This window comes from Amblyomma maculatum, chromosome 1 (genome assembly GCF_055883805.1).
Source record: "Amblyomma maculatum isolate TAMU_Amacu chromosome 1, ASM5588380v1, whole genome shotgun sequence".
In the NCBI taxonomy this organism is placed as follows: domain Eukaryota; kingdom Metazoa; phylum Arthropoda; class Arachnida; order Ixodida; family Ixodidae; genus Amblyomma; species Amblyomma maculatum.
The window spans coordinates 343,052,034-343,271,622 of NC_139344.1; the positions used below are offsets into that span (position 1 = coordinate 343,052,034).

Genomic DNA, 219,589 nt, shown 5'->3' on the forward strand with positions numbered 1-219,589 from the left:
AGTGGGGGGACAAACTCCTGTCACTTTGCGTTCCATAAACCCATGTTTCTCTCCAAACTTAATCGCAGCTGTTGTCAAAAAGCACATCCATGCCATCCATCCGGTGCCCGCCCGGCATTCGTTGGCTCCAGACAGCCAAGGGCGGAGCTACGTTGTTTTATTCGCATTCGCTTTCCTGCTTTTCCACTTTAACCTACTCCTATGTGACAGTTAAACACATTAACTAGATGGACTATACTACTCATGCAGGCCAAGGTATAACAGGCCCCTGTGCGAGCGCCTCAAACTCCTCCTGTCCCTTCCCCTTTGCGTCCGCCCCTTACGCAAGGTCGAAATGCGGCACCTCTCTACACAGCCTTGCCTGTTCAGCGTAGCTTATACAGCCGCCTCAAACCACTTGCGGGTCGTAAATCTACAGGGTCATGTAAGTAGCGGCTCTCCGTACTCTCAGGGTCGAACTGTCTTGTCGCAGTGTATGGGATTGCAGAACGAACGCGACACTGATGGCTTTCAGAGTGGCCAGGACGACGGAGGAAGAAAAAAAAAACGCACTAGACCCTTCGCCCTTCCGCCCCTACTCCGTTCTATCTCTCTCCCTGCTGTGTAGGTATATCCGCGACACGAAGTCGCGGATTTTGTACAGCGGCTGTGCCAGAGTGTTTGTGATTGGTCCGAGCATAATACTTTGTGCTCGCTGTCACCCTTACATACCGTCTTGTGTTTCGTGTAACGCAACACATGCTTGCATTTGTGTGCTGTTCTCTGGTTTCGCTGTTTTACCGGTTCGATTTGAGTAAAAATGTACGTGTACGCAACGGCCTTGCGGTAACATGAAAGGAAGCTAGCGGAATCATCTTGCTGCGCTCAACAACCTACATCACCAAACAATCCCCTGCAAGATGCCGATGGAGACAGGTCATGTTTTCCCTGATGCCAGCATATTAAATATCTCGACCGAGGACATTTGTATCTACATTTTAGAGCCGAGGTTAAAATGTAGCTATTTCAAAGGTCGATATTTGCAGCAGTTGCCATGCTAACTGCAGTGCATGCTGACTCAGGAAAAAGTCAAACGACTGATATAAGTACCTTTTGTCTTTAATATATGCAATATATTGTTATTTTTATATAGAGCTTCTTAGGGGGGCACTGATCTTGCAGCATCTAGTATATACCTCACCTTTGCACTTGAGCCCATACAATGAAAAATCGATAGTTAGTCTTGTCATCGTGTACATATGAACGTCGTTACCACGACATACGCTCCTAGTATGATTGAATCACCATATTATTTAGAGGAAGCAACGACATATTCATGACTTTGCTTGAAATAAGCAATGACGCAGTGTTCCCTTGGAATTAATTCTGTAGTACAGGTACATGAGGTAAGGAAAACAAAGAGATGTAAGAATAGTAAAGGCTGAAGGATATAAAACATATATAAATTAATGTTATACCATTGAGTTTGAGGTTAGATGTTACAATGTGGTATACTAGATGGATAAAGTGTAATGCACTATAAATGGCTTAACAAAGTTTACGACATCGACCGTTCGCAGCGAAGAGGAAGGCGAAGCCATTAAAGTTCAGAAGAGCAAGTTCGTTTAAATAATCAAATAAAATGATCGGGATTCAATCTCGTTGGACCAACGATAGCGTGCGAAAGCAGTGTTTGAATTCCCCGCGCCAAGACACGTGGACAGTGACGTCCAGATCTCGCGGGCTTATCAGGAGTCAGGCGCAACAACCAAGATCGCTGGTCGTCTCTAGCATCCGTATAATTTCCCGCTAAAATTGTATAGCGTGCGTCTGCGCTCCAAGGCAGCTAAGATTCCTAATATAATGCGCAGTCGCGTGTAAGTGGTATATTTGAGTGATTTCATGAAATGCACTCGTATGTGATATGAACACGACATTTTAACAAAATAAGCTCTGCTGCTTCTACTAACAGTTTGTCGCAATGCGCGTTGTTCACTTGAACTGGAACTCTGAAGAATTTGTGAGCGCAGCGTTTAGAGGAAGTCGATGATATCCAGCTTCCAGATGGCGAGAAATTCTTCAGGCGGCAGTCTTGATCAGAGATGTGGGTTGATGGAATGCAGGAATTCGCTATTATGTTTTGGCAAGCTACATAACCTGTATTTCTTTTTATTCGTAAGCGCATTGCTTAGCCCATTAGCACGCTTGAGACCTAACTCTGTCTGTAATTCCTGTTCTGACAAATTCTGCATATTTCTTCATCTGTTTCTTTCTTTTTCGTTGGCTATAATTAAACAGTGAGCGGTAATTCACTTAAATTAATAAAGTTGCTGCGACAATAGCCTGGTAATGTTGATAACTAATGATGTGTCAAGTGAAACTGGCTGGTAATTATAGTTTTATTCGACAGGTTGGACATATATTATAGTGATGTGTCGGAGTCTCTGAAGACAATTCAACAGCCTGGGCTTTGGTGCAAGATATAGGAGACATACTTAATCCCTTGAAGCTCTGCTGACGTTGAGGACGTCTTCCGCTGCATGCAAGATATGACAAAACATCTGGCCTGTAGAGAGCACACAAAGGCCACAGGAAGAAGGCTCATAAGAAGTGACACAAAAATGTAAATGTCCGCAGAGTATTTCTTGGCGAAAAAAGTCAGAACATGCAGCATCATTTGTGGCACGTGATTCTCTGTATTTAAATTTGGCATAAGCTTTATTTTCAGAAGTGAGTGAGTCTAGCGAGGAAAGGTTAGAGGTAGGAATATCTTTGGCTGAGTAATATTTGGGAAGTTCACTAGCTGCGCGGCTTGGCAAAAGCCAGAGTTAATAACGGTGTTTGAACCCGATGCAGGAAGCGCTTTTTTCCTTGCTGTGTGAATGTGTCGTGCCGAGAGCTGTATATGCGTTAAAATTTCTTGCCATATTTTCAATACGTCCAAACAGCTCATCTGTGAAAATTCAAGTATGCAACAGCACTAAATAAATGGCGACCGGTTAACTAAAGTAATCTTACCTCACCACTGAAGTTACGGCACTGAAGAAAAACAAAACAACATGAAAAACCAACTCTACGCTAAAATAACCAATTCGGAAGACAAGGGCAGCCGCTCAAACTCAGTTCGTTTTTGCGTAAATGAGAATCTGGAGAAACTGAAGCTGACTTGAAGAAAGTTCTCCGCGACGTCTTTTCTTTTTTTTTTCCCCCGGAAAAAAAAAAAAAAAAAAAAACGCTGTTTCATCGAGTCCTGTGGGCCGACTACTAGCTCGGTAAACCGGCAACCATTTAACCTGTGACAGTATTATATCAAGACCACAACGAAAGGCGAAATAAAAAAAGATGCTTAAAACTGTAAAAAAACTTAATATTTAAGTATACAACGATTATTCACGGAACACCTTTCAGAAAGTCAACTTATGTATGATTACGCGCAAAAGCTGAAAAAGATTAAGGGAAAGAAAACGACATTAATAATGACAAACAGTGAATGCGCGGAATTCTGTACACGTGAGACGATAGCAAAAAGGCCGCAGCCCAGCTTAATTGTTATCACCATCCTAACAACGCTTAAATGCGCTCTCTCGCGTCACAGACTTTCTCGTTAAATATAAATGAACGCAGTGTTACAAATAAATCGGCAGCTTTGGAAGCTATCATCTGCAGTTCACGATCCACACTTTTTCATTATAGCCGAAACTTAATTGGATGCGAGATGACATCGAGGCGGAAACTTTTTATCAGTTCACGTTAAGTATTGCGCCGCCGCACGTGGAGGCGGTTTCGAGGTCGGCGTGAAGAAAACAATAGGTGCACTCAATTTGCAACAAATAATAATCATGGGAGTGCCTTTAAAATAGTAATGCGGCGATAGATCACTTCTATAACTCACCGTGCGCTAAGCCCTTGATTTTTCACTTCAATATTTGCATGATCCGCCGCCACACATGACAAAATTTCGACATAAAATATTATTTGTTAATAACTTTAAACCTCCCATAAGTTGAATAGGACTGTTCCCTCCTCGATATGAAGCCTGGCATGAATGTCTTTCATACATGTGCGGAATCATGCTGGACCTTAATATTCAAGATAGCAGCTAACACTAACAGGCATACGTAATTAATCAGCATCTATTCTTGATCTTGTTAATAGGAAACTAACCAAGGTCGAGGCCTCAGTCCGCCACCAGAGGTTTCAACAAGTGGACTTCTCTTCGTATGTCTACTTTTCGAGTCCGCTTGTGTAAACGTTAATTGGGTAACGGAGTAAGCCTCCCTCTTAATCCTTGTTCGGTTTCCTTTTAGTTTGTGCACCAGACTTCTACGCCTTGTTCTACTTCTTATTCTTGACCTTATATTTCTTACTCGAACAATGGAGAATGGCTGAACCTGGGCTATTCGGTCAATACATAGTGTCCCACTCGTGTCCCATTCAACAATCTGTGTTGCCAGTAAAATGTATTTCTTTAAATAGTTTCTCGCGAGCTAATGAAGTGGCACTAGATTACCTCAGCTTATGCCTGGAGAAGGTTCGCGGAATTAGTTTAATGAACTGTGGAATGAATTTACAGAAATTTCTGCGTACTGCATTGACAAATGCGTTCATAACAGAATAACTTTCAAGCGAACACATTGGTTCATGGCATTTCGCTTACATAATAAAAGGAAAATTCGGAGAACTTCCTGACGGGCAATGAACCATTTTGCTGTATGATATACCCCTTGAAAGCACGTTTACCGTCGCACTTCAAGAAGAGGTCGCCTTAAAAATAATTTGAAAACAGCCACAATTGTTTACGCACCCACCACTTCTGCTAGTACTTTGTGAAATGGCAAGAATATTTCAGAAAGGGTTGCTTCGAATTTTTCGGCGTGTCGCCAAAACCATGTAACTCGTGCCGTCACGTTATGTGCCGCCGGCAAGCGGAGGCCACTGATATCCCCACACTCTGACCATGGCTGAAATGGAAGGCAGCCATGCTCTGACGTATGCCGCATTTTCGATTCGGAGGGGCCTTCGTAATATAGAGTTCGCTTGTTAGTCTCATTTCTCAGTGGTCAAGCACCCCAGAGAATTGGAGACTGCATGGTATCGCGTCACATCTTTAGAGCGGAATTAAAAGTCTCCTTAATTGTTTGCAATGCATAATAAACAAAATTTGTGAAGAAACGTTAATAAACACCTCATAGATTTTCGAACTTTTGGAATAATGGGCAGTACTGCTCCTCGTCAGGACAGAAATAATTTTTGTCTATATTTATGGAACACCGCTACCTCCGAAATTTTAATTTTGCTTGGAAAAATTCTTGTAGTAAGCAAATATTAAATAGGCGAGTTAAAAATAGTACAAGAAAGTACAGAACAAATTTATTAGTGAAATCTCATTAGTTCGAACGACGTTAATTTGGATAATTCGAACTAAAAGCGCGGTCCCGACCTACGCCCTTGTAAGTCCATAGCGTAAGACGCTTAATGGGTGGGCGGCTGGCAACGGTTAATTCGGATAGGATTGGGGTATCGCATCAAAGTACAACCCAAGTAGCCAGCAATCATATAAGCATACCCCTTAGAAACTGGATTTCATAGAACAGTGGTGCCAGCGCACCAGTAGGGAACACGAGCTACAGGCCTACACCAGGTCGGATGACAATAGAAGTTCCCCACTGAACAAATAGTGGCAATTTTCACGAAGTATAAACGACGCTGCATGGCCAAACCGAGACTGCGACCGTAAAAAGGACTCCCTGTTTGATCGGTCTGTCCGCAATAACAAGCTTCCTTGCTTGCAACCACTGCATCCCGCGGTTTCGTTGAAGGCGAATGAATTGTTTTTAAGCCTCCGAGGCTTTTTTCCAAAGTAAAGATCGACAGTATAGATCGTCCCTGCACGTCGAAGACAGGACAATGTGAGCGAATCTCGGAATTGATGTTCCATTGGTAAAGTTGAGCAAGGTTTTACAAAATGATTGCATTACGACGAAATAGCGAATGTTTCACTTTAGACTAGTCTGGTTGGCTTTCGTGTGTGTTAAGGCGAAAGCCTTCAATGCCTCATCGTTGTCCACAGAAGGTTGTCAGCAGAGGTGTCACTCTTTTGGGAGCAAGAGTTCAAAATAAATCAATAAACCCTGTCTCCACCGGGAATCGAACCTCTATCCCTTGGATTCCCAGCCCAGCGCCTTACCAACTGCACTACGCTTTTTTTTTCTTTATTGCCGGTCATCACCAACACACAACAAAACCAACAAAAACGCGCTACAAACAGAATGCTCACAGCAGAGCGGTTACCACAAGCATAAAACTCTATGACCACAAGCATGGCACTTGTGGTAACCTTCATAATTCTTCATTGTCTACCGTTGTTGTTGTTGCGACTGTAGGAAGAAGGAAAAGAAAAACATTAGAGGCTCTCTTATATGTCTCTTAAGAGGAGAATGGCGAAAGCCTACCCTTCCTATCCTATAATTTGCCTCCCATCGTTAGCCTCTTGTCGGCATTCGTTGCAGTACCCCATATAATTACAATTGGTTTACAAGAAAGGAAAGGCGCAGTATCTATCAAACTTTCTCCGGCGTGTTTGGACAGTATACCATCGCTCCTGTCGCGTGGCGTTCCTTGGCGCGCGTTCAAGTGTGGCATTGCAGATGACAGGGACGCATCCCGCCTCGGCCAATCAGAACGTCGTAAAAGCGGGACACACTTTGTCACGACGGCATAAGCCATTAAAGGCTTTCGCCTTAAAATGCACGGGCCTACTATTGGCTCTGTAGCTGAGCTACTTCCGCTGCCTCGTGCGGACAGAATAGATAAAGTAGAGAAGAAGAAAAAGAAGAGGGCGCAACAGCCGCCATCCACCACCGAAACGGTGGCGAGTGTAATGACGGCCTACAACAGATAAAAAATTACCGACGATTGCGTTACTTCCTAATGCGAAATTTGAGCGCAGCAAATAAGCTGTTTCACCTTTTCGATAGATTGAGACAAAGAAATCAAGCAACACATGTATGCGCTATCACAGAATTTTTTAGAGCGCGCGAAGAAAGGAATTAAGTTCAAGCCGGCGCTTTGACAACCGGAGACTCGCAGGAAGAGGGGGGAGGGGGGCGGCGTGTACACCCAGCGGCAAACGATGGGGGCAGAAGCGCGCTCAGCAAGCGGACAACACGATAAAGGGAGGAGGGAAGAGATAGCAGCGACTGACTGATGCTGCTGACGCCGATAGTGAGTCAGGGACAACGCCGCCGATGCCGACGCAAACAATATGATACCCTCGCTTCCGCAGCGCCAAGAACCAGGTCTAGCCGTGGGAAGGTGGTCACGTATTCGTCGACGTGCCGGGGCCTACGTGAAATAACCGGCGCGTCGGCAACTGAAGAGCACCCTATCCGCCACACAGGAACAGGGGGGGGGGGGGGGGGGGGGGGGGGACACCCACCCCTCCTCTTTCTGCATGGCGGCGACGGTGTTCTATGCAGTCACGTTATCTTGACTCTCTAGCGGCGTCAGCGGCATCTAGCGGTATCAGTCGGTCGCTGCTAGCGCTGGGGGGATGAAAGGGGGGCGGAGCTGGTTACGAGGCCGACGACGACGCCGACGCCGACGCGAAACGCAGGAACAGATGCCAAAGAGCTGCGCTCTAAAATTCGGTGGCCGGCTAGCCCTCGCCACAAGCGGTTTTGACCTACCAGTTCCAGCCCCATAGGGCCGGAACAGCCAACCTTCACCCCCCCCCCCCCTTTGTTTACCGTGAAGATGATAGCGGGATTCCGCGAGTGACAGATACTGCGCCTTTCTTTTCCTGTAAACGAATTATAGAACGCCGGTGAACCTTGCTGCGTTCAATGAAATGCTGGTTATGTTCGACAAGAGGCGCGCGATGTACCATCACGACAGGTCATCACGCCACCAGGCATTCATGCATATACGAGAATCTCCGCATAATTTTGCAGACGCTCGTCCATGTTCCGGCAGCCGTCGGCTACACAGTTACCCGGAAGTAGAGAGCTCAGGCTAACTCATGCATGCGTCACATGCATATACGAAGCTGACCCCGTCGGGTGTCCGATCCAGGTGTCCGTGCGGAGCCTTTCATTTGCCGCTTCCTTGAACGCCGCACAACACAACAAACAGAAGCAAACCCACGTCTAGGAGGCGTTAGTACAGCAGGCATCAGCGGCGTTTCAGATTGATTTACAGGATAGAATAGGCACAGTATCTGTCACAATTCTCCCTGGACATACGTACCACACCGTAAAGGAAGGAAGGAAGAAAGGTGGGAGTGAAAGAAGAGGGATATAGATGTGCCGTAGTGGAGGGCTGCGATTCGCCTCATCGCACTTTAGGGGTCCAAAGTGCCCTCTAGAATTTTTTTTGCACATTATTGTTGTTGTTTAGGTCGTCACTCGAATCACATTGCTCTAACCAGGCCACTAAGCGAGCCATACTTGGCAAATATCATCTGTGTGTTAGCATCAGTTTCTAGAAGGGAACGGTAGTTCAGGCGGTAGGGTTCGATCTCGGGGCGTCCAGTAGAAAAAGCAGGGCATTCCCAAAGTAAATGAGATATGCCGCCGCAGGTTAGAGTCGTACAGTGGGGGCACGTAATCATTTTCTCCTTATACTGACGCCAGCGGGCCATAATACGTGGCGTGTAAGCCGCATGGGCGATGAGCTTATTCAAAAATACTTCTTGACTTCGGGTGAGGTGGGTTCTTCTCGTAAAAGGTGGGTCTGGTGTGGCCACCTGCATGCGATGCTGACTGAAGCTACGAAGACTGGTCCGAGTATAGTGCATAAGGGCAAGAGAAGGGGTGAGTTGCCCGCCCAAGGTCGAATAAGGATGAAGCAAGGGGGGTGGGGAAGTAAATGTGGACATCCCACCTGCCAAGGCAGCCGCGGCGTGTGCCGCCGCATTGCCCCCTGATTCGTCCGAGTGACCTGGGGTCCAGTGAATAGCGACAGTTCTGGTCGCGAGTTGGTGGCGTTTAAGGAGGCGCTGTATAGCCGTAGCTGTTGCATCTTGTGAACCCGAAGTAGCGATTTCCTTGTAAGCTTCAAAGGAATCAGTAAGAATACGTAGTGACCCAGTTCCGGTGCAAGGCACTCCTGACAAGGCTCCCCAAATCGCGAGGAGTTCAGCGTGAGGAGGGGTACCCTGAGGTAGATGGCAGGCATAAGCGCCTGAAAGGGAAGGGTCGTCATCGCATACCCAGGCCATAGATGCGAATTCGCTTGTAATCGATGCGTCGGTGTATATGTCAGTCGTATCGGGGATTCGCTCTTGTCGGTGATGGGTAGCTAGGAGCTCCCGGGGAATGACAAAATCGCGGTTTATAGGTCGGCGATGGACGCGTGTGACTACTGGCATCTCCCAAGGGGGAAGTGATGCATATAGGGCTGGTGTTTTGTCGTTACGCTGTTCATCCCAGGCCAGCAGGCGACGCCCCTGGACAGTGTTCTCTAGACGTATTCGATGACGCGTCTGTGACTCGCTAACGATGGTAGTGAGCGGTGGAAGAGCGGTGGAAGAGCGGCCAAACGCTCAAGTTCGGCTATAGGAGTGTGCTTAGGTAGACCGGTAATAGTGCGTAGTGTTGCGCGATGAAGGCGTTCGACCTTAGCGAAGTCAGTTTTCGACAGTTGGAGGACCGATGTGCCATAGAGGATTTTTCCGACCGCCGCTGCTCTGGCCATCGCACGGCAGGCATGCTGCCGCGCACCGCCGTGCCGGTTGGACAGGCGACGAATAGTATGTAGCAGTGCTGGCCAAAGGCGTTGTAACTGATGAACCCATTTCTGGGGGCTGTTGCAGCTTGATATGGGCACGCCAAGAATGCGGATTTGATTATGTCTACTCCCCTTTATCCCCATCCATGGCCATGAGCCTTCCCATTCAATAAAGGACATTCGATCAATCAATCAACAATTGTTGTTGTTGTGGCTGTAGGTAGAAGGAAAAGAAAATGCACGGGCCTGCCTGATGGGGCTGGTAGAGGTTGGTCACCGCCGCTTGCGGCGGGGGCTAGCATGGCACCGAATTTTATCTGTTGTAGGCCGTCATTGCACACGCCACCGCTGGTGGTGGACGACGGCTGTTATTGCGGCGCGCGTCTTTCCCTCTTCCTTTTCTTTCTTCTCTATATTCTCTTCTATCTGCACGAGGCAGCGGAGGTGGCTCAGCTACAGAGCCAGTAGCAGGCCCGTGCATTCTTTTCCTTCTGCCTGCAGCCACAACAACAACAACTGGCTCTGTAGCTGAGCCACCTCCGCTGCCTCGTGCAGACAGAAGAGAAAATAGAGAAGAAAGAAAAGGAAGAAGGAAAGAAAGACGCGCGCCGCAACAACAGCCGTCGTCCACCACCGAAGCGGTGGCGGGTGCAATGACGGCCTACAACAGATAAAATTTCGGTGCCAGGCTAGACCCTGCCGCAAGCGGTGGTGACTTGCCTGTCCCAGCCCCATCAGGGGAGTCTGCAGCAACCAGTGTCCTTGTATGCACGTTTGTGAGCGGACTTTGGGGCGTCAGAGCGCTGAGCCGCGAGAGAAATCCTATAGCACGCAACTTCTGCCTTTAAAGTCAATGTATTCCTTACCTGTTTTCATTACTATATAATATCACTTCGGCCCGAGCACGGACCGTAAACTCTAGCGCATGGGGCAAAATTTCGCTTCGTTTGCGGACTGCTATACTGCTCGGGCGTTTCGAGACAGACTTGTTCACGATACTTTGCGACAAGAACTCGAGGTGCGCCCTGGAAGCCCCATGGTGCTAGTACTAGACGCGGGCTTCTCTAAAAAAATAGCTAATTAGTCTTTACTAATTAATCGACTGTAGTGTACGAAAAAAAAATACTGGAGGTTAGCACAGGCGACTCTGAACATCTCATTTCATTTCATTTCATTTCATTTAATTACCCTAAAGGCCCAAGTGGGCATTACATAGGGGGGGAGAAGTCATAATAACATTGTACAAACGTTTCATAGTGTCATCACATGTTAACAACAAAAAAATGAGAAAAAGTGATATAATAAAATGAAATGAAATGAAATGAATTTGAATGAATCTCTGAATTTGTTCCACTGTGCTAAGGCAAACCGTATTTTTTGAAATCTTGGTCCAAGTTAGCTGGGACACCCCATATAGCACACAGCTGGGAATCAAATTTCAGGGTAGCTCATGAGAGGCATTCCAGCCAATTATCATAAACTCACGGTGAGGCATTCATGCTTTCGCCTTTGTACATTATAGTAAGCAACCTTAACTGCCTCCCGTAACTTTTTTCATTGACTTGCTGTCACTTTCAACCGATATGTTCTGCATGTACGTGGCCGGAGCACTGCCATTTTTATAAGCATGGTGAGGGACGTACTGTCATCACGGCTGCTCAAATCGGGATTCTTGGCGGTCATAGCATTATGATGAAGCACCATCAGCTTTCAGTAGTTTTCAGAGTAAAGCTTGCAGCGGCTGTGCATGTTTTAAAGAAATATTCGAGGTGTTCCGAGGAAGTCCGCGAATAAAATTTAGTAACAGCTTTTTGAGATATAAGGACTGCTTCTGCAGCACGATTGTACCAGTATTTGTCGATATCTATAAGCAGGGAAATAATGTGAACGGATTAACTTTTTACCTATTACAGTGAGACGTCTAGTAGCAGTCATGGGATTGGAGGTGGCTTTTACCAATACCGTTACCAACTTCTAGAATTTCGAAAGCGGATATTCCTCAGCGCTATGTAAGTCAACAAATGTTGGCTTTCACTCGCCAGAAGACCCGCGCTAAGCACCCTCTCCCCGCGTCATAACGCCGCGGTGGCTCAGGGGTTAAGACGCTTGGCTACTGAACCGCGGATTTACGTGTGTTCGAACGTGATCGCCGACGGCTGCGTTTCGATGGAGGCGAAACGGCAAGGTGTCCATGTGCTGTACGACGTCAATGCGCTTTAAAGATCTCCAAGTGGTCGAAATTATTATGAAACTTTCTACTATACGCCCCCCCCGCCCCCCATGCACCTAATTCTCTCTTTGCGCCTTCACTCCCAGTTTCCTCCCTTCCCTTACAATGCGCGGTTCAGGTGTCCGCGGGGCAAAATGCGTCAGATACAGCGGCTAGTGTCATTCGCTGCTTGCTGCTCCGACCGCACAGAGAGGGATGCAGCGCTTCAGCCATTGGTTGACTGCCTGAGTGAAGTGTTTAGAGAGCGTGTTTTTCGAAAGCTCTTCTTCAGAGTCGAAAAAGCCAAAATTTGTTGACTCGCAGAGCCGAGGCCAACTACATTATCGAAATTGAAAATTGATATAACTATATTATTTCATTTCATTTATCTGGGCCCACTTACAATCAAATGGAGGGGACCAAGATAAAAGCTTCTTGTTCGCAGCTTGAGGGGCCCTTGGCCTCTTTTACATATTTGCGGACAGATGGCAGAGAAGCATATTAGAGAAAATAAATACTAACATAAATACACTTAAACAGAATAATTTAAGCTATAGATTTCCTTACTAGACTACCAAATGCCAGCTACAAAAATTGCAGCAGTTAGCAATGTAACAGAAATTAGCATTATTCCTTTATTTCTGATGTCCACCAACATTGGTAGAATTGTGCCTCAGAAGCCGCCTTCATCCTTCATTCAAGAGCACACGACCACTTTTGGTCTCGCAGGTGTTTGCCATCGCAAGCGGAACGATCATGTTGTTTCCGCCCGGTTTATGCTCGCTGCGACTCCCCTAGACACTGCCAGCTTGTTTCAATTAGTGGTCGAACGAGGGGCAATACAAACTTTTCCTGAATGCACCTTTAAACACACAAAAGCGGCGGCATCTACTCGCTTCTGAACACGTTTCTGCTTCCACACGTGTCCCCCATTTTGGGGTGGTTTCCCGTGCCTTTCGGCAAATCAGGCTGGTCGTTGACCCGTTGCTGCTCCTGTTAACGGTAGTGGAAAAGATCTACTCTTGCTGCACTTTTTGTGTATCTCAAGTGTGTAGGGCTCGTGGCGCGCCGCGCATTCGAAGGCCGCGCCACTTCCCAATGCCCCCTGCGCGGTGCCCGTTTCCCTCTCCCCGCTCGCTCGGGGATAACCGGTCCCGCGCGAGGGGGCTATAAAAGAAGGGACGCGCCGCCGTCTCGCTCTTCTTGGTCCCTGGCTCGTCGCTCCTGCTTCGCTCCCGGCTCTCTCCACGGAAACGACCCGCAGCCACCCGGACGACGACCCCGGACAGCCTCGACGACGCCCGCGCTTAACGTGAGATAAAGGATGTTTGCTATACGGCCCACTGTGTGTTCGTCGTGCGCATGCCTCGGGCAGAGGAATCGCCCACAAGTGGTGCGTTCATATCAACCTGTCTTCCGCTTCTGAGGCGTGCGCATCGACTAGGCGCAAAAAGCTGGGTCCCATTACCTTCCTCATACACGGGACACTAGAAATCCTCCGGACACATTTCTTTACCCGCCATTCATACATGATTATAAACCTTGCGGCTAATCTGAATTAAGGAATTAAGCTTATTTCGAGATAACGGTCAAGTTTCCAGCCACAGTGTGTTTTCAGAATTACCTTTGATTTGGAAGTGTTACGTTTGGTGCCTCAAATCTCCAGTTTATTTCCTTTGATGCGAACCCCTAAGCTATGTGCACACGTCGACTTGAGTTGATACCTCTGCGCCTGGAATAAGTAACCGGTCTGGTGTGAAACACTTCCTTCTGTATAGTGCATGTTACAGCTGTGGCGTGGTGTGCTCTATCCCAGAAGTACCATTACGGAAAGGCTCTTGGCGTTTCACCAATTCCATGACTGACGAACTCTGTTCCGAGTTACTGCAGAACATTTGATGCAATATCCTTGTTAATGACAAGTCAGCACCGATCGTTGTATGCAGTAGAAATTTCCGCGGAAGTAAATACCGTCGCTAAGTGTCGTATCCGAAACTCCGGATCCGACATCCGGAATTTACATCCGAGTTTCGGATGCACACCAGCAATCTTTGATGGCTATCTCTCCTTCCTTACACCATATGATAAGAAACCTGGCAAGAATCCCGCTGCTAAAAGTTATTTACCTTCTCTCAAAAGAAACTAAGAACAGCCGAAGGTGTAAATTTATTTTCTAAGGAGCCCGATGATGATGAAGGCCAGATACATAGCGTGCTCACGCAAAGTGCGGACAATGAATGATGCCGGGCGAGCAACTAGTCGGTACATTTCGACAGTTTTGCTCTCAAGTGGTGCACCTTCGGTCCAGCTGGGGGAAGGTTCAACAACGGCTCGAAATGGCGAGGAAAGTTGTCAATTCCATCGCAGACTCCACGCTCCATTCAAGAAGCTCGTTGCTAACGCGGAAAGCGTTGAAAAGCCAACCTTTATTTTCAACTTGATAGGCAACTACAGGAAGAAACGGGAAGGCTACCCTGGAGAAATCATAACATAGTGTGTCATATAGGCAGCCTGCAGTGTAGTTTGCTGTGTCGATCGTCGCGCCGTAACACATATCCTAGCGAGAACAGCAAATACTTTTAAGGCGCTTTCGTAGGGCGTTTTCACGCCACCTGCATGAGTTTACAGGGATCAGATTGCACGCTCTGTCGAAGCTTTGCATGGTGTGTCAGATAACTGGGCTACATCGAGAGCGCCTAGGCAAGGACGTTATCTGTCACATGCGCATCTATAAGTGATGAATATGCTCCGTCATTTATCGCGAACCAAGCGGCTAACGGTAACATTTTTTTGGCGCGCTGCGGAACAAATGCAGCGCCGCCTAGCCATGGTGCAGGTTCCCTATGGCGACTTGCTTCATCCAAAGGCAACGATCATGCTCGATTGCCAAATCCTTTAATTTTGCAATCAAATTTTCAACTTAAAGCGCTGCAAGTTCAACGCCGTCGAGTATATAAGCAGTGCAATAAAGGAAAGCCTAATCCAAGAGGTTGCACTTTTGATCATCCAACAGCCCATGACTTCCTTAACCACTGACTAGGCTGGCATAAATCCTAAGTGCGTCTATGACCGGGAAGCTGATGCAGTGTTTGTTCTGAAGAACAAACCCAGCGGCGGCGCTTTTGGTAGCTCAAATGATGTTCTCGCCAGCAGTGTTGGGCTTAGTACTTTATGGTATCACTAGTTCAGACAAGATAGCTTGCTCTTTGATATATTTACAAATCAGCTAAATCCGAACTTTTCATGCGGATAATGTGTGCTATCGGTGCTGTCAGATCGTGCGACTTCGTCGAATTTTGCTGACTGACCAACACTATGCCCTACAAGCTCTTAAACACTTGAAGAACGGCTGCCCATCAACAACGATAAACCACCCAGCCGGCACCAACCGTGTCATTTTTCTTAGCTTTGATACTTCACATATACCTGAGAAAATTTCGAAACCAGTTCCTCGGACATGAAATTTCAGAAGGCAAATACGTAATCAGCGGTAAGTTTGCACAGACGCTACATATGTGCATCAAAAAGGAATGACAGTGAAATTGAAAATAAATTTATAGAAAAAGCGTGTATATCCATCAAATACAGAAAATATGAATATGCTGCGTGATGTTTGGGTATTATCTCCGCAACTTCAGCACTTGAACGTCTCAGCGCTAACTTCCGGCATGACCGTTCTCTCCGCATGTTCAAACAAACGTGCATCACCAACAACTTCTAGAAGGTAAATAATCGGTGTTTCATATCACGACACCGTCCACAAAGGCAGATAGAACAAAAATGCAAACCTATAATCGTGAGGACACTCCTTCGCTATAACTTCAATGTGAATCCGTGCTGTATACGCGAAACATTCATGGCAGCTCAGAAACGCAAGGAAAGGTTGGCTTCATAAACTATAGACTTTCGAAACCATTATTTTAAGTACCTGCTCAACTGTGGAGACAAAACGGTACCCCCTACAGAGAGGCGTTGAATAAGTCATCACGAGAAAACAATAGTGATGCCACTGAAACTCTTTTTGGGGAATTAAGATTCATGGGTTGAGGAAACCGATGTATTAGGTGCAACAAGGGCAGTGTCACATTGTAAAGGAAAAGGCCCCGTCAGCAAGTGGAACAGCAACATCCGATGCTGATGTCGAAGAACTGGAAGTATGCCTCAATTGCCATCCGAAGAACTCAGGAAGCTAAAAGACGTTGCCGCTCGCATCTTCCTTTGTGACCTATTCTGGTCCAGCATGTGTGGCCGGATACATAACAATGCCGATTGAGGACTTTTAGTCGCTTGTGACGACCAACAAAACTTTCCCCATGTTCTCTGCGCTGCCAGGACAAGACAAGATTAGACTCCACTATCCGAACCCCGTTTTTCTGTTGTTGTTTTTTTTACAAAATGGCGGAGCATATGCCATGCACTAGTATTATTGTGGTCCTTCAGATAAATACAACTCTATAGAGAACTCAGCTGTTCTGAACTGCCCCGAAGGTATCGACAATATGCACTTCAAGCGATCAGCCAGTTTCATAGCCACGAAGTAATCGTAATACTCCCGGTAAACTACACAAAGAACTTGTCCGACATCACTAATATAGGCCTGCTGCCCTACGCGTACAAACCATCAAGGAAGATGCTCGTCGCGACATTTATTTATTTTTGGAAAGCAAAAATGATGTGATCGAGCTGCAACGTTTAAAAATGTAAAGCTCGTTTGTTAGGAATTTATTTTCAGCTATCACTTGCATTATCTACGTATATGCAGCATTTGCTTCCAACTTGAACTTACCCATACGAGAGAAAGCTCTGTTAAATGCAGTGTTGCATGGTTTTAGCAAGGTTGCACACGGTTTGATGGTTTAGATTAGGAGGACGCTCAAGCTTCGACTAAAGATAAGACGGGCAGGCCTTTTTTTTTTCGTGACTCCTTTAAAGCGCATTTCTTGTTTTAGTTAATCTTAGGTGAAAGTGCAACGCAGTATATGTCTGACTTTTCGATGGACATCTGCACTTAAGGCCGAACCACATGGCAGCGCTTCTTCGGCGTCGTGTCAGCGTCTCGTCTACGGGCGTCGCCGCTCGGCGCGCGCAGCAGGGGGAGACCAAACACATGCCGAAACGAAGAGGCGTCGTGTGCTGTGCGATGTCAGCGCACGTTAAAGATCCCCAGGTGGTCGAAATTACTCCGTAGCCCTCCACTACGGCTCATCTTTCTCTCTTTCCACTTTCACTCCCATCTTCCTCCTTTCCCTTACGGCGCGGTTGCGGTGCCCACAGAAAAACAAGTGAGACAGTTACCTCGCCTTTCCCTTCCTATAAATAAATCAGTTTTTTAAATAAATCAGGTGGCTCAGCTACAGAGCGGGAGTTGCCACCGTTTAAATTTACCTCAAGTATGTTCAGGTCAACTGAAACAGACGTCGCCCACACAACTAATGCATCGTGAGTGATGAGGAGAATCTAATTAAAAATAAAAGAACAGGACATAGTGCCGAATAAAATATAAATCTTGGTAAAGACGAGAAGAGGAAAAAGATTCAGGGGTTAAAGCAAGAAAAAGGTGACGTTAGGCTTTTCACTAGATGACCAGTGTCACCTAAAAGTCTGTCTTCTTCACATTTTTTTCTTCTTCTTTTTTTGCACAGAAAAGCCGGCGTCGTCCAGGAGGTGGCGCGCTACCTTGCAAGAAAACTCTCGTCACGAGTGACAGCACGGGTGTATGTTTGGAATGAAAAAGGGGGTGTTTAATGCGAATTAAAAGGCAGAGCCTCCCTCAAATTATAGAGTAACTGAATTTACGCAAAGAAAAATTGCCATGTTGAGTCGGGATTCAGACCCACGACCTTTAGATTGCCAGCCGGCAACGCTACTAGGAGAGGTGCGAACGTAGAGAAAGGGCGCGCGCGGGGGGGGGGGGGGGGGGGGTGTCGGGTTAATAATGTAATAACGTGACAACACGTGCAAATAAACCTGACCCGATCTGTTCATCTGTGTCATTAACCTTCTCGCGTCATATCCTTAAGGAGAAGCTGAAGGGTTTTCGTTTTTTTCTTTCTTTTTTTTTAATTTTTAAATGAGTTGCGACGATTCGAATTTACCAAGTTCGTAAGTAATGCGTATGAACTGCTTTCGCACTAGCATTTAAAATGACGACCTAATCACACATTTAAAAGTCAGGTCTTCTCCTCAATGCACTGGGGAAGTGCAGAAAAATTCGTAATGACATCATTGTTGCCGATTTTTTTTTTTTTTTCGCTCATTTCGCCCACATGCTGTCGTGCATCCATTATGAGCTGTGTATTCTGTGGCATAGGCTTTCCCCTTCATTCAACCGTTTCATTCGCTTGAAGCGTGGCGCCGTCCTCACTGCGGCCTCAGACCGGTGCTCTGCACTGCAGAGAAGTCTGAACACCCACCTCATCTTATTCAGCGATAACATCGCCAGTTCAAATGCTAACACAAAAGGCTTCTCGTTCTTTACTTGCAAGTTTCATATTTTTGTCCCCTTTAATTCTAAAACCTATTAAGCTGCTCTATAAGGAATAGTTTGCCGCATATAAGAACAAGACACACACGATGTGTCCCGTTTCTGTGTTCGTGTTGTTCTCACGCTGCAACCCACCTTAATAAGCATGAGGAAGCAATCCGCCCGCACTTCTACCCTTCTTAAGCGGCCCCGTTAATAGTTTTTTCCTTTTTTCCTTGTTCCCGTCTTCAGCTCTCGATGTTCTCGGTGACGCACAAGATTCGTTCTTCCTAGATCCAGCTTGACTGTATCCTTTTTCTCTAGCTGTAGCTGCATTGCAGCTGTAGCTACACTGTTGCTGTATATAATGCTTAATCTGACGATTCTATAAATAGCGCTATCATCATCATCACCACTATCATCATCAGCCTGACTATACCCACTGCAGGGCGCAGGCAATATAGCACTATAACGCTAGTTATTGCGTACTATAGCGCGCATTATTACAGGTTTGTCCCTGCCGGGGTGGCGCAGTAGTTACGGCGCTCGACTGCTGTTCTCAAGGACGCGGAATCGAATCCCGGCCTCGGCGGCCGCTTTTCAATCGAGGCGAAAAGCAAGGCGCCCGTGTGCTGTGCGATGTCAGTGCACGCTAAGGAACCCCAGGTGGTCTAAATTTCCGGAGTCCTCTACTACGGCGTCTCGCATAGCCTGAGTTGCTTTGAGACGTTAAACCCCACAAACCAAACCATTACAGGTTTGTAGCAGCTTATCGGCATTGGCAGGCCTGTTCAGATCAGGTTCATTGGCACTGTTAAGGGCTGTATTATAGAAGTAGCACTTCCATTCATATAGAGCTACTTTATATTTAAGCTGACAACGAGCCGCAGGCTTTTCAGATTCAAATAGGCTCTTTTTTTTTTTTTTTTTTTTTTTTTTTTGCTATCTATAGTGAACTGGCAAACTGCCGTCGTCGCTAACAGTAATGCTCTTTTTTTCTGTAAATCACCGCAATTAGACAAGGTAACATTTTGAGCTTTACAAGAAATAAATATCGTAATAATCGGCTGTAACCGGTTATAGTAGCACATTAGGACTGAAGCAAATATCTACTGTTATCGGACCACGAAGGAGCAGAAACAGGCACCCCAGCGAGAAATTAAACTAGCTTCTGATGGACATTTCGCTGACGTTTGCGACGAAGTATGAAATATACTGAAGATACATTATTGAGCCTCAATATATTTTTGGCCTCATCATGAAAAGCATGCAAGTTGGCGAAATATTTCTGTAGTGATTCAATGCAGTCATGTGTCGCCTGCGGTTTGTTTGCAGCGTATCAAAATCTCACACCGTTTTTCTTCCAGGCAAGTAAGGAAATAAAAAATATTTCAGAAACTGTCTGCTTTTTACCAACTTCAGCGACAGATGCTCGAAGAAAGTTTTGCCCACAATTTGCACAACGACAGTTCTGAACCGTAGGTCGCGAAGTAGCTTCGACATTTCTACCGCATCCATAATTTTCGTGCTATATTATTTGCACCAGGGCCAAATTTCAGCTCAACATCTCCAGCAACCAGTGATAAATTTCCAGCGCCATCACCACGGTTACAAATGAGTAAAAGAGCACTTTTAGGCACAGAAACAGCTACACAAAGAGATTTACAATGCGATACAGAATTAAAAATACCATGTCACAGAAAAAAGCGGACTCGGTGGCGATGGCCGTGAGCGAAAAATCCTGCTTGGCCAACAGGGCCATGACATCACAGCCACATGACCTCTTGCGAAAATTTCCAATTTCTCCTGTTAAACGTCACACCTGGAAAAGAGCGATTGAAATACATGATATATCGCATGCGCAATATATCTTAAATGATTAACTTTGTAAAGAAAATGAATTCTCTTAAGTTTTCAAGAATTGCAGGTTTCAGGTAGGATTCTAACCCACGGTCAACCTTCGGTTGCGAGCCAGACACACAACCGACTAAGAATAAGAGGACGTTTATATGCACGTTGTGTGGTCTTCCACGTAAAGTTGCATCATACGGCCACATGTGGATGAGTATGTGTATAATTAGAGAGAACAACAGGCCTCTATCGCACCATACCCTTGAGAAAAGGGCTGTTCTGCTGTGCAGTCTCCAGGACGCGGATTACATCTTGAGAGCAGCGGTAATTGTTCGATGGAAGCGAAACGTAAGGCGTCCGTGTATTATGCGATATCAGAGCAATTTAAAGAACCCCTGGTGCTCAAATCCTCCGGAGCCCTCCGCTACAACTTTCCTCAATGTCTGAGCAATGCCACCTAGACAGACAAGGCCTCGAAACTCCCACACGCCTGACGCAACAGACGTGGTCGGCGTTTCCGTTGCGGTGGTTACGGCTTAGCGTGAGCGGAATTTGCAAACGGTCAATGCTTACCGTGTATAAAAAGCTAAAAGTAATGCCAGATGCTAACATTGTTTACTCTTGATATGCTAAAAATGCAAACATTTGCCATATCACGGGTACCTCTTGCAGCTCTCGGTATACAAAGAAAGGTGCAGAATAATAGCCGTTGGTTTTACCGAGACGCCCGTGGCTCTCGCGGACGACAAAAATTCTCTCTGGCACACTTTTCTTCGAGGCACGCTGAATGTAGTGGCTGAGTGGCAATGAATAATGAAAGCGGTTGCCATTTTCTTTTCAGGCAAAGAACCCTGACAGCACCGAAGTGAAATTAGTCTTACGTTGAAGCAACGCAGCACGACCAAAAAAAAAAAAAGAACAAAAAACTGCAATGCATAATGGAATGCAACCATCGCTCATACAAGTACACGTATAAGCTGTAATCTTCAGTGAAAAAAAAATACCAAAAATACGCAAACCACACGAAACCGAGCAAGGGGCACATATACGCATTGACAATAACGCAGCATCAGAAGCAAGACAAAAATAAACATTTTCTTAACTAAACACTTTTCTTGGTCTAAATTTCAGAAACATGCTTCTCTAACGCAAATGCATGATACCCTCCGCAAATGCTTTATCTCGCAATAAGGCAAGCAAGATAATTTTTTAAGCACAGGTGCACACAAAGAGTCTATGACCTGGATGCTGTGTAGTCACGCTACTTGCTTCCAAGAATATCAAAGTGCTGTTCTCACTAAACACTTGAAGGGATCCATTGCACAGTTGCGTGCTACCACACACGTTACTGTGTGTATTCCGTGCTGTTATACAGTTGCGTCGTACCAACTCCTGCAATCATCTGCGTTCCGAAGTATATACGTATCGGGGACCCTTACTTCAAAATGTGATGTTAGGAATAACACTCGGCATGTCTTCTATTCCCAAACAACACAGCGAAATCACACACAACAAAAAAAAAAAAAAAGCAAAGTTAAACATATATGCTGTCGCATGTTTAAATTATTCAAAAAGCATATGTCCGAGGATTTGCGACTAAAAATGCTGTAAAAATGATGTAAAAATGATGTACCATAGACTACATGTAGCAGTGTTTTTTGAAAGTCATATAGCAACTGTCAGCGCTGTTTCAACGCAAGCTCCAATTCATTAATACAAAAGATGGCCGTTTCGTTATTGAGCACTGCGCATGTCTTTTTTCCAGACAAGCGTATTGCAAGAACAGAACGCAAGCACAGGAAAGGTGAAGCAGAAGTACCCGCAAATCAGCTTGTAAATAAACCACAGAGGGAAAATGTACTCGCGTGTTGCGCACATCCCAGCGCAAGACACGGGAAGAACATCTGGCATGCATGCTGCAGCCAATGGGTGAGCACGCTTGGATGTGCTGCATCCCTGCCGCATAGCTGACCAATATCCCAGGGTGCTCCAAGCCGCATAGCACTAAACCCAACACGCACTCATCCGTTGGACAACGAGCAAAGTTTGGTGTTGAAACTTTCCGGGATAAAAAAAAAAAAATAAAAATAAAAAAGCACTGAATAAAAACATACGTGCCCGAAACTACATGCCACCGCCGAAATATTGGCAAGCAATGTCGCTAAGGTCGTCACGTCTTTCGCTAGCCATGAATCGAGTTTCACTATCCTTCTTTCGTCACTGTATAACAGACCGACCCTTCCTTCTCTATAGGAGGCAATGGTCTAAGCTCTTTTGCAGCGTCAAACACTATAAAGCAAACAAAACCTTAAGGCTGAGCTAAAGTCTCCCCCTAAATGCTATGAAGGAAATGAAACTCTCCTGCGCACTGCGCAGTATAAAAAGCGGTATATAAAAAGCGACCTGTCACTGAGCTGCATCTGTTCCAACTGGTAAGTCACAGTGGCGACGACCGTTCGGCTTATATCAGCCGGAAGGGCAGACATGACCGTTCACAATGATGCGAAAGCGTTTAGCGTAATCATGAAGGCTGCCGCACTGAGATAAGGCCGTACGGTTACTCGCTGCAGCACTTGATAAATCCAGAACTGTCGAGGAGATAGCCGATTAACGCAAACAGATCGGGGCTTCCGTTGAAGCTGTGTCAGGAAAATGCCAGAAAGGAACGATCTGCGCAAAAAGAAAAGCGTTACAAATTTGCCACTCGCATCGCAATGCTTTTTTGCGCCATGTCCAATGTCGCAGAAATATTTCTGAAGTGAGGTTAGCCTATTACTGTTTATTTCCTTTCTTCTTAAAACCATCCCCCGAAACTAATTTGGGACTTGTTACGTACGCCGATAACAGATGGGGGTCACTATAATGGTAATTCTCAATCGCAGGTTCAGAGCACTTTGCGGTCAACTTTTTCAGGCGCTCTGTTGCATAGATAGGCAAACGGTTTGCTCCGAATCTGCGATTGGAATTCACCATGAGTATTTCGATGGAGACGAAACGCGAAAGATGGCCGTAAACTGTATGCGCGATATCAGGCACGTTAGAGAGCCCCAGACTTTCGAAATAATTCCGGAAGCCTCTTTCTTCTTTCACTTCCTTCTTCATATATCTTTCTCGAAGCTGTGAAAGAGAGGGGACTAGAAGGTTTTTTTCCGGAGCAGGTACTAACTTTTTGGACAACAGGCCGCTTGTTTGAGACTCAATTGCATCGGCTCCGCAAGGTGACGGCTGGCTATAAATAGGCTTTATTACAATGGCTGCTCACATATGTGGAAGGTGTGTACAGCAGTGCATAATACAGGTATGGCCGCCTCTTTTGCTACGTAGTCCGCACATTCCATGTGTCTACCTGTTTGTGGTGGTATAGGCTGAAAACAGTTCTTGAGACTTGATTCTATAGAGCCAGTGTTTTCAAGGTCCGCGACGCAGCGCTTAGGCTGAATGCTAGAAGAGGCATGGGCGTTGTTGTTTTTTTCTGGATCACTTGTGAAGCTTTGAAGACTTCCAGATGAGAAAACTAATGGCGAGGCCAAAACGCTGAAGAACCGCATCCTAAACACCCATAGCCCTGTCCAAAACTGGATGGACCGCGTGAATTAGGAGAACTGCAAGTCAGCATTTTATGACGGTGCAGCGGCTGTTTCCCAGACATGTACTGGGTGTACAGTGTGCACAGCACCCCCCCCCCCTTGCGCGCGCGCACGCACACACACACACACACAAGCACACATACACACACACACGCACACACACGCACAGACACACGCACACACATACACACATGAAATGCTGCTTTCCAGGGCACTACCGTCAGGCGTGCGATTTTAAACAGAAAAACATGATCGTAGATCTCTCTACTTTAGCGCTGGATTGACCCAAATTCACTGACGTCGTTTAAAATAGACTATAGTACTCGTTTTAGAAAAGTATATATTCTTGTCCTGCTATGTGCTTATGGTTGAAATGACAGGCATGCAGTCCCGAGTACGACAGTTGTGGGCCGCACACTTTCGTTCCCCCTTTCCACCTTCTGACGTCATAACTTTGGCTCGGCAATAAACTTTGGGATTGCTGGACACCAAAGATTTCATAGAAGCTAAAATACCAGCGGCATGCCAGCTGCTGCACTACCTGAAGTCAAGAAGCTCAAGAAAACAACGTTGGAGTTACTCACCGTTCGTGCATATGAGTTTTATCTTTCGAGTCTTCTTTCTCTGTTTACTTTCCGTTCTGATATGCATTCCAGTTTTCTAAGCACAGGATAGCCACTGTAGGAAACATTTTGGAGACGCTAAAGCTCCGCCTTTTTAAGGTATGACGCGAAGGCTTTGTCGGCTTCAATCGGCGGGTTCGCTTGAATATCCTGGTTCGGGTACATGCAATTTACTTCTCGCTTAAACACTAATCTCTTAATTCGTCCCCCTATTATGTAACACATACTCATTACAATATGTTCGTAAGTTACCAAATTATATTCAAGAGCACCCAACATAAAGCCCTGTCTTAAATATGCCCTTGGTATGGGCATGGATGGTGTGGTTTGACTCGGAATCCAAGGGTCCCAACTCGATTCCCACACACCATAATATTCCCACCTATCCCACCAGCCAAGTAAGGCTTCGCCTTTGAAGGCGAAGCCTTACTTAGCAGCGCTTGCCAACTCGACCATGTCACGTGCCCTCGTGACGTCACGCATTTCTGCGACCAATTAGTGCCAGGCCTTGCCAGCTACCAGCAGCCATCTACCAGAAGTATGCTCGTAATTTTTCGCTCAAAACGCTTACGAAGCAGACACTGGATTTTCTAGAGAACAGCTCTTTTAACGTTCCCACGTTAAAATGGGGCTAAGCTCCTGCATGAAGCCTAACCTTCGTCTCTAATTTGACAGTGTATGCGTATATATGCAACCGTTATTAATATTGCGAACTCAAACATGAACAATTGTTCTGCAGATTTAAATCGTACTGACCCAAGACACCTTGCATGAAGTTGAGCAATGCGACAAACGCCACGAGATATACTAGCTATAAACTAACTCAAGTATGTGCACCAATTTTCTCACTTTCGTTCAGGCCGGGTAAGAACGCGAGGATACTTTCGAGCCTACAATGAGTCTGAATATTAACAAACAATTCTGGAATTTATAAAGTGAAGGCTGCGCTTAGTTGTTTTTCAGCATGTTTTCCGAGCTTCTCACTTAAGGAGAAAAGCAAGAAGGGGGGGGGGGGGGGGGGGGGGCACATTCGAAACTTTCATTTTTGGGACATTTTTACAGTAAAATTCACGATGGTTGTCCAGAGTAAAATTTTTCACGCAAGGAAGGCGTCCGTTACTCAGGCGACGGACGCCTTCCGTCGCTCGGGCTGCTACAAACCGCAGAAAGACAGCAATTCATTTTTATGTACTCCTGGTACCATAAAATACAGACGTGCCCATACTTGCCGAAGGAGCTAATTATTCTTAATAAATATATGTGCATATTGCTTTTCTTTCTGACTCTATAGGTTAACCACAACTACCTGATAACAATTGAGGCCATGGCCTTATCACTCACACGTTCACTCACTGTCCACTGCTTGCAGCTTGCTGTTGAACACCACGGATGTACAGTAAGGTTCGGACTGGTAATACAGGAGCACAATTCTACACATAGTTCTCACACTCGTACGCTCCTCTTGTAGCGCTAAGCGGATGCTAGTTACTTATATAGGTCTGTGAGCTGTTTGCCTCTTGGTCATAAACCAAAAGCGACCAGCCTGATACGCTCATATCAGTTAAGGTTCGAACCAGAGGTGGGCAACCTCATGAGGTTTCGACCTCATGAGGTCGACCTCAAACTCAAAATGACCTCAACCTCACGGAGTGAGGTGAGGTTGAGGTGAGGTCGGCGACAGCTCGAAATGTTTTGAGTGAGGTCACGAAATTGGACCTCAACCTCACGCATGAGTTTGAGGTTGAGTGAGGTCGTCATTGTGTGAGGTCGAAATTGTGAGGTCCAGGCTTTTTGCTGTTGCCGCGGATTTCTTCGAAGAGCGCCCCTTTTGACGCGGAGCTCGAGCGTACTGCCGCGGTGTGCCCGCCGACTCTCGGTGTTTGGTTACCCCCCGTTCGGACGACCGGATGCCGCAGACCCTGCCCAGCTTTCGGCATTCCACCGTAATGTCCACAGCCCGAGGACGCTTCCCTCTGGTCTTCTTGGAAGGAGATTTTTTTTTTTTTTTTGCTGCACGTACTCCTCATGCCCCCCGCCCGCCACCCCCGTTTCTTCTGACTTGTTTGTGCCGATGCTTGCCGCCGGCTCAAACACCCAGGAGCGCGCAAAGCACATAACTCATTCTAACCCGCGGTGTTTTTGTCGGATGCCGCAATGAGACCAGCAAACTAAAAAGCGAAGCAAATTGTCTTTTGCGTAGACGGCGCGAAGCAGAACTGTTTGTCGTGTGCATGCCCGTTTCTAGGCGCTGACGTCACGGCTGCTACCTTACATTCGATAAAGGAGCCCGCTGTACATTACACGGAAACTTTACAGAAAATGGTGCAGCGAAATTGTTAGAGGGCGTGATACTGACAGATACAAAAAAAAAAAAAAAAGAAAACCGGCTCAATACCATCTGAGCATTTTATTGAAGTCCTCCCTTTCGAATGGTACGTCATCGTTCTATATTCCGGTCTTGTAAATTTATATTCTTATAATCTCCAGAATAACCTCTCTTTGGTCTTGTGCTGCTTGTTCCTTCTAACAGATTCATAGGTGGCCCCGAACAACTGCAATCGGATGAAGGTGCTAGTGTTCTTTATATAACCAATATAGCGGTAAAACATGCAAGAGGGTGAAACGGACGGCACAGCTTATAAGACGCAGCTGGTATACAGGAAAGAAGCGCGCATGTTAACTATTTGCCGAGATAGAAGAGACAAAAAAATATGTGGGGCTTGCATACAGTAAAGCCCAATAAAAAGCAAAAAGTTTTTGCACCGCTAAGGCCCTTTGATTCTCTCTCAAATTCTAGTGAAATCAAGCAATGCAGGAGGAAGGAGGAGAGTAAGGGATTCTTAACTTCATAATATCAGGTTTCTCTTGAAATCTCTTATTCAGGCGCAGAAAAAAAAAAAGAAAAAAAGCGTTCTCCTACATGTTTTTATGAGCTAGAAAGTGTTGAGATGGTTTCCGGCTCGACATTTTGGCGTCTAGACAGACGAATTGGTGTGTTAAACTGAGCGTGCCTCTTTTGTGCTCCCGTCTGCTCGAGGCGGACAAATCAATCGGATGAAAATTTTTGTGGCCAGATGTCGGAATAATTTTTTCAGACATTTGTGTTTTTCTTTAAAAATCAATTCAGATATACGTGAATGCAACCAATTACATGCTAGCACTGAAGAATGCAGTACTAAGTCGATGTCTCAAGCCTTCTATACGCTCTGGGAAGCGCAGTTCTCTTCTGTTTTTAATGTACGACATTTGTTATTACTTTCGTCAACATGATATTTCTTTATATATATTTTCTTGTATGTCAATTAAGTTCGTACACTGCCGAACAGAGAACAGGCTTCTTCCCTCACATTAGGCTCTTTCTTTGGCATCTTTCCAGAGGCCCATAGCACAACCCTCCTTTCCACTTACCGGCGCGGTCATTTCGTTTTTTTTTTTTTGTTCTTTTTCTTTTGCAAGTATTGGAAAGCGCGATCTCTCTGAAAGCGGAGCTGGCACACATACGCCACTGCCTTTTGGTGTGTATTGGCGACAGTTCGGCATTCACTGCATGAGCAAAACCAGATGCCATGGAGACGGACGGCGAAGGGAGGAGCGCGTGCACAGCAGGGAGCGCGGTCCCTCCGGGCTGCTTGCTCGCCTCCTGTCTGTTGTTCTTGTCTTTATTTTACGTTTATGTGCTGTAACTATACGGCACTAACGGGGAAACGGCTTCTCTAGATTCACGTACGGTGCATGCGGCGAAGCAGCTTCGGAGACACCACCGTGCAATTTATTAGTTCAGTCTTAAAAGGAAAACAAGTGAATACCACAAAAAAGCTCGTCTCAAAATTGTTGGCGAAATGGCATCCAGTATTCAGTTCGGACGTACAGGTATTTATATCGTGTTTTTTTTTTCTTTTTCTTTTTTTTTTTTTTTTAGGCGGTAGGGAGTTGGACATTTTGCTCCGACAAAATTTGACGGGCGAGCCAATGTTCGCGACAGCAATGTGGTTCACGTTTAACCCTCTTTCCTAGCAGTTCCGACCCTTGTAATTTTTTTATGTAAGCGTGGTGTTCGAAGAAGCAATTTCGCCAATTCTTGCAATACGCCACGGGATCACAGAATTATAAACAAACGCCCAGGAATGGCCGGTCGGGACCTCATAAGATAAACAGCATTCCTCTTCGAAATTTTCTGAAGGTTTATTCGGCATTGGCCGAGTTTTATGATTAATTAGTGTTTTGCTGTCTTTTCCTCTTTTGTTTGTTTTGTTGGGGATTTAGTTTTCACAAGTCGTTTCATGAGTGGCTATTATGGAAAATTTGTGCCCCGTTAATATGACATCCGTTAATATGGAGGACCCGAATTATAGACAGTTTTTCTGAAGGCGAAGATTTTTCAATGTATTTATGCCTCGTTATTATAGAAACTCGCTCTCTGAACAATGGACAGGGGATGAATGCCCACAGCCTATTCGGCCCATGTATTTTTGTCTCGTTAATATGGACATCGTTTGAAAAATGCAAGACAGTCCGAACGCAAGTTAAAGAAGGGTGCGCAGGCCGGGAACCTATGCGACAGCCGATACGGTCGGATGCCTGAACGAGTCCTGTGGAGTTGGAAAGAACCAAAGCGGGCGTGTCGTCGTTTTAGGAGGGGAGGGAGGGGGGAGGCGCAAGAGCGGAAAGGAAGGGAGGACGAGGAGAAAAGGGGGGTGGATGGCAGGGATCGTCCACAGCAAACCGAGGGTCAGCTAACTAAGAAAGACCCCAAAAGGAGGGAACTGGGAGAACGAGAGGCCGCAGTCGGGAAAACAGCAACATGTGCTCGCAATAAATTCTGCTGAACGTGAACAGAAGAGAGGCCGGTAAAAGCGCAAGAAAAAAATAATAGGAAGAAAGACAAGCGCCAAAATTGGGGGTAGGAACTGAAGTTTTTCTATCCCAGAACACAAAGTGTGTTCCATGAAGCCGTTAATGCTTTTCGGTCAGGGTTAAGACACACTCACGAAGTAGAGCGACAAAAGAAAGGCGACGACCACGCAATCAGGACCGGGCGTCCCGTCCTGGACGCCCTTCCTTCTCATGCTCCTGGTTTTCGTCACTGTTGCGCTGTCGAACTGCCACATTTTTCACCCCGGGAGGTCCGCATGTCGGCTTCGCCTTGAGTCAACGATGCGGCCTTGACAAGGTCTGAGCTCTTCGTAGTCGGCTAGCCGTCGTTCTAAACTGTACTTCAGCTTGGTGGTGGTGGCGAAAAACATTTATTAGATATGTAACCCTCAACTTTAGTCTGACTTTTGGCATGGCGGGAGTTAAACACAAAGGAACGGAGCTGAACTTAGGCGCGAAGCGGGAAATCTGTGAATACAAGCGGCAAAAGCCATCTCAGTCAATCCAAGCCATGAAAAACTGGACCCAAGTTCAACTAGGCCTCAGCCTCGCCAGGTCGACGGTATACCATCTATATATACTACAGGACTCCGATAAATGGCTCAACGTCGGCATCGCAGCGAAAGCCCCAGTCCGACAGCGCCCAGCACAGTTCGAAGACATGGAGTCGTCCTTATTAATGTGGTTCGGGAATGTGTACGCGAATGGTGCTGTCGTGAGCGACGAAATGCTTCAAGAGAAGGCTCGCTGCCTCGGCAACATTATGGGTGCTTCTTTTCCTCCGTCTTGATAGGTTTTAACTGTGGTGACTTACGGAATTTTTGTTCAGTAAAACAGGGGGATGTTTACTGAGAAATATTATTCTACGCTCTGTATAGGCGTTACTGGCTTCAGCTACTCAAGAGGATGGCTGACAAGGTTTAAGAACAAACATGACGTTTCGGGTCGACGGATTCATGGAGAAGAGGAGCATCGACATCTCGGCTGTGTTTAAATACCTAAATTAATTAAAACAGCAGCCATTAATTATATTTTTTTCTCAATTATATACTTTTCGTTTTTATTCATGACTCGTTATTATGGATGACTCGCTTTATGGACAGTTTTGGTCGGAAACCAAAGCGTCCATACTAACGAGGCACGACTGTATTCCTATTTTTTCCTAATTTAATGTATTCTGTCGCAAGACAATATACAGTGTATTAAAAAAAAAGCTCGGCAATCATAAATTTTTTTTTCGAATTAAGAAAAAGAGCAAGGATAGAAGCTTGGGCGAGTTGGTGTCGGTTTTCTTGCCTCATAGCGCTAAACAGACAGGGACACAGCCAGACATACGGGACGGGGGCTAAAAAAAAGCGCCCGTCCCGTGTGTCTCGCTGTGTCCCTGTCTGTTTAGCGCTATGTCCCGAGAAAAGAAAAAGAGCATATCGTCAATGTTGTCGTTGTCATTAGGGTCAACCGCATTTGTCTTTTCAGTTTATAGTAAGAACTGGCTTGTTTTATTTCTAATACGAATCTTATTCACGTGGGTCAGATGGGATAAACTATTTGTATTTCATTATCTGCCTATGCGTAGTAACGTGGTACCCATGTAGGCCTTATATTGAGACCGACCATAAAAGGGTAGGCGAGGAGGGAGAGAGGATTGCCACTTTAGTGCAGAGTTGGACATGTAGTGTCCGGAGTTTTTCTGCTTTTATCCGGGATATTAATTGTTGTATAAAATTAGCAGTAAAATACAGCCTTCATACGACTAAATTCTGGCTAGCCTATATACCCCAGGATTATCGAAATATGTATATTTGTTTAAGGTTACGGTTTAATTTAATGATTTTTTTTTTTTGAGGTCGAGCGCCCGACCTCAACCTCACATTTTGAGTTTGAGGTGAGGTTGAGTGAGGTCGCCAATGGTCACCTGAAAAGTGAGGTGAGGTCGCCTTGGGGACCTCAACCTCAATTGATGAGGTTGAGGTTGAGTGAGGTCGCCAAATATTTTTTGAGTTTGAGGTGAGGTCGAGGTTTTTGAGGTCAAATGCCCACCTCTGGTTCGAACGCTGTTTACACGAACGTGAATCACAGCTGAAATACAAATCGCTGTAGGCACACGCATAAATTGCAGATTACAGGTGCGTCTTTCTTTGTTCGCCCGTCGTCTGCCAACGCTTCTCTACCTGGCGCGCGCATGTAAATCACCGAAGTCGAATGTTTTGTACCTCGGAGTCCGTGTCTTGACGAGGCGGATTGCAAATAGACACTCGTGGGCTGTGCCATGTGAATGCACAATAAAACTCCCCAGAAATTATTTCGGAGGTCTCGAATAGAGCAGGTTTCTCCCTCGTTCTTCTTTTCCCCCCTTCCTTAATAACTTCCCTCGCGGCGCGGTTGATGCGTCCGCCAAGAACTGCTATACTGCACTTTCGTTTCCTCTAGATAATAATAATAATAATAATAATAAAGTGCTGTCACCTTTATATTCACAGTTTTCTCAGGAATACTCAACTTCTCGATTTCTTATTATTTTGAGATTTAAAGTCGGCTTAGCTCTCAAGCGTCCAACTGATGCCCCCTTTACTCTTAGCACGGTTTGAAAAAAGAAAGGATGCGTTGAGAAAAGTATACAAACCTCGGAAGTTTCTTGCGGCTGAAAAGTGCAGTCAGGTAGTCTCCATTGTTTTCGATACTTGCAGGAAAGGAACTGTGAAACGACGTTCCTTGTTTCGCAGAAGTTGTCATGCTATTGTCGCTGCTATCAGTAAGTACTCTTGTGTTGTGTGAAATGGGGCCTATGTGAAGCAGATAGTGTAAGCGTATTTTTTTTCAGTTTATTTCTTTTCTTCGTTTTCTTTTTCATTGACACAACTGAGAACAAAATAAAAAGAGGAACGAAGCAACAACGATGTGCATTATGCCGACCATTGCGTATGATACAGAAACTGTACAGAACAGAACGGAAGTTCGTTTGTTTTCAAACATGCATACGAAGCCATTTGAATTGGGCCGTCGCTACAATTAAGGCTCAAATTACGACGCCTTTATGTGCAGAACATACATCAATCTCACCCCGAAATTCACTTGATTTAATACTCCGGCACAAAATATCGTGATGGTTTTGTTTGCCTGTGTGCAAGGGCAATGTTAATACAGATTCGCATTTTAGTAGTCTACTAGATGACGCTGTTGTATACCTATTTTTTGTTCTTTTTTACATTCCTAATATCCATATCTGTGCCCAACGACCATTCTAAAATATTCCTTGTCTGCCTTCTAAATCAAATGTTTTGATCGCTGAGCCAGTTCACGTAATTAAAAAAGTGGGTGGGTGGGGGGGGGGGGTAAACACAATTATAAGTCTAAGACTGAACACCCACATAGCTCATGATCTTTGTATTGTTCGATTTAATTTGTTTAAAAGTAAACCACGTTCCCTCGCAGTGCAGTACGACAATTCATGATTTGCCCCCTTGTAATATCACAAACGACCCTGTGCCCTTCTGGCCCATCTGACCGCGAGCGAAATATCGATTCTATAGACGGAACCGCAATCTTTTCTTGCAAGAGCCCACACCTCAAAGAGAGCATCAAATACCGCTAATGAGAGCACGAAAGTATTTGTCCCGGGAACATCTATAGCTTTCTATACCACGTCAAAGTAACCTGAAAGAAAAAAAAAATCAAGAAGCCTACCTATTCAGATATGTGCACCGTGCTCTGTACAGTAATTCCTTCGATGGTAGGTATGAGCAGGCTGAAATAAGTTTTTATAGATTTCTCATACATCTATTTTCGGTGTCGTTAAAAACGACTTCCGCTTCCTAAGACTCGTGTGTTGAAGCAGCAGTCGGCCTCTTTTATTAGAAGTGAGGGCAATGGATAATGCGAGTCTAATACGACAAACAAATGACGCACAAATGACGCAGGCAGTAAAAGAAAACAACCCGATTCCGTGCCGTTTGGTAGAAACGTGTTTTCTATTGCTTTGAACATGGCATATACCCGACAAGTGCATAAAAACAATTAGAAACAAAAACACTGAACATACAACGTACGCGCCGGCATCTTTGATTGGTGCACACGCTTTTCGCACAGGTCTGCATGACACCACAAAAGCGTTCGCACTTCACAACACGTCAAGAGGTCTGGTACATCACCACACACAACCACAACACCACTTATGCACAGAGTTTGGCGGAAGATAAAATGCAACAAAAAAAAAAAACATAATTGGCCCCGCTCACGTATCCAGGACAAGATTATGAAATATGTGCCCCGTAAATTCTTATCTACACAAGATGTGACCTATGAGTGACAGGGAAGGAACAATACAGGCTGCCCCACGACAGAAAAGGAGAAATAGATTGAGTGGGAAATGGAACAGAACAAACAGAACTAGATTTCAATCACAAATTCCCCATACCTCAAGGATATAGCCTGCTCAACCCTGTTTGTCTGGTACGTGCGCCTGTGGTCATCCTTTAAAGCAGTCCAGCTAGCTTGCTAGGGACAGAACCGGTGATCACTTGAGTAATTATATTTAGCAGTCATCGGACAATCAGAATTACAAAACGCTCCAAGGCGTTCTGAAAAACAAAAAACAAAAAAAAAAAAAGCCTAAGGTATGACTTGCGGCCAGCAGAACCTGTATCTGAATACGGCGCTGCCGACTTGCACCTACTTTCCATGACACCATGTCTAGTGATCTCACCTAACAAGTAATATTTAGTGCGTTCGAGCTAGAACCAGAGTATTGCCACTCATAGCGAGTATTTAGAGCATGGAACAATTGGGGGACACTTAAGTTTACCTTAAGAGTGTTGCGCGACAGGGGGTAGCTTCCTCGACTCGCAATCCAGGAGACAGATGTGCAATTCCAGCCCATAACCATCAATATTTATTTTTTGTGAAATTGCTTGACTCTTAACGTCATGCTCCTCTTAGCCAATCATGATTTTCTGGGCACGGCGCAGTCACATTTTCCCCCAAACGAAATTTTTGACAGTGTCGCGTTGAAGAACGCCTAGCTTCCATAAGGCAGGCCTCGCGAACTGCTTTAACCCGACGACCCAGCGAGAAAACAACCCCGTGCAAGGTGCGGAATTTAATAAGTGCATTGTCGTGTTTTCCTTCCCACGGTATAAGGTTCACGTCTTGCGGACGCAGACACACGCTTTGGCTCCACTACTGAGCAATCGGTGCAATGGGCTGCGAGGACCACAGCGTTGCAACACTTCTCGTCATGGCACAGACGATACGGCATAGAGGAGGCTTATTCATTTGCAGTCGCAACGATATAGCCATGCAGAATTGTAGTTCGTAGCATGATACAGGTACTTGATCACTTCTTGAAGGAAGAAACTACGAAGGCGTACTCCAGTAGCTTCAGGCCTTGCCAAACTCCATTTTCAGCGGCTAGAGTCTCTGGATGAATTGCTTCCTATGGCCCGAGCACGAACAACAGCATATCTAGGCAATCCATTCGCAGCAAACGAGCTTCATGCTGGCGGTTGCTTCTCCATGTTCCATGCTCTAAATGTGGAACAGCATCCAACGTTCTGCAGGTGATGCTTTTTAACGCCTTCGCAGAGCAACGTGTGATTATATTATAACCATAGAATCGCAAAGCGTTTAGCTTTCACTGTCGGCACTTCATTTCAACAGAGGTGCTTTGAACGTAGGCAGGACGTCAGAAGATAATTCCTCCCAGGAAACAACGGGATGTAAAAACAGCCGTCTTGGGTTTATCGACGGTGCTAGGGGTGGGAGATCTTCAGGAACCGCAAGGGCAGCTAATCGATGCGCTGTCTCCTATACGCAAACACCTTGGGAATGGTCCTTTGAGGACTGCTACTGTCCCGTCGATAACTCCAGCAATGACACTTCATTTTCCTGCTTGACATCTGCATAGTTCGTAGGAATGTAACCAGCAACAGCACAGGTTATTCCGTGGAGAACTTGCCGCAAGGTTGATTCGGCCTTCACAGAACGCAGCGAGTTGGCGGCACGCATCTTAAGACGAGTGATGGTGTTGGATGATGGTGGAAGGGTTCCCTTGCTGGATCTTGCCCTGGTCAACTTGCACGAGCACACTGGTCGGGGTCTGGTACACGTTGGCGTTTTGAATGTCTCCGGTCATCAGGAGCGGGCTGCTGGTGGGAGGCTGCACGTCCAGGGGACTCATGCGCAGTCCATGCAAGTGCTTGTTGAGCGCCGCTGATGTCGGCGCAATGGGAGAGGACAGTGAGCGGGGGCTGTGCGATTCGGGGCCACCTCCAGCGCCGCCACCCATCATCTCGACGTTCATGCCTCCGGGGGACGCAGGCATAGCCACTTCGTGCTTTATGACGGCCGTCGGAGCGTAAGCGGGCAGGACGCCAGAGGAACAGGCGAGCCCTTTGTCTGCGAATAGATAAAAGAACACACACGCAAAAAAAAAAATTTAAAATCATTGATCATGCACATTGCCAAAAAAAAAAAGTTCTTCACGCACATAACAATTATATCTTGCAATCTTCTATTCGTACAGCATAGAATCATAAAAAGTGCGATGGGCGGTCACATTTTAGCCAGTGATTTCCGCCATACAATATTTGGAAGAAAGGTAGCGGTATTAAGACCACGGCGAATTCTATTTTGATCAAGCAAATGTTCTATCGCTTGAACAGCGTTGCACTGAGCGCAATCGCAGATTGCGACTAGACATTCAGGAGAGGAAAGATGATATAAGTGGATTTTTCAAGGGGACAAAATTAAACCCTGCTACTCTTCTTTATGCTCCATCAAACTGACCACGCTGATAATAGGGTGTCCTTATCGCAGAACAAGCACAAGCATTCACTACAACGTTGCTGGTCGATTAATGCGATTTTGATACAGTCGGTAGTTTACTGACCCCATGGTTCGTATAGGCTACCATCGTTACGTGACCGAATGAGAAACAAGGCACCTGCACCGGCACTACAACCCAACCAAGAGCATTCAAAGACTAATGTCATTGATTCCAAAACTAAAAAGTTGTTGTAGTTGGTTTGTGGGGTTTAACGTCCCAAAGCAACTAAAAAAAAAAGTTGTTGTAGTGAATGAAATAAAATGTTTACACTGAATGATTACCTTAATGAAGTGGTAGGAAAGACGTTAAGACGGTAATTACCCTGAGAAATAGTGAAGGTGATTGAATAAGTGTGCAAATGATGTGATAAAAAATCAGGCTAACACTTTCTCAGAAGAATTTGCCATAGTACGAATACGAGACGTACATTTTATAAAGCGGTGACGTTGCTAACTCAAAAATACAAGTCTAAAGATAAGCACAAGTCTCTGCTGTATCCGACCTGTCACTATCAAAGAAAATTCGCTACTTTTCGGCTATATATAGGTTCAACGCACAGGTACTTTTCTGCAGCCGCATCAGCAACGGTCGAGAGCCTCAACTATATGCTCGACTAGTCGGCCATCTTCCGCAGAGTGAGCCACAGAAAGCTAGCTCAGCGCGCGCACGCACGCACGTACACACACACACACACACACACACACACACACACACACACACACACACACACACACACACACACACACACACACACACACACACACACACACACACACACACACACACACACACACACACACACACACACACACACACACACACACACACACACACACACAAGTAATTGTGCTACACAAAATTCACGCAACACAAAGTTTTGTACATTTAACAGTCCATTTTAAGAAAGCCTGATCTCCTAATATATTTAATAATGTGTTTAATATGGTTAGCATGGCGTGGTCGTGGCGAGCACATAAAGTAAGGGGTCACATTTGACCCATTTGTTTGACAAGTCAATTCAGGCTTCCTTCTGAGCCGCCACAGAGTTTTCGTGGACATGAACAACTAAAGTAACAAAGGCCGTCAGTTATCAAATAACTAAGCAGTCCGAAGCCTGAAAACAGCATACACACAAAAAATGTGCGGGTGGTTACGTGCGTGAAATTGGTTTGGATGTAGAAGAGACAACTGCATAGTACCCGAGTAAGTAAACGGATGAGCCCAACTGTGAGACGGTGCCGGCAGGTACTGGGATGACTCACCGGGGCTTGCCCTGCGAACCTGCATTCCGTACGCGGCTATGTTGTGGTCGGCGGTGGCGATCATGGTCTGGTACATTGGCACGAGCCGCTTGCTGTCCATCGCGTCGTGTTGCACGGCGGCAGCCGCGGCAGCACTCATCTTGCTCGAGCTCTTGGACGACTTGCCGTCCGCGTTAGCGCTCTTGGGCTTCCGCTTCCGCGTCTGGATGCCTTCCTTCTTCATCGCCAGCGGCCGGTTGACCTGCGTGAACACAAGGTCGTCGTGAACACTAAATAAATGCGAGCCATGGGCAGAATGATCTGGCTGCTCCACTCACACTCCGCACCCCTTTTGAATATGAAGCTTGCCGCTCGGCGCTTCCCCCGAGCCTCACCAAGAGGACGCGTATCATATATTTTGAGCTCCCGATAAGTATATATTGACATGCGGTTTGGATTTAACACTGCAGTTTGGTTCCAGGCTGCCAAAACCACATTGGCTAAAACAAACGTGCGGTATTCATCAAAATTTCCTAGGCCACAGCACTTACTGAAGAGCAGGGAGGGTGGATGGCAAAATTTTTGTCATCAGTCAGAGCAAGTGCACTGTGAAACAGCGCCGCATGCTATTGACAGAGAGAGAAAAAAAGGCGGGGAGGTTAACCAGAAGAGGGTTCGAGTTTTTTTCCTTGCTCTCGGTTAAAGCGGAGCACGCAAGTAAACGAAGAGAGAATGAAGGGGGATGAAGCAAGGACTTGAGTGCGGCGAAATCATGTCCTATCGCGAAAGCAAGACGCCCTGAAGAAGGAAAAAAAAAAAAACGCTATTGCTTGTGTTTAGGTCGACCGATCGCTGTGGCCACTGTCCGAAAATGTTCATTTATCAAGACGACATGGCACCATGATGTTGTGCAAACACATCATTCGCTTGATGGGGATTAGTTTGGACGGTGGCAACACAACAACATCATAAACACGAATTTTTCGCGCAGACCGCCCAGACACCGGAAAGTTTATCAAAGATGCTAAGTGCACATAGTCAAGCTGCTCACGCAAACATTTCAGGAGACTATAAGGTCCGGCGACTGCCGGCCGTGTCATTTTTGTAATCAAATTAAACTTATTTTATGGACATTCTGCTGGACTAAGCTGAAGTCATAAACGGAGCGGATTATATGGAATATCTTAGGTCATCAGCCTACTGAGACTTCTGAGAGTGAACAATTTCGTGCATGTCATTGACAAAGAGACTGAATAGCGGAGGCCCCTAGAGGGATCATTGGGAAGACCCAAATAACATGATAAGAGGGCAAGAATTTTACCCACCGTGTTAGCTATATTAGCTATGTTAGCACAGCCGTATTTGCTATAGCTATTACGACTGTGCCTAACTTATACGCCCATAGCAAACTAGCTCCAATGGGAGTTGCAAACACCTCAACTCGACAGCGAATATTTTTCAGGGGTTGTTGTTGTTGTGGCTGTAGGAAGAAAGAAAAGAAAATGCACGGGCCTGCTACTGGCTCTGTAGCAGAGCCACCTCCGCTGCCTCGTGCGGACAGAAGAGAATATAGTCAAGAAAGAAAAGAAGAGGGAGAGAAAGACGCGCGCCGCCACAACAGCCGTCGTCCACCACCACCGAAGCGGTGGCGGGTGCAATGACGGCCTACAACAGATCAAAATCAGTGGCTGGCCAGCCCCCGCCGCAAGCGGCGCTGACCCACCGTCCCAGCCCCGTTTGGCCAGGAACTGCCACCTCTGTGGATTAGTACCAAGGAAGGCGCAGTGCGCAACATAGCGACTGCGTTTCAGCACTATAAGCACAGGGCAAGCACAGAGCTCATGTTCTGTATATAGCCTCGCCACAGCCAGAGGCGGCGCCAGCAGCGGCTGGTAAAATCCGCGTCGGGACAAGGAAGACACACATATACCAGTTCCCTCACTTCGCATTCCCACCAGCGGAATACTGAGCTGCAAGTCGGGGTATACCAACTAGCCCAAATTCTATCATGAAAATCAGCTCGAATATGATCAGGGCGCCCTTACACTGCCCTCTGTGCTCACTCTCGAGATTGGTATGGAAACATAACGACGTTCTTTGTAGCCGATCGGACAGCCCTGTCCGTGCTGTGATGCTGCGGCGTCCTGGGAGCCACTGGTATACAAAGTGTATATCATGTAACTTGGAGATCGCCCTGCGCATGGCATTTTGGTTTCGGATTACACCCATAATACCAGAAGCAATAAGCAGTCATGGCGGCCCGCTTCAGAATCAGAAAAAAAGTGACCAATTGTGACCGTTCCAGTGTCTATTGAGTGCGGCATCTAAGTTGGATGGTGAAGAGGACTGTGTCTCTCCGGATGTTTCGAAAGTCAAGGGCCTATAAGACACCCTATAATGCCTCGCCAGCAAATCACATCAGCAGACTTTGAACCGGGTCTGCAGGTATATCCATTACTCACCTCGTCCCTCCATGCATACTCCTTTAATGTTTAATCATTTCCTAAAACGCATTTCATACCTTTCTGTGCTCCATTCCTCGTTTGTTCCTACTGTGTTGCCCACGACAAAACATCATCCGAGGCACGGGAATTCGCTTAGTGCGGTTGTCGAATCCCCGAGCTGGTATAGCACGGTGCGACGTAAAAGTAATTTCATTACTCGCCTGCCCACCCAGGACCCTCGCGAAATGACCGAGACTCTACAAATGCGCGTCCCTTCCATTCGCCCGTCCGTGCTGGGTGTGTAGTCGACCGGCGTGGGCCGCGTTTCCGACAGAGCGTGTCAAAACACGGCCAAAGTCAATCGTCTGATTGCTGTCCCCACGAGCGAGAGGGCGTCCACGTCCTTCTCTCAAAGCGAACGTGCCTGAACCTTTGCCAGCCAGCTAGCGTCACGAACTGGGAGCACTTTCCGTCTCCATGTCGCAACCCTTGCGCCAGAGAGAAAAAAAAAAAAACAATACGGAAGGAGAGAAAGCAGTTGGACAAGAACAAAGGTTATACGAGTGGCGTCAGACGTGGGACTCTGTTGCGACCCGCGTGCATGGGATGTGTTGTGTTTCGCTGCGTTATTTTGCGTTGTACTTTCGCGTTCCACTGATTTTATTGCTTTGTGATGTGGGTGGCGAAGGATTAAACTATATGCCATAGCGTTTAAAGCTGACTACAAAGACGGGGATCAATACGTCGGTGTGGATCCCATCTATTTACGTCGAATGTTTGGAACGCTTTGAGGACATGCAGTTTGATTCTGTTGCTTCTCTTATATTTCACATGGAGTGTTTTCGCCTTCCTTATGAGCCTTCTCATTTATGTTTCCCAACTTCAAGAGCTTTTTGTGCTTGTCTGAGTGATCGCGCGTAGCTTGCCATTTAAGTTTATGGAGTCGATTCATGACCCTTTGGGGTTACTTACGTTATGAAGCTTGAAGTAAAGACCGCATGCGTTGCACACGGGCTCCCCTTGATTGTTGCGCCGCCATAACGTCGTCGTCGATGTGGCGCAGTTGGAGCACTGCAACCCAACCCGTCGATTAGGAGGCTGTTGTTGCTGCTGTGGAGGCTGCTGCTGTTGCTGCGGCTGCTGATGTTGCTGAAGAAGAAAAAACAAAAAGCGAATACGCATCAGTCAGTATCCAAACCTCAGAAATTGTGCACATGCTGGCGAACCGCAACACTAAAACGACCACTGAAAGTGTCTGCTGTGATTCTAAACATTGGTCGTTCATAAGCTACTATAAGCGATGTTATATTAAACAAAGTGAGAGCCAAGAGTAACATTTACAAGCAATAGTTAGTAATGCCGAACAACAAGCTAACAGCACGACTGACTTCCTAACAAATAAGAAGCGTACCATGCGCTATTTGGAAGGCCTTTACGTCACTCAATAATTGACGAAATCTTAAAGATGTTACAGTATACCCTAGTGTTTTAGTTTTCATTGACTGGGTGTAGGTCGGGTTTCTCTTCTCCGAGGTCCAGCATAAATATAGATAGATCTGACAAAGTGAAACAATCCCCGGAATGTTTGTACGTATCCGACTCAAGCTCGAAATAAAGCGCAATGAACACCTCCGCAAAACGTCTCGTACAAAGGCCGAACAGAGGCGCGACAGGCGGACCTTTCTCTGTGACCGATAAGGGACTGCCTCGTTCACGTACTTTACTTTGTACACAAGTCCCCAAACTGGGTTTCTGCCAGTTCTGTTATCAGGGATTCTCCGGCAGCAACTTTCGCAAAGTGGTTGCTTACTAGGAGGAGGCGGCCTATTCTCACTCGCGAAAGATTAATTAGGCTCCCACGATTCTTTTGTTGGCGGCCTCTAGAAAGCTAATTGGGCGAGAAGCTGATAAGGATCCACGTATCAAAGGACGTGCACATCGCCCTTTGTTGTTGGACCGCGAGAAAGTGCTGGGCTCGAACACGTCACCTCTGCTCGGATGCATGGGATGGTTTCACGTCCAGCACCAGTGCTGAGAAAACTGCACTGGCAGCAAAATTACTCGCTTACATTGCAGCGCAGGGTGCCGTAAAAATACTAATAAGCACGTCCAACGTCACCAGGCGTACAAATGACGGCACAGATGAAGGAACGGAAAACAAGTTTTATTTGATTCCAGTGGATGCGTCCTTCCCATGGTTCAGATTTGGTTCTTAAAAAAGTACATGGGTTCAACGCTGCTGAAGCAAATATTGAGCGAAAGCATTAGCTGCGGGGGACCGAGCATTCTTCTCTTTTTCTTCTTCCTCAGCCCATATATGAAACCCCGCTTTAACCAACCCGTATGAACGAGCCTTAGTGGCCTATAGGGGTAACGTGAATGCCAGGGTCCTAGCAAGCTGATTCTGACATAAACGTCCGATGTGAGACGAGAGACCCAAGTTGGCAGCTCCTGCCAGCCCGTGTGTGACGTAGGGTGTGACGTCACAGCGTCACGTGGGTAAGACGTAACTGCGGCCGGGTCACGCGAAGGCTTGAAAGTGCGGGTAGTATTGCTTTCGCAATAAAATGGCGCCAATATATATATATATAGAAAAGGGGGGAGGCTTCATGCTGTAGTATAGTGCGCCCACAATTCCAGACATGCTAGCGTTAGATACCGCTCGTTGCAGTGGGCCATGTATTATACAAAATGGCCCGTTAGCATTCCCTGCTGGAAGTGACAAGGATTCGCTGCAAGGCTACACAAAATGTATATGCTTTACGAACGCAAGACGGGAAGGCAATCTCTTAGCATTCGATGCAAGTTATTTAGTGTACATTCAGTACATCAGACGAGCAACCAGAGAAGGATCAGTCATAGTTACATATACGTTATATACTCCTGGGGTGCACGCTTTGTCGAGACGTAGAAACCAAACGCCGTAACTTGTGTTATATACTTCCACACGATCATACCCTCTATAGCCTATATGCAGTTTCATGATCCCTATACGGTGATCTAACGAAGAGTAGGTGAGTGAGCTGTGTGGTATGCCTGTGAAGGCCAAAGCCATCAGTGAGCTAAACAGCAAAACAATACAGGGAAAACGAGAGCCTTTGTTATGAAATGGATAAGAAGGGAACCAATAGCAATTGACACAAAGCAAAGCATAGGGGATTTGTACGACTTTGATCACGTGACAATCGCCGCGTCACAGGATGTTCCACGTCCGCCGCTATGGAGGAGGACGGCGCTGGAGAACACTGTCACTCATAGGTGATACGCAACATAAATACCCAGGAAAGTATAAGACTGAACAGCCGTCGCCGTAGTTAAGTCGAGAGAGAACCGGACGCGAAATTCGGAGGCCGTGGATACCACCGACGCGGGACATGGTTGTTTTAACGCGGTAGCGTTAAGGGCCCCGTGTCGCAGAAAAGCAGGTGCCGTTGTCGGCGGCCGCCGTCCCGCGTCGTCCGGCGTTGGCCGTGAGCGAAAAATCCGAGAAGCATTAATAAATAAAAACGAGTAGGAAAAATCGCCGACCTGAGGAATCGAGCGTGGGCCTCCGCCGGTGGTGCGAGACGAGCACGCTAAACACTCGGCCACGCCAGCTAGATGGTTTGAAATGGACAAAGGCGCGTCTATGGATTGCGGTGTTGCCTCAGAAATGTCCCTTAGAGAAGTGTATTGTGGCGTATAATAATAATCATGAGCATGTAAATTACAGAATTACAGAACACGCTGTTAAGCGAGTGGCAAATTACTTTTCCGCTGTACTTCTTTGCTTGGCGTGCAGCATCATGTGTGTGACGCACGGAATAAGATAGACAGGGCATGGCCTCCGAGATCTTCATCGCACCTACTCGGATCGGCAACGATGTTGCCGACGAACTACGACTGCAACTTGAGGCCCGCGCGTTTCGGCAAGGTGGCTGGCAGCGCTTCTACGTCCCAGAATCACGTTTAAGAACAAGTAATTACCAAACAGTTATGCTTTGCATAAGTTAACGAGTGTTGTATCATGTGAACTGCGTCTATGTGTCACTCAAAAGCGCGACAAGCAATTGAGTAGACGGTGCGAACGGGGCGCGATAACGCTATCGCGTTCTATTCTTAAGCGTCCTCCAAATTTTTTCTTGTCTTTTAATCAACTCCAGGGTTACATTATTCACATTAGTAAACATAAAAAAACAAAATCTCCCCTGCCCTCCTTTGTGTCAGTGGCTGTATTATAACGAAGCCCCTGGTTCTGCCAGGGTTTGCTTAGGCAAATCCTGTTTGCTTTTAAGTATTTTTGTGTCGCACAACATTCTAACACATTTGTATAAACTCTCGCTGTTTTTTGCAAGCGTTCTGATAATTGCATGCTCGCTCTTTCTGGCGACTGAATCAATAACATGAGCTTATTCCACGGCGCATTAACGGCTTCTGTAGTTCTTTTACGTAGCTAGAGATTCTGAAACTTACACTTACCTATAACGGCTTTAATTACTTTGTCAATGAATTTTGCGATGACTCCTTATTTTTCTACCTTTCCGTCTCCTCCATCAATAAACTTACGCGTACATTAATGGCCGTGGTATTTTTATTTCACACTCTCCCTTCCAGCTCGCCTCACTTACTACGACAAGAGAGGAAGTCGCTGTGCACACTTCCTCCCCGCATAGCTTCACGCGTCCGCGCTAGCGATCCAGCAAATAAGAGTGCACTAAAATGCTCCGGCATTTTTGGGTGTATACACGCAACGGGCCGGCGGGCCCCCTAAATGAGAGCAGCATATCCGTTTCCAGAACAAGCCTGCGCGTGTGTAGCACACATGTCACCCTTCGCTAGCTGACACTCGACCGTGCCACATTAAAATTATGGCGCGTCCAAGTGCCAGCCCCTCTGTATACGTAATGCGTGCGTGTACGTCTCCCTCTCTCTCCCACGCCTCTCCGGTACATACCTATACGTATATATGCCCGTCACATACCCAAGTCGTATATACGAACGAAGCGCACGTTGTGTTTTTTTTTCGGTTGCTTTCTTCGGCTGCTTCCTTCACGCGTCCGCAGTGCTCGGTGCTTAGCAAGGGCGGGTGCGCGCGAAAATCTTCTTGGGGACCGGCGAGCAGCAGCGCATATGTCAGTCGTTTCCGGAGCAAGAGGAGAATGCCCCGTTCGGCGCGGTTCAACGCCACTTCGAGCGCGGCCGTACCTGTGTGTAGCAGCGCGCGCTCACAAGTGCCGTAATATGCGTTGGCGTCTCCCGTCTCAGCGTTTGGGAAAGGCGGGGCGAGAGCAATCTTGAAGATGCTGCCGGAAAGCGTATAATTCGTAATTGCCGCTTTCGCTACTAAAGTGATCGCTGTTGTTGTTGTTGTTAATTAAATCATATTTATTTAGGCGGCCCGTGCTATACGGGCGTAGTGAAACGATTGCGAGCCAAAGGCATGTGTGTGCAAGGAAGTTGTTGTAGGCCTGTCCTCTCCATCAGGCTGTGCGCATAGTGAGACGGCTTTGAATTGAATGCATAGATGCACCCGCGCTATTCCAGTTCTTCTCAAGTCCCGCTGTTTTAAACCCATCCACGCCTCCACCATTTATCTTATTTTCTCTTAATAACGCTTCTTGTTGGTTTCTTTTGAGACATGCCATCGCTTCCTCTAATTATGTTCACATTTTTACGCCGTTTTGACCATTACTATTTCCTTTACCTTTATTTTATTTTTGTCCCCGCTTTCCTTAATTCCCTAGCATGCGGGCGATCAATTTTGCACTTTTTTTTTTTTTTTTTTTTTTACGGCTGGTCTTTGACCTCTCCCCTCTCAGTCATCGCTTCTTTTCTTTTGCGACGACCGTTTTCTTCTCCAACCCTTTTCCCTGTCCTCTTCTTCCGGGGCCCTTGCGCTCCGTCCCCGACGCGACGCCGTTGACTAGTTTTCATCACTCTTCGTTAGGTTGTTTACTTCAAGGTACGACGTGCTTTTTTCTTCGCCTCTACAGGTGTTTCGAGTTTCCCGAAGTGCCTTTCTCTGGGTTACAGTGACCTTGGAATAACCATTTCCCTTTGACTGTAGGCGAAATGCCGCCGTAGGCCGCAACGGGTACGCGAAAAAAAAGAAAAAAAAAGAAACACCCTCATTGGTCGGACTGATGCAGAAAGGCTGGCTTTCACCTTGCCTTGGAGCATCGTTTTCCCCACGTACCTCTCTTCTAGCATGAGTGCGACGACTTTTGCGGGAAGAACATTTTTTTTTTCTTTGACGTTGTCTTTTTGCCATCTCCATTCATTGTTTGAACTTGTGGTAAGCGGAATACACATGTTCGGCCACATTATTTGTATATACCAGGGTGGAAATGATTATAAGCAGTGGGCACTTATACATGGGGAAATTCAGAATGTTTACCGACCTATCGGAGCATTAATTGGGCAAACACCATGGTTAGCCATCAAACGACAATGAAATACGGGCAACCTATTAAAAAAAAGGGGGGGGAGGGGGGGGGGGTTGTGGGATACGTTTGACATTTCTATACGCAGTCACTATCCTTACATGCCCATAAAGCCTGGCCCGGGCTTGCAACTCACATCAGTGCGCAGTACATAGTTTCTCTCTCTCTCTCTCTCTCTCTCTCTCTCTCTCTCTCTCTCTCTCTCTCTCTCTCTCTCTCTCTCTCTCTCTCTCTCTCTCTCCTAGACAATTAAATGCCTTTAGTTTGAGCTTCTACAACCAGGTATCGCTTGGTAAGCAATGGATTGCACAGAATATTCCAAATTCTTATTGAAATTTTGAAGTTATAAACGCGTATTGATTCTGGTTCCAGAAGAAACTTAGTTCTGGCTACTGTAGATAAAATAAATATTGCACACGGTATGAAGAACAGAACAATGGACTTGGAGAGGCAATGATGTCATCAGGTTGCGTCGCGACGTTCTTCATTCTATATGACAGTTTTTGTTCAGGCCTCACCTCAATATTCGCTATTTCACCACTGAGTTCCAATGGAGCGCGAAATTAGCATGTGTGAACGTATAAATTGCTTTATAAACCAGGTTCAGCATCACGGAAGATGTATGGGCCATCACTAGCCGACCTATAGCTATTGCAGCATTTCCTCACCGCACTATGCAATTATTTCACATCTACAAGCTAGAGCGCTCCCATCAAGTTGTCCAGTGTTTTCTACGGGCGACAGACTGTTCTAGCTTATCATGTCCGGAAAGCTGGGCTTTAACATCTGGAGTGGCTCGCGTATTCGAAAACTGAAGCCTAAGCAACTAGTGAGGCATCCAAGGCTCAAGCTATCGCGGATAAAGGATACTTTCTTTCTGAACCGAAAATTTATCCGCAACGGTGTCCATGAACCCCGTGGTATCTAATAAAGCTGTGCTAAAACTGCCTGTATGCCGCTTCTGCTTTGCGACTTCCCATCGTTTCTAAATGAAGTAGCCGGTGTGAAGGTTGCGTTCAGTAAAGCGAAGTCCGCGCTGCGGCATCTGGGCAATAAATCAAGAGCTCTGTGGGAATAGCCGTATTTAGCGGTGATCGATATTCACGCAGACGGTTCTGACGAGGCTGCCGAAGCGGCTGCTGAGCGGCGGCAGGTGTTCGTGAGCCTCTCGATCTCGGGAAAACCAAGCGCACTTTAATCCGGAAATCTAAGTCACCTTTTTTTGTGCTATTTTGTGGAAACGCGTGTGCGGACGAGATACTATCTCGTATGTAATTTCTAAACCGGAGGCAACCCCGCTGAGCAGAATACAGGGATAGGTAATCAGTCAGCCGGCTAATTAGTGGTTCATTAAGCCTGTATCGATTTTAAGCTTTCATCTGCACGGGTGTACGGAATGACGCCCTATGTTTCTGCGATGGGCAAATCTTTTAGAGTCGTGAGCGGGGGAATTGCTATCATACCGTGTTTGCCGTAGTGAACAGAACATCTTAACATGCTGACGCGCAACATAGACAAGTGCGAATGCTCTCATTCCTTCCATTTGAAAGTGTCCTCGAGTAAAAGCTTGCACCGACAACATGTAAGAACATGCGCTCTGATTATCGCGTTTCTTTCCTTGACGATTGTTCGTTCAGCATGCTAATAATATATAACAGCATTATACTTCGATCCCTCGCCTCGCAAGCGGGTTTCGAAAAGCGTATAGCATCCCACTTGCAACATTATTACTTTTACTAGACGTCACTAAACGAAACGTAGCAGTGTTGAAAAAAATAATATCTAAGCAAATAAAAACGCCGCCAGATTGCACATAGATCTTCCCTCAATGTTCATTCTACATTTATCGATTGGTTTGTGGGGTTTAACGTCGCAAAGCGACTCAGGCTATGAGAGACGCCGTAGTGGAGGACTCCGGAAATTTCGACCACCTGGGGTTCTTTAACGTGCACTGACATCGCACAGCACACGGGCGCCTTGCTTTTCGCCTCCATCGAAACGCAGCCGCCGAGGTCGAAATTCGATCCCGCTTCCTTGGGCACAGTAGTCGAGCGCCGTAACCACTGCGCCACCCCGGCGGGGCCACTCTACATTTATCATTATTAGACATAAAAAATACCGATATGCGATATACATTCTGTCGGTCATGACTCATGTTATGAGCTAAGAAACACTCATACTGGAGCTTCGGGTTAAATGAAAGAGGTGCTACACCACAAGCCACCAATCGTTCGACCCAGTTACGTTACATGGCATCTCCTCTATATTCAAAGTTAGAGATGATTTCAATCAACGTCTAGATTTGTCATCATGAACATGCAAGCCTTTCGGAGCTTCCCGAGCGCCTCATTTGGTCGCGCCAGCGTTGCCTACTCCAATAAGCACTTCACGCATCTATCGAACTTTTTGTTGCTCCCATCGAACGACTCCAAAATCGCCCGGCTTCTCAACTTCGTCAATAACTGGTGCGAATTCCGCACCTGGCTTGCCTCCAGTCCTAAGAGAGCGCGAATCCCACGTTCTAGTGCCGGACATCCGGTCAGTATATATAGGTCTGACTGCGTTCTTTCGTATATAGCTGTCCCCTTCAAAAGCCCTGCAGCTGGTTGGGGACGTTCACACCAGTTGCAGGTATCTGCACTACTTGCAGCTTACTTCAACGTCCGTGCGTTCTAGACTGTGTCGCACATGGGCAATAAGATAACTTTATTAAATCCGTCATTTGAAACCCTAGGTGTGTGTGTGTGGAGGGGGGGGGGGGGGGGGTGCACAGCCCAATGAAAATGCAACGTGAAGATATGGCTTGCCCAGAAATGTGAAGTTGGAAAGGTCTAAAAACATTTACGGCGTGCCTCGTGGCAAAAACAGAATTCGAACCCAGTACAAAGAATGAGAAACATATAGTTATTTAAACAAGTAAAAATTGAAAATACCTTCCTAAAGCTGACAGTGTTCGGCACCACCTTTTAAGGTATTCTTTCTTTTTTGTTTTTGTTTTTTCTGTGAGCAACCAAGACTCGCGGCTGTAGCGAGCGTTGGCTGGCCAGCGCATGGCGGGTGGCATCCGAGGCGATTACCGAAAGCCAGCAAATTAAATAACGTTCCATAAATAAAGAGGGCACCGAAAAGGGGGAGCCGACCAAAACAAGGGGTCGTGCTCTCGCCTCGATCCTTCGGCTCTTCTCTGCTTCATTCCGGCAGGCTTTGACTTCGCAGCATCGTGTATAGGACATCTCACTTTCTGTTTTCTACGACTTCCCACCGGGGGTTCCTCCGTTGCATGTCTCAGGGTGCTGCATCTGCCACGTCTGCATGGGCAGCAGCAGCAGCAACAACAGCAGCATGCAGCAAACCCGCGGTATGCTGCACCTTTCGCTCTCTCTTTTCCTCCATCCGCGCGCGTCATGCCATCCGCTGTCCGCAGAGTGCATGTGACAGCAACCTGCGTGATCCCCTTGGCTGCGGCAAGACGCTGGAAGGCTCGCGTACACGCTACTCGGATCAAAAGCCGAACGGAGAGAGTTTACATCGTACCCGTACACGCACGATGGCCAGATGCAAGAGAGAGGAGGAACAGATGGTGGAGGTGAGGGAGTGCGTATAAACCTATACGTAACACGCTGTATGGTGCTCGCCGCTGTCGTTAAAAAGGACAGCGCTCGCGGCGAGAAGGGGGGACATGGGCAGCTCGGGATTTCACAAATCCGGATGAGGCGGCACAGATTTACGGTTTGCTCCCTGCGGCTGCTCCACCAGAGCGGACCGTCGGTGACATTTACGGGCAGCCGTGAGTGGACTACCAATGCTCGGATGGTCTACTAGACGCTCGACCGCGGCTCGGCTCGGCTTGGCTTCGTTCGTGGCCTCCCGATGAGCGAGTAAAAAGGGCGTTTGTGTAAAGCCCCGCGTTGCAGAATGTGCGTAAGGCACGTGCGTGCGTGCGTTTGTGTGCGCGTGTTTCAGCGCGTGACAGGTGGGGTTAGTCTGGTAGCGTCGATTTCGTTATCGGCCTCGTCGCGTTCTCGGTGGATGTACAGAAACAACGAGGACGCCACGAAGAGCCTCGCAAATGTTGCAGCATGTCACTCAGATTTGAGCCAAACACAGTGAACAACCGTAAGCCTTGGTGCATGCATAAAAAAAAAAAATGTTGCTTTGGTTCTTGTGTCGTTTATTTACAATATTTTCCTTCGAACAGGAGAACCAGACAGGAAATGTAAAGTAAAAATGTGGTTGTATCGGCAACTATGCAATTATCGACTTTCAGTTGTTTTCTAATTTTATATGTGCATTGTCCGCACCTTCATACGCTCACTTAAGGTGTTCGTTAAATTCTGCGCTAATGTTTAATTCGAGGAACGAAGTCGCGTGACAAAGAAACCGCAAGCGCAACAAAGACGTTACGCAAGTCAGATACGGATAACATCATCTGCGTGCGGTGCTAAAGGCAATAATAACGACCACTACAGGCAACAAGAACACTTTCTGCCTCAGAGCGAGGCAATATGCAAGCGAGCTAAGTTCGCTATATGAGCGCCAAGATCGCTCTCAACTCTAGCCGGTTTCTGCCCAAAGCATCTTAAAACGGGGTATTCCTTCCCCCTCCCCTAGGGTACTTTAGTCGCACACAAGCCTTGTCGGCAAGATTAAAAGGTCCTGGAGGCGCCGTTTGTTTCTCAACCGCGGCTATCGGGCCACATCTCAATATATACTGTCATTCGCACTGTCAGCCGCGCTAAATACCAATTACTTTCTTATCGAACCGATAACGCTTCACGGAGCGGTGCCTTTATCGAGACGTGCAGCGGTAGCCACTGACTTCGTCAGTCTGATCTGCAGATATGCAGGCGGCCCAAAGAGCGTAATGCAGCAATGTAAGGAGCGCAGCGCAAAGTTTTTACTGGGCTTTAAACAACGTCATCATCGGCTATCTCAACTGCTCAGAACACTGTCACTGTCTCTCCTCTCTACCTTCTCCCACTACTACCATGTCTTCTTTTGCTATAGTGTTCAAAGAAATAATAGCAAAGACTCTTTATTTAGCTTTCGTGCCGGAGCATGCAACCGCATGCTACGAACACAGATAAGTGCCTTTCGAGCACATGTCTATAGGGAAACTCGGGCCGATATTCTTCGGTTCGCTCTTACTGATTTACAAAGTCGGCCAAGCCTGCACGCAAAAGCAAGAATTTCAATGCGAGCGGCGAAAATAGCGACCTCTATGGCCAGGCGCAGAGTCCCTGGCCAAACCGACGGAGTGGGCATGGCTAACTCAAAGCACCGCAAGGTTGCCTACTTCTTTGTTCCATGCCTGGCGACATGTGCAACGAAGCATCCTCCGTAAGGAAACGAAAATAAACAAAAACGATCCGCGGAGGCCACAGGGGTCCATACGCCCATGCTTCCAAATCCAATTAGCCTCGTGCTTTCGACATCCAAGGGCGAGTCTCCTCAAAAACGGGCCGGTGTTGCCACACCGGTCAGGGACAAGAACGACTAAGGGGCAGAGGATTTCCAGTCTTCTCCACAAGCAACGACCGAGGCGGTTACGAAATACGTGACAATGGTCCAACCTTTGTCATCCGGAAGCATCTACGTAAGCGGCGCTAAGAAATTGGAGAAGAACCGCTTCATGGAGGTGGAACGGTGAGAGCTGGCTAAAGAGACGTGTTCAAACCTTCTGTCGTTCGCAAAGGTTGCCGCGCCGATTTTTATCAATCTGCCGTTCTAAAATGGCCAAAAGAAACAGTGGGAAGGAAGACGACTAGAAGAAAGATGGATCTGGACTGTACGGACATTTGTTCGGACATTAGCTCGATAATAAACAGTTAATAAACAAGGCATCCTGCATTTGATTTTCACCCCATCAGTAGAACAAATCGTCTACAATGTGAAGAAAAGTCTACAAAATGCCTCAACTTACATCATTGCCAGCACCAAAGTTATAAGGAACCAACCCAGAATGGAGCATCGCGATCTTTTAAAGGGGTGAATTTTTACAACTAGCCACACTTGTTCCTTTCTGGATTTTTTTTCTCGTATTTCCTTCCTTCGTACCCACGTCAAATACGACACGGCCTCTGGCAAACCAAATCTGTAACCAGTCACAAAGCGCCACAAAGATGGCTGCTCAGATTACTCCCAGAATATGCAAAGCCGAGAGCTGTGCCTGCAGGTGGGCGAGCCGGGTTAAGCACGCCGACCAGTCGCGCGAAGGTTCTTATTGTTCTTCAACGCAACACGTATACTGGTGCGTGAACAGAATACCCTTGTTTACGACAGCGGAGACCAACGGAAAAACACGCCCGTCACCAAAGGAGCAGTGCGTGGACGAGATTACAAAACCACCGCTTGTTAAGCGAACCACTCTATCTATTCGGGTTAGACAAAAAAAAAAAAAAAATCCCAGCCGCGTTCTTCTCTTCCACGGTGCGGGATCGCTTCCCATGCCACCATCCACCTCTTCACTATTCCGCTAACGTATAGAGTTCACGTCGTATCAGGAACAAAGTAATAGTTGACGCGTTCCGCGCGTCGGTCATTTTGGGAAGCGTCTCGTTTTAATAGCGCAGGTTTCTACATCGGCCCTTTCCTGAAAATCCGGACCTCGGCCTTCTTTCCCAGCTGCAGCGTGTATATAAATAACGTCGCGAGCGTGATCCCCGCGAATCACTCCGGGTTCTGGTATCGCCTCCATCGCCCGCTCCTCCGCGCACGTGACGCATATTGCAAGTCGTGCGGAGCCTGATGCTGTCGCGAGAGTCTGGATGTGCGGTAGTATCCGCTTCCAGGAGTGGAAGTGCAGCGCTAACGAGAGAGCACGTGCAGAAACGATACGAACACATTCACATTTATCGACTTGTGTCAGAACAAAAGAGCCTGGTTGTTGTTCTCCGGACGTATTTCAGAGCGTGGATTCGAACCGCGCACACGTTTATAGCATTGATGAGGCTGGGGCAGGTAGGTAACCACCGCTTGCGGCGGGGGCTAGCCTGCCACCGAATTTTTATCTGTTGTAGGCCGTCATTGCACCCGCCACCACTTCGGTGATGGACGACGGCTGTTGTTGCGGCGCGCGTCTTTCTTTCCTTCTTCCTTTTCTTTCTTCTCTATTTTCTCTTTTGTCTGCACGAGGCAGCGGAGGTGAGCCCCGCGGGGTGGTGCAGTGGTAAGACGCCCGACTACTGTGCCGGAGTACCCGGGTTCGAACCCGACCTCGGCGGCTGCGTTTCGATGGAGGCGAAACGAAGAGGCGTCGTGTGCTGTGCGATGTCAGCGCACGTTAAAGATCCCCAGGTGGTCGAAATACTCCGTAGCCCTCCACTCCGGCTCCTCTTTCTCTCTTTCCATTTTCACTCCCATCTTCCTCCCTTCCCTTACGGAGCGGTTGCGGTGTCCACAGAAAAACAAGTGAGAGTTACCGCGTCTTTCCCTTCCTATAAATAAATCAGTTTTTTTTTAATCAGGCAGCGGAGGTGAGGCGTCCGTGTGCTGTGCGATGTCAGCACACGTTAAATATCCCCGGGTGGTCGAAATTACTCCGTTCCCCTCCACTACGGCTCCTCTTCCTCTCTTTCCACTTTCACTCCCACCTTCTTCCCTTCCCTTACGGCGCGGTTGCGGTGTCCACAAAAACAAGTGAGACAGTTACCGCGCCTTTCCCTTCCTATAAATAAATCGGGCAGCGGAGGTGGCTCAGCTACAGAGCCAGTAGAAGGCCCGTGCATCTTATTTTCCTTCTTCCTACAGCCGCAGCAACAACAATTGCGGGAACGCTTTCTTTCGCTTGTTGTTTATACGCTGTTTATACGCTGTTGTGCTGAGCATAGGATAAGCGTATAGACGCTGTTTAAAGCTTATCCTGTGCTCAGCACAACTTAGGTGGAGATTATCATAGCAAATGCATCTACTACGCCACGACAATGATGATGACAATGATGATGATGATCACAATGCGGTACGTGCTTTTTCTGAGAAACGCATTTGCCCGCAGGCTACACAGTTCACATTTGGATTAAAACAAATACCGCAACTCAGGTGGTTTCTTGCCACTTATTTAATCACCAAAAGCGGAGCTTCAGCTCGAGTGTCGCTTAAAAATAGATTCACGTTGTCTCAGCAGTTTTTATTCTCGAGTAGCGTTCTGCAAAGGAATCAAGTAGGTACGCATAGCATCCACAAAATTGCCTCGAGCATTGGACGCGTTTAACAAAATTGGGAAATTGAGGACACTTAAACTCCGCCTATATAAGGGTATGATACGGCAGCTTTATACTAAGTCCCATCAACGGCTACCCGTGCGGATCCTCATTCGCGTACATGCACTTACCTGTTCACTTAATCCCTAATCACTTAATTCGTTCCTCTCTCCACTACGACGTCTCTCACTGCCTTAGTCGCTTTGGCACGCCTGCCTTGTACAGGCAGGCGTACCACGCCATGTCGAGCGCTTTTTAATCATCCTTCGCTGCTCAAGTCTCTTCGAGAGTAAAAGACAAGCACAGCCCGTCCGTAAACAACCGTCGCAGACACCACATCGTCGGACACAAAAGCCTTGGGGCGAAAGTAACTCGCAACTCTACATGCATCGTGGACAAGGAGTTGAACGCATCAACAAGTATATGAGAAGGCTGATTTCCGGCTGTGCTGCAGCTGTAAGCGCATTCTTTTTTTCTCCGCGGCTGATGTGTCCCCAACCTTATAGTTGCGAGCGTTCCGAGAAATAAGAAACTGAAATAAAAATAACCAAGCGCGAGAAATGTGCTACTGTTTGACGACGACGCAAGCCTCACAAGGAGCGCGAAAACGCACGGAGCATACCAAGTACAAACTCAGTCTTGCCAAAAACGGTGCAGCACTCGTAAACGCTGCAGATAAGAGCGCGAGGCGGTAGCTTCTTAAAATGTGACGTCTCACTGCGCGGTTTCAGTGCATGACACCGGTGAGAGACGCAAGTGTATTACGCACAACCTGTCTCACAGCTCCTTGGCGGTGCAGTTCAAAGTGCTCGAGCGCGTGGCGACGCCTTCAACGCTTCAGTCGTGAGGGCGTAGGAACAGTTCACATATACGTGCCCATATATGCTTGAGTGAGTTGTTGGTGAGACACACACATACAATGACGTCTGTGGAAGCCGTCACGTCGCGCTCATGGGCCGCGCGTGGGAACAGTACCTGTATATGTACCCATATGTATTTGAGTAAGTTGCCGATGAGACGCGTAGACAGACCTATACATATGCTGGCGCCTATGGGAACAGTACCCATATGTGTATAAGGCATAATGATTGAGCTGTCGATGAGAAGTATATATGTCCGTGGACACCGTCACTTCACGCTTATGTGGCCTCCACCCCGCTGCGTGCAAGTTGTGAGACGGAGTTCGGATAGTCGAAGGCCGAAAGGACAAAAAAGAACTTTTCTCTCCCTGCCCGGAGGCGGCCTCCAGCCGAGTGTACGTGCAGGCGCAGCTGTTGCATGCTTCACCAGCGCGCGAGATCGGCCGCCAGAGGTAAGTGCTGGCGTTCGGACTGAAAGCTTCCTGGTTCCATCAGGAAATGGAAGCTTAGCGATGAAGATCGGACTTGCCCGAGGCCTCTTTTAACCAGTCACAGTGGCTTGGTGGGTCCAGCTAGGAGCGCAAAGCATACAAAATCCGGGCCGATAGGAATGTGGGTATAGCCGACTGCCGAGACAACTATTCGCAAATGCGACGACAGCGTGTCCACTTGAATTACGAACATCAATGGAAATCAGCACGTGTCGTTCGTTGGACAAAAACTAAATACCGAATATTGTCATTCAGTACATGAAAGATATATCTGCGTCCGCATCTTTAATTTAAAACCGTAATCCGCTGCCTGCATATACTTGTCCGGCTGATAGGTTAGTAAACGTTAATTAGCCAGTCGTATGAAAGACCTCTACTGTGCTCGTGTGCACTTATGAAGGTGAAATGGACCAACTGTAGGCCGCTAATGACAGAGATAAGAAGTGCTGCGCACAATGAGGATAACGCTAACTACCAGAAAATGCCCTTGCGATGATGAAAATTTTGGCTATCGACGTTCGAGAAAGAAAGCCTCCGATGTTCGAGAGAAGGGGACCATGGATACCAGACCGGTGTTAATGGCTTTGTTTTGTTTGTTTTTTTTTCGCATCTCAAGCTCTCAGCTGTGTCGGCAGAAGGAGAATGCAAATTGGAGCCCGCGTGTTGTTAACGAGATAACTAATGCATCGGAAGATGCCTATACACTATAAGACCAAGTTCTTAATGCAAAGTTTTCTTCTCTACATTATGCGAGTAGGGTTTCGCAAGTTTGGCACTTAAAATGTCCGAACAAAAAGAAATTCAGATGGTTCATGTCTTTCTTAGCTCTTTTTATACCTAGCTTAGAGCGTGCTGCCCGTAGTGTAAAGTTCTCAAACGGGTCGTAAAAGCTGGCAGGCTTTTGCTTAGGCAGTATTTCCGCCGAGCACAATCGACCACCTCATCGGGAATAAAGAGAAGGACATCGTTCACTTGAGCACCGAAAACACGTCGACACATGGCCGTTGAAACTTTGACCGTGCCCTGGCTTCCACGCTGGCCCTTTTCAAAATGTCCCACAGGACGCTTATCCAGCCATCGCGAGGGTCCCCGCAGCATCTGCGGCGTCGTTTAGTCCTTTATGGTGACCCGAACATCAAGCGGATCCGCGAGTCTGATCGGGCAAGATATACACGAGATTCCAGCCCCCATCTCCCTTTCCCGCATGCCCCCTCATCGTGCCTCATCGGAACACTAAATGTGGGCAGAGTGAGGATTGTTCCTTCGCCCCATGGCCTCGCACTGCCGGCTGTCCGCACTCTCATCCTCAGTGTAAGGCGAGTCACGCGCCATGTTTCCGGGCACAGCAGGGCAGAAACGATGCAAGGAGGGGTTTGGGAGGTACACGGTGTTTGATCTCCTAAACTCGCTAATGAACGGCAATTAAAGAAACCGGAATATCTGTTAGGAAGTCGAAAACAAAAGAACAATTTTTTTTTAAATATCCTTCTCTTTGCACATGCAACCAGCGCCTTCTCTGTAAAGCTCTGACAAATGTCATTTCTCTATTTTATAGCTTTTATGCATGACTCCGGTTTACTTTGCTACTCGAAACCTTAAGCAAATGTCTCAAGTGTTCCCTTCTTGAATTAATTCAGCATCCTCCCCCTCTTCCCTCAATTTCCTTTTCTTGCAGGGGCCTCCGGTCTTCACGAGCTGCACTCCGGAGTAAAGCATAAAAAAAGAATAAGATGGTATTCCTCGATGTAGGTCCGAACTTGGAAGTCGTCTCAAATCCGGGGGAGGGCTGAAAGGCGCGTGCCAATGAGCAGCAAAACAACAGCGTCAACTCCACTGTGGTCGACAAACCGTCATCGACGGCAATCACGACAGAGTGAGCATGCCGATCCCCCATATGCAGTAACTCGCAATGACGCGAGTTATCGTCCTACATCGCGATCGGAGGCTCGCATCCCAGTTCTTGAGCAAGCTTCTTCGCCCGAGCAATCAAGCCTCCCACTGCAAAACTACCCCCGAGCTGCCCACGCACAGTCTTTTATCGCTCGCTCAACAGATGCGCGCATAACTCCGTCTCGGCGATCGAAAGGCCATATTAAAAGAGCACAGAGAGCGAAAAATCGGTCACGTGTTTTTCTTTAGCGCAATTGAAACTAAACATAAGGAGCTACGTGACATCGCCTACGCCCATTTAATGAACTATATCAGAAGTTCTTCTCTATGATTTTCTTGTTCCGGTTTCAGCAGCCGGACGGTGTCATATGAAATCAAATCTCAGTTCGGGTCACGTGAAACATACAAAAACAACTTAGCTATACCCTTCTATTCACGGTCTTTGTATATAGCTCTTGGGCAGCCTGAAGTGAGAGTATTACCCTAGCGAAAAAACACTATGAGTCACAATAACCTCATACAAATTTCTCATACTAAACTCATATAAATCTCACATAATCTCATACAAATATCATTCAACATATGAGAAATATATGAGATTGTAAGAGATTTGTTTGAGCTTAGTATGAGTTCAATATGAGAAATTCGTATGATGTTATTGTGACTCATACGGTTTTTTTTCGCTAGGGCTATGGACTGAAACGGTGAAGATGATTGTACACCGATTTGCCTCACATAGCATGCATTGTATAGTAAATAAAACACATCATATATTGCCATCTGACCACCCTGTTGCCATCTGACCACCCTGAAGGTGACAACGCGGTAATTTTCTATGGTGTCACACTGGCGCTTTTCCTGCTAGTGGAGAGTCGTTATGGTTTTTGATCGGACGGAGTCACTGAATACCCCCGAAATGCGTCCCAGATGTGGCAAATTTTTACCTCCCCAAAAGGCGTTGTCTCGTACCCTCTTTTTTTTTTTTTCCTAGAGTGTATAGTGTTCAGCAGATTACATGGTCGTGTTTAACAAAGTGTGCATATCTCAAGTTACCCAAACCAGAGGAAGTGGCAAACCAATCTATTGCCAGGCGGCAAGTAAAAAAATTAAGCAACATGAAAAAAACGCAAGCATTCAATATGCTTGTGTGATAACAACATTTTTTTTTTTTTTTAAGGCTTTAAGGCACGTGCAACTTGGCTATATATTAACGAAATGTAGTAAACAATGTACTAATGTTGCGGGTGACAAAGCTAGCAAGAGTCGCAAGCTCATGTCAAACTTCCAGTGAAGGAGGCATTCATTAGAACTCGAAAATCAGGGTGCAAAGTTTCAGGAAATAAAAAGTCAGGACATTCAGATAACAAGAAACAACACGGTGAGCCCACCAAGGAAGATTCAACCAGCACTAGCAGACACAGCCCCACATTCCCGACTGAAAGCCTATCATTTTACTCCATCATCAATGAGCTGCCAGTTAAGAGACTTCGCGGCTTCTGTTCGAACGAAGCTGCAAAGGAGATAGAAAAAAATTAAACGAAGAGAGAAGCCAAAGCTTCCCATACAGTGTCGAGTGTATGTACTTCCCCTCTGTTTGCTGCCCTCGTCCAAAAAACTCTCTCGAAACCACTAGACTGAAAGGGACGGAGCAAAAGAAATGACCGCCGCTTCCCTTTCGATCAATCCTGTAACACCTTCGACCGGGCAGCCGCACTCGCGATGTGTCCTCTGAAAGAATACGTGGGAGAGCGCAATTTATTAGGCGCAGTTTCCGCTCTTTTGTCTTTCGCTACTTTTTCCTTCTCTTCCCTTTGCTCTTTCCTGCCACGCTGGTGTCCTTTCTTTCTCGTTTCCACGGGCAACGCATTAGCGAGCGACTTCACTCACGCCGACTGCCAGTCGTTGAGGTGGGGCGGCAGGGCGCGTTTGGTGGACGCATGCGCACTCGCGGCGCCACTCAGAATGGACAGGGGCGAGGGTTAGGGCGGGCGAAAGAGAAAGGCGTCGTCGTTACTACTGCAAGTCACGTACACGCCGGTCATCCAGCGTCTGTTTGCCCGGCGCCCACCTTTGCCACCAGCGCGGCTGTTGCTTCTGCTTGTGGCTGTTACCGCTGAGAGAGTGGAGAGATGTCTCTCGGGTAGCAGCTGCCGCCAGCGCCGCCTGCCGTGGTCGCCGTAACGAGCCTTCTTCTGCTTTCCCTCTTTCTCTTTCACAATTTCTCTCTTTCTCATCCTCTCTCTGCATCCATGCATCATGATGATGGCCAGTGGATAACGGCTGCCGCGGCCGCCGCAACTCCAGCAGAGACCACGCTGCTCCTCTAGATGGCGCCACTAGATCACCCCCTTCGCAGAGGCCCCCACTGAGGCCCCCACTGAGACGACGACACAGAGAGGACAATAAGCACATGTTTCTTTCTCTGCGTCCCTTGCGCTCTCTCTTCCTCCTTTATAATGTACTCTGCTTAGTCTTTAATTTCCTGACCCTGCCGTCGTCGTGCGTTTGAGTCTTTCGGCCGCTTGGGCTTCCTTCCGATTCGAGTCGTGTCGTCGCTCTTTTTAAGCGAGGCAGAAACATCACCTTAGTCTTTGTTGTCCTCGTGAATAGCTCCGTTTTCTTCTCTTAGCGAAGTTGCAGTTGCGTGATCTTAAGCCTGCGTCAATCTGCCGTCGCTGCTGACGTGCGCGGTCAAAGTTCATGTGCGTAGAAGAAGCACTCTTTTCTCCTTCTCTCTCTCTCTCTCTCTCTCTCTCTCTCTCTCTCTCTCTCTCTCTCTCTCTCTCTCTTTAGTCGTATCCAACCCTATTAAATCTTTCTTTTATCTCTTTTTTTTTTTTTTTTTCAGGTGAGCCTGGACGAAAGATTAGTATCACGGAGCTTCCTATAAGGCCTTACGTCCCTCCATACGTCTCTTTGTAGGAGTCCTATACAGAGACATCCTTCCCAACCGTTTCAACCTGATGAAATTACTATGGTCCAATTCAGCATGCTCTCTAGATCCCGAGAATTTATTGCGTACTTTTCTTGCCGTCACGCCATACGCACAATGTCCAAAAAAGCACACAGAGTCCTCTGTTTGTAAAATTATCAAATCTGAAAGGGAAAAAAATGGAAACGAAACTTCAGGAAGACTGCGTTAGCACGTCTTTTCTATTTTGCCGAAGGACGAAAGGAATTAAACTTTTGGTTCAGTGTAAAGAGATAAAGGATGCATGCGGTTGGTCAAACATCACAAAAAGGGCAGCAGAGAAGATTACACGGAAGAAACACAAAGACAAGGACAACTCCACACTGACAATTGAATAGCCGTAATCGACTGTGGAAATTTCCATGTTTATGTCATTACACCTTGGCCAATCCCCGCATGTTGTTATGTGCCATTTTTCAAAAGGCCAAGAAGACGAAGAACTGAACTGTTCGATTCGCGTGCCTTCTTTTCTCTTCACTTCACCTCCCTACAGCTATCTTCGGAAATAGGCACATAGAACATGTCGTTCCCGCGGCTTCAAACAAGGAAAAAAAAAAAGAAGTGTGCACGGGTGAGTGGCATGACCAGGAGGGCAGGTCAAGATACCTAATTGTATATCGAACGATGTACTGCGAATGTATTCGAGACATTGTGTATAGAATTCCCCTGTTCTGTCGTGAGAATTACATAAGACAAACAGGAAGAAGTGTAATCTAATTGATGGGACAAGAGAGAACGCCACATCAATATCAGAAATATGTCTAGCATCAACGTTGTGAATCTCTGCAAAACCAGCGTAAAATGCCTGTCTTCATAATGTGCAGGTGCTGAAAAAGGACAAATATAAGCTGGAGCGAGAGATTTTAGAAGTCGAGGTCATCCGAATTTCTGATGAACAGTGTGTCAGCACGTCTTCTGTATTTTTATTGAACAATGAATTAAACGAAGTCGAACATATATAACAGGTAGATGAAGTGAACAAAAAACAAAAAAGAGCTGCAGGGGGAACATGAAGTCAAGGGCAAAGATGTGCGAATATAGAATGATTGAGTCGTCCGTACAAATGAATATGCGTTACTTTTAAGTTGCATTCGGAGAAGCTCTTGAGCTGAAATCTCTGTTTAACTTGGTGACAGACGACCCGGGAGGAAAATAAGTTTTGTGCGACATTACCGTTGATAGATTGAAATTACGCAAGTAAATCAGATGTTAGAGCGCCTGCTGCCTAGACTCTCAACTTACCCGAAATAAAGTTCTCAGTGCAGTTATACTATTGCACTGGAAGCAACTAGAAACAATACCAACAAAAAAGAATACAAGGAAACAGTTGTACGTTTTTGTGGGTTCTTTCTACACAATAGCACGGATGACGATACCTTCGAACAATGTGTGAATAAAATTGCTAGACAAGGCCGTAAAAACTGAGAACCTGCTCGCATAAGAGGCGATGTTGGTAGCCCATTTAATTACGATGATTATGGCTAGAGACAGCCTATAGGTCACAAGAGGTTAGGATACCAGTGTATACCTTATGAGCAGATACCTAACAGTGCAGGTGAAGTGAAACATGCGGAAACAAGCCCAGCCATTCGTCTTGAGCAAGTATATCAGTATAGAGCATGTGACCGATGAACGTTTTACTCTGCGAACCTTCTCACCACTTTTTGACCACGATGAAGTTCTTTAGTGAGCAAGCCTCCCCAGCTCACTCTTCTAATTGCCAAAATCATTATTTTCTAAACAACATACTTATTTTGACCCTCACCATGTGCCCAACTGTTGAAACACTCGACGCTCTGAATTTCGCTGTGAAATTTTATCGACCCTTCAGTTTTATTTGTATTTATCAACTCCTTGTGCTACTGTATAAATATCTTATCCGAATCCTGTGTCATAATTAGGACGAATATAAATCCCTACATTATTATGTTTTGCTGCATTTGTGACGAATTGATTGTTAATCGACTGCACATCAGAAACCTTCTTTCAAGGCCCCAGCCGAGCCTTGAAAGCAGTAAAATTACACAAAGAGGACGTGGTAGAAAATACGAGTGATTACAGCATGTATACTGCTTACCTCTAAGCCAGCTGGAGAAGCGTTGTCGCTCTTGGCATATGGCGCATACACACCATATATGTTTAGCGACTGTTTAGGACAGCACTCGTTGCCAAAGCGATCAAAACTGCACATAGTCACGCATAAATCCCTCATACTGTAAAATTCAGAAAGTGAACAATACCTCTCCGGCTGGAGAACTATTTAGGGAACCTCATTTAAGCTTGCCTTTCTTTTTTCTTTTCTTTTTTTTTTTTTTTTTTTGCTGGTGATGGATGCAATTATGCACTCAACAGAAAGTGATTGCGCTAGCTCACCACGCTGGCCCTTGCGCGAATATCGAAACCTGCGCAGCGTACGACTATAAGCACATATTAAACGTCTTACTAAACACGTGAAACCCCGATTTACCTTTTTTCAAACGCTCCAAGAGCTCTTTGTGAGTTCTGCTACTGAGCTCGCGCGTGCTAGTTGTAAACAGTACCATATGCATTTGCGCACTGCGAAACTACATTTATCTCTATTCTCTATCCATTTATTCGAGCTGGCCGCCGCTCAGATGCTTCAAAATTAGATAGCGGATTACACAGATAGCACAAGCACAGATAGATAGCGGAGGTTGTGAAAAGAAAAAAAAAATCCTGATAGCGTTCTCTCAGCGCAGGAAGTTAAATGAGATTGACCGCACCTGCCTTGAACATCTGAAGGCAATAGTCCAATGCTGTCAAACTGTTAAATACAATCGAAAAAAAAACACACACACACACAGTGTGATGTGTTGTAAGATAAGCCACCGACAACTAAGAGAGCGTTCTATTGTTAAATGAATCCCTCTGATGGCTCGTTCGCTAAAGTTGCCTACTTTCTCAGCGTACAACGAACTTGCGGGGCCGATACCTAGCTGACCTCGATACCTGATGAGTGTAAGGGGACACGACCATGTATTTAGTTTTCTATTTACACGTAAAGGAATCCGGATAACTGAAAGCCATTCCTTTTACAACTTTGTCACTGCAGCTTGCCGGACTGCTGCTAAATCTGTTTACATTGGCCGTAGAAGCAATTTCTGAGAGAGGTAAAACGGTCTTGTCATACTACGCCACAATCAGGAAATCTCACGTTCACTAAAACGCCGATGAGAAAGACATGTATTTAGGCGGGCCAGGAAATGGACGCTGCTGAGAAAATACGTAAAGCCGTGTCAGGTGCAACCTGAATGCGAAAAAAAAAAACTGCTACGCGGCCTACGAAATTTAAAAAAAAAAGTGCTACTTCTATGCTCGTTTCTACACATTAAATTGTATTTTTTTTTTCTTGATCGACTTTTATATGAAGGCGATAGCAGATGTTGTGACCATGCGGTATTGATTGAGCTGTGAAATGAGTGATTTTATTAGGCAAAATGGGCATGTGTTACGACCAAGCATCCGCAATTGCGCGCTCTATTGTTCGCCTGTGGGCATGGATAAGTTTTGTGAATATGTGGTGATGGTCCAATGGCTCTAAGTGAGCCTGTTTCCAGGAATCCTGTTTTGTAAGCATGTTTTGCTTTGTGGACAACCTGCAAATGCCAAATTGACCCTGTCAAGAGAACGTCTGGAAAAACACAAAGAAACGTCCCCCTGCGGGAAATAGCAGGAAGTGCTTTCTTTTGTTCACCCTTCCAGTCGAGAAGTGCTATCCTCCAGTGATGAATGCCTCCTATCCAAAGGAGACGACAGAGTGACATGTCCGCTGACGTGCAGGACAAGAAAGTAGCATGACTCATACGGCCATTAAGTGATTTCCCGGGAATGCAGGAAAGATTTACAATTGTCGAAAAGGGACAATGTTGGGAGCCCTATGCGGCGCCACGTGCACTCGGGTTTCTGAGAAGTAAAACCCCTTGTCAGAACCAGCCTGTGGTTTCTTTGCTGAAGAGTAGAAATGTACCTCCTCTCCTCGCCGTTCCCAAGCTTTTCCCGCCAACAAGTGATCACGCCCAACGAATGAATGCCGGACCAGTCAGTGCTTCAGACCATCAGTGCAGTGATGTGTTCGATTGGATGCCGATACCTGAGGGGCGTGCCCTGGATTTGGTTGGTCAGCATCTTCAGAGAGGGGCTGGACATAGGGGGTTTTTAAGGACGCTGCAGAGCACGAAAGGTCGCTCTGGGCCCTGGGTAAACGGCTCATCCAGTCGCTTCTCGCTATGAACTCTTAACGCTTGTCATTTTGCTGATGTACCCTTCTTCTTCATGTAAATATTCTTGTAAATACGTTTCTCAAAGTGCCAGTAAACCTGCTTGTACATATTTTACCAACTTCGAAGATTCAGTCCTTCTTCAACCCGGAGTCTCTGCACGCTACCAAGTGAAGGCCGGGTCGCCATAGCCCCAGCGTCACGACAACTGGTGACCAGCGTTGGGATCTGAATCTGCAAGCCACAACATCTGGTGATTGGAGGTGGATCTGAAGCTACAAGCCACAACATCTTGTGATCGGAGGTGGCATCTCAAGCAACAAGCAGGAGCAACAATCGGCCAACAAGAGGGCAGCTCGGAACATCGATCGCATGTGTGGGTGAGTGCTTGGCTTTTCTTCTGATGTGGACCAGGTTCTAGAACAGGGTTAGATTTTAGAACTGGTAAAGAGAGTGTGGAAACGCCTTTAGGTTTGGTAGTTTGCACAGTTGTTTTGGAAGTAGCCGACACTCGGAGCGATCATGGACCTACAAAAGCTGCAGAAACCGGACCTGTTGCTGTTGTGTGAGGAATTGGGAATTGATACAAGTGGTTTGGCACGAAAACCCTTGATTATAAAGGCAATCACTGATCTGGGAGCCGATGATGAGGAGCTCAGTGAAGCATGGAACCTCATCGAACAAAAAAAGGAGGAGCAGCTCATACAGCAGAAAGAGCGAGAAAAAGAGGAAAAGAGGCGGGAGCGTGAAATTGAGAGAGAAGCAAAAAAGCGGGAGCTAGAAATTGAGCTCCGGAAATTAGAAGTAGAGTTGAGCAAGAGGTCGGGCAATTGTCCCCAGCTAGCGGTACCTCTTCTCAACAAGGAGGCAGATTTCAAGATGTCAAAGTACATGCAGCCATATGTGATATCAGGGGATATCGGTCTGTATCTGGGTAACTTTGAGCGAACTTGCGAAGAACTGTCCTTCCAGCGAGACACGTGGTCTCAGAGATTATTGACGGTTCTGCCCTGCGAGGCAGCGGAGGTTGTCGCGCGGCTAAACAAGGAGGACGCGGACAACTACGAGAAGGTCAAAGCTTGCCTTCTGATTTTCGGAGACAGAGATGTGCAGGCCTTAACACGTTCAAAGGCGCGAGAACTAGCTACACTGCTCATTTCAGAAAAATCAACAGCGGAGGAAACGGCAGTTAAAACAGTGGTAAATGCGGAAAATAGCGGGCCAGAAAACTTTGAGAGCGAGGCATCTCAGATAAGTCAACATGAAAGTGAGCTTGATAAGACACGGAATGAGGACGTTCTTGAAAGTAACCTCTTGCCGCCAGTGTCTAGTAATCTCACGAGACTTTTAAGTGGAACCCGAGAGGACTTAGCTATGGAGCAAGCCAATGATCCCAAGAATAAGCTCGAAGTACAGTGGGAAGGACCTGCTAAAGTCGTTGCAGAGCTTTCTGACACTAACTACGCAGTGAAAATCCCCGATAGGCGTAAAGCAGTGCGCATTTATCATTGCAATCTTATGAAGCCTTATGTGCAGAAGGAAGCCGTGGTAAATCTAACTTTAAACCTTCCCGAGGAGATGGGGGACAACTTGATTTGCCTCAGCGGAAAAGGAAGCAACGCTCAGGAGCTTCTCAAAAAGACGGAGCAGAGAGGAGAACTAAAGAAATCCCAGCTGTCCGATCTGGGCGAAATAATAACAGAGTTTGAGTCCTGCTTCGTGGACAGGCCAGGCAGGACTGATTTGACTGAGCACGATATTGAGCTGACTTCAGACGTGCCAGTGCGATCAAGGTGCTACCGATTCTCTCCAAGGCAAAGAGAAATTCTGGATAGGGAAGTAACTCGCATGCTGGAATTGGGAGTAATAAAACCCTCGGAAAGCGATTATGCTTCGCCTATGATCTTAGTAGAAGCTCCAGGTAAAGACCCTAGGCCTGTGGTAGACTACCGAAAGCTAAATTCTCTCACCAGGGATCAAGTGTATCCTATTCCGAATATTGAGGAGAGAGTAGAACAGGTCAGTAGAGCGGCATATGTGACTACGCTGGACCTTACTCGAGGATACTGGCAAGTACCGCTCACTGAACGCGCCAGCAGATACGCGGCTTTCGTCACTCCGACGGGCAGCTACCAGCCAACAATGATGAGTTTCGGGCTCAAAAATGCTCCATTTTGTTTTTCCCGACTCATGGATAGGGTTTTAAATGGGTGTGAAACATTCGCGGTGCCTTATTTAGATGACATTGCGGTTTTTTCCGACTCATGGGCGGACCATATGGTACATCTAAGAGCTGTACTGAGCCTTTGGCGTCAAGCTGGACTAACCGTAAAGGCCGAGAAATGTTGCCTGGCAAGGGCGACCGTGGACTACTTGGGTCACAATGTAGGTCAAGGTTTCAGGAAACCCAGCGAGATTAAGATTTCTGCGGTAGCAGACTGCCCGCGGCCGAGCACGAAGACGGAAATTCGAGCATTCCTGGGTCTGACTGGGTACTACAATCACTACATCCCTAACTATTCAGCTTTGGCTAGCCCTCTGACCGACGCTCTCCGCAAGACAGAACCGACAAATGTAGTCTGGGACGAACAAAAGGAAGCCTCCTTCGTAAACCTGAAGGCTGTGCTGATTAGCCGTCCGGTATTGCGAGCTCCAGACTATGACCGAGAATTCACGGTCCAGTGTGATGCCAGTGATCGAGGGCTAGGTGCTGTTCTCTGCCAGAGAGATGACGACGGTAATGAGCACCCCGTGCTCTACTTGAGCAGAAAACTGAGTTCTAGAGAGAGGGCTTATTGCGCGTCAGAGAAAGAATGCGCTTGCATTGTATGGGCCATTCAAAAATTACAGTGCTATCTTGGAGGGGCCAAATTCACCGTAGAGACGGACCATTGTCCCCTGGCTTGGCTGCAAACTGCGACATCGAAGAACAGTCGCCTTCTTAGGTGGAGCTTGATTTTACAGCAGTACAATTTTGAAATAAGATACAAAAAGGGGAAGTTAAATGGGAATGCGGACGCGCTTAGCCGCTCTTTCTAAGCGGTCCGAGATGTTCCTCACCATGTATCCAAATTGATAATCAGGTTTTTTTTTTTTTTTTTTTCGTGCGCTTGTATATGTGTGGCTATGTAAAGCAGCACGTTTGGTTTTCTAGGAATACGTGGGTCCTGAACGTCTTGAGAGTGGGCTTTTCTCGAACAACAATGGCAGTTTTCTTTTAACCTGGTCTCTTCAGACGGGAGCCGAGTGCTTGCTTCGACATGTGGTTGAGTTTCAGACAGCTCGATTTGGCCTACAACAATCAAGACAACGCGACAAGCAACAGCGAGCTTCAAGCGTTCACGTGCAGGCCATTAAGTCGTCTCTTCATGCAGCAGCTGGGACTGCTGCCCTCCGAGTCTCTTCTGGCGGGGGAGGAGGCTGTTACGACCAAGCATCCGCAATTGCGCGCTCTATTGTTCGCCTGTGGGCATGGATAAGTTTTGTGAATATGTGGTGATGGTCCAATGGCTCTAAGTGAGCCTGTTTCCAGGAATCCTGTTTTGTAAGCATGTTTTGCTTTGTGGACAACCTGCAAATGCCAAATTGACCCTGTCAAGAGAACGTCTGGAAAAACACAAAGAAACGTCCCCCTGCGGGAAATAGCAGGAAGTGCTTTCTTTTGTTCACCCTTCCAGTCGAGAAGTGCTATCCTCCAGTGATGAATGCCTCCTATCCAAAGGAGACGACAGAGTGACATGTCCGCTGACGTGCAGGACAAGAAAGTAGCATGACTCATACGGCCATTAAGTGATTTCCCGGGAATGCAGGAAAGATTTACAATTGTCGAAAAGGGACAATGTTGGGAGCCCTATGCGGCGCCACGTGCACTCGGGTTTCTGAGAAGTAAAACCCCTTGTCAGAACCAGCCTGTGGTTTCTTTGCTGAAGAGTAGAAATGTACCTCCTCTCCTCGCCGTTCCCAAGCTTTTCCCGCCAACAAGTGATCACGCCCAACGAATGAATGCCGGACCAGTCAGTGCTTCAGACCATCAGTGCAGTGATGTGTTCGATTGGATGCCGATACCTGAGGGGCGTGCCCTGGATTTGGTTGGTCAGCATCTTCAGAGAGGGGCTGGACATAGGGGGTTTTTAAGGACGCTGCAGAGCACGAAAGGTCGCTCTGGGCCCTGGGTAAACGGCTCATCCAGTCGCTTCTCGCTATGAACTCTTAACGCTTGTCATTTTGCTGATGTACCCTTCTTCTTCATGTAAATATTCTTGTAAATACGTTTCTCAAAGTGCCAGTAAACCTGCTTGTACATATTTTACCAACTTCGAAGATTCAGTCCTTCTTCAACCCGGAGTCTCTGCACGCTACCAAGTGAAGGCCGGGTCGCCATAGCCCCAGCGTCACGACAGCATGCCACAAGCAAATGTTAACAAATTCTAAGAGTATCAACGCAGAGCTCTCAGCGCATTTTCATTGCTTGACAAACGAAAAGAGGAAAAATGACAATATCATGGTCATTCTGCTCTTTCTGTTAAGAGAAAAAAGTAAATTATCTTTGACTATGACAGCGAAAGTATCTGCACAAACATTGTCTCTGCCCATCACTGAAGATCGTAACGCAGCCCGAACGACGATGGTGGAGCTGCCTTTTCTTTTTCCGTGCTGGGGTTTTCTTGTACACAGGCGGGGAAATGCTAGCGTGTAACTTACGTTCTTGGGTTACTTCGATTTCCAATTGTCAATAAATTGACAACAGATGAAGTAGTGCGGCTTCGACTCCGAGACTCGTGCCGTCACTCCTGGGGAACAGAAGGCACAGAGCATCCGGTAGCAAGCGGATTTTCAAAAATTCGGCACTTTCCATGACCACACAGTAACCAGATACGTAGATTCATGCCTTTGCCTTTCAAAGATCCATGCTTAGGTCCCCCGCCACTCGTGCTTCTGTGGAAACCCGTAGAAACGAATCGACTTAAAAACGCCCGACGAGTTTGTGTAGCTGCCTGTGGATCCAACAACGCACCACGTTTCGCCAACCTTGTTTGGCCAGACTTCATTTCACTGGACATGTTCACACAACTAGCCCAACTTTCTGTTCTCTTGAGGATAGTATATTCACGCACGTCATCTAAACCTAAGGATTTCCAATTTCCACACAAACCAACGACAAACAGTACGCTCCAATGCGCTGGCAATGCGCCGGCACCGGCCGGCGCATTCCGGCGTTGGAGCGATGCGCCGAGAGGCGGCGCCACCCGTACAGCTGTCCGGTCCCTATAGGCGATTTTCATCGTTACAGCCAACAGCCCTATAGTTCTGGACGTAAATTATCTTGACCATAAACGCGTTTGTGATAAACACATTGGCTTCTATATGGCGATAAATGTTCTTATAGAAATGACATTTTATGTAGCGCTTCAGAATGCGCTGTCGTCCTAACAGCCAACGCTCACTTCGTTCTGATTATAATTTCAGTGGTCGCAAAGTAACTATACTGGTGATAGCAGCCATGCGAAAATTCCTTTCCTGTGTCAAGAATTGCTGCCGTTACAAGTAAGAACATAGACAATGTAGTAATTAAGCAAGCAGCGCAGAACAGCGGCAGACCAAATCAGACACAAGAATACGACGCTGCAGACGTTGGCTCTACACGGACATTTAAATTATACTTAACTCATCAAGCGCACACACATGAAAAAGAGCCCGCCGGGGTGGCGCAGGGGTTACGGCGCTCGACTACTGTTCTCACGGACGCGGAACCGAATCCCGGCCTCGGCCTCGGCGGCAGCTTTTCGATGGAGGCGAAAAGCAAGGCGCCCGAGTGCTGTGCGATGTCAGTGCACGTTAAGGAAAACCCAGGTGGTCGAAATTTCCGGAGTCCTCCACTACGGCGTATGTCATAGCCTGAGTTGCTTTGGGACGTTAAAACTCCACAAACCAAACCAAACATGAAAAAGGAACACCCAAGGACACGTGGCTGAAACTATGAAAATGAAGACAATTTCTATTCTGTGTCATGTATATCCAGAATAGAGTCGGCGTATATGGTGTGTTGCTTGGGTTTCTGGCCCACTGCTGTTCTGCGCTGCGTGCCTTACATGTGACATTATCACGAGATGTCGATACCTTCGAGAAGCAGAATAACTTTTGTCATTATTTAGTGCAGCCTCTGCTATAGCTTTACAATCGGTGGCACATGCCCTTGTGAGCGTGATTTATTTTTTTTTTTTTTCCTTTGGAGCTATATTCTTAACATGAAACATATATTTGAGACGCTGTATTCAACATGGGGGTACCATGCAGGCTGTCGATAGGCCAACTTGGCGACCACCGCACTCGTGGTGCTCCACGTCCAGCACCTTTTGGGCGCTTATTCTGCCGATCCTCAAACCTCGGCATTGCATCATAACAAAAGAGCAGAAAGGTTTGCCCGGAAGTTGAGCTGGACAGTGCATTATTCTTATCCCTTTATTGACTAAAAATATAATCAAAGAAGGTGCCCCGGCCTGCCTTCTCGATAATACAACCCCCCACGTATCCGGTTAAGCTATTGAATATAAATTGATCGCGAGGAGCAGCCAACTCCGTTTTCTCACCCTACAAAGTCTGCATTTTAGCTTTAAGCACTCCGCTTTAAGGGGAATAAAATAGAGGTAAAAAATTCTTGAAAGCTGCGATGCGACGAAAAGAAAATTGCAAAGCTAAACAACAGACGCGACAGCCAATGATAAAAGAAAGAAGGGAACCCGAAAACGGGCGGCGGACGGGAAAAATCAATTTAGAGCAGATCTCACCCAAGCGCGACATCACAGGGCTCAATATTGCGGCGCGAGATTCCTCGATGTCCGAGCAGGAGGAGACTTGGCGGAGTCTTTTAAAAGCGAGTGATGACAACAAGGACGCCACCATCAATCAACAAAAAGGGCATAACGAGAGATAAGAGCACTGAGAGGAAGAGGGGCGAAGAAAGAGAGCGTGAAGCCTTCCAACCGGCAGCGCATGCAGGCGCGCGAAAACCAAAACTGCGGCCGGGGAGGTCGCGATATTCCCTGACCCAGAGTGCGGACAGAAAGGCACCTCTCGCGTTTTAAGACGAGATAGCCATCAGGTTAGCTGCCGATGTTTCGGCAGCTCGCTGCGGAGGCCAGGGGGGCGGCGGATGGGTGATGGCGGGGCAAGAGAACTAAAGGAAACAAGAAAAGCAAAACAAAGGAAGCGATGAGAGGAAATGCTGTGGGCAAGCGCGGAACGGGAGGATTTGGAGGGGGGGGGGGGGGGGGAATACGGTGGTGGCCCGTCTCGAAGCTCTTCCTTCGTCCCCTCCATTCGCGGTTCGTCGCCGGCCCCATCAGGCCTGTCCGGCCGGCGCGGCGGAAGGCGGCAGCAAGTTCTTCCGAATGAAAGATGAAGTCTGCCTTCCGAGGCCGTCGGGCGCCGGCGGTGGCGGACCACTTGGCACCAGCGTGGCGACGGGCAACGCGATCCGGCCGCGCGCACGGAGGGACGGCGCGAACCAGGACCTGTTGAGTGTCACAGGGCGCGTCGCAGCTCGTTCGGACGGGAACCGTCGCAAGGGCGAGCGAGAGAGCGCGCGAGCCCCGAGTGCCGTGCTGTTTCGCTGTCTTCTCCGTGTCCGCGGGCGGAAAGACGACGAAGTGGAAGGAAGCACTGCTTTTGCTGAAGAAGTCGCTCCCAAGACGCAAACACTACTGTCTTCAATCCAGTGCGCTGCACTGGTGTCATGGGGCTTAACTGCTCGAAGTACGGATCGGACAGATATCGAGATTCGAGAGCACAACACAGACGTAAAAATTGGCGTCCAAACATGCCTCATTAACAGAGAGGTCCACAGCGTGATTAACTGTCACCTACTCGCGCATACTGTGTACCCAACACCGGCAATAGTTGACCGAAATAAAGTTTCCCTTCCTTCTTGAGATGCCCGGTGCTGAACAGAGTAGAGTAGACGCAAACGAGTTGAAAATCAAGCTCGACTGCGAGAATCCATGCAACGTATCTATCTCAACGAGGAAAATGCAAGCCTTCGTTGCGCGTACCACAGAGCGGTTAGGTGCCAAACCAGGGCCCGTTTTGTAACGATTCTTTTTGTCAAACTATACAATGTACAGGATCAAAAGTGTAAAACAAAAAAAAAACAATAATGGGCCGTCAATTGGACTGGCAAGGAAGAAACGCGATAACATCACCCTTTCACTCGCCAAAATATTGCAATTCTGATTCAATTTCGGTCCCCTGTGTATTCCGGTTCTGTTTCAAACAGCAACAACTCTTGTTATTTGTGGTGGTTATTCAATTTCGATTCAATCAGTTCTTTTTGATCGTCCAGAGTTACGATTCCCTGACTTCTTCCTCCTCTCCTCTGCTGTACATTAAGTATACTACCTTTCCCTTGCCACCTGCCATATTCGAACCGAGGCAGGTAAACAAAAGGGAACTCCTCCTAAACACCGTACACCTGCCACCTACCGGAGTTGGGAGCTTCACACAGGCGCCGCTGACACCGGGCAGTCCTCGGCTTCTAACAGTAATAATTCAATCGAAGTAAAATCACCGTTACAAATCGAGATCGAAGTATTTGTTCTTGTCTCAACAAAATTATCATCGAAGCCTACATGTGCGAATCGCACAGCGCCGTGTAGTCAGTTGAAAGTGGATCAGCTACTACAAGGGAAAGCTGTAGTGCGAAACTTTTAGCTGTACACACTTGAAGCCAGAGGTGCTCCCAAACCAGGGGAGGCAATGAACTGTAGCCGCATCACCGGGCCTCCCACTCCCACGACGAAGAGGAAGAGGCGGACAGCCACCGTCGAAGACAGACAAGGGAGCATGCTACGTGGAAGGGGAGGGGGGCGCATGCAACTTAAGGATCCCCTGAAGGATCGGCGCGTGGTGCGGCAGCAGCAGACCGGGACAGGCGTCGCCCGCGGGCTGCCGCCACGCTGGCGACGGCACGCGTCGTCTCTCTGTCGTCTGTCTCCGCCGCCGCCGTCCGTCGCCGCACCGCCTCGAGTGGAAGACAGGGCGACGACGTGGGGGAGGCGATAGGAGAGAGAGTAATTTGCCTTTAAAAGCTTCCCCTTTCCCTCTCACGCTACTACTACCCTTACTACCCCTCCTCCACACCCCTCTGGCACCACTTGGCGGACACCCTTGGCTGCTTCTTGCACCGCCTCAGGTTCACACGGAGTGGGTAAAGAACGCCCGCTGGGGATGTATAGGCAGACGGCCAGAGGCAGTGAGTGGAGAAGGACGGGGAGACAACGCCATCTCGGCGGTCGTAGTTATTGTGCATGGTGGTTGCTGATGGCGACGGAGGGGAGGTCTTTTTTGGGACCACTTTCAGTTTCTCTCCTTGGTTTTGGTTTCGGCCTTCGTCTTCGCTGGTGGGCCTGACGGCACCGTGAGGCCCCGTTTGCATTTCAGGCTCTGGAGACAGTACACTGTGCTCAAGATGTCACTATGCTTCCCATAGAGCTTTCTCTGTTTTGTTTTTTGCTTTTTTTTTCTCAGGCCGGAAGATGAAGGTGGGTGGTATTGGCTCCGGACATGGGCATAGAAAACTTCGAAGCGAAGGATCCTCATCAGACAGAAAACGCCGTGCGTATGCCCTTTTCGCGCCCAACATAGCCCAATTAATCCTCACCTTATTTTCCCTACCTGTCGCCCAAGACTTGAAGCGGTTGGCAAGCTCACAGGATCTGGATATGCACGAGCTGTAACCCAACAGGCGACCCACCTTCTGGCCTATTTCTTTCTTTACTCATTTCCCTTCAAACATGTACTATAACAATTCAAAATAATAAGCACATTTGAGCCGCTACACCTTTTCTATTTATTTTTCGCAGTTTCTTATTCCCCAAATTTATCGCTATACATCAGTTGTGCGGAGGCCATCGGCGGCATGTAGTTGTTCTTCGCGCTACTTTCTAATGAATTATCCCCACGATTACATTACTACTCCACAATGATCAACTCAAAAGGAGAAAAATCTGCTTTTTTTTTTTTCTAACAGTCAATGGCTGCTGACCGCCATGTATGCATCTCCTAAGGAGCCCCTCATTTGCCCACATATTTTGCTTACGGACGTACAACGTTATTTCCAAGCTTACCTAAAAAGCGCATGTGTTAAAAATAAACACATGCTCTCTGAATAAAATAGTTTTTCCATCCATCCATTCCAAGCTACCTAAACGCTAGTTCCAAATATTGTTAACAGCAAAGCGAAACATAGGGGCTGCTGTAAGGTTGACGTAGTAAATGCACGCATTTGAGTTAATCGACCTATCAAGCTGTCTTCATATATGTATAAAGCCAGTGCCTCATAATTCACATGGACGAAATACAGGAGGTCCTTGGACAAGGTGAACACTGTCGAAGGACCTTCCACCAGCAAAATAATAATAATAATAATAATAATAATAATAATAATAATAATAATAATAATAATAATAATAATAATAATAATAATAATAATAATAATAATAATAATAATAATAATAATAATAATAATAATAATAATAATAATAATAATAATAATAATAATAATAATAATAATAAACACGATTGTACTTAAGAGCTTAATGGCGAAAGCCTGCCATCCTATACTTCTCTTCTTCCTCTATCTTGCGTGTATATGTACTCGTTATAATTTAGTTACTTTCTTTTCTTTAAGGCTTCGTCGTCAGAACCTATTGTTACGTCTCGCGGACACATCTCGCGGAATCTCGCAGAATCTCGATGACACTTCTCGAAGACGCTAGATATTCAGCACGAGCCTTTATATAAAGGCTTTCGCCTTAAAGAAAAGAAAAAAAAAATAATACTAACATGTTACGTCACAGCCCCATTCTCCAGGTCGTATACTTGCATCACTGGTACCTGCGTTGCTTCAAGGTGAAGCTATATACGCTGGCCGCACTTCTAGACAGTATAGTATAGATTCAAAACAAGACGTTCGGAGAAAGAAACCCTAAATGACAGTTTCAGGCGCAATCGATGCGATATTTGTGGCCGCAGAGTGGCGCGCAACGCCATTATTTGTGTGAATGCAGAGACACTGCTGCCCGAAGTCACGACACATGGAGCAACCACCGACAGTCACGACACAGCCAGTTATACGCGAGGAGAGCTTTCGTGACTCACGTAAGCGCATTACAGAGGCGATCGATTGCAGATCGAAAACCGCATTGCTAAATTAACTCCTTTTTTTTTTTTTTTTGGCTAAGAAGACGTCCCAGCGGCAACAAATGGCATTTGGTGTGTGATATTTATAGTCCCACAGTGACACATGACCCCGTGTGATCTCTTATGCGCAAGAAGCTTGATATTCCGCCTGGGGGAAGTGTTACATTCATCACTGTTTCCTGATGCAGAGCGATGGGATGAATTTTTGGTTTCTGGATTGTGATTGTTCAATCCGTTATATTCTCATTCTACGACCTTGTGGCGTGGTTTTGGGGTATATCAGAAAAACTTTACCTCGCGTGCCAATGTGCCATGCATGCTGTCAAAGAGGAGAGTTGGGAGCCTCCTTCGAGCTGTTTTCAAAAGCTATTTTACCCTTAAGCTTCGATCAAGATGACGACGCACAGTACAGCACCGATGATTGAACTTACAAAAATGGCAATTCAGGTTAGACTGACAGGTTAGCGTCGTGTGATGGCAGATGCATTATTTTTACTAAAATTTTATAGAAACTTCCATAAAAGCTAATAGCCGGGGGGCGCTAGTGACGTAAGAGCTCTCAAGGAACGCTATTTCGCCGTCTCAGATAGGGAACTATACCGTCGAAATATGTGCACAGCAGGGCGGCTATCTTAAAACTGTGACAAACAGATGACGGAGAGAAACGCTGGACGCAAAAACGAACGCTGAACCCTTCTTTGTGTCACTGATGCATGCAGCAAGTTCAGAACCGCGAGCTCTCATGGATAGCGTTCCCTCTCTGTTGTGTTTGCTATAGGCGGCCGGTGAAGCTGTTTCGATCTCACTTCAGCCCGTTCAATCGACTACTCTGTGAAGGCTGCAGACCTTATGAGCTTGCATAATGCAATAAGTACGCTTTTCTTTTTTCTTTGTTCTCGTTTAGTAGACGCTCATGCAGACACGTGTAGCGTGTGCACGTCGTCAGCGTGCCACTGCGATGCGAGTAAGTGTTCTTTTCCGTGTTCTTGCGCAGCAAAAAGGCGATGCTTTGAAATATGACGAATATTATATCTGAGAAGTGCCGCACGCGTGCAGCGTCACCTCTCGTCCGGTTTATTAAATAAATTTCCCCGCAGCTAAGGCCACAATGCATTCAGTACGCGGGGCGCTGGGTGGCGCGCGGAAAAGAATTTTCAGCGAAAAGTATATTCTGTCAGCTGACGCGTATTCGTCAAGAATATGAGCGATGCATTCCCTGCAGACAGCCACATTAGACGGAAGGTGAATTGGGCGGGATATGCACCCTGAATCAGAGTAGAAAGTTTGACGAGGAGAGCGAGTCACTCACAGTGGTTGCCTGCGATCATTATACTTACTGTGTAGTTTGTGCACAAAGAAGCCACAGCTAACGATACGCCGTTTGATGAACAATGCGCATGTAGTTCTTTTTTTTTTTTTTTTTTTTTTTTTTTTTTTTTTTTTTTTTTTTTTTTTTTTTACTACCATGTGGTCTCGAATGAAATACATTGAGCGCGGCTGCTGGTCTTGTGCTATTGAAGACCATCGACATTTCCGGGCAAACTTCTAGATGGACAGAACACAACGCACCGAGAAGCACCCACAAGTCATCGTCGCCGTTGTATCTGTATACTTGCCTAAGCGCAATTAGCTCGATAAGGTCACTGCGCGGCCTGCCGGCGCGCATCAAACTCCCTCGTTGACGTGACCATCACTCCTCTGATTGATCGAACTGCAAAGACACCACCGCATTTCAACTTATACGCAGGCGCTTTCGATGTGGAGTAGTTTGTGGACATTTTGTTCATTTTGTCAGTATAGCTCGACCATTACCTTTCCCCGCAGTTGAAACCCTGCTCGTGTTCCCGACGAATAATACACGCCTTGCTTAATTTGAGATTTATCTCCAGTGTCCGTTTAAGACGGATCTTCTTGTCCTCTCTACTATAGGAAAATAAGAATGAAAGAACGAATTATCTGGCTGCCAGTCCCAGAGAACGACAATGCGCGTATTGAAGGAGTATATATAATAACGGTTAGCAATTACCAAGGTTCAACCACCTCCTCAGACCGAGCCTTAATCCGCATTCAAGGTCGGCGGTTCGCCTCAATGCGCATCACATAAATAACGGCCACCTGGCGTGGTCCACGGTGGGCATCCGTCGTCCACGCGCGCTCAGAGGTCGTTACGCACTTTCCATGCGCGCTTTGACCTTTGTGCCGCCCCGCTGTGGCTGCTCGGTGATTTGCAATATGGCTACCTGGCAATTGCCGAGCACCAGATCAAACGATCGATGTCGTTTCAATAGCGAAGGCGAGATGCAAAAAGACTCGTGCACGGACATTTAGATCGGTCAGCGTTAAGGAACCTCGGGTGGTCTACAGATTAATACGCAGGACTCCTTCATACGACGTGATACATAGTTGAAGGCATATATGGCTTTGCAAGTTCGCGTATATGATTTTTTTTTTAATAACTTCGCAAAGTAAATATTTACTTGCGCGTTAATAGAGCTATCTATGACGTGTAAGCACCACTGTAAACACATCGCCCACATGTACTACATTTCCTCGGTTTCCCCCTTTCTCAAATTTCTCTTCGTGTAGCAGTTCTCCGGCTTTAAAAAGGGCTTAACTATGCTCAAAAAGTAGTCGCCGGGAAAGAAATAAAGGGATATATTTTTATATCGCTTTTCCTTTTTCTCCTCGAAAAGTTCGAAAGGCTATGCCTTCGAGGCCTTCGTTGGCTCCTGAAGAACCGTGACGTAAACATGCACACCCGGTTAGAAACTTTGTGCGCTAGCATAGGTGAGGCTGAGGTGGGGTGCATTTTCATATTCGACAGATCAGAAAGCCGAGTCTTGTTGACAGCGGACGATAACTTTCCCCGCCAACATTTGTGTCAAAATCTCTAAAATCAGGTCGAAATACAACTAGCCAGAAAGTCAGCGACGTTACGCAATTGAGACACTCAACCAGACAGCCTCTATAGTTTTTGTTTTACTCATGGTAATATATAAGATAAGGTCCTCAAAAATGAAATATGACTATTTATGACTCCTATATGAAGGACCCTTGTTCCTGCGCTAGAACCTTATGGGAAACATTAAACCGAGCGGTTCAGAAAGAGTATATATAGCCCGTATATGGCCTGACATTGTTAAGATCAACAGAAAGGCGTCCAACTCCACGTTCTCACTGCTATATTTCTTGACATCTAAAGTGCGTTCGGCTCTGTCTCCACGAGTGTTTCATTTCTATCCTGACAGGTCGCTTGCTTCTAGAATTGCACAGGCCATTTGTAGCCGTTTGTTTCACTGTCAGCGCTCGCACTCCGAACTTTAACGTCGCTTGTAAAGCATAATTCTGTATCTAAACTAATTAACTGACTTACTTTTGTGTTTATGAAACGAGGCAGGCTCCAACTAGGCGGTTCTTTCTAAATTGGAGACGCCTCTAGAATCAGTACCACATTTCACTTTGTTTTACAGCAGTGAGGGCATCAAGAAGAGCGCCTATATAATTCCGGGCTTCTTAACTGCGCGTTAGTGCGGTAGTCCTAACCATAGATGAGCCACCAATATTAAATGGACCGAGTTTGGCGGGTATATAGCGCGATGCGGATGCCCCCTTGTGGAACAGGAAAGCAAGGGGGGCAAAGCATGACTCCATGCGTGCTCCTGCCGTCGAGGGGGAAAGTGAAGTCCGCCCTCCCACTGGGAGAACATGCACTTGATTCCCTATGCAGCCTCGTGACGTATATGTTCCGGGCAACCTGACCTGTCGCCCGTAAGCACGAATAACGAGGGATTAGCGCGCGGCCTGTTGTACACACCCGCACCGTGCCGAGGCCACCGATCACTCGAGCACGCAAGCCTACGATACTTGAGAAAGCATGCAGCCGAGGCCCACAGCAAAAAATCCCCCGAGCTCACACGAACATAAAAAAAAAAAAAAAACCAAAACCAAAACCAAAAAGGAAAGGTCGACACGAGCTGGTAATTTTTACGCCCTTGAAAACAATAAAAAGAAGCAAGAGAGCAATGAAGAATTCGTGGCATAAACCGGCCGCGCGTTTGTATACCCACATACGCACATAGAGATATATAAATATACAAAGGAGAACCGCGGTTCAGCGTAGTCAGTCGTGATCTGGGAATAATCGAAAAAAAAAGAAAGCTTACCTGTTTCGTGTACGTCCTGTAGCGAACGTCGCCCGCCTCTGGGGGTGTCTGCGAGGAAGGGGAGGAGAGGGAACAGAATCAGAGCACTGCCGCACATGCACTGGAGGAAGGAGAGAGATGGGGATGCAGCGCGCACCAGGCGAAAAATGGGCGGTCGTAAAACGGCCCTGTTCGCGCGACGGGCTTCCACAAGCCACCTGCACGTTCTTCCGCCAGGCGTGAGTGTATGTCCAGTAGCTGGAAACGGTAGTCGCCGAGAACATGGCCCTGCCGACTTCCTCAAGGGTTATACTCGGCGGGAGAGGAAAGAGAGGGGGATGTAGAGAGAGAAAGAGAGAGGCGATGGAAGGTGTACATTATATGCATGATCGCCAAAACGTGTGCTAGACGAAGATGATTGTTATAGATCAAGCAATGGGTTAAGGAAAAAGAATTTAAAGTGACAGGAAATGCCAGTGGATCCGTGTCCGGTCGTTGACAGGTTTGCAACCGAACAAGCGATTCGGCCAGTTTTAGCGTAGCAGCAGAGGAAGCATAGCCGAAGTCACCAAAGTACAAGAAGCGTCAGGCTTCACGCCGCCGTGATCGGCAAGGCCACCGATCCGGTGTATACATTCTTCGGTGAGTGGCCATGCATGTAAGCGTCACGCATGGCTGCAGAAACGCGGCGAATGCGACGGCGTCTACAATGGCGAGTGGAGGACGGCCGTGTGTATCTGTGCGGAGGAACGTCCGTCAAGGATGCGTGCGAGCTGTACGCCAACGTGGCAGCCGGTATTTGTTTCCGATCGTCCGCTGTAACGAAACGCGGGATATCGATAATATTCTGGCAGATATTTTAATCTCTCTCTCTCTCTCTCTCTCTCTCTCTTCCCAAGCTGCTATATTAGACCAGCTTTTAAACCTTCCTTTTCTTCTTTTATAGCCAATACATTCAGATTTTGTTGTGTTCAAATTGAACCGTGAAGAGCAACGTTCCATTTCTGTAGAGGGCATTTCATCGCGCGCAGTAATAGAGTCGCCCATTAAACACTGTAGGGCAGGGCGAAGTGCTGTAACCGACGTCACGTTACACTTATAGTTTCCATATTTGCTCCATGTATAACAGTGTCGCGCAGTTTAGATCAACAGCAAACGAACGTATGAATATCTGAACAAAACGGCAATCCTCCGCTCTGTATAAATAAATTCTCCCGGCATAACTATCTTTTGCATTGCAACCGTGTATGTGCGTTACACATAGCTATAGGAGTAGATATAATTACTTGCGAAGATGGGTGAGTGCAACGTTTGGGAATGTGGCGCGTAGAGGGAGGGGGTAAAGAGTTTGTGAAATAGGTATACTACTGGAGTTCACTCTATAGCTAACATAACATATGTGTTTATAGAATAAACAAGTAATCACGCCACATTTTCTGCAAGCCCAGAGGCATGAAGAATAAAATTTGCGCGCCTTGTCTGACTTCCGACTTCTTTCTGTGCCCGTGGTAACTGCAGCGCTGCTTATACAATGTCTTATAAACTATAGGAGGAGGAGGAGGAGGAGGAGGAAAGGCAGGGAGGTTAACCCGTAAAAGCAATCGGTTTGCTACCCTGCATTGGGGAAAGGGGGTGAGTGGATATAAAAGTTGCGAGAGAGAGATGGTTTAAGTTAGTTCAGTCGCATCGCAGACATGCCACATCACATCACGTCACAGTCATATCGCGTAACATAACAGCAAACTCATAGTCTTTCGATTAGGCCTGTGCTTTTCATAAAGTATAAACTATAGGAAAATAGGATTCTCCTATAATTTATAAACTGTAGGAGAATCCTATAAACTATAGGAGAATCCTATATACGTGCGTGGAGTAGGCCTGAGTGAGCCGCAGGAGACGTACCATGCGCTTGGGCGGCCTCATGAGCGGCCTGTTGGCGCCGTTCATCTTGGAGTAGAGGCCACACGCGTTGCACAGGTAGTGGCCCGTGCAGTCGCGGCGCCACAGCGGGGTGGAGATGGCACCGCAGTTCACGCACTCTTTGCTCTCGTTGCTGTAGAACTCCTGCAGCCGCTCTGCGTCGGAAACAGGGACACGAGCAGGACGTCACTGGAAAGCTTCTCGCAAACGCTCGCAGCATTGTTGAATCCATCATGCCTTGTGTAAAAACAGTACACTTCGCGATCGCTTCCCGCTTAAACCTACCCTTTGTTTTTATTTTGTTTTGTCCTCCTTGCATAGTATGTTTCTTCATAGTGCGAGCACTGCTTGTGCATTAATCATCTGGATGCAGTAACGCATGTACGATGGGAGGCATTTATTCAAAGAAATACAGGAAGCCAGGAGGCATACATGGAAAGAAACGCAGTAAAACTCGTTGAAAGCAACCAATTTAGAAACAAAACAACGACAACAGGGGATATGACAGCTTTGAATGATCACTGCAGCCGAAGCTGTGTTTTCTGAGCCGTGATTAATTAATGGAAAACAAGCAACGGTTCATGAGCGCGGTTGTGCGCTCATGAGCCGTTGCTTGGGTTCCATTCCGCATGGGTAGGGCGGAAAACAATAAGAGGAAATTTAAAAAGGAAGAAGCATGACCAAAACCTGCTCATATTTTCATCTCGTAAAGCGCTAGGAAGAACATATAAATAAATAAAAAATAATGCTCGTGTTCGTTCGCGCAGTAGTAGTAAGTGGTTCTTTATTATCATAGAATACAACAAAAATAATAAAGAAAGGAAAATATTTTTGCCTGCCCCGGTATCTGCTATCGAAATAAGCTGAAGCACCTGAACTGGGGCGGCAGAAATAAAGGGATAGCAAGGAGACAGGAGAAATCAAAGAGGTGAGCGACAGGGAGAACGGACAGTTTAGGTTAAAAGGCAAAGGAGTATAATACAGGTTGGTGTTTCACGCTTTCTATATTTTTTTTTCGTCTCGATAAGATTTCCTTATTTTCATTTCGTTTTAGGGCTGTGTGAATAATATTATCGTCAACACCGGGAATGCCACTGTCAACGAAGTTGTCTGAAATTCCTAAACAGTCGTCGACATATCAAAACAAGCGTAGAAATTGTTGTTTTAAAAGTTTTCTTTCTAAGCGACGTCCAAATATGCCTTAAATATCTCATTCAACACAGAGAAACCGATACAAATACCAAATACCAAGTACAAATACCACATTTTTGCACATTGAAGTGACTGAAGTGCACGAATGCAGTCCCGCCTCTTAGGGCGTTTTCTGAATAAGCGAAAGTCTGGCTTGCAGACTCTTAACGCGCTACACGAATAAAATCGCTGATGAACCTCCTTGGTCCTTGAAATCGGCAGATCACGTCTCAAGAATTGCGACGAATCTGGGGTGTTTTCGCCTTACTGCGCATAAATTTACCTTAATCGGCTATAACCTTCGGTTGTCAGCTCGTGTATACACGCTTTAAAAGCCCCGCGTGACACATTATAAGCGTTAAGCACGCAGGCTTGTTTCACACATGCAGTGCTTGCGCCGTCCAGTTCCCGAGGCCATATATCGCGAAGAAGCGGGCAGGATTTCAGAGGCCGAAAATTGAAACAAGCAGATGGACGCGCAAGGCTTTACAATTAAGTGGAACTCAAGAGAGATGAATATATATAAATACTATTTAACGCACCAAGGCGCAAGTGTGCCCAGCAAAAGCGTCTTGTAGTAAACAGGATCGGTCGCATATAGCTCTAACCCCACCCATGTTTTGATGGAGGAGAAGTAAGAAGAAAAGTTACTGCATTCTTAGATTATGGTGTATGCGTTACAAAAAAAATGTTGCAGGTTTTGTTTGAATATTTTTTTTTAATTTGCGAGCTTTTTCAGCGTTTATTTCAGAGCCCAAGTTTCGGTTGTTTGTTTTTCGGCGAATACAATCTTCGACCGATAGATTACTCACTTGTTTCGTGATTTAATATGGCATTCTATTGTGGACACTTCAAAATCCTATTGTTTTTTTTTTTTTGTTTGTTTTGAGCCCATCTCAGTATTTTTTTTTTTTTTTTTTTTTAGCAAGCACAGTTTCTTTTCTGCCAATCTGCGTGCAAATGGTACGATGGAGATGCTATCATCATTAGCCAAAGTAAAATGCGTGTTCGCTGACATAGCTGACGGATAAAAATCTCAAGTGGAAGTTTGCTGTTTTAGAACTATACAGTTGACATGTTATCGTTGGGCTGTTGCGCTGGGTTAGGCGACAGGGCGAGTCACCATCTGGTCTGAGTGTTGATGGCAGCGATGGAGCTATACCGCTTAATCTTCGCGGTAACCAAGCCATGATAATCTTTCTCGACGACTGGACTTCGTACCAGTCGAGAATATTCAGAATCAATCAGAAGAAATCGCAGAGAATTCCCTATTGCTATAACCTCCTGGCGACACACAACGTGTCTCACCAGCACCACACGACCGCATGGCCATCCATCGCTTTACTTTGATCAAAGCTCGGGTCGGGAAGCCCAATCAACATGCTGTATATACAGAGGTCGGCGGCCACTGAATCAACGCCCGCTTCGACCGCCGTGACAATAATGAGGCCGCATATATCTGCAAAGAGGCCTCGAGCAATTAAAGGGGTTTTAATCAATCGATACTACACATGGTCGATACAATGTACTTAATTGCTATAAGCTGCATGGTAATGATAGGGATCAAACACTGCTAAAGACAGGTGAACGGCGAGATGATGCTTCCCGGGCTTCAGAGACGTGTATAGGGGAGCAGTGCCTCAAATCAGACAACTGCGCTGCTGAACCTATATTCAACTATGAAAGAGTGCAACTCGTTCCCGGGATTCAGTATAGCGCAATTTAAGATAAGAACACAGACAGAAAGAAGGACCCAGGATTTAGGGCCCTGCCGGTGTCTTTCTTAATCTCAGTGTTCGTCTCTTCAACTGCGCTGTAATGAATTCGGAGAAAGCACACCATTTAGCCGGACTTATAATTATTTTAAAACTCCTACTCGACAACCATGCAGGTATAGCAATGCCCTGCATGCGAAGAATGCTGGCCCTTTTCGACTATAACTGAGTTCCTAAAACTGATTCGACATAGTTTTATAGCATTTTTTTTTTAATAAAGGCGACACTCCAGCCACTATACAGTTATACCCAACTTCAAAATTAACCCACAGCCATCCTTTACTTCGCGTCTTGCCACCCAATGTAATGTTATAGCACGCAAAAGGCAGTTCACGAGCTAATATGCACACTTTTTTTTAATATTATCCTGATTCCAAGGTGGTATCTCGCACAAGATGTTAAACCACGCAGGTACACGTTCGATGAGTTGGTTGGGTGCGTGCTGCAACCATCCCATAAAATGGGAAATAAAAACGACATCCGACGGCAAACCTTCACTTCCTGTACTTTCCTGCTTGCTCTATATAATGCCGTTCTATGCAGACTGGATTAGAAAAAATGCAGAGTAAAGCTAACGGTGGAACACAACCACCTGTCGGCCGAGTGCGCCAGCCGTTGTCATTTCCCTTGCTCGTACAAATTTATATACGGCTTATGCGTGCACTTGGCGCTTCTGCGCTTTGGAAATTCTCTCGATCCCATGGAGCTCTTGCTGACGTCATTTCACTCGCAACTGCCAGGGGATCTGAATTGATTACGCCTTCACCTGCAGGACAGCAGTATAGGTCTGCACAGCAAAATTAACGGCAGAATTTGGGAACACTATCTAAGATAATGTTTGCCCTGTTTTGTGAATTCCCTAAGATACCCATATTCACATTTATCAATAACAACATCGTTTCGTTGGCAATCCGAAATGTTCACTGTTTTCACTGACTTCAGCAATGACCTTTGCATTACAACTGTGCAATGCACCCCGACCATCACGGTAATCTGTGACCCGCAATAGACTAATTTAGGACTCGCAATGTGCTATGTCCCGCGGAAGCTTCTGCGTGCATAGAAAATTCGGACTCCAATATATTATTGTATTCGAGTCAAATTTGTGCACGACTGTTGCCCGCGGTGCACCACGGGAGCTCTTCCGTCTGTCCCTCATTGCCGATGGCTGCAGGCGCGGCCGCGCCTTCGCCGCTCTCATCAGGCAGGCGTTGCGAGTTTCCATTCGAGCCAGGTGAAATTATATGCGCTTTGAGGGCTCGTATACAGACTCACTGGTCGGGGCCGCGGCTATTAAGCGCGCTCTCTCCCGCCAGAGTTGGCTGAATAATTCACGACACGAGACAGACTTCATGCATGGCGCGGAGGAAGCGTTTCCGGGTGCATCCCCCACTTCAGAGCCCCCCTCCCCCCATGTCTCCGTCTTTGGCTTCATGAAGCCCCCGCTTCTGCACTGCTGGCAAGCTCTCGCACTTTCCAAGTTCACGGCTGCTCACTGCGCCGTAGCCGTCTGGGCTCCGCCCGCCTTCATCATCCATACATTGCTCGAGATGCGGGAGCGGTGGCAGCTCCGAACACGGAGCGGATGCCTGTCCGTGCAGCGGAAGGCAGTACCACGCTGGCACGCTTTTAAATAAAATGTTCCGCTAAAAGAAATGGACGTTTCACAAGTCCATATAAACATTCACGAAAATATGCCGTCTCACGTCTGGCTTGAAAAAATCGAAAATAGCCGTCATCATCGATGTTCACCTCTATACTGCATTACAAAGGCACCATCCATAAACCTCCACTTAGATTTTCCCTGTTCTATCCGCCGCTTCCATCTCCCCTTCCACCCCTCCCGGCTGTTTTCTTCCCCTGAGAGTCTGCGTTCTTCCTTTAGCCTATATAGCTAACTGATCAGTCATCCGCTGTATCAAAAAGGTCTTCCTTTGACATTATATGCACTTCTTTTGACCTTGAGCTTGGAATGACGGCTTGCGGGGCGAGTTGGTTCATGACCTGAAAATACTACGGCGCAAAAACGCGTTAACGCAAGAAATAATACGACACCATATGCGCATGTGTCGTCGTATTCTTTCTGGTGTTGTCTTTGTGCCGGTACTGTTTTCAAGGTATAGCTTGGTTATAGTCGAAAGCTATATACACTGAAAGCAAGAAAAATCCATTGCGATGAGAAGTCATTCCAGGTTACAAATAGTAAGGTTTTTCCGCGGTACCTAACCGTCATCTACGAGGAGCGAGTCGTGCGAAAACCTGAAAAGATCTCGATGAAGCGCCGGCCGGACATCGTGTGATCGTTATTTTCGGAATAAGAACTTGCTACACTTGGGCCTTTCTAGCATAAATCCCGCGGTTGACTTTGCAAATAAGCGTCCCTCTGCAGAGTGGACTCGTACGCTGCAGTGTTGCGCATGCGTATACTCTATCCCTGAAGTTACAGCGAAAAGCCGCAGCTCAGACTGAAAAGGCACGCTTATATCCGTCCGATGAAAGTAGACAAGACTCTAGTCGGAACAGTAGTATACGCCTCTTCAAGTAATATTTCAGTGCTATCATTTCGCTATGCACTCCAATGACGAAAGGGAACATCCAGCAAGCAGTGCACAAGCAAGGCCAGGCGGGACGACGCTTGAACACATCGTGAACTCTTAAGTGGAAATTAAGAATTTCACTGGTCCCTCCAAAAGACCATATTATTTATTCAATTTCTATTGATCATTTTGCATTTTTCGCTGTCATGTATATGCCGAGCTGTCGACAAGACCAGGTCAACCTGCTGCGCGGCGTGTACTCCTGGCGTTTATTCAGACCAGATGATATGGCCCCAAATCAAGCAGAGCTATGCACTGCACAAAACTAATAGACAAAATTGGCGCTTTTCACCCGTAGATGTTGGGGAAACATTAAAAAAAGAAAACGTTCCTCGGGATCGATCACTGGAATCTGAGCAGGCCCCTAGAGGCCAAGCAAAGGGGTTACGCGTGCAATACCAAGAAAGCCCACTGGTTTCGCTTTCGAGCAGGTACACACAACTTCCGCTCCAGGGAGACTCTCAGTTCCCTTCGGGACGCCAGCGACCGACGCCCGCCATGGGAACCTGTTCCCCGAACCGATTTGGGTCATTCAAGCATGCTGCATGCATAATGGCCGCGCACACCTTCCTCTCTTCATCGGTCTCACGGGCTCCCGGTCGCGCTAGCGCCTCCCGGTCACAACAGCGCCGTCAGACAGGCGCCGCGCACGTCAGCAGGCGTCGACGAGGCGGCGCGACGGTGAAAGTGAGCCCTAAATCACCCCCCGTCTTCCCTCCTCTCTTCCTTTTTCCTTTTCTGTTTTGTTTCAAGCGTGCACCCCCCCCCCCCCTCCCCGCCCCCCACCTACAGCCACACCTAGCGCGCACATTTTCCCACTGGACCTGAACACGTCCTTCTTTTCTGCTTTCCTTTTCCTCTTTTTCTGCTGCTCCGTTCTTTTTTTGTTTTTTGCTTTTTTTAAAGAAAAATTTGAAGAGGGCGGAGGTGGGGGACGAGTGCTCCGTTGTGAATAAACCCCTGTTTGCCTGCCACCTCGACTTGTCTAGGTGTTGTTGCTGGATGCTGCGTCGCATGTGGTTCCTTTCGTGTGTTACGTGCGCACCATTATTTTCATTTTTGTTTTCTTTTCCCACCCACTTCTGATGTCCCTGCCCTCACTGAATATACCCCCGTTCGAAGATACATACAACACGGTCGGACGGAGCCGGTGCGAAAAAAAGTCCATGTTTATGGGCGACACGTGTTCTTGCATCGCCGCTGACAGCGCGCAACGAAGGGGAAGACGGGTACAAAACTTTCGCTAAAACACGGACAAAGTGCTTCCGGCCTGAAAGAGTCGGTAGTGCACATCGAACATCGGCACGCCCGTATAGTTGTGTGCGCTTGTGCACGTATACGGGAAACGGCATATATACAGCGGTCGGCAAGAATAACATCAACTTTCTGAAACATGAGACCGTTATACCCACCTAACACCGGAAAGCTATAAAGCTGCTTGCACCCGGAGGAGCCATTTGTACTGGAGGTGTGTCCAGGATGCTCTGCTCCTCTGATTGGTGAGTGCGTGATCGATCCCTCACTACGTTTCGTACTGTTTTTATTGCCTCCACCATCGCCACCAGCTGACAGGAAACCAGTGGCGTATAGGTGCATCAAAATTACCACCGCGTGAAATAGGAGCCGCCGTCTAGGCTGATAAACAATGTTCAGTGGAGCAAAGGCAACTTTAGACAGAGCGCCATATGGCACAATGCAAAATTTTCCTTACACGATAAGGCGTCCGAGGTCCATTTTTCAAGCATTACACACAGAGAGAAGCCGAACACGAGGCCAAAGAAAAGTTTGTATTAATCACAGACTGGTGAGTAGCCGGAGTTATTGGGGATCGAACGTCGCACCTCCCATACGGTACTTTAGCTGCTGTATAGGAGCCACATACACGTATTTTCGATATTCATAATCCTGTACTGGGTATTATATACAGGAAAAGTGATGTTTTCACTGCACTCTGTACTGCACTGCACACGTGGATTGCGCAGCAGAGCTACGGCTGCGCCGCGATTTTCAGTATACCGTAGGCCGAGTCCATTCCTTTGATGAAGTTGTTTCGCTTATTTAAGTATTTTAACCAAACGGAACGTTCTTTATGCACTGATGATCGTGTGAAAAGCAGCAAGCATCTTTTGGGCGTTCTCCTCGAAGACAGCCTAACTGTGGTCACGAATTCACGCACGTTTTGTAACCGAACGGGACCAAGCCAAATACGGAGTGTCTATTCCCCAGTATTCCTGCGTCTAACTATACGCCATGAACGATCGCAGCGCGCTACATCTTCCTGAAAGTGATAAGTGATCTTGAGAAAACATGCAACAATTATTGAATGTTCACTGGCGATCACTTCGCTTGCTGCGCGTCCTTTCCTGTCGGCTGTATTACGTTCACAATTTAGGTTGACTACGGCACGAACTGCAGTTCCTACCTTGCTTTCAAAAGTGATGTTCCAACAAGCAGAATGGATTTTGTGCATGCTATGAGATGAAACAAAAGGAGGATATAAACTCTCATTTCGCCAATGCAAGTCGCGCACACAAGCGATATATAAGTGAGTTTACGAAAGAAATAAAAAATGTTTCCATGCGATCGAGCAAAGAATGTATACATAAAAAGCATTGGTACAGAAATGTTCCATCCTCTGAAAAAATGCCAGCCGACTGGTTGACCGGCGAGCCATCACAGATATCAGGTTTTTTTTTTTTTTCCTCGGATCCTCATCCCGCAAAAGCTTTTCCGTGGCTGCATACATAGTCATGGCAAGTGTCCTCTCCCCTCCCCTCTTTACCTACATACATTTCGCTATTGCCATTTGTATACAGTGAGTGACAGCGGCCTACGTGTCAGTCACCGAACAAAAGATTACAACGAGTTTTATGCATCTGTCACTGAGATAAAAAAAGTAAGCGGCGCGTTGTCACAAGAGCAGCAGCAGATGGCGATCATGCCGGTGACAACCGAAATACTTACTATATACTGTCGTTTCGACAATGCCACGCGATAACGACCTCAGTTATATTGTGGTAGCGCTATATATGCAAGCTTATCGCGCGTTCAGACCTGTCTGTGCAGAGTGGCGGCACCATCAAAACGAACAAAATCAGATTTGCTCGTCATTTATCACTCGTCAACTTTCGCATGGTTATACCTTTAGTCTTATCCTTCGTTTCTCTGCACACTCTTCTTGTTTCATTCCCTCTTTCACATGTAATAGAATCAGTATAAAATTAGAACAGGCTTTGCTATACGCGGACCGTGCTCAGTAGTAAAGCATTGTTCCGAAAATGAAAAATCGAGACAGAATACGTGGTTCCGCCCTAACGGGCATGCATATATGCTATAGGAATAGCTCCGTCGCCGATGCATGCACTGCAACAGCTACTGGCCGAAATCAGCTAGAAAGGGACTTTACACGAGACAGCGAACGATATACACGAGGTCTGTTTATTGCAGAAACATCGTGTCAGCCACAGCAGGTCGGCAAAAGACAAAGAGTAGCGCCTGGAAGCCTGCTCATTTACCGCGTCCACGTCTAACCTGAATCACACGGAACGCTGAATGCTCAACTGCGTACACGGAACAAAGCATGAGGATTCAGGTTAGATTTCATTTTACGTTGTTTTTCGGTCGTTCATCAGGGCCTGCATTTTTTGCACAACGTCTCTAACTGGCGTATATTGTTCTGTCAGCCGCTTGATTGCATGCCCACGGCATGTGCCTTGACTCTTCTTTTTTTCTTGTTCTGTGCGCATGCTACTATATACGTTATACATAGAGTAAGGCGAACGTTTAAATGAAGAAACCAGAGAGATAAGAATCCCTGAAAATTAAGAAATTTGGTCATCAGTCGCCTAAAGTAACCAAAGCCTCATTTTATTCCATATTTATTCTCTTAATTTATATCACTGCAGATATAATGGCTAGAAGATTGCGTGAGATAGATCTATCACTTCAAAAACGGTTCCAAAAAAAGCTATAGTTTTTGCAATAGAGCAGTAATTAAAGTTGCGTAAATTTTATGCCACTCAAAATAAAACGGCCAGAAATCAACATTTTTCCCCGCCGTGCTTGGTGGTGGATTGGTTAGGGCGCTCTGCTGCTGTGCGTAATAAGGATGCGGCATCGAATCTCTGCCACTGCCCCCTTGGACAAAAATGGTATATATACTTCACGCGCTCCGAGAAATCTGCCTGCCAGATTTTTCTGACCGAGCAGCAGTTAATTTTGAGATATGCATAACGTACCCTCCTTGATATACTTTCCATCTTATCTAAGCAATTTTGCGTGGCTTTTTATACTGAAAAAAAAAAAATACAATCGTTGTGGTTCGCGTGGAGTATACCACTTTTGTCCACGACTGTACGTGTAAAGCAAGACGCCCGTGTGTTGTGTGATATAAGTGCACGTTAAAGAACCCCATGGTGGTCGAAATTTCTGGAGCACTCCACTACGGCGTATCTCGCATAGCCTGAGTTGCTTTGGAACGTTAAAGCCCATAGACCAAACCAAACCAAAATAACCAACATTTTTTTTTTTTTTGTTCACGGGAAAACTATAGTTTCAAACGTATTTTTGCCAGGCTGCCCATCATGCATATATATATATATATATATATATATATATATATATATATATATATATATATATATATATATATATATATATATATATATATATATATATATATTTATATATATACTGGTCGATGACATCGCAGGCTGTGCAACATGCATGCATAACACGCCTGAGCGTCCGCTCCTTTTCATGAACGTCAGGCACTCAGCAGTGTACAGAAAGCGAGGAATAGATACAGTTTTAGGAAGTGCGTTCTGAACAGTTTCTACTGATGATCTATATATCTCTCTAATTCAATATTCAGGAGTATATTGAAAGATTTATCGAGAGTTTAAACTAATCATCCAGTCACACTTTTGCCTATATATACTTCTGCGACCGGCCACAAACGTTTCTTACCCCGAACATCCAAGATAGAGCTTCAATGCAGGCGCAGGCGCCCTGCACGTGTACCACACTACCGGAAAAACTTATTCCGTTTTCCATGCTGTTGGGCCATTAGTGGCGTTATATAAGTGATCTATCTTTTATTTATGATATCCGTAGTAGCATTTTTTTTTTTTTCAGCAATGTTAGGCCAACATAACAATATTTGCACTTCATGGTAATCGCGATGTTTACGGAGTAGGCGAAATAGAGATGGAAGTATATACTGCCAGGGACGGCATGCACTCTTTCCAATCGTAATAACCATGACTAACTGTCCAAGCAAATGCCCCTCACAGTGTTCCTCCCTAATCAAGAAGATGCTCCATGGACAACCATCCTACACATGCATTGTGGAGACTTTCGAGGCCTCATGCATCCAGCAGGACCTTCGACTGCATGTTCAATTCTATTTCGCGTTTATCTTTTTGTTTTGCGTGCCGCCATCGTTTCTGAACAACACATACCTAGCTCGAGTATTTGAACTTTAACGTATACGATAGATGCACCTCACGTGGGTATCTTTGTGTCTCTTAAAATGCCATTCTTATCATTTTCATTACTATACTCGCTGCAGTGCTATCTATCCATTAGTATTATTTAACAATACCTCAGGCTAAGGCGTTGGCCCTATTGTAGGAGGGGCATTAAAACAAAATTATTGAAGAGTACAAAGCAACTATACAACACGAAGGACACAATTCAAGAACACAGTGCAGCTCAAGCCGCCTTTGGATAGACTTTTAGGAAGTCGTTTCACTCAAAAATGATTGGTGGCAGTTCGATGCCTACTACTGTTTCAAGCAGCTCTTGTCACCCTCCAAGCTTGCGTCACACAGGGTAACTAATTAACATCTAGTTAACTTCATATTTTTGTACTGGCATTTTGAGGGATGCATGTAAGCTGTATTCACCACTGAATAGTGTCGGTGAAATAACGTCCTAAAAATCATCCTTGTTAACCTGTGGTGTTTCTCCTCTTTGCTTTTATCTATACGTGACTGTACGTAGAATGCTCATTAGCATACTGCAAATTAACGCCGGTGATGTCATATTTCAGATAACATATTGATCCCCGTTTTTTCCGCAACGTGATTTCGAGAAGTGAATGGCGCAAGCGGGACCACGCACCCCTATACCGCCTCTACAAGGCTGACCCGTAAATGACTCATAAGTTCGCCTCTGTCATCTCACAGATGAATAGAAGGCTTGCGGAGTTTCCGCCTGACTGCCTGTGAATTCACAGACATAATCACCAACAACCAGACAGAGAAAGTAAGCTTAATTCTATTGCCCGTAATTGAGCCTACACCTATACTGAGCTTATATAAACCGTTCGAGGAGAAAAAAAGTAGTGGATACATGAATGATACAATGGACAGTAGGAGAACGGTTGTGTAAAGTCAAAATGCAACAAAACGTAACTGTAAGCGGTTCCTCACTTCTCTCTGTGCAGCATGAGAAAGTACTATCCTCGCTGGGAGAACGGCAAACATCAGAGGAACGACGCCGAAAATCTATGGCAGCACAACATTTTCTGTGTAACTGTTGAACGTGACTGACAGGAACTTACAAACACATATATATCCTTCAGTCATCGAACGTGCCAAAAGTATCCGCGATCGCTTTATGAAGAAAAGTAACTATTTTGAAAGCACACAACTATATCTTTTTTGAAGGGACACTGGATCGTTTCCTACTCCATACTCTATAGCATCCATGGCTAGCTCGCCCCGCCGTGGCGGTGCAGTGCATGGTTATGGCGCTCGACTACTGTGCCCAAGGATGAGGGATCCAATCCCGGCCGCGACGGCCGCTTTTCGGTGGAGGCGAAAAGCAAGGAGCCCGTGTGCTGTGCGATGAAGTACGTTAAAGAACCCCAGGTGGTCGACATTTCCGAAGCCCTCCACTATGGCGTCTCTCACAGCCTGAGTCGCTTTGGTACGTTGAACCCCACAAACCAAACCAAGACCAAACCATGGCTTGCTCATTTGCAGTGTCGTATTGACCTCATTCGCAAGAATGCATTTTGCTGTTCCGCCACACACGGCAGCACCATCGGCATATACTTAAAAGAGTTCAAGATAGTGCTAAAACAATTTTAGATGGGATACATTAATCAGCGATCAACCATCCCAGAAATGGCAGGTCGAAACAGTCTTTGTTTGCCACTATAGGCTCAGGTTTCCGAAATTATGCCGCTGTCTACAAATTCCTTTTTTTGTGTAGAAAGTTCCCGAATAATCCTAAATATTATATTAACTGATTACAAAAAAAAAAATGTTATTAGCGAGAATGTCACAGTACTTGCAGAATGTTACAGGCATTGAAAAATTCGAAACACTAAGTGGAATTTAGCACAAATATTCAACTAAACTACAACTCGTTACGTATGCAAATTACGATTCTTCACCAAGCATGCATGAATCGCCAGTGTATACATACTTTGCAAGGCGCTTATGAGCTCTCAAGAGAAAGTCTATCATCGGTTCTCGAGGTTCATAACGTATCAGTAATCGTTTTCGTGTATACGGAGATTGAAATGGGCGTTCACATAGCTGAAGTAAATATCGCAGAGTATAGTTCTGGTAAGGAGGGCAGCTAGAAGGCTCATTAGTGACAAACACTCTACCAATGAATGCTTGCGGCTTCCAATATAAGACCTCTGTGCGTCGAAGCTAGTGTCTAGTTCATGCAAGTGACTGAGAATGTTCCAAAGCGACGCTGCAACAGCTTGCATTCGGGAGCGCCATCAGCTTCGAGGTTGATGTTAGAAGGCGTCTGTTTACAGTTGAGATGATGGAAGAAAATTCCAGGGCCTGCCACACCCTTCATCTCTATATGTACAGACCCGACACTGTGTTTGCATATTTTTTTTTTCTTTCTCGGTGGGTGAGGGTGAAAGGGGATGGAAAATTCCTTGTAGGAGCAGGAGTTCAAGGTCAGCTTAGCCATAATGAACAAGCCAGCAAAACGACTGCCTTTTTTTTTAATTTATGGAATAAACTGCTGAGTTTGCTATAACAGCAAAGGCGTATGAGGCGAGTAGAAAATGAGCTAGTTCTTCCCATGTCTGGCCATGGTTGACCTTCATAATTGACCCAGCAATAGTATATTTCAATGAGCTGGAGTGTCTACCTCCCTGTTTAGACAAATCCAATTGCTCTTCTTTCAATTCCTCGGCTATATATGGGTAAGTTGCACACGTCAAATTTCATTTATTTTATTTGCCGGTTGAATCAATGTAGTTCCTTCCCTGACGCGTGCACATCAAGTGACACGATTTTCGATCCGCCTCACCAGAAAGAGATTTTGGAATGAATCTAATCGATCATCGCTCTAATCCTTCGATATCTCTTCAATACTATATCAGTACAAGATACTTTCAGACTGCGTTTCTTTGTGGACCTTACACATCGCACTAATCAAGAATGAGAAATTGTATTCAACTGCAAAGTTTTACTCAGCACACTATAGATGTAGATATATGACAAACTTAGCTGCAAATTATCATCATGCATACTTAAATGTGCAATAATCTAACGCGTACGTTATCTTGGCATACAACTGCGACACGAGATGTTCTTGGGCAGCTTACTACACAACAGGTTTAGGTTTGATGAAATTCAATAAAGCGCAGAGAGGTTGGCAAATTTTCTGTTTGATGCCATAAGGTTGGGAAAAGCGCTGGTGTCCGACAAGCAGACCTCGCAAGGCCAAGCAGATAAGAGCGAGGAAAAGCAAAAACCTCATATATAGTAAATTTGAATTCATAATTTATTCTCAAACAACCCGGTTGATAGCTATTTAAGCAAATACAGATGTCTGCTACCACATCTGCGTTATATAGGACTCATGTCAGGCGTCAATTTCCATTTGTTCTGCATCAGGCATTGTGCACTGTGTGCTGTTGAAATTTATAAATAAACAAAAAACACGGGGACACTTAAGCTCCGCGTTAAATGTATGACTCAATAGTCACGTGTTGTCCTCTACGCATGTACTCATAAGCACACGATATGCATATAAACCCCGCTGGTTCCTATGCAAGCCACACAAGCTTGTCTTGCATGCATAACGTCTGTAGCGTGCCCGGCTCTGAACACAAGGGACGTATATGTTCGGATTCCGCCGAAAAACCGGAATATTCCTCAAAGCGAAATCAATTACTTTATAAAGGGAAGTATTTCAGACACCCTGCGACCTTTATTCGCATTAAAAGCCAAGTTTCAATTATTTTCATTCTACGCCTGACTCAACGTTTAGTCAGCGCTGTGGGGCGTTTGGAATTCCCGCCCAAGGCCATGCATGGCCTTGGGCGGGAATTCCGACGTCACGACCCTTTCGACCAATCAGGATCGATCGCTCACTGCCAAATATACCGAGGACAGTGACACCGCGGCTTTTCTGCAACACGGAATATTAAATATATCATGACTTCGGTCACATTTTTGGCACATTATGTAATCAATTCACTGTCGTGTTTACCAGATTTCTTACTGAATACTGCAAGTTGCCGTGTTTTGGGCATAGTAAATAGTTCAGGGGAATATTAAGGTTTATCCAAACAGGCGCATACTGCAGCCTATCTACCGCTCATGTCCACGTCCTCAGCTTTTTATTTTTTTTAGCAATTTTAGTGCTTGCAACATTTAATAACCTGGTTTCATAAGTGCATCACATCTACTTTCACAGACATTGGTGGACCGGCAGGCTGGCGGCTATGGACATAATTCAGTTACGAATGTAATATTAACTGTCAGACTACAAAACGACTTTACAGCCAACGGTTGCTTTCAGTGCAGGAGTACATGGCATATGCGCACATATTGAAGATGGTGCTAATTAGAATTTAAAAAAAAAAACATAATTGCAGTATAGTGGCTTCAAAACGATATACTCGTGCGCAGTCTTGCTTCAAAGTATTCAAATTTCAAATAAAAGAAGAAAGAAATTATAGTGGAAGTTTTTATATGACGACGGATAAAAAAAAATTAAAAAAAAAAGGTGTATCGTGCTTTCGATTTCGTCGAAGGGGCTTGCCTCAGCTGCCTCGCTCTAAGGAGGAAAATTCACAAGCGCATCGCATATTATTTGCAAGATTTGGTCACTTTCGGTTTGAAGTATTAGGCATCACGTATATAGTTCTGGGTTTTCCGTGTTTACTCCACCAAAGATGTGAAGAATTCCAAGGGTATATGCATAGAGCACCAATATACACACAGGTTAGCCGATGTGATTATCCTTCTCTCGAGCCTTTTTATTTCTTTCAACTATGCCATTGTTACCCTTCGACCTGACTATTTACTGGTGAGCGCAACATTATGGACTTGACTGTCGTTCCTAAAGCTCCTCAGCATTGACGTCGTCATATTGTTACAGACTAAATTGTTCATAATCATCCTTTCCTTGTGGTTAACGCACAGTTAATCCCAAAGCAGGGACGTGACGCAGTTTATAATTATTGTTAGACTTGAATGTCACTTATTGATGAGTTCACATTGCGAGATGAGGGTGTGATAAGATATATAGGGCTTGATTTCTTCCTCAAATGGGGTTTTTGTATATCACCTTAAACGGGATTTGATCGCCAGTGGATACAGAACAGACAAATGAACAAATGGTTGTTTTAGGCTGGTTCAGGCGGATATATATATATATATACATATATATATATATATATATATATATATATATATATATATATATATATATATATATATATATATATATATATATATATATATATATATATATATATATTGTAACAGCCACAGAATTACCTGCAACTTCCTCGCTAAATTCTGCTTCATATATTCTGTGGCTGTTACAATTCTGTGGCTGTTACAATATATATATATATATATATATATATATATATATATATATATATATATATATATATATATATATATATATATATATATATATATATATATATATATATATATATATATATATATATATATATATATATATATATATGAAGCAGAATTTAGCGAGGAAGTTGCAGGTAATTCTGTGGCTGCTACCACATATGATAGACTGCTATGGAGAGGACAACCTGATATGTAAACTGAGACCAAGTGCCTGGTGCAGAATGCGCAGACACTTTCTCCTCATCCACGACGAGAAGCGGAAAAAAATAAAGCAAAGAATGTTCATTTCTAATTTCCAATTGCAACATAGCAAAGACCTCCAGGGTAGAGCTGAGCAGTTGATGGTTTAGCTGCGGAGCGATGTATTTGTGGCCTTATAAGAAAACAAATATTTGAAGCCAATTGGGGATGGCAGGACTTTGCAGTAGCGCGACGAATGCGGCGGACAGGATTTCGGCTATATCCATCACGCCTCATTCGTCCCCTTTTATGCACACAAAACGAATAAAATTCAGCGGTCAAAAGCTTCATATATCTGCAAAGGAAATTCATATGGACCGCATTCTTAGGAAACGGGTTTCTCATCTGATTAACGTCGGCAATTTTTGTTGTTTGTGTGATGGTCGCCACTGTTTCAAGCCGCCGTGATCGAAAATGTTAACTCTTTCAGCGGTGCAGTACTGAAGTGCTAGTAATCTAGATAAGATAGGCTGCCCATTAGTACATTTAAATTGTGGTGCCTCCGTAATCTAGTCAACGGTGACACGGAGGCACAAAGAGAATCAAAACTTCAATGCATGTCTCTGGGGCCGGGTTCATTTGCCAGCCGCCTAATTTAATGCGCTCATCTTTGAGAAAGTACGAAAGTAAATGAACAAAACTCACATGGGCGGGCAGCATATAAAGCCTTATATAAACCCCGAAAGCATATGTGCGGTGGTATACACAGACAGCTATGACCGAAACCACAGGGATCTAAAGCGTACATGCGTGGGAACTTATTACCTGAAACGCGGCGTTATCGACTATATAGGTGCAGACCCGCGGAGAAAGGAGAGCAGTAATGGAGGACATGTGTCTATATCTATATAAGCTCGCCCTCCTGTTCTGTTTGTACGAAAACCGCAATCATTAACACACCTCCTTTGTGTTTCAAATTAGGAAGGACTATGACTGCTGCAGGCGTTCAGTTAAGCTTGTAGCGAAATCCACTTCAGCCATCTTCAAGAAGCCGGAGCGGTATAGAATAACCAAGGGGTCGAGAACACATCTCCATGTCAGACACTGCACAGAACTTCGAAGCGTAGGTATTAGCATTCTTCATGAGAAGGCCCCAGTCACTGTCCTTACAACATTTTAATATTATGAGCTGAGGAAATAAGCTATGCATTGCTAAGAGAAAATAATGACAGATAGCCGCGGCCCGCAACAGGTACTGTTTGCCTCGTAGCATGTGTTGATAATTGAAAAAAATAATGACAGATAACCGCAACAGGTACTGTTTGCCTCCCACTGGAAACATACCCCCCCAAAAAATGGATGTCTATATAAGGTACCGTTAAGGGGCACTGTGGGACTTATGAAGACAAGACCATGCATGCAGCTAACACCAAAATATAGAACGGGATAGAATCTTAAAGCAACGTATCCTCAAAAGGGTGCAAGAGCGAGTTCGACAATTCGAGAGAATTTTGTCTTGTTAAAGTCCGAACCTTATCTATAAGAGTGAAATCTCGATGTGCTTACAGAAATGTTGTATACAGCAGTGGCGACAAATTTAGTTTCATGAAAACATGCGAATCTTCTCGCTTTATTTTAGGAGTCTGTACACAGGCAGTTGCTCCAGAGAACGAAACTTGAGACGAACTTTGAAAACCTGCAGTAAGTAGCAATGGTCCTGACCCAAATGCAACAGTATGAAAAAAAAAAAATTAGCGTACGGTCCCGCTAACATCATGAATCCATATGGATTTGCGGTAGCATGCATATGGCCAAAACGCGCACTTTCTCGCATTTTCTTAATTATTCGTATTTGAAATTAACTTGAAACGCGTACGTTCTATGCTTTTAACCACTGTTCTACACCTCTCACATCACTTTTAATCCATTTTAATCTGTTTCACCATAATTTGCCTACTTCTCTAAGCATAACTACGCTCGAAGCTTTTCCATCAAATGAGTCCATTGTTCTACAACCTACAAAAAAAGAAAATGCCTTCTTCTGATGTTTTGGTCATCATTAGGGCAGAGTAACAGATCATGAAGATCAAAGCAATGCCACCCATACTTCACCCCCTGTGCCTCTATAGTATGGAAGCCTAAAAAAACGTGCTATCACCTGGGGAGAAGAGGGGTTGGGAGTGGAGTTAGGTCGGTTTCTTCTTCAGTCTGTTCTGCATGCTGCTCTAATGAGGACTGAAACACTCGACGAATGTTTCATGTTACTTCATATTGTATTTAATGGTCCGCCTGAGCAAAATTACCAGTGCGATTTTTTTTTTCTGCCCTTACTAAAGGTGATTTCTATTTAAGGCGTAATTTATATTTGATTGCTCACAACTGTATTTTCTTTTTCTAAGCTTGTTCCGGTAAGAAAGACTTCGATAACCGAAGAAAGCTTAATTGTCACAAAGTCGACCCCTTCACACAAAAGCGTGAAAGCAAATGAAAAGTAAGAAAATAAAGGTAGTTAGCGCAGGTGAACTTTCGGTAACGACAACCTTATCGCGTCTGCAATTGTTTATTACTAAGGCTCGAACGTATTTTCTATATGCTTGACCTAGAACGACAGATGTGTGAAATGTGGCACAACGTCAAGCGTCTTAATGGATGTTGGCCCTTATCGCGCACTGTGGTAGTTGCATATAATTAGCGTGTTACGCATTTGTTAGAACGCAGGCGGTACAGAGCTTCACGTTAAAACATGTCTGCGATTATTAGACACAGTTGCAATGCGCCTTCGTTTTGGCAATGCTAATGAATCAGGACTGCCAAATGAATTCTCTAGCCGTTAATATTAAGATATAGTCAGCGTCCAGGCAGACTGTTCAATTAATTCGCTATTGAAATATGCCAATATACTATCTGGTCCTTTTTTTTTTTTTTTTGCGTGTGTGTGCCAAATGTTATACACAGCACTGGGTCACAGGGGATGATATCACTGATTGACAAAGGAAACTAAAGCGCAAAAAGAATAGCACACTAAAAGAAGAGGCTACACAAAACAAGCGTATCGACCAAATAGGTCGCTGTATTAACATGCACCTCGTTGAACATCTGTTACCTCGGAAGGAGACTGCAGCCACGAAATTAGGAGACGCCTGCTTCTGGGAAAGAGAGCAATGGTTAGCCTTGACTGCCTAGTAAAGAGCAGAGACAGTAGTCTGCCAACCAAGATCCGTATAACTCGTGCTGTGGTCTTTCCAGTTGTGATGTATGGATGCGAGAGTTGGACTGTCAAAAAGGCTGACCGCCGAAGAATTGACGCGTTTGAATTGTGGTGATGGCGAAGACTCTTGAGAGTTCCTTGGACTGCCAGAAGATCAAATCAGTCGATATTGTCGACCATAAACCCTGACTGCTCATTGGAGGGTCAAATTCTAAAGTTAAAGCTCAGCTACTTTGGTCATCTGATGAGAAGAGAGGAGTCGCTGGAGAAAGATTTGATGTCGGGAAAGGTTGAGGGTCACCGGAGAAGGGGTAGGCAGCGAACGCGATGGTTAGATGGCATCCTTGAGGCACTGCAGATGAAGTTATGTGATGTTAGGAAGATAGTGAGAGACCGGAAAGCGTGGCGTGACATGGTGCATAGGGTCGCGAAGAGTCGGACACGACTGAACGACTGAACTGGACGTTGAACATCGCAGATCATTCGACAATGGCACGGGAACGCACCTTGCAGGTCATGTGAAAAAACAGCGCAAGCAAGATGAACCCTGCCGAGCTCAACTGCATCAAACTACAGTAATCTTTGTGCATCGCGACCAGAGGACAAGAGAGATCGTGAAAGCGTATACCTTATCGCTAAGACTGAAGCCTGTGTCAGTGAACCATTTATTGTGCTGACTGGGAAAAAGAGCTTGCGCTTTTAGATAGTAACGGCTAATCATGTTCGCTGTCTTGTTAATTGACCTCGTTTTTCGTTCTGTAGTTTTCATGTAACCCTATATATTGTGAGCGTGGAATAAAACGCGTTTGTTGCTATAGTCTCGTCCTGGTGTGGTCTCTTCTTTTTGCCCTCCTTCACTGATTGAATTTTTGTGTTAAACTATAGTAATTACTGGGGTTAATAGTGTTCAAAATCCTGCTTCACTACACTGCTTGGAACATTCAGCGGCTCGCTGGATGCTTATGCACACGAAAAAATGTTCCGAAATCTACTTCATACCTGTCTGCACGCGTTCCAACAGAAACATCATTACTTGGTGCTGTCACACACTTTGCGGCGCTTATACTTTCTCCAGATACGTGGATGCGACATTGGAGGCAACGTGTACATTTTCCGATTAATATGTTAGATGTAGTTATTAATCTGGCGACTAGCTAATAAGCATATATAGCTCTAACGTCGCAGAAGCGCCGTCATGCCACTGGGCGCGACAATATTTGGCTTTTTCTTTCTTTTTTGCCACTGCGACTTTTCAGAAACCAGTCACGATCCCTTATATAGCCGAAAATGTTTAAACCAGACATCGCATGTGGAAGTTACAAGCTGCAACATCGTCCCATGATTATTGCTCAAGATCTATAGCGATAAATTGAAATTCTGCATTTGCACGCGTATACAGACAGCGCTAACGCGATCATATTTTTGCAAACACGAAGAACTTGTTGTTGTTATGCATCGACGAATGGAATATAGTCAGCAGACTACGAAGTTACCTTAACTATATTAGAATATACATTCCCACAACTAATGATTAGCTCGATAACCGCACTTTAGCAACCCTCATACATTGCTTCATGCTTCGCCTGCTATACCTCAAGCTGTTTTGTATCCTTTCATGTGACTTGCTAGTTACGTGTGCTGGAACAGTAATTAGAGTCTAACCCCGTTCCACAAGCTATGGTATAGTATACCCTTAGGACCAGAAATAAACAAACTGCTCTGTTTATCGAATACAACAAAATGAAGTCTTAACATTCCTCATTGGCATGCAACTGTTCTTATGGAGACATACGATACCCCTCTTTTTAGTTTCTCTTTCTAGTGAACACACGTGCATACGCCATGTATGTACATAGTCGTATTTTCGTATTATTGACGATACTGCAAATTTAGGCGACTTGCACCCCCCCCCCCCCCCCCTTTTTTTTTTTACTGCCACCGGGCGCCGAGTAAAGGCTTGAGGAGCATGTATACCTCCTGTGCAATGCCTCTATAAACATACCTACACTGAATCTATCTAGTTCCAAACACCCAAACCACCTAGATCCATAGACTATTTCAAAAGTGATCATAAATATAGGCGTACAATTATTTTACACACGCATCCATCATTCCTACAAACGCCGTGGTTACGTAATCACAGATAAAGAACGAATGATGAGTGTACATTATCACAATGAGCATGCAAAACAATAAGCGCTAAGAGGAGGTAGCCACAGTAATCCCGCTCACATGCAACCTAAAAGCCCTCTCTCTATACAAGCCGTCACAGATAGGTCAATGAACCATAAGAGCTTTTGAGCGCTGTGTCAAGTTTGCCGCGTAAAATCGAAGCGGCAGTGAAACACCGACAGCGTTTGGCCGCGGTCCAGCGACGCGACAGGTTATAGGTGACATGCTTATGCCGATGCAGAGCTGATAATTCTGCACGACTATAGCGAATGCCGGAAAACACCGTGGTGTCCAACGTTCGAACTGAGGCATCTTCTCTGAATCACTCGCTCTGCAAATGTTCGCCGACAACTGAATACGCCTAATCGTACATGTGCGCTACGTAAGTTGCCCAAGCACGCGGAGATAAGGCGCTCTCAAACTGCCGCCTTCGTCGCAGTGCATCCTAAATCACAGGGAAGCCACGCGGAACAGATCGTCAGTCGCCTCTCCCTCCGGCGCTCATCAGCTGATGGGCGTATCTGCTGACTCCGGATAATGAAGACCCTACGCCGACGCTCTATCGCTCCTCCGTTCGACGACAGCCCACCAAGTGGGCCGGCATGCTGGCGCGCACGCTATCGCGCCGGGAACGTGCCCAGCTATCAGGGCCAGCGCGGCTCCCAATGGGCCGCCGTGCGCCGAAAGATAAGGCGGCGTGGTACGATAAGCAAGCAGGGGGCGGGGGCTCACCGGGCGAGAGTATCCGGCCCATGGAGTCCGTGGCGTAGGCGGCGTGCTGCGGCATAGCGGCCAGCGACGCACTGTTGTCGTACACAGGCCACGGCATGTCCGAGCGAACGTACTGTGCAGGGAAAGGCGCGAAGCCGTTGGCCGCTGCTCCGCCGCCGCGTCCATCCTCGACGAGCGCCGCCGCCGAGCCGGGGCTGAGCGCGGGCTGCAGAGCGTAGCCGTTGTGCGTCGCCGTCGTCTCGAGCGTCTGGGCACCTCCGGCCTGCCACGCTTGGGCCTGAGGCATGTACATGCTCAGCGGCGAGTACATGGAAGAAGGCGGCGAGCCTCCCAACTCGCCTCCCTGGGCTTGGTGCGCCGTGGCGTACGCCGGCGGGCTGAGGCCACCGCCGGCCGCCTTGACGTAAACCTGCTCGGTCTGACGGTTCGGGTAGGGCGAGGAGCTGGCCACAGCGTAGCCCTGCGCGTACTGGGGTGTGCCGTACGTGCTGACCATGATGGTGGAGGAGCCGAGCGACTGATAGAGCAGCTCCTTGTCATCGCCCGCCGGCGGCAGGGCGTCCACCGGGTTCAGGGCCTTCAGGCTACTGATGCTCGCGGGGCTGTGCTCGTCGCCCGGCGCGAAGCTGCATGTCACGGCCACCGGTGTGGGGCCCTGCGGACCCGACGGGGAGCCGCTCGGGGGAGGGGCCTCGGCCGCCGAAGGGGGCGTGACCTCAGCGGTGGGTGACGCCTCGGCCGCGTCTGCCCCCGATGTGGCAACGCCGCCGCACAGGGAAACCTGGGGAACTTCTGGGGAAGGCGCTCCGCCCCTGGCTGCGGGGGACCATGGCTGTTGCTGCTGCGAGGCCGCTGAGGCCGCCGGCGGTGCCTGCGACTGCGACGAGACTGGTGTCGCCACCTGGTGGACGACCTGCTGCTGCTGCTGGGCGGCTTGCTGCGCTGCCTGCTGTGCGGCCTGTTGAGCGGCTTGCTGAGCAGCTTGTTGGGCGGCTTGTTGAGCTGCTTGTTGAGCGGCTTGCTGAACAGCCTGCTGCGCAGCCTGTTGAGCCGCTTGCTGGGCAGCCTTCTGTTGCAGCTCTTGCTCCATCGCCCTGCGCAGTGAAGAAAAGAAAAAGTTACATACATGAGGACATTGTCAGCCGTTCTGTACTTCTTTTCGTGTTTACTTTTTGATACTGCTAGCGACAGAGTTGCGAATTTATATGGAAGCTGGAATTCCTTCTTTTCTGACCATATTATATTATATGCAATATAAAACTATGTTAGCTGCAGTTACATGCAACTCATTAAAATAAACAAAATGAATGTACTAATTTAGAGGTTAAGCAGAATCTTCAATGGAAATTTCATTTGTCTTATACAAACATTGATGAATCCGATCATTGCCTTATAATGCCAAGGAAAAAATTCTTAAACTTTCTGCAACCCATTCATAGTTTTATCGTATGAGATATTTAATTATTTCGATTATTTGACTTGCTAATGCTTCGAACTACAAAAATATCGGTCACTAAATTGAAAGGAGCCTTGTAAATTTCTTGAAAGTACTTTTATCAAGGACAGAAATTATCAGCGCGAAAACAAAGCTAAATATCTTTCTAAATGATAGGTATATGAAGATTAAGTACATTAGGAAACACGAAAGGTTAGTGAAAACGACTGCAACACTTTAAACATATATGCGAATATCGCGGAAACATATTGGCTAGTATATATCAGGTGCTCAAAACCTTTCATCGTAAGGTAAGAGTCTACGTGTAAAATAGTAGCTTTCCTTTAAGATGTTTTGAATTGCAAAAGAAAGCATCACTGGCTAAGTATTAGGTACTAATGGGCGATGCAGGTATACCGGGCTTTTCTCGGCGAACACTTTCCGAAACGGCTAAAAACAGGCATGTGTCAGCACATGCCGGCGTCGGTGCTCAAAATGACCTGCCAACTAAGTGGTGATTTCCAAATGGACCACCATTGAAATTGGCCATGCTTCCTCATTGTCCGCTCGTATGGGGCTACTTGCACTTTTGGAATTTTTGTAGTTAGGACTTGGTAAGAGTTTCTAGAGTAAATTATGTCTTTTGCGGCTCAGAAGCCTCTTTCTAAAAAAAATTTAAAAAAAAACAACATTTTTTTCCCCATTTCGCTTTCGAACTCCCTCCAATGAATTTTTTCAAAATGTTCGCTGAAATGCGTGAAATAAAGCTGAGAAACACGCAAGAGAACCATTGTGAGCAAAAGAGTGAGATGCTATGTGGTATAGTTGCGAAATCGAAAATCTGAAAGCAAGTCAGCATCACTCCAGTAAAGATGTCTTAGGATCTCGACGTTCAAGTGAACAATGCACCGAATGACGTGCCTGTGCGGTAGCCAGCTTTCTCAAGGAGAAACGGTTTTAAGCTAAGGTTGCTTATTCAGAGTTAACATGCAGACACAGCTATGATATGATATTGTCTCTTTTGAGAACGACTGTCCGAAACATCACTCAATCAGATCTGTTTGGGCTCAAGCGGCACAACGCAGTGTACCGGAGAAGGGAGTGGGTTGGAGGGGGCATTATTTTATCGGAAATACAGCTCTTTTTTAAAGAGCTAAGAGCTATAGGTGACCGTACGATTAAAACAATCCACAAATAAAGGCCATATTGCTTCGAACATCCACATTTACTCACAGGTGGCTCAAAAACGTTCGTAAACCGGAAGTATAGGCTGAAAACGAGCTTCCCGGTGGGTACTTGGGTGGGTGGTATACTTTATGCTATAACGTCTCTGTATCACCCCAAGTAAAAGTTGGTATTGAGTGTTAATAGTTTTCGTCCGCAGCGCCCCTTGTGGATCCTCATACACGTACATGCACTTGATAATTCATAGCTAGTTTATTAATTAGTGTTTCTTGCTACGTTTACATGAACTCGAACAGTCGAGTTAAATTGAGGGAAAGAGTAACACCATCGAGGAAAAGAGCAGAGGATATTTTCGTCCTTCCTTCTCGAAAATCGCCCTTTCCCTTGAATGTTGAACTGGGCTCCATTCTGTCGAAATCACGTATACAGGCCATCTGTTATCTCGCATGTACTCATTAACATACAGCCGAAATATACCACGTTATGTGCAAGACCACACGACATATACGTATACAAAGTCCTACTTTAACCAAGTCGTACACACGAACGTGGCATACGTGCAATAACATGTATCGGTTGTGCGTCTGATCAGGGATCCAAAGGTCCCGTGCTCGATTATCACCACAGGAGCTACCCGGGTTGACAGGAGCTACCAACATGCTGTATGGTCTCGTGACGTCCCACAGCCCGTCTACCAATCAGTGCAAGGATCGTGACCCGCCAATTTGTACTGCTTTCTTTTTTGTTTGTTGTTCACAGTGCCGACAGCGCCTGCGACGACAACAGTCGACAACAACTTTGACGCCGGACAACGTCGCGTTGAAGTCGTATTACCTGACAACACCTTGAGGTCCAAGCCCTGTATACTGACAGTAGTAGGAAAAAAAAAACGATATTATATCATTAAGGAAAATGTCACCACTGAGCTGCACATGTCTGCATAGAGCCTGTAGGAAGTCTGCCATGCTTACCTGAGCACCGTGCTTCCCGCTGCCTTATACTAAATGTCAACGGTTCGTAGTAAAGTTCTCAAATACTTGTAGGAACTGAAAGTTGACTCAGACTACTGTGAGAGATGAAGACTCATTGACAACACTGTACCACACTATATCCTTGCGGTAAGAAAATAGATATATACCATAAGTACAAACTAAAAAAAAAAAAAAAAAGCTTTCTTCTTTTAGAAGGAAAAGAAGCCAACAGCATTCAAAGGAGATGCGCAGTTGTTACCACTAGGAAAAGAAGCACCAATCATTACAAAACCTCAGCTAAACAACTAACCGGTAGGTGTCTGGGCAAGGCGATATGAATACAAAGCTAACATGAGTGCAAAAAAAAAAATTAAAACATGTATGAAGGCAAAAACAAAAACACCCACAATACACACTGCAACCTACAGAGAGAAACGTGAATGCTAGTTTGCAGCGTGTATGCCGGGTGTTTTGTTTTTGCCTCGTTGTATATGCCTATATTTTTTATTGTTTCTATTATTACTTTTTTTTAATAATTTTTATTCTGTCATTCGTTGTACTATTAGCAATTTTTTCTGGTACACTTTTTTGCTCTGTGTTCGGTTTGAAGTGAGTACCTGTGTCCTTATATTCTCTCCGTGGGCGTGTTGACGCACTCATCTTAGGTGTGTGTGACAGGTAGGGCGTGTGCCTAGGGGAAATATCAGCAAACAAATGGGCGCAAAATTATGGGCTCTTTATGATATACAAAGGGAGTCAACAACCACTTTCACAAAGAAAGGCATTTAGGATCATTTCTGATAGTGAAAGCTACACTAGGCTAGTAGAAGCGAGTTTCGACGTGCTTGTCCTAGGTCTCAACTACGCGCCGTAACCATGGCAATCAACTGCCGTTCTGCGGGTGTTCATTCGCTGCGCCAACTCGTGACGTCACGCGCCTAGTTATGCAGCCTTACTGTGCATGCGCAAACCGTTCGGCAGTCCCCTCCACTGCATCGGTTCTCCATCCTCGCGTCTGACTCCGTATGATCACGTGGCTAACTGTACAGTTAAAAATATAAACCTGCGCGTGTACGCTCTCTAGTCACATGCGCCACGGTTGAAGAAGCGGAAGATGAGCGCACGTACACTGCGCGGCATCTTCGGATACTGCGAGAAGCTGCGTCGGGCGACCCGGAAATCATTGCATGCTTGGCGTGAGGACGCCCAACAGCGTACAAAAAACAAGAGAAGGAAATCAATCCTTATTTAACAATATAGTTATAAGGGAGTAATTACTCATTGCATCTACCCAAGCGCAGCCATACGGCTACAAAGGAAAGCTATACAGCTTTCTCAGAAACTTCGTAGTTAAAGAAAAATTCGTCCTGATCCGGGAATCGAACTCGGCACCACCGCCTTTTCGGGGCAGTCGCTCTACCGACTGAGCTAACCAGGACGGTCAGCAGATCAGATGGTAGGGCGAGAGCGAATTGATCTATAACTCGAAGTGGCAATGATGTTGGTCAAATATTTAGGGGAATCCCTCATTATTACAAATCTACTCCACCTTGGGGGATTCCCTTAAATATTTGACCAACAATATAGTTATTATTTTAGTATATTTATATAGGCCACCCGTTCACTAGCCGACGTAATGACCTCCCCTCCCCCTCCCGCCATCCCTCTCTCCCTCCCTCCCAATATGAAGTCGACTCTGCACAAACAGTAAGTATTCTATTCATTAGCACTCCTCATCATCTTCCAAAATTTCTGGAAAAAATATTTTCGCAGGTTATGGTTACGACAACGTCTGACGTGTGAAATATAATTTCAGTCACATGGATTCGTGTCTGTACATTTACCGGGCTTATAGTCATACAAATGTGGGCATTTGAATGTTTTTGTCACAGTACAAAACTGACGTACAGGGCAGCCTAACCTGCTTTCATCATATGGCTTGCAGTGAAGCCAAACAATACAGCCTGTCACGATTGCAACTTTTCCTCTCGTTTAACTTCTTTCCCATTTAGTTCTGTTTCTTTGGTACAAGTTTCGTTTAGGAAAACAACTTCGCAGTATTATAACTCGAATGTTGCTGAAGTAAAGATATATTTTACTTGAGGGAAAATAGGGAGGTCTTAATTCGATGAGCTTAAATGGATGAATTACGTGAAACTTGTTGCCCTAAGAAATGCGATTCCCTTTTAGCGCCAGCAGTTTCAGCGGTAACTGCCGAAAAGATCCGCATCATAGTCCAGGCTTCCCCGCAGTGTACAGTTGCAATTATAAAATTATGGCCTCACAAATGACTTTGCAATGTTACCAGTGAAAAAAAAAAAAAAAAGCTCTACCAAAGGTAAACCCATGAAAGTGTTGTTGGGTGGTATCAGACGGACGCATGGCAGCGCACAAATGATGGCTGCGAAAATCTAAAATTTCGGGAGTGATGATGCCGCTGCGAGTTTTTCCGCAGTACTTTAAAGTATTGAGGAGAAGCCTGAACAATGTCCGAATTTTGATCGGTCCTAATGCATTATTTTAAAGGCTAGCGCATGCATGCTTAGCCTGCATTACGTGAAAATTTGATAAATTAGAATCCTTGAACGTTGCTGAATTTTCAAAAAATAAAATTAGCTCCCTCTTTTTTTTTTTTTAGTGTATACTTGTCGATGACGATATACTTGAAATTACACATAAAATTAACCTTGAATGCAAATAAATAGTAATAATTGATTGTTTTGAAAGTTATTTAAACTTATTCAGGACCTGGAGATTCAGAAGAGTTAAAGAAAAAAAGCCTCTCAACTCACGTATCGCTCACAGTTGAAGAGGCAGGGAAAGTCTAAAACCCACATCGACACTTGATTCACCACTTACAAATCGGGCCGGGTTTCACATGAATGGCATTAGTAAAACATGAGGTTTATACTTTTTGGTGTTTATATCAGAATCAAGGCTCAATTTTTTCGTCAACTATTATTTCTGATATATATATTGCCTGTTCTCAACGGTGATATCTCGTTGAGTCTGTACGCTTTAGAGTCGTGCACAATTTATCTCGGCCTGCTGTTAGCACCAGCAATAGGTTTTGTTGCACCACCACATATGCCAGCATCACCCCGGCATGCCTTTGTTAGATGAAATGCAGCGTCACACTAACTTTATATAGCAAATCCGCAAAGAAGCTACCGCTGTAAAAAGCGAAGTACGTTGGCGTTTCAAGCTTGTACAATACAATAAAGTCAAGTTTTCCTGGCTCCGCGGGAATGCTACGATACACGAGGCTTTTGGTAGAGTAAGGTGCCCAACAAGTTAGGAAAAAATAATCACATGGAATTGTGCCTTAAGAGGGTAGCGAAAGTCAGTTTAGACTGTTTATTGCGAGATTGGGCTGTAAACGCAATAAGGCAGATAATAGGAGGGCGGTTGATCTCCGACAGCAAATATACACAGGAGCCTATTCCACAATTGTTTTTTGTCGTTAATGCATCAGGACTAGATGCGCGCTGCTCACATAACTGACGAAGCAAAACGAAAAAGTAATTATTCTTCCGATGTGCTGCAGTTGCGATAGTGGTATAGTGGCCTGATTGCCAGTCAGAATCCTGAGAATCTAACTGAGTCCAGATTGTGTTCAATTTATTTTAGTTGCGTTCTTTTGCAAATTCAGAGCGTTAGCTCTATACTCCTCAAACACACAAACCTCAAGGTCAATTGATGATGCAGTTGTGACCTTGAACTCTTGTGCTGTGCAGCAAACATCATCGTCTTCATCGCCGTGCCCGGGCACGAGAGCACTGTATACTATCGCCGCAGCCGATCACGCCTCGTGTAAAACTGCAATATTCTCTCACGCTGTGCAGTAAACATCGGCTTCTTCATGAAGTTCCGCCAGCGCTACTCCTTCATTTACCTATTGGTAAATACGCCATACACATACGCCCCCTCGCTAAAGACCGCGGCCGTGCCAGTCAGGTGGCCGAGACCATAAAACAACGAGAAGCCACACTAGCCCCGGTTGCTAAGAAGCTTACCAAGCGCGGAAGCGAGCCAAGATTGAAGCGGTAGCAGCGACTGCGACGGAAGGCTGATGCTCGTTAATCTTGGTTTATGGATAGTTGAACCTCTACACTTATCTTTACTTTCAACTGATGGTTCCTAACTGGATTTGGCTTCTCTGCTGGCCTTAACAAAATCTTAGCAAGATTTTATTCGTCCTCTAATTTGGCCATCAAATTAGAGGAGAACAACAACTGGGTCAGTTGTTGTCAGTCCCTATTTCGGGAGCCCATTGGCCACTGCCGCTGCGCGACCTTTCTGGATTTTATAGGGTCCGCATGGGTTTCCAGGTTACAGCGATATGGCCGCCTCCCAGCTCTCTGTAGTTGCCTGACTGATTCTGTCTATATTGTCTTAGTTAAAAGGTAGAAGTGGCAGTGTGCATATTACAGCCTATACGTTGATATGCAATGGACAAGTTTTTCTGAAATTTGGAATTTTTCTTTTTCAAGGAATCTCGGTCAATCATCGCTTAACCGACTAAAATCGTCTGCAGCGTCGAGATAAGGAGTGGTGCTGAAACAATACCTTTTTCGTGATGTAAGCACACTCAGCAGTAGAGTGGCTACTCGGAGTCTAAAACCAAGGAGTTCAATAGCCTAATAAAAAAAAATTGCACCAATTTTATCGCTGGAGCATTGTTACTGCTAGACTATACCGTGCGTTACTCCCGGGAACCAGATCTGTAGCGTTTCCCATGGTAACATGGGCCTTGTTAGAAAATTTCTATCGCTATACTATTAAAATAGTGCCTTCTATGTTACATTTTGATCATCTAGCCTCAGCTCCCGTTATATTCGCGCATGCTGTCAAAAAAAAAAAAAGAAAGAAAGAAAGAACTTCAGTAAGCGACGTAGTTACTTTTCTAACAGTTCAAGTATGCATGTACTAGATTGATTATGTATTGCAAATTTGGAATAAGGAGCACGACAGTGTTTCCAATTTAATTCCGTTCCTCATCGCACCAATTTAATTCCGTTCCTCATCGCACCAATTTAATTCCGTTCCTCATTGGCTTGCGGGCTGAGGCTCTCCCTAAATCATTGTTCGTTTTTCATAGGTATACTGAGGATTAGCAACGCCGCAAAGGTCCCGACAAAAAGTCAGACCCCGAAGATTTTTCTCTAAAGCTGCGACAATTGGCCTAAATGAGTTTTCAAAACCAAACTTTTTTGGGGAGGGGCAACCACGCGTCCACCGCCTTCCTCCCTAACCCTCATATAAACCCGCATCTGCAAAGATCAAGAACAAGGAGGTTATATATATAAAAAAAAAACTATAATCTCCTCGGCCAGGGAGCGCTTAGCGTGCCTGGACAGTGATTTGAATAGGGGAGCAACTACAGTGAACTAGAATCTAGTTCATCATAGGAGCAACCTATCTTTTGCTGATGGTGAGCAACCGAATGGGATTATAATAGGGGACTAAATGCGTTTTCTCCGCTTAGTCGCGGCTGACTGTTGAAAATTGCCGACCCCTCGTCGCGCGCGTTGCCGAGCTCACGCCGACCACAGCGGGCCGTGCTCTTGAGAACAAAGGAACACGTGTTTACACAAATAGGCATAGTTTCGCGCAATAACAACAACGCCAGCTAAAAATAAAACACGCTAATGTATCTAGGTAGGTCGTCCGACTCACCAGCAAGATTACGGTTGAATATTCGCCCACGTTACGGCAGGGGATATGCTGCAGAGGACGTACAAGACTATAGCAGGCGGAACAAGTCCCCACGAGGCTGCGTCTGATGTAGCCGCTGGTGGCGCCATCTCTCAATTAATGTTGACTACCGATGCTGGCGGAGGGAGAGCGCACGCTATCCTTCTTAATCGCCGCGGGAGCAATGGGAACGTTACTCCTTGAGTTACGCTCTCTGCCGCCGCAAGAGGCGCGACCTGCTCAACCGTTCTAGGGAGCCTACATGTAGGCTCCCTAAACAGTTCGCTCCGCGCCTGCTGCAGCGGCGACGGGTGGGTTTCGCTTGGTTTCGCGCTGTCATCCGATGGTTTCACAGTGCGCGCAGCACCTAAATGACAGAAAACACAACGTAGTTGCTTTTGCTGCATGCCAACAGTGCGTGTACTTCGCACTTGAAGGAAGTCTTTATAACAAAATCTCGAGATGGCACGACTGTTATTGCAGGTCCCCGCGTGAAAGGCACTTTATGCGCCTTAAATTACGACTTGGATACACCTTGTGTGAGGGAGAATACCTTTCCATCATTTTCTTTCTTTTGTTTTTATATTCGCTTGAGGCAGGTAGAAATTTACGTTAGAACCATCAAAAAGATGAATTATACTTCTTCCAAAGTATGACAAGGTTATGACATACACTGCTGTCTCAAACGTAGAAGATTGTGTATTTATCTATTCTTTGCAAATGGCCATACTGGACTGACAAGTACTATATACGTAAGCTTGTTAATGTCATGTGGCGTATCTGCTGGGTTTAACGCCACAACTCAGGCTATATGAGGGGCGCCGGCCGGGTGGAGGAGGAGGAGGAGGAGGAGGAGGAGGAGGAGGAGGAGGAGGAGGAGGAGGAGGAGGAGGAGGAGGAGGAGGAGGAGGAGGAGGAGGAGGAGGAGGAGGAGGAGGAGGAGGAATAACTTTATTTGGTGTCCGGCAGATTTTAACGCGACCAGGAAATTTCGATCACCTGGTTTGAAAACAAAAGAAAGGAAATGATGGAAAGGTATTCTCCCTGACACAAGGTGTATGCAAGTCGTAATTTAAGGCGCGTAAATTGCCTTTCACGTGGGGACCTGCAATAGCAGATTTTCCATCTCTAGATTTTGTTATAAAGACTTCCTTCACGTGCGGAGTACACGTACTGTTGACATGCAGCTATATACGACCGGGGTCTTGGCAGTATACCGCTTCCATCGAGACGCGACCTTGCGGCCGGGGATGCATGCACCCGAGCGCGCATGCGCAGAGCGGTTTTGTGAAAAATACGGGTTGTTCTCGCGCAGTCGGCCCCATGCAGCTGTGCTCACGGTATCAGCTATACCTTAATTCTAAAACTCACAAAACTGCAAATGTTGGAGTCGATATCTATATATCCATCCATAAAATGTTGCCATAGTGGTGTGGTGTCACCTAGAAAGCGTGCTATCAGCTGTTAATAGTTCCTACCATCTTTTCTATCTCAATCACAGCCATTATGCACCTGCTGTCATGTCGTCCGTACGCCGCAGGTGGCACTACTCTGCTTGCTAATATCGGAGTTTTAGAGCAAGAGTGTCTGATTTTTGCACATGGGCCGTATATGGGACTCTCGCAGACAGTGTCGACATGGCAGAAAGATGTGACATGATAGCATTACTTTAGTGAAATACATGGCTGGTGGAACATCATCAGTTGCCACTCTAGATTTTTCCAGCTTGCTGATATGCGTGAACACGATGCTCACTAACGAAACACTGATCTATTGCGTAGTCATCTATAGCGACACCTTCGACACTGGACTCCCGCACAGAGAGGTGTCCGGCGCAACGCGCCTGCAACTTTGAGGAACGCACCATACGAAACGCCGAGCAGAATGCGCATGCTACCTCACAGCTTGAAAGCCACTATCTTGTTCGGTTATCCGCGCGCGACAATCTCAAGACACACGCGCGGCTCTGCGAGATCCACAGGACACATGACCGTGCCGCAGTCCTTTTATGAGTCCGCTGATACACAGAACCGTAATTTTCGGTGACAGCAGGACTGATTAGCGCTGTGTCGGCCTGTACAGAAACATCGGTCACAAGAGCGCGAGCGCACGGAGCCCAGACGGTCTCGTTGCACCTCGTGCGCCGGCCGTGCCGAGAGCGTATACGTCGACGGTTAAGCCCAGCTACATCCATCGCCAAAGCCACAATCTACTAGCATCGAAGTGACCGAAATGATGGCGGAGTTCATCACGATGAATATAAAAGGTGAGTTCAGCCAAATCTCTCAGCCAAATCCCGCGATTCAAGCCAGGGGAACAGGAGGAGGTGGATGATGAGAAAGCTAGCATTCCACCGTCGCTGAGCTCATCGACTGTCAGCTCTTACCGAACCTGCAAAACGTCGTCTTTCTGTCATCCAGGGCGAATGTGCGGCAGTACAGATACCGACAATAGGACATCAGGTGAAGTTGTTCGGCTTGCATTTGTGAACTGGTTTAACGTATAACCTACAAAAAATAATGGCACGATAACTGATAACTATACATAAAGTAAAAGGGGGTGAAAGATTCCATTCAACTGCCATCGTCATCATCAATCGAGCTACGTCCAATTTTAGACGAAAGGCTGCCCCCACTTTTCGAAACTATCCATTATACTATACCGATCGGTAATGTTCCCACGACATCCCAATCGGTCAGAATACTGTTGCTGTTTTTATACTATTTTAATTTTAATTTGCTCAAGAAAGGAGTTCGGTTGGAAGCAACGAAGCTTAGGGAAAACTCTCGTGTGATCAGTAACCAAGGAGTATGTCAGAACAACAACAAAACGTCGCTTGATCATGTCGCCCCCATGTCCGAAAAATAATCAACGTGGGTTTACTAAATTGTATACGTATAGGTATGCGCTTCCATGTATATGCCGTGCGCGGCCGTGTTTGCTGTGTGTATTCGGCTCCGAAGGCGCCAGTGGAACAGCGACTGAGCAGCATCCACCAGGGTATAGCTGTAGAAGATGAGTACTCAAAGTCAAAGGTAATCAAACAAGTAAAGTGTTGCCTGTACGAGTCCAATTGTCTGAACGTTGCCTATCGGACTAGGCCTCAACCATTGTTCGCTTTCCTTTAACTTTGAGCAGCAGCATGTAACGCCACCTGGCCATGAATTATGTGGCGTACACATCGCATGAAATAGCAAACGGTCACTTTACTTTCACCTCATGATTTCACCTGGAGGTATTTATAGTCTCGCCAAAACTCATTTAGTTAACGAGCGGCGTGCTTCATATATACAGCAAGGTCATGAATATAACAAAGCTCACTGAGTCCTATAGGTGCGTCAGTCGTTCACTATTTGTTTATTTGTTTCATATTGTCGTTATTTATTTCCTATATCGCATTAAAAAATAAGCAAAATATATATGCCATGTCGGGGTCATTTTTACGAATAACGTAAAATCGTGGCTTTGTTGTATCTGCTAACACGTATCCAGTTCAGAAGTCGTTATAACAGTACATTAATAGAACGGTTTCCAAGTGCCGCCAGAGAAAGAGAGGGAGAGGAACACTTACAGTGTCTAGCCTGGCTTGATATACTTGTTGCTTCCACTGCTTTCACATGTCAAGCAGCGCTGGGCAGTAAAATGCGTTGCTAACAGCGAGTTCATATAATGAAGACGGAGACATAAAGATGCTTAACAAACTTTGTAACTTTGTTAATTCGCAAGGCCCCTTCAGTGAATGTGCGAGGCAACGAGTAAGCCGATTCAAATTTTGCCGCTCCTAAACGCGGTTGCTGCCAACGCCGGCAGATGGCACCGCCAGCCTGACCGCAACAAGTTTTGCTATTCAGCTGGTGCTGTTTCCACGTCGGAAAACTGCGGGGAATAGCTTCTTTCCGTAGCGGGCCGGGCCGGGCCGGCAGCGGCTCTCGCATTCTTTGTTTTGTGCGGACGGACTGCGTTTCGAGCGCAAATAAAGCGGAACTAAGGACCTGAAACGAAAAGAAAAACAAAAAAAAAATGAAGAGCAAGAGGCAAGTGATCGTCTCGCGACGGTCCTCGCTATCTCGCCATGGTGATAACGGGTCTTTTAACCAAAGGTCCTCTCGCAACCGCTCGGTTCGGAGAGCGACAGCAGCGGTGTTTCAGGAAAGAGGAATCCAGCACGACCGTGTCTGAAACGACACCGGCCGTGTTCCCGCCAGCCCCGACGCCGAGCCGGCTATCTTATCGGACCCAATGTTTGAACGGTGCCTCAGTTTCCTCCTCCGCCCCTCACCCACCCCAGCGGCATGGCCGAGAACTGCCTTGCACTCGTGGCAGGCAGACACCGCTGTTGCCGCTGCCGGAGAACGTACAGCGCGAATTTTTGGCCCCAGCTAGATATTTCGGGCTGTACTACTCAAATTAGCGTAAGCAATTAAAAAAAAAGAAATAAATATAACGTTGCCCAGGCCGCACCACAAAAGGCACAGAGGGCTTAAACCAATATAAAATAAAAGATGGGCAAAAAAAAGAAAGATTCGCACTGCTCAAAAGAAAACAAAACAAGAAACTGAAAAAAGGGGGGAGTGTACACTGTCAACTGCACTTAGCCGGAACATGGCTCCGCGAGGCTGCGCATGGGCGGAGCATCTCTGCGCCCATGCCAGTAGCAATGTCAAGCAAAATAATGGACAACACGAAGCATTACTTCGAGGTCCCCGTAATCGTACGCCGCTCAGCATTGATTTGTAACCGGGTTATGTGCAATGGCGCAAAGCACGTGCGTGGCCACGCGGAACCTAGTTCATGCTAAGTGTGACTGACCCTGTCGTTCTACCTGGCACTGTACATGTTGCTGTTGGATGAACAAAGAGGGAACAGACATAAAAAGACAGAGGTCGCAACTTCAAATATGAGCATTCACTCCAGCGAAGCTTTTTTTTTTCCTTTCTTGTATATATGTGGATATTTATGTGCATTTTTATGTTTTTGTTTGTGTCGACTCTTTCTCGGAATCAGGCGGCTATGAAGTCTCTTTGAGAGAAAAGATACTGCGCAGTTGACGTTTATTTACTTTTCATCACTGAAGTTAGAAGTTGCACTCTTGTCCCGTGGTATTTTCTCTGTCCTCTCGTCACTTGGGTGCAAATATTTTTCACAAGCCGAACAGTGGGCCCAGACACTCAGGTAGGCGGGAGTGCACCTCGCACAAGAGGCAAGCCTAGTAGCTGCTGCACACGCTATCTTCTCGGCCTTTGTCACTCGCCGGATATCGGTCGTGCATGGCTCGGTCGACGAGCGGAACATCCGTGAAGTGCAGGGCGCGACAGAAAAGGAAAACAAAAAAAGCAAACTTTTCAGAAGGCTTTCGAAACATCTGAGTGGAGAAAAGAAACAGGGCGGGGAAGATGCAGCGCAGACTGCAGTTTCCATCTAGCGAGCATGCGGGCAGGAGTAAATTCGACCAAGAAGTATGCCATTTGGCCAATAATAAGATGATGGCGATGAGCACACGTGCGACATTGAATATTACGCTACTAGCAATTTCAAGGATACACGTTGCTTAATAAACAAAACTGTATCAAACTTAGAAGTTACACAAAGCGACCAGAAAAAGATTAGAGGGTCTCTTAGATATCTTTTAAGAAGAGAACGGCGAAAGCCTACCCTTCCTTTCCTATTATTTACCTCTTATCATGACCGTTCATATCTAAGCATATTTACTCATTTCCAGTAAGCTGCGGCCATTACAAGTCGTCGTTTGACATACTAATCGTTCTGTAGTCATGCTGAGTCATGCCTAGTCATTACCACTCAGCCAAAATTATTTACTCATTTCCAATCAGTTGCGGTCATTACAAGTCGTCGTTTGACATATCGGTCGTTCTGTAGTCATTCTTATTTATTTTATGATCATTTTATTAGTCATTATCATTATTCGTTAACTTTATCGATATCTATCGCATGACTTTTGCTCATTACCAATCATCATCAATCGTTTTCATTCCTAACTCCCTCTTTATACATCCGTTATTAGCACGTTGCACATCAGCACACAGATCTGATGCACAGATCCCATGCACAGATCCGACGCACAGATCCCACGCACAACACTTGCGCACAAGATTTCGTTCCATGAGCGTAGAAAGGATTTCGCCTTAAAAATCACGCTTCCATCGTCCTTTAAGGCAACCGACTACGTGCCGACGAGACCTGACCATTTCCCCCGGATCAGATCCCTTAGCTGCCGAACTCTGCTATATATGTAGCGGACGCCGCCAGGGAAATCGAATCGCGGGGCAGTAGCAGACCCCGTACGTGATAGGCTCCCATCAGGCACAGGCGCGTATACAAAACGTATACAAAACGAAAGAGGGAACAGACAGGCGACGGGAACATACACTAAGTGAAGGTGCAGCCCGTTCAGGAAGACGCGCTCTCTCCCCTCCCCCCCCCCCCCTTTTTTTTTTCCGAAATAGAGAGAATTCCCAACAACTTGCTATATCAATCTGTTAAAATCCAGGCGTCGCCTGCTGCAAAGTGTTTCTCAATATTGTTCATGACACTGTCAACCCTCATTTCAGGGTCAAGGTATGGAAAAAAATTAAAAACAAATTATACACAAGAATGAACAAATCACGTATACAATGCACAGTTCCCTATTTGCACCCTTGCTCGATACATAAAAAGAAATATGTGACATCCAATTGCGTGGCCACGTGACTAACTAATCGAGTATTTGACAAAAGCGGCGGTCGGAGTAGCGATGCAGACGAAATAAGCTAAGAAATGTTGGATCCAGATAGGTTGCAATTGAAAACTGAATCTATGGACATTTAAATCAAGATTCTAATCAAGCGAGGCTAGCAAGCAGCTGAGCATGTGCTAGTTCAGAAGCTGTGAAGCAATAATTGGACTGCAAAGATCGAGGTTAGATAAACTGTAAGGGGTAAACGCTCGATCTGTCATCAGAAATAATCAAATAGGAGAGAACTGGTCTGAAATTCATGACGAGTATAAATAGAGCTTCCAACATCGACGTATTAATTATGAGCGAGGATCGCAGTTGTAGTATTAAAACGTAATAAAGGGGAAAAAAACCAATGCAGTACGAGCAGGATGTAGCGGCGGCACGCATTATTGATGCCAATTAAGGTTTTATAAATATATTGAACTGACATTTAATGAAGCAAAAACAAAGTACACATGTCCTGATGTTCACTTCGAAGCGAATGTACTGAAGGAGCAGTACGCCAAGAAGGAAGGGGAAACTGCAGTACAGGTTCTGGGAACGACAGGAGCGAGAAATAATTGCCGTAATAAACCAAAATGGAATACCCCAAGAAATATATACATATATACTTGTAATAAGGGAGTAATTACTCATCGCATCCACCCAAGCGCAGCCATATGGCTACAAAGGAAAGCTATGCAGCTTTCTCAGAAACTTCGTAGTTAAAGAAAAATTCGTCCTGATCCTGGAATCGAACCCGGCACCACCGCCTTTCCGGGGCAGTCACTCTACCGACTGAGCTAACCAGGACGGTCAGCAGATCAGATGGTAGGGCGAGAGCGAATTGATCTATAACTCGAAGTGGGAAAGGTGTTGGTCAAATATTTAGGGGAATCCCCCAAGGTGGAGTAGATTTGTAATAAGGGAGTAATTACTCATTGCATCCACCCAAGCGCAGCCATATGGTTACAAAGGAAAGCTATACAGCTTTCTCAGAAACTTCGTAGTTAAAGAAAAATTCGTCCAGGACGAATTTTTCTTTAACTACGAAGTTTCTGAGAAAGCTGTATAGAAAGAAAAATTCGTCCAGGACGAATTTTTCTTTAACTACGAAGTTTCTGAGAAAGCTGTATAGCTTTTCTTTGTAGCCGTATGGCTGCGCTTGGGTGGATGCAATGAGTAATTACTCCCTTATTACAAATCTACTCCACCTTGGGGGATTCCCCTAAATATTTGACCAACATATATACTTGCTTCAGAAAACATGACAGCGGGAACGAACTGTACATGGAAGAACCTAAATGAAGGAATAAAAAAATGAAGTATGCCTTAATAGATATGCCGATCCCGGCATCGTGCAGGTTTAGAAGGTTAGGAAAAGTTTAGCTGCATGTGACCATATTATGGGGATGTTTAAAAGTGCATGCCACAAATGTAGAAAGCTGACGGGAAAACCAAACTAAGGACAAATGTATGCACGAGTTTACAGTGATAGGATAAATACAACATATATTTTTCGTCGCAAACAGATGTTTCGCTTGACTCGTGGAAGAGCCTATTGGTACAGGCGATCAATGACGGCCTTAACTGTATAAATACGGACTGCACAATCACCTGAATTTATGCAGCCATGTAGGATATTGAGAACAATTGGCCGGGGTAAGGGATCTTATCAAATATCGTCAAAACATGGAGGTCTCGAACCATATACGGATAAGCTAGAGCATATAGAGTTGTCTGAGTAATATATAGTAATAGAGCCCAGTCGCAGAAAACTACAGAACTGTGTCAAAAATAATACGACAAAATATTCTGCAGTTATGTCGTAAACGTGAAAATTTTCTGTATTGTTAGTATTTTCCTATAGGTTGGCAGTTCTTTATGTCGTACTTTCCTGTAGTACAGTATGAAAGAGCACTGAACAAGGGTAAATGGGGTACGCCTCAGTTCGCAGGTCGAAATGTTGGCTCGACCTGCGAACTGAGGCATACCCCACTTACCCTTGTTCAGTGCTCCTTCATACCGTGTAAACCATATTCTTCCTCTCGTTCTATCTGTTTCCTCTAGTACAGTAGCACTTTTCTGTCGTAAATACAGAAATAGTTGACATTACTAAAGAAATTTCTGTTGTCACAAGGTTCACTGTCAAAAACCGCATAGAAGTTCTGTTCTGTTATACTGTCGTAAACGTCACAATTTTCTGTAGTTCTATAGTACTTTCCTATAGTTCTGCAGTTCTTTCTGTCGTACTTTCCTGCAGAACTGTAGTACTTTTCTGTCGTAACTACAGACAGTTTTGCCGTTACTACAGAAATTTTCGTTGTCACAACAGGTTCAGTGCCAAAAACCGCACAGAAGTTCTGTTGTGACGACAAAAAATCTTCTGCATTTTTTTTTTTTTTTTGACGGGGAGTATATATCAGTTCAGTTCAGTTCATTTCAGTCGTTCAGTCGTGTCCGACTCTTCGTGACCCTATGCACCATATCACGCCACGCTTTCCGGTCTCTCATTATCTTTCTAACATCACATAACTTCATCTGCAACGCCTCGAGGATGCCATTTAACCATCACGTTCGCTGCCTACCCCTTCTCCGGTGACCCTCAACCTTTCCCGACATCAAATGTTTCTCCAGCGACTCCTCTCTCCTCATCAGATGACCAAAGTAGCTGAGCTTTAACTTTAGAATTTGACCCTCCAATGAGCAGTCAGGGTTTATGGTCAACAATATCGACTGATTTGATCTTCTGGCAGTCCAAGGAACTCTCAAGAGTCTCCGCCAGCACCACAATTCAAACGCGTCAATTCTTCGGCGGTCAGCCTTCTTCACAGTACAACTCTCGCATCCATACATCACAACTGGAAAGACCATAGCACGAGTTATACGGATCTTGGTTGGCAGACTAATGTCTCTGCTCTTTACTAGGCGGTCAAGGCTAACCATGGCTCTATTTCCCAAAAGCAGGCGTCTCCTAATTTCATGGCTGCAGTCTCCTTCCGGGGTAATCTTGGAGCCCAAGAAGAGAAAATCTGTCATAGCTTCCACTTCTTGTCTCTTGATGCTCCAGGACTTGATAGGGCAAGCCGCCATGATCTTTGTCTTTTTAATGTTCAGTTTAAGCCCAAACTTCTCACTCTCTTCTTGTACGCGCATCAGAAGTCTCTGGAGTTCCACTTCACTTTCTGCCATTAAAGTGGTATCTACCACATATCTAAGGTGGCTGATACGTTTTCCAGCAATCTTCACTCCAGCTGCAGACTCGTCCAGACCGGCCTTCCTCATGATGTACTCGGCATATAGGTTAAATAGGCAGGGCGACAGTATGCAGCCTTGTCTCACTCCTTTCTCAATCGGAAACCAATCAGTAAGACTATGCCCAGTTTTGACTGTGGCCTCTTGCCCTTCATACAGGTTTCTGAGGAGACAGCTCTTGGAGAGCTTGCCACCATTTGCTGTGATCTACGCAGTCAAACGCTTTCGCATAATCAATAAAGCAGAAGTAGATGGGTTTCTGGAACTCTCTTGCTTTTTCCATGATCCAGCGAAGGTTGGCAATCTGGTCTCTAGTTCCTCTGCCCTTGCGAAACCCAGCTTGCACGTCCGGAAGCTCCCGATCCACATACTGCTGCAGCCTACCTTGGAGGATTTTCAACATCACCTTGCTAGCATGCGAAATAAGCGCGATCGTGCGGTAGTTGGAACAATCTTTGGCACTGCCTTTCTTTGGAATGGGGATGTAAACTGATCTCCTCCAATCCTGTGGCCACTGCAGGGTTTTTCAAATCTTATGACATAATGTATGCATAATGTTAACAGCGTCATGGTTGAGGTTTTGAAGCAACTCAGCTTGAATGCCATCAATTCCGCTAGCTTTGTTCTTAGCAAGGCTGGCTAAGGGCCATTCAACTTCACTCTTCAGGATGCCCGGCTCGATATCAGTAATCACAACCGTCTTATGTTGGGTTTGCACATCCGGGTATGTACAGTTCTTCTGTGTATTCCTGCCACCTCTTCTTTATCTCTTAGGATTCAGTGAGGTCCTTGCCTCGTTTGTCCTTTATCACGCCCAGCTTAGCACAGTAGCTTCCTTTGATATCTTTGATTGTCTTGTACAGAGCTCTTGTATTCCTTAATTTGCTGTTGCCCTCAACTGCTTGGCACTGTATGTTCAGGAAGGCATTCTTATCTCTCCTCAATGTCAGCCAGATAACGGAGCATAATAGGCAGAGAATTTGGAAGTCTGAGCGCAGGAAAGGAACATTGTGCACAGAAATAAATAAAACATAAAGTTACCAGAAGAAATTTACGATATCCGTAAGCACGGAAGAAACATCATTTCGCTGCAGTCAGACCGAGCTATAGCGAATCGGTTGAACACCTTTAAGAGGGAGGGAATATGTGTGCTCCGTTTTGCCAGCGTCAACACCAGCAGGCTGTGTCGCGATATGGCTAGACAATAAATTTGTTCGGAGAACGAGCATCCCGTAAGCTTTAGCTGATGACTGTATGGACTGTCTTCAAGGCGGGAAAGAAAGTCGTAGGAAACGGAACGTTTCCTCCCCCCGACTGCATGGTGTGACGACCGAGCCACGGGACTCGGTCTGGATGATTGAAACTAACATGTTCTGACACATGCAGCGCATCCCAGCCTAATACTAAGAACCTTTGATGACATACGTGGTCATTAAATGAGTGCTCAGTATAAACTTTATGCATTCGGGTCTTAAGAAAAGAAAAAGGGGGAAGAAAAATGACGCACTACGTTATCTTCGCCTATAAACACACTGAAATTTATCTGTTTATGTGTTTGTGAGTCGTCGCGTTAAAAGAAAAAAAAAAGAAAAACTTCAGACATACTGTTATTGTGTTTTCTTTTCAGAAGTATATTGCTGACTGCAACATTTTATTGAGAGATAAGGGGGGATGGAGGATGTGTGGGTGGGGTCTCTAGTCCGGCCGGGACTCGCTGCTATCCGAGCGTGTTTCACAAGGGCTATGAGCTTTGGACCTCGAGTCCGGAACTGGATAAGGCTGCCTCCCACCCCCCAATAGTTGGTACTGCGTTTGAGTCGTGGATTTTTTGGGCAGGTCTATGCCATGTGGTGCAGGACTTCCTAAAATTAGCATTTGGGGTCGCAGCTAGGACACTCCGGGTCCTGTTTCAACATATATGTTAAAACAGGCTGGTAAGTTGTATATACAGGGTCGTGTATACACGTGTGGAGGTGGTCGCTCGCTATAAATCCCAATTCCTGCTGACAGGACCGTCTGTCGAGACAAAGTAGCGCAGGCAAAGATGGAGCTGGAGCTACGCATGCCATCGTTTAGTTTCGGAGTCAACACGCTCTGAAGAGAGATACCTTGTGCTTGTGTGTTCACTTTTAAATGTGGGTGACCGTGCACCTGTCTGCATAGGTGTCGCCATCTAAGTATACTGCATTCTTTGTTTACAAATTCACTATGGATTTTTGTCGAATTTATGTAGGTATCAAGAATGCAATTAATATAGAAATAAGCCATAAACTGACTACTTGTTCAACGCAAATATTATGCGCATAGCTAAAAAAATGCATACACTTACCATTTGCTACTGTTGTTTGGTATCAGTTGCGCCGTACACAAAGCTGTCAAAGCGCGACCCCATTAAAGCTTCCCGACGGGATGCTCCGCTCAACAAAGCGAGCATCTACTTCCCTGCTGAGCCATACGCCTGAAATAAGTGCTTGGTTCTTTGGCGACAACAATTAGTAGTGCGCACAGGGCATGTCGTCCCAGCAATTCAGTAGTTACATAAAGGCTTTCTGCAGTAGTAACAGCCACGTGAAATCGCTATTCTTCTAAAAAGCGGTTTTTAATGCGATTACTCAGACGATGTACAGTATATATGCAAAACTTTCTTGACCCTAATTGCAGAACTGGCTGTTCCAATGGAATAGATTTTCAGGTGCTAATTTTCAGTCGCAAAACATTTGCAGGCGGGGCAGAGAGGGAATGCGGTTGGTCAGAATAATGTAACTTCAGGGTTCTTGTAATATCATTAGTATTGGCAGGGAGGATAGCGGGGTGTTCCATGCGCCAATAAGCATTTAAACAAACTGACGTCAGCTTGCCATTCCTTTTGAAGTCCAGGAAAGCAAACACATCAGCGATAAAAAAAAAAACTGTAGCATTTTGGGTTCCGTACATTTGAAGGTAACCATTATAAGCAGTGAACTTTGAATTCCGAGCAAAAGGAGCCGTATACTCCACCGTTCGCCAGCTGCTATGTATAGTAAGTGCACTTTACTGTGTAGCCGCTCTGTATGCTGAAGCCTCTATGCACACTGCATGGAAGTAGTTAATAAGAAAAAAACATTCTAGAGGGCACTTTGAACCACAAAAGTGCAATGAGAAGGGTGGTTGTTCCTGGCCCTACGGGGCTGGGATGGTAGGTCAACGCCGCTTGCGGCGGGGGCTAGCCAGCGACCGAATTTTTATCTGTTGTAGCGGCCGTCCCTGTACCCGCCCCCGCATAGGTAGTGGACGTCGGCTGTTGCGGCGTGCGTCTTTCTCTCCCTATTCTTTTTCTTTCTTCTCTACTCTTCTGTCCGCACGAGGCAGCGGATATTGTATTCCCCTGATGGGGCTGGGACAGGTAGGTCACCGCCGCTTGCGACAGGGGCTAGCCTGCCCCAGAATTTTTATCTGTTGTAGGCCGTCATTGCACCCGTCACCGTTTCGGTGGTGGACGACGGCTGTTGTTGCAGCGCGCGTCTTTCTGTCCCTCTTCCTTTTCTTTCTTCTCTATTTTTCTCTTCTGTCTCCCCGGGGGGGGGGGGGGGGCGGCTACCTAGCCATCGAATTTTATCTGTTGTAGGACGTCATAGCACCTTCCACTGCTTCGGTGGTGGACGACGGCTGTTGTTGCGGCACGCGTCTTTCTCTCCCTGTTCTTTTTCCTCTTTTTTCTATTTTCTTTTCTGTCCGCACGAGGTAGCGGAGGTGGCTCAGCTATAGAGCCAGTAGCAGGCCTGTGCATTTTCTTTTCCTTCTTCCTACAGCCACAACAACAACAATTTGGGCTATGGCATGGACAGTGGCCATCGAAGCCTGGCCACTTTGCCAATGTGACATGGGCGAAGACTCCGACCAAGTACTTAGGTATCGAGCTGGATAGTTACCGCCAAAGCGGCCAATATTGAAGAGGGAAGACACAAGAACTACGGAAAAGCAGAGAAGTGTGTGTTGTGTTGTGTTGGGTTTTATGGCGCATAAGCAACTAAGGCTATCATGCGCCAAGAGCAAGGTTAATGTTAAATCTATAGTTTATTTAAAAAGTTTCCTTCTTCTAGGAAACTGAGAACAGATGCTAGGTTTACAAGTGCTCTTTCTCCTAAAAGCAAGGTGGGATGAAATGGGATGGTATGATTGTAAAATATAGTAAAATGTTTTCTCCGTAGTGCCTCAAGTTTTGAGCATGTAATTAGAATGTGGTTTACAGTGAGTATCTCGTCGCATTCTTCACAGGTCGGTTTGTTATGTTTCATTAGCAGAAAGTTATGTGTAAGATGAGTATGTCCAATACGAAGACGGCATACTATCACTTCCATAAAACGTTGTTGATGTGTGCTCGATTTCCATTCTCCTAGTACAGGCTTTATGAGACGCAACTTATTATTTTCTTGGTTGTGCCATCTGGACTGCCATTTATTCATCTGTTTATGTTTTATTAATTTCAAGCAATCACTATGTGGTATGTTTGCTTTCTGAATCAATTTGTTGTGGGCAAGTGCAGCACATTTGTCTGCTCTTTCATTGCCGTCAATGCCTACGTGACTAGGGACCCAACAGAACACTATGTTATGTCCTTGTGTTGTGATCATTTTTACATTATGTATTATGTCACCGATTAGAGGCATGGCAGCATTTCTGTGATTTAAAGCCGTCAGTACACTCAACGAATCGGTGTAGATGACACTGTTCCCAATGCCTTCATTCACTATTTTTCCTACAGCTGTCAGGATAGCATAAGATTCAGCTGTAAAAATTGATGCGCACTGAGGAAGCCTAATTATTTGTTCCCAGTTCTCTTCAACTACGGCACAGCCAACATAAGTAGAAGTTTTTGATCCATCTGTATAAAACTCTGTATAATTACTGTACTTTTCTTCTATTGTGCGAAATTCTTGTATTATATGTTCTTTAGGAGTTTGGCTTTTGTTGAAGCGTGTTAGAGTGAGATCACAGACATTTGGAAGTTTGTACCATGGGGGTAGGGGCCTGTTTTTTGGTGCAGTGTCGGGCAAGGTGTCCAGAATTTCTAGCTCACTGCAAATGTCTTCGAAACGCATTATCAGTGGCCTCGTTGCTTGTGGTTTATTTGTGAAAATTACTCGTGAGCGGCATGTTGAGACTATTGGATAGCAGAGGTGTTTTTTCTGTGATCTTATTCTAAGGACATAAGCACATGTGAGTGAAGCCCTTCTATCTTTCAGCGGAGGCTCGTTCGTCTCTGCATACAGACTATCAACAGGGGATGTTCTGTAAGCGCCACAAGAAAGGCGTAAACCTAGGTTATGTACCGGGTCCAATTTCCTTAAATATGATGGTCTAGCTGACCCGTAGACTATGGACCCGTAGTCCAAGCTAGACCGCACAACAGATCGATATATATGTAGAAGACACGCCCTATCAGACCCCCAATGTTTCCGAGAGAGAACCTTCAGTATGTTTAGAGATTTTATGGCAGAGAGAGAAAAGCAGAGAAGTGGAAAGGCGCCAACAAATCCATTTTCCCACACAACAACAACGAGGAAAAAGTGGTTGGCTGTAGGAAGAAGGAAAAGAAAATGCACGGACCTGCTACTGGCTTTGTAGCTGAGCCATCACTGCCTCGTGCGAACAGAAGAGAGAAAGTAGAGAAGAAATAAAAAGAACAGGGAGAGAAAGACGCGCGCCACAACAGCCGTCGTCCACCACCTAAGCGGTGGCGGGTGCAATGACGGCCTACAACAGATAAAAATTTGGTAGCAGGCTAGCCCGCCGCAAGTGGCGTTGACCTACCAGTCCTAGCCCCGTAGGACCAGGAACACTCTTCCCCACCTCCCCAAAAAAGTTGTACCGCGATCTGTGTGATATTGTCTTTCCAGAACCCTTGCACAGGGCCATATGCAGTGGAGGCCTTGGCACAGATGTATTAAAGAGCGTAAAAAAACCCAAGTTTCGCCAGGAGCTAAGACTTTTTTTTTTTAATTACATACCGGAACATTACCAGTAAAGAAGTTTTTGGAGGGAAGGGTTTTTTTTTTTACCGTGGGGAGCACATTGTTAATTCGGTAAGCTGCCGGAAACAATAGATCATGATTTTTTTTTTACATTGTTGGGAAGGGGTATATTTTTGGGACAACTGACCATAAAGAAGGATTTTCCACTAGACTCGCGCGGCACTCGATATTTAAGCATAGGGAATGAGTATGGGGTTCCATTTGACGTAATTATGCTTATGGGCCTCCACTGTATATGGCGCTCCAGAATGGCAGGCTATCACTGTGACAGGGATGCCAGACCTGTTTGAATTTATTTTCGAGAGAGTAAGGAGAGCTTTATTGCGAGTCTTCGTAGCCTCAGTCAGCATCGCATGCAGGTGGCCACACCAGACCCACCTTTTACGAGAAGAACCCACCTCACCCGAAGTCAAGAAGTCTTTTTGAATAAGCTCATCGCCCATGCGGCTTACACGCCACATATTATGGCCCGCTGGCGTCAGTATAAAGAGAAAATGATTACGTGCCCCCACTGTACGACTCTAACCTGCGGCGGCATATCTCATTTACTTTGGGAATGCCCTGCTTTTTCTACTGGACGCCCCGAGATCGAACCCTACCGCCTGAACTACCGTTCCCTTCTAGAAACTGATGCAAACACACAGATGATATTTGCCAAGTATGGCTCGCTTAGTGGCCTGGTTAGAGCAATGTGATTCGAGTGACGACCTAAATAAACAATGAAGATTATGTCTACTCCCCTTTATCCCCATCCATGGCCATGAGCCTTCCCATTCAATAAAGGACATTCAATCAATCAAAAGTGGCTTCAGAACCTCCGGAATGGCTCTCAAGAGCCTCTGTTGTCGCTGCGGGAGTTTTAAAGCGACGAGGCCAGTCTAACACTGGCTGATTTTGACATTCGTTTATGTGCATTGCCTTGTGCGTCTTTTTTCATGTTTGATCAGAGTTTCTTTTTTTGTTATGTCGTGTGCCAAAGCCAGACAATAAAGAAGAAAATCCGGGGCGTGGCACAGTTGGTAAAGCGCTGGGCTGGGGATCCAAGGGATGGAGGTTCGATTCCCGGTGGAGACAAGGTTTATTAATTTATTTTTAACTCTCGCTCTCGAAAGCGTGGCACCTCTGCTGATAACCTTCTGTAGACAACGATGAGGCATTACAGGCTTTCGCCTTAAAAACAGGCTTTTGAGGCCTTTAATTCCCCGCAATCCTAATTTTCATACACCCATTTTATACAGGGGCTTCCGTGATGTCAATATAAATAATGCTTGAAGTGAGCACCCATATAAGCGTCATTAGTCGCCTAATCAGCATGCACTTTTCCGGACAAGTAGGGTACAGATAAGCGGGTCACTTTTTGTAGATAACGTCGCCGCGTCTGTGAGCCGATGACCGGGCTATCTAATCTCTGGAATTTAGGTGCGACGCCCATACCCCGCTACTGAGCTGGCGAATATAGAGGCTTATCGAGATAACGGATAAGAGGGCAACCTGATACTAAAATATGGAAGATATTGTCTCTCAACAAGGAAATACCCGCCGCATGGATTCAGGGGTTGTTTCACGTCTTTAGCTTTGTTTATGCGGTGGAAACTGCAGCTATCAATAAGGAGGTAATATTCGAAACGATTGCGATGTTTCGAAGATAGCTCCAGATTTGGTAACTCATCAGCATATGTAAGCTTCCAACTTTATAGATGGGTCCACCGATGAAAGTTTTCGTATTGTACTGAACGCCGGAGTTTTTCGAAGACCTATATACCCCGCAGACGTTTAGTAAGTGTAAGGCACTGAGATCGCAGAGTGTGTCATCTCTTGGAGTGTGCACAGTGAAGGATTTTAACAACATAAGGGCCAGCTGACTGGGTTACCAATTCAAAATTTAACAGATAGATTTTGGGAGAAATGTCTGTTCAAAGATTAAACACATCGAGTGCAATGTGTATCCTATAGGAACATCTCATGATTTGTTATGAGAAACAGGAACCGTTCATCCTTTCTCGGTTTTCAAGACCAAAGTAGACTGAGATTTACAAGCATCGATTATTGATTTCGTTTTACAATAAAAGGTTGGCATGACAGCTGCGTATACTCCTACTTTTGTTGTTCGGGCGTTTTCTTCAACCGATCCTCAGAAACATTAACCTAACAGCCAAGGTAACGTCCCACGTCTCGGCAAAGGATCGACCACACGTCGATAGTACTTTACTGATAAGAGCAATCTCTTCATGCAGTCGCTTGCTTCCGCTTTGGGCTTCTGTGCTGTTTGGAGACCACATATAGACTGCTCGTTCATGAGACAGATCTCGTGGATAGTAAAAGACAAAGAGCCTGTTTTCAGCAGAAAAATCCGTAAAAAATATGTGTGTTGAGCAAATTTTCTTCTTTAAATATTCGTGTCGCTTCATTCTCTGCAACCTCTAGACTTTTTTTTCTTTTCGTTTCATTTTTATTCAATTTTTCCGAGAAACGAAGGACTGATGACACGCCTGCCGGAAGCCGGAGATAAACAGTTCGCCGCATCAAGTTTCAAGGTCCTCCTGATTCGAGATCTGACATCACCACGTTGCTCGCGTGAGAGAACTCAAACGGCAGCTGATTCGATGCCACTCGTAACCAGGCAAAAGACATCGTTATAGCAAGTTTAGACGGTTTGTTACACTTAGTAAGCATACAATGAGCTCACCTAAGGTAGATCACTTTCATAGCTTCCCTTCGGCCTTTCCCGTGTTCCACCGCCGCCCCACGGGCGGAGGACGAAAGGGGATGAAAGGTGGTCGATCGATGGGAGATAGGGAAAAAGATGCCACAGGTCCCTCAGGTTGCACAGGCGACGCTAGCAGCACCAGTGGCGGCGGCGAACGAGAAGGAAGCGCTCTTCACGACTCCTCGCGAGAAGAGCCGAGCGGACGGCATCCAAGGAGGCGACGGCGGAGGAGTTTCGGGCGTCCCCGTTGCCGTCGCGCTGCGGCGGCGGGGCATCGCGTCGCGAGGCTCGAGACTTTGCCAGCGTGGCTCGAACGTGGAGGGGCGAAGCCTTATCTGATAAGGGCGCGCTCGACCGCTGCCCTCTCGAAGCGCGCTGAGTGTGTGTGTCTGTGTGTGTACGGCGCTGGCTGTGTCCGACAAAGAGCGATAAGGGATAACGCGCCGGCCGAAGCTTCGGGAAGGACGACGCGGCAAACGCTAAAGGCAGCGCGTGGCCGAAGCAGCGGCGGCAGAGTATGTGGCAGCCAGCCCAGAGACATGCGCGTGTATCGGCTCGGTCGACGTTAATCTGCCGCTGTTGTGCGGCTTCTTCCTTCTTGGTGGAAAGCGACACGCTATGGCTGCTGCACTCGAGAAGAGGACTCGACAGCAAAGGTGGTGACGCACTGTAGTGCACGTGAGGAGGGACTGATCTGTTTCATAAGCTGTAAACACGAGCAGAAACGGTTAATTTTTCCTGCACCGTAGAGCATATGACACGGCAGTCTTGGTTCAGACTTATATGAGTCTGAAAATAATTATCAGTATACATGTCCCTAGCCCATATAGGTCATCCCCTTCCCCCGCCTTGGAGTTACTGAGTTCTACATGGCTGAGAGGAAAAGTTGGCGTCAGAAACTTCCAGGAATTTCAAAAGTCAAGGGAGTTACAGAAAAACCGCGAAGGGCCAAGGAGCAAACATGACATCCTTTTGAACTTGTGAATGCTGCGCATATAGCAGCATATGTTTCCTTAGCTTTTTTTTTTTTTTTTTTGCGATGCTTATTGAGCCTCAAGTAACGTCGGGATGGGGTTGATGTGCTTCCGGCAAACACTGCGTACACGCCACACGGCTCGAAGGCTAATCTCTTCCATGAAAGCGATAAGATTTTTCACGTGGACATATAATCACTCCGTTGACCGACAACACTGGAGCAATATCACTGGCAAATAATGTACACACCTGATATCATTTCTGATATTACGTCATACATTTGGTCGTGAATTAGCCGAAGAGGTTTTTCACTGTTTCTACTTACTCATTTCACACAGCCAGCGTCAAGCCAACATTAATTTTTATGAAAGTATAATTGGTACGCGTAATATTATTTAACAATACTTTGTAAAGGTACATCTTTGACATTGCATCGCACATTCTCAGGCATATTCGAAATTCACTCGCGCTGAACAGGAGAAAAAAAAAACTAGTACAGACCGCAATACTCAGTCTGGGATAAACTTACAGCAAGCTTAATTGGTTCATATTCCCTATGCTTTTGCAACTCATTGACGGAACCGTAACTAACGCCCGAATACATCAGATATTTTTCAGATCGCAGACTGTAAAAGCCCTGAATTCCAAAGCGCTGCTTCATGGGGAAAAGGCTTGAGCTTCCTCGCCACCTGAGACCAGAGTGATTCGTGGGAGGTCAATAAGGAGGCTTCGAACATTATGCGGCGACCACACTTTCCTTACTTATACAGCTCCCCGCCGGCAGCTGCGAGTGGTGACAGAACTCGATCGGTCTTGCGGGTCATTTCTAAAATGTAAGCTGAACCAAATTGTACAATCCGCAGTTTAGAGCAGCCTCCACACAATGGTCCGGTTTTCGCTCTATTGGCCTCCTATCCCAGATGGAACTTTTTTGCTACATTAAATACAAAGGCGTCTTCACGTAATATTGAATATTAATCTCCTTATTTGTTAGCTAAACACACTAATATTAAATTCGGAAGCACACTCTATAAAATATGTTCAATGGATTCAACAGGTAATGTAAGGGACTGTCCAGTCGCTGACTGCATCGGAAATTCGTCTCGTAAGGAGGGAAGGGGCTACTTAAAACCTTGGCATCCAACAGAACATTCAGGAAGAAATCGTGTTTTCTCTCGTTTCTGTCTTCTACCAGGTCCGAAGAGTGTACAGCGCAAAAGGGAACTTTCCTGCTTAAGGTTGCACTCGTGATAATGCACTAGTACGTAGTATAGCTAGCTTAAAAACAACCAGAAATATTTGACTCAACGCTGCCAATCTCGACAAATACGGTTCAGCACGTCCGTCTCACGCCTTCTCTCCCGTCATCACGCCTTCTCAAACATATGAGAGCCAGAAAAGGAGTGCATGGCACGCATAAAGGGGGATCATCTGCTGGGCTAATGTTAACGAATGCTTTGAATGTATATTACGAGATTATATACTCGCACAGTGGAGACACCGGACCAGTTCTTGGGTCACTATTCAACCGAGCTATAGTATACTTCTTACATACAGCGAGAAAATGCAGGAACCTAAACCACCTGCGCGCCATAAAAAGCAGCGGGCCATTTATACGCGAGCGACATCAAGTGGCAGGAATCCCAAGTGCATGACTGTCATGGCGACTATTTCAACCAGCGCCGCCACTGCGGACAGATCAGCCATGTTTCAACCGGCAAGCTTGCAGTCCGCAACAACAGATGGCGCCTTTGCATGCGCCTCCATCAATGCCTCTTCTCCATGTGACGTTATCTAGACGCCCGCTCTCACTCTCTTCACTTGGAAGATATTTCCCTCCTCTTTCCCCTTCGTGAAACGCGAAACTATGGGCTCGTCCATGAGGCCCATGGAAAAGATTTGCGCAATGGCTTCATACTATTTTGGCAGGAATGTATATTTATAAATTTATAAAGGAAGGCTAAAAAATTACTATGTACAATAAGTAATTTTGAGAAAACAGGTGGTGTAGAAATGTCCGACTCATAAATCACCTTCAACGATTTTACTCTCTCTCCTGATCTCAGGCTCTTTCTCAGCTGACAGCTCTCCCACTTTGTCCTCCATGAGTCCATGCTGGTTGCTTACATGTCTAGCCTTCGCACTGTTATTACTTACGCCATAATCTATGAGTCAGAATGTGCACTTTTCGCTGAGCGAGTAATTGGTGCTTCATCGCAATTTATTCGAATTAGCACTTTCTCTACAGGTTTATTTGTAACAGAATAAAAAAATAAAATACACTGCGAGTATTGGAAAAAAGCTACTACTTGTCATTTCCTAGGTGGTCTACTATGCATCGCAGTTATTACGATGTGGTGAAAACAACGGGCAGGGCTGGAGCCCTTTCGCATTGGGAATCGCAAAAAAAAAAGAAGAGTAAGCTTCACCCTGTCACGTCTTAAGGGTGTCCATGCTCTTGATTTCCCGCAGGCGAGAAGAGGATCAAGACACGACACCTTTATGATTTGTTATTCGCAATCATGGAGCTTTAGTTATATGAATGGCTGCGTAGCTGTCACAAGCCTTTTTGCCGTTGCGCACCGACCCGAAGTGAAAAGCGTTGCAAGCTAGATTATCTTACCGTCTATCACACCCGATATCCAAGTTCGAGATACAGAATGTCCCTGCACGGTATGTCTAAGGCGTAAACGTCACAGCCTGCAGTGCGATATCATCGCTTACGTAGCAGGATGCTCGTCGCTCGCTGTGTGCGCCATATCAACCGACGCACGCCCGTGGCCCCCATGTATACTATATCTATGCGTCGCGATTAGATGCCTCAGTCCAGAGAACCGCTGGGCTATCCATTTCGCCCCGCAATCGCTCAGAGCCTATTTAAGAACGACCGTGTCTAAGGTCCCCGAGAGATATGGTTCCTGGTGTGTTTATAAATATACGCGGTCAACTTAGCGTTAAAAAAGGGGGAAAGCTGTATCAGTCATGAGGATAAAAAAGCACCACTGTTCAGTCTGCACGGATAGCGCATATCTGCGGGCGAAGACGAGACGTCAGGCACACGGCCTTATTATTTAATCTTTACGGTCGCTTAGATAGGTGAAATGGCCAGCCATGTATCGTGTTGGGTTTCATTGATGAAAGTACACCATGCCACATGTATTCTCTTATACATGTTGATTTGTTTCCCTGCACTGTTTGAGAACCCGAATCACATTGCACCCTTTCCCATCAGAACCCCATTACGCCTTCAACTGTTATTTTCTCTCTGTCGCCAGATGTGCCGTTTAATCCCGTTGCAGCCGCAATGTCTTCTGTGTCTATGCAGGAAGAATGGGAAGTCGTACTACAGAACCGTCCAGTACGAACGGGAACTCTTCGTTCATACGCTGCCAGTCATTAATCTTGAGGCGTGAGTACCAACTGTGTTATACATATTCGAGTGTGTTTGAAGCCGCGTACTATACTGTCTGTCTCAGGCGAGTTTAGCGTATTTTATTCGTACTGGTCCACGTACGCTCTATTACCCTGTCAATTCCTTGGAGCAGTCCGCTTAATTATAGGCACACACGTAGTATGTTCGCCTCTATGAGAATGCAGCTACGTCGATCGTGTTTGATCCCTCTTTTGGTAATGGCGCTCATTGGATCTTGCAGTCCCGACTCCCCATGACAGACCAACTCTTACTCTGGGGTGTCATCAAAATAAGCATGTGCACATGCTGATGCGGAGCTGAACACCAAGCACCTCAAAAACTGTGCTCGGTGTTGAGCTATATGCTCGACTGTTGTTCGCAGCTCCTTGCGCCGAACTATTGCCAAGAGACGCTGCGAGTTTGGTTTCGTTACACGGACAGCTGTTGGAATTCCATCAAATACGTTTCCGGCACCCGTAACAGCAGTACACGGCTCCCGTATAGCCGCTTCTCGAATATTTTTATTCCGTCCTCCCTCTGTTGATCTCGGAGCAACAGCGTGCAGCGTCGTGGCTGCTTACACACTGTACAGTTGGCAGCACGTCAGTGAATTAGCGCCAGACATACACACAGATAACGACAAACATGGTGCAACAGCCTGCACCATGACAGACTCTTACGTCGGAGGTGCAGACCGCCACCACATGCCTCCTATGCCGACTCTACACTCGCGGGCACTAGATATCAGTGGATTCTCCATGCATAAAACGTAGCAAGCGCCACCTTCAGCCATTATTTACACGAACAGCAATTCACAGCTCGTCTTGGTTGCCGCGTGTTGTCGCATTGTGGAGCAGCTTCCGCAAGGACTGACAAAGAGATTTCCTCCGTGCACAATGCCACGACGCCTTAAATCTAATTTTTAAGGCTGCCCAGCGCATGTGGTAGCTCCCTCCAGTATTGTATTTTCTGTTGCACGCGTACTACGGTATAAGCAGCAATGTCTTCTGCGGTCCACTATGCCTGGGTGCACTGCTCATTAAAGGGGTCGTGAAACGTTTTCCGGAAATTTTGCACGGCTTAGTTAAATGAAATCCTTGTCCTGCATCATATAATATACCTCGATTCGTTTCATCGCCCGCGTTGATTTAATAGCGACAAAAACAGAATTTCGGTTTCCTAGCGCGCGTCCTCCTCAACTCAACACATACGTCATAGCGCTAAGCCAATGAGAAGCTCCCGTTGCCGGAGCCTGCTGAGCCAAAGTTGACCAAGCTCGGTGCATTTTAGAGGTTCTAATTGTGCCCTACTCTACGCTCACACAGGGTTTTTTAATATGGCCGACGCCTAGGTTCCTCCGTGGGTTCCAGCGTCGCTGTGCTGCTATAGTGAACTAGAATATAGTCGCTACTGTTAAAACATGGTTACATCGTGGGCTTTGAGCCTTACGCCGACGCAACTTTTAGGGTGCCAGGTCGGCGAAGATGGACCCTGCGAGCGACCGGTACAGTAACACTTGTGTCGAGAGGCCGCGGTAACCGCGGCACAACTCCGGCTTGCAGAAGCCCCGACCGTCAGCCTCCCGATCCCAGCCGTTTCGGAACTACGCATTGGTATGTATGTCCGAGTCTTGCAGCCTAGCCTACGTTTGACCGTTGCGAGAGTGCGCAATCGCTAACCGAAGCTTTCGAACAGGTGCAGCTGCGGGCGGTGCGTGCCGATGCCGACTGCTCTTGAGAGCATCTGGCGAGATCCCGGCGGCGACTACGTAGTTGAAGCAGCCGTCTGGGTGTTACAGATCATCCGCATTTACTCCAAATGCTTCTTGATCATGGACTGCTAGTCGAGAACACAAGGTAAGAACCTTGAGCGAAAGGCAACATAACTTGTACAAGCGGCACCTGTTTTTCATTTTCTCGAGCAAGAAATGCTGTAATGAAATCTATTGCGGCAGGCAGTGTTAATAAAATAAAGCTTCCCCTTTAACGTTACTTACCTGCGATCATCTACACTGTCTACAGTGTTGATATAGCGCCACGTTAGCGCGAACACATCGCTGGTTTTCATATTTTTCTTGTTTTCGTAGAAGCGCATGAGCATGACGTTTCACCATGCAAATTACTGGTTTGCTTAATTCCATGCACGAGTAAATGAGAAAACACGCATCATCTGATAGTGTGAACTTGCTAAATGGAAAGGGCATGCACATTGATGTGAAGTAACAAGGGGGGGGGGGGGGGGGGGCGCTGTCCGGACACATTTGCTTGTTTTATTAGCCAGGTATGACCTTCAGCAAGTGCAGCACTTCAAAACATAAATACATAAGGAATGCCACAAGAAATGCAGTAAATAAGTACAAAAGCAATCTCATTTCGGAGGACTCTATGCTAAGTGAAATTGCATGCAGTGAAGTAGCCTGTCTCCTGCGGAAGCCGTGGGAAAATGCACTAAAAAGCGACACAGAAAAGAAAAACACAGAGCAGGACTGGCTTCTGCAGACGATCACTAACTAGCCCGACAACTCTTGTTATAGCCTGTCCCCACTTGCTGCCAGAACAATCACCATACCAGCCAGTTTTATTTGCTAGTTTTTTTCTACCCACTTGCATTAGGTGAGTGTTGTATAGTGTGCAAATATAATTTAAAAAATTGACTTCACTGATACCATCATCAACACCTGCACACAGTAAACCTCTCCAAAATGCTTTGATACTGACATTTTACATGTGCTGAAATGTAACAACAAAAAAAAAAAAAAAAAAAGACATTCTCCCAAAGGCCAGTACACCGAAACTTCCACAGTTTGAGTAAGTGTTGGAAATTTTACAGTTAGCAAATGAAGTTATAGAGTAGTTTTGCGGCACTTGCAGAAAGTTTGGCACGTGCCGTGTTGTGGGAAAACAACTGAGAGCTGTTGACAGAAGTGCACTTGTAGTTTATGGCTCCTTCGAATAGAATGACTCCATGCACAGAGCTGCTTAATGCATAAGTCGCATACTTAACATCTTCGTGCTATGCGGATGATATCAGCGTGGACATTGACATCAGCCACAACACTAGTATAGAGGGTGTAAGACGACTACCAGGTTTTGTCAGTCAAAAGCTGCATTGCCTTCAGGCATTATTTTGCTGCAGTAGCAAATTGTGATTGCACTGGAGTTCTAATATTGGGTGGGTCTCATTCTCTCTCAATCACCTGCAGCAGAATTCAAAGTTTGCCATACTTCCAGGGAGAATAAATTGACAGTGAAAGTTACACTGTACAGCTTCTGTTAGACGGGAATTAATTGTACAGATGCATGAATAACTTTCAAATTTGTAAAAGACCTAAATCATATTTTCATTTTGCTATGCTGAAAAGTGAATATTGCTTTTTCTCTTGTCAACAGGAGGCACCACTACATCTGCTACAGCCAGCTTGCGCACTGGCTTTAGGGATGCCTCGGCAGACATCACAGTAAAGTCCTCCCTATTTGTAATGCAAGCCAAATAAGGGAAAGGTTTCCATCTGACAGTTACACTGGTTTCCAGTTTGTGCAAGGTTTGTAGAGTCATCACCTTATTCATTCTGAAACAAGCCGGAAAATATGAGAAGAGAGAATTGCAGGACAGCTGGACTAATAACTGGAATTTTACTAAAGGATAGAGGCAAAAGAAGACTTGCACAGAGATGCACATGTAAAAAAGGCCCCAAAAGACTGTTGACTGATTTCTTAGCCACACACACGTCCTTAGCCTTTGCAGTATAGTGTGCCTTTGGACTTGGATCTGTGGCTTCCCTTTTGTAACGAGTGGTTCTTGACCATAAGGAATTTGCTTTTTTTAGATTTTGATTTTTTAGACCCTTTCTGCTTTCCACGCTTTCACTGCTTTGGGGGTTTTTCGTGCACGTGCATTTCTGTGCGAATCTTCTTTTGCCTCTTTCCTTCAGTAACATTTCAGTTGTTAGTCAAACTTTGTCTTGTGCTCCTCTCACGTGTTTCGTCTTCTGGCTGGTTTTAAGATGAATCAGTACCAACTCATCCAGTTGTTAGTCTTGTTGATATCACTAGCCTGACTGCACCCACTGCTGGGCAAATGCTTCTCCCATATCCATCCGAATAACCCGATCCTGTGGCAGGTGCATGATTCTCGCAAACTTCCTAATTTCATCTGCTTGCCCGAGTTTCTGCCGCCCCCTGCTAAACTTGCCTTCCCTTGGAATCTAAAAGACATATATAGGCTCACTTAGAATGAATTTTGTGTACTCACTCCCTTCCTTTACCTTTGACGGGTAGAATTTTTCTTCTTTTGGAACTGACCGCAGATACATCAGCTGCATCCATATGATCCCCGCAGACTTCCTAATCTCATCTGTCTGCCCGAATTTCTGTCGCCCCCTGCTACGCTTGCCTTCCCCTAGAATGAATTTTGTGTGCTCACTCCCCACCTATACCTTTGATGGGTGGAATTTTTTTTAGCACTGACCGCAAATGCATCATAATTGTGCAGTTGTGTATATACCTGCTTGTATAGATGTCTCTCCCATATCTATCCAAATAACCCGATCCTCTGTCAGCTGCATCCATCTGATCCCCGCAAACTTTTTATCTGCCTTCCTGAGTTTCTGCTGCCCCCTGCTATACTTGCCTTCCCTTGGAATCTACAAGACATATAGGCTCACTTAGAATGAATTTTGTGTACTCAATCTCTAACTATACCTTTGTCGGATGCATTTTTTTTATTATTTAGCACTGACCTCAACACATCATGATTGTGAAGCTGTATATACACATTTGTATATTTAGGAGAGAGGAAGACAGCAAAGAAGCGTGAATAAAAGATGTCTTGCTCTAGGTCAACTTCCTTCTAGCCTAAAAATTTTGTATGCACTGATGAACCTGCGGCCAACCAATAAATTATTTTGAAAGCAACATGTCTCTAACACTCATTTGGTAACATTAGATAATGCCCAAATGTACTACAAAGTGGTGGTCCTTGTGGCACTGACAAACCTAGATTTTCTAGTTGCCGCGTTCACCTTTACACGGCCTCGAAAAATAGTGGCTCATGGGGAATAGAAAAATCAAACCGTTTTCTGCAAAAGCTGCTTTGAAAGGTGGCCACTGTTTTCAGCATTTTGCAGTCTCATTCAGAAGCAAGCCAGCATAATCTGCAATCTGTAGACATGCATACAATAATATGTGCCTTATACTTTGAAATGTACCAAACTTTAACCAGTCATAAAACAGCGTGCTGAAAAGGTATGTATAGTAAAGCCTCCTTCGTTGATGATACCCGTAGTTTGCATGAAAACATCTGCACTAGAACCTGCATGACGTTGAGTTAATTGGCCTGCTGGTTGAATATGCCACCAAAATGCTGGTAATACAATGAACTTTGTCGGTGCTGGGGTCAAGTCTAGAAATATAAAGTTGGGATGATTTAACTGTGAAACCTTGCTGCTGAATTCACTGCAGGCTAGAATGTAACAGGATTAAAGGGCAGCTGTAGACGTAAGGGCAGTCCACATTGTCACGGCATCTTATGCGTCCTAGTACACATATCTACATACCGTGCATGTTTTGCTAGTAAACAATGTAACCACAGATTTGCGAAGCTCCAAGAATGCTACACTGATGCTGTCTGAGTAACTGCTTGTGTCGCTGAATATTGTGAAAGCCTTTTGATGGAACGAAAACTGCTTGGTGAATACTTATGCAGAGTGAGGTTGGTCAGGAGCGCAGGTGATATGTACACCCTCGCAATTTAACCATGCAAGCACAGACTGTATGATACTCATACAAATTGAAAAATATAAGGGAAGGAATTGAACTGAAGACTTCGCGGTTCGACAGTCCAAACTTCTACTACATGTGCTTTGGGCTGTGTGTGCTAGCCCGCCTGCAATCTGATTGCCCGAGCCAGGAAAATGGTACACACCCATATGAGCACCACTCCCAGTACTCTTTAACATGTACATAGAAGTGCAGGTGCTTGGGATAAACCTTGGCTACCGCAATGCACCTCAAACAATGGCATGTTAGCCAGAATAGCAGGTTGGGCTTGTTGGTTTTCTATCCTGAGGTAACAGCGCAAAATGTGGACGGGAGCACAAGACGAGAAGACGATGAGACATTGTGTCGTCTTCTCGTCTTGTGCTCCCATCCACGTTTTGTGCTGTTACTTCAGAATGTCACGTGCCTGCCCAATATCTACATAATTGTCACACGAACCACTTTGTGTGTATTTACGACTACTTGCACAACACCATTGCCACCCACTGATGATGAGCAGCTGAACAGCAGTTTTTCACGTACACTCCGCTGCCATTAATTACAAATGCTATCACGCTACGACTTCCCATACCACCCCACCCAACCTCTGTGTGTAATGACTCAACCTTTGGTGCGTTTGCATGTTCTCGGGATACTGGAGAAATACAAGATATCAATTAGTAGATTCAAGCAACTTAATCTGACATACATCTGGTGAGAATATTACAACTCTATCCATGTATACACAGATCTGTATCACCGCAAGCGTCGCCTACAATTGTGGTGATGCCGCTCAGAACATGACTCATCTTTTTTTTAAGGGCATAATTCTCCACAAACCGCTGCTGAGCTTGTGGCCCCTTGGTAAGAGGCTTTCCACATCTGTGGGAAACCACTTTAGAAGTGGTGTGAATTCACAGTTTCAAAGCCTGCATTACAAATTTTTGGAAGTTTTCAACACCACACCCTTACCAGCCTTTGGCACTACACATCACTGAGTTCCTTATATCTGCTTGTGCTCAAGGCCACAAGGTAGTGCTTTAGTGGATCCATACCCACTTGCCAATTATATGCCATTATGCATGCTTTCTCCATAGACTGCATCTAAATGTGGTTTCACACACAAATATTTATACTTAATTGGACAGGCGGACTGCCCAGAATGTTCCACATGTGACATTACGGAGACTCTGGAGCGTGTACTAGTGGTGTGTCCCAGTATATGCATGCAAAACAATAACTCGAGTTACTTCTTTGAAGTGTTTTGGCAACAGGCCTCTCTCAGAGGACTTATTGGCCGGTTGGCCAGAAATGGAAAGCTCTACAGGCAGTGCAGGCTTTCTGCTGCTTCTTGCATGACACAGGACTTGACTCGTGACTGTGGTGCAAGTTACTATTCCTGTACATATTTTAATCAAGTCATGACCCTCTTTGTTCTTCTCTTTCTGTAGCAGGTCAGATATTACACTTTTAAGCCAATCTATCCGCCTTTCCAATCAATAACACTTGCGTGAATGCATTTCTCCTGGATGGTTGATCTGGTAATCACACCATCGTAATGCAAGGACATGGGGCGTATGAGCTTTTGAGGTGAACAATTTTTACCCTAGAAATGTCTTTTAAATGATGTGAAGGATTCTGTATATATTTTAATCAAGTCACGACCCTCTTTGTTCTTCTCTTTCTGTAGCAGGTCAGATATTAAACTTTTAAGCCAATCTATCCGCCTTTCCAATCAATAACACTTGCGTGAATGCATTTCTCCTGGATGGTTGATCTGGTAATCACACCATCGTAATGCAAGGACATGGGGCGTATGAGCTTTTGAGGTGAACAATTTTTACCCTAGAAATGTCTTTTAAATGATGTGAAGGATTCTGAGCTCTGCTCAACATGATCCTCCTCTTTGGAGTCTTCATCAGGTTCTATGGGACTAGATGAGTGCTGTGGAAAGAACGTGATCGAAGTGGAGCCAAGGGGCCTGTTCTGGGTGGTACGATATGCTGGTAGGGGCACCTGTTGTGCTGGCCTCACGGTATCGTTCAAAATAAATAAAAAAAAATCCAAAATGCGCATATTACTGCTATGAGGGCAATCTGGCAGGAAACAATCAAATAGAACTGGTGGCTTCTGCGAGTCGAGTAGTTCTCAAATAAGCATATCTGTAAGGCTACAAATCGCAACTACGTTTACTGCCTTTATCACGCGACCTACACTTTTTTTTGCCAATGCACTGGGGCAGCGGTTTTGCGTCGGTACGACGCATCGTTTGAGGTGAGCTTTCTTCGTTTCCGGACCATGCCGAGGCTTCGAATGACGCCGAGGTTCATTTAGGACTTCCAGTAGAAAGTAGTACGAACACATGAACCCAATCGGTGTGCCAAAACTTGTGAAAGCGAACGTTACTTCCACTCGGAGAAGCCGTGCTGCAATCGATCGCGACGTACACGGTTGGCATAGCGAGAGCACTCAAACCCGCACAACACGCCTAAACCCAGAACCTAACGGTGACAGGAAAAATAGGCGAACTCTGAGCACTGTAGACGTTGTAGGAAGTATGCTTTTTTTTTTTTTTTTTTTTTTTTTGAGAAAGGTTACGAGAGAGGCGTCGGGAAGTTGGGGGAGCAAAGCTGCGACAACGCGTAGGGTGAAAGGGCCACCCAAGTACATTGTAGCAACCTTTTCTTTTTTTTTTTTTTCGGTTTCCGGCTTTCCGTGTAGTGCCATAGTTCAGGTCATCCGCCCGAAATAAAGGAAGCGAAGCTCGACACGCTATTCTCAGTGATGCAGCGCGGAGGCGAGCAACTAATATACGAGTACGCGCCGCGGCGCCCGCTCCTGAAACACTCCACCCACCACTCGGATTGAACACACTTGTCGATTTCTTTGACCTGGAACCGTATTTAGATCGTATCTTTAATGACGCCAAGAATAATAATAAAAAAAAATTGCAGCAGCGGCCGCACAACCAAGTTGTACCGGTGGTATGAGACTGCTCAAGACGTGCTCCATCACGAATGTTCACAAAAAAAGAAAAAGAAAATAACAACAACAAATTAGATTGGAACCATTGTCATTTGGAGTACCCGGCGGAGCGAGGTATAGCCGTCGTTACCGAAAATCTGAACTTGAGCGTCACCTCTCGCTCTGTTCCAGAGCGCAGCGAGAAGCAGACACCACCCGTAAAGTGAGCTTTACCACCCGTCCTGCTCCGCCGCCGCCGCCGACCGCGCGTCACGTGACAGTATTGTTGAAGAAATGCGTTTGCGTGAGCGAATAATTGATATATTTTTATTTGCTAACTTTAACAGCAGCCTATTATTGTATGGGAAATAATGATTATATCTGCGTTTCCAAAAGGCTAAACATGACGTAGGCGAGTACTTCTAATTCCGGCCTACAGGGTCGCATGGTCGCTTCAGGAACACAAAAATGCTTTGATTTCAGAATGGTATTATTAAATGCAGAAGCAATATTTCGACGAGATATTTTGGAATAGGCATACCTAATGTTTACTGAAGCAAGGAAAATTGCTACTGGGCTGGTATACATTTTCGTTTCACGACCCCTTTAAATGTCAATAAAATTAATACCATTAATGCTACTACTACTAATATACTATTGATGCTACTACTACTACTACTGCTACTGCTACTGCTACTACTACTACTACTACTACTACTACTACTACTACTACTACTACTACTACTACTACTAAATCCTATCATCATCATCCTCGTTTTCTACGGTGCACATACTGCTAGCAACCGAAGCACTGTCAGGGAACAGTCCGAAAGGCTGTTAATTTTATAGCGATGACGTACCACGGCAAGAGTTTCAAAGGCATCTTCTTGCAAGCCTTCAACTACGAATATGCTTGCATACTGCGAAATAACTATCCAAACGAAAAACTCATGGGCCTCTTTCATTCATACGGTAACCGATGTTTAATTGTAAAAATCTTGCTGTACCATAGCCATGCACGGTAAATACGAGGGCTCACTTTTGTAAATGCAAAATATTACTATGAAGGGTTTTGTGATAAGCAGCTTCAAGGAGAGGAGTCAGGCATGTTGGTAATGGCTCTTGAAGAGCGTGTGCCTTATCAGGTGTCTCGTCTGTCTACTCTCTTTTTCTCTGCACTACAGTAGCAGCCATTTACCGCCGATTCCTTTCTTCGAGTGGAATACGTGGCGCCATCTGCCAGCGCTTAATAAGATTGTAGTTCAACAGTGTTGTTGAGCGTAGTGACATGCGTGAAACTTGAAGCAGTTAGCTTAAGTTTTAAGCACCTTTGATCGAACAAATTTTGCAGACAAACTCTCGGTCTACGAATCAGCATGTCAGTTGAACTGCGCACTCCTGCAGCTGAAGGAACCTTGCAACATTCAGTCTGTGCCCAAGGCTGGACACATTGTGGAAAAAGAAGTAAAAAAATAAACAGGGACGAATAGCAGCCAACCATCATGTGTGGAAGGCGACAAAGTTTAACTAAGATTTGTGAGAGGTTGAAAATAAAGCTCCCCCTCTTCCATGCTTCCACGACTGGACCCCATATGTTAACGGCTGCAGCTCAATCTCACCCAGGACAGTCGCTCGGAACCCTTGCATCATTCGGATCTCCTCAACTGCCACTTCCTGGAAATATTAGGGCTGTCGTAACTGGAACATTCTCGTTGTGACTGAGTCACTTTATCGCAAAAACTACAGTCGACGCATATATCCGTTCGCTGTCCGCAAAAAGGCTATAACGCTCTGCTCCTTAATGCGGGAATTTATTTTACCGAATTGCTCCGCCACCCTCCATGGCAACTTCACGATGTGGGGAGAGGGAGGGGGGCATAGAATACAAGGATAGCACGGGAATAGCGCTATGAGGAATGTTCAAATACTCCGAGTTGTACGGCTAAAGAGAAAAGTGCAGCTTTTCATTGTGGCCGTTGTTCTGGCCGAAGAGGACCAACTATGGCGTCCCAGTGTGACTTTCACTCATGCTCGAAATGAAGAGGACCCATAATGGCGTCCCAGTGTGACCTTCACTCATGCTTGAGCAAAAGGGTGTGAGCATGATATTGAAATAAAGTGACTTGTTCAACGTTCCTGCAAAAGTGGAGTGAGCGAAATAACTTTGGCCTAAGTAGCTTAAGTTCAAAAAGATCATGTTCAAATCCCGCTAGACTTCATAATAGCAGAGCTGTAGAGCCGAGCACTGAGAAGTCCCATGCTCGGTGTGCTGTAGACGAAGCCACCCTTGTGTCCACTGGCAAGGTCACGAGCTTCGGAGAGGAACCATTGTCCTCCCACTGCGGACTCGTTGACTAGAACAATGCGTTCGGTGTATTAGTGTTCGCGAGCCCTCGATAAGCGCGTGAGAGTCTCCTCTATCGACACCGAGCTCGATAAGGCTGCGTCCGCCGCTGACTGACGCGCGCGGACCGGCGGTCCACCGTGCTGGTCCTCGCATGCCCCATGTTGCTCGGCGCACGACAGGCTTTCAGGAAGGGGCGTATTGTTTCACTTAACAAGAAAAACAGAACAGAAAGAAAAAAAGGGGGCGACCAGAGTTCGGCCCAACAACGCTTCGAGCCCGTTTCGAGTGCGTCATTCTTGGTCACTATTGTTTCGGGAGGCGGTGTATGTGTCCTGAGGCAGATTTTTTCATTTCTTGGTGGTTTGCTCAGCAGCGTACAGTCACGACCAACCGCGTTCAAAGTGACACTTGTAGCGTTGAGGACTCACTGCCTGGTTAAAGAGTTGTGTTGGCCCACAATCTTAGCACTACATTACAATTAAGCCTTTAATAGCCACATCACCAAGAAATGAACGAAAATTCAGTACCTCCACATCATGCCACGAAATGTACTCACAATTGAAGACCTGTATCAAAATTTCAATACCCGGACAGAATATAAAGAATGGGCATATCGACGATAACAAAGGATTAATATTTCATCAATTTTGTGAAATTATTCTGAGTTGCTTCATACAAGGTGTCGAGCTGACTCGAAGCTTCAAAGATGATAAACTTTTTTTTTTAATTTAACAAAACAATTTCCTAATTTCCCCGCAGTACGTGACAGAAAGTGAGATACTTGCGAATGCAGACGAAGATTGTTGCCCGTTAGTGGTATACATTAGGCCCCCGCCCCTTTTTCTTCACTCGGTTACCTTACACAGGCTCCAATCATTTCGGCCGGAACGCGCTGGATACTGAGAACACGTTGATAGAAGTTTGTGTGTACTCTCCAAGTGCAATTCTGAGTACACTGTGTACGAGCAGCATGTCGCGAACTTGTGACGCTCAACAAATAACGGTTCAACCCTGTCGAGAAAAAACTGCAAGGAATGCGTCGTGCAGTTTGACTTTCTAGAGCGAATTACAAATATGCTTGTCTATCTCTGTCATCCACGACGTCAATTAGGAACTGAACAATAACAACAAGGGATAACAAATATTGTAGTAGTGCTCTCACCAGGAGATAATTCGCATTTGAAAATGGGTCTGTAATGATAGCTGTTCCTGACGTTATACCCAAAACTATTTTGGATACTTTAAGGAAAGAGGTTGATTTTTTTTTTTTTTTTTTTTTTTTTGCACGACTTAAAAATTAAAATCGATCTATCCTCAGATCTCCTCTAGCCAGGCCTCTAGTTGTTGCTAATAATTTTCAAAAACACAGTGGTTTTCTATGGCGCTTTGAATTAGGTATTTGTTTTGAATGCAAAGAAAACTGTGACGATAAATGTTGGCGCGCATTGAAAGCTTAGACCATTTATATCAATATGTCCATCGAAAGTATACTTTACACAATTCTTACCTTGCAATTATTTTTAAAAAGGCACCTCAATGGTTTCCTATTAAGTCTTAATTATTCGCTGCGAGCGCAGGAATACCTAAAAATCAAATCTTCTTTCTTTTCTTTTTTTTTTTTTGTGTCATGCATCGGAAGCTTATGCCATTACCATCAACGTGTGCATAACAGTATCTTATAATATCATAGAGATGCATGCCTCGAAGTTAAAATATGTTCCCAGTAGGTCAGTAGCCTGGACCTGACCCATACAGGCGTACCCAGGCAAGTAGAAATGGTGCTAGTCGTTGAACTATAGCATCGCGCGTTACATGTGAACACCGAGAATTCTGCATGTAGTCGACATGCTGACTTTCACTCGCAGTATTTAAGGGATATGTTATAATTTTGTTCTATTCTCGTTTCTAAAAGCGATAATAGCTTATCGTGGTATCCTCTACATGGTTCTAGAATTGCTTTTGTCTCCTTGTATAAATGAACAGCGTTTCATTTTTGTAGCATGAAAAACAAACAAAAAGGTACAATATATGTACTTGTGCTTCTCTAGAGGTAGCGTTTGGTCGAAAGACAGGTGTCTCTACAACTATTCCTTCTGGCGCCGAGTGCACTATATCCGCAGATGGGCCGTTTCCTTGCTTCGAAGTGAGCGGTATTTCGATCGCATTCTGAAACCTTCGCTGTTCTGAAGTTTATCCGTTGTGGGAAAAAGTTTAGGTCACAGGTGAAAACGTCCCTGCTTGGACAATGCATGGTGTGGATTGTAAGAATCATCGCGTCATAACAGCTGTACAATTTCCCTTGGATGCTCTTCTTTTTGAGGCCAACATCTGTCATCGTGTTTTCGTCGAATGACACTTCCATTAGATCACGCATAGATTTCAGTGGGATGACATCGTTTCTGGCGAATAACTAAGAATGACTAAGATAGAAGATCGTGTCCTTTAACCATCGGGTAACTTCTATGATTCCTTATGGTGCAACTTTCTGGTCTTGTCTACAGTCACCAATGATGCTTGACAGACACAATGACGTCACGAAAGCAAACGAGAAGGCAGCTAAAATACAGAAATATTTCAGCATTTCAGATATCAGACAGCTAAATGAATTGGATGAACGTTCAGCTACTATTATCTCCCGTTGGTACAATGGGTCTCCCAAATGTTCATGGTTTAAAAAATACGTTGGTATTGAGGAAACAAAGTTATGAATTGTTTCAAATTATTCGTATATATACTCGCGCAAACTCGCATCTAAAAATTTAGTAATAAAATGTGGTGTATCACAGAACATGAGTAGGAGCAAATAAGCAAGAAATGAAATTAAAATATAAGGACTATTAACTTTAATATATACTTTAAGATTATTTTCAGCCAGAGATGCGCGCGCTAATCCTTCCCCTAAAGAATACCGGAAAAGAAATACTTCTATGGCTGACATTGAATGGTTTACGAGAAAGAAATAATGATAGTTTACACGATGCGAAGACGGTGTAATCGATCTTGTGGTTGGTGATTAAAGAAAAATCTTAGAGCTCCGTGTTTTTTAAATTCTGTTCACAAAAGATCCAAGGATTCATTCTCACACAGTATCAACAATTCAAAGCGATCAGTATAGTATTTGAAAGCACGTATAACGTAAACTACTTCATGGAAAGAAAATTCTATTTCCATGCCACCAAGTGCTAACAGAAGACAGTTTTCTGCATTTTTTTTCTTTTTTTTTTCTTTTTTTCTTTTTTTTTTTTTACTGAAGCCAAGCTGCACAGTAGCCACATAGAAGAGAGGAGAAAGACAATGGTCCTCTACGTTACGACCGACACCATCGCACTATCTAGCCGTTGTTGGCTATGTCTGCACCCTCATTAGCGCATCTGTATTTTTTTTTTTTTTCGGGCTCATTGGAGATAAGATTGTGGGCGGCGGGGTAACAACGGGCCGCGGTTCGTCCGCGAAGCAGTGCGGACAAGTGAGCGCTAGCCTGTTTTTCACGTCTGACTCGACGCTGCAGAAATGACGACGCATCCAGCAAGGGCCTCGAGAGCTGTTGTTCAGAACAGAGGCAAAACAACCGGCCTTTGTTCAGGGCAGTAACTGGGAACATGGCCATACAGGTGAAGGCATTTGCTTGACGTCAGTCAAAACGCACGCGCGCATGCGCACAAGCACGCACGCACACGGACTATGCAGAATCGGATATATGCAACACGAAAGATTACTGTCAGAGGTACCCCATGGAGATGAAAACTATTGAGCATCTTTTACATGTTTATGTACAGTCGTGAGCAAAAGTGGTATACAACACTCAGCCGGTGACGGAGCTCGAGAAAACTGCATGTCATTTTTATATAGTAACAGCTATCCATGCTCGAGACAATAGTGGCAGTGCCTCATTTTGTCCACATGCGTGTGCCGATGTCCACGTCCCTTACGCTCTCACTAGATGGCATTTCGAAGCAGTTTTCCTGAGCTATGTCACCAGCCGAGTGATGTATACCACTTTTGCTCACGACTGTATATACGCGTGCACGTCTGTTAGCTAGCTCCAAAGTTCTGATGTCACTTCTACTGATCTTGCAACTATCAATGACGCTACTCTGGCAGGCAAACTATTTGGGACAAACAAAAACTGTGATTTCCATTCATTCGTATGGAGTATAAACGCTGGCTGGATGCGGCTAATGCACTTCATTTCATACTGCAGCTAATTATGATTGTGTGTGCGTGCACAGGATTTATCTGTGCGCAGCTTTAACAACACGTTGACAAGAATTTTGAAGAAGAACGAATTCTGACTGCACATGTCATACATAGGAGTTTGGCTCAAATGTTCAACTCAATGTCACCTCAATAAATTGGGTAGGGGGCTTATGCTGTTCACTACACACTGTTCTAGGACTAAGCTGAAAAATAAGCTTAATCTGGGGTTGAACTCTCGTCAACTTTAAGTGGGTAGGGGGCTTATGCTGTTCACTACACACTGTTCTAAGGACTAAGCTGAAAAATAAGCTTAATCTGGGGTTGAACTCTCGTCAACTTTAAGTGGGTAGGGGGCTTATGCTGTTCACTACACACTGTTCTAGGACTAAGCTGAAAAATAAGCTTAATCTGGGGTTGAACTCTCGTCAACTTTAAGTGGGTAGGGGGCTTATGCTGTTCACTACACACTGTTCTAAGGACTAAGCTGAAAAATAAGCTTAATCTGGGGTTGAACTCTCGTCAACTTTAAGGCGCACGCGGGATATTAAAACTGAGAGTATCCTCAGTGAACGTTGCGAACTGCATTAACGCACGTTAAGCCCTAGCCCTAGAAATAGGTTTTCTTAAGCTTAGGCTACCCTTAAGCAGCCATTCAGTAAGTCATGAAGCTGACGTGAAGTGTGGTCATATTGTAACAAGATGGAAATGTTATTTTGAACATATGTCAGCTGTTTGTTCGAGCCAAAGGGTTATACTTCTCCGGGTTGAAAACATACCAATACAAATGACAATTTTTTTAAAATGCGGGCGGGCAGTTCAACTTGCCTGCTATAGGCATCTGAGACAGGTAAATGATACACGCCCAAGCTATGTTCCGGTCGCCGGTATCGTTCCTATAAAAAGCAGCCAGTGTTACGCGCATGCAAAATACTTGCTGAGCCATGTTTTGCTGCATTCACATTGTTGAATTTTACAATGCTGGCAACACTTCTTGGCGGTCACCGTCACTAAAGTGATAAACATACATCCGTTCACTCAATAGACGATGGAAGAAAATTCGACTTAGCGAGCGCACTCGGCAATGTCCCAAAAAACAAGAAATACTGAGCAACAAATCTTTGTTCCAAGAAGTACGTCAGGTCATGAAACAGAGATGTACTCAAGCCATGCACAGAAAGGAACCGTATTTGTTACCTTAAGGCTACAATACAGTAATAAGCATCAGTTTGTAGTTAGTAGTAAGGGGTAGTTTTTGCTTATTGAATTTCAAGTGTCGCGACAGAAAAAGTAATGCCAAAAGCGGCAGTGGCGGCTCTGGCAACGTCAGTTACACTGCATTATTTTTAGCATAACCGTCAAAGGGATAGTAGCATAAAAGGCAGCATTTTAGCCTACATGTTCTGATGAAAACAAATGGTAGAATAAAAGGAGATACTTCTACCTTAGCGGCAAAAAGTGGCTAAAGGCAGTGACAAATTTAGCGATGAGGGTTTCGGAGAGCACAGATCAATGTCCGTGCACTTTCTTCAGGCCCCAGTAAGGTTTCGCCATGTCGCCATAAAGTATCATGGTAAACGTTAAGACAGTCATAAAAGCGCCACACGGGTCATACAAGACGAAATGTGTTGCAAAACAAAGTGTGTTCCTATTTAATCTAGACCAAGGCGAGATGTATGCAAAGTAGAGTAACGATTTCTCGTGTTCTCTTCCACTACTCCTGTGATAATTGTGTAACACCAGCTGTATCTCTTGTATGTGGGTTTTAGACTGCTTGCTCAGCCAAAACTGTGCACATAGTATTTGTTTTTCATGACCGTTTGCAGAAAGCCCCGCCTTAGTGGTGTGGTGGTTACGGCACTCGACTTCTGCTCCCAAGGATGCGGGATCAAATCCCGGTCGCGGCGGCCACTTCTCGATGGAGGCGAAAAGCAAGGTGCCCGTGTGCTGTGCGATGTCAGTGCACGTTAAAGAACCCCAGGTGGCCGAAATTCCCGAAGCTCTCCACCGCGTCGTCTCTCATAGTCTGAGTCATTTTGGGACGTTAAACCCCATAAACCAAACCGAAACTTTTTGAAAAAAGTAAATAAATAAGGAACGACTGAACCTTACCATATATGCATCACAAGTCTCTGGAAAGAAACTTTATAGACACAATCTAATTTACTTGCATCCTGGAAGCATTGTTGTAGATTTATTTTGCATACGGGGATTTGCACGCTTGGATTTAAACTGCTTAAATGGAATCTGGTTCTGCGTGCACTGACAGCGGTGAATATTTTCTTCGCTAATATCGGCGCCTCGTTGACATTTCACAGCGGGGGTACAGGGCTTCAGCATGGTGACGGGACCGACACTTGCGCGGGACGCATCCGAACATTTGTCCAACATGGCTGACGCCGCTTGCATTTGATTTCCCAATGGGAGGAAAAAACGCGCGGTCCGCACTCACGTAATTCTCTTTCAACACGAGCGCCATTTTTGGGGCGGTGTCATGCAGATGCGCAGCTGATGTTTCCTGCCACGCACTTCACGAAATCCGAACTTTGAGGGACTAGTAGAAAGTGAGCGGTGAGTTCCTGTCGCTCACACAACGCGCTGATACGTGCATATATGCCCTCTTTAAGTAAGTGAAGCATTCAAATCTCCATCGAACGCAGGTCGCCGACGTCGAGCCTGTCGTCATGATGGATACCCGATCGTGAAGACGTCATGGTTGCAGTGCCGTGTCGTTATCCGCAATGAAATAAAAAAATCGCCTAAAACCTCCACTTCGTGAGCATATCTTAGCTGCAGATGTGTGTGCAGCGCGCAAGATACGGACCGAGATCTGCAGCCGTGCGCATAACCATAGGTAACATTGATAAACCAGCCCCTATAGCACCAATATAAGGTGTCCCCCTATCCGAGATAAGATCAGCGATATCGGCCACGGGCCACTGATTATAATTCCGACCAGCCGGCGAGGTCCTGATGCCCGATGTCCGGCCGCTGTCGCGAGCGCGCGGCTGCGGCGGCCCCCAGAAGGAGCCATTAAGTCCGTAATCTTTCGGTTCTGATTATCCGTATCAGGACTTAACTCACCAGCTGTTAGACTGCTCGGCCGAGCTCAGTCCGGACCTCTGCTGGTGGCCCGCCGGTCCTGAGCCAGCAGGGTGCTGCTGCTGTGACTGCTGAGATGGTTGCTGGGACTGTTGCTGCTGCTGTTCTTCCATGGCGAGTCGCGGAGACCACGAGGACGGCGGGTAGGGGGCGGACCTCTGCACAAGCCGGTCCGGAGAGAAAGCCAGAGACTCAGTGGCCAGCTATGGCGGCCCGCCAGAGGTCTTCGTGGCTAGCCGAGGATTCCCAATATGGCCGACGGCTCCCGAGGCGGCTGCCCCGCTCGTCGCTGATTGGCGCTCGCCCGGCCGGCGTCCGAAGCTCTGTGTACACGTGATAGGCTCGGCTATCGAGGACTTTTGGACTCGGTGAGACTCTCCCTGTTTGCATGGCCTGTTGGCATGGCGACCGTAGGTCCCGAGATAACGGGACCTTCTTGCTGGCCGGCCAGCGGGCACGCGGTGTGGCCTTTGTACGCACGGCGTTCCGCGTCCTGGCGAAACGCACATGCATGGCGACGGGAGTCATCCTAGCTTGCGCTGGCTTGCTCGTTGACGCTTGGCATGTGCCCTATGGGGACGCCGCCCGCACTCTGGACCGGCTTCTGGCGCTCTTCTCCGTCCAAAGTCCACCATGGCTTGTTTTCCCGCTTGCTTGCTTGCTTACACGAGCGGGGAGCATGGAAGCAAAGTCCGGCCAGGCGAAGGCTGAACAAAGAGGGATACGAATGCATGTAGTGAGTGCTATAGATCGCTATAGACTGTGACATGTTTTTATGTTTTTTAGCAACGGATTTGCAAGCTAATAAGTTCGAGAGGAGGTCGATACAATACAGGTGTAAAACGAAACTTACCGCTATAGCGGTTTCTCTCAGACCGACGTTGTTCGCGCAGACTTTGTCTATCAAAAATACCATAAAAAGTATTTCGTTTCGAACAAATTTCAAGCGAGTAAAATGTCCCAGTAGCATGCACGAAGAAGCCCTTCCGGTGGCTTACACTAATGTGTTATTATAAAAAATGCTGAATTATGGTGTGAGTCACCCGGTCTACAGATCTCATAAAATGTGAAATATAGGTCATGACAAATTGCCTCAATGTCAGATTGCCTTCTTATCAGTAAATGTACATTAATGCTGCGTATATTTTAGTACATTGCATTCACACCATTGTCATGTTCGTCGTTATACCCAATGAAAGAAAACTTTATCAGATATTCCGATAATATTTTTTCTTCCTGAAGCTTTCACTTCAGGATTAGTGATCGTCTGAGGTAGTCAGGAAAAACATAATTAAGCTCTTTTTATTTAGGAGCTATATTTACTTTTTATCTAAGCAACTTAAGAGATGCGATAAAACTTCACAACACCCCCGTATTGCGTGCTCTTTCGCAGCCTTGGGCCGTCTCTAAACGTATAGCGTCATGCAGCCTCGGGAAACTGCGAGAGGGGGTCCAAGCGCGTAGCTGTGTGGCAACGACCACAACTCAATTATACAGAGAAGCCTGCCTTTATTGTCCGCTGCGCCATAAAGTCAGGAGGAAGAGAAGCCGCGAGCGCATGACACGTATTTGAAAGTCTAGCGCCTTCGTTCCATCCTGAGTGTCCGGCGGCGACGGTTTGCCGAATTGGCCGACGCGGCTCTTTAGCATGAGGACAGCCGGGTTCCATAAAACGTTTATGCCACCTACTTCGCACGCAGCCTCGAGATGGTGGAGTGTGGTGGGAAGGCAAAAAGAGGGCTGAGGGGAGAAAAAGGAGCAGAGAGAAGGCAAGAATGCTTGCAAGAAGTCTGCTCCGGTTGGCTACCGCTGAAAAGGAAAGAAGTAGCCGGGCTGTCTCATGTATAGTTAAGGATGATGTTTTGGCAATAAGAAGGCTGATAAAGAAAATCTGCTTCGCGATCGCCAGTCTGTTGAATATTCGGAGTTTGGGGCCAGACTTGATCACCGTTAGGACGATTTAGATCAGGGCGTTCCTACTGAGATGCGAGGAACAGAGTGTAGGTTCGATCTGCGTTATAAGATTTACCGTCCCTAAGGGACGCCGTATAGTGGAAGACTCCGGAAATTTTTACTATTTCACGTTCTATAACGTGAAGTGACATGGTACAGTGCACGAAAAAGAGAGAGGATAAAACGTTCATCTGATGTGTCAGCTTGCACCGGAAGGAACGGAAAGAGGAAGATGCGGAGGAGGGAAGTGGATGAGAAGCGTTCCATCTCCTGAAACTGTAAAGAATGTGGAGTACAAGAAATGTGGTCATTACGGCAAGTGGGGTTTCATTGAATCCTTACATGCGCCGTCCTTGTCGTCTCGTCTTGTCCTTGTCTCTGCGCTACCATTTATTTGTTCGAGACATGTACCAACACGCCCAATTTACCACGTTAGTGTGTTCATCGCCCGAACCCTCCCACAGATTTGGCAGCGCAAGTGCCCCGAAGATTCTTGATGGATCGTGGCAGGTTGTAAACTGTGGGAAGTATACACGACGCTATATATTAAAAGAGTGAGACAGCAACTCTTCTAGTATGCGGCGTGCTAGAAAAGAATTAAATCAAGGCTCATATTTGCAGAACGGTGACCGCGTGTATACTTAAGCAAACGTAGGAATCGGTCCCTCGGCTCCACGAAACGCGAGTCACTTGGCTCGGTGTCTTTTGTGTTGTGCGAAAGCTTGGGAGATAAGCCATTCTAACAACAATTCGGTGCCACCCAAGCAATCAATTATATATTAATTAATTATTAATTGACATATATGAGATGAATGAAACGGAGTGAGTGAGTGAGTGAGTGAGTGAGTGAGTGAGTGAGTGAGTGAGTGAGTGAGTGAGTGAGTGAGTGAGTGAGTGAGTGAGTGAGTGAGTGAGTGATCGATCGATTCTGTCATTTCAGGCGGTTCTGCGAAAAGTTTAGCGCAGCTGAACATTCAACCACGACACGTTGCACCGATGTTCATTACTACGGCGTTATCTGAACTGACGACTTTCGTAAGAGATCGAATAGGTAGGTCAGTTATTATCGATATACTCCAATTGCTATTGTTCTCCTGAACACGCCAAGCATACCCCCTTCATTTCCACGCAGCCTTCGACCGTTACGCGCTTTGGTTCAGAGTGATGAAATATATGGCCCCGATACGAAGGGTCTCTTTCGTAATGCACCCGTACGCGACGCCATCATTTCAGGCCTCAAGCGGCCGCTCCTTGGCGCGTACTAGACCATTTTGCGCCCTGAACGAACAGCACATCAGATGGTTGCGTTCACATCGCGGTCTCCACGTGCGCCTGGGTTACTTCCAAGTGAGAAATTGTCTATGGGGCAGCTGGGGCCGCACGCTCCTTGGACGCTCCCATGCATGTTACGCAGGCAGGATGCCTTCGCGACTTGTTTTCGTCATTCTTTCTTGAGTACCGGCGTGGACTGAGTTGTGGGATGGGGTGAGAAAGAGATAGGAACATCATTTACAATCTCTCACATGAAAGGATTGATGGGTTACTTATTGCTCTTGCGCGTTTTATAATTTTAGCAAAAAAAGCTTTGCATGGGCCCTTAAAGTTTTTGAGGGTGCGATGCTACAAATGAGGTAAGCATAACGGTCCCATGTTTTTCAGCTGCCCACTACCACCTGTCAAAGTCATGCTCGTGATTATACAGCATGCAAGGGTTGTAAACGGTCGACACCATCGATGAACATTTTTTTTCTTTTTTTCGACAGAAGGACAGGGGGACATGGGGACATGGGGAAATTTATTTTTTCGACGACGCTCTCTCGTTGAAACAACCAATGCCGCTGGTAGAATCCGGACACACGAACTCCGTATGTCGAGTCCGGTGCTTTAGCAACTGAGCTACGGCGTCAGCTGTTCTGTCTTCTACCTGCTTAGGTATTTATGTTGCGTGCAACATCTTGACAGTGTTAATCAAAGTACCCCCCATCAATTGCGATGGAATTGGTACGACAAGTGTCACGTGAAACGCAATCAAGCATGAAGGCGGGAGCTGGGCGAGAACCCTCTTGCTCTGTTCAAAATCAAGGCTGTCAGAATCTATGTCCTCGTTAAGCTATTCAGCAGACAAAAATTTATAAATTAGGGCATCGTTGTGATATTCTGCTACTTAAGCTCTTAGAGGCAATAGTCAGCTCTTAGAGGCAATTCGAGGCCGTCAACATCAAAGATAAGTCCCATTTTTATTTAACATTAATCGGCAATGTGATTCTAAATATCGAAAGTCGAAGATACGCGTTCCAAATCCCGTTGAGTTCGCTTTTTCGCATAGCAAATCTATAAAGTGGCATGGGTACCATTTCTTACGCACGAGCTACTAACCCCGTTTGTGTGTTTGGTGATGCAGATTAAGGTAACATATGGTTCTGGCGACAATACGGCACGCGCCGACGTCATTGTCTAATAAGCATCGAGGGAAAGCCCGCACAACGAGGCTTCAAGTGCACACTTTAACTTTCAATATTTTGAAGACTGCCAATTAAGAGCATTCAAAAACTGAGCTCGCCTCCGGCGACCTTTGGTTTGTAAATATAACATTGCCCATTAAAATGCAACACAGAAAGAGTGATTAGTTAACTTTAGTTAATTAAGTGACTACACATTATGTTACATCTACAAATGTGCGCCGTGCACGACATACAATTCGCCTTAACTGCCTACCCTCCACCGCGGTTCTCTCACAGGTTTTATAATTAAAATTTTCAAACGTTAAAAAAATTATTCAGGTATAGAGCATAATGTTAGATAAATGTTTAGACTATACGTTATTGTCTGCAGTAGAGAGGAGCAGGGCAAGGAGTGAAATAATGTTTCCTTAGAAAATAATAGAATAAGGCGGGGCGCATTTGTCAAGTACTCTATAGCTCAGATCACGAATGGCGGTTTGCCAATGTCCCTCAAGACAAAAGCATATAGCAATCGTGCCACCGGTACACACCTACTAGGCCTACTAATTGAAGGCTAACGAAGATCACTCAACTTAAATTAAGGACAATACAGACAGCTATAGAAATGAGACGCTAAGGTGGAATACGTGATCGGGGTAATGTGTTCATCATAGCCAAGGTATATCTTCAGAATGCAAGAACTGTTCGAAGCTAACAAACTCACGATATAGTTGGCGCCAGATCAGCTGGCTAATCAAAATTATCCAATGTTAGAAGCGGCCAGGTTCTGGTCGAAAGGAAACCAACCATCTTAGCGCATCCTGAATATTCGCGAGTTCGGACTCTCGAATGCGTGGTATAATATGCATCACAGCTTCAATCAGCCCCGCGACACAACGTTTGTTGCGCATTCCGCTTATGCATGTGTATAGGCTCTGACTTATAGGCTAGCTATATCTAAACAGTGTTTTCAAAACGGTTCCATTCAGAGCGCGCATGCGGGTAAAGCGTGTTGGTTCTGGCCTATGTGGGTATCTTAGCATTTGCGTACGAAGGTGGAGTTTCGCAACTATACAGCTCAAGCATGTTATATAGTGCCGCGCGGGTGGCTATAAAATAGAGTTGCATTTCCGGGAGCGGAATAACCTTACGGCCGTCACCGCGCTTGCGTAGAGTGCGCGTTGTGCCAAAAGACATCACTGGAAGAAAAAGAAAAAAAAGGGGGGGGGGGGGGGGGGCTTAAACCCCGCCTTTATAGGCGTTAATGGCTCCTTGCGGCTCCCCTTATTGGTCCTTGTTAGCGTACACTCGTTCCTCATTGATATTGTGAGCACTGTGTGGTGCTTCATCTTCCACGTGGCTGAACGCGCTGCTTCGTCTTCATCCTGCTCTCTCATACCCATCGTCATCGCGGAGTGTGGTTGGCTGCAGTGTACGACCAAGGCTTCAGGTCTCCAATAAAAACCTGATCCCTTTGCTTCACCCTTAATCGCTATTCTCTTAATTAGTGGCTCCATAATTACACTTTAATCATTTGCATGCTGTCGCAAGCTACAACATTACGTGAAAGACTAGACAATACAATTATAAAGCTCTTCTTTAACAAAAATAAGCAGTGCGGACGTGCTTGCGGGGTCTAGGGCTAGCGTCCAAGTATTTAGGGTTAGATCCCATCTCTCTATAAATTCTCTTTTCACCGCTATTGATGCACGGTACTATGATGTGCAGTGTCGAGTGACTCTTCAACCAAACGGGCGGACCTTTTTTGTTCTCACTGTGTTGCTTATGGCGTGTCAACGCAGTCCCCGCATGAGGGAAATAAACCTGCATCTTTATTTTCGTTTCGAATACTGTGTCGATTGCATTTTAGCCATGTTGTAACCTTGTAATCGTAATTTATTTAATGTTTTCAATCACAGTTCAACTCGCCGCTCCACATCTGACGGTAAAACTTTTCAACCAATCCGGGTTCTCTCTAACGCCACCAACAGCTGCGCCAGGTTCTTCGTTGAAAGGGCGCATTGATACTGTCGCGTTAGAAACGAGGATTACAAAAATGATCTTCCAGGCTCTAAACCGAGAGTTTTCGGAATACAACACGGACTAATCACCGAACAATTCACCAGCCGTTTACTAAAGACCGAACTCTCGTGGGCCCCCAACGGGTGCCACATAGTAAGGGTATACCGTGCTCCAAACCCGAGGATAAATTACTTCATTCTGTAGCATAACTAACCTAATGATCCATACCGTTCATGTCGTACGTTCGCACCTACCAGCATGGCGCAGCGCTGTTTAATGATATTCGTTTCATCTTTCGGAAGTTTCATCAGCTTAAGCAGTGCGCCACTTTGAAGTGGCAACGCTATCCGCAAAACGTTCTCTCCCTTTTTCTCTCGTTGTCCTGCAGACGGAAAAAAAAAGAAGACTACTATGAAACTGAAAAATAAAAAAAAAACGCTGCAGGTGATGCGATTACTTACACCATGTGTCGCACAAGATCAGAAAAGTGGACAGACTACATAATGTCACGGTTTTATCGGTGCCATGTAAGTTGAGCGGCGTCTGCCCTTCCGTGCATGAAGAAAAGAAACGAAGACCACAGTGAAAATACTAACGAAATGCGTTCCCAGTGTTGCGTACAAAATTCCGTCACATCGAGTTCTACATCGATCATATGAACTAGCACGCGAACACGGTTTGACAATGAATAACGACATATTGGAGCACACCTAGCACAACATTACAAGAATTGTGAAGGCAAGCGTAAGTGGAAGAAAAAAGTTCCTTGCTCTCCGTGACACCAATTTTTGGTTCAGGACAATATTGTTTAAGACAATGTTAAAAGAGGGAGGTCGTCGAAGCCTTTCACATTGTAAAATGCTTAGTGCGAAATGCGTTAGCTATCCTTCACTCGCGCTTTTACAAAATGAAATCATTTTGTTCCTTTGTAGGCCACATTTAATTTAGAGATTTCTTTAGTGCCATCTACCGAGCCATAAATCTTTCGTCAGGCTCAAAATTGTATCCATTTACCTGACCTTACGTTAGCTTTAAATTTGTTCCTTATACCGTTTTTCTTTCAATCTTCTTTTTAAGACAGTGAAATGTACTCCTTTTGTCATATTTTATTATTCACCTATACACTTGGTCTTAGTTGTTTCCATGCTCTTTTTTCTTTGATATAAGTTTTTATTATCTCACCCTAGCCTTTTTACTGGTTTATTTTTCTTTTCCACCGCGCTTTTCTTCCTCGCTTTTACTACAGGTTGAATCTTATTTTCTATTCTTGCTCTTTGTTTTAAAATGTTTAAATCTCCCAGTCACATTGTTGTCGATTGCCGTGTTGTTTAATCAGGCCCCCTGCAACCATGCCATTTCGAATGTTTGATTGTGTGAACTGAAGAAAAGAATAAGATCCCTTGTACTACCTTAATAACGGTTCTTGCGGGAATTAGTCGAAATACAAAGCGTCCGTGTAGTGACCAGTGCCCGTTAAAAAATCATGGGTTGTCTTGGGACGTTAAGCCCTATAAACCAAACCAGTTCTCGTGCGCATGACTGCTGTGCTTGCGCGCTTCGGTTCTTCTTTTATATAGCATGCGCTTGTGAATGAACAGTTACTGGCCCTACGGGGCTGGGACGGTAGGTCAACGCCGCTTGCGGCTGGGGCTAGAAAGCCGCCGAATTTTTATCTGTTGTAGGCCGTCATTGCACCAGCCACTGCCCTGATGGGGCTGGGACAGGTAGGTCACCGCTGCTTGCGGCGGGGGTTTGCCTGCCACCGAAGTTTTATCTGTTGTAGGCCGTCATTGCACCCGCCACCGCTTCGGTGATGGGCGACGGCTGTTGTTGCGGCGCGCGTCTTTCTTTCCCTCTACCTTTTTCTTTCTCTCTATTTTCTCTTCTGTCCGCACGAGGCAGCGGAGGTGGCTCAGCTACAGCGCCAGTAGCAGGCCCGTGCATTTTCTTTTCCTTCTTCCTACAGCCACAACAACACAACAACAGTTGGAAGTCTGCGCTCCTGGTGTGTTCCTATGCCCCCCATCCTTGTCTTATTCGCGTAGTCATAGCCTTTATCGTCTTACATATAGGCTAGCGAACTTTATTAAGGCAAAAGCCTTTAATGGCTCATATACTGTCGTCGACAAAAGCTGTCCGCGCGAGCGGCGCGTTTGATTGGTCGACAGAGAAGTGACGTCACCAGCCGCCAACTTCGAAGCGACCAACCAGAAGTCTCATCCTGTCTAGCCTTCCTGCCATCTGCAATCCGACACTTGAACGCGCGCCAAGGAACGCCATGCGACAGCAGCGATGGTGTACCGTCCAAACGCACACTTGTCGGAGAGTGACAGATACTGCGCCTTTCCTTTCCTTTAAATCAATTATATGTAACACTGCAACGAACGCCGATAAAAGGCAAACAATGAGAGGCTTCCATACGTTGAGAAGACAGTTGATGGAAAGGCCATTGCAACAGCTTGGCCTCAGTTTAAGTAGCCCGATATTGTTATCATTTGGCACCAACATCCTTGGACACAGTCACAGGTCTGTTTTCACCGCTATGCAAATTTTTTTAGTAGAATCAAATCGTTTGTCTCGCTAAATATTTAAACATCACTTGTTCTACAATTGCAGTGTCGATCTCCCGTGTGTGTTACCACTTTTCATTTTATATTTAACTTATTTCCAGTTTTGTTTCCTTTCCTCTACCCCTCAAATCACTTTTTTTTTTTATGCAAGTATACTTCAAAAATTTTCTTTGCTACCCAATTCTTGGCCGATCCCCCTCTGTGGCTATGTGCCATAAGTTAATTGGTCAACAACAACAATAGGAGAGGAAGGGTAGGCTTTCGTCAAGAGACATCTAAGAGACCCTCTTTTTGTTTTTGTTTTTTCACGCGCAATCGTTGTCAGGAGATGTGCAATATTTAAAGCATGCGTATCTAAACTGCATTGGGTTTAATAAGGTTAAACCTTTTATAATAACGAGCAGTCACATAAATACATATACTTGAGTGCTGGGTATATGGCACATGAAATTAGCGTCGCTGAGCGCACAATGTTAACTCTTGCGCCACAGCTCGCTTCGAGTTTCTCACGGAGCGAAAAAAAATAAAGTCGAAATTGAGGCTGTCGTAAGAAAAATGGCTTCGCTCTGGGGTCTTGTCAAACTGAAGCAGGTTTCGTAGTTTCCAAAAAAGTAGAAGTTTGTTATCCACCTTCATTGACTGATTATATTATGAACAAGGAATAAAACTTCAGGAGTGCACTTAAGTCTGCTTAGGTGCAGTAATGCGAAAGCATAGCGAGTTTTGTCACGCCACCTATTGAATTTGCCCAACACTACGCTAACGGTCCTCGCCCGCACTTGGCCAGGTAGCGCATGCATGCATGCCATATTTACCTAGGAAGGAGTGGCGCAGATGAAACTTCATGAAAACCGCGATGCTCACTGCATAGTCCGAGAGTGTGTTGCAATTGGAACTTGATTAGGACGACGATGTTTACAACACAACGAGTGTGTCTTGAAGCATTACACGAGGCGTTGGCGGCTGCGACAGTATTATAGTGTTCTTGTGCCTGGGCCAGGGAAACTGATCTGTTACTGTTCGATCTGTCAATGGTGCATAACCCAGTCACGGCAATGTTTTTTTTTTTTCTCTAATGATTGTTAGTGCGGACAAGCTCTGTCCACTGTCGACGCCACTCATGAGACAAGAAATGTTTTCGCATTACTATATTCCCTTTGCTACTTTTGCAGAATGCAAACCTTATCACTTGAATGATTCGCTCACGGTATATTTTCCCAAGTTTATTTTAAAAAATACCATCTAAAGTTGACTAAAACGCCCTGCATGACCGCCGTACATACCACCCTCTGCAGCATACTGTACCTTAGAGGCATGCGTGTCCTATTTAGCCGTATACAAGATTCGCTCGTTCTTATCAGCGCTACGCGCACGCCGCCGCGACCGGGAAAAGCAAGAACAGGGCCGAAATTCACTCCAGAAAACGGAATCCCGGCGTTCCTTTCTTCTTTCCATCTCGCCCTCCCTCTCCTCTACAGGATCACGGTCTGACACTCGTCGTCGCATCCGTGTGTACCAACATCGGGATCATATGTGAGTCGGGTCAGCTTCGGGCGCTCAGCTTCTGCCAAGGTAAACACGTGATCGTCCGTACTGCATGCGCAAAAGCTGTCGCCGCCCAGACTGCCCCCACCCCGCCGAGCAATTGTTGGACGCAGGTCGAGGCCGAGGCAACATATATATCGGTTGCGAGGCACGTCACAACGCTGTATCCCCTGATATACGACCAGCCTCGTCCCGATAATATTGTTACGTACTGCAAGCGTCGGCTCACGGGGGCTCACGCGCCACTGACGCTTCGCGAAAAGCCGTTTGGCCATAAACAATACTTCTGAACCTCTCCCAACGACTGCCAAGACGATGGACCGTTCATTACGCTGAAAACACGCTAGCTGGCGCTAAACGATGCGTGGAGTTTCAACGCGCATTGGGTTTCAAGTCCCATGCGTGAGATTCGTGCAACAAGCAAACGTTCTGGTCGCGTCCATTATTTGCTCCATTTTGAATTATAAAGCTGACAAGCAGGTTATACGATTACGTAGACCGTATCCCGTGTGTCATTTCCGAAAGCTTGTTACATTTTTCAGTTCAATGATATATAAGACGTCGACAGCGGAAATACTCTATGAGCAACCCATGTAGAATGACACCGAACTGTCACATAAACAAGAAACAGAGGCGCTGTCGTTGCCGGATGGCTGTAACAGCCGGGGATGCGGCTTATGGCGATCACATAAAATATGTACATAAATGTTTTCAAAGCAGTATTCTGATTTCACAGTGTACCCATGAGGTCGCCACGTCGTTGATAAAATCCGAGTACTTTCCAGAACCGACTGTTAGCGTATCTGACGTCATTTCAAAACTGTGGGTTTTATTGCGAAATCAATACTACGACAGCCAAAGCGAGACCTCGGGTGGCCCCAGCTACGCCGTGAAGAGGCGTAGTTACGGTCTCCTCATAAAAAAAATCAGCCTGCCATGACATTTGAGTTCACGTTACCCCTAGCTATGCCACGGGCAGGAGCTGTCAATGTGGGTCGCTCCTTTCATATGGGAGGGTGATATCAAAATCAGTCTACCAGAACCGTTTGCATTCTCGTTACCCCTACTACACGCAGGCACGTCCATACGGCTTGATGACTTTATATGGGGGCTGGTAGCTTACGCTCTCCCGTCATACCCTTAAATGATGAGCTTAAGTGTCCCCAATAATGTAGCACCTTACACTGATAGGGCGTGACAACAGGGGAATAATGTAGCAGGCAAAAGAAGCTTCCGCCGTTGCTTTCGCAATTCAACTGGGGTTAACCAGAGCTGAACCACAACTAATTATATTTATATCGCTACAATATATGCCTGTCGCGATTACCCTCTGCGGAAACATGGAAGGAAGCTCTGTACTAGATGTGAACAAAACTTCCAAAAATGTACAATAGAAGCCAGCTGGGACGAAAAGCAGTCGGTGTCATACACCTGCTGCCATCTGCCTGCGGTCCGCTACCTGCCATGGATGGGAGGCGGCAAAGGGAAGAGAGGAAAATCGCCCTATCCCCTTCGAGGGATGAAGAGGGAGAGACCAGAAGGTGGTGACCCGAGGAACATGAAATATTCTCGTTAATTTAAAGATGTGTGCAGGGATGCATTATGTACGTGGTCATCCACTTCTAGCTATAACATGGTCACTGCTTTCGAAAGCAACATTGGGTCCGACGCAGGCGCATATTGAAGCAAGTGATACAAGCACAGAAGGACCCGGAGGTGGTGCTTCGAATGGCCTGTCAATTAGTTCTACTGGGCTTCCGGGTCGGACACAGTGGCACTTTGAACGGAGTGAGCGTGTTATAGGTGGATGACCCTGCACGCTGTCTGTGCATAATGCATGGTATGTATGACATGTATGTGTATTCGGGCATAGCGGCTCAAAACGTGCACATCTCACAGAGCTGTATGACAAATAGTAATTACATGTCCTCCAATGTTGTTTTTTTCCCAATGCCACAACGCAAATGTGAAGACCACCGGTAGTAACTTCTGGCGATCACTTTTAAAAGCATGAGGAGCATAAAACGTCCCTTCGAAGCTGACAGATTTCTCAAACGTCGTGGTATTTCTATTTTGGTGAGACCTAAAAGAGAGAAAAAGACAGGGACTTGAGAGAGACACGGGACAAGGCGTTTGTATCTCTCTACATACCTTTCTTTTTTGCGCTTCAGGCTTCGCCAAAATGAGTATCTGGCATACCTTTCTGCCTGGCACCCGATCATCCGGGTGTTTGTCCGAGCCGGGCGATCTTTTCTTATAGCCCGAAATGCGGCCACGTGCACTATATAAGCTACAGGGCCCTCCCTTTAGGGAGGAAGCCTTGAGCTAGTCCCTTCTTTCCTTCCCTTACGAAGCGCGCTTCACGTGTCTACCAAGAAGCATGACAGGTATACTGCACCTTTCATTTCTTATAATCAAATCCAAACAAATCAAACCAACCAACCAGCGATATTGTGATGCGATGGCGTGCTTTGCGTACGCAGCACGTGGTGGAGCAGTGTCGTTAGGAAAGTGTGGTCACGTCAAGAAAATCTGGGGATAAATCCAGACCACAGGTGTGAGTTGCACTGCCGGCGAGAGAAACAGACTTCGAGTGGCTGGACAAGATAGTGCCTATATCGTATAGTGGTCGACCGGGAAGAACGGTGGGTAGACAGCAGGCGTACGAGAGCGAGTGGCGTAGAGACGAGCGGTAGGATAATGAGCCACCTCGACTAAAAGAGCCGCTGAAGAAGGGCTGTGGATCAGTAATGATTCGTGCATGAAGAGCGTGTGGGGGAGGGTTTAAAGAGGCACTGAAGGCGACAGTGCTGGATCTGTAGAAGAGATTGCTCAGAAAACTTGTGAAGGGATTGCCGTGGATGCTCGTGACGGTTGTTTTGCAGTACTGGCTCGAAACAGTTACGACAATTGTTGGCAGTGAGGGCGTGGTGGCAGGCGCAGCGCATGCGGCTGAACGCGCACCTTCGCGGCAGTCAGGGGCGTGCAGACCTCCGTGAAAAGTTTCACTGGGCGTTGAGTGAGACTGAAGGGGTATGAGTATTTCTGCTCAGGAACTTGAAGCAGCAATGGTCGGGTCATGCTCTTCCTCGTTAAAGGAAACTTCGGAAGAATGTTGCTTCCACGAAGGCAAGACGTTGGATCCTGACCTCGGGCAGCGGAAAGACTAATTCGATGGGTGCTGGATTTGTGCTGGCGGCTGGAGTTGTCACCTGTGACTTGCAGCGGGATCGAAACCGCAAGGATCGAGGTCGGAAAAGAACAAGTCTTCTGCGTTTCGAGGTTGCTGAGCATGAGAGGGGCGGAGGATAGTGGTACATATACCATGAACGGTCGATGGTCGAGGAATCGTATAGGGTTGCGAGCACTGGCACAGTCAGCAACACTGTGCATGAGAGAAGCAGCGGGGTAAAGACCACGGTGAGCAGATTTTTCTATACCGTGATCGTCATAGTTCCCTGACAGGGGCGATAAACCGCCGCAGTAGAGCTGGGTTGACGGAAAGCAGCCTTTTAATGCCATGGCTAAAAGCTGCGATGGAGGCAATTTGCTGCAGCAACTCGTCTCCATCAGAGCAACAGTGAAGCACAGGCGCGCCAAAAAACCACATGTCCATGATGTGGTCAGCTAAATGTGCCAGTGAGGCGAGGTCTGCTGTTGAGACGCTGAAAATGGACCGAACCCGTTGAGGAAAACGTTGTAGGAGCCGTCCCCAACAGAAAGTATGGATCGACAGAATGACCACGGTGCATCATACTGTGAAGCAGTTCTGTGAGCTTGCGACCACGGAGGCGTTCTGGTTGACGCAGCTGTTGCATGCGACCCTGCTCGAATTGAGAAGTGCGTAGTATGAAAGCCTTTAGGCGTCAGCGCAGTGTGTCTCGGACGACCGTAGCGGTGGCAGGGGGTAGGCTCAATGACAACGCGATCATGCAGGGTCGTCCACTTCTAGCTATAACGCAGTCACTGCTTTCAAACCAATATTATGTCAGACACTGGCGTATTGAAACAAAGTGATACAAGCACAGATGGACCCGGATGTGGTTCTTCGCATGGCCTGCCACTAACTTTATTACTTGGCTGTGTCGGACGCAATGGCGTTTTGAAAACAGTGACCGAAGTGGACGACCCCGTATATACATCGTCGTCTTAAGACGCGATGCGACGTAGGAGTTGAGGAAACAGAATTCTGATCGAGTCCCTAAGCCGAAATCTGGGCAGGTGCAGTGTAGGTACGTCGTGGTCAAGGGGTGATGACGGCGGTAACGACAGTAGCGACGAGACAAAGGAGAAAGCAGCTGCCATCGCTTACGGAATGGGACACAAGTATCGAAGACAGTCGGGGTCGTGGGCTTCCTATTGCTGTAGGCCGATCGCAGCTGTGCTTATAGGCGCAGGTCAGGAACTTAAGTAGTGCGGCTAGCAGTCACGAATTAGTGACGCAGCAGGTCCCAGACAACCCATCCAATTTCACCCCATAGGAGCCGAGCACCAGCTCAAGAAAAAGCCCGTATTCATTGTGTCCCCGGAGGGCACCTATTAGAGGCACTGCAGGCGAATCGAACTCCGCACCTCCACCACACGAGGCGGATACTCCGACGAATAGACCATATAGGATACTTATTGAAACTGAGGCGACTTTAGGGCGTCTGGTATAGGTATACAGCAAGGTAAACGAGCTTCGCGGTGCGTTCTTCAATCTTAAAACGGCAATGACGCACCTATACCACACCAAGCTCCAGAAGTGCCTCTCGTTATTGCACCGGCACCTGCAATAGTGAAGCCACATACCATCTTTCATCCGTTGCGCTGCTCTAAAATTTGGCTTCCAGTATATAGAGATTGGTAAGAAGGGAAAAGAGAGATATGAACACTAAGCGAGGAAGATGCGGATCGAGGAGGTCGGGGAAAGTGCAGGGAAATCTCAGAGGAATAAACAAAACATAAGGAGTGTGTCTCGTCGCAAACAGTCGACTCTAATGGCTCCGCTTTCCGATCATAGTGGGCACGCGGCGGGCCTCTCGCTTTTTTGGGGTTTCGAGGTCAGACGCCGAAACGAGAGGAAGCGAGCCGAGAAAAACGGCGGCAGCGGCGGTGCGAATGTCGTCCGCCTCTTTTCTCTTTCGATGCGCGCTTCTTTTTCTTCTTCTTCGTTGATCTCTCCTTCTTTCCTCCTCCGGCTCGGCAGCAGGAACAGCAAGAAGAGAGAGAAAAAAAAAAAAGGCACCAGCGACGGCCACCGGTGGCTGCGCGCGAGCGATGCAGAAAACGAGAAGCGCGCGCGGCCGCCGCTCAAGCAGCAGCAGCGGTGGAGGCTCACTTTCCCCGTGCGGGCGTCTGCTAGCTACGGCTACTCCAGCTGATCCGGACGTCTTCCCAGCGGCCGCCAAAGTTGTGACGGTGACTGTGGACTAATAGGCGACGAGGCAGTCCGTACGCCGACCACCCCGAGGTCATCTGCAGCTGGATTGCAGGTAAGCGGAGTTATTATATGTGTAGATAAATCAGCCTGGACAAGCGTATTGCGACGGAAAGTAATTGCAGGCCGCACTGTGGAACCGCATCAGTATAGCCGTGTAGCGGATGTGAGGCGTAACGAAGTTTTTGGTGAGGCGCACTTGAAGCGTTATACGTAAAGCGCAAGTGAAGCTTCACGGAAGCGCAGGCGAAGCATTGGTGGCATACGTGAAGTACAAGAGTGAATTGGAACGCATATAAAGTGCATGCAAAAAGAAATTAAGGAGAGACGTTAATGGTTATCGGAGATGATAGCCTGATAGTTAACCTGGCGTAATATATCATAAAGATAAGAGTGAAAAAAGGTGAAACGCAATTCAAGCATGGACAGCACGCGCGCACTCACAAAACACGCAGGTTTTTCAAAGGGGATGCATCAAACGCCTCTCCGCAATGTATTTTAATAGGGCTTTTTTCCCACGCGCAGCCGAAGCCACATCACGGCAAGGTCTAAGGATATGCTCCAAGTACAGGCCGCGGTCCTGGCGGAGTCCTAAATTAGCTTGAAGTATTGCGGTGTGTGTTAAAATTCGGGCAGCAGCAGACCAAGTGTTCAAGATCTTCACGCACACCACATGTCGAACACATAGTTCTATTGGAAACAACAATTTTGTGACGAAAGTAAATCGTATAGTAGCAGGTGAATGCGGCAACTGAAGGCAAAGGAAAGCGTAGGTAAAGCGTATTGAGATGAAGAGTATGCCTTCGAGCGGCCACGCACAGTATACATGACTGACACTGTTTCCCCTCAAAAACGGAGCAAAACACATCTCTGGAGACTTTAGTTCTGAACACGTAGCCATACTAGCTCAGAAACAACCTTTCAAGCTTCCACCTCAAGGGCTGAGGTCTCAGCAGAAGATGCAACAGACTGTTTCAGTATTTTCGATGAGCATCCAGCTTTTCATGTTGCTGTTTACCCATCTGAAAAAATCTGGCTAAGCAATATGAAAATTGTTCTTTATTCTCCCTTATAGCGCATTAAACTTTAGTGAGTTGCTGCTCGCGGTTCTGTAAACAAACTACGCGTTCGTTTGCATGAACGACCTTGCATACGGCGGGGACGAACATCACGTGCATCCTCAAGCTACTGTTACCTCATCACCTGATTGGTCAATTATACGACTGGGACTTTCCGTCTACTTTTGCTCTGTAATTTAGAAAACAAGCTCTCGAAGTCTTAGTCGAAACTCAAAGCTTCCTGTAGCAAGCAACTGCTCGCAATCCCAGTCGGAAAAAACTACAGAAAATTGTCTGTTGTTAGTGTTACGACAGAATTTCCGAGCGGTTTTTGAAGGGAAACCTGTTGTGACACCAACGTTCTATAGTAACATTAGAAATTTCTGTAGATTCAACAGAAAAGTGCTACAGAACTACAGGCAACAGAAATATACTACAGAAAAGTACAACAGAACTACAGAAAAATCTGACGTTTGGACAGAACTACAGAATATTTTGTCGTATTTTTGACACTGTTCTGTAGTTTGTTTTCGACTGGAAATGACCATCATATATTGCATTCATGTTGCATTAAACAAATTATATTGAGATTTTTATTCATTTTCTTTCTTTATAATGTAAAGAAGTGACGAAGGCTACCCCTTATGTGTTCGGTGAAACGCGCGAAGAATTTCGGGAAACTCTTCCTCTTCTTTTCAAAGGGGAACTTGTCGAATTTGTTTCACATATTCGCGTTAGCAACATTTATGCCAGCCCCAAGGTAGAAGTAAGGCCCAAACTATATATGTATATATATATATATATATATATATACATATATATATATATATATATATATATATATATATATATATATATATATATATATATATATATATATATATATATATATATATATATATATATATATATATATATATATATATATATATATATATATATATATAACAAATGATCCCCGGCTCGATCAATCAAAACAAACGCTCTCATGACTTTAAAAATTTCCCTTTTCAGTTTTCTTTAGGGACAAAGCCTGCAGGACTCCAGTACAAGTAATTGAGAATGAATTGTATTAAATGTTTGACGAGAGTACACGTATTAAGTTATTTTATTAGGTGTAGTTGACCTTGCTGTCTACGATGCCAGGGGTAAAAGGAACAACGTTCTGAGACAGCGATGAGACAACAATTTTTCCTTGGTTTACTTGGCAGCGCGCTTTATTTACGATAGGCTACGTAGAAAGATGGAACCATCGCTTATCGAGTAACAGAAAGAATTGTTTTTCATTACAGTGTCAATTCGTAAATAGATGGTACCATTAAACAACATTGTAATGCTTTCAGAAAAGCGTTGACGCATAATTTTTAAAAATACATAATTGATGGTTTTACCTTGACTTCACGTGCGTTTCACTGCAGCATCACTTCACCGACTTTCAGAGTTGTTGGAAAGAATAGTGAAAAAGACACACATGAAAATGTAAATAAAGATATAGAACACGCGCTACGCACCATCTTTCCTGTCTACAGGTTTTGCTAAATTATACTTTTATTTTTAACTGATTGTCTATAGTATGTTCCTCGTATAAGGGATTGAAATTTGTGCTGGGGGAGACCCAGCTAAAATGTTTTGCCGAAAAGCCGTCACGAACCCAAAATCAGGCCTTCTATATATCTGTTGCTAAGTCCCTTTCTAAAACTTGTTCAAAGGATCTGGAATTTGTAGGTGTCCGTGGTGCCAAAGACACATCATGCGCGGAGGAGCGCTCATCCATATAAGGTCTTTATGGAGACAAGAAGATGGAGGGGAGGAGTTGTGATTGCACGGTTGCACTAAATATCTTAGAGACTGCAGAGCCACGAGTTCAGTTCATTGGATTATGTCCTCACTACCTCCCCCCTCCAGTCTCCGTTTTAGTTCATTTCCCTTCCAATTCCGCGCTGGAAAGTATACCAGGCCAAAGGCATGGTCCTCCGGCAAGCTTCTTCCACAAGGAGAGTTCTGAACAGCAGGCTGAATTTAATGAAAGCTAAATTCACCAACAGGATACTGTTGACGATAACACAGAAGTTTAACGGCACGAACGAGGGCCCAATAGAAGCTCTTAAGAAGTACTTCGGAACCTATATGTACCCGCCACTGCTCCTACGTATCAGGGATGCCCAAACGCGGACCAATGCAGTCATTCGAAGCATGAGCAACCAACATCTTGAAGCACTCCTCACATGAATGAAGAGCTTGGAGTTGAGTGCAAGATGATGTCCTATCAAAAGGGCAACATTCGGTGATAATAACTATCCCAAAGCAAGGCCAACTCCCGCAATAGAGGCCCTGAATTCAGCCTCGGGCAATTTGGACGACCTATACGAGAAAGCTATCCACATCCGAATGCAAAGATAAGGGGAGGACAATGACCTCTTCCCCTACATAATGTTGGGATTACGCGGTGGATTGTCAGCGCAGGATATGTTTCTCCGAATCTGGGAGAAAATCCTGCTAAACATTTCCAAGCAGTGCGAGCACCTCCTGCTATATAGTCTTGGACTTAAAGGGGGCGCTTAACAACGTGCAGCATGGGACAACCCTGCAAGGTCTAAGGGACCCTCACTGCGAGGAACGACTGTTGAAGTATGTTAGACCTCCCACCAATAAATTACATCCTATACAAAGACAACATCGCCATTTGAACAACCATGCTCTCTTGGCCGGAACGTGGAAGCCCTAAAGGAGGCGGTGTAACTTTGTTTGAAAGCGCCAACGGGATGGAGTGCTCCCCGGTGCAGTCTACGGTTCTACAAATCAAAGGCAAGAAACACAGCCCGTCGGGGGAGTTTGACACTTGGGAGGCCACAGAATACCACAGGTGAACAAGATCTGAGTCCTGGGAATGATGATTCAATCAAATGACCGAGGGGATCATGTCATCAAACAGCCGAACGACCAGCCAAGTATTCGTCAGGCCAGCGATGGCAATATGCCACAGGACAGGCATGAGAGAGCAACGTACTGTCCGCTTAGTGAGTGCACTAGCAGTGAATCACCACAGCTACAGCCTAGAATACCACCACTCAAACTTGCGGAATTACTCAAAGATGTAGGCACCCTCCTTACAGGACCTTCAAAACAACTCCTCAGCTTTCCTCAATCAGACAGCCACACAGAAGAACCTAAATCTAGGGATCTATAACCCATCTAAGAATATCAGAGAAGGCCTACTCATCAGCCAGAAAACCCTTGTGACAATGGCGGTTAGGACGTTGATTTGCAAGCTTGGCAGTCAGCAAGGCCTCTAGCAATACTGTCGCACGTTTGCAACACCATATCAGTGGTACCCATGCCATCCATAGAAATCATGCCAGACATCAAGGCAGAAACATTCCATAGAAATCATGCCAGAAATCAAGGAAGAAGGCAGGCAAGAGCTAAAGGTCAGAGGATGAAGCTGGACAAAGACCCACAGGCAATAATATGGAAATAGTGGCCTACGAGGAGCCTGTCATGTTGGCAGTAGTACGTAGTTGCGAACTCGCCGCTCAAACCGGTCATACAAGCCTCCAGACTCCCAGGTGGCTCGTCGTTATCTCACACATGGTCAAGTTCCGGCGACAGTATCGGCTCTTTTCAATCCCGCCAAATACAAAGAATATCATCACGTCAATGAATGCCTGGACACAAGCGGCTCGAGGGGAATGAGGCGGTGAATGGCCTAGCCAACTACATAATTAGCCAGACGGACCACTAGCTCCACCCACATCATATTCCTCTGCCCAGTGTATATGGGGACCATCCGGAACATCTCAGGCTGGAGACACGTATATAGCTCCCGCCGCACAAGAAACTGACAACAGCAGATGACACTGATTGTCACCGCCTTCAAACTGGCAAATATCCTAAACTTTCACGTCATGGAGTAACATATAGCCCATGTGCTACAGCTCTATTTGCCCCTGATGTGGCCCCGCCTACTCTTCCACATATCCCGGTGATGTACGGCAAATCCACAGAACTTGCCTCATGCAGAATAAACATACGAGCAGTGGAAGGCGGGGCTGTTCATCGAGGCCTTGAATGTCAAGTAAAGGATCGTCGACCTGGTCTGTGAGACCGCCAAAGCCAGCGAAGCCCTGGGGGGAGCCGACCAACTTGCTCGTCCAATCCCAACTCCCTTTTTTCCTGCATAAAATTTCGCCTTACTTCACCTCTCCCACATTCTCACCATTAACATTCTCTCCTTTGTCGAGGTTGAGATTGTTGCAAGCAACTTATTCGCTTAGCCTTTGCGGATTTTACCGCAATTTTTCTTCTCTCCAGGGAACATCATGTAACCTATCGTATTATGACGTCATTACCAATTTCGTATGTTCCACCTTAATCTTCCCCAGTGTTGAGTAGCAGACTAGAACCGCGTTTATTTGAGCATATTTGTTTGATCATCATTCTGCACAGGATTAGAGTATTTAATCCCACTGTGAATGGTACAGCAGGAACAAGACGAAACACAATTCTCGCCTGTGTCGTCTTCTCCGTTTGTCTTTGTCGCGTGGCCTTTGTCTCCTTCCTTCTATGAAAGACAAAGGAAAGAGATAAAACAGATAAGCTTCGTTTTCCGCCTGTTTCGCACAGTTACGAACTTGCCCGGCTACCCATCCTTCTACATATAGGATATATCCCAGTTATGATCTGTTTACGTTATGAGAAGCCGCAGCTTTAGTTTGTTCGAAAAGCTATAACGTACAAAACACCGAAGCATTTGGTTTATTCCCTCTTACAATTTCTTCTATGCTGCGCTGCCGAAACGTACCCAAAATTCACGCCTCCCTTTTTTTTTCAACGGCCCGACGGCGCGGTACAATCACTTCCGGTCTGCCTTTTCCGCGGCCATTCATGCATGCATAGTAACCACGAACTGCACTTGCACGTTTGACTGGGGGCTGCGGAAGTCGTCGAGCTGAGAAAATACAGATCTTCAGGGTAATGACAGAAGAAGAAAAGAAGGCAAAGAGAAAGGAAATGCGAATCCGCCCCTAACACAGATTATCTCGGATCAGCACCACCTATAGACATCTTTTCCGTGTGGAAACGGCACGACGTGCTTCCTTATACGCCAGGCCACGCTAAACTGGAAATAATAAAAAGAATGCGGTCGAAGCTCTTCCTCTATAGCATCGGATTCACTTCCGAGCCGAGTTTTCCTAAATCCATTTTCTCCCCTTCTTATTGCAGTTGGGTCCGCATAGAGCCTGTTACGCAGCCGGAAATGTCACATAGTATGTCTACACTACTAAATCGTCAGGTAGCTGTTTAAGCGAAACAATGGTATTTCACTCATCGGAGCCACAAGCACCCTGGCCGTGATTCGTTTCAAATTTTTTCCATCAGGCGATGCGTAGTCAACTGTGGTTTAGGGACATGTTTCATTTTGAGCTCCATGTTCCTGCATGTGTGTATGTGCGTTTGCTTTGTTGCCTTCACCGAGAATCATTATTTACAAGGAAGTATTCAAAGTTGTATCCTGCCAATACTCACCTATAAGGTAGAGAACTTTCAAATTAACTTGGTGACAATGCAGCGAGCTATGGAGAGGACAGTATTAGTGATAATGTGAAGAGGCAAGGAAAGTGCAAAGTGGGAGGGTGATATTCTATCTGCAATCCGGAAAAGGAAATGGACACGAAACAGGCACATAACGTGGGCGACAAATGGTCGGTGTTAATTCCTCCAAGGCTGCGGAATGGACTCTACAAGAATGTAACGGAGCAGGCACTATGAGAAAGTGAACGTGTATAGTATTATAGGCGGCAGAGTCAGGTGAACAGATGGCATCGGGAAGATCTCCGGCATAGAGTGGCCGAAAATGACGCAGGGTAGTGTCAATGGCAGAGGCCCTTGTTCTGAAACATTCGTAGATGGGCTGATGATGCTGGCGTTGTTGGTGGTTTAATAAGTGCTAACGCGACCGCGTTACGGGCCCCGTTTTGCAGAAAATCCGACGTAGGCGCTGTCGGCGTTGTGAAAGAAAAATCACGAACATATACCCTTGACAGGTGGTGGCAGGTTGCATGGTCGGAAACTGAGTAGCCGACGGGTTGTGTGATGTCACGAGACAGCATGAAATGGCTGGGCGGCAGTAGCTGCCAACTCGTGCGGCTTCTTTGAGATGCGAGGATGACATGGGACTCGAACCAAATACTTCTGGACCCCGAGTCAAACACTCTACCCAGAGACCACGCAGGCGCCCTTGTACGGCTTGGTTACAGTGGGGCTTTATATCTATGCCTGGCATGCGTAAGATACAAGAGGTACGAATGAAGGCATCAGTGATTAAGATGGTAGAAAAGTGTATGCACCCGAACGAGGGTTGGCAAAGAGCTGTAAACAGTGGTCATTAAGGCTTTCGCATCATACAGTTAAAGCCGGAGCTTAAGTGTCCCCACTCCAAAATGTTTACCTGCTAGACTGTAACATTTTGTTGAGCGATGGAATTCAAACATATCTTACAGGTATTAAGGTGAAAATCTGGAGGACCCATTTCCAGGAGCATGTATGTTTTTTGAATTAGCAGCCAGCCGCCATGAAATGGCTATAAGCATCTCCAGCCCTAGTCTACGCCTGCATGAAGTCGCTGAAGAAAGCGAGCCCGTGGGCGGCACCATTCAATGACACATTGAAACCGGTGATTTGCTCGTGGCCGCGATGGGCTTCCTTCCCTTCGGGTTTTCTTCCACACACAGAAACAGCCATGTAGCGCGAGTTCCAGCCTGTGAGAAAGAGAGAGAGAGAGAGAGAGAGAGAAGCTTTTATTTAACCAAAGCACTTTGTATTTACCGTCATTGGGGCAAGGGCTAATGGTACTCTCTCGTACGACGGAAGACAGAATGCAGCGAGGGCATTAGAAATAATGCAGAAGATGGAAGCAGCCAAAGAGGCTAAAGTAAAGGTATATTTAATAAAAGATGGCGTATGCATTATGTAAGGAAAGTTTGCAACAACAGTTCATGCTGTCGCGCCGCTAGCGGAAGAGAATTACCACAGGTGACGACTATATATAAAAAATGGGTTTTCGAGAGACGTTACTTTTAACATTCATTGCAATCTATCTTTCAGTTTCATATCTTTCAATTTAATCTCTTAATGAAAAAAGGTACAGCTTGAAAAGCAACACTTAATTCCTGATGTCCTTCTGAAATGCCCAAGCTGATAAGTTGAACGGGTAGATAAGCTTACGTACACGACGAAGAAACAAGGTAATACCAGTTTGGCATGCGGCATTTCATTTTGCGTCGTTCTTCCCAGGTTATGATCTGACTTCAGCGGCTGAAGAAGGCACTCCTACCTCGGCGTTTCGATATTCAGCCATGGGCCGAGCTGTTGCGGTAAGTGCATTTGTCATTTCAGAAGCTGAAAAATAGGACAAAAAAGTAAAGCAACAAATGAATCATCGCTAGAAAATGTCTCTCGCCAAACACACGATCGGCAGCTCTGTTGAATGGAATGCGATTTCATATGAAATTATTACCATTATACTATTAAACTGTCACAAAACCTTGGAGCACAGAGCATGCACAAATATCAATAACAATATTCGTCAAATACTCATATTTGTTACACCTCGAAAGCGAAGTGATAGTATACAGGTAAATGCACACGCGTGATCTCTCTCTTTCTCTACACTGTCGACAAAGAAGTGTATAAAAGAGTACCGACCAAATGACCAATAAAACAATGTTTCAGCCCCAATTCAGAAGCCTTACTCATAGTGGCGAACTCTCTTAATGGGTCTCTTTTCATTGTTTTCATCACCTATACCATATCGACCAGATGAGCTCAGATAAAAATCTTGACTTCAAACCATGAGATGTACTCGATCCTGCAAGTGTTTTCTGCTACAGATGTGCTGTTATACATACTTCTAGATGTACTACTATATCTTCAAAGGTCAAAACCCATTTTCACAAGGAGCTCATTCGAGATAACAGGCATAGGGAAAGCTCGCGATCCCGTTAGAAAAAAAATTAGAGGGTCTCTTAGATGTGCCTTAAGGAGAAAGCCTACCTTTGCTCTCCTATCATTTGCCTCTCATCGTTTGACGTATTAGTCGTTTCGTAGTATGATGAGTCATGCCTAGTCATTGCAGTTATTACCACTCATAGCTAAGCATTTTACTCATCTCCAATCAGTAGAACTCATTAGAAGTCGTTGTTTGATATATTAGTAGTTTCGTAGCCACTGGCAGTCATGATGAGTCTTGCCCAGCCATTTTACTCATTTCCAATCAGTTGTAGCGATTTCAAGTCGTCGTTTGACATATTTGCCTTTTCATTCATGTTGAGTCATGCCTAATTTGTCGTCATTATCACATCGCTAAGCATTTTACTCGTTTCAAGTCAATTGCGGTCATTCCAGTCGTCGTTTGACTATTGGTCGTTTCGTAGTCACGATGAGCCATGCCTAGTCATTGCAGTCATTATCACTCAGCCAAGCATGTTTACACATGTTTAATCAGTTGCGGTCATTGCAGGTCGTCGTTTGACATACTGGTCATTACAAGTCACTTTAGTCATCATTAATCATCATTATTAGTCATTAGCATTAGTCGTTAACACTATTGATATCTATTTATAATATTTATTCATTACCTATCACCATCAATCGTTTTCGTTCTTAATCTCCCTCCTCACAGGTCTGCTATTTGCGAGTGACACATCAGCGCACAGATGCGACGCACAGACCACGCGCACAGCTCTCGCAAAGATTTTCGCCCTATGAGCCTAGAAAGGCTTTCGCCTTAGAATGTATAAGGGAAGAGGAAAGGGGGCTACCTAGCAGCTATGGAGATGGAACCCAGCACCTTCTGCACCTGAGATGCATTCGCAAACAGCTATACCACCGTTGCGATAAAAATACTGCTAACGTTAAGACCACTTTTAAAAATGTTAACAAACCGCATTAAAATATGGCTATGCTGTGTACAGTGACCGCTCGTGCAAAGTACTTATTTTAACTGCGGCTGTACACTCGCGCACGAGCGGCACAAGCCTGCTTACTGTTTCGTATACTTGCAAACAGCGTAAATAGCTAATCCTTGTACATTCTCGCTATCGCACCACTCCACAAGCTTTATTTCACCGTGTTCTTATTTCCCTTTTATTTCTGCTGGCCGCAGTTTGGATGCTCAAAATATTAGCAATTTCCGCGGTTGGAGATTTTTTTTTTCCTTCCGCTTTATTTTACTTTGTTTTAGTTTATAAGGTAATGCACTTGAAGAGTCTGTAGTATGTTGAATACTACAGTTTTACTCATAAGGTTACTCATAAAAGGTTGAGTGAACATAAGCTCGAATGACGAGGCTGAGATAAGATGTTGACTGAAGTCAGAATTATTACTAATCATTTATGGCGCGGTCACTGTCTTTGAGGAGGTCAAGGCACATAGCACCGTACATGCAGCCTTAGTGGCTCCTTCTGCACTGATATATTTGTCTCTCCTAACGCACATATAGTTCCGTGCTCTTTGTTGCGATTAGGCTAACTGCAGTGACAGACTCGTGCCGCCTCTGGCCATATTCTCTCGACTAGCTGGCCGGAGCTTGCTGCCTGCTTGGCGTGGCCATCATTCTGCTGAGCGAGCAACCCACTGGCGTGTCGGCCGTCCACCTCGCCTACATAGGCAATACCACAGCCTGCGATATCTGCGACCAGGATGTCGACTTCTCCGGGAGGAACTTCATCTGCTGCCTGGCACACAGCAAATGCTGCGGGTATGTCACATGCATGCGCACTGCCGCATAAGTACGACACCCAAAATACCGAGGTCCACTTTAGAAAACGGGCTCACAAACTTACATTATACGAACAAGGAAGAAAAGGAAGCTTCTAATATTTCGACGTGACCAGAGAAGACAAATCCTCTTTTCGTAACTTTGTTCTGTAGAACATCACTTCCCCCTCTGTTCAAGCCTATACATGCCGTGAAACTTGCACTTTTGAAAGCATGAGGTAAAGAAATTCGTCCTCAGCGCCATGCTTGTCGACCAATAAATTTGTTGGTTGATATATTGGCCCTTCGGTCACAGCCAAACGTTAATGACGCATGTGACTAAGCTTGCGTTTGCATGCTGGAATTCACTGCAGACTGCGAAACAATGGTTATTCTCATGGCGACAGTGCAACCGTGTAAGAATTAACAACGCTAACAAAAATAATTTTGACATTGTGTGTAATTAAAAATAAACTTGATATTTATAAGCGTGATAAAATAATTAGAGGGTCTCATAGATATCTCTTAAAGGAGAATGGCGAAAGCCTACCCTACCTATCCTATAATTTGCCTCCCATTGTTAGCCTCTTGTCAGCGTTCGTTGCTGTGCTACATATAATTATAATTGGTTTACAGGAAAGGAAAGGCGCAGTATCACACTTTCTCCGGCAAGTGTGAGTTTGGACAGTACACCATCGCTCCTGTCGCGTGACGCCTTGGCGCGCGTTCAAGTGTGGTACTGCAAATGGCAGGGACGTAACCCGCCTCGGCCAATCATAACGCCGCAAAAGCGGGACACACTTTGTCCACCACAGCATGAGCCATTAAAGGCTTTCGCCTTAAAAATTACTGGTCCACACGAATGTTATGCAGGTGTGCCTGAGCTCCGGAATGAGCCATGCACGGTCATGCGACCCTGAAAGGGAAGGGAGAGAAAAGATGGAGGGTTCATTTGCTCATCCGACGTATGGTACCGACCAGAGGTGGGCAACCTCATGAGGTAGACCTCAACCTCAAAATGACCTCAACCTCACGGAGTGAGGTGAGGCTGAGGTGAGGTCGGCGACAGCTCGACAATTTTTGAGTGAGGTCACCAATGGTCACCTGAAAAGTAAGGTGAGGTCGCCTGGGGGACCTCAACCTCAATTTGTGAGGTTGCGGTCGAGTGAGGTCGTCAAATATTTTTTGAGTTTGAGGTGAGGTCCAGGTTTTTGAGGTCAAATGCCTACCTCTGGTACCGACTGCACGATACTTTTACCTTTTGATGTTGTGGATCGCGCTTCTTTTTTTTCAGCGCCCATTGAGCCGACGTCAATTCGATATTTTTGTCTCTTTCTGCAGGCCCGACAGTCTAGACAGGAAAAGGCGGAGCCTGTGACAGGGCGCCACCCAATGCTCCCAACCACATCTGCATATCACATTAATTTAGTCCGTCATTATTATAAACGGGCTCGCATGCGTGTAGCCCGTCTTATAGACTGAATCGAGTTCGAGATAAGATGCCATCTTAAATGCAACAATAACGACTGTTACTGGCTACGTCCTACGTACTCGGCCTAAAAATGAAATATCACGCGTTTTTTTTTTCTTTCTTTTTTTTTTTTTGTTTTTTAGCAAACGGAGAAAAGTAGGTAACGTCTTTGCCGGAAGTAACCGAGCACCTGCGTCAGCAGCCGCAGCAGGCACAAGGCCAAGCAGTGACGCTGCGCTCTCCAGCGGTGTAAAGAAAGTAGCGACAATGTCAGATCTTTGCCGCCTTTCCCTCGCCCAGCGTATTCCTTCTCGCTCTTCTACGATCCCTCCACAAACAGAAAGGAGAGCCGGTTTTTCTGTTCTCTCGTTGGCTACCGGGCACCAGAATGCCCCTTTACGTAGCTGCCGTGCCGCAATACGTCACCACTAAGGGCAAAAACTTTTGTTTGTTTCTTATTTTTGTGCGGTCGCCGTTATACCACAAAGTATGTTACAAAGTATGTTTCTATGATTAGACTGCCTCACGCAATTTTCTCTGGCTCACGCCCATGTAGTTTTGTGTACGTGATGCCGTACGGCAGCGCTTATAAATGCTCATGCAGGCCGGAAAGGTGATTTTTATTTTTCATTGCTCGGTGGAAAAGCGACGAGGTGCGTACTAAACAATGAATAATGTAGGCAGAGTCTATTTTGTTTGAGGCACTGTGTATCTCGATGTTTTCTGCAGCTGAGCGTTCGCGAAACTTGAGGAACCAAGTTGTCGCACCTGCTTTAATTATATGACGAAAATATCTGTGTGACCATTGGCAGAAAATTTGATATCCACGGTGGATCTGGAGGTGGGTTGAGAACAACTTTTCTTGCCTTTTGAACATGTCTTCTCCTTCGCTTCTTTTTGTTGCGAGGTATACATGCCGCTACAATCCAACCTGCCATTTACAAGTTCATTATAACACTTTTGCACAACACTTTTTAAAAGAACGCTTTAAAATACCAGCTAATCTTACACCGTGCCCCGCCCCTCCCGCACTCCCGCGGTACCCGCGGCATCACTTGCGTGCAGGCAAGTTCAGCGTGTCGTGTGCAGCGCGCCCGCCGAAGGGAGAGTGAAATACGAGAACTGAGGATGAAAGCAGCCGAAGGGAAGAGAGCGTCGCTACTTTCAGCAGCGGTGGCCCTTTCCCCGGTTATGAGGGTAAACTGGATGACGTAAGCCTGAACCCTCGCTCCCCTCCGAATATTTACCCTTGCCTTGTCAGATGGAAGGAAGGATGCACTAAGGGCGATCCTCTTGTGAGGGTACAGACCTCAACCTGCAACCATCATCATCCTACGGCTACCCCAGGCAAGGCCTCCCGCGCCATTAGGTTTGGGGGTTATTTTGTTTCGGGGAGCGGGCTTGCTTTTCCCAGCCAAGGGGCTCATGCAATCCGGCCTGTTCCCACCGGGCGGGGTCGCAGTGCATATGCACCACGTCCGCATCATCCTGGTGGGTAGAAGCCTGGCGCGAGCAAGTCTTCTAGTTTTCCGTTTTCTTCTTTGAAGGTCACCATGGGGTGTCCCGATTCTTCAAAAAACTTCTCCCCCCCCCCCCCCCCCCAAGTGGCATCTCTCTCTCTCTCTAGGTGGAACCATAGTTCTTTTCTGATTTTGGCCTTCACTTCATGGAGGCTCGGAGTGTTATTCGAGTAGGCCGCTTTGCAGCGGAATATTTACCCTATGGCTCTGAAGGCGCGAAATCGAACGCCGTAATTGCTAGCTATTTATGACCCAAGGAAGAAAATCGGTAGCCTAGGCTTACATCAGCAAGTTTACTCGCGTAGCCAGGGGGCAAGGGCCGTACACTGGAGAGAGCATCACAGCTTGGTCTGGCAGCAAACGTGGCTACTCGGTTACATTTGGCAAAGACGGTACTTCATCGTATTTGTTAAAATGATTTTGTACAGGCGCGTCGCCTGTCTTTTTGTATCTTGGCTCCTGGATAACACGGATACACGAAATTATACAGCAGAACCGGCGCTCATGATTCACGCGTAAAACGACATATTTAGGGTTTATTTCGCCTTGGTTTATTTCGAGTTTGCGTCTTTTTCAGAAGTGTGCTTATCTCCCTGACCTCGAGTAATCTGACTGGTGGAAACTGAGGGACCGGAAGTGGTAGTGACATCTGGTTCCGGTGTTTCCACCAATCAGATGACTTGAGGTCAGGGAGATAACGACACTTCTGAAAACGACGCAAACTCGGAATATGGACCCAACTGTGCTCCGTTGGCAATGGATCTGTTACCGCTTAATTTTTATTTTGTTTTTTTGCTATTTTTAAACACACCTCAGTCCTGGTTTGGAAGAAATGTCAGTTCACCCCTTATACATGTATTCATTCATTAGTTGGAAGTATCAGTAATAAAAAGTTCACAGCTGGGCTATCAATGTTATTTTACCGGAGCGGGAAGCGTTCACTTTGTATGCGCTTTGTGTTGACGGACACAATTCACTTACAGCAATGGCAATTTAATTTCTCTGTTATTCTGCAGCAGTGGTTCAACCAAATTGAAAAATCTATCATGGCCATACGATCACCACACGTCGACATACAACATGAGATACCTCGGCCTAAGCTCAGCCAACGAGGTCAGGCCGAGCTCGCCTTGGTTTCTGGCTTTAGACTGACTGACCTAGCAGACCCTATGTTGGCTCTATGTAGGCCTAACATCTACAAGCCACCTGGCCGACCTAGACACTGCATAGTTACCAACAAGAAACCTAGGTTGTGCCAAGGTCGGAGGCCGGCTTTGCATACAACGTCCACCCTAGCAATGCAAAACATTGCCTGAATAGTTTCAAATGTCAGGCCGTAATGTTGCCAACAAAACAAGCATGTTCATGATAAAAGATAGGTAACCCTCACATATTCTCCAAAGGTGAAACAAATAGTGACTTTTTAAGAAAACAGATTGCAGCTGTCTGGCAGTGAATATAATTATCACAAGCATTTCCACAGCAGCCAGGCCCATCATGCCAATCGCATAAGAAACAATGCACCAAAGAAACAGTATGAAACAAGCACACGCACACACACCAAGCAACTTTCAGCGAGCATATATTCCCTACATAAGCGCTCATTTCTGAGCCAGTGACCTTCGCGAGTCGAGAGAAGTTGCAATTTTTAAGCAATTGCGATGGCAAAAATTAAAAGGGCAGGTTCATGTTGCTAATCTTTATTTAAAATTTCGCTTTGTCACCTTTTTGCGAATATTATGCAAATGCATTCGCTAACAAATGTACATGCTACTTGGACAACCATGGGCAGCCAACTGCGGCCCTAACTCAGGCCATGTGTATGTGCTGAGCGTCGGATGCAGACTAATTCCCCACCATTTTCCGATGGCTGGCTGTCTTTCGCTAACTATTAACAAGCATAATTGGCAACAAACTGGGACTCACCTTGGACCTGCATTGGCTGGCCAAGAATACCAGCTGCCGAATTCTGCCCAGTCGTTTACCCGCGGTCGGCCGCCAGCCAATTTCACTTGCGAAGTTCCCTTCCGCTCAATGTAGTTTGTTAAGCGCTTTTCAAATGGCGCTTACTTATAGTTCGAATGTGAACTCCATGTGCGGGTGGCCGCCTGTTTTGCTGTTCGGACAGACTACAGCATGGATGAATGATGGTGGAGATGACGATTTCCAAAGCACAGCACGAAAGGCGGCCAGTTTTAAAAGCAGGGAGAAAAACTGGAAAACGTGCACCGGTGGCCTAGGCTAGTCTAAACAAAGCGAAGCTGAACAGTTCGTGCCGCTGCGGTCTAGAATCCCGCTCGAGGCCATTAGTTCGGCAAGTCTTAATGCTATAGCATCGAAAACCAGGGAAAAATGTGTATTCTGTCACAAAGTTCATTCATTGGCTGGAGAGAAGTGATGTCACCTGCAGAGAAACGACGCCACGAGATCAAAAGTGAAAACTACATGTTTCGATGTATCTTCATTCTGTCTGTGTTGCTTTGTTCCAAGTACATTAATGCTATCTCAGTAAAAACCTCAAACCAATTGCACAAATAATAGATAAGAAAATAGACACAGCCAACAACGAAACAATGTGCACTAGAGGTCAGCACAGAGCAATAAAAGCTAAAAACTGATATTTGAATAGATCCAGGATATAAAACAGGCATAATTTCGAAGTAGAAGCAGATGAAGCGTTAAATAGTGGCAAGGATGGCACAAAATATTTTTCATCGCTCTATTCGGGACCTGACGAGCGTTGAGACAAAGGTACGCCATGTCATAATAAGAGTTAAGAGCAAGAACCTTCATTTTCGCCATTCGACGCAGAGTGTAAAATAGCGCATTCTACTAGCTCTCGAAAGAGCTTTCGGCTCCACCATTTTCCCCTGAAATCTTAAGTCTGTTCAAGTGAAGCCTCCAGATAGACTGAGGAGCCTCCGTCTCTCTCCAGAAGCATCAACCAATAGCCACCTCCTCACTGAATCCTCTAGCTTTATGAAGCAGTCCGCCAATCTGAATCCACTGAATCACCCCATCTTTGGCCTCCGCACATGCTATCCACTCCAGATTTAGCTCTCTACCCCCAAGAAGTGCACCACCAAACCAACTACATTCATCCTCCACAAGACCTGCACCCAATGGAATCCCACACAGCAGCGGAGTGAGAAAGTGATTGTGAAATAAAATTCAATGCCACAGCAAGAAAGCCAGCTGCCCTTCAGAAGTACCCCGACAGCCACAACCTTCCCCTTGACTACACCACCGTTTTTCAGGTAGAGCCCACTGCCCATCCACTCACTGTCCCCTTTGTCCGGCCACCACTTTTAAACTTCCATCAGCAGACAACAATCATACAGGTGTTCATCACACAAAATATTACTGTGATGCAAATGGTTTTGGGTAGTTTTTCACGCCCTGTCGCTAATGCGAACGTTCTGCATGCTTCGGAACATTTTCCTGGGCCCTTGAAGGCGAAACAAAAAAAAATTTGCCATATTTTCAGTTAACTCAGCATTAAGTGCATCTTGAACACTATACTCCAAGAATTTAGCCAGTGAACCAGTCTGTTGCTTTATTTTTGCTAAAACAAAAACTATTCTGGACAGGCTGTGCATGAAGTCATAAAAAAAAACTGATAGGGTTAAATACATTTCTGAAAAAAAAAAAAAAAAAAAAAAAAGAAGAAAATGTCGTGCCAAACAAGTCTGAAACATTTTGATTTAGCTCAAGAAGACTTGTGTAGCTGTTTCGAGTCATTTTGTGTTTCGCTATTAGAGGCAGAAATCGACAGCGCTAAATGGCATGAATAACAGCAGGCGAGAAGGCAGCGATGTCACCTATATCTACTAAAATAAACTACACCAAGGTAGTGCTTTCGCACACATACTAGGTCTAGAATAGTTCCTCTGCAAATATTTAATGTGACCTGCCATGTTCATTCTCTACAGCTTGATCCCCGACATATCTCGCACGGAGATAGCCAAATAGTTCGGCACACACAACACTGCAGTGAATGATGATTACTGGGCGGCAACATAAAGTAACAGTAGCAGGAGCGCTAGAAACGCACACTCCACAACAACGTGCTATAATCTTGCGTGCAGGCAGCACACCTCACAAGGCCTAGCGTGCTTAACTCCAGACTCTTCGCTGCCCTGCCTGATCGTGTTAACAGTGCGCTATAAGTACCATAACCTTTCAACACGATCAAGGAGCAGCAAAGCAGGCCTTGCGAGACACCCAATGCCTTTGTTCAGCCAGGTTAGCGTCGCACCAAACGTCAGTTTCCTCACATGGCACCAAAGCAGTGCGGTGGCATTAAGAGAAGCACTATTTGCAGGTGCACAATGCAGCTTCGACATATCAAATGTTTCATTAATGGAGGTTCGATAAAAACTACCAGTAGCGCTATAGTTTTGCACATAATATTTGGGGGATTCTTGATTTGATATATCCAGGATCGGATGTAAATGAAAAATGATCAGCAAAAAATTGCCTTTTGTTTGCCACAGCGCTTGAAGCTAGTGAAGTCTTTAATGCAAACTAGTCTGAAACATTCCGCAACTTTAAAATTTCTCAGTAAACAACCTGTGTCTTAATTCGAGCTCCCCCTTCCTTAGAGATATAACCCAAAAATGAAGGGCCGTAATTATCACAGAACAACACAATACAGGTGGAACGATGAGGTCAAATACCTATAGATTTCTAATATGCTGTGTGAATCTCCTTTTAATATTGTAAGCAAAGCAGAACAGCTGGGTTCAGCTACTATACTGCACCGAGAGACTGGGCAGGGATGGACAGCAGGAGAGAAAGTAATACAGCAAGACCCATCAGGATACGCTTAAATAAATACTCTTTACTTTGAAAAGCACAACAAAGTACAGCATTGAAGTAAAAGAAATTGCCAAAAATTTAGCAACTTCATGCTTGAGCTCTACAGAAGAGCCACATCGGCATCATCAGGCATGTCGCCCTCAATACTTGAGTTTCGCGGCAATGCCGTCATAGGTCACACTTCCGTGTAGAGCCGTGGGACTCGTTCTTGCTTGGGTTCGGAGTTCTCTCCCATCGCCAAAGAAGGCCAGCCTGCCACTCGTGTGGTTGCTTGCTAGTGTGGCACAGTGCATTCGTGTACAGCAACTCAGGGTACAGCTTGCAATAAACATCCTACGCTGTGAGAGTTAGTTGTGTGCTGTGCCTTAGTAGCAGGCGGCCGCATACTTTGGCGACGGGGCTTAACCTCAGCAACCACCTTGCTTGGTGCTGGCCCCGGACCTTTTGCTCACAGTGAGAGTCGTGAAGAGCTGCACAGAAAAAAAGAGAGAGAGAATGCAGCAGACATTTACTTAGCAGTACCAACATAACACAAGTACCCCTAATAGTTGATAAGTGCAATTACTGTCTCAATTAATTAAACGAGTTGTTAGTTAAACAGTAAAACAAACGATTCGAAGTGGCAGCTTGTACCAGCCTGGTTAATTAAAGACCTAAAGTCTTAAGGGGGCGTACAATCTTGATTTCACTGCAAACCAGGGAAGCGATGATCCCTCAAAGCAGTGAGATGGCATAGCAGGGCAATTTAATATGCAGAAACTAAAAGATAATCGTGCCAATAGAATGTGACTACAAAAAGAAAAGCTGCATGCTATACGCAATTGTCACTGCAGTGAAAGAACCATAACAAGTGAGAAAACCAATAATGGTACCTCAGCGCATGTAGGGTGAATTCCAATTGTGGCGTCCAAGTCAGCCTTGGTGGCGTTCAGCTTCATAGCAGTAGCAAAGCCCTGAGTCACCTCGCCAGCGTCAGGCCCCAGGTAGTGGAAGCCGAGAATGCGATTCTGAAAGACAAGGCAACTTCCATTCAGTCATTGAACGAGAGTGGGTAATGATTGTCCGTGTGCACAACCATGCAGGTTCATCAGGACTATCAAAGCTGGTCTTTACAGCATTTGTTCCAAAACAAGATTCCATTTGGCTCTTAATGTCATGGCGATTCCCACTCTTTGGTGTCTATTAGTGGCTGTCAATCACATCCGACTTATCTGTACGTAACATTAATTTTTTTTTCCAGTTTTGACAGCTTTTGCTCGCCACTGCTGTTGAAACTGTTTATGATAATTTCTTCACTAATATAACGGCTTTCATGCTTACCTATATCACACTTTGCTTATCTATGCATTTACTTTCTCCATGTAAAATGTTGAAATAAACACACGTGAGACTGTGCCTGATAGTAAGGCCTATTAAAAAGCTTATGCTGACAAGCATGATTTTAGTTTTTAAATCGGCCACAAGACCGTTCCTTCAGAGTAAGTTTGGAATATTTCTACAAGACACTTCATTTGATACAGTACACTCAAATGTCCATACGAATTTTATGCTTTGATGCAAAAAGCACAGTCTGCTTATGAGTTGAGCCAAAACATATATCTCTGTGTTTATTCACACACACAAAAAAAGTCAGGTACAGTCATGTCATGATCTTGGAGGAGACCTCCTTTAATGAGACTTGGTTTGGGTAGGACCTAAATCTGAACCTGAAACTGAGGCTTACCTGAAGCAAATCTTAAATTAACAAGAGTCTACAAAAAAATGAAACAACAGGCAGTAGTGGATAGCAGCTAATACTATGGGGAACGATCTCACATCGTCAACCTTTACAGTCTGCTTTTCCCCAAGACCTCTGCGGTAGTTACTCAATCACAAAAGGACGCCAGCATCCGCCTTTTACATCAACTATCGAAAGATGGCGCCAGCACGGGCCCTACAGACGGCTTCGACACTGCACACACGGGGAGAAGACTCGTCTTTGGCATCAAGAACAGGTCTCATGTGGACGCATCCCCGTGGGCTCCGTTCTGGCCAGCAAGGCGAGGCCTAGCAGAGACTTATCCCGCTTGAAACTCCGGCCTCGGAGTTTATCCCCTGCCCTAGAGTGATCATTCGCCTGTAACCTTGCTGGCGAGTCAGACCTATTCATTAGTGTGTTTTACTGCTAGCTGGCACCGTTGTTATTTCCAGAAATAAATGCCTGTGTATTGTTGGCACGTGTTGTTCCTTTATCGCCAAGAGCACAGTCCGCAGTTGTCGGCTTGCGCATGGTAGCGTGCGTGATCACAGGGTGGGGTGTTAGTGGTTTGGATAGTCAGCCGCGACTAAGCGGGGATAACCCTATTTATATCCGTATTATAACCCCACAGTACAGAAAAGAGTGAAAGGTACCGAATGACCATGAATCAAGAGTGCCATGCCAATCTTTTTTTTTTCTTTTATGAAAGTATTTGAAACAATAGTGAATTGTTACAAATGTTTAGACGTTCGCTATTACAGGATAATAGGACACTGCTATAGCAAGCTCAGATATAGTGAAGTGAATTTCCATAGAATTCCTTTTCGAGGCTACTGTACATTTCTGTTTGTTTTTAGTACACAAATCTTCAATGAACACAGATTATAGTAAAAGCAGCTGGATATGGCGATCTACTTCTCGCGAAATAATCGCGGAATAATGTCTTCACTGTCCTCGTGCAGTGCAGGTTCAAGAGGCTAACATTCAGATTCAATGGATACCTGAAATAACAAAACTGCACTCTTTGAGTTGCCTTAACAACGAGGCTCGCCAGCTGTCCAAAGGCCTTGGGACTGCAAGGCAAAGTACGCGGAGTGTGCGGAGGAAAAATTAAAAAAAAAAAAAAAGGTAAAGCTGGCTATGAACGTAAATAGCAGTAGGCCATGCATTTAATGATCTTCAGTGCTTGCCGACAATGATGTCACTAAATATTTTTGGGCATGGACCAGAGCACTTACGCTTTCAGACGCATAGAATTTACAAAAGGTGAAGTGCTCACTTTGTTGTTTTCACCCATTTACAACTGTACCATCAGCATAAAATTGAAATAATTCGGAAAAACAAAAAAAAAAAAAAAAGAAAAAAAAAAAGAAAAAAAAAGAAAGACTGCTAGGAGACTTTTAGTGGCTAAGGCGGTGCATGGGGCATACTATATAGAGTAAAAATTTAGGTGCTAAAAACGTTTTGGAGGAGTTCAATACAGCCAAAGTTTGTCATAACCGTGTTCGATATAATGTAGGTCTTGACTGTGAAAAGCTCAGTTCCGTACCAACTTCGCGTTTTCTGAACGCAATTCATCACTGAGCACATAACCGTACCCCAACATTTAAGGTAAAACAAGAGTGATGACAAGCATGGTATCATGCAGATCAACAATAAAATTCCATGGCCAAAAAGTGCCCTGTGTTGGCCGTGAGACGAGAGAAGCGGGCTTTAAACTTACGCGTTCAGGGATCAGGCAAATTATTTTCAAGTAGCCTGCATCCGTTCCTCTTTTTGGAAGAGTCCACTCCAGTGGCGTGAAGCTTGTATGGAACACCTGCGTTAGGAAACCAGAGGAGCCATAGTCATGAAGGCAGGCTGTGTCTTGAACGTCCATAATGAAGCTGTTGTAGTCATTTGGTTTTCCCTAATGAAAAGGACTCTGAAACTATTATTGTAGCGAAAGCTACACTACTGTAGGTTTTCAAGCTGTCGGCGTGGCACCGTGGCAGACGAAGAAGAAAAGAAAAAAAAGAGGTAAAAGATGAGAAAGAAGAAAAAGAGGAAGAAGATGAAGAATAAGATGAGGAGGACAGAAAACTGGGTAATCGGTAGAGGCGAACGACACCACCAAGTTGCTAGGACGGAATGTTCGTTCGAACGTTGTGACGGCGGCACATTAAATCCAGGTGTCCGCAAAAAAATTTGCTGCAAAACTCGCAGGTTTCGCTCTATCACTAGGTTCAAGCCATGCTTAAACCCCCACATATTTTTTTTACTTGAGGCAGTTGCAATAGCATCACATCATGACAGCAAAGCATCAACATAGTGTTCTAAATTTAATGTGAGCGAAACAAAAAAAAAATATTCATAGGCAATGAATGAGATCCGTGCAGCATACACATGTGTGTACTGATTTTCTAGAGCATGGTACATGATTGTTACGACCTAAGTTGAGAAAGGAAAGATGTTAATGCTAATTTTTGAATTTACTGCATTGTGGAAATTTCCTCCCGGATGATTTAGACCACATAGGATGGCTAGTAGCCATCGACTTTTTATATTGTTCTGCTAACCAATCAAAACGAAATCCCTTTTCTGATGCTTGACTACATCAAACAAGGCATACGCAATGAAAATCTTGACTTATAATTACATCTGATGTTTATTCTTTCAGCAACGAGAAATAGCTTGAACGGCGAATTATTTTTTGCCATGAAGAAATTCTGTGCAACAGTCACTGCAGATTTGAGTTGTATCCAACTATGCGTATTTTAAGATGAGTTAAGATTTATGATTCGTCTGTGTTTTGCTCATTTAAGGTGCTAGCTTCTTCAGAGTAAAATAAATTTTTATCAGGCGCACATATTTTGCTGAAGCAAGATTACAAGCATCACTAAAATCACTTGTTTACAATGCTCGGATCAAGCATTGTTACTAAGTTGTCTGATGAGGGCCTTATGAGAAGCAAGAGCTCCACAGAACACTGTTCTCGCTCAACACAAAATGAGTGTGCATGCAAGAAAAAAGGTGTGCGCACCTCAATGTTGTCCTCACCAAACTTGGCAATGGCGTTCTCCTCCGAGTATCCGATGCAGCCATACTCAATCGGTGTAAACACAGTTGTAGGCACGTTGGTGTAGTCACACTGCAACATTAAACAAGTAAAGTTTGAAGGGACACTGAAGTGCTTTTTTTTTTTTGTCTGCAAAACTTGTCAATCAAGCCCTGCATACTTCTTTTTTCTTTACTGTGCAAGCATTTGAACTGCAGCATGTCCAGTCTTGTCTGCACAATACAAAGCTTTTACAAAGATTAGGAGCACCTGACTACATTACCTAAAGACTAACATACACCACAGGGAGGTTGTAAGTAATTTGCCTGCTGTTAGTTTCTATGTAAAACAAAGTAGAAGTTGAATGGACCAATTAATTTATTAATGCTGTCCTTCATGTTCATAACATTTAGGCCAATCCAATGCACTTGACTGTGCTCTTACTGGCTTCTAGAAATTTTTCTGCACGCAGGCGGCGTTGCTTAATCTTTTGTATTTCAATGGCAACATACTTATGTGGTCAGCAAGGTATGGCAAAGTTATTGACTATACCAAATAAATGAAGCTCTGTAATTACATTAATGCTTCCACATTAGCAATGGTGAAGCAGCATTACGAATGCTATTTCAGCTTCACTTCTCATCCAAGGCCAGTGATCGGTTAATACTTGCCAGTCTCGTTGCAATCACTAGGATACAAAAGTTTATAAACTGGAAGTCAAGAAATGACCTCAGAGATGCAGAAAAGTGATTCAAGGTATGTTTTTACAGATGTGATTCAAAAGCATCAAGCTAGCCTCAAAGTTACTGGAATCTGTACTTGAAAGAAGGGTGAATTTCTTAATAGCGCTTGTTATGGTAAAAAGAAGTTAAAAAACAAAAAAAAAACAACCTAGGCCGGTGGCTGCTCCAATTAGAACTGCACACTTCGTCAGTGCATTACAGCGCTGCGCCTCTTCAGGCAGCACACAATATCGGCCCAATATTGACACTATGTTGGCAATGTGCTGACCCTATGTTGGGTCAGGTATTGCCAGAACAATACCGATATTGGCCAATGAATTGTGCTGCCTGGGATACGAGACAATAGTGTGATGCCTCACCTGGACGTCGCTGCCGCCGTAAAGCCTGCGTGCCAGCAGGATGCCCGCCTGGATGGCGACGGGAGTCAGCTCAGGGCGCCCCTCGAGAACGTCGCCCACGGCATAGATGTGAGGGACATTGGTCCGCTCGTTCACCGTGGGCAACTTGCCGTTCTTGGGGTTTACGTTCACTCCGGCCTCAGCCAGTCCGAGGCTGTGTGTGCACGGCTCGCGCCCTACTGCAAACAGAACCTGCAGCACCAGCAGAGGGCGCATTTTTAAGTTTGCTCCAGCTAAATGTGCCCGCTTTTGCAAAACAAGCTTTCTCCCAGAGGCATCTTTCAAAGCAGCCAGGACTAAACACAGGTGAATCGCCATCAACTTTCAAATATGCTGCAGGAGAGAAAATACTAAATTTTTTTTTAGCCGCAAAAACAGGTTTTAAGAAATGTAACTGGATTTGAAACCTGCAAAGATACTGCAGCCACACAAAGTCCTGAAAAGCGAAAAACTCAAAGTTCTTGCTCATCACCAGTGCACTCTACTTGGCATTCCTTCGTGAAAATGGGAGCCACGTTAAGCATGAAGATAGAATGCGTTTAATTTAGTGTACCATTAGATTTTGCTATAAAAGGAATTGTCAAGGAGATATTGCTGGCCAAGCTTTTGATTAAAAAGTAAAGCATGACAAAGAGAACCTTCGTTAAAACGTCAAGTTGGGCTAGTTGGCAATTTCTTGTTGGTGTCCCTTGTGTTTCGTGTTCTTTGTGTCTGTGTTTTTACCGCTACAAAATGATTCCGACAAAGAGAAGGTGCATAACTAAAACTTAAACAATATGCGCCATTCAGATATTATTATTAGTAGCAGCATGCAAAAACCATTCGGTAGGGGCATGCGAATACTGAAATTTTGAATATGAATCAAATAAGAATATGGGAAAAAAAATTACAAGGGTTCAACGCCGCTGAACCAAATATTGAGTGAAAGCATTAGCTGCGGGTGACCGAGCGTTCTTCTCTTTTTCTCCTTTCTCAGCCCACATATAAAGCCCCACTTTAACCAACCGTTAGAATGTGTTAGTGGCCTAGAGGGGTAACATGAATGCCAGGGTCCTAGCAGGCTGATTCTGACATAACTGTCCCATGTGAAACGAGAGACCCAAGTTGGCAGCTTCTGCCAGCCCACATGCCAGGCTGCCAGTCACGTGGGGTGTGACGTCATGCGCTGCGCCGTGGCTGCGACCGCGCTACGCTGACCACTTCAGTTGGTAGCCCAGCTCTCACCCTAGTGTCACATGGGGTGTGACGTCACAGCGTCACGTGGGTGCGGCCGCGCCACGCTTAAGGCTCGAAACCTAGAGTAGTATTACTTTCGCAATAAAAATGTCTTCGAATACTGAATATCTAATCAGCAAAGAAAAAAAATGTGTAAAAACAAAAAAAAAGCCCCAGCAAACACTGGCCATTTTGTTTAGTTACATTTGCAAACTACCTTGTCAATTGTAAAGTAAACTTGAACTTCACAACAGTGCTTACCCTACAGAAAAATCAAGTACAAACTGTATACAGCCTTCAATATCGAAAAATTCTGAATAGTATCAAACTTTTTAATATGAATGATATAAAAAATGTATCTAATTGGCATTTGAAATTTCAAATATTCGCACACCCCTAGCGTGTGGTTTGCTATTGAAAGCTTAATCCTGCAGTAAAGCAAAACTCACCGTGTTGAACTCTTCAACAATTTCAGCCCCATTTGCATCAGCAGTAACTCTCACCCTTCCAGGAGAGCCCTCTTCCACCAGCTCCAACTGAAATTGAAGAAAAAGGTCTACATTAGAACTGGAAAAGCCAACCAAATAAGACACTAAAACGCTTCCAAATTGTCCCATGAAGAAAAAGTGGACAGCTTTGCTCTATAAGCAGAGTGCAAAATGACAGCCATGCTGCTCGTGGCTGGTTTGCCTTTCACATTTGGGACTGAAGCCAGTCGCATCAGCAATGCAGTTGCCTCGTCACGATTTCCTTTTCCTGCATTGTTTGACCCCGCTGCCAATGCACTGCGACACAAACGTGGGGGCAGCTCCAAGAGTAATTTTTCTTTGGGTTAATGAGCAGTCAAAAAAACATGCACGAAAAAGGATTTACTAGCCCCCAACTTGGTAGGCGACATGACCGAAAGCGCACTGTTTGATATTTCACACTAGCAAGTCTCTTCTTTACTTTTTGATATCTTTATTCGCGCTTATTTGAAGCAATATTTGTGCACACTCACGAAATTGGTTGTATACTATGTAGCACTATCAACCGTTTACTTGTGCAGTGCACTGCTGCATATACTTGTGATGCTGATTTTTTTTTTTTCAAGTAATTTTCACGAGTCTTCAATGCAAGGTAAAGACAGGGTGGATGGAAGTGTACGCTGTGAAATGCGTCATCAGATGATAAAGCAGCAAATGATGCGACGTCTATCTGGAAGAGCTGCACATTGCCAGAAGAAAATGTTGTGAATTCAGCCAAAGAAGTGACATACAAAACTGCGATGCTCACTCAATGTGATGACGGAGAGCACTACAGGTCACATCTGGCTGCAATATGCACACATGAAAGGTGCTTGAAATGCAAAAATTCCCGTGTTGAAATAATTTATCAGACTGCAAGGCATACCCCCAAGCTGAACTCCACATTGCAACTGGCTATTAGCAATCGTTTGCAGGAAGCACCTGGCATGTACATATATTATGGTGAGGCTACCCAAAAATAACAAAATATGCCTCTGCCCGTGCCAGCCTGGCATGTATGGTTGAACCCGGACATAAACCTGCGAGGCACACACGTATGCGAGCAGAAACTCTGACCACACGTGTACCACACGTGTAAACAAGGGATGCTTTAGGTGCACCCTCATATGCCACTCTGTAGGCTAAACCGGAGCACTAGAGCACGCATTGCCCATCTCGAGCACCGAGCAGCAGAAGTGCCGTTGGATCTGGGGCTCGCAATAAAGCTGCAGCAGATGGTAATTGGCGGTGCCACCGCCGATCATCAAGAGCAGCAATTCTGTTACTGGTACCCTATAAACACAATAACAGCTCAACTAAAAATGGGTCAAATTGATTTCTATGCCGCTTTCAGCAGCGAAGAAGGCTGCGCAAAATTCTAGAGGGCACTTTGGACCACTAAAGTGCGGTAGACAACGGGGAATTATGAAGAGCATTTCAGGATCCGGGGCGTGGCGCAGTTGGTAAAGCACTGGGCTGGGGATCCAAGGGATGGAGGTTCAATTCCCCATGGAGACAAGGTTGATTAATTTATTTTTAACTCTCGCTCTCGAAAGCATCACACCTCTGCTGACAACCTTCTGCCGACAACGATGAGGCATTAAAGGCTTTCCCCTTAATAGCCACAGTAAGCCTTCAGTCAGCTGGCTGGCTTCACCGCATGACCACTGTCAAGTGGTTCGAACAGGAGTCCAAAGACACTCAGCCGACCCGGCTCCAAGTGGGCAAAGTTATCATCAGAGCACCATTACGAGAAATGCCCCCTTCAGGAAGACTGTGCGCAGTTCGATATATTGAATGTTCTGTAAGTGGGAGTTTGACAAAAACGAATAAACACTGCTATACTTTTGCACGAAATTATGTGATTTCCATGGAGATATGAAAGCAGTTCGATATAGCCAATAATTTAATATACCCTGTTTCGATATATCTGGGCTTGACTTTACCTGCATTAATTCCTCCCAGATAGCTGCAGCAGCATTAGTTTTCTGACGACTACACAAGAGGATGCCTTTTCTGATGAAGGCCACAGACAGTGGAAGAAATTGGCATAAGCTGGAGAATAAAAACAGAATTGCAGCCACAAAAGCTAAATACCCTTACAGAAGCAGATGAGCAGCAGCCTCTCACGCGGAAGCACAGGGAAACCTTTATTTCTACTTATAAAACTGTGCAATTATTTCCTTAAGTCGTCTAGCAAGAGATTTGATTTAATTGCCTTCTTAACTAACTTCAAGTGAATAATTCTACGGGGTCTTATAGGCTCATTGCCACTTGACTCAAATGCCCTGTACATAAATGGTTTTGGAGTGAGACAGCTATGGTTTATGCTCAGTGTTCCAAAAGCTGACACATACAACTAACTCCCTGCAAATCTTTGGTTGATAGCACGTGAAACTGAGTCATTTACGAACCTTTGGCAACAATTCCGTTACGCTCTTTATCTTCAAAATGCATTGAATGCGCTCTTGGTTGCCTGTTTTTTAACACTGGTTGCTGACAAATGCACTTTCACACTTCGCTATGGTCCTAAACAAAGTGAAAAGAGTTATTCACCTCTGACCCAGTTTTGCACACTAGGCACAGGCAAGCAGTAGAGCCCTGCTGTCAAAGGAATACAAGATTTTCTGGTTGTAATATAACCAGGTACCCTAATGAACGAACTAAAGTGGCACGACCACGCTCAGTACAGCAACATACATACAACTCTGCCTCTGAAAGAAGTAAACGCATGCAGGAACACTCCACAGTGCAGTCACCTTGGTAGGGACACAGGGACGGATGAATCGGATGCCCTCTTTTTCCATGTGCTGGCCGATGCGTTCTGCCATGTCTTGGTCAAAGCCCCGCAGCAGAATGGAGCGCACCATGACCGTCACCTCGAGCCCTATGCCCCGAAGGAAGCCTGCGCACTCCAGTGCCACGTATGATGCACCAACCACAAGAGTCTTCCCGGGACAGTAAGGCAGGAAGAACAGGTCATCGCTGCACAAGTAAATTGGGGCTCCGTCAGGCATTGTAACACTCGTGTGAAGTCAGATGTGAGCATGCGATTACAGCAACCTTCAAGTTTCTTTAAAACGTGGCTGGATGCAGAGCCTACCTTGAGATTGCGTACTCCCGAGCACCAGGAATATCTGGATAGCGTGGCCGTTCGCCCATGGCTAGAAGGAAGTCTCTGGATGTGATGAACTTCTCCCCACCCTTTTTGTCAGTCAGCTGTTGAAAAAAAAAAAAAAAAAAGCAAGAAAATTTCAGTCATCTGCTTGAAAGAGAATGAAGGACTGCAAAATAAATTCTAGATTAAGGACGACACAGACAAATGCAGAACTAGTCTAAGTGAACTGTCTTTATTCTTTTTATGGCTATAACTACTCATAATAACCACCCATATGAAGAGACATAAACAAATCTATTTTATTTTTTTTGACATGCACTTATGAGCACGCAATGGTCAGAAAATGGGGGGGGGGGGGGGCACTAGGGTTGCAAAAACCTTGGTCCTAGCAGTCTTGATGCTACTGGCAGCATAAGAAGGTTCATGCAAAGCCCTCGTTTCTATATGACACTCGCAGAGTAACAAATTGCACTCTGTTTGCTGCAATGGTCAGGTATGGCACTAGGAAATACTCTCAAAGTAAGGCTAGACATTGTAAAAATATACGTGAAAGCATATGCCTAAAGCCAAACATCTTGTAGGAAAAAAAAATAAAAAGGGAAAGACAACTGTTGCTGTAGCTCAGTGAGCACTGCACGTGATATAATATGGACAAAGGTTTGCGTCCAACTCACAGCATGCAGCTGTCTTTTCTTCTCTCTGTAAAATTATGTTATGCCTAAGTTAATTATAAAGTTAATTTTGCCCTCTCAAGATTTTCATTTAAAACAGTACCCTCGTGTTTTTCTTGGTCTGAATGACCACTGTCTTCTTTTGTAGCAACTTGTGACTTGCATTTACAATAGAAAATGGCATCAGCAGCTGCAACTTAATGCACTTGTGTGGCAAATGTATCTATTCTGTTACGGAAAAGAAGAGCTTAATTATGTGCAACTTGGGAGAGTTGCAGCCTCCACTCTTGGTCAAGCTGTACACGTGACCAGTGGGGAATTCTGTACTTGGAAAATGGAGAGAATGCTCGGAGTAAGTGGCTCCTTTGAACATAACATAGCAGATAAAATCCGAAAGCAGAACACATAGAAACAAAAATCTCAACCTTCCAGGATTTTTTTTTTTCCTTGAATATGGACCTGATGAAAATGCAGAGAAGCTACATTAAGCAAAATTGTCAAGGCGGTGCTTTGAGTTGCAACACTTCGGCAAGAAATTTTAGTCAAATTTTGCAAAGGCTGCTTTTTGTTTCAACAAATTTGCATAGCGAAATACATTAAGATATGGATTAGCCTTTCTTTTTTACTGCCCTGCTTAAGCCTAACTACAGATGGCTTAAGCCCTGCTTAAGCCATCTGTTATGTTGCTGTAAAGGTCAAGCAAATTTATTTGAATGTTAATGTTAATTTTTATTTTTATTATTATTTTTTTAGAGACTGTAGGGGGAGACCTCCAACTGTGACCAAACAAGGAAGACATTGTCAAATGAACAGTCATGGGTCAAGTGGCAGACCAAGACAACTTAACGCCTTTATAGTGAATTATAGTGAAACCTCTCAATCCTACCCCCATTTGGTGTAGGCTCAACAAATTATTGCAGGGAAGGTACGAATAATGCACAATGGTAACACCTTCAAATTTTCTTCTCTGCTCCTGAAAGCAACATTATGTTTTGCTTTCAAAATAGATTAAACGTATTTTTAAAAAGTTTTCATTTACAAAAGGATTATAAATTATAATTTAGGATTACCTACATCCGTGAGTGACTACATTCAAATAAATAAATGAGTTATCAAACGTGGCCTTTTTACCTTCAGCTTGTGTCGATCCACAAACTGTGCATATGCGTTGATGTAGTCAACACCAGCCTCCCGCAGGCTCACACGGTACTTCCAGTTGAGTGACGCAATGTAGTCACGAACATTGCCTCGCATCGTCTCCCACTTAAAATGGACTGTGTGATTGACATGCATGGAAAGAAAAATTGTAATGTGAATTGAACTTGTTCAATGAAAATGAAGTCTAGTGCACGCTCATTTCAGGCACTTGTCAATTTTTTTAGCATGATAGCATTACAGGTCCTGTTCCCCAGAAAACCTGGAGTCACCGTTGTGAATGAAAAATCCCCATACAATTGAATCTCTTTATAGTAAAGTCACGGGGATCAGCAAAAATATTTACTATATCAGTTGTTGGTAATGACATGGTCCTGAAGCTGCTGTCTGGAAGTTAAATGGCTACTTAGTGAACAAGTCTTGTTGCTCAATGAAAAAAAAAAAAAAAAACTGAAATAGCTTCCATGGCTCTCTTATCTTCTCATGCAATTTTTTTGAGTTACAAACATTTCTTACATCTAGTGGAAGTACCTCTTAAGCATGAGGATGTGGCTATGAATACAACCAAGTTCAATTTCATGTGGAAATCAAAGCCTTGCATGAACATGGTGTCACTTTTTGCTGTTTCTGTCTTTTAAAAGGCAATAAATGATAAATGCGCATTGCAGTCAAGTGCTGCAAGACCGCACACGCTGCACCTCCACTTCTTGCCTTTGCTGCCTCATGCTTTGTGCTGCACAGTGCTGGGAATGTTTGCGTGTTTCTTCCCCTGCCCTATTTCTTGGTGCACTTTTACTCTCCCTTACTTTCTGAACGGACCGCGCCGCCTCCTTGTTATGTTTGTAGACAGCTTTACTTTTTTTTTTTTTTCTACGCGCTGCGTGCTTGCCCTCATGGCTCTAAGGCCTTCGTAAAGTAGGCTTTTCCTGAACGCTGCTAAGACTGGTGGTAAAGCAACTTAAAATGACACTCAGTATTATTTTTGTTTTCAAATACAAAAAATTCTTTTCCTCGCGTTTCTAGGTAGTGCACGGGCGCCGATGTCATATCCTGGGAGTCATCACCGCAGCCAGGCGCACTTTACTATAACCAATTTTTACCAAAAATTTCTTTACTATAAAGGGGGTAAAATGTACAGTTGTCTAAGGCAGATGAACTGGGACTTTAGTTTCGCTTTAATATATCAGAGTTTACTATGCGGGGTTCTAATGTACCGCCTGTACCCTTCAGGCATGTTTACACAGCTTCATTAAAGAGGGGTTTTATATGTCAGGTGGTCACCTGTGCTATAACGTCATACCCTTAACGGCAGAGCTGAAGCGTCCCCCATAGCTTCTTCCAACATTAAATCAAACTGAATTTCCTATATTTTCAAACAAATCTGACACAAGACAATCCACTACAATTCTATCTGCTTCTATATTTGCTTGCGGCTTCCAAAATGCTTCCTTCCGTACTTGCCGTCTCTTTCAAGAGTGCCAGAAAAAGGTTATAGAGTCACACAGCAAAAGAAACATTGGTGGTGAATCCACACTGACACGCTCAGGGTTATTAACAATCATTTTACCAGTTCCTGATGGAGCAATTAATTTCTTTTGAACTCCAGTTCAAATGAAAGGTTAAGCGCTGCAACCGAGATAAACCTATGACAGTTCAGCAAAAGTTACATTCAAAGCAGAGAAGAAGAGAGTGTAAATGAATTTCTATGGCTCGCTTCTTCAGTATTTTTAAATGCTACACTCATAACTTTTTGCATTTCGGACATAGTGTCCTTACCCCAGCGTGTATTTGTGCATCAATAATTCTCATATTTTTCCCCATGTGCCTTGCCCACATGGGATTGGCAGAATGTGCAATAAACTCTTTACGTGCCCTGCTTGAGCATATTGTCACGAGAAGCCTTCATCAAGAAAATAGAGCATCTCATATCTCATTACTCGCCATCTACGCAGATGAGTCAAAATGAAGCCTTTAGGCTTCATTACACATACCATCTTGAACTTCCCATCCAAAACTTTTCGAGTCCAAGATGCCTTGACCTGAAATGACAACAAAAAACTCCTTATCAAGAGGCAAAAAGATGAAAACCCGCTCATGCCTAGTGTCCTACAGGAGACTAATTTATGGACAATGCTAGCTCTAAATGTTTAATGTATAAAATCTTGTGCCTGCTAGCACAGGTTCAATCAGCTCAAAACTTTTCCTCTTCAAGCGTTACCATGTGTGTATTCAGTTCTGCACGTTGTGTGTGGTCTGAGAACATTATATAACTCTGCAAAGGAAGCAAACAAGGTGTTCCCCACTGCCGTGAAAAAGCCGCTATGCATGATGACATATGTGACATCAGAGACAATGTCCAACAACACACAATGCATTCGCCTAGTGTCCTATGCATGTTATACAGCTAAAAAAAAAAGAGAAAAAGAAAGAATAAGAGGAAAATCAGGTTGAGAAAAATGTAGCACGAAGATAATTCTGAGCTTTGAAGTTAAACATTTCATATTAAAAATTATTTTCATTATTCTTATACTGCCTGAAGTTCGGAACATGCAGTTTAACCCCTTTGCTTCCAAAGCGTGATGGAAGCAAAGTGGTGTGGTGGCAACCAGGCCAAATTTCCAGAATCCTGCGAATCATTGTCTACTGGAAAAATCTTTAGGTAGATTTAAAAAGAAAAAAAGAAGAGATGGTGCTCCAGAAAAAGGTTCATTTGTTTTATTAGCCCCTCATACATAAAACGCCTTTTGGTACAGGTCGGGATGCTTCATTTAATTTTTATACTTTTATGATCCGACTATTCTAAAAAAAACAAAAACAAACCCTTATAAACAAGATGACTGTACTTCTCTATTAATTTGCATATAGTTCGGTGAGGAAAAGCTCTCTTGTTTCTTTTCAACACTAACATAATATTGCAGGGATGCAAGAAACTCAATGCCCTCTATAGTACATGATACTATAAATATAGAAGACTTGGGAAAGAAAAGAAAAAAAAAATGGCCGCTAATAAATCCTGCTTAAAAGCGCTACATACTGTACCAAAAAAAGCTACTAAAAGATATTTTCTATATAGACTAGAAAGTTTATCTGTCTGAAAAGACAATTAAGGAGGCTGTACTCCCCAGATACAAGTGGAAAAAATCAACTCTGGCTTCATCCCCAATGCATGTAAAAGATTACAAATGGTGCCAATTTGTTAACCAAATACCTTTAAATGCTGTTAAATCAAGCTCTGATGTGGATCAAGATTTGAGCATGTTTTCAGAACAGAACTAAATCAAAATGGTTCAGCTGCAATATTTACATGGCAAGTTATTGATTCTTTGCAGCAACCAAAGCTGGAAAAGACAGCGCAGAACACGGCGAAGTGAGACGCGCAAGAAACCAAAGAAGCTAATGGGTTTAACTCTTTTTTTTTTCTTTTTTTTTTTGCGGTTTGCATGAACTGAAATATGGCTGCATGACTAGGCATTGAAGACCAGAGATATAAAAATGCCAAATATATAACAATCACATACCTAATAATGCAGCTCGATGCATGAGCTTTTTTGGTATGCAGCCAACATTCACACATGTTCCACCCAAACCTGTGATGGGAAAACAGTGAAAGGAAAATCAACAAATCAGGTATCTGCAGGCACCTTTCAGATGCTATTTTATGTCACAGCTGTTTCAAGACTTACCCCATGACGTGCCTTTTGGTGTTGGTTTGACAAAGTCACAGACAGCTACCTTTTTCCCGAGCCTAGCAGCTTCCTGTGGGAAAATAACAATGCCTGAATAACTGTTTAAAAGTAATACATACACATGAACATACCCTCCTTAATGGGAAACACAGCAAATAAAGTACCGAATTTGGTCTAAGTTTTCTACTCCTCAATTTATTAATTGTTTCGTGACATTTGGGCTTTCGTGTGTATTGTGACGAGATATTGTGATGAAACACGCTGTGTAAGTCTAAGAAATGGTGTTTCCTTGATGTGTGATGGTCAAATTTTGAGTGAATTGCACTTCTCATGGTCACGCCACATTGTGAATTCTACCTGTTTCCGAAGACAGCACAATCTCTCGTACCCCCCTTGAGAGGGGAGATCAAATCAAAGCTTTCGTTGGTTCAATGCTGCATTTCTCTGATCAAAAGCAAAAGTATGTGAGGTGATAAGCCAGGAAAATCCAGAAATAAGCCTTCTTGAAGTTTTATTTCTCAGCTTTCCCTTTTCCTGCACTTGCTGTAACTCATCCCTACGGCATTTCATAACCAACAGCAGTAGAATGATTGTTTCTTGAGCCCGGCTCCCAAGACTTTGAAGAGTGCAGCAATGCGATTTTTTTCTCTGTATATAATGTAATAGTCTTTTTAAACTAAAAAAAGAAAGCACTCAAAACACTGAAGGTCCACAGATTTAAAAAGAAATAAAAACAAAAGATTCCGACTCCTACATGCAACCCACATCAGTGTAACTAGCAGTGCTGAAAACAAAACTGATGGAAGAGATTCAGTACAGCAGAGATTGTACAGTACCCTTTTAAGAATGACTGTTCTACATGCCCACAGTGCGGGAGCTATCAAAGTACAAGTTGCAAAATTTAAGCAGCTCAGCCCAAGTTGTGTCCGTAATCATGGTTCTTCTTTTCCTCAAAACAGCAGAGCTTATCAGTTTACAGCAGACAATTGAACATTGCTTTCCCCAATGTTCCTATAGCATTACATTCGTCATCATTAAAGCGTGCTTCACGGAGTAAGGCAAATAGGAACACATACTCAGATGAACACAATGAACACTTGTTCATTGTTTTCAATACTTTACAGTAAGCACTGCAGGCTTACCTTAGAAGCAGCTAAGCCCCCAGATCCACCACCAATGACCACAAGGTCATAGTCGTAGGAGACACCGTTGACCAGCAGCTGCCCCAGTGCGCCTGTTTGATGGGCGGTGGCAGTGTCCTCGCTGCCACCAAGGAACTCTCCACCAACAAACACCTGAGGTACACCGGACAGTCCTGTCTTCTGACTCAGTGCCTCCTGGATCGGTGGCCCATAGCCTGGACATGAACGGAAGCTCATCATTTAGAAAGCTGGCTGTGGAAGTGCATTGTAGAAGTGTTTCACAAAGTGCCACTTGAAGAGTACCCCCTTCAAAGAGAGAAACATGCTGCTTGCAATGATCCTCAATACAGTTACTGAGGTTCATTTGCAAACAGCCTGAGGCGGGCTATCAAATGGCACTTCACAGCTAGTGATTAGGAGTGCCTGATCAGGTCCCGAAACAAGTGGCTACTTGCTGAATACAGCTGCCATAGCCCACAAGATTCAGAACCTTTAATATTGCATGACTTGTAGGAGATAGTTTTTGTATTTCTGGCATACTATGAAAATTCTGTCTGCCTGAATAGTAGAGCTCAACAACCACCTTTTAACTTGACCAAGCTGCCTTTACGAAAGATACAATAGCCCTGAAGTCAAAATGAAAATAGCAACACCACCACGCTGGTGGCGTCAAGCTGTGCGGATATCGTTTCAGCACCTACCAGGCTGACATTCTCACTGGACATGCACGCTGCGTGCACATCAGAGGTAGATACCCTCACAAACTGAATAAGTTGCAAATTAAAGCACAAGAATGAAAACCGGCCATATCTAGGTACAAGTAGAGCAAGGAAAAATAAGCGATAGTAGGTTCTACATGACAAATGTGCCAAGACAAACAAGGGTGCCCAAATCCCGGGACAATAATACTAATAATAATAATAATGATAAAAAAAAAAAAAAACACGTCACGGGAAACTGCAGGCGGCACTAGCACAGCTCGACGCTCGCTTAAATCGACGTCCGCGCAGCACTGCTGCAGCTACCGGGAGACATAACAGCTGACGAAGACGACGATGATGATGGTGGTGCAGATGACTCGGGTGACGGCGGTGACACTGGCGGCGAAGTCGGCGTGCTGTCATCCCCTTTCTGCGCAGACATCCTCGCGGTCAAGGTTCAGCGGACCGCTCGGCAACATTCCCGACCGAATATTGGATGCATCGCCAGGCTTCGCGGTAGCTCGCACATCCGGGGAGAAACGAAAGAAAAAAATAAAGGTTGACGGGGAGCTCCAGCGTAACGCAGTATGTAAACAGTTGGTCGGAAGAGCGCGTGACTATGCAATGGCTGCGCACATTGGCGTCGTCTTTAGTGGGCGCAGGAACCAAGGGGTGCCGACCGAACAGCTGTCGATAGTACTGAAACTACCGCGCCGAAGTGGTGCAACATCTGACTTATCAGATTCGCCGCAGACTCGAAACGGCGCGAGGCGACCCGAGCAACTGGTTTTGTGTGTTACGTTTTGAATTGTCGTGACAGGTGGCTGACTTGCGCACACCGTCCCCCCTTTATCGGTTCCGTATTCAATGAAATATGTCTGGTGCAGTTAGCATTGATAACCAGGAGGACGCAAATGAAGCTTTTGTGAAGTGACGTAAGAACAGGGAACGCACGAAATCATGCATCGGGTATTTTTTTTTTTTGTTCGTCTGCTCTTTAAAAATAGTTTGGCTTACCCGACAGAGCACAACGTCATCCTGGTCACTTTTTGGCGTGTCGCCAACCCCAAAGTTATCTTCTGCGATACCAACGATTTTTATGCACGCATGTTTCATGGATAGAAACCTGCGCAAATGTAACAGGAAGGTCGTATAACAAGCTTCATCTCTTTTTATCCGAGAGACAGTCCTCTTTTCAAAAATCGCCCACCAATTAATGCACAATGAAGGGCTGCATGTTTCCGACGCAAAACCAGAACAGGTGCGCGCGCCAAGGCCGCCACGGCTTAATTCGGTGCGGCAGCTGACGCGATCAGGGAGCAGGCGAAATGATTCCCAAACAATGCCCTTCTAGGCAGGACAATACAGCGACGGTTCAATTCACGAGAATAGCGTCTGCTTCCAGGAAAAACCATATCATTTGAGAAATTACTATCGTGGCGTACGTTTCTTCTACACCGCGTCAGCAAGCTTCAAATGGCTACTATAGAGTACACCTTCCTTCCATGCTTAGTACTGTCAACGGTATGTCAACATTCTGCCAAATACAGTATAGTATGTCAACATTCTACCAAAATACAACCTTGGATCCGATATATTCGTCGCTCTCATACCAGCCTCAAGCGAAACGCCTCGACGCCACAGCTATAAAGCCATCCACAGCACGCTCGAGACAGGTACACGGGCTTCTCTACCAGCAACGTCAGTTCAGTTCAGTCGTTCAGTCGTGTCCGACTGTTCGTGACCCTATGGACCATGTCACGCTACGCTTTCCGGTCTCTCACTATCTTCCTAACATCACATAACTTCATCTGCAGTGCCTCGAGGATGCCATCTAACCATCGCGTTCGCTGCCTACCCCTTCTCCGACGACCCTCAACCTTTCCCAACATCAAATCTTTCTCCAGCGACTCCTCCCTTCTCATCAGATGACCAAAGTAGCTGAGCTTTAACTTTAGAATTTGACCCTCCAATAAGCAGTCAGGGTTTATGGTCTACAATATCGACTGATTTGATCTTCTGGCAGTCCAAGGAACTCTCAAGAGTCTTCGCCAGCACCACAATTCAAACGCAACGTTACAGTGTCTTAATTATATACGGGAACAAACCGAGACAGTTGTGTCTTCAAACTTTTCTGTGAAGCTCGTCATACCGCGCCGCCGCTACGAACGGGCTTAAGCGAAACACACCAGCAACGCCGCAAGCACTGCTGTCCTCGGCCGTGCCGTCGAAGCCCAAGAGCTCGTCCGAGAGGCGTGTCGAAGCCGTAGGTGGCGGTGCTATGTCCAGCGCGGATTCCTCGACAGCCACATGACAGCAGATGGCAGGGAGCAGCCTGGGCATGCCCGGCGGCCGCGGGCGAGCCGCCAAGAAACCGCGCGCGGTTCCCACCACCACAGCCACATCGATCCTCGACGCCTCAACCGCTCACTCCATGCACGCCCGCCGCCGCCGACGACGGCACGTTCGCCAAGCGCCCACCATACGTTGTCCGGGCGACCGGGGAACGCGTGCGTGAACCCGCGACACACCATCTCCGCCCTCGTGACAGCATTGACGCGCGCCGGTGGTGAACGCATATGTTCAACGACGACGCCACGAGAAGTCACGTCACGGCCGATGGCGCGCTGGAGACATCTTGGAGGGAAGGAAATAATCGAAAACGACTTTTCTCCACGCGCCGACTCCCCTAGTCTCACTTCTTCGTAGTTAGTTCAATAAACAAAGTTGGCATTTTCACTCTCGCTCGCTCTACTTTTGAATGAAATCCGATCGATACTGGCAGTTCGCAAGCACGCCAAGACTTTGTATTTACGCAATCTGCCGTAACTCCCAGAACTCCTTCCATATCGGTCTAGTTTCGGAATCGTGCGTACCTAAGTTCAAGCAGGACTTTTTGTTGGGCTAGTTGGTGCAGCATTTTTTAACAAAAGGACAAAGCGCTAACGACAGTTGTCAGTGAGCGCTTGTCCGTGTCCTCTCTCTTGTGAACGTACCTAAGTTACCGGTAACGGCAATTCGCACGTACTTTGTTTTGTACGTCGCAACCTTCGAGCATTTCCTGATGCCGACAACTGCGCTTCATTTCCTATCACCTGACTGCTAAACATAGCTAATAAGGTCCACGCCCATTAAAGATCGAGTCTCTCTTCGCGCCCAAGAAGAAAACAGCGCAACCTGCTGTTAACACTATACTGCCGTTATCACAGCCTGCTGAAGGGAGGAAGATGTTTTGCAACTTCGGAGGGAGGGTGTGTGTGTAGTGGGGCCCAACCCAGTTTCCGTTTTAGTCTGAAGGCAGCTGTACTGCGCCTAACACCTCCGTTCGTGGCGCATGTTTGTTGGCGTTCATCCAGCAGACACCGCGTTGTCCGTTCCTTTACTTTTTTTTTTTTCTTCGCAGCAAGTTTGAAATCGCAGCCACGCGCGCTCATGCAATAGCTCGTTTAGACGCGCAGTGCGACGCGACCTTGGCCGGAAACGTGGCCTAAAAAGCAAGAAAAAGGCATAACCCGTTCATGACGCTGCCGCTTCGTCGGGACCCGCTCGTTGCGAGCTCTTGGCTTCGCGCGAGCCAGGAACTTATTTCCGGGTGTCGGCAATATCAAGGAGGAAAGCGGGACATAAATCGATACCGCCTCCACATTTCGCGGCTGAAAGAGCTCACTTCCGAGTGTACCTTAATCACCTGAAATCGTAACTGGTCTTAGCTCCCAGTTGGTTCCTATTGGAACCAATGACAATTAAGTTGGAACTAAATGCGGACCAATTGGTACCAGGTGGGAATTGTTCCATAAACCAATACCAGTTACGATTTTCACCACGCTTTTCATTATTAATGCGAAAGCATTACTCGCTATGTTCACAGATTTCTGTGCGCAGACCGTGTCCGCAAAATCGTGTCTGCAGCAGTTGTAATTGAGAAGTGGTAGAGGTCAATGAGTGGTGTCAATCAATAGAAGGTGACGTAATGTGTCCGGAAAAATAATTAGGCCAATAAGTTAATTATGCAGTTAATTAGAATACCTGGTTCACAGGAAAGGAAAGGCGCAGTATCTGTAACATTGTTCTGTGGACACCTCAACCGCGCCGTAAGGGAAGGGAGGAAGGTGGGAGTGAAAGCGGAAAGAAAGGGGTGCCGTAGTGGATATGTCACGGATGTGACGTCACGCAGCCGGAAGTAGAGCTGGGCATAGGAAGGAATTGGCGCGCAATTTGAAAGTCCCAAAGACTAAAATGGGCAAACAAGAAGCGAATTAAGCAACTATGCTAAAATTCCCCAAAAGAATTTCCTTATTTTATCAGGATGTCATGGAGTCTCCTTTATCCCATAAACTCTTGTTTGTAACACTGAAAGTCCGCGATAACTCCGTTAGCTGTGGGGTCCCTCAGTATTCATTTGTTTCTTCTTGCAGTGCCTCAAACAAGGAAACAATGGGTTTAGGGATAGAGGTAAGGGCTATTAATGCACCGTTGTGGAGGCCTCCAAAACAAAACTCTATGGAAATGGTTTCATTATGCCAACTGCAGGGGCAAATACACTCATCATGAGGAGTGGACGCAGGTTGGCTTGGGCTGGCCTGCCCCATAATTTGGTCTCGGCGCAGTGCTACGCGTGCTGCCAGACTGTGCCTAACTAAACTATACGAGCCCAATGCTGTCCAGCCTATGTCCGTTCCTCCTTTTATGCGAGCAGCGGATTCGACCGTGCAGTCGACATGACGACACCACCGCCACGACGGTGCATATCAACCCTCACCTTTAACCCCATATGCGTTACTGAGTCATTGTTAGCCTTGAGCAGGCTGACTGACGGTGTTTATGGCTGCGACCGGCTACCCCGGCCACACCACCTCGTGTGGAATGACTTTGCCCTGCAGTTTTGAACGAGAGAAACAAGATGGCTACACATTAAGAAAAATCAAGGAGACTCCCTCTCAACCCCTGTTCTTTGTACAAGAGTTGTACTTCAGATTAATGCGGCAGGCTTTCGTAATGCTGACTGCAAGTGCAGTGGGTGTGATGCACAACGAAATAATAACGAGTTTTAGCACAGCACCATATGTGTGCTTGAGAGAGGCGGGAAGCGCGTATGATCGATGACCCCGTGGCCACAGCAGGTGTGAGCGCGTGAGTATCGCAGTAGCGCAAAACGTGATATCCTTGTACTAAATAATAATAATAATAATAATAATAATAATAATAATAATAATAATAATAATAATAATAATAATAATAATAATAATAATAATAATAATAATAATAATGTAACCGACAATGCGCTAGCGAAGGCTTACTTACCATTAAATTTTTCGAATTTTTTTTCCTTTTCCACGCAACACTGGGGCAGGGGGATTTGAACACTGACCAGGCGTCCGCCTTTCCCGTATTCGCACGCAGAAAGGAATCTTAAAAAGCTCCACAAAGTTCTCATCGGTTAATATGCACGTTAACAGCCACACGAGGTACAAATCCGCGGGACCGATAACGAGCATTCGTAAACCAACCGGTTAAGCGAATGAGTGCCAAGGTCAACGAGGCGCATTAGCTATACGCTCGCCCCAGCCGGGACAGCAGCTTAGCAGCGTGACGAGGTCAGCAAAGCTGTAAGGCGGACAGCGGAATATGTACTACAACTTGCGCGCAGTGCGGACACGGCTCATTTGCCGAAGACCACGCGCGCGGACACTGAAATCCCCTCCTCCTCTTGCTGCTCCGTCGCTGAACCCATCTCGGCTCGCGCAGAGGACGCCCACCGCGGAAATGGTTAATGAGCCGTGAGAGAACTGAATTCGCTTTTACCAAAAATATACGGGCAATCAGCAGCGTGCGAGCATGCACGCTTTATACAGTTAGCGGTTAACAGACATCGTAGTCCGCGTGGCATGACGTCATCACATACTGACGTCACGTGTCGCACTACGACTGGTAACATGACCAATTATTCAGACCTCTTACAAATGATAACCAGCGTACACAATAACTCGTCGCATTACGAAAACGCTTCAACTTTAGAGAAAATCGCATACACGCCACTATAAGACTAAAAACTAAACTAAGCAGCCTGTTTCTTTACCCGAGTCAACAGTCCGTGTCATTAAATAATATGAATAATAATAAAGGCTACTACAAGGCGAAAGCGACTCAGGCTATGAGAGACGCCGTAGTTGAAAAAAAGTGATACGGTGTCGTCTGTGGCCCTAAACTTCCTATCAGCACCTAACCGCACAAATTGGGTTAAAATATAATGATTCAATTGTAGTTATTTATTAACTAGAACAGTTTAGATTTTCAGTAAATTAAGCTCTTTCCTTGAAGGTACTTTTTTCTGTATTTAGAGCTGCCTATTACGAGGAATTCTTGAAGTGGTCGCTGAAACACGCGATGTAAGTACACACTACATCGATCGACAGCTGCGCGGGCCTTCCATAACACTTCCCTTTTTACTGCAGACGAAACTAACGGTTTAACTATCCCTTTGGTACTGATAACAAGCTGCAGTAAGGAACACTTGCGCCATGGCAATAGACCTCGAAACTAGGCCAATCATTGAATAACGTGTATTGATGAGTATGGTTGGAGAAGCACCACGGCTTTCTATATAAATATTATATGAGGTGCTCATTAAAGCGCTCTCGCCTCCTTCCAGGGCAAGGCAAAAAAGGCTTCTATAGCGCGGTGTCCAGATTCCATATGATGATATGGAATCTACTTCCATATCATCTTCCACGGCTGCGCAAGATAAACCCCGTATCTCCAGGCCGAACGTCAGAGATAACACATACAGGATAGACAATCGAAAGTATGATGCCGGTATCCCTCGCTAAACGGCCGTGGGCGAGAACGAAGCAGGAAAGTATACTGAAACGAGCTACGCAAATGTTTCATCCAAAAAACAGCGCGAACAAACGGGGACGAAAGGAAGAAACCACAGGAACAAGCGCTGACTCTCAACTAAAGTTTAATCGCAGGAAACACGTTTATGTAAGGAACAGAAACAATAAAACACTAAAACCAGAACGCACGTGTTACTATGTCATATCCAGATATGCAACCTCCCAGTCACGCAGGAGCAGGGAAGGTTTGCTGGACACACAATCTTTCCTTCTTAGCCGCGTGACTGTCAGGTTGCATATCTGGATATCACATAATAAGACGGGCGTTCTGGTTTTGGTATTTGTTTCTGTTCCTTATATAAACGCGTTTCCTGCGATTAAACTTTAGTTGAGAATCAGCGCTTGTTTCTGTGGTTTCTTCTTTTCGTCCCCGTTTGTTCGCGTTGTTTTTTGGATGATATGTATCACCAACTCGCCCGCTTAACTATCCTGCAAATGTTTCATAGCCAAGGTTTGAGCTGCACAGCAGCGTTCATACAATGAGCGTTGGCGGATGTAGTTGCAGTCACAGAACACGGCCGCAACTGTTCAAACACGTCAGAACCACCTACCCACCCTGCCACTTGCTTACTCATTAGTACCCGTGTGCTGTGCGATGTCAGTGCACGTTAAAGAACCCCAGGTGGTCGAAATTTCCGGAGTCCTCCACTACGGCGTCTCTCATAGCCTGAGTCGCTTTGGGACGTTAAACCCCACAAACCAACCAACTTACTCATTAGTAGGTGAATGAGTGAATTGCTTATTCAACCATCTAACTAGGCCACATAGGATGGCTAAATTAAGAAACGAAATTTGTTTTTCCGCTACGATATAACTAACACTGATTCCTCGGCACAAATGGGCTCTGCGCTGTTCGCATTTCATTCATCGCGATAGCACATGCGCACTGCCGCAAGAAAAAAAAAAAAAAAAAAAATGGAGGGAAAAAAAAAAAGATTCCAGTAATGCGCGAAAATTATGTTGCGCAACTTTCAACGTTTCACTCACCGTCTTCGTCAAATTCGACAGCAAGGTAGGGCTCGTTGAGACTACTGAAGATCTCCTTTATCTGGAAAATATAGAAAAAAAAAAAAAAAAGAAACCATTTACTAACAGAATAAGCTCCGTTTCTTCCTTAGCAATATCCCCCACAGGACTAAACATATCTACTTAAGTGACTAAATTACGAGGCAATTCACTGAAATGATGATGATGGGAAAATGGGTAAGATGAGCGGAACAGCTTCAGGCGGTATTGAAGCGGGAGCAGGTGCTTTTTAATGCGAAAGCATTACTTCGCTATGATCACAGTTTTCTGTCCACAGACAGTGTCCGCAGTAGTTGTGAGTAACTGAGAAGTGGTAAAGGTTAATGAGTGGTGTCAATCAATAGAGGATGACGTAATGTTGCTGCCGAAAAAAATTACTTAGGCGAATAAGTTAATTAGGTAATTAATAAGAATAACTGGTTTACAAAAAGGAAAGGCGCAGTATCTGCCAAACTTGTTCTGTGGACACTTGAACTGAGCCGTAAGGAAAGGGAGGAAAGTGGGAGTGAAAGTGGAAAGAAAGGGGTGGCGTAGTGGATATGCCGTCAAGGACGTGACGCCACGCAACCGGAAAAAGAGCCGAAAAAGGGCATAGCAAAGGATTGGCGCGCAATTTGAAAGTACCAAAGACTAAAATGGGTAAACAAGAAATGAATCAATGTGAGGTAGAGGATGTGACGTCACGCAACCAGAAGTAGAGCCGAAAAATGCATAGGAAGGGATTGGCGCGCAATTTGAAAGTACCAAAGACTAAAATGGGCAAACAAGAAGTGAATTAAGCAACTAGAAGCAACAAACAGCAGCATCCGTGCTTTCGCATTACTCCAATGCAGATTCTGCAGTGCTCTTAATTTTTGTTTTGTTTTTTTTGTCCTTCCGCATCAGAGTCAGGGTGATATTTTTCCAACAGTTAAAAAGACAGGTGAAAGCCCTTTTTCATCACTGTGGGAAGACGAACCTGAAGTTGCTGTCGGCACAACTGATTTCGCTTGCTGAAGACGAACGTCAGTTTCCAAAGCGTTAAAAGAAATTCAGAACACACTTTTTTTTTTTTTTTTTTTTTTCACGTGCTAGCGCTTCGATAATGGATGGTTTCGCATGTATTTCGGATGACGCGTCATCTTTGTTGCGTCAGCTGATCGCCGACATTACCACTTGATATGCATCGCATGAAAAAAAGAACCATTGCTTCCGTATCATTTTTTCAATAGTTTGTGCGCAAGACTGCTCAAGACATGCTGTAACACTATGCACAAAGTTAACGCAGCGCGATGATGTATTTCTTGTAAACATGTCAGTAGTATTTTTATGGCAAATTACAGAACATATCCACGTCAAATGATATAATTATTTATATATTAGGTCAAATGGAGGCAAACATGCAACGCGCAGTCTAACAAAGATAGCCTAGCACGACGATAAGATCAATGACATTTGTTATGCGTGCACAGTGCACCAATCAAAAAGTAAGAAGTTAGCCGATCAGCTCTAAACTTGGCAAGACAATGCTTCAGAAACAACGTCACGCCAAGTAGCTGTCTACTGCTGAATAAATGAACACGAAACACGCACAGTAAGGGTCCGCCTACTTAATGGGAGATTCGACAGGTCGCCAATGCATTAAGTGAAAAGGGCACCGGTTTCGACATCGACCGCAGGCGCAGACGGTGTCGGCTTTAATGATTCAGCTCTACGCCTTACATACACGACACACTCTTTCTTGGAGAGGGGGCAAACATGCCTGCCCAGACGGATCCAGGATTTCCCGGCGCCAAGCCCTAGGAAGAAGCCGTGCATGCGACTGTGTCCTTGAAAGGCTTCTCGCGAACACAGCTTTCGTACATGTAACATTGGCAGCGTCAAAACTCAATTTTAGAGCAGCAGAACTTTGATACAAGAGTATCCCATCCAACTGGACGACACATTTACAAGATTTTTCCTAACATATCTCATCCTTTTCCAAAACGCAGTCAATCGAGGTAGACAGTCTAGTACGTGCGCACACAAGGCGCAGCTGCCGTAGCTCGCCTAGCCATTTCCCCCTGAAACGTCAACATCCGCTACACTTGCTAACGTTCGCCAGAACAGAGCGAAAATAAGCTATTACATGAAGAAAACGGCTGAACAGGCCAAGATGTCAACGCACGACTGTACGCACGATGCACGCATTTCGCGGATACACTGGATTCCGGATTCACACCGCGAGTTTCACGCACTAAGGAAAACACATTCTTCAGTGACACAGTAACCTAACACGCCATCTTAAGAAAAAGCCGAGCTTGACAGGAGCCGTTAACAAGTTTCTGCACGTGCAGATTCCGTTAGGCAGCGGTTTCAGCAGTCAACTTTCAAATTAGTACCGGCTTGGCGCACTCTGCCGAAATCGACTTCTACTGAGAGTAAGCAACGAAAAATGCGATGCTATTGAACAAAAAAAGCCTTACCTGTGCGCATGTCTGATCGTTCGACACACTGAAGATCACCACTTTGTTGCCTTTGATAATCTTCTCTATTGTGTCCTTAGGGTCGGTGCCATTGTGAATCGGCGGCATCGTGCTAGCTTAAGCAAGACACACGGGCCGCGAAAGCCACACTAATGTGCTATTCTAGAAATACGTGCTCAGAGAGAGTTGACATGCCGAGCAGTGCCAGTATGAATGAAATTCCCCCACACGCTTCTGCTGCGAAAAACGCCTTGGCGCGACCGAGCGCGCGCGAAGCACGTTTACGCAGAAGGAAGCAGTGACGCAGGAACAAGTACGCCCGTTTGGGCAATCTTGCCGGAAAAACGGAAAGTAACACGACTGTGGCGCCACCCACACGAGCTCCAGGAAACCAAAGGCGCACCCAAATCACTATGCGAGTCTACGTCACATGCACGTTAAGCCACGGTGCGTCAAGCTGACCTTGGCTACAATGTCTCTCAATATGCTCGGCGTGTAGTGAAACTAGTCGTTACGAGGTTGCTTGCTTAATTCTTAAGGAACTAGATGCATTGTTACGAATGTTTAAAAATCTATGAAGCAGACGACGCGTGCATCTCGTGGCGGCAACTTGCCGGATGGCGTACAGCATAACTACAGTACAGCATGGGGGCTGAAATGTCGCTCGGCAGTCCTAAGTTTGTTATTGTTGTAACGTTATATTGTTCATGGTACAGTGAACTAGAATAGGCAACAACCTAAGGTGGTTGTGTGCCCGATTAGTCAAGCTCAGAACTGCAAAACTGCAGTAGCAAAACCATCCCCGCCTCGATTCCAGCAGCCATCTATACCAGCGGTACTCTGCCGGGGTGTTACGGATAGTGGCGGCGCCTGTGTTCATTAACAGAAAACTGTGTCCAGATTATAAACTTCCGAGGTTATAGATATATGCAC

At 45.6% G+C, this 219,589-nt stretch overlaps 3 protein-coding genes and 1 long non-coding RNA gene across 7 annotated transcripts; 2 read left to right on the forward strand and 2 right to left on the reverse strand.

Annotated features, from left to right (window-relative positions):
- Positions 1–33,262: 33,262 nt before the first annotated feature.
- Positions 33,263–156,076, reverse strand: LOC146207620 (uncharacterized). Of its 3 annotated transcripts, none has more exons than XM_084589233.1 (7): positions 155,587–156,076; positions 104,879–105,972; positions 82,132–82,304; positions 80,251–80,298; positions 40,794–40,970; positions 37,336–37,639; positions 33,263–35,706 (listed from the first exon to the last, which is right to left on the reverse strand). In XM_084589233.1, the coding sequence occupies exons 1-7, from the start codon at positions 155,715–155,717 to the stop codon at positions 35,318–35,320; spliced, it is 2,316 nt and encodes a 771-aa protein (XP_084445359.1). In that variant the 5' UTR covers positions 155,718–156,076; the 3' UTR covers positions 33,263–35,317. The 3 variants fall into 3 exon arrangements, with proteins under 3 accessions (XP_084445359.1, XP_084445364.1, XP_084445370.1); XM_084589238.1 differs by having other exon boundaries at positions 37,399–37,639; positions 155,587–156,074; XM_084589244.1 differs by lacking the exon at positions 155,587–156,076 and adding an exon at positions 132,834–133,226.
- Positions 138,574–142,586, forward strand: LOC146207621 (uncharacterized). Of its 2 annotated transcripts, none has more exons than XR_014703963.1 (3): positions 138,574–139,097; positions 140,631–140,782; positions 141,973–142,586. It is a non-coding gene; the product is annotated as an uncharacterized LOC146207621 (long non-coding RNA). The 2 variants fall into 2 exon arrangements; XR_014703964.1 differs by lacking the exon at positions 141,973–142,586 and having other exon boundaries at positions 138,574–138,854; positions 138,937–139,097; positions 140,631–141,627.
- A 15,304-nt stretch (positions 156,077–171,380) lies between the features above and the next one.
- On the forward strand, positions 171,381–184,538 carry LOC146207622 (uncharacterized). Its single transcript, XM_084589261.1, has 4 exons — positions 171,381–171,609; positions 179,906–179,985; positions 182,188–182,369; positions 183,710–184,538. Exons 2-4 carry the CDS (start codon positions 179,968–179,970, stop codon positions 183,744–183,746), a joined length of 237 nt encoding a protein of 78 aa, XP_084445387.1. The 5' UTR covers positions 171,381–171,609; positions 179,906–179,967; the 3' UTR covers positions 183,747–184,538.
- Positions 184,539–190,182: 5,644 nt separating this feature from the next.
- On the reverse strand, positions 190,183–218,972 carry LOC146207623 (thioredoxin reductase 1, cytoplasmic-like). Its single transcript, XM_084589253.1, has 15 exons — positions 218,657–218,972; positions 216,174–216,234; positions 207,590–207,804; positions 206,445–206,517; positions 206,280–206,348; positions 204,753–204,800; positions 202,738–202,880; positions 200,921–201,036; positions 200,577–200,802; positions 197,761–197,847; positions 196,058–196,288; positions 194,941–195,048; positions 193,642–193,737; positions 191,053–191,187; positions 190,183–190,650 (listed from the first exon to the last, which is right to left on the reverse strand). Exons 1-15 carry the CDS (start codon positions 218,762–218,764, stop codon positions 190,588–190,590), a joined length of 1,779 nt encoding a protein of 592 aa, XP_084445379.1. The 5' UTR covers positions 218,765–218,972; the 3' UTR covers positions 190,183–190,587.
- Between the last annotated feature and the right edge of the window lie 617 nt (positions 218,973–219,589).

What these genes read in the sequence shown, in the direction of transcription:
- LOC146207622 (XM_084589261.1), top strand. An exon ending in GCACACAGCAAATGCTGCGG is followed by an intron (nt 182,370 to 183,709) that starts GTATGTCACATG and finishes CTCTTTCTGCAG; the next exon opens with GCCCGACAGTCTAGACAGGA.
- LOC146207620 (XM_084589233.1), bottom strand. Translation starts at nt 155,717, where the DNA reads ATGGAAGAACAGCAGCAGCAACAGTCCCAGCAACCATCTCAGCAGTCA. An exon ending in ACAGGACGTACACGAAACAG is followed by an intron (nt 40,971 to 80,250) that starts GTAAGCTTTCTT and finishes TTTCTTCTTCAG; the next exon opens with CAACATCAGCAGCCGCAGCA. An exon ending in TCATCCGTTTACTTACTCGG is followed by an intron (nt 35,707 to 37,335) that starts GTACTATGCAGT and finishes ATCTATTCGCAG; the next exon opens with ACAAAGGGCTCGCCTGTTCC.
- LOC146207623 (XM_084589253.1), bottom strand. Translation starts at nt 218,764, where the DNA reads ATGCCGCCGATTCACAATGGCACCGACCCTAAGGACACAATAGAGAAG. An exon ending in GGGGCTTAGCTGCTTCTAAG is followed by an intron (nt 206,518 to 207,589) that starts GTAAGCCTGCAG and finishes ATTTTCCCACAG; the next exon opens with GAAGCTGCTAGGCTCGGGAA. An exon ending in TGGATCGACACAAGCTGAAG is followed by an intron (nt 201,037 to 202,737) that starts GTAAAAAGGCCA and finishes TTTTTTCAACAG; the next exon opens with CTGACTGACAAAAAGGGTGG.